This window comes from Mycena indigotica (assembly GCF_014461135.1).
Source record: "Mycena indigotica strain 171206Taipei chromosome Unknown Mind.scaff0013, whole genome shotgun sequence".
In the NCBI taxonomy this organism is placed as follows: Eukaryota; Fungi; Basidiomycota; class Agaricomycetes; order Agaricales; family Mycenaceae; genus Mycena; species Mycena indigotica.
In genome coordinates, this window is record NW_023503012.1 from 728,466 (window position 1) to 1,005,830 (window position 277,365).

Consider the following 277,365-nt stretch of genomic DNA (forward strand, 5'->3'; position numbering starts at 1 on the left):
AAGGTGAACACCCATCGCAAACCACAGCTCATCCCAGTTTAACTCGAACTCCAGCCGCCAAGTTCATCGCGGTTGTCGCCTGGCTCCCAGCCTGTCGTGCCCGGTGCTTCTGAGACCCGAAACAGGCATTGCGAACCGTCGTCGGAATCCAGCGACGTAAGCATTTGAGGTCGGATTTGGAGCTAGTTGTGGCCTTGTCGCGATATCTTGCGGTTCAGGAAGGGGTTCGATGGCCGGGAACGAAGAATGAGATGGAGGACGCGGGGCTGGCGTGGTCGTCATGTCGTGAGCGGGAATGCAGAAGGGCTGGGTTAGCAAACCCTTGCTTTCGCTCTCTCCAGTTTGGCGGCTTCAGAACAAGTCAATTCGTCCCCGTTGCTCTCGACAATGAGCTCAGATGGGGGCATCGATTAGCATTGCAATAAGGATTGCGTTGGAGAGATCGTGTCCAGAATTCGGAAGGAGTGATATCGTGGTCGTTATGGAGAAGTTGTGGTTCGGGAAGGAGTTTGGAGAGCGGAAGCGGGAAGAGAATGTGGTATTGGCGTGCTCGCGTGTGGCATTGTGAACGGGAATGCGAAGGGACTGGCCAATTGTCAATACTCACCGGCAGTCTTTGTGTCGTTCGCTCCGTCTCAGATATTCATTCGGTGGATGCCTCCGAGCCCAGAGAAAGCGGAGAATGGCACGAGCATTTAGGCAGTAGAGCTGAACCACCGCTGGAATCCAACGATGCAAAGCTCTACTGCCAATGGCCCGCTCGCAAGCTGCTCTTGTAGCGCGAGTTAACGGGGCCTCTGCTCATTCATCCCAGCATTCACGGCACTGCTGATCCTTCGTTCGAGGCCTTGTGAGTTGTCGAGATCGTCGAGACCGAGGAAAGGAAGGGAAGGGAAGATTGACGCGGGAGAGAAGGCCATGTCGTATGCACGTGACCCGAGATACTTGGCATTCCGAATCAACAAGCTTGTCGCTCGCCCCCCAGTTAACTGCTGTAGATCAAGCAGCGAAGCAATTACAATACGACCAGAGGGAGCTACTGAGGACTGGCGAGGGCTCGGAATGTGGATGCTGAAGGATGGCGGACGGGAAGGACGGAGTCTTCTCGAGACGATAGTGGCTGGTGAGTGTCCTCCTAGCCAGCTTGAGTTGCAGCAAATATGACTTAGTCCCGCTCTCGCTCGTCATCTGGCTTTGTCAACATCGCGATCCATAGGCTGAGGTCCGCATAGCTGGATTACGGGGGCTCACGAAACCCGAGATACAACTCCTTCCTGATCGTAGACCTCGGCTCCGCTTAGGGACTTCGATGTTCGACACCCATCTTTCCGCGGGCTCACGAGAACGGCTGGCCCAAAGGCAACCATGCCAAAGTTCCACTTTCTTCCACTATACTCGCGCAAACCGAACGACTCGTTGGAATTCCCTTCATTGGCTTCTAGCGGGTGAGTGCCGCTGGTCATAGTTAGGCGACAGTAGACGCTGCTGGGATCCAACAGCATCAACCTGGATTATGCGGCAAGTGAAGCTCGGGACACAACCCAAGGCACGACTCTGTCCTGTCCGTAGACCTCAACCCCGCTCGTCAGTGAGTGTTCACATATTCCTTCCGCATCGAACTACGGCCCTGACAGTATGCTAATAGCTAACAACTGGAATCCAGTCATTCTATTAATACAGTCTTCCTCCAAACGAACGTCTGCGAGGGGAGCGCTTGATATACCGTAATATACTGTGCTCAGCCCCCCACCGCGAGCGTTGCAGTCGGTACTAGCCGTCGAAGTTGTTGGGCTCGGAAGGAAGGGGAAGAGCTTGCGCTGTCGCCGTTGCGGGGAAGACGGACACGGTACATGTGCTGTCATTGACGGAATTGACGATGGCTCGAAATGGCGAAAAGCTCGAGTGAGTTGAGGACTCGCGAAAGGAAGAGATTTGGCTAGCTTCGTTTCGGAGCCAACGGAGACGAGCGGCAACCATTTCGGGCACTGAAACACGCAAGGGCAAGCCTTGGTAGTTACCAAGCACGTCCTCTTCCTCTTCTTCCACCAGTCCGTTCTCCCAACCACATTTCTTTCTCTTCTCTGTAGGCTCCGTTTGAATCGTGAACGTAGAACTCGAGACCAGGAGGAAGTGCAGGCTTGCTCGTAAACGTTAGGCAGTAGGGCTGTACCATTGCTGGAATCCAACAATGTAGAGCTCTACTTCCTGCAGATTACTCTTCCGATCCTTGCAGGGCGATTCTCGCTGAGCATTACTGCCTTTGACGGTATTCGGAATCGACGATGCATGGCGAGAACCAAGATTGACTCGTCCCGCGTAGGAGCGCTCTTCGAATATAAGGCTGAATATTCCGTGTGCTCAGCCCCCCAGTTGACGAGAAACTTGTCGACGGTGGACGTATCGAAAGGAGGAGATGAGCTGGGTCATGGTATCTGATTGACCTGGAGGGGGTGAAGGCGGAAATAGCAAGGGTGGCGACAGTGAAACGGCCGAGGATTCGTGATTTTTGGTGAGTTTTAAAACCAACGACCTGCCCTTGGTTGACTTCAATAGCCAAAGCTCAAGGACCGTTTGCAGGACCATCCGACTTCCTGTTCGCTAAATTGACCCTAGCAACAGAGGAACTGGCGAAAATACGGGCATGGCCACCATTGTTGTGAATAGAATGGCGCTCCCGTGGACAAGCCGGCGATAAACAATGTCGACATTCATTTATCGTTTCGCTCCGCAAGCTCACGAGAACCTAGGCCCAAGGCAATCATGTCCAAGCTCTCTTTCCTTCCGCTCATCGGACTACGACTATGATGGTGCGCTAATAGCTAACAACTGGAATCCAGTCATTAATATTAATACAGTCTTCCTCCGAACAGCCCCTCAGCGCGAGCGTTGCAGTTGGTCGTTAAACTTTTGTTCAGCCCCACCAGCCCAACTGGAATCCAGCCGGACCGTCACAGCCCCCGACGTGAGCGTTGTAGTCGGTACTCCCTTGGAATCCATTGTAGAAGTCACAACTGAAGCTATCGAAAATGCTTGTCGCAACGACGATGGTCCGAAAGGGAAGGAGTTTGAAGTCGAGGGCATGAAGACAGGAATGAGAAAGGACTTGCACCGTTGGTGTTGCGGGAACGACAGACAGGGAACGACAGACACGACACGTGTGCTGTCATTCGCGAAATTGGCGATGGCTCAGAGTTGCCTTGAAGTTGAAGCAAAAGGCGACTGGCTGGACCGGGTAAGGTTGGGATCGGCAGCCTGCTTCAAGCTGCTTTCGCGGTCTTGTCGATGACAACGAACGATACTGTCACTGCCCTTGCCATTTCTCGCGATGACAAGCCCGCGAATCTGATAGGCTGGATCATGCTCGTTTGCTAGCGACAAACGAGGGAGCGGACAGCAGCAATGCGAGATTAGCACTGAAGTCATTCTCGAAGAGTGCGTCGCCGACCGAGTTGCCGTCATCGGTGGACTTGAACAGAGTAACAGCGAGAAGACATAAAGTCAAGGTCATCTTTGGCGAGGAATTGTGCGCTGTGGCCGTGTCAGCGACAACAAACGGCACTGTGTCTCCAGCAACAAGCAGGCCGACGCATTTGATGGGCCGTGCCCAGGACTTCGCCTCGAGCTTCACAGTCATTGGTGGCCTAGATGATGGCTTCCGAGGAAGGGCGCCGCGAAAGTGGATGGTGAATAAGTCAAGACTATCGTGCTCCAGCACCCAGTTTCACCAGCCGCTTCTGCAACCTCTCGTTCCGCCGACCTGTTTAGACGCGTCTGATTTCGGGTTCGAGAGGTGACGGTAGCCCACGAAATCGAGATGAGGGAAGTTTGTGTCCGGATTGCAAACGACCAGGCGTGGACTGGTGCTCAGCGTCAGGCGGCTGTACGGTAGATGTCGTCTCTGGTGCCGCGGAACGACGGCCACGTCACAAGGTGGAATTATGACGGAGAATGGGTCGAGGGCGAGTAGTTGTAGTAGTATGGTGAGGAGGAGGAAGGACAGGGTTTGAATGCGAATGGAGAGGGACATGGAGTTGGTGTTGTGGCCGGGGATATTCACGAGTCGAAAATAATGTATCGTGCACATCGTGAGCCAAAGCTATAAGAGTCTTGCTCGCCAATTCAATCTTCCTCCCTCGCACAACTAGATTCCAGCTCCCGATTGACAATTCCATGCCATCCCTGTCTTCGTGCTCTGGAAGTCGTTCGCGAAAGTTCCGGGCTGAAGGAAAGTCGGAGACTCGAGTACTGCATGTGCGCTTTGGGCAGTAGAGCTGTAATACTGCGGGAATCCAGCAGTATAGAACTCTACTGCCGGCGGCTACTTGCAAGCAGGCGAAACGAGTGAACCAGACTAGGAACACGAGTGGGATCCAGTTGTGTCCTGGCTTCTGCCCATTCCGTGTTTTCGGCTTTCGATGGCCCGCAGTTCCTCCTTCAACTTCGTGGTGACTCCCGAACAGTGGCGAGGATAGCGGAAGGCCATGGGGGGCTATAATCGGCTTGTAGGAAGATGGAGCAAGTGTGGACGAGTTGTTGGTGTCATCGTGGGGAATGGCCACGTCACGCGTGTCGCTACTGGTGAAGGTGAAGGTCTCGCCGTTGACGCAGAATCGACTTGGAGATGGGGAGATGATGATGCTGCGCGCGTAGCCACATATGTCGATAGAAGGAAAGAAGTGAAAATAAAGAAGTAGAAACAGAGCTGGGGCAATGGTCCAAGTGGACAGTACTGCCCATTGGACCTATTGCCTCAGTCTGTCCCCTCTGGAGAAGAATAAGGGGAAGAGGGGAAGTCCAGACCAAGCTAGCTCATTGCTGCAGCTGGAATCCAGCTACAAGCAACAAGTGATGGTGCCACCATCATCATCGTGTCGGGCTCACTGGCGCCGACTCCTCGCTCTTCAGCTTGGTCTGAGGGAAGAGGAGGGTTGTAGTGGTCCTAAGAGATGGTTCGGGGAAGCAGCTGGAATTCCGCTGCCCCCCGAACCAGCTCTCGGAAAATGCATAGAGCATATATCCACTTTACCACCCTTGAAGCCCCTCGCGGTGGGCTCCATTGTGATGCCTCGGTGCATCGCGGGTCCGGGAGGGCCTCTGGGTAGTGAAGTGGAACCGGTAGGAACCCCGTTGTAACCTACGGGGCAGGAGGTGAGCAGATGCAGTATGCTCAGACTGGATGCTGGAGTCCAGACATCCCTCAGGCAAAGGGTAATCGTAGCCTACGATGGAGGAAGCAGTTAAGGCGTACTCAGGCGGTCGTAGGGATACGAGGAGAGGAAGAGACCAAAAGACAATGAAAGACAAGATCAAGTTACTATGCTACTGTCACAGAGTGATCCATCGACTGATGTATGGCATTTGGCCGTGTACTATGCATATACCTGTCACACCGCGGTGAAACACTTGATAGACAGGAAGAATCGATCTGCGGACGCCACGAGGCGGCAGAAGCCGCGGGAGATTAAAACGCGCAGCCGAAGCTTAGCTTAAGCTTATGGGCTGGATGGAATTTGCGATTGGAAGGACGAGCTAGAGTCAAATTAACCCGAGAAACCGGGGCGACCGAGCCACGCCGACTCGAGACGAGTCGTTCCTAGGGAGGGGGTGATGTCACGGATAAGACCCGGCCCGTCCGCTCCGGCGCTGGTGTCGGGCCATTGCGGGCCCGCAACACGCAGCACGTGACGACGGGGAACATGCGCCCCAGTAGGAGGAACGCACACGTGGGAAGCACGTGACCGAGAACGACGCGTCGAGCCGTCGCCGAGCCCAACTCGACACAAGGGGACTGGGGAGGAGTGCTAGGAGGTCAGGAGTAGCGCCTGGCCCGCAAGGGATGTACGATCGTCCCCTCTGCGGCCAGGAACGGGAGCGAGGAGGAAGAGGAGAGGCCAGGGTGTCCGATCACCCCCTTTGCGGGCCCGCGTATATAAGGCGTGATAGTGTACCCTGTACTCTATCGCTTAGATCGTCTGAAGAACTACCTTACTCCGTGCGAGGAGACGCTATCGACTCATCGGGCCCGACACGACCCGATTCGAACCTTCGACCACCGACTACGGCAAGGGACCGAGTTCACGGGCCCTTTCGGTTTCGATCTACCCCGCCCGCCGTACTTGCGGGCCCGACTACCCGTCTGTTCTGTTCCGGGCGCGCGTTCTTAGGAGAAGTCCTTGCACGGCCCGACCCGCAGTCTGACATGCCACTCATCCGAGGGCCTCGGCCGCCGGTGGGCCAGCTGGGCATTCGCGACTGTCTTCCCCCCTCTTCCCGTCTTCCCTACCCCGCCAACCTGCTGCCGCCACTACCCAACCTATGCAGGCCGCGGCACCATCTCTTCCTACCCCCCAGCCTTACCCTACTCCCTTCGCACCCTCGGTGGTTATGGCCACTCCGTCGGCGCTGACCAGTGCGTCACCTACCCCGATCTGCTCTCCTATGCAGATCGACGTAGCTCACGCCCAGCCACGTAACTGGCAGACCGCCCGACGAGGGGGCGTACCTGCGCAGTCATCGCGCGCGCGTCATAGGCGACAACCTCTATTTCCCTGGCGATCCCGAATACGAGTTCGCAGAACCCTACACTCCGCCTATCCGTCGAGGCGACGGATCTTGAGGAGGGGTTGGTGTAAGGGGAGCATGTGATGTGACAGCTGTGACTGATCACGTGACTGGTCCGTGCGCAGATAGCCCTGTACTTAAGTAGTTGGCCGTGGGGCTGTTCCCCCGGCTTTGGTATCAACTAGGCACCTGGACCCTCATCCCCTGACAGCTATATCAACTCTTTAATATGTTCATCTCCCATGAATTACCTAAAGATGGGCCTGTGAGCTATCTAAGCTTATTGGCCTGAAAGTATATATATATATATATAAGTATGCGGGTTGTGAACTATAGAAATTAGAGTGTAGACACTATATTCTCAGTGTCTTTACCCCCATATATAAGGCTCAAATCTTTCATATATAAAAAGTTTTTTTGCCCCCCCAGGGACCCCCTCTTACCTTATGTGCCTGATAAGAATCTTGAACCCCTTGGAAGGGTCTATTCAGTGCATATGCCACTCTTCATGAAGCATGATCAACCAATGTGTACAAAGATTCAGTCGGGACACTGTTGTGGATGACTAAGTATTATAATATACCTGTAGATTGCCTGTAGAGAGAATACAACAAGAATGTATCTAAAAAGGAAGAACTGGAAGTAGATAGGGCGCACCTCAGTTGGAACACTAAGGTGGATGATAAGGGGAAAAATTATTGGAACATATGCACTGAAAAATTAAAAAATTTAAGCCCAACTGACCAACCATGACATGCATAACATTTGCCATGACAAGTGTGACATTTGCCTATTTTAGCAAGTAGTCTCCATGGTCACATGGTCAAGCCATCACCAGATGAGGTACCATAAGTATGAGACCAAGTGTCAGAGGAACCTCTTTTCAGCCCCCCAGAGATATCTCCATGTCAGGGAAAACCCTGATGCCGTCACTTGATCCCATCAAGCGCCGCGTCTCTGCTCGCGTCTCCGTGTCTCCGCACCCTGATGCTCTCCCTCCACTGCCTGCACCACATCCCACATCCAGTGATCCCCAGTCTTCAACTCCCCTGGCCACTCCCCTCCGGAGGTCTCTCCGGAGTCACCATCAGGGATCACTAATACCATCGGAGACCTCTCCGGATGTGAACGCACCACTTCCCTCTGAGACCTTGAGCCTATGGCCTTCTAGCCTCTCCGGGCTGTTACTTATCAAGGTCTCCTTACGATCTCTACCCGCTGGACCTCTTGGGTGTCCCCAACCTATGTCAGTGTTCGGGCTTACGTTCGGATGGCTGAGCCTTGCCATGGCTCCGCTCTCCACCCCGCCACCACGGCCCCCGTCATCGGGTCTTCCCCTGGGTGAGGCCTACTGCCGTTAAGGCTCGTGCCTACTGCAGCACCCCAGGCTGCATGCCCTCACACCTCCACCTCTCTAAAAACGTCCGGGGACGTCTCCGAGTGACCCTCCTGTCGCTACCCTCCAGTGGTCATGGCTGGCTGCCATTCCCATTGGTCCTCTCCCACACTCCCCAGCCCTTGGGCTAGACCGACTCCTTCCCTCTCCGCTCCATGCCCCCCTCTCCGTTTCCGGCAGTTATGTCACGGTCACACACCCAGAATTGATTCCGATTCCGATTCCAGTTGTCACGGTCACGGTCACAAGCGAAGACACCCAGAGGCAGTCTGGACCCCCAAAGCCCTTCCTGGGCCTTCTAAGGATGCCTGGGCTCTTCCCTTGGCATCACGGTCCCAAACCTGCCTCTCCGGAGCTTCGAGGGCTACTCGACACTCACCTAGGGTCCATTAGCGACACCTGACTTCTCCCATGTGTTGTTCGTCGCTATGCAGTCACTCTATCATTACTCCGGTCACTAGTATATAGTAGTGCACCTGAGCAGAGGGCTCCTTGGCTTGTTCTCTAAGGATTCCCCCTCTGCTCAGGTGAGTCTGTAGTGTCCCTTCCTGTTGTAGTAGTTCACTAAGGATTCCCCCTCTGCTCAGGACTCTGATTTCGAGCCTCGCGAGGTTGCCCTTACACTCCAGTCCATCTTCATTTCTAGTCCAACTTCATCAAGGATGTCTATTGAGCGGATATCAGCATCTACTACACCACCAAAGAGTGCTGTCATCCAGCTAGACATTCCAGCTGGTTACCACATGATCAAACATCTGGCTCCAGCTGGTTTCCACCTAATAACCAGCAGTTCTGTTCAGCTGGAAATTCCCAGCTGGAATCCACATGTTATGTCCATCTGTATCCTAGCACCCCTGCCATGCATGATAAATAAATAAACTTTTGCTTCAATATTGACCGAATTTAATATAATTTCTAGTAGTTTCTGAACTTTGTACCAATATATTATTAGTACCAACAAAATAGTCAATGCATACAAGGAATCAACTACAAACACAACATAGGCATACATCTTAAATTAGATGGAGATCGAATACAACTTTAGGGCCAGTAACCCTGGGCGACACTGGGCCCGCTCAAGGGACAGTTACCATCAACAATCAAGCACTCAACGCCACATGTGCGGGAATTTGATCCGGAACCCTCATTTGGCCACGAAAATTTTCTGTCACATCGAAACCCTTCTTCTTCTCCCCTCACCCCCATACCGCTCCCACCCAACTGGCATGTCTCTTGCATGCGCTTGCTGCACTATTGCTAACCAAACGCGGTCCACAGCACAGTCCAGTCCCCAAGATGGCGCGGCATTGACAACCTGCCACACTGGATGGATGACCGCAATGCTGGTACATGTTTCTACTTGTCCGGGCCAATGCTGATGGCCCACGAATTCCTTTTCTTCCCAGTTCTTCCCCTTCACCCCCCAGGTCATCGCCAATTGACTGGACAGCTGTATTGACCCCAGCGCAGGCATAGATGGCCAACGTTGCACAGTACGTGCTTCAATTAGTGGTGGTGCCTTCCCAGAGCTGATCATGGCAACAGCGCGATCTCCACACACCTGACAGTCACCACTCTCCCACTCCCACGGGTACGCATCTATTTTCCATCCTGTCTCCTGTCTCCAGTTTACTGACATGGCGTCTCTCAGCCAAATCTCCCCCAAACTCCATCATCCTACGCGGCCCCCTGGGCGCTACAAATACCACGCAACCAGCGACCAATGACCAACGACTGACACGTTTCCATCCCTCCCTCGCTCACCCTCCCTTCCCATCCACACTCTCAGTATGCCCACGTTGTCCCTCCACATAGGCCCGACTCCTCGAGCTCAGGTTCCGGCGCAGGCACAGGCGCGGCACAACCCTGCTAATGTGCAATATCCAGCCCACCAGCACTGGCTGCTTGGTCGTTCGTTCGTTCGCTGCCCGCAGCCACCCTGTCAGACTTCGGGTCGGGCCGTACAAGGACCTTTTTCTAAGAACACGCGCCCGGAACAGAACAGACGGATAGTCGGGCCCGCAAGGACGGCGAGCGGGGTAGATCGAAACCGTAAGGGCCCGTGAACTCGGTCCCTGGTCGCTGTCGGTGGTCGAAGGTTCGAATCGGGTTGTGTCGGGCCCGATGAGTAGAGAACGCCTCCTTGCACGGAGTAAGGTAGTTCTTCAGACGATCTAAGCGATAGGGTACAGGGTACACTATCACGCCTTATATACGCGGGCCCGCAAAGGGGGTGATCGGACACCCTGGCCTCTCCTCTTCCTCCTCGCTCCCGTTCCTGGCCGCAGAGGGGACGATCGTACGTCCCTTGCGGGCCATGCGCTACTCCTAACCTCCTAGCACTCCTCCCCAGTCCCCTTGTGTCGAGTTGGGCTCGGCGACGGCTCGACGCGTCGTTCTCGGTCACGTGCTTCCCACGTGTGCGTTCCTCCTACTGGGGTGCATGTTCCCCGTCGTCACGTGCTGCGTGCTACGGGCCTGCAATGGCCCAACACTAGCGCCGGAGCGGACGGGCCGGGTCTTATCCGTGAGACACCCCCACTCATCATCCCCGCAACAGGCCCAGCTGCGGCACCGGCATCGCCTCCCCCACGTCCGGTAACCCAGTCGCCCTCTACGGCCAGCCGAGCCCAACACGTTCCCGCCTGCCATCGCCTCATCCTTCCGACTGGCCTCTGCTTACCCCACGCTGATCTTATGGCCAGTGCCGCCGCAGCGTCAACTATGTTGGCCTCGTGCTTAACTTTTGACGACGGGATGCAGAGCGGAGGAAGCATTGCAAGCACTGTATGATGAGTGTGGTAGTATTAGAGCGGCCCTGTACATATGTAGTACCCATAATAATATCTATTTTTTTTGTTCATTTACATTCAGCTAATCAAATTGGAACCATTGGGTGGCTTGTACTAAATATACTGTATGGTGTTTCCCTGGATGTCCAGCTGGTTTCCAGACACTCTGGACCCAGAGTGGATCCATTTGCGACCAAACATGGTAACCATGTGGCGCTGATCCGGGAACCAGCTGGGCATCAGATGTATCCACTGGGAGTTTTCCGGCTGTGACACAGCCGGAAACCCGTTGGCGGTGTAGATACCTGTCATTTAGGAGTGCACTTTACACAGAAGATAACCCTAGCTGAGCTGTGGAATATACCTTAGGATATACCCTAGGGTATAAAATAAATATCCTATTTCTCTCTCTCACTCTCTGTATCTCCAAAAAGGCTATCTCTTGCTGCATTAGAAAGCACAAAGAAGCATTGAAATAGTTTTTCATGACCAAGGAAAGTGTTCTTTCCGTCTGAAACGCAAGCAAAAAGTGATTGTTTTGATATCTGTTTCTGTCATGGATAAGACCCAGCCCGTCCGCTCCGGCACTGGTGTCGGGCCATTGTGGGCCCGCAACATGCAGCACATGACAACGGGGAACGCTCGCTCTGCTTGCAGGCCCGACGATCCGTCTGTTCTGTTCCAGGCGTGCATTCTTAGGAGAAGACCTTGCATGGCCCGACCCGCAGTCTGACAGTTTCCATGCAATTAAAATTCAGTATTTCTTTCACTGAGAAATGTATATAAAAATGTGTAAAATTAATTCATGTTTTTACTGGGAAAGAGATTTTTCAATTTGCCATGTGGCACTTATTATTCCTAAATTGTTTAGTTCTTCTGGAAAGATCCGCTCGTTTGTTCCTGCGGCAGCTAGAACTTGAAACCCCAGTCGTTGGTACCGTAGTAATAAGAGGGATTTCCCAGCAATTTGAAGCACGAGCAAGGTCCCAGCATCCGAGTCGACCAGAGGAATCAAGATAGAAAGTTGTAGTACACAGCGAAAAATATTTACACAACAAAATTTTCCCCCAAGTTCCATTCTTCAACCCGCAAACTCTGATCCCGAATTGCGCATCCCCTTCCCCTTGTTGCGCTGCGAGGCGCACAAGCTCGCCCAGTCGCCCACGGTCTCCGTGTCCGCCACAGTTGCACTCGCGCTGTCCTCCGTCTCCGCATCCAACCCGCGGCCACGTTGCGTCTTGCCATCACGGTCGAGGGCCGGCCCGGGATCGGCGTCGGAGTAGACATACACCATCTGCGACACGTCTGCAGATAGTAGGGCGTGAGGTGCTGAAAGAACGGAAAAAAGGGGAACATACGGATCGCGCTATCCATCCTCCCGCGCAGCCGCTTCTGGGCGCATCAAATTTGAACACTCCCCAGCCTCGGCACCACTGGCGCACGCCCACCGCGACACATTGCTCGCCGTGCTCCCTGCTGGCCCGGGCCCAGGCCCGCCTGTGACGCTCGTACTAAAGCTCATATAGTTCGACACCTCCTCCTTGCCCCTCCCCTTACACGCGCCAGACGTGAGATTGAAGAGCAGTGTGCACCCATACACGCAGCACAAAAAGAAGCCCGGCGCGAACGGGATCGTCGAGCGTGGGAAGACGAGGAAGGTGACGAGCGCGGCGGTCGCCACCAGCGAGCTGACCGTGCCCGTCTGTATCGCGCCGACGATCAGGTGATGGACGAGGCTAAGTCACGGGTGTTAGAATACGATGAGTTCAAGGTTTTGGAAAACACACGAGCGTGTTTGGGCGTAGCCGTCTTTGCTGTACGTGCGGAGCTGCAGAACAAGCGCGGCGGCAACACCAACGTCGGTCGCCACTGATGCGATGAACCACACCCTACCCAACTGAGTATCAGCTTGGCTTCTCTCAGGCCGAGACTAACTAACATGGACAGCCCCCGGATGTGCCGGCGCATGATGTTGGCCGGGTCGCCGTAGACGATCGCGATGATGCCTGCGGAAAGCGCCCCGCCAAACGACGTGACAGACGCAAGTGCAAGGACGGTGCAAATCACGTAATTTCGAGACCTGTGATGTGGTGGCAGTGAGAAGGGGACTGGGAGCCACATAACAGGACGCACAGGATGCCGAAGCGCCGAATGAGGTACAGCTGGACAATGAACCCGCTGCAGCCCGTCGTGATGCACTACACCCATCATGAGCCCCCTGTCGTCGAAGATTGCATTGGAACGCACGTATATTCCACTAGGCCATGGGTTGGTCGTCTGCAGCAGGAATGGCAGGTCGCCCCAGTGTCGCACAAGGAACTGTCTTGTATCAGCACCTTCTACAGTGACCATTGAAGACCGTTCTTTGGAAGACGTACGATGTAAGTATAGGCACACGCTCCCCATCGTGCCCGCTGTGTCCACGAGACACACGAACGCGACTACGCACTTGGCGAGCAACGTGTCCGCGCCGGGAGAGCCTGTCAGCATCAGCCTAGGAAGAAGGGAAGGAATGAAAAAGGGAGGGACGCACGGAAATATGTTAAAAAAATACCAGTACACAAGGAGCAGCTCGAGCATATACACCATACAGTTCGCCCAGGTCCCCAGCAGAATCGGTCTGCCATAGCTATTAGTTACTAGAGCAAGTCCAAGAGCTGTGACACATGCAAAGATGTTCCGCAGCGACGCAGCTATTGCAGCTGGGCTCGGTCCTATTGGCATTGGGGTGGGGGTAGCGCTCTCCATGACATTCGTAGACGCGAGCGCCGGCGAGGAGGACGGCTATATAAACATGCCCCATGCGAGACATCCCGTGCCCGGCACCCCAGAAACATCCGTGGCGGCCCCTGAGAATGTGCCCACTGCATCTCCAAGCAGGGCAAGTCGCCACTAAAAGCCTGGTGATCGTCGAGAGCAAGCCTGAGCGGCCCTGTGCCCTTGACAGATGTAATCATGATATCACGTTTACATAGTGAATTGTCACTAGACCATTTCCATAATTTTTCTTTGTGAAAAGTTAGCTAAAAAACTTCAAATTTTTGAGAAAATTCTTTCTGGGTCAAAATTTGAACTTTTTTCCGCAGCTTTTGCCTGTGAAATGTCAGAGAAAAAAACTTAAGGTTTTTTACCCAATGATTACCCACAATAATGTCAGACTATATATAGAGAGAAAACAATTAGGAATTTCAAGTTTTTGCCAAGAAAAAATCAGAAGAAGAAATTGAAGGTGTTTTTCAACATTCTTGCTAGTCAAATATTTTTGACCAGTAAAAGTTGTTGTACAAATGATCACTTTTTTTTAGCAACAAAATGTTGAGAATGTAAGCCCGAAGTGCCCGATGGGCTGACTAAGGGCTGACTGAGAAATTCTCTTACCTTGTAGATACTTCTAGTAGTTTCCAATGTACTATATAATGTAGGCCACTGGTGTATACAGCCCCAGTGGATTGTAAACAAGACTTAACAGTCAAGTGCTCCAAGCTACAGACAACAGCTTTATTCACAACACAAAAAGTTCTAGTTTTTTCCTGAAAGAAAAATTTGAGTTTTTGCTTGTAAATAATTAGCAAAGAAACTGGTCATTTGTGCAACATTGTTTGCTAATTAAAAATATGAAACATTTCTCTGGCAAAAATGTTGAAAAACATCTTGAATTCTATTTTCCTATTTTTTCTTGGTAAAAATTACCTGCAAAAACTTGAAATTATTGTCCTAGTCTTTTCTCTGGACATAGTCTGACATTTTTTCTTGGTAATAATTTTTCTGACATTTTTCAAGCAGAAGTTCCTGTCGCAGATAGGACCTGGCCCGTCCACTCCGGCGCTGGTGTCAGGCCATCGTGGGCCTGCAACGGCGGCGCAACCACCCTCTATGGCTGGATCTATGCATAAAACGCTGGTGAGGTCCATAAAAAGTTATCCATAAGATATGGGTATTCCACCAGACACCCATTACTGAGACTTGTGAGAGGAATTGTGACAGGAGATCAAAACTGATATTACACAACAGGATTGACAGATATGACTTATGTAATATCATATATGATATCTTTAAGTCCTATTTCTTCAGGCCGATGACCTGGTATATAGTTAGGGGGACTGTATCATAGGCAAAAGAGAATATCATCCTAATTGGGATGAAATTGATGGATCTCTATATAGCCACCAGAATCACTGATGGCAATCAAAAATGGTAATAATAATAAATCCAAGAGCTGTTATATATTATAAGTAGCTGGACCCATATCTTAATATTCCCTAGACACCACCCATATCTTATGCATAAATCTGACTATAGGAGCTGCCACAACACACAGCACGTGATGACAGGGAACAGGCGCCCCAGTAGGAGGAATATGTAAGGGCAACCCCGGAGGCCTGAGATCAAGGTCCTAGCAGGGGAGGATCCAAAGCGTGAACATTGGTAAGTGAATACAAATGAAGCTGACCTAGCAGGGGAGGATCCAAAGAGAAGAAACTCTGAGGGTCCGCCTGCTAGGTAGCTGACTATATACTGCTTGTCCGTAGCTGCCGCTGTCGGGCATAGAAGGCTTGGGCGGCGTCGCAGGCGAGGTCCCAGGGCGACTGTCGGGAGGGCATTGACGGATTGGTGATTGTGCGGGCGAGATGGAGGGCCGGACCGGAGTCGGAACCGGAGTCGGACCGGAATCGGGCGCGTCTCCGGGCCGAAAGGGAGGTTCCCCTGACATCACCCCCCCCCTTTGAATGCGGCGTCCCGACGCATAGACCGGAACGGAATCGAGTCGAAGGTCGCGGAGGCAATGTGTCGTGGCTTGCCAGGGTACTTACGATAGAACTCCGCAATTTTCTCCAGGGCGAAGACGCGGTCGAAGCGGACCCATTGGTCGTGCGATGCGTCGTAGCCTTTCCATCTGACGAAGTAGTTCAGCCGTTTATACCTCACCCTTGCGTCCAGGATTTCCTCTACTTCCCACTCCGGGACTCCGTCCTCGAGGTCCGGAGGGGGCTGGTCGTAGCCGGGGCGTCCGTCGAAGGGGTCGTCCTGGGCGAGCTCGAGCTTGATGACGGGGAAGACCGGGTGGAGCTTCGAGTAGCGCGGAGGGAGGTCGAGCTTGTAGGCACCTTTGCTGATCTCCGCGACTATCTTGAACGGTCCGAGGCGGCGATGGGAGAACTTTTCCGAGGGGCGAGTCGTCCTGATGTCAGAGGCATCCAGCCAAATACGGTCGCCAACCTTAAACTCCGGAGACGGAGTGCGTCTCCGGTCGTAGTAGCGCTTGTACTCCTCTTTGGCCTTAGTGAGCGGGCGTTGGCTTCAGCAACACCAGTGGCGATCCGGTCGCGGAACTCGTTCACTGACTCCATGGCGGAACGGACTCCGGGTTCGAAGCCCATGCGGGAGCCGTCCCGTGTCCGTCATGAAGGGGACCTGCTGCGTGGAGGAGTGAACATGGTTGTTGTAGGCGAACTCCGCGGCCAGAATCAGCTCATCCCAGTCGTCCTGCTGGTAGTTGGTGAAGATCCGCAAGTACTGCTCCAGCTCCTGGTTGACGCGCTCTGTCTGACCGTCTGTCTGCGGGTGGTACGCGGTGGACGTGGCAGGCTTGATGCCGATTAGACGCCAAAGTTCTCGGGTGAAGTCCGCGATGAACTGCGAGCCGCGGTCGGAGACGTACTTCTCCGGAGTCCCATGGTGCCGCCAGACATTCCGGTAGTAGAGGCGGGCTGCCCCTACTGCATCGACCGTCGTATGACACTCCGGGAAGTGGGCGCGCTTTCCGAGGGTGTCAACGACGACCATGATCGCGTCGTACCCATGGGCTTCGGGAAGCTCTACGATGAAGTCGATGGAAACGGTATGCCAGCGTTCCGGGGGCGTTTCCGTGAGGTGCAGTTCTCCGTGGGGCAGTCTCCGGAGTGCCTTGGTGCGACAGCACAAGTCACAGGTCGCAACATACCGGCCGATATGGCGAGACATCTGAGGCCACCAGTAGTTCCGGGAGACCAACTCCAGGGTCTTGAAACGACCTGCGTGTCCGGCGACTCGGGTGTCATGGCAGAGCTCGATGATGCGTCTCCGGAGGTCCTTGTCCTTTGGTACGACGATCTTTCCTCGGAAATGGAGAAGACCGCCGGAGACGGCCCACTCGTCAGAACGTGAGGAGCGGGGGCCTCGAGCTTGACCTTGAACCTTAAGAAGTTGCCGGGCCGTTAGTGCGACGGGCTCCTCCAGGTCAGGCTCACCGGAGAGGGCATCACGGATGTCGCGGAGGAGTTCAGAGCCGGGACCGGAAACGGAAACGCCCTCAAGTGCGCGGACGTGGAAGAGTTCAGGCCGCAGAAGGACGACATCGGAGTTGTCGGAATCGACTCCGTGGTCGGGTCTCCGGGAGAGGGGCGTCAGGCCGACCCATATCGCGGCCAGGCTTGTGGTGCAGCGTGAAGTCGAACCGGGAGAGGTACAGAGACCACCGGGCCTGTCTCCGGTTGAGGTGCTGCGTCTTCCTGAAGTACTCCAAATTCTTATGGTCAGTCCAAATCTCGACAGGGTGCGGCGCCCTCGAGGAAGTGTCTATACTCCTCGAGTGTGCGGATGATCGCGAGCATCTCCTTGTCGTGGATTTTCGTAGTTGCGCTGGACATCATTTAAGCTTTTGGAATAGAATGCTACAGGGTGCCACTTCCCGTCCGGGGCGGATTGTGAAAGAACCGCCCCCGTCGCATAATCAGAGCTGTCCGCCTTGAGTCGGAAAGGCCGTGCGTCGTCCGGAATCGCCAGGACCGGTTCCGAGGTGACCACGTCCTTGATCGCTTGGAACGCGGAGGCCTCCGTGTCGCCCTAAGTCCATTGCTGGTCCTTCTTGGTGAGCACGAAAAGAGGGCGCGCAAGGGTCGAGAAGTCCCGAATGAACCTGCGGTAGAAGTTAGCGAACCCAAGGAACTGCTGAATGTCCTTCTTGTTTTCCGGAGTCGGCCAAGCGGAGACGCCTGCGACCTTGACGGGGTCCATTTCGACGTGGTTATGGGAGATGATAACTCCGAGGTACTCGATTGACGATTTTTCAAAGTCGCACTTCTCCGCTCGGAGGTACAATTTGTGCTCCCGGAGTCGCCGTAAGACCTCCTGGACAATCTGCCGGTGTTTCCGGAGGTCGGAATGGGCGATCAGGATGTCGTCAAGGTAGATCATGACGTCTCCGGAGAGGATGAGGTCCTGAAAAATATCATTCATCATCGTTTGGAAAGTCGCGGGAGAGTTTGTCAGGCCGAAATACATCACCAAGGGCTCGAACAGGCCTCGGTTAGTCCGGAAAGCTGCTTTCCACTCGTCACCTTCGTTGATCCTGACGTTGTTGAAGCCCCAACGGACGTCGAGTTTGGTGAAGTAACGAGCGCCTTTGAGCCGGTTGATGAGGTCGTTGATCAGCGGAAGGGGGTACCGGTTTTTGACAGTCATCGCGTTGAGGGCACGGTAGTCCTGGACGAAGCGGAGTCCGCCGTCCTTCTTCTTGATGAAGAAGACCGGAGATGCCATCGGAGACTTGGAGGGGCGAATCCGGCCCGTCGAAAGCCCTTCCTCGATGAACGCGTCGAGCTCGCGTTGCTCGAGGGGCGAGATGGGGTACACCTTGCAGTTGGTGGGCTTACCGTCGGGGACAAGCTCAATGGCGTGGTCCCAGGCTCTCCGCTCCGGTAGCGTGTCGAAGAACTCCTTGTTGAAGACGTCCTGGAACTCCTTAGCCCAGTCCGGGATCTCGGAGGGCGGTGGGGCGGAGTTCTTGGCGAAGGCTTCGGCCAGACGCTGTGAGACGGTGCTACCTGCACGTATCTCCTCTGAGGGACGGAACGAGGTGTAGAAGATGCGGTCACCATCTTCAAGCTGGTCACCTTTGTCGTCCGAGTCCGAGTCCGGTGTCAGATCAGGCAGGTCGGAATCGAGACCGGAATCGGAATTGTCTCCGTCCTCAGGGCCAGAGAGGTCCATAGTGCAAACCGAGGGGAACGGGCCGGAGCGGAGACGCTTCTGAAGCGACCAGAGTCGCCGCAGCTCAGTCCGTTCGACGTGCTCTTCCTCACGGCAGGTCGAGCAATTGCGGGGGCACCGTGTCATCTTGACCTCCTTGGTTTCCCAATTGATCTCTGGGTTATGTTTCCGCAACCAGGAATACCCCAGGATGAGGTCTTGCTTGCCAAGACGGGTGACGGCCAGTTGAACTCATTCGGCATGGCCCTTGTAGCGCAGGACCAAGTCCGCGATCTGTTTGATGGAGCCAGTGTCATTGGGGGTGCCATCGACATTGAAAACCGGAATCGGCTGATCGAGGGTGCGGACCGGAATGCCATTCCGAGCAACATAGTTCGTGTCAATGAAGTCGGAGGTGGCACCACAGTCGACAAGCCCAGAGAGTGAGAGCTTCAGCGCGCTGGTGGTGGACTCTAGCTCCAACGGGAGGTGGAGGGAGGGGGGCGCGGGCTGCGGGTGGCACGACCGGAGCCACCGGGCGGAAGGGGGCCGGAGCCGGGATGCGGTTGACCGGAAACGGAGTCCGAATCAAACCGCCAGGCGTCTTGGGGGCGGCTGACTTGATCAGCTTGGCCCGGACCAGGGCCTCGTATTGACGGAAGGCCCGGGTGCGCCAGCTAAGGTAATCCCGGAGGTCCGGGGGGTCGTTTGAGGACGTGATTCCGTTGTTGATCAAGGGGTCAAGTCCGTGGCGGAACTTGGTCACCTTGACCAGCGCGTCTTCGAATCCGGCGAGGTCCATCAGGTCCTCGAAGTCGTCGGTGTACTGGTAGACATCCTTTGTACCCATGTGACAGGCGGAAGTCTCCAGCTTGGAGAGAGCGTGATCTTGCTCGTTCTCCTCGACAGACCGGAGTCGAAACTCGGAAACGAACGAGCCCCAGGATGGAAACGGAAACGGGGCTTTGCTTCCGTGTGTATGGGCAACCCCGGAGGCCTGAGATCAAGGTCCTAGCAGGGGAGGATCCAATACAAATGAAGCTGACCTAGCAGGGGAGGATCCAAAGAGAAGAAACTCTAAGGGTCCGCCTGCTAGGGAGCTGACTATATACTGCTTGTCCGTAGCTGCCGCTGTCGGGCACAGAAGGCTTGGGCGGCGTCGCAGGCGAGGTCCCAGGGCGACCGTCGGGAGGGCGTTGACGGATCGGTGATTGTGCAGGCGAGATGGAGGGCCGGACCGGAGTTGGAATCGGAGTCAGACCGGAATCGGAGGCGTCTCCGAGGGGCCGAAAGGGAGGTTCCCCTGACACCGTGGCGCTCCGCCCATTGCTGAGCGGGTCCTTCTGCCATAAACAATATGGCGGAGTCAGACCGGAATCGGGCGCGTCTCCGGGCCGGAAGGGAGGTTCCCCTGACAGAATACATATGTGGGAAGCACGTGACTGAGAAGCGTCGACAGCTACGAATGGGCGCGGGTCGCCTGGGGTTAGCGAATGCACAACGATTAGGCTTCCTGAATGCAAGGCCTAAGTAGGGAGGAAGAAAAGGACAGAACACGCACCCAACGAGGACCCCAATGGCCAACAGCCTTCCCGACCATCGCAGCAAGCATAACGCCCCGAGGCAGTCGGTTGCAGGTCGGAGAGAGAGGAGGAGAGAGTTGGGGGATGTGGGGGGGAGGGAAGAAAGCAGCGAAAAAATCACGCCATCTGTCAGGCGTTGTCATGGAGGAAAAAGATGATCAGTGATGAAATGATTGATTTGGGACTTAGGGAATTTTTCCAAGGCAGATCCTGGCATGATTTGCAAATTCTGTCAAATGTCTGGCACCAGCCGGAAGAGCTGTGCCAGCCACACCAGATTGATCACAGAATCTGGAAGGCCCTTGACAGGCTTGCCAGGGCCTCCAGCGAAATGAAGTTTTCCTGATGTTGTCAAGCTGTTGCTAAGCCCAACTCGACACCAGGGGATGGGGGGGGGGGTTGCTAGGAGGTTAGGAGTAGCAAAACGACCCGATCCGCACCTTCGATCACCAATAATGACCAGGGACTGAGTTAACAGGCCCTTTCGGTGCACATCTACCCTGTAAGCAGAGCGAGCAGGCCCGACAATTCATCTGTTCTGTTCCTGGTGCACAACAGAACACGCGAAGGGAGAAACAGACTGATTACTAATGTCTTAATCAACAAAATAAGAATGACAAAAAAAAGTTAAAACCACTCGACGACTACGCACAACCCTCCCCTTTCTGTCCCGCTGAAAAAAAAAAGTATTCAGAAACTCTAACTTTTTACATGGAAAAATTGTGGAAACAGCCCAGTGTGTAGTGGTGGCCTATTATAATATTGCACTGGGGTTTTAGCCAGAAAATGGTCTCATAAGCAGAATTTATATATAAGAAATAGTAGTCCAAAAACAATAGCCTTTCTTTGCTGCTTTGACTAATATACGATAAAAGTTGCAAAAATTGTATCTGATTTACAAGAAATCAAGTTCTGTATTGGGGTATCAAATATAGCATATATTGTGACTACCCCTTTTTGACCATGGGGTTAATATAACAATAACAATAATAATGATAATATATTATAATGTATGATTCTGATTTAATGCACTTTTGACATCTCCTGCTGGAGTTTAGAGTCCACCATAAGCAAAGTTATTATTAGCTTAATTGAAAAGTTTAAAACCTCCCCCAGTTTTGCCAGTTTTGTTCCAATTTCTCGGGGTAAGGCCCGCTACCGCATGGCGAGTGAAGAGTTCACTCAATCATTGCGATCTGGCGACTGCTTTAGGAAGTGCTTCGGCTGAAATCCCCTGACGGTGGGATTAGATGCCGGCGGCAATGCCTAGAATCACCGCTGCGCCTTTACTACTTAATCTCTGTACATGTAAGTTCCTGTGGAGGTGCGTGTTACTGCGGGGCCTTAACTTGCGCCTTAGAGCCCAATGCCACATTTGCCCCACCTCAGTCCAGGATCTTCCAGGATCCACCCTGAACGACGAGTCTTGGCGCGCTCGCCCGTGCAACCCATCTTAACCTATTCTTGCACATCGGCCCATGTGGCGATGAACATCGCCGCGGATCCGCGTCTCTTGGCGGTGCGCGCAGATTTATACGTTTCTCACCAAAGTCTGCACCCCTTTTGTTTCCTCACTACCATGATTCACGTCCTCGCGTTCGCCGCCGCCTTCCTGTCCATCGTCAATGCCACGGTCCGTCCCGTTGTCGCCCGTATACCGCTTGCTGACATGAATATCCACTACCAGCCCGCGCCGTCCCTCGCCCGACTCGTGTCGCGCGCTGGCCTCTGCACAGAGGAAGAGAGCGCGATCGACGGCTACTACTTCGGGATGGCGATCGCCTCGCTGATGGCCTTCCTCGTGTTCTTCCTTGGCGGCTTTCTGTGCTTCCGTCAGCGCCGCCTGCGCACCGCCCTCGCCACCGTCACCGTGCTCCAGCAGGAGGTCTCACAGTTCCGCGGCGCCCCGGTCGCGACCAAACAGCCCGCGTAATTTTGAAGTTGCTCGTGAAATTTAATTTTGAGGCGACGATGCTTCTGTACCAGTATATTATGCACAGTTGATATATTGCCTGTGCCACTTTCATGGATTCGAAGGATGCAACTGCGAGGACGAGGGACTTGAGAGCGTGGACAGTACCAGGTTCTGCCCACTAGTTAGGTCAGCTCAAATTTGCGGCGGACCAGTGCATGTTCTTAGAAACCCGGCGGTAGGTTTGCCTGCCTGGAAGGGAGTGACGAAAAGATAGGTTCAAGTTCATACATGGGTCACCGTAAGGACAGCACTATGATCTTGTAGAGATTCCGAAGGACCTGGAGGAGATGGAATCTCAATAATTTCAGAGAATCGAAGACAAGTGCGTGAGGAAAAAACGCTATCTGTACCTGCTCTGTGCTCGCACACCGCAAAAGCCAAATTATGCAGCGCGCTACGGTGGACATACGCGCTAGGGAATGGATGACCGATGCTCGAACTCGCAGGCGCGGAGAAGTGCTGCCTGAGTGCTACGGGCCGAGCTTGCCGGGTGAGGAGGATGCGACGGAGCGCAGCGCAGAATATGTGGGGCGTCTGCTGCCATTTTAAGCCGAGAGGAGGATGGAATGCCGCATAGCGCTTCGCGACGACGGCGAGAACTTAACCACGTATACGTCGTTGATTAAGGAATGAAGTACATCCGGCCCTCTATTCGAACCGGGTCGAGTTTGTGGGCAAGGGCAACGGCGTGCCTGGCGCAATACGCCCCGGCCCGCTAAGCCCGATCTTCCCCGGGCGGCACATCCCTCCACACGCCCTTCGCGGCATGCATCAGCTCATGCAGCTGGCCGAGCTGCTCCGTCGACATCTACACCCAAAGGTTATCCTGTAAGTCCTTGTAACACTCGTTACACTACCACGCACCTTCTCAAACGCCGTCGCGTCTAGTTTCCGCCCGCGCCACTCTTGCGCGCCTGGCCCGCGGGGGAGCGCGTCGAGGTACATCTTCCACTGCGCGAGGAAGCCCATCACGTGGACCGGATTCGTCGTCTCGCGATGCCGCCGGAACTCTGTCCTCCGTCAGCAATGGGGTGGGGAGACAAGGGCACACACCGTCCTTGACGTAGCGGTCGCCCATGTACCGCAGGTCCGCCGCGAGTCCGCGGTGGGCGCGGAGCAAAGCGCGGAGTAGTCTAGTGGAAGAAAAAAAACACCTCAGCGGGCGAAAGACGTGGTAGGACACGGGAGACGCACGGTTTAGGCGGGAGGAGCGCGGCGGCGACGTGCTGCGCGTTGAGCGTCTGCCGCGAGGCCTCCGCGAGACAACGGCGGGCGGCGCGCATCGGTACTATATGGTAGGTATCGAAGAAGGGATGGATGAGTCAGCAGAGGGTCACGGTCATGTGGGACGCCGGGATCGGCCCGGGTGCTGGACACGACAACTTGAAAATGAGATGAAATGAGGAAGTGGACATGGTTTGCCTTGTATAAAGGATCATCTCTGTATTTGTTTAATTATAGTGCAATACTGAATATACTTGAATTTATGACTTAAATACCACTGGTGGGTATACTAGTATTAAATACCACTGGTGAATATACCTGCCAGTGGTAAGTACGGTTCCCCGTCCTTGACTCCTTGCTATTCTCTCGTGAAAATATAGCACACGCGGTCCGCCAAATGTGCCCAGTCTACTGGTACACATGCATCGTCGGCCTCAAAGAGTTGTGTGAAGCCATCTTTCACATTAAAATTCGCTAGCGCTCCGAGTCCGCTCCTCCGTCAACTTTGAACACTACGGCGGCCCGGGCCGTTTCGCCGCGACTTGGGCGCGGAGCTGCGCGATCTCCTGCTGGAGCACGGCGACGCTGGCGAGGGCGGCGCGCAGGCGGCTCCGGCGGACGAAATAAAAGCCGCCAAGGACGAACAGGAGGAGGCCCATCAGCGAGGCCATCGCAATCCCGAAGAGGAGCCCGACTTCCGCGCCCTCCTCCTCGGAGCAGTTGCGCGATACGAGTCGGGCGAGGGACGGCGCGGGCTGGTAGTGGATATCTATGTCAGCAAGCGGTATACGGGCGACAAAGAGACGGACCAGGGCATTAACGACGGAGAGGAAGGCGGCGGCGAACGTGAGGAGGTGAAGCATGGCAATTCGTGTCTAGGGTGAGGAAGCAAAGAAGGAGTGGGTCGGTCAAGGCCAATACGTGCGCGGCCAAGGGTGTTTATAGCCACACGCACAGCCTGAGTTTGGGAAGTTCGTCGCCGGGTTCCATGGGCGAGCGCGCCAAGACTCGTCGTTCAGGGTCCGAATTTTGTGAAAGCAGCTTTTAGCAACACGAGTAGTAAAGGCGCAGCGGCGAAATCTAGCCATTGTTTTCGGCATCTGATCACACTCGTCTTAGCATTGCGAAATATTATTTATTCTCTTGCGCGCCTGCGCGGAGTTGCGCGCGAGCTCCTGGCGGAGGACGACGGCAGAGTCGACGGCGCTGCGGAGGCGGCGGCCTTTGCGGACGTATACGATAGCCTCGGCAACGACAAGGATGAAGCTGACCAATGTGCCGAGGGCGAGGAAGACAACGGGGAAGATCTGGTCGGGGTCGGTTTCGCACATGTACCCCTTTGTCGGCGGGAAGGTGGTTACGGCTGGGGAAGGGGCCTGCGATTTGGCGCGTATGAGCACTGGGGGCCGGGAGCAGGGAGGAGGCCCGGGGGGGGGACATACCTGGGCGTGCACACTCCTGAGCGCGAGGAGAATGGCGAACATGGCGAGGTGGACCATGGTTTCAAGTTCGCGGCAAGTTGAGCGAGGCGCGTATAAATACCGTAATGCACTGGCATGTGGGATCGTCCGCGGCGCGCCTGAGTTAGAGAAACTGTCCCTGGTCTTGGCGGGGGTATGCGCTCTTCGTACCACTGCGTGGCATGTTGGTGGCATGTAAGTACCAGCTCGGGCGATGTTATGCGTCAACACTCAGCAGTCAGCACAGCACTGGAACGCTTGCAGCTTCAACGGGCAGCCGCGATCCATCCGCACGCACTTCATCACATCCCATTGACTGCGGCTGCGGGCTCGTCGGCCACCAGCTCGGTGACTAGCAGTGTGTAGGCTAGTAAGAGCGAGCGTCGACGGCCAACCCGTCGTTGTTGTCCTCGTTGTCAAGAATCAAGAAGGAAAATTACATTCGTCATGTAAACGAGCGTTGTGATACGCGACGTGTCAAAATGCACGTGGGTCGCTAAGCCTTCTTTGCTCTTGACAACGCGTACTTGATACGAGCAGGTTCAGGGCCCGGGACCCCAGGCGTTCGCAAAGCCGTGGCCGTGGACAGTGTCACAGAGAGTTCGCTGAATGTGCCAGGGTCATACGTCGCGTCGTCGGCAATCACGACTCGGCGCATCAGATCGTGAGCGATTTTTTTCTTCGTCCACCCCGATCGCGGACGGGCCAGTAGCAGCCGCCCATCGCTATGCCCGAACCGCGTCCAGCGCGCCGCCGCACAGCCACACATGGTCATGAGCGCAGCTGCGGCCATCGCCGCGGCGCCGCAGCAGCCAATGGCAGCCGCGAGATTATCACCGTCCGTTGCCAGCCATCATCTTTTTCGACCGGCTAATAGTTGCCTCGCAACACGGTGTCCGGGGTCCCTAATCTCGGTCCCAGATCTTCAAGGGCGCCGGGGGACGTGCCGGACGTGATGCGAGGACATGGCATCACACATCATGTCAGAAAAAGCGCCCTAGAAGATCTGGTGCAGTTTGCATCAGGACCCCCGACAACCCCCTTAGAGGCCGGAGTCTGGGTTTGGGGGTTTTTACCCGGTCTTTTTCAGGCCATTTTAGCCCGTTTTTACCCGAATTTTGCCCCCGGGCTCCGCATAGGTCCCATTTTTACCCAGTTTCGACCTCCGGCCTTAGAGGGTAGTGCCAAAAAACCCCCGAGCTCAGAAACACGCTGGGAAAGCATTTCCTGGCTGGAAAGCCAACCCAACGCATAATTGAACAAAGTCGGCAGCCTAATAGGGGCTCGGATATGCATGGAGGATGGCCAGTTACGCCAAGAAGAGTTAGGGTGGATGTTACCCGGTCGGGCCTCCGGCCCCCCAGAACACGGTCATTTTTACCCGGCCTTTTACCTGAGGCCCCCGGCCCAATTTGGGCCGTTTTTACCCAGTTTACCCCCGGCCTTAGCCAAAATTTCTTCAAATTTTACCCAGTCGGGCCTTCGACATGTAAGGGGGTTGTCGGGGGTCCTTTTGCATCAGAACCTTGCGCGTGCTTATCACGACAGCTTGTATCAATAGATTGGCGACGCGTAGTCTTATCAATTTAATCATTAGGTCTTTGTCTGGTGTTCTTGCGCTGCTCTCTGCATCTCTTCCGCCCCATCCTTCGATGGAGGACCTCAGCTTTCTGCACGCGGACCCAGACGAGGATCCCATCGATCAGCCAGAGAGCGATGACGACGATGATGGTGTGATCCATGCTACCTTTCCATCAAATACCACCCGCGAGTCTATCCACGCTGCCAATAGTGCATGGCTGCGCGAGCGACTGGGCATGGGGTCAACGCGGATACTAGACAAGGTTCTTGTGGTGCTGGACTGCTTGAAGGGGGAGAAAATGGATCTTCCGATCTTTCTTGATGCCTTGCTTTGGGGCGACTCGGAATGCATTGCTGATGGCAAAGGCCAGTATGCTCGGACAACACTCATGACGAGCGAGTGCTTTCCAAGCATATTGGAGCGGTGCCACAAGCCTCCACGGCCATCTGGTGGTGCTGTACCTGTTGCAGGGGGCCCTGTGCTGGAGAAGCTTGCTGTGGATTTAGTTCAGCGTGCTGTTGACAAGGAGATGGAAGCATTGGCGCCACTTTTCCGCTCACCTCGTGATGCCCTCACAGGGGAGAGGCTTGTTGAGATAGATTTTGGGGAGCTTAAAGCTGAAGCTCAAAAATTGGCGCCAACTTTGTGGAATGTGCTGCGGACAGCAGCCTACAGGCCGGCCCAAGCAAAGAGAAATAAACGAAAAAATCCTGACCTGGTATGTATATGTATATGCACCCGCAGGTCACAGATATTCTGAATATTTTAGGTTGTGCTCCACATGATCTCCCAAGCCCAGTACACACGATCAAACCGCCGTGCCTGTATTGCAAAGTTATGGTCAATCTATTTAAAGGCCTGTGGTGTTCCTGTCCGTGCCTTTGATGCGCTCCATGCTATAGGCCTTGTTATGAGCCACAAATGGACTGTTGAAGCTCTCAAAGGGCTTTCTGACACGGCACTACATCTGATCCAGCAATTCATCCATCTCTATCCCTGGCTTATTACGCACGACAATATTAATCTGGCAATGCGCGTCTTCTCTCAATGTCTCAACAACCAGGGCAACTTTATTAGTGGTTGTGCGTTCACAATTTACCTACTACCTAGCCATGCTATGCTCTCGACCAGCATGAATCGGGAGATGCAAATATTCCGAGCTCAGCATGCGACCCAAGTATTTGATTTTGGAGATGTACTGTATGGGACACCCGACTGCGACCTGCGCATGCAACACCTTGATGAACATTATATCCTCCAACTTCTCTTGGATTCCCCTGATTTCGCCGACTACCCTCATCTTGATGATGTCCTTTTCAATTCTCCTCAGCCAACTCATGCACTACCAACTGGTCCTGAAAATGCAGTTAAAATGTTTCTACTCCACACTGCCGAAATTGACGAGTCTACCTATGAAGGCACTCTGAAAGTAATTGATAGTGCCTTTCAGCAGCTCAATATCAATTCACCAGATGAACAACAACGCACAGGACTTGAGCGCTTTATTGCCTGGATTGGGGACCAGCTAACTGTAGAACGACTTCGTGGACTATGGAAATACCGGCATGAAGACCACAATTCATATGATCGTCTTGACTATATGGTCCCAATCTTTGGCTGGTTTCATCTGCTCATGGCACTGGCAAATTCCCTTCACAAGCAGTTCTTATGTAACTCAGCAACAACTGGGAGCCTACGGCATGCCTTTGATTTGCTTAGGCGCAAAAATCTAATCACTGCATCCACCAAGGGTCCTTTCTGGCACCATCTTGATGAGGCTTTGCACCATATTGGTGAGGCACATATCCGTGCTTGCTGGCTTGAGGCTGCTAAAGTCACTTCCCTGGCAATGCTCAAGTCAAAATCTCCAGCCGAGTTGCGGAGTTTGGCAAAGAGAATTGTTCGGGACTTTGCCTCTCGTGGTGCTATCAACGAAAATGATCTCCTCCCAGAACCAGAACAAGATGCAGTTTTCCATGAGTGGACTCTGTTCATTTATAGTGTTCTTCCGTATTTCCACTTGCGTCGAGCAATCCGCAGTGGAGATGTCGGTGTGATTGAGGACCTTCTGCCGACCTTGCTCTTACGGTTTGCCGGTGGCGGAAACTCAAAATATACTATTGAGATTCTTGAATTACTGCAGGGCTTAAAAAGGGAATGGCCAGAAGAATTTTGGTATGTGGACTTATAATCACAATTAATTGCAAATCTGACAATTTAATATAGCAATTATATCAGGAAATTCTGCTGGGTTATGTCACAGACAGGTGAACCAAACTCTTTTCTGCCTTTTGATCTGGCACAGGAACATAATATTTGTGATATTAAAGTTTGTCCAGCTTGTGATAATTGCTAGAATGCTTGCTCATTATCATAGGTCAATTTTCGAACACACTCTCCAAACACCACATTTGAATATATTGGCGGCATTTCACCAGCAATTCCTGCACTGCGTCAAGTACAGCGACATATGGAGAAGGAGTTTGGTACTGCTTCACGTGGCTCACATCATAGTATTCCCAATAAAGAGGCAGACGTGGCAAAGCTAACAGAGCATTACCGGGAATCCAGAATTCACGTCCAGACTCCCGGACGTGAAAACAAACACAAACCAGTCACAGATTTTATAACTGATGGGGCCATTGCACTTGAGGATGGTACAATCACTGATTGGTTTAAGCGTCGGAGCTATAAGCGGGCCACCGGTGAAGCACAGGTGTCAAATGATAATATGGATATAGATGGTAATTAGGAGATTAGCATTATAGTGAAGAATTATTTGTGTCTTGAGTATTGTAAAAGTGCATGCGTATACGATCAATCATAAACTGAGGATCAGGGAGTTCATATGCATCTAATGCTTCTTGATAGTCAGGATCATTGGGGTTGATAAATGGTAGAGTGAAAGGTGTAGTTGGATTTGGATCATGAAAGGAAGTGGAATAATAAGGTGGGTAGTAAGATAGTGGTGAAGGTGTGGGTGGGGCAGGACAGTAGGCTGGATAGTAAGGGATTGGTGTGAGAGGAGTAGTCGGTATCACTGGATATGTAAGGTATGGGGATGAGGAGGGAGACGGTGACATCCAAAGATTGGGTATTGCAGACGGCTGCAGAGGCTGTGCATGTTTTGCGCGGGACTTGCGAGCTGATTTAGGACGTGGTGTTTTTGTTTTGGCGGCTGCGGCTGCAGCCTTGCGTTCATCAATAACTTTCCGACGCTTTGCTGCCTCCTCTCGCTGCACCTCTGCTTCACGCTTTCTCGTCTCCTCCCGAGCCTGCTTGCAACGTGCATCATGCTCAGAGAGCAGTGTGATGACCTCGACACCATGCTTCATCGCATGAGTTTTGCTCCAGCCTGCTGCAATTAACTCTTCGATCGACGTCAGGCCTGTACGCTTGACTAACCGTTCGATGGTGTCAGCAGGGAGGAATGCCAACAACCCCCAGGGACGACGAGAATATAGCCTCCGCATCACGTCCGCGCGCCAGTCGGTAATGAGCTTAAGCGCCCCTGGACGATCTGCAGGTAGACGGTACTTGTAGCGCGCAGCCACGGGGGTAGGAGCCAATGAGACAGGGCCGGCGCTAGGGATATCCTCTGGCAGAGGCACCCCGTCACCGTTGTCGCAGCATGCACCTGTTGGAGCTGCTGAAATATCAGGATGAGTGTAATACAAGGACACATCAACTCACCAGCTCGCTCGACTCCACTGTCAAAGTATTCATCGACAACGTCCCTTCGGCAATTATCAGCCTCAACCCAGCTCCGCAAACCCGACTCGACAGTCTTCTGGAACTTGGTTTCCCCATCCTTCATCACCTCCTTGAAGACGCTTGGCTGCACCAAAAGAACAGCGCGTGCAGAGATTGTTGGGTTACGACCCGCACGGCCCGCACGCTGGAGCCAGATCGACAGTGAGCGTGGGACCATAAACTGGACGACGAGCTCAATATTTGGTATATCACAACCCTGAATGTGTATTAGTATAGGAAACAAGCAAGATCTTCACTTACCATACCCGCTGCTTCCGTCGCAAGCAAAATCTTTACTTCACCACTTCGGAAATGTGACATTGTGTCCTTTTTTCGAATACTCGCTGCGGCGAGAGTGGTATGCGGCGATTTGCGAGCTAACATCTGAATGAACAAGGGTGCGGAGGTGGGCAAGTGCATTGAGAAGTAGTATGATATCGTCAAAGAATATGATTGTTTGAGGAAGCCGCAAGTCAGTGTTCTGGCGGTTTTGCATGGGAATGACGAAGTCAAGTGCTTCGAGATCGGATTTTGCAGCCTTCATGTGGGTGACATACCATGCGATGTTGGGACGGTCAATGCCAAGGTGGATGTGAAAGGATTTGTGGGGAGAGATATGTAAAGCCTCGCGCAAGTTCGCGAGACCAACAGCCGTGAGGGTCGCTGTAACAGCGACGAATGGAACAGAGGCAGGGATGAAGGCTCGGAGGGTCCCGAGTTGGGCATATTCAGGACGGAAGTCCGGCCCCCAGAGGTCGATGAGATGCGCTTCGTCGATAATAAAGGCGCTGATCTTTTTGGCAAAGGTCGGGGAGCTAAGAAGGGTGCGGAATTTCCTGTTCTCCAATGCCATCTCGGGCGATGTCAGAATGACTTGGTAGCAGTTATTCTGGATAGCTAAGGCATGTTAGTGAGCTAGAGAATGTCGTGCAACACACCTTTATGGATACAGTCATTATAATTAGTGCCATTGACCGCAACAGCCGTCAGACCCATTTTCTCATAGCGGGAAACCTGGAATATCAGTCAACAACAACGGAAGAAGTACTGCAACACACCAAATCCTCCTCCAGTGCGTTCAACGGCGAGATAATGACGACAACACGCGCTGGATTGACGAGCAGCGGCATCACAAATGGGAGGCTCTTGCCCGCACCTGTGCTTGCGATGACTGTGCAGTCAATGCCCAGTATCATTGCCTCCCCAACATCCACCTGCCAATCCCTCGCTAGCATCCCTCCATTACGGTCCGCGATTTCGTTGCGTATCTTGGCGCGAGTGCTGGTAGAGTCGTAGCCAGTCGCTTTCGCAGCAATATCACGGGCATCTTGAAGAAGCTTTGCGGCTTTGACAGCATTACGGGCATGCTTGTCAAGCCGCGATTGGACGGCTGGCATCCGTTGCTTGACACGGAAGCCTCGCTGGACACGGCGATGGACAGATTGACGCGGGGAAGGTGTTGGGTCACAGTGGTAACGCCACGTGTGGGCGGAGATACGGCTTAGATTGACACTAGATACTGGTAAGATACAGGCCTAGATGACCATGCGCAACATCTCTGATCGAATTACACCAGACGTTATAGGGCGGCGTTTTTCATCACAATTCCCATCATTTTGTACCCCGGCAGTGTCAAACTGCTGTTCCGCCGGCTCCGCGAAGCAGAGTCGCTCGCGCAGCGAGCCAGCCGCCCTACGGACGTCTGGAAACGAGACTAGGGGTCCCTCGCCCGCGCCGCCGCATCACGCCGCCCGATCTGGCGCGCCTTGCCCCATCCGGATGTATATGCGAAGCGCGTGACGCGCCTCAGGACACGCGTTCAAGTTGCAATGTGGCGCGGACCGCTATCTTATCAATGCAGTCACGAGCTCGGGCACAGTTGACAGCGTACCCGGAGATGAGTACCAGGATGAAGCCACGCACCTGTGGGACGGCTCCCACGAGGCAACGGCCCACCGTTCTTTCTCTCGAACTCTGAGCATGCCGCGCACACAGACCGTGAATCTCTATGGTGTGCCCTCCTGCTCTGAAGCGCTTTGTATGCACCGACTTGACTCAGGTGGACATGGTGGCCAGGGTGGCCTCAGCCAAACTGGAATTGCTGGTGGTGGTGGGGCTGGGCATGGTGCCAGCCTCGACCTATCCCACAGTCACATCGAGAGGTGTGCTAGCTTGACAATAATTCTTTCTCCACCACTCAGCACACTGGCATTTCTAGGCTCAGACTACACTATCACTCTACACAATCAGTAGATGGTGAGTGATCCATGAAGGCTCTTCCTAGTCCAATAAATCTCCAACTTGTGGCAGACAATGACAAGGCATTGGAGGAGATCTTCGCCTGGATCTCACCAATCAACTCTTTTAGGGATCAGGAGATTATTAGTGAACAACGTGCAGAAAATACTGGTCACTGGATATTGCAAGATCGGAAATTCCAGACATGGAGATCTTCAAGGGGACAGCAGATCCTCTGGTGCTCAGGCATCTGTAAGATCACAACCTCCGGTTCTGGTTACATAGCTGACTAAACTATATACAGCAGGTGTAGGGAAGACTGTTCTTGTGTATGATTGTTTGCCCACTTGTCCTCTTTCTAAATCATTCCAGATCTGGAGTTGTTGAGTATCTTTTGCAGCAAAGTCAGGATGGTAATATAGGCATTGGATGGGTGTACATCAATTACAAGAGCTCAGAGGTTCAGACACACAGAAATCTACTTGGTGCCCTTTCTCGGGCTCTAGCTTCTGAAGACAACTTTGTGTCTGTAAAAGCCTTATATGTTAATCACAAGAAACATGGGACCAAGGGAACTGTTGCAGATATAAAGAAGCTACTCAAAGATCAAATCAAGGCTTCACAATATAAAACAGTATATATTATTGTTGATGCACTTGATGAGTACTCTGGAAACAAGAATGTCCTTATACGAGACCTTCTGCAACTAGGAAATAACATTCAACTGATGATAACCTGCCAACCTCACATTTATCAACCATCTAATATATCAATTTCCACTCTGGTCATTCATGCACATAACAGTGACATTGAAGCATATATTCAAAAAGAAATTCAAGATAGTGCAACCCTCCAAACATTTATATCACAAAAGCCTAGTTTGAAACATAGTATTCTCTCCCAAATTAAACAGAAAGCAGATAAAATGTAAGTTATGTATATCATGTAATATTATTAAGAGAGTTCAACTTGAGTTCTAACAGGTTCCTTGTGGCTAGGCTACAACTCCAGTCTTTGCTTGCAGCTTTAACACTGGAGGAGCTTGAACAGTGTTTGCAGGATTTGGGAGCCAATCTGGAGGAAAATTATGAATACACAATGAGACGCATTGAGCTGAAGAGTTCAAAAGAGAAACAATTAGCACTTATGACTCTTGGCTGGGTTACTTTTGCCAAACGACCATTGACAATTGAGGAGCTCCAGATAGCTCTTTCTATCCATGATGACACACCTACTCTTCCAGCAAAAGACATCACCAAATTGGGGTCAATGTTGAAGGTTGATTGCAGCCTGGTTGTGGGCTTGAAAAGTAGTTGTTTATCTCCGCAACCATTGGAGCTGTATGATGAGTAGGTTGAAAGGAGATCTCCAAATTCACAAGACATGACAATATCCTTGCAACGGCTTTTCATGATGGTAAAGCTTTGGTTAGATTGAAGGAACCAGTACATCTAGCACTGACTTGTTCGCAACAACCAGAGTGTTGGCTATTACAAGCTCTTTGTTTAGCCATGCCAGTCCCCTACTGACATACAATGGGCCAGCAGTCTTTCTTGAACTTATGACGAAGCACTGACCTGTTTTGCACTTATTGTAGCTAATGTATGCTAATGACATGGAATGCTGGTGAAAGCTTACAAGTCAGCGAAGTATTTTGCATGTTTTTTGGCCTCCACAAAGCTCAGAACTGATCCTTAGTCGCGTCAACAGCATAGGGCGCTTGCTGGCCCACCATATTTCAAAAAGGTGCATATGCGTTCATTGGTACAGACGACAGGCACACCGTTAATGACTAAGACTAGAAAGAGAAACGACACTGATGCGCGTGGATGATACGATGGGCCTGATGGCGCTGGAAGAATAGAACGAAAACTATTGGGAAATCAGTCAAGATATCAAAGGAAAGCAACAAGCATACGTCAGGCTGGGAGGCGTTGGCATGGCTGGGCTTATTGGGGCGTGTTCTTGTCAGCAGGTTGTTGAGAGGGTGGTGGCTGGGAGTGCGCTATGGGCGCCCCGCTGTCTGCAAGGTTGCTCGTGTTGGGCAGTCTCCCCAATGCCGCCCGGTGGCGGGTTTGAATGACAGCTTCGTCGTCAGTGGGGCTTTCATCGCCGTCGGATGCGTCGGCTTCAATAGGATCACCAAAAGCCCTCCTTGAAATTGCATTAGTAGAGAGAACAGCAGTAAAAGAAAAGAAGACGGACTCGGTTAACCAGTCTAGAGTTTCCTGACCCCAGTCAGGAAGATCTGGGTTCGAGTCGTCCTCAAAGGCCTTGATAACTTTCTTGTAGAGGTTGGTGAATTTGTAATGCTTGCTCTCTTTGGTGGACCATTGAGGCACACTGCTCATTGCGATCCGCATCTCGAAACGTCAGTAAATGAGAAGAAAGAGGCGGGGTTCCTATCTGCACAACGACGTAGGCCACGATGGGGGCCGTCACCTTGTAGGTGTTATGTATGGCAGCCAGGCAGCCTGAGGAAACTTCGTCATCCGCTTCATGACTGACATCGGTTCTTGTAACAAAAAGAAGGCGAATGCCCTGTTGCTTGTAGTCAGATTAAGCCAACGTTGCGGAGGACGGCCTACTCTGACTATGCTTACGTTCCGGAAAAGATTTCGCTGGTAGGCTTGCGAATCCCAACCCCCGTCAGGATAACAGAAGGAGGGAAACCTGTTGGCTGACGGCGCGTACTTGTTAGAGATGATCTTGTTGTTGATTCTGGAGAAAATCAGCCAGGAAAGACGGAAGCAACGGGGCATACAGCTGAGCTTCTTCCCTACGGAGAGAAGAAGATAAGAAGAGGAGAGCGGGGTAACAAATCACTGACGAAAGAGCAACGGCGGGTCTGGAGATGAATGAGACGTCATAAGAAATGGTAGGGGAGGCGTACTCTGGTGGTTTGCCATAAATAAGGGGGGGAAAGTGAACACGATCTTTCCAAGGCATTATGAGCATCCGAAGCTGAGGGTGGGCCATTCCGCGGCGAGACTTGCTGACCCCCACCTCAATGGGTGGGTAGAAGAAATCGGAGCCAGGTATGGGCAGCAGAATCCGTAAGTTATTCTTGAAAGTGTTGGTGTCTTGTGTTCTAGCGTCACGAGCGGCCTTGGCCAGCTATGAAGAAGAGGTTGTTAGAAGGTTAAGGCCTCTTTGACCTTTGAGGACGCACCCTTGCTCCAAGAACGCCCCAAGGCCCAGGGTTGGCCTTAGAGTGGAAATAGAGATGTTGGAGGACAGGCAGGGCTTCGAAACGACAAGTGGCGAAGATTGTTGAGAAGACCCGTGTGTGATGCTCTGGCGTTTCACTGGAGGGAGGAAGTGATTCGCAATCTTCAAAACAAAAGAAGGCAGAGCAAACCTTGGGGGCAGGGCCTTGAGACGATCCTCCCCCGCCTCTTCAAAGGAGTGGAGGCAGCCATACTCCATGATGCGGCGCATGTCCCAAAATGCGTCCGCACCACGCGGCGTAAACTTGGCCGCGTCAATAATTTGCTGGTATGCCCCACGATTGGACCTAGGGCTATGGTTGGTTGAAGAGGCTTGCTTCAGGAAAGATGCCTCACGCGTACGGTAGGCGAGAAGGTTGAGGTTGATTTTTGACTTGACGACGTTGACAGATGCCCGATGGCATATCATCGGGCAATCAAATGCCTGACCCGGCGACGGGCCGGCGTACAGATCACGGGCCCATGACCTCTACGCACAGTCGTACGAGAGGACAACGAGAGGACAACGAGAGGAAGGGAAGTGGAAGGGACAGGGAGAACTTAGAGAGGACATATAAAAACAAATGCCATCGTGTTCTTTTGATAACTTGTCCCAAAATGGTAGTTGTACTTATTTCCTTCAAGCCCCTCAGGCTTCAGGCTGCTCGTCCTCGAAGTCTCCAGCCGATCCGATTGATTCGTCGGTGACCGCCGGCCCTGGAATGTCATCCGGGAGCATGAGTGGGAAGCCGGTGTCGAGCTCGAGCTTCTGGCACACATTTGTGCATTTGTGTGTCTCAACAAACCGCTCAATGCCCTCCATACCAAAATCCCCCAGTCCCGAGCCACTGTCATGTCATTTCAAGAGGTAGCAATGAAATGTGCAATGAAATACGTACCCTTCGATTGTATGAGTCATTGGATCGAACAGGATAAGCCCATCATGCCCGCGAACGAGGGCCGGAGTTCCCTGAAGGTCAGCAAAGATCAGCTCGCCACCTGTTGCCCCAAAGACATAGTGGGCAAAGGCGTTGATAGTGTCCGCCTGCTCGTCGGAGCCACGCAGCTTGTGGTTCATGGTAGAAGTGAATTGTATCACTGCTGTCGCACGCTTCACCTCCACCAGCCAAGTCATGCCCTCCTCCATTGCACCAAAGCCATCGACAGCTGATGCGACGCTTGGACCACGAGTGACCATAGCAGGCAGCTCAGTTGCGAGATAAGCGTCGGCGAATTTGATGTCTATATAAAGTTGATTGTAACCGCTTGCAAGTATAAAATTACGCACAAGAAAATATGGGAGTATCGAGTAGGGCGGCATAGCTCAAGAAGTCGACCAAGAATTTGTCGCCGAGTGTAAGGCGGACACATTCAGCCTGCAGAAGGGCCTTGTTCTGATCAAGGCTGACCAGAGTTGAGAATATATCGGAGTCCGACTGGTCATCCGAGGTGCGAAATACACGCTTTGCTACCCAGCGTTGATTATCGGGCTTGTCCGAGCTCACGATCGTCATCTGTCGGCTCACTTCAATCACAATATAAGAAATCAAGGAGAACAAACCTCGAATGCGAGCTTTGATGCTCCCTTGGCGAAATGCTCATCAGTGATGTAAGCGTCGAACTGGTTGGGACGCGTGAAGAGCTCGGGCGTCAACGAGTCATCCAGTATGACATCCACACGCTCAAGAGTGACGAGCGACCGTGCTTTGGCACGGAGTGGGGTGGGCGTTAGAGCGAGCCCGGAATTACCCAAACGAGAGCCCAGGAGTGAGCCAATGCCTATCGGGAGAGTGAGAGTAGTATCAAATCGAACAAGAAAGACAGTTACCTGTTGTCTTAAGTGTGCGGATACGCTTATTGATAGCGGTGCCGCCAGTCCGGGCTCCAGCACCGCTGGAGATGGTCCGCTTGCGAAGCCCCAGGCTGGAGCCGCTTTCCGAGCCTTCCCCACGTTCGGCTATCTCTCGATCGACACGATCACGATACTAAAGGAATGCTCAGGTATTGAGCTGCAGAAGAGTGGTACAAAAACCCACCGAATCCATATTGATCTCCAACTCAAGGCAGATCAATTTCGTGTTGTGCCCGCGGGAGAGCTTCGCCAACGACGGCGGGATATTGTTGATATAGGCGGCGACCTTTTCCGTTGTGGCCGAATGCATTGTGTAAAATTCCGCTAGTGTTCCAGTCATAGAGTTACGCAACGGAAGCCGGTTGTTTGCCCAGGTAAGAGTGACTTCAGAACTGATAAACAGTGATAAGAACATATATTCGAGGATGAAAAAAAGGCATACAGCAAGAGTGGAATCGTTCCAAGACGCTTTCGGACAAACTGTGGTGAAACTGTATCGAGAATATCTTGCATGATGTCTGTAAATATGATTATGATAAGCGATTGCGCTCGGGAAGAGATGTACCCGGCATCGCAGTAGTGACCGGGTACGATTGGAGGACTTGGCCAATCCTGGTGGTCGCACTTTTTGCGTCGCTAAGTCGTGTCTGGAAGAGAATTATGTCAGTACTGCTACTGAGGAGTCAATCGGCGCTACATACCATGACTCCAACGCGAATCATTTCCTCTGTCAACGAGCCCTGGCCACGCTCATGATTAGCAAGAGCGGCGGTTGTCAGTGCAGTGCCAGGGCGGGTGACTCCGGTATTCTGCTTGAGTCTTTCGGCCATTCAGAGGGCAAGGTCACGATAAGATTCCGGAATGTTGCTTGCAGAACTGCCGGCCGTGGATCCTGCAAAGAGTTTGAAATCAGGGTGTCTGCTTATCTGCTCACACACCAGTGCCGGTCACAGTCCCTTTGCGCGCCTCAGCGATACAGTTCGGTGCGCCACAGGTCAATTTTCCGAGAATCGGCGGCATGTTGTTGCGCCGAGTCAAGCCGCAAGCAAAGCATTGAGGCTGAACCTTTGAACAATCAGACAGCGCATTTCAATACAAGAAAGCTCACTGCGATATCTTGATAGTCAGCTGTCTCATGTCGGAATTGAGACAGTTTTTCGCACTTTTGGCAGCTTCCAAGATCGACGCGGAGTGGAAACGAAGTCCCACAATCGGTGCAGTGGCCTGGGAGCGGAGTGTTGCTTGTCATTGCTGCAAAGAGAGGGGACGATTGCGATGGACATGGTGGTTTAAAACAGCTTGCAGTTGTGCTGGAGCCTAAGTTAGTCTGAAAGATGAGCCAGCGATGGGCGGCGATGGACGGCGATTGGCGGCGATTGGTGGCGATTCACGGCGATTGGCGGCAATCGATGGGTAGGCTGCCCGTTTGTTGATTCTTGCGTTCCGAGACCATGCTCTGGACTTCAACTTGTTGTGCGCATGTTTTCCGACTTGCGGCAATCGGTAACAGGGTGTCCCGGCAGCAGATAATGATGGTTCCGAATAGGCAGTATGGTGTCTGGTGCATCGAGTATAAAAGTGGGCTTTCCCCCCGACTCTGAGTCTCCATCCTGCAGCTTCATGGTCAACCCGACTGGCAGAAATGGCCATGGGGACAAAAACCCGTCAGTGTGGCACGTACTCTTTGAGCTCTGGCAGCCATTGACCTATCCTATGTTAGCACCCGATGACGAAACACTCAAGGATGCGCTTCTTCGATATGCGGCGTGCGGACATGACTCGAGAGCAACAGCTCGTTGCACTCCGCACAGAGTTTGATTATGATATTCGGTCAGTGCTATCTTCTGGATGAATCCCACTTACAGTTCTGGAGGTTATCAACTCTCCGGGTTATCAAGAATCGCCTCAAAATCCCGAGCGTTCGTTCACAGGGCCTGTCGATCGACACGGTGACGCAAGCTGTCGTCGATCAAGTCGAAAATGATCCGGCACAATCTCACGGGCCGGACTTTGTCAAGACACAACTTCGCCTCAAGATGATGTTCGTTCCACGGTGCGAGATTAACCCCCGAACCAAGTCCACTGACATTTGTTACATAGGGACCTTGTGCGCAACATCATGGTTCAACATTTCCCAGCTGGCTTTGAGGCCCGGTTTCCCGGGAAGAAGGGCCGCCGGGTTATCCGTGTGCCTCTGACATCGCATGGCCCATGGTTTGAAGTCAGCAGTGATAGCCACGAAGAAGCTCGCAGCACAGGCTCTTCGTATGGGTGGTGTCGGCTTTTCTATCTATGGCTATAAGGATAAATTCACCGATTCAGTATTGTGGCTCCGCATTTACCCTGATGTACGAATGGCGGGAGCCGGCGGACATATATTTCTGGACTTTGTTGAGGAAACTGGATGTAAGTAAGTTTAACTTCTACTGCCAATAATACTTATACATACACGACTCTCAGGTATTCCCATGCAACTAACAACGGACAAGGGGTCTGAGGTTGGATGGCTATATGCCTTTATGGCTGCGCTGAGGTATGTTACTTATACTACTCTCTACCCAATTTGGTCTGAATCCCATTTTTTCAGGGCTGCATATGCTCCGGACATCGACGTGGAACAGTTTCCGTTTCATGTTCTTATCAAAAGTATTCACAATACAGTCATCGAAGGATTTTGGCGACATCTGAAAGAGAAATTGGGCCTCAACCTAAAGGACTTCCTTCTGAGAGGAAAAGAACAACACCTTTTCAATCCCCATGATCCAGTTCATGAGTGAGTAATCTTTATTTGCAACTGTACTATCCATTCTCACTATCATAGGCCTCTTTTCTACTGGATCTTCGTGCCACTTATTCAGCGGGAGCTCGATGACTTCACGGACTGGTGGAATCACCATCGAATTCGACGACAGCACCAGAAGATTATGCCCTCAGGACATGTTCCGTCCCACGCGCTGGCTTATCCCGAAGCATATGGCGCGATCAACTGTCGTGTTCGCGTTCCGAGGGAAACTGTTGACCTGTTGCGAGAGGAGCTGACACGCGAAGAGGGGCCCAAAGCGCAGTTCCAAAGCTGGCCGCGCATCACCGGAGAATTTGAAGAGCGCGCTCAAATGGCATATCAGCTCATCGGAGAGCCGGCCTTGAAGATGGATAAAGCGTGGGATATTTTTGTAGATATGGCTGTCGCTTTGGCTGTTGGACCGGCCCGGGACTCGGAATAGCATAAGCACTGGCAATCGATATTATCTTATAAACATGGTAGCCTCTCCACGACAACGTCCGAAGGTGGGTAGTTCCTCTCGTGCGACTGTGCGTAGAGGTCACGGGCCCGTGATCTGTACGCCCGGCCCGTCGCCGGGTCAGGCATTTGATTGCCCGATGATATGCCATCGGGCATCTGTCAACGTCGTCAAGTCAAAAATCAACCTCAACCGTCTCGCCTACCGTACACGCGTTTCTGGGGGGAGCAAGTCGGTGCTGTAAGGGCAACCCTGGAGACTCCGACGAAAGCCTAGCAGGGGAGGATCCAAAGCGTGAATAAGACTACAGGAAATACACGGAGGGACCGACCTAGCAGGGGAGGATCCAAAGAGAAGAAACTCTAAGGGTCCGCCTGCTAGGGCGCCAACTATATACTGGTCGTCCGTAACTGCCGACGTAGAGCGCAGAAGGCCTGAGCGGCGTCGCAGGCTCTGTCCCAAGGTGATCGTTGGGAGGGTCTTGACGGATCGGTGATTGTGCGGGCGAAGGAGGCCGTGAACGATGGCAGGGGTGGGTCGGAGCGTCCGAGGGGGCGCCGGTCGGATGCGCCTCGGATGCGTTCGGAGGGTCCGAAGGAGGCCGAAGCGGGGGTTCCCCTGACATCACCCCCCCCCTTTGAATGCGGCGTCCCGACGCATAGTTCGGAAGGGCAAGGAGTCGAAGGTCGCTGAGGCGATGTGCCGTGGTTTACCTGGGTACCTCCGATAGAAGTCCGCAATTTTGTCTGGCGCGAAGACACGGTCGAACCGAACCCACGAGTCGTGCGAAGCATCGTAGCCTTTCCACCTGACGAAGTAGTTAAGACGCTTATACCTTATCCTGGCATCCAAGATTTCCTCGACTTCCCACTCGGGGACTCCGTCCTCTAGTTCGGGGGGCGGTTCGTCGTAGCCGGGTCGTCCATTGAAGGGGTCGTCCTGAGCGAGCTCGAGTTTAACAACGGGGAAGACGGGGTGGAGCTTGGAGTAACGCGGGGGGAGGTCGAGCTTGTAGGCACCTTTACTAACCTCTGCGAGCACCTTAAACGGTCCGAGGCGCTTGTGGGAGAACTTCTCGGAGGGCCGAGTCGTTCTGATGTCAGAGGCATCTAACCAAACCTTATCACCAACTTGAATATTCGGAGCGTCCGATCGTCTCCGATCATAGTACCGTTTATACTCGTCTTTGGCTTTGACGAGCGCGGCCTTCGCCTCGGAGACGCCGTTCGCTATCCGATCGCGAAACTTCGTTCACTGACTCCAACTCTGAGCGGGTGCCCGGCTCGAAACCCATTCGGGGAGCCGGCCAGTGTCCGTCATAAAGGGTACCTGTTGAGTGGAGGAGTGAACGTGGTTGTTATAGGCGAACTCAGCGGCAGGGATAAGCTCGTCCCAGTCGTCTTGTTGGTAGTTGGTGAAGATTCGGATGTACTGCTCGAGCTCCTGGTTAACGCGTTCGGTTTGTCCGTCGGTCTGCGGGTGGTAAGCCGTAGAGGTAGCCGGCTTGACGCCAATTAAGCGCCAGAGTTTCGCGTAAAGTCAGCGATGAACTGCGAACCGCGGTCCGAAATGTACTTCTCGGGGTTCCGTGGTGTCTCCAGACGTTCCGATAGTACAAGCGGGCAGCTCCGACCGCGTCTATTGTCGTATGGCATTCGGTGAAGTGAGCGTGTTTCCCGAGGGCGTCAACCACTACCATAACTGCGTCATACCCATGGGCCTCGGGGAGCTTGACGATGAAGTCCACAGTGACGGTGTGCCAGCGCTCGGGGGGGACTTCGGTTGGATGTAGCTCCCCGTGCGGAAGCCTTCGGAGGGCCTTCGTACGACAGCATAAGTCGCAGGTTGCGACGTAGCGTCCGATATGGCGGGACATCTGTGGCCACCAGTAGTTGCGCCGAAACCAACTCCAGGGTCTTGAACCGCCCGGCATGTCCGGCGACATGCGTGTCGTGGCAGAGCTCTATAATGTGCCTCCTCAGGTCTTTGTCTTTGGGGACTACAACCTTGCCGCGGAAGTACAGGAGGTCGCCTGAGACGGCCCACTCGTCCGAACGCGATGAGCGGGGGCCCCGAGCTTGACCTCGGACCTTCAAGAGTTGCCGAGCCGCAAGTGCGACGGGTTCCTCTAGGTCAGGCTCACCGGATAGCGCTTCCTTGATGTCGCGGACAAGTTCGGAGCCAGGCCCAGAGACAGTGACGGCCTCAAGCGCGAACGTGGAACAGTTCGGGGCGTAAGAGGGTGACATCCGAGTTGTCGCCGGAGATACCGTGGTCAGGCCGGCGGGAGAGAGCATCGGGACGGCCCATCTGGCGACCTGGGGACGTGGTGCAGCGTAAAGTCAAACCTGGAAAGGTACAACGACCATCGGGCTTGCCGACGATTAAGGTGTTGCGCCTTTCGGAAGTATTCCAAGTTCTTATGGTCAGTCCAGATCTCAACCGGATGCGCGGCGCCCTCGAGGAAATGCCGATACTCCTCGAGTGCGCGGATGATCGCGAGCATCTCCTTGTCGTGAATCTCGTAGTTGCGCTGGACATCATTTAAGCTTTTGGAATAGAACGCTACAGGGTGCCACTTCCCGTCCGGGGCGGATTGTTGTGAAAGAACCGCCCCGTCGCATAATCTGAGCTGTCTGCTTCAAGTCGGAAAGGCCGAGAGTCGTCCGGGATCGCTAAGACAGGTTCTGATACGACCGCGTCCTTGATGGCTTGAAAGGCGGCGGCCAGGCGTCTCCCCAGGTCCATTTCTGGTCTTTCTTGGTGAGCGCAAAGAGAGGTTGCGCTAGGGCTGAGAAATCCCGAATGAACCTGCGGTAGAAATTAGCAAACCCCAGGAACTGCTGAACGTCCTTCTTGTTTTCGGGCGGAGGCCATGCGGAGACTCCGGCGACCTTAACGGGGTCCATTTCGACATGGTTGTGCGAGATAATGACCCCCAAGTACTCGATTGACGATTTCTCAAGTCGCACTTTTCCTTGCGAAGGTACAACTTGTGCATTCGGAGCCGCCGAAGGACCTCCCGGACGATCTCGCGGTGCTTGCGGAGGTCCGAATGTGCGATAAGGATGTCGTCGAGGTAGATCATAACGTCGCCTGAAAGAATGAGATCCTGGAAAATGTCATTCATCATCGTTTGGAACGTCGGGGGAGTTTGTCAGGCCGAAATACATCACCAAAGGTTCGAACAACCCTCGGTTAGTCCGAAAGGCCGCCTTCCACTCGTCTCCTTCTTTAATCCGGACGTTATTAAAACCCCAGCGAACGTCGAGTTTGGTGAAGTAACGAGCGCCCTTGAGCCTGTTGATAAGGTCGTTAATCAACGGAAGGGGGTACCGGTTCTTAATCGTCATTGCGTTGAGGGCGCGGTAGTCCTGGACAAACCGAAGCCCTCCGTCCTTTTTCTTAACGAAGAAGACGGGGGAGGCCATCGGAGATTTCGAAGGGCGAATACGGCCTGTGGCAAGTCCTTCCTCGATGAACTCATCAAGTTTCGCGCTGTTCGAGGGGAGAGATCGGATACACCTTGCAGTTAGCGGGCTTCGCGTCGGGGACGAGTTCGATAGCGTGGTCCCAAGCCCTTCGTTCTGGTAACGTGTCAAAGGACTCCTTGTCGAAGACGTCTTGGAACTCCTTGGCCCAGTCCGGGATCTCCGAAGGCGGAGGGGCCGAGTTACGGGCGAAGGCCTCTGCAAGGCGTTGGGACACTGTACTGCCAGCGCGGATCTCCTCAACTGGGCGAAAGGAGGTGTAGAAGATGCGGTCGCCGTCTTCAAGATGCTCATCGCCGTCGAGATCTGGTGAGGGCTCCGGAGGGTCGAAGCAGCTCGAGCTCGTCGTCAGCATCATCTGGGCCAGCGATATCGATAGCGCAAACAGTGGGGAAGGCGCCCGCAAGTAGTCGTGATTTAAGGAGTCGGAGCCGCCGAACCTCAGCGCGTTCGGTCCGCTCTTCGTCACGGCAGGTAGAGCAGCTGCGGGGGCAACGACTCATTTTCACCTCCTTTGTTTCCCAGTTGATCTCGGGGTTATGCTTTTGAGCCAGGAGTATCCGAGTATCAGGTCCTGTTTCCCAAGGTGGGTTACAGCCAGCTGAACGCGTTCGGAGTGTCCGTTGTACCGTAGAACGAGGTCCGCGATTTGGCGAATAGACCCAGCATCATTGGGGGTGCCGTCGACGTTGTAGACCGGGATGGGTACTGAGAGATTTCGGACTGGCACATTATTCCGGTTGACATATTCTGTGTCGATAAAGTCCGAAGTAGCTCCGCAGTCGACCAGACCCGAGAGGGAGAGCTTGGCGCGTTCGCAGTGGACTCAAGTTCAAGGGGGAGGTGCAGCGAGTTAACGCCAGGAGCGGCAGAGATGGTATAACTGCCAGGTAGCTTTTTCTCCCAGGCAAGTCGGCGAATCCGAACGGGGGGCTTCGGAGGGGGCAGAGGGTGCGTCTTTCGTTTCGGGCTCGTTGTAGGGCAAGGGAGTTGATTCATCATACAAACAAGTGAAACGATTTATGGACGCGAACGAGGGCACACCAGTCACTCGTCGCGGGGACAAAATCCTCTGCCGGAGCCTCCCGAATGCGCCTCCGCTAAGGCCGCAGTATCGGACAACCGCGCAAGCAGCTCTCCCAGCATCTCATCGCCAAGTTGCTGGATTACCTCGTCGAGGATGTCCACATGGCGGACGTCGGCGGGGAGCGGACAGTCCCGAGCCAAATGGTTGGGGTCGCCGCATCTGAAGCAGGCTCGATGAGGGGCACCCCGAGCCCTAGTACGATCCAGCTCCATAGGGACGGGAGCCGGAGGTACCGGGACGGGGCGCGGGCCGCGGGTGGCACAGGCGGGGCCACCGGGCGGATGGGGAACGGAGTTGCCGAACGAGTGATGGGGAAGGCGCCCGCGGAGCTCCCGGCGGTCCGCGGGGTAGCCGTTCCCTTAATGAGCTTCGCTCGCACCAGGGCTTCATATTGTCGGAAAGCCCGAGTGCGCCAGCCCAGATAGTCACGGAGGTCTGGGGGGTCGTTCGAAGAGGTGATGCCGTTGTTGATCAAGGGGTCAAGTCCGTGGCGGTACTTGGTTACCTTAACCAACGCGTCTTGGCCAGCGAGGTCCATCAAGTCCTCGAAGTCGTCGGTATATCCGTAGACATCCCGCGTTCCCATGTGATAACCCGCTTTCCAACTTAGCGAGCGCGAGGTCCTGTTCGTTCTCTCCTCGACGAACCGAAGGCGAAACTCGGAGAGGAACTGGCTCCACCGAGGGAAGGGGAAGGGGTTTTTGCTCCCATGACGCTCTGCCCATTGCTGAGCAGGTCCCTCTGCCCTATAGGACATGGCGTAGCGGGACGGCCTTTTCTTCGCTCGGCTCTCCGTTAACTACGAAGGCCTCCGGGGCAAGCCGAGCGTAGGTTTTGACCGCGTATAGGAAGGCGCGGCCGCGTTTGCGATCTCCGTTAAACGCAAACGGGGGGTTTGGTCGTAAGACCAGTTTTGGGCGACAGTAATGTCACCAAATAACGCATCCCGTCGGGGGCATTCGGAGATGCCAGGCGGTTCGGGAGCTGCCGGAGGTGGTGCGGCAGCGGAAGCCTGGGAAGCAAGGTGGGTGAGGATATTGGTGAGGTTGTCTAGTTTCGCCTCAAGTGCGTCCATGCGCGCGTCAGCGTCCGGAGCAGCTCCGGTAGACATAGCGGGCGTAAAGACGACAAGAGCAGAGGAGGAGGGGTCAAGTGGCAGGGGCGGTGACGAGGGGGGTACGGACTCGTACTCCGAGCCTGAGTCAGCACCAAACCTGGCAATCTTGACCGGTTAATCCCGTAGAGAGTTTCTTCTGCTGTAAGGGCAACCCTGGAGACTCCGACGAAAGCCTAGCAGGGGAGGATCCAAAGCGTGAATAAGACTACAGGAAATACACGGAGGGACCGACCTAGCAGGGGAGGATCCAAAGAGAAGAAACTCTAAGGGTCCGCCTGCTAGGGCGCCAACTATATACTGGTCGTCCGTAACTGCCGACGAGGCGCAGAAGGCCTGAGCGGCGTCGCAGGCTCTGTCCCAAGGTGATCGTTGGGAGGGTCTTGACGGATCGGTGATTGTGCGGGCGAAGGAGGCCGTGGACGATGGCCGGGGTGGGTCGGAGCGTCCGAGGGGGCGCCGGTCGGATGCGCCTCGGATGCGTTCGGAGGGTCCGAAGGAGGCCGAAGCGGGGGTTCCCCTGACAGGTGCTTGCCTAACACAACGGGAGGTGTTGTGACGGTGATTCCAGCAGGAGGAAAACCTAGGTGCGTGAGAATGTCATCAACAAAGTGTTGATGCTCAGGAGAAACTGTAAAGATAGGAATATCTCTGTCCATAAGAACCGTGGTGGCGGTGGTTGGAGGAGGAGAGGAACGTTGTAGCAAAGCCCAGCGGTCTATTAAATACCTCAGGCTCTTCGGCGCTAACTTGAGCTTGAAAACGCAATTACATTCCTATCATACATTTACACCGTCTCCATTCTTAGTTTGGCTTCTTTGAAGCTGCTCAGCAGTTAGACATCACCGCAACGCAACAGCGCAGGGCCCGCGGCGGCACTAAGGCGGGCAGCACTGGCGCGACGGTGGTCGCTCATCGTGCTGCCCTGCGTTAAAATCTTGCATTTTTAAGGGGGGCTGGCCTGAAAAAGGCCAGGTGTTAGGCGCGTAAGTTGACGTAGGCCCCCATTCTTGAGAACGCCTCGTTGATGGTTTCTCCAAAGTTTACTTGCCCAGGGTGGCCGTTTTTTTTTGCCTCCGCTACCGTGTCAAAGCCCAGCAAGGGCCCCGTGCTCATCGTCGCCTGGTTGAAGAAGACCATGCTACCACGTCCTCGCTCATCCCCTTCTACAAGAGGATGCGAGTTTTCTGGAGTTGGTCTTGCGCCGCCTTCGGTTGTAACAAACTGGATTTCTAAGCCGAGTTAGCAAACTCAACTGTGGTAGGAAGGAGGAACGTTACTCACTGTCAACGTCTATGTTAAAGTGCCAGAATAGAGCGGAGGGATAAAGAGCAAGGGTCCAAGGCGGCAGCTGAACAATGAGGCCGTCTTCCCAGATTACAAGCCATGTTCTAACGTCGTCATTAAATTCAACTGTGGTTTGCTGTCAGCAGGCAGGGGGCAAAAAGAAAGGAGGACGTGCAGTGCTTCAGGACGTAGATGAAAAGGACGCAGACGCCTATTTGATTTGTCAGCGTCGGGCTCGGGCCGTATCGGGGCGTCGGGGGGTCCGACGTCGAAGGGGTCTGAGGAGCACGAGAGATGGGTATTCGCCCGGAGAATAGACGATATTAGCCTAGCGACTACATCTTGTAAGTACGACTTTTATACGCTACGGTATTAGGGATGGATCGGATGGGCGCCAGGTCCCAGGGCGGATCGGATGGGCGCTGCGTAGGGTCGTAGGGGTGAACGGAAGGGGTTGGAAGAATGAGGGGGCGTCCAGGAGGACGACGGTATACGGGCCCGTGCGGCCTTACGGCCCGGACGGCCCGACCCGAACCGTGACATCACCCCCTCCGTTGTGGGCGGCGCCTCGACGCCCTATGGGTCCGCGTCCCCTGGTCTTGCTTTCGGATTTTCCATCGGCCGTTTACGAGTTCTTCGCGGGGCGCGAACGGGTTAAGAGTATAGAAGTCCTCGAGTGCCTCTTCAGCGCCCTCCAGTTTGTCCCGCAATTCCCACGTCCACTCTTCCCGAGGGTAGCCTTTCCACTGAATTAGGTACCTTAGGCGGTGTCGTCCTTGCTTGCGTACGAGGGAAATGGCCTCGACTTCGTAATGAGGCTCGCCGTCCCGCATTTCTGCCGGGGGTGGTGGGGCGGCCCGTTGATGATCCGCTACGGGGGGGGTTCCAGGGTCGTAATAGCGCTGTGTGGAATACGGGGCTTACGCGCCAAGTTGGGGGTAGCACCAGTTCATAGGATGTTTTACCCACTTTGCGCTTAACTTCAAACGGCCCGAACCTCTTGTCGTCCAGTTTTTTTGAGGGTCGATCGCTGGTCAAATTCGTCCCCTGGAGGTAAACTTTGTCCCCTTCGGCGTAATTCGGGTCCGGAGAGTGCTTTCGGTCGTAGTATTTCTTCATCGTTTCCTGGGCTTCTTTCATAGCTTCGGCCGCATCGGCCCGGGCTTCCTTCATTCGTTCGGCAAACACCGTAGCGGCCTCGGTCGGGACCTCTTGCGGGGCCTCGGACCCCTTTCTCGGGTGGAATCCCAGCGTGAGGAAGAAGGGCGAGAATCCCGTTGAAGAGTTAACCTTGTCATTAAACACGAATTCTGCTAGGGAAAGCCAGTCGGACCAGTCGCTCTGCTGGAAGTTGCAGAATGTTCGAAGGTATTGCTCGACCTCCATATTCGCACGTTCTGTTTGCCCGTCCGTCTGTGGGTGATACGCCGATGAAGATCGAATCTTGATTCCCAGCAATTTGCTCAAGTCGCTCATGAAATGCCCGATGAATTGCTGGCCCCGGTCGCTAGTTACTTCCTCTGGGAATCCGTAATCTTTCCAGACGTGATCGCGGTATAGTCGAGCGACTCCTTCCCCGGAGATGTTCCCCGTGCATGGGAGTACGCGTATCCCTTTACCCAGTCGATCGACGATTACGAGAATGGCGTTGTACCCGGAGGATTCGGGTAGTTGAACGATCAGATCGATTGATATGCGCTGCCAGACTCGAGTCGGCACGCTATTCGGGACCAAGGTTCCTACGGGGCGTCTTGGGAATATCTTCGTTCGTTGGCACAATGGGCAGGCCCGTACGTATGCCTGGCAATCGGCTTGAATAGACGGCCACCAGTAGTTGCGGGTCGTCAGCTCGAGGGTTCGATGCCACCCCGGGTGTCCCACGATAGGGACGTCATGGTGTTGCCGTAGCACCCGATGCCTCAGTCCCATAGCCGGGGGTACGTATACCAGTCCGTTCCGAGTCTTGAAGCCGTCATGCTGTTCCCAGCCTTCCGGTTCTCCGTCTTCCCAGAGTTTGAGGACCTTTTCCTCAGTGGCCGATTCGGCCCGCCGGATCGAGTCCATCAGCCCGTCGCCCTCCGTATGCTCTAGTGTCAGCATAGCGCGGATCACATGTTCCTTGAATAGCCCCGCCGGGAGTAGGACGATGTCCTGGTTATCTTCCTTTCCGTTGTCGTACCCGTTTCGTCGGGATAACGCATCGGCCCGCCCGTTCGTTTTCCCCGGTTTATGTAACAAGGAGAAGTGATACTCGCTCAGTTCGAGAGACCATCGTGCCTGCCGCCGGTTCAGTTTCTTAGCCGTCATGAAGTACTCCAGATTCTTGTGGTCGGTCCAGATTTCGAACGGCTTATCTCCCCCGTTCTGAAGATAATGTCGCCACTCGGTAAGGGCCCGCATGATAGCGAGCATCTCTTTGTCGTGGATGTCGTAGTTGCGCTCGGTGTCATTCATGGCCCGGGAGAGAAATGCGATCGGGACCCACTTCCCCTCCTGCTCTTGCGAAAGGACGGCCCCGGTGGCGAAATCGGAAGAGTCCGCTTCGACCCGCCATGCCCCGTGATCCGTAGGGAAGTGTAGTACTGGTTCATCAGTGACCCGGTCTATCAAGGTCTGAAAGGCCTCCTCCTCTTCCGGTCCCCATTTCCATGGGCTGTCCTTTCGGGTCAGCCGGGTCAGTGGCTTGGCGTACGCGCCGAAGTCTTTGATGAATCGTCGGTAGAAGTTGAGGAACCCCAGGAAGCTTTGAACCTCTCGCAGGTTACGAGGTCGGGGCCATTCGCGCACGCCAGCGACCTTGATCGGGTCCATGCGAAGTTGCCCATTCCCGACGATCACACCGCGGTATTCAACTTCGTTCCGCTCGAAGTCGCACTTGTCCGGTTTCAGGTACAGTTGGTTGTCCTTCAGGATCTGTAGGACCTCTTTCACCGTTGCGCGATGTTCGGAGAGGTCGCTAGAGTATATGAGGATGTCGTCCAGGTACACGATCACGCGACCCTGGGAAATCAGGTTGGAAAACAATTCGTTCATCATGGATTGGAACGTGGCCGGGGAGTTGGTGAGGCCGAAAAACATCACGAGTGGTTCGAATAGGCCCCGGTTGGTAATGAACGCGGCTTTCTCCTCGTCGCCTTCTTTTATGCGGATGTTGTTATATCCCCAACGTACGTCGAGCTTGGTGAACCACCGGGCGTTACGTAACTTATGCATGATGTCCGATATGAGTGGTATCGGGTATCGGTTTTTGATGGTGATCTCGTTTAACTTCCGGTAGTCCTGTACGGGCCGTAATTTCCCGTCCTTCTTCTTGACGAAGAAGAACGGGGATGCGTATGGGGATTTCGAGGGCCGAATCCGCCCGGTTGCCAAATGTTCCTTGATGAATGCGTCAAGCTCTTTCTGTTCCTCTCCTGATAGGGGAATGCAGCGCCCCTTGACGGGTTCGGCGTCTGGGTGTAGTTCAATGGCATGGTCCCACTTCCTCCGTTCCGGGAGTTTGTCGAAGTCCTGTTTTTCGAAAACCTCTTTGAATTCCTCAAGGTAGTGCGCGGGTACGCTCTCCTCGGTGGTTCGGGGCTTCTCGGCAGCGTGGGCGGCGGCGGCCAGTTTGGTGGCCACGCTCTGCATGGCCCGGATGTGGGCGGGCGCGTTCGAACCTTCGTCGTAGATCCGCGTGACGAAGAGGCGATCCCCTTTGCCCAGGGGTTCGTTGTCCTCTTCGTCCCATTGTTCCAGCAATCGGGCCCGCTTGCACTCGGGCGGGCATCGGGTGAAGGCGATCGCCCCTTCACGCCAGTCGATCACGGGGTTGTGCTTCTTGAGCCAGTGATGCCCGATGATCACGTCACTGTTCCCGGTGTCCGTGATGGCGAATGTCAGAAGTTCGGAGTGATCCTGAATGGTGACTCGTAAGCGGGTAACATGGGTGATTGCCCCGTCGGGCGTTGATCGTCCCGTCAGCGTTGTACACTGGGACTGGATGCGGCAGGGCTTCGAGTTCCAGTTGCGAGTCCTCCGCGAACCGTTTGTGCATGAACTCGGAGGTGGCGCCACTGTCGAGGAGGGCGTCAACCGAGTACCCCGGAGGTCGTTGACCCCTTGAAGGGTGACGGCTACCCGCGTAGCCGTGGTGCCCTCACTTTTCCGAAAGGGGGGAGCATCTTGCAGTTGTCGCAAGGCTTCGGCTACGTCGGGGGCGTACCCCGTTCGTATGAACTCTTCTAGTTCGGGCCCGTTCTCGGCTCGGCGGGCCGGATGTATCCACTGTTGTAGTTTCGCACGAGCCTTCTCGGGCTGGTCTCGAATTTGTGCGACAAGCCTCTCGGCGCTGGCCATGGGCCAACTTTTCCAAGCGGGCCTTGGAGTGTCTCGTATGGTTTTATGCGGGTTCTTCCTGCGGGTGGAAACGGGTGGTTTGCGGGGTTTGTTGTTCGGGGTTGGTTTCTACGTCTGGTCCCACGTATCTCTGGGTTGGCAACACGGAATATCGATTATGCGGGTTGTAACTAGAGACACTTGTGGTATACGTCGGCGAGGGCGTAGGCTTCACTCGCGACGATCGCCAAAATCCGCTTTATCCGCGTTATCCTTGACAAACTCGGAGAAGATAGCCCGGATCTGGTTTGCCGATGCGGCCCGGTTCGGGCACATCCGACTGATGTGTCCTTCCTGGCCGCAGTTGTAGCAGCGAGTGCTGCGGGCCGTAGCGGGGGCCTGGGCCCGGTCGATCTCCATAGGCGCGGGCCCCGTCGAGGGTCCGGCGACCGTGGTTGCCCCGTTTCCTCGGGGTGCGGCCACGGTCGGTCCGGGAGGCGCCGATTGCTGCGTTTCGGGCCCACCCGTTGAACGGGTTGCGGTTGCTGAGCCCGCTCTTGGCGGGGGCGGGTGCCGTCGGGGGCGTTTTGGCCCGAGGGTGGTTAACCTTGTGGCTTTCGTCGAAAATGCGGTAGCGGCGGAGTGCGCCGTCTTGCTTGATGGCCTCTGCCTTCCAGGCCTCGTAGGTGTCGGGGAGCGTGTCCTTTCGGTAGACCGCGTTCGTAACGCCCCGGAGCATACAGTTCTTGGCGACGCGAATAAGGTTGACGTCGTCGTAGTGCGCGACTTTGTTGAGAGAGTCGAGGACCGTGAAATAACTAGTTGCGTCCATGTCTTTGGTCTGGACGAAGGTTTCCATCTTCTGCTGCGCGATTTCGGCGTGAGCTTCCCCGCGGAAGGCCGCGATGAAGGCTTTCTCGAAGCCTTCGTACGTAGTATAAGCTGCGGCGGTACGGAGCTTCATGGCTTGGGAGACGTTTTCCTTCCACGTGACCGCGTTCCCGCCTTTGATATACTGCAGCATTCTGTGGAGGTGAAACGTAACGGGTAACGGGGCCTCTGTTACGTTGCAGGTCTGGCCAGCATGTAACTTGTAACACCGGAGATGTTTCAGTTCTCAAACCAAAATAAAAAACATTTTTAGCCCTAAACAGAACATATATTTAAAGTGCATACAGACATTCCAGTGCATATTGACAATGAGTGGTATTTTTCTTACTTACATACTTTTACCCAGCCTGGGACTCCCTCTGTTTCAGTCATATGATCTTGGTAACAGGAAATATAAGAGGTGTTGCTGTTGCACATCAAAACTCAGTGGTAATGGTTGCCAGAGCTGTTTCACATCCACAGAATGCTGCAGTAGGAGAGTGCGTACGAAATCTTTCGCACCTCGTCGTTATAAACATTCGGGTTGGCTTCGAAGGCCAACCAACAATCGGCCAGGAAGGCGTCTACTTCGCTGGCGTCGCCCGTGAACTCCTTAGGGGGAGAGACGGTTACTCGTGTGTTTCCCCCGTGGGGCCGATGAGCCAAGTCCTCTCTGGCTTGGCGGAGCAGATCGTAGCTCTGCATGACTCCCTGCTGTACAGCTGCGTATTCCCCATTTACTCGGGACAGCTCGGCCTCGAGGACCACTTGTCGATTCGTCAGGGCGGTGTTTTCCGCCTTGAGTTGCTCCATCTCCTGACTCGTTCGGAACAGATGGGCGAACAGGAACTCCTGTTGTTCGTTATGGCCCAGGGCCATGAATCGGGCACGTTCGTCCCCCTGGCTTTGCGGGGGTGCCCATCGTACTGTCGTGCTCGGTAGACATTTGTCGCGCTTCTTGCGTTCGTGGGGGGAGGCTAATATTCTGTCAGCGTCGGGCTCGGGCCGTATCGGGCGTCGGGGGTCCGACGTCGAAAGGGTCTGAGGAGCACGAGAGATGGGTATTCGCCCGGAGAATAGACGATATTAGCCTAGCGACTACATCTTGTAAGTACGACTTTTATACGCTACGGTATTAGGGATGGATCGGATGGGCGCCAGGTCCCAGGGCGGATCGGATGGGCGCTGCGTAGGGTCGTAGGGGTGAACGGAAGGGGTTGGAAGAATGAGGGGGCGTCCAGGAGGACGACGGTATACGGGCCCCGTGCGGGCCCGTTCGGGCCCGTGCGGGCCTTACGGCCCGGACGGCCCGACCCGAACCGTGACAGCTGTATAGTAATACCAACTCTTTCCTTTTTTGGTAACTTTCAATGATGTAATCATAATATATTACTGGAGACAGCAGATATTACAGTCTACAAACGTTATAGTGCCTTTGAACTAAAATTGCCTTTTTTGGCAAGCCTCAACAATTTGTTAGTTCAATATTTATAGTAGATATTGCAGCATAGGTTGCCGACTTAGCATTCAAGTCTTGTGCCCCAGAATTATTACATTTATTGCAACTTTAAACTCTATTTATTGCAGCATTGGGCCATTTACAGAAACATTTGTAGTTAGAATGCACACCGCGCTGTAGCGTACATTCTAACTACAAGGGATATGTGGGATTAACAGGTGCTTTTTTTTTCCTTGCTGAGCCTGAATTTTGTCGGTGATACCATCAATTAATAGATTAGTAAGGTGTGGGATTCCCACAACCTCTACCTTAAGAGAATTTAATGATTTTCATACTGTGGAGATGTGTTAATGGATCTCTTCTTGTCACAAACAATACTAATTCAGCAGATGCCAGTTGACCAGTAAAGGCAAGCAAGAAGCACCGTGAAAAGATATTGTAAAGATGATGGAATTCGAAGACTAGGGTACAAGACAAAATCTACTCTACTTATATACACTACTACCATGTGTTTACCATGCCTAATACGAGAGGCAATGACATCATACTTTAGCTATGCCTTTACGTGCTGTCTGCCTCATATCCAACTTTACGCTGTCAATCAACATCAACATCGACATCTGATGATCCAACCACCATCTTATCGTCCATCTTATCTCCTCCTTGTCTTATCTTATCAACCAGGGCCAGAATAAAAGGTTTAAATGGCGAAGAAAAAGGTTTCTTGAATCCAGGGTTTGACACTTCTCTTATGATCTTAGGGCAAGTGCTATGCTAGCAGTATACTAGCACTGATAATGCTGAAAAACTACATTCTATAAATATGTGACTTTTGACATGTCAGACACATCATTATTAACATCTTTGATTCTGTCGCTGCCGACCACCATAAATTTAGATCTGATGTTACTATATTGTTTAACTGATATTATGAACTAATATTCTACAATATTTTTCTATGATGTACCTTTAATATTACCTGGGATTGGGGGTGTAGTACTAGGCAAACCAATATCCTCTTCTGCTTGGAGTGGTGACCCTACTAGTGTTGTTGGCTCTTAACCTTGCCTTGGTAGGTGTAATACTGTACCAATTTATTCAATTCGGCATCCCAAAACAGCGTGTGACATGTGTGACATATGACATGCGAACTGAGCAAAATACTACAGTAGTCCCACATACAGAAAATATAAAGGCAAGTGGTTCACTCTAAGTTTCTGTTAGATAAGTTCAAAAAAAAAAAAAAACTCAAATTAAAGAAAACTCACTGTATTCTTCTTGGATATACGGAAATGAAACTAAAGTTGTCTTAAGATGATAAAAAATAAAATAGCCACACAGATGAACCTTAAAACCCCAATCCTCAGTGACTACTAGCTAGCGGAACCTTCACAACATTTTTAAACAGTATAGTGGATTATTCTGTTAGCGCATGGAGATGCGCATGTGACGAGCGAGCGCACATGTGTAAGGGCAACCCCGGAGGCCTGAGATCAAGGTCCTAGCAGGGGAGGATCCAAAGCATGAACATTGATAAGCGAATACAAATGAAGCTGACCTAGCAGGGGAGGATCCAAAGAGAAGAAACTCTAAGGGTCCGCCTGCTAGGGAGCTGACTATATACTGCTTGTCCGTAGCTGCCGCTGTCGGGCACAGAAGGCTTGGGCAGCGTCGCAGGCGAGGTCCCAGGGCGACCGTCGGGAGGGCGTTGACGGATCGGTGATTGTGCGGGCGAGATGGAGGGCCGGACCGGAGTCAGAACCGGAATCGGACCGGAATCGGACACGTCTCCGGGCCGAAAGGGAGGTTCCCCTGACAACATGGCAGTTATTTCATATGATATGTATGTATGGACAGTATATAAAGGCCTGGTGGAGAACGGATTCTCCACCAGTTGTACCCCTTCTACAGCATCCCGCGTGATCGCTGGTAGGCTCTTGGCAACGGATCTTTAACATATTCTTCCCCATATTAAATGTTCAGCATTGTAAAAAGAGTTCTTGTGTTTCTAATAAATGACCAACTCCAAACAAATACACTTACAAATACAGTTGAAATAAAGGAGCCAATTTCTTGCTGGAGGGTTTGCAGGCAGCAGATAATTAAGTTTAGGCATAGAATATCAATGAGAGTGTTAGCAATAATAAAAAAGATGTGATCTTATATATTATTAACAGTGTTGACCCCATGATTACAGGGTGTTGTTGTTGTCATAATTACAGTGGGAACATGAGCTAGTTTAGACTAAGTATTGAGTTATTTACCAGATGGGAATCTGCTTACATCAGTCAAGTTTCAAGGCCCAATATGATGTAAAGCACTCTATTCGATGTAATCACAGGAATTGATGCTTCTGAGAAAAGTTCATAACAACATATCTCTGTAAAAATGGCAACAGACGTTAATATTGTAAGTGCATAGAATTTTAGTTTGTACTGGACTGTTCTAATAATTGATATTTATATGAAGGACAGAGTAGACAAACCAGTATATCAAAGTAACAAGCAAAATTTGAACTAGCTTGTGTGTCAGGTTTAAACGAATGAGGTTGTTTGCTTGCCAAACACATATTGCATCTATGAATAATACCACCTTAAAATTAAGTTGAGCAACTAGTTAAAAAGGGATGTTAAGGGTAGAGCATAGTGATGAGTGTGGAGGGTGCAGGAATGAACTCTAGACTTTCAAACAACCCACAAAAACAACCAAACCCTACTTTTTGTAGAGCAAGATATATGTTTATAGAGTAAGAAAAGCTTCTAAATTTCAAAACTTTATCTTCTTGTGTAAGTACAGGCCCCTGTGAACAGAGCCTTGGTATAAGTGTGTAAGATCGTAGGGTAGATAGGAGTCTTCTTGTAAAAAACTTTAACTTTAATTTTGCATGCCCTAAAATGTATTATTAATGAAACTCTACAATAGAGATTGATGCCTGGAGAGTTTATACGCGTTGGATCAGGAACTAACTGCCTTAAACTCTTTGACCAGCAACCGAAACTCAATGATGCAGCAACCGAAACTCTTGTAATCAGCAACTAAAACCCTCAAGTAATAATCCTTTAATGTGATAATACTATTTCAAAAGAGCTAGCAAGATAGATTAACAAGCTAGAACCCAGATCTAGATGCACCTAGTAGAGCAGGGCAATCCATAAACCTGCCAAATACAAAACATACTAAACAGAAAATCAGGTAGATCATAGAGTAAGAAAACTAGTCTATGTACATAATTGTATTAGTATTGTGTTGCCATAAGGCCTAGAGTCGAAAATCCAAGTCTAGATGACTAATATTATATGTTATGGTGTCAATGACTTGTGTAAATTTTCTGGACTTGCAACCAGTTTTCTTTATGTAGGCCCTATGTTCTCGTAACCATCTAGTTTTCTTTATGTGGGCCCTATGTTCTGCTCAACTTCCCAGCTTTCAAATAACATCTATAGCTTGTATCTTGTACATATAATATCAGTAGTGGTTGTCCCAACTCTCCTGGTGCAAATTAAGTGTTCAGATGTCCAGTTCCTTGCTAGTGTTTTAAAGTTGCTGTTGATCTTAGGTCCATGCCCCTAATCCATTAAGTTGGTTTCTTTCATTTAACCGTCCCTTAGCACTCTTGACCCTCCAGCAAGATCTAAAACTATGTTCAGTTGTGTCACGGATAAGACCCGGCCCGTCCGCTCCAGCGCTGGTGTCGGGCCATTGCGGGCCCGTAACACGCAGCACGTGACGACGGGGAACATGCGCCCCAGTAGGAGGAACGCACACGTGGGAAGCACGTGACCGAGAACGACGGCGTCGAGCCGTCGCCGAGCCCAACTTCGACACCAGGGGACTGGGGAGGAGTGCTAGGAGGTCAGGAGTAGCGCCTGGCCCGTAAGGGATGTGCGATCGTCCCCTCTGCGGCCAGGAACGGGAGCGAGGAGGAGGAGGAGGAGGAGAGGCCAGGGTGTCCGATCACCCCCTTTGCGGGCCCGCGTATATAAGGAGCGATAGTGTACCCTGTACTCTATCGCTTAGATCGTCTGAAGAACTACCTTACTCCGTGCGAGGAGACGCTATCGACTCATCGGGCCCGACACGACCCGATTCGAACCATCGACCACCGACTACGACAAGGGACCGAGTTCACGGGCCCTTTCGGTTTCGATCTACACCGCCCGCCGTACTTGCGGGCCCGACTATTCGTCTGTTCTGTTCCGGGCGCGCGTTCTTAGGAGAAGTCCTTGCACGGCCCGACCCGCAGTCTGACAGAATCTAAGCGATCCCCCTACACCCGCAACAGAATGGACACTACCACCGTCATCGCACTCCCGGCGTGGGCTACGATAGTGGCTATCGTCATCGCCTCCCTTGCCTACCTATACGGGCGCACCCTTACCGCGTCCTCTACGGGAGAAAGGAGCCCGCTCTGAAGTGGGGCACCCCTAGGCGGGTCTCCCTGGACGAGCACCATCGGCACATGGAACACGCCTGCCCGGCCCAGGGTGCCGGGCCCGCCACAAAGCGTCGACGCCTCAACAACTCACCGCCCCTCCCCACGTACGGCCGGACCCCGATCCGAATCGTCTCGGACCGCCCCCGGGCCACCGGCACACTCTGCCTGATGAAATGAGGCACACCTCCCTCCGTACGAAGGCCCTGGGGGCCATCCTTATTCCTCTCATAATCTGCTCTATTTTAACCTTTGGCGGGGCCTCGGGGCCCCTAATAATAAAATCTCCTGTTTTTACCCACCACACGACGAACGAGCGCAAGACGACTGGTTGATTGCAAAAAAAAATACAAAAAACACGAACGAAACAAGAAACAAGATGTAGTCCGAACCACCACGGGGAAGTCCTACGGGAGGGGCCGACTTGACAAGGCGCGCAAACGACAACAGCCAACGAAAGGACGGGGATACCCGAACGCCGAGACCCGAGTAGACGGGGAACTCCGGCCGATGTCGCCGAAAGACAACCAACGACCCGCCGAAGCCTAATCCAGGTCCATCATGTCGAAGCTCAGGCCGTCCTGACGGCACACATTCGCATACACCTCTCGTTCAGCGGCCCGACGCTCTAAACCCTCCGGCGTTTCCCAGAATCCTGACCTCTCTCTCCCTCGGACCGGTGGATAGCCAGGAGAATGGCGCCCAGGTAGCGGCACACGTCGGCAACGTCCCGCGATGCTGTCAGGGACTCCAGCGAGTTCACCAACCGGAGGTCTGCGTCTAGAGAACGCATCGACGACAACTCCGCGAGGGCACGGGTCCGAGCATCTGGAAAATCCCCGTCGGCCGAATGAACCGCCGATTGCTGCAACAGCAGCACGCCCAACGGCAACAAGCGCTGATCGGCGGGCACCGACAGATCCCCATGCAGCCCGCGAGACTCGGTGATAGCCCGATCCAAGTCCCACTCTCTCCCAAACCACAGGGAGACTCGAGGGAATGACGGCACCTGGAAACCCATGGTGGGATAAGAAGGAGGGCGGGTCTTAGCCGCAGGAGCGTGCGGCCGGAACGACGCTTCTCCTGACGAGCGAGCCGCGACAGGGGGGGTTGGCCGGCGGAAATTGGGGCGAGGTCTCGGCCGGGACCAACCCGGCGATGGCAGGGGAGACGGCGAGCGGGTGCGAACTCGTTTTCGCACGGGGGACGGGGAGGAGTCCCGAGAAGACCCTGACGAAAGGACGACCGGGCGGCGACGACGGCCCGAAGAAGGCCCGACCGTCGGGGTCGGGCTCCGCCCAAACCGATCCTCGTTTGAACGGGGCAAATAGGAGAACAAGAAGGATCGGTACGGAACCGATGCGGACAGCCCGACTAGATCGGCGAAGCGGGGATCGGGACGCAGCAGCGCAAACTCGCCATCCTCGACTTGACGCTCCCAAAATTCGAAGGAAAACTCGCGCAGATCCGCGGAACGAGCCTTGTACGCATCTGCAAAAGACCGCCAACGCAGACAGGCACGATGGAGCGGGCTGCATGCGTCACAAGCCCGACGCACGGGACCAGGGAGTTTCTGGGGAGAACTATCTGGGACGCCCCACACGGTGCACAAACGATCATGAGCGATGCAATACTCGCAGCGAGGGGAAAGGGATCGGATCACTGTTCCCGGTTGACGAGGGGGCTCCCCCCGGAAAAGCGCCAGCTGACCAGTAGATTCTAAACGAGGGGCCAAGGGGGTGCCGAAATCCCGTTGCAACGGGGCAGGCGACACGGCTGGGGAGAAGGAAGGGTCGAGGGCATCCGTAGCCGAATCGTGTTCAGAGGCGTCGATCCCCACCGAAGACAAACGACGAGGGCCGGCGATCACCTCCACATCCGAATCCGAACCCGAGTCGGAAGGTAGGAAAAGCAGGGTCGAAACCGGCGGGGCACCATCCCGTTCCACGTCGACCTCCATCGAAGACGAAGACCGCGCCCGAACCACTGGAGCAGGGGGAACGCGCTTCATGACCGGGGCCGTCGACTCGGAACCCTCCGGATCACTCTCGGGGCTCGGGAATTGATCATCCAACCAGGCCGCCAACGGGAGGAAGCTGAACGAAACACCCGCTTCCGCCTCATCCAACGAGGGGCCGCCCGAGAAGGCAAACTCCTCCCGAGGATCAGGCAAGGAAACTACCCGAACGAAGGACGACCACCGGTCGGCATGGAGGAACGGCGGTACAAGAGATGGAGGGAGAGGGCCCAGTAGTCGGGCCAGCGTATCAGGCCGAGCTACGTTCTCTCCGGGAAACACGCAAAAAGCGGCCACGTGGGCTAAGACGAGGAATCGGTCTGAGATGAAGGAGGGGAGGCCGACAGAGGCGGCGCAAGACAAGGCGTGAAGGATGAGGCGCTGAACGGAGACCGTCAGCACACGGCCGAAAGCACACAGAGAGGAAGACATACCACCCAACGCCAGACGGGGGAAAAAACGAATCACTGGGAGAAGCAGCGTCGGCAGCGAGGAGGTGCGCAAGAAGGCCACGGCCCAGTTGTCCAAACAAGGGGCGAACATCCTGAAGAGAGCCGTCCTCGCGACGCCAGACGAAGGAGGAGGGGAACGCATCAAATAGAACACCGAAATAGAGGTGATGAGGCCCGAAGACAAGCGGCTGCCACAGACCGGCCTTCATTAGGCGGTCGAATTCGCCCTGCCACAAGATTCGACGGGAAGACGACGGCAGCGGGGGCGCTGAAGGGGGGGGACTGGGAGAGCGGGAGCTCGACGTGAACGGACTACGGGGGCCAACAGAGGGAACAGCTTGGAGGAATAGTCGGCGGCTTGAGACGGAGGCAAGTCCTCCAACGGGCGGAGGGGCTCGAACGACTCCCGGTACGACGGGTCTCGCCCTTGCGCGATGGGCCAGGAGGCAGGAAACTCGACGAGAGACATGGAGGCGAAACGGACGAACAGACGACCAGGCTCCGAGGAAGGGGGAATCATCTGAGAGCCGAGAGGGGGCAATAACCCGGAGCGGTACAAGTTGGGGGACGACATGAAGAGGATTAGAAGGGGAAGTCCCGGCTTATATGGGGGAACGAACGCGTTCTATATCGAACTCGACCAAGGCGCGCAGCACAGCCTACTCGCAAGCAATAGGAACAAAGGACGCGCAACTGAATTGAAAAACACCTACGACGCACTGCACGTGACCGCGGTGAAACACTTGATGGACAGGAAGAATTGATCTGCGGACGCCACAAGGCGACAGAAGCCGCGGGAGATTAAAATGCGCAGCCGAAGCTTAGCTTAAGCTTATGGGCTGGATGGAATTTGCGATTGGAAGGACGAGCTAGAGTCAAAATTAAACCCGAGAAACCGGGGCGACCGAGCCACGCCGACTCGAGATGAGTCGTTCCTAGGGAGGGGGTGATGTCACGGATAAGACCCGGCCCGTCCGCTCCGGCGCTGGTGTCGGGCCATTGCGGGCCCGTAACACGCAGCACGTGACGACGGGGAACATGCGCCCCAGTAGGAGGAACGCACACGTGGGAAGCACGTGACCGAGAACGACGCGTCGAGCCGTCGCCGAGCCCAACTCGACACCAGGGGACTGGGGAGGAGTGCTAGGAGGTCAGGAGTAGCGCCTGGCCCGTAAGGGATGTGCGATCGTCCCCTCTGCGGCCAGGAACGGGAGCGAGGAGGAGGAGGAGGAGGAGAGGCCAGGGTGTCCGATCACCCCCTTTGCGGGCCCGCGTATATAAGGAGCGATAGTGTACCCTGTACTCTATCGCTTAGATCGTCTGAAGAACTACCTTACTCCATGCGAGGAGACGCTATCGACTCATCGGGCCCGACACGACCCGATTCGAACCATCGACCACCGACTACGACAAGGGACCGAGTTCACGGGCCCTTTCGGTTTCGATCTACACCGCCCGCCGTACTTGCGGGCCCGACTATTCGTCTGTTCTGTTCCGGGCGCGCGTTCTTAGGAGAAGTCCTTGCACGGCCCGACCCGCAGTCTGACAAGTTGTCAATAACAGTGGAGACACAGGTTTCCCTTATCTGAGAAGAGTAGGTTTTGTTACAGATAAGACCTGGCCTGTCTGCTCTAGTGCTGGTATTGAGCCACCAGCAACGCACAGCACATGATGATGGGGAACAGATGCCCCAGTAGGAAGGAATGTATATGTAAGAAGCACATAACCGAGAATGACATGTTGGGCCCAACACCAAGCCCAACTCGTAACACAAGGGGATGGGGGAGGAGTGCTAGGAGGTTAGGAGTAGCATCTGGCCTGCAAGGGACATATGATCGTCTCCTCTGCAGCTAGAGACAGGGACAAAGGGGATAGAGGAGAGGCCAAGGGTATCCAATCACCCCTCAGCGGGGCCGTGTATATAAGATGTGATAGTGTATACTATACTCTATTGCTTAGATCATCTATTGTACTGCTTCTCTCTATGCAAGGAGGCATTACCAACTCATCAGGCCCTAAATAATTTGATTCAACCCTGACAAGGGGGGGTTCAAGATTCAAAACATGGATATAGGGTTGGAAAGTTTTTGCCCAACCCTCTGGGGACCCCCTCCCCCCTCCTGCCTTATATAGTAATATATTCTCATGATCAGCGTCATGTGACCACTGATGTGATCAAAAAGTGGGATAAAAAATTCAATCTTTGTGAAACTTTTTTTTTGCAAAAGATTTTATACCTGTGTATGTGTATATGTGTAGGTATGCATGTACCTGGAGCCTTCAGACACACCTGGCAGGCCATATCAACTCTTCAACATGTTCCCCTCTCATCAATTACCTGATGATGGGCCCATGACAGAGTGGGCTATCCAAGCTCATGGGCCTGAAAGTATGTAGATATAAGTATGAGAGTTGTGAACTATAGAAATTAGAGTGTATACACTATATTTTCAGTGTCTTTACACTCATATAAGGCCCAAATCTTTCATATACAAAAAAGTTTTTTTTTACCCTCCGGGGACCCCCCCTACCCTATGTGCCTGATAAGGATCTTGAACCCCCCTTGGACCCTGATACCGGTTTCGACATGGGACTACTTTAATGGGCCCTTTTGGTTCCATTCGACCCCACCCAGTTTGCTTGCAAGCCATACAATTTGTCTGTCCTGCTCCGGGCACGTGTTCCTTAGGAGAAGCTAACCCAAAGCCTGACAGGTTTCAAGTCTCCAGTGTCTACCAAACCAAATATACCTTTTATTGTATGCTCCCTTTAAGTATTTTGCATAGGATTAGATAGTTCCTAGCAAGAAACAGGCTCTGTGAACTTTTCTTAGTTTAGAATCTCGGATTATAGAGTATAATCTTGTATATTTCAACTGGTTCTTTTACAGATCACTCCCTAGTTGACCATTTGGGACTGACATCAACTCTAAGATGTACACTGAGCAACAAAATAGGTGCTGAGCAATGAAATTGGCAAAAATAGTCATTGCCTCCGCTATACCAGACTGCAGCTAATCAATGGGTCAGGGTCAAGCTGCAGGGCTACAGGATAGATTCCTTACACCTCTGGTATAAACATGAAAGAATGTTAGTGCTGAGGTTGGAGTTGTAATGTGCAGAGGAGAGGAGGTAAAATCTCTGATTATATGTAGCTAGTATATCTACTGTAGTACTTTATTTAATTCAGCGGTCACACATCACACCAGCTCTCCAGCACTAAAATATTTTGGCATTTCACAGGCTCACAACCAGATGCTGAATGTCAAAGTACCATCAGACCATCAAAAATTTTCTGGCGGAATATTTTGGCTATCACACAGATGACCAGGCAGCACTGAAATTTTTCATTTCAGCACCAATGTCACACAACTTTCAGGTACCGAATTGAATAAATTGCCATAGTATCTTATATACCTTGGTAATTGTTTCTAGATATTTCCACTAGGAAGAGGAAGAATGTGTAAGAGGAATATTGAAGAACTTCAGGGAACACTAAGGGCCTGATAAGTGCTGGCTGCGGATGACATCTCAACAGAACTTACACTGGGGTTTCTGCCAAAAAATAGTTCCCTAAGCAGCATTTATATAAAGGAAATAGTGGTCTAAAACAATGTCCCTTTTTCACTGCTTTGATTGATATGCAATAAGAGTAATAACAATTGTATCTGATTTATAAGAGATTGAGTTCTGTATTGGGGTATCAAATATAGCATATATTGCGACAACCCTCTCTCCAACCCTGTTTTGTAAACAATAAGTGCACCTTATTCAAGCCCAAATATTTGTCAAAAACTAGTGTCATATTATTATTACCCCCAATTTGTTATATATAAGAGTGATTTATCATATATAATGGCAATTTGTCACTCATTTCTGATATATTAAGTACACTTTGCCATTTGGTGCTGGCCCTGATTTCTAATATATATCAGATCATATCTTGTGGCATATTTAGTACAAATCATAGGCACAAAATTGTCAGCTGATATTGGCTTTGAGTTAAGTCAAATCTGATGACTTAATATATGCTCTAATTTCTTACAAATCAAGTCTACTTTCCTGGAGTTGTCTTTCCAAGTTGTTAAAATATACATCTTTTTTGTCCACTAAGTATATTTCATAAATAAACAAGGGGGCATCATGATGTGAATGGTGGAGCACATGCCAGTTTTTGTTTTTAAGCCTTGGCCAGGCAACCAACCAACCATGTGACATTAGATAAGATAAGATATACCATAAAAGGAAATATTTGATTACAGATGTCTGTTACAAGGGGGTGTCACGTGTCAAAAAGTGACAACCGGGATGGTCGGTCGGTCCCCCCTCCGGACCCTTAAAAAAATTGTTTGGTAGAAACTTTTTGGCTGAAATGGTAAGTCAAAATTGTCTTAGGATGGGTTACAAGTACTGTTTGGTGCACTATACATCCATAATTAAGTATCAACAATCTCACAAGTGGTTATTTTTCAGTATCTCATCATCAGATGGAACATTGTGACAAATCAGACCATATGGGGATGGATATCTGTACTCTGGAGTGAGATTTGTAAGACAATGACTATATCAGGACTTTGTCTACAAGATATATATATAGCTAGAAGTCTATGTTTCTATTAATGTTCTTGGAAATTTTAGAGGACTGACTAAGTTTGATGCTGTCAGATCACATGACTGTGTGAATTACCTTCCTAATATGGTGATGTCACGTCACAATCACGGTCGGTGGGTCCCCTGGAAGGGCTTAAACAAAAAGTCCAATGTATGTTCCGTTATTTTTTTTTCTGATACCCCCTTGGTCTGTTAAGGTGGGTGCTGATAAGATTAGTGACACCAGGGTGACGTGCACAGTTCCATAGCACTTGCAGTCTCTATATTCTGGGCAGGGAGCCCTGCCCAAAGCCCCAAGGACATAGACATCTCTCTGCCCCAAGGCCACCAATGCTGCTCCAGTTACCACTGTCACAAGCTGGACTGCCAGTCTATAATCAGTACCAGCAGGATTGTGGCAGGTAGGACAGACCACAGCTTTACAATACATTGCACTTCATTCTGACGTGGTGACTCTTGGCCAATAAGAAGCTTGATAGAGCTGGTATATACACTTCCCTTTGGCCTGTAATCATGGTACAGCTTGCAAAGAGCTTCCAACAAGTTCCAATGCCTATTCTTGGCCTATTCAATGGTCAAGCAAGCATTCTGAGGCTATTGTGCATTCCTCAACCCATTATTAGCCTAATAAAACCAAAATGTAATCATGCACAGAAAATATTTTTAAGCCCTGCCAGGGTAACCACCCAGCCTGTGGTCAGATCGTCACATCATGATGCCCCCTTGTAAATAAATCCTACTTCAGGGCCCATTTTTTTTGACAGAAACCCCGGTGTGAGAAGTTATCCTTATTGTTATTCTTGGAAACTTGGACGGCCAGTCTAAGTGCTTTATTTTTTCCATAATTTATGAGTGGATTTCATATTTTTTTAAAAAATGAAATTCTCCTTCCTGATTTCACTACCAAGTTAGCGGGCAGAGGAACACGGACGTTTTTTCGTGAAACAAGTTGGGCCACGTATAATTTATATGAATGATGGGGAAGCTTGCTTCCCCATTCAGTGTCTATTCCGCGCCGCAAATTACAAAAAGGACCCCCAGTACTATGTGGCTTGACAGCCACATCCAGATATCATATTATCATCGATCAACTTACATCCGCCGTGAACAAGTCTTGGTTCATTTCGCTTCATTAATACAACGGGAGCGGCGCTTCCCTGCTTTTGATACAACAATTGTTTATAATTTCCACGCGGAAGCAAGGAGCGCATTGTGGAGGTATCTACAGCGACGGACGTTGCGAGTATGCAACGACGGTCGACAATAAAAAAAGAATGTGGGTGTGTGAGCGTCGGACACGATGAGGGGGTATCAGCAAGCAAGACAACGTCCGCGGCAGGCGGGCAGGAGGTCACCAGGACGGCTGGTGGTGCTGTTGGTGGTGGAGTATCCGTTGTTGTTTCTCGTAAGCGACGGCAGCCCATTGTTGCTCCATGTCGACCGAAGTTGGATGGACCGCCGGCTCGTAGTAGCCCGCCGAGGGGTTCTCGTAGGCAGCATCGAGTCGGGTGTGGACAACGGCTGGAGAGCTGTAATAGCCTGGAGGTGTGTGTGGCTCGCCATTGAACGCGGCTTGCTGTTGGGCACGCAGGTGATCTTGGTGCTGAAGCTGGGCTTGGTGGGCTTGGGCAGCAAGCATCTCCGCATGGGCTCGTTGAAGAGCATATTCTTCAGCTGATGGCTCTCCGCCAGAAGAATACGGGCGGCTCCCATACGCGCCATCCCCATCCTCCTCGCCCTCTTCGCTCCCGTCCAGCAAATCCGACTGTTCAAACTCAAGCTCCCCAGTGAGGATGAGCCCAAACCCATCACCACGCATTGGCTCCTCAAGCCCTTGAACGCCAGCCCGCGCGCGCCATTGGTTAATCTCGTGACGGAGCGCGTCTGTTTCCTCTTTGATCATGCGGAGAGTTTGAGCCGCAAGGATACGGTGCCGCCGAGAGGCATTGAGATGCGCGATTGACGAATTGACAATGGCCGATTTGGATGGACGACGAATGGTATTGAGGTTGGGGAGGAGTGCGGCAAGGTCCTGAGGGCCGAGTCAGACCCAATGGAATGGCAGCTGTCAATAGCGACACTCACCAAGAACCGCCCGTTGAGTGTTTCGCGTCTGGCACGCTCAACAGCATTGTGGGTTGCCCGTCGTTCAGCAGTATTGACTCTTCTGATGTTTTTCGCAGTGCGTTTGACACCGGCGAGGCTGGGAACTCCGTTGATAGTGTCTTCGCTCGTGAAGTTCATGAAAGTGGTGGCAATTGGGAGGGACGTTGTCATTGGGGGTGTCGATGGCGGCGCACTGGACCGCGAAGAAGAACCTTCTGACGCGGCTGGAGATGACGGAGCTTGGTCGTGGGCAGTGGTGGCGGAAGACATTGGCGATGATGGGTCTGAGTAACGGTCCAAAGTTTGCTTCGTTGGTGCTAGTAGCAAGAGACGATGGCAGCGGGTTGTAGGGATACCGAAAGGGTCGCGAGTGAACTAGAAAACAATATGTGAGCCGCGTTGTGGGGGCTTGCCTCGCGAGCACAAACCTCAGCGTTATCCTTTACGGCGAGGGCAGAGGCGGGAGGAGGGGGGACCGGGGAGAGAATCAGAAGCCAGCTTGAACGAGTCGGCACCGTGTTTAAGAAGGGTTGGCTAAAGAAGCGATGTCGCGAGCGTTCGAGCGATTCTTCCCCAGGCTGTCTTACAAGCGGTAAGCAGTTGATGGATCTCTCGTTTCAGATCCGAAGGCCGCCACTTCGACTTGGAGAAATGCGGTGGGAACGCAGCTGCCCCTTCTGTAATTCACCGGAGAAGCTTGCGGCGGAAGCTATACTTGGTGCGAATCGACGACGACACAACGGTGGTGATCGGCGGAGACGTAGGCTTAGACTGTGTGTATGCGTGTCTCTCCGGGAGGACAACTTGCAAGCGCCAACGCAATATAGCGCAACATTCGAGAATCGAGGTCACTCGAGCCACTTGGCGCTTAACCGTCGCTCAGTTAACCCCTCTCGCCACCATCAGCTGTTCATCTTGGAAATACCGACTCGAGCCGAGAGAACGACCAAGAATAAAGGGTCTTTCCCCCTTATCTCCAGTTCCGAAGTCAGTGTTGGTCCAACGTGCCACGGCGAGCGCAGAGCGACAACAGCCGCTTTGCATGAGGAGTTAGAGGATGAGCCATGGCAATCGTCACCGCCTTTGCGAGCTCCGGCCTCGGCACCAGATGGACCCGGGACCGGTGTGAGCGAGCCGGCGGCAAGTCCCATTCAGGAACGAGGCGCCGCATCACGATCTACATGTGGTTGTTGCGGAGTGCGCTCGCTTAGATGCTAGGCGGCTGACGCTTAGCCCGAGTTTGGTCCCGAGTCACCAGGTTCAAGAACTCAGTCCTCTATTTCCGACGAGGATCGCACAAGGGAAAGACACAGCTAAACTTACTAGATAATTCAATCAAGTCATATCTCGGCGAGAATCAACAGCACCGACTCACAAGAGAGTTTCCGTGCATCAACTCTAAATACTTGCTGAAGAACCCGGGGAGGCATCGAGGGTGGACATGTGCAATGATCCCGTCAAGGCATAGCAGCAACAGCTGGCGGTTGGCGGGCGGCAACAAAGACAGGCAGGTTGCGTGTTCTAGCACAATCCCAAAAGCCTTTCAAGGCGCAGAAAGCACGCCCAGACAGGGCAAAAGTGGGTAAACTTGGGATTGACGTCGAAAACTTCGCTGAGAAATGGTGAACATCTACTCCGACCTCCGCCATCGCGTCGAGGGCTAACGCGGCTCGTGAGGCGGCGGGTATCTGTGATTTCCAAGAATATACATACCGATTTTGCTTCAAGTTGACTCTGGCCACGGAGCATGGGTTGTTGTTGCTAAGGTTGCGTTTGACGAGGCCCGAGGATCTTAGTCGATGACGTTGGGATACGAAAGCCCGTTTACGCAAGTCGGCGAAATTCGAGCACCGACGCCGCGTTCATCCCGTTCTGATGCGAGGATGCGAGTGAGTGTTCCGCCTTCCGCCAGCGGCGCCAAATGATGATCAAGAGGCGCTCCGCAGTACTAGAATGAGATGAGGGGTTGTCAGTTGACCTCAGACTCGACTCAACCGATCCAGAGTGTAGGATGGCGAGTCAAGCATAGGTGTGGTCGCCCTGCAGCTGGCTGTCTAGCAAGTACTTGTCTGTGAATGTCCTGTAAATGTCCTGCAGGCTGTCTGTAAGAATGCCATCGCCAGCGGGAACTTGAAGCCGAAAATCTCCGAAAGAAGCAGAATCGTGAGATGCGAGAAGTATTTGTGTTCCACTGGATACCGGTGATGCTGTCTTCGGGTCCGCGGTTGAGGCTGCCAGGGATGTGGGAGCTGGGGAAACTGAAAGAAGAGGGAAGTTGGGAGATACTATGACTCGGACCGAAGCACATACTTGGTCCATAAATGTCGATGTACCGCGGGGCCTCAGCAAGACCCACAGGCCGCAACGAATCTGGAAAGGTTTTGAATGCTAAACCCGGCCCGACGAAGATAGCATGCTGGAGAAATGTCGGACAATGACGACGGACATGAAAGAAGACAAGGCAATGGCGGAGGGAACCGAAGCTACGCTTCTATGCCAACTTCGAGTCTTCGACTGGGAGCGTGCCTTGAGGGGCAAGGGGAGATAAGGGCAAGGGGATTTCAAGTTCCTGCGCTTATAGTAGCATCGGAAACTTCTGTGAGGAACAAAGAAGAGTGGAGGGCAAGCATAATATGAGCCGCCAATGGGAGGTAATGCATCCATAGCAAAAACCGACGCCACCGGCATAAAACAAAGTATAACCCTTTTATGGCTCTGTTGTAGCAGAACAAGTTCAGTTGCCATTTGATCCACAGTGAAATAAACGCACTTAATGCCATATCTTTCGACCTTTCCTGATGCCGCCGAGCGACCACATTCTCTGCTATGGTCCAAAAGTTAGGGGAACCGTGAGCCCCAGATTCCCACTGCGCCCAGTAGTCTCCAAAGGTACCATACACCAGTCGATCATCTTTATTTTCTCTTGGATCGGAGGGGTCGAAGTTGATCTGATCTGTCCTGCCTGGCGCAAGAACAACGAGGAGTTTAAGGTGAGGACAGTTTTTCAGTAGCCGAAATATGCGCTCGTTCGGATTTTCGTTGTTAAGGCAGAGATGGGTGAGAGACGGAAGTTGAGGAAGCAACTCATCAAGGGACACTTGGTTGGGTCCGATGAGAGACGACACTGGGTCGAAAACATCGAGATGCGTAATGCCTAATAGCGTTGGATGCATCAGGTCGACTTCGGCTAGGCCCCCAAAGAGGACTTCAAAACAGATAGCGAGACGGGTGATGCGAAGGTTGGCAAGAATAGGTAGGAGACCGGGGTGGGAGAAGTCGCCGATGGCAGCGAAGTCGTATAGGTTGTTGCAAGCTCGCAGAATGTCCTTAGTCTCCTCGACCGTGCATAGTCCACGGAGATCGAAGAATAGATGACGAATACCTGAGGTGATGCGTTTGGTTTGGGGTGGCTCTAATTTTTTGAGCCGGCGTAGAGTCTTAACGAAGGCTTTGGCTTTGGCGCTTCTATTCAGACATAACACGCGGAAGGTGAGTGGTTCAATCCTGTTCAACAAGTCAAATAATATCCTGGCAGTGTAGCAAAGTCCTCCATCACGTACCAATGCTGGACTCGTCGGGCAACACGCAAGACGGCGGGTAGGGCGGAAGGGTAAGACAGTACCGCAATTTCGAATATCTCGCGCTCGAGTTCTGGAGGAAAGCAGGCTTGTAATAATGCGCCGTCAACTGGCATCATCGACGACCAACGCAAAGCGAGTCACAAAAAATAAGCGCCCATTCCTAAATCAGTAGTCACAGTTGTCACTGGTAGTCACAAATCCCTAATTTTTTTGGAAGTTAACCTCGCTTTATCTACAAATGGGTATCTTCTCGTGCATCTCTTTCCAGCAATCTCCCCTCGTCGTCGATCAACAGGCCCTTACAAAAAGCTCCAGTTGACGGTAATGACGCCATCGAAGATATAATTCGGATCCAAGACTGCCATGGCGCCCTCGGTGAGGTCAATGCCTTCAGTGCCCTGGCAGCCGGGGCATAAATCCCGGACGACGACTTGGACGCTTCTGCCCTGATCTATTTGACGCTCAAAAACCGCATTCGGGACAGACAAGTACCAAAATACGCACAGTCGACCTTGATTGAACGGCCACAATGCGAGCCCCCGTCCCAATGGCCCGCGCCCATGGCCACAGCGAAGTCGGTCTTGAAGAGCGGGGCGCCGCAAGCGCCGTAGCCGCCCGCGGGGTCATAATAGGTTGCGCGACCGCTGTATTGCCCGCCTCCACCGCCACCTCCGCCCCCGCCGCTGCTTCCAAGACACAGTATTTGACCGACTTGCAAATCTATGCCCAGTCAGCTGAATGTCTGCTGAAGAAACCGTGAAAGTAAACCTACTGGTGCAGCCGCTATTGATGGATGGATTCAAGGAGTGTAGCGTCGCATCGGAGATCCCGGTCCTTTGCTCGATTGCCCAGCAGGAGTCGCCGCTAACAACGGTGTAGCTGTTGCCGCAATTTCCGGGGGGAGTTGAGCCCCCAGAACTCAGGCATAACACTTGGCCAACTTGGAGGTCTGTCGGGTGCACAGGTGAGTGGACGACGCGACATGAAGGAAGCATATGCTTACTCGTGCACCCGCTGTTGATTGAAGGGTTGAGGGAACGCAAAGTTGCATCAGAAACCCCAGTTCTTTGCTCAATGGCCCAGCAGTTGTCGCCGGAGACGACCGTATATGACGAGGAGCATGATTGACGTGTCTGCACGGAGACGGCTTTGTTGGCTGGGATACGCAATGGCAGGTCATGCTTACCTCCAACGGCGACGCAGCGACGCTCCGAAGCAGCGGCAGCAAAACGCACGACACAGCGATCTGCGAGAACATCCTGAGGGAAGGCGGGGGCAAACGCGGGACCTTGCTGTTCCTGGACCACGCAGAGCGCCGCGCATCCGGTTTTATACACTGGTTGCACCCTGATGCCAACAATGACCAAACACGGCAATATAACGAACAAAGATCGCCTGCCGCGAGGTCGCTCTGCTCGCGTGGTTGTTGTGGGTCGTTAGGATGACGACGTATGCAGAGGATCATCCGTGTGCTCGACCTTTGACATCAACTTCCGCGACAGGAAATCGTGGATAGCAGACCGCTATCAACCTCGCCAACGAGCGCGTAGATCGCTTCAGGGCCAAATCACTCGTCGGCCTCCAGTCTCGACACACAAAATATCACGTCTGTTGAGATACTATCACGCGGGCTCTCTGGGTAGTACAATGAAACAACTTCTCTTCCGGTTTCACCCTCTGTTCGTATGTAAATCAAACCCATCCACGAGCCTCCCAGTCTGCCACGGTATCTCGGACCGTTTCTCCGATGCTTCGGTACCCACTCTTGACTGGAATACCAAGCAATTTGGCTGCTTTTCGAGTGTCGTATTGGACGTGGTGCACCACCGGAGGCTCAATATCACAGCCCGAAATGCCTTTCTGGTATCTCAATCCCTTCGGCGATACCTCTGGCGCTTCATCAACTACTCGTCGTGGGTCTCAGAGGACAGCGACGACAATCATCGAAGACGCACGAAAGTTTTGCCATACATAAGAGCCTTCAGTGACGATGATCCTCTCTCCGCCAGCCTCCTCGTTCTGGAATGCGCGAACATGTGCTGTTCCGAGATCACGGACGTCGATCCAGGCCGCGCCGCTGCGAAAAGTAGCCAGAGGCGACGAGGCACTGGTGGAGGGGTCTGTGAGCATGGTGAAGAAGTGTGACGTGGAGGTATTGAGCATGGAAGGTGTGGTAACATCGTGAATCGTGGGCTACAAAAACGGGGAAGATGGGACGCTATGCACGAAGTAACAAGACTGACCCCGAAGACGAATGGCGGATTGATGACAACTAAATCCCAGTTCATTTGCGACTTGTATTCCTTCATAAAGTTCCACGCGGCTGAACTGCGAGTTGAAACGAGCCAACACCGGGAAGATTGCAGACGCACCTCGCTCTGCTAGAGTCTTGGATGCAAAGTACTTCGTCATGCCGGGCGTTTCTCGACCCATCTCTTCGACCTCTTTCGGAGACTGCTCGTTCCAATCGACCTCACTGAATGTTTTTGGCTCAGGGTCGGCATGAATCACGGATGCACAGGAGCCCGTAATGACGACGCGTTTAACACCAGACCTAAACGGACATGTCATTCCATTGGGGCGACCAGAGAACTCGAAGTACCCATGTTTGAGAACACTTTTGAGCATTCCGACTGTGCCCCGTATCGCTGGTAGGATGAGTTCTATTGACGTTGAGTATTTCGGATTGACGGAGGTCGGGTTCACCATCTGGGTCCACCGCGTCAAGCCGGAAAGGAGAAGCCGTATGTGCGACAGCATCGACTCCCCGCACAGCTTCGTCAAACGCGCCTTCCTAACCCTAGGTAAGCCGCACTGATCCACAGAGAAAAACAACGCACTGCTGCTATGTCTGGGACCACCACGAGCTCGAACGCGTCCCCATACGAGGCAAATTCCTTTTTCAGATACACGGTCTTGTTCTCGGAGCGGACAGTCCCTCGCACGGAGAATCCGGCTTCAAGCAGGGAGCGAACGACCCACTACCAGTGCGAGCGTTACGATGCTGACTCGAAGATGTACAGTAGTATGCTCACCGCGGCGATGAACCCGCTGGCACCCGAAACCAGCACCTTCCCTGTCGCGAGGCCGGGCATATCAGTCGTGAAACTGAAAGCAAAGCGCAACCCACATTTTGAAGGTTTGTGCAAGGGAAAAAAGGTCACGTTGTCACTCGATGATTCCGTTTCTCAGCCGGCGGCCGCTTGAATCTTATCCCCAATTCACATCGTTTGGGAGTTATTCACCTCCTTATTGTTGGACACTGGCAAGAGCTAATGCCACGGCCTTTACCAGTTACTACTAGAAATAGAAATATCGATGCTTTTGAATCCTCACGTTGCACGACTTCAAGTTCAAGATATTCCTTTGTTTTCTGAGCTGCTCAAGTTGAAGCAACCCGTCTTACAATGTTACTATGTCTGCATGTGAATCAAACCCATCCACGGGCCTCCCAATCCGTCACGGTATCTCGGACCATTTCTCCGACACTGCGGTAGCCACTCTCGACCGGGATACCCAGTAGCTTCTCTGCTTTCCGGGCGTCATACTGTATGTGGTGGACAACGGGCGGCTCGACATCACACCCGGCAATGCCCTTCTGATACTGGAAACCTCTTGCGGAGACCTCTGGCGCTGCGTCGACTGGTTCAATCTGTGAGATGCGGGTAATAGGTATGGCAGTCCAAGACGCACAGAAGTTCTGCCAAACGAATGAGCCTTGACTGACGATTATCCGTTCGCCGCCGGCCTCCTCGTTCTGAAAAGCACCAACATGTGCCGCTCCGAGATCGCGCACGTCGATCCACGCCGCACCGCTGCGGAGAGTGTCGCGTGGGGAGGATTCGGTGAGCATGGTGAAGAATTGCGCTGCCGAAGTATTGAGGTCGGAAGGAGTTGGTGTGTCGTGGATTGTCGGCTGTAAAGATGGAAAATCAACAACTAATAACTCGAGTCTCGAGACGCACCCCGAATACAAAGGGCGGGTTGATGACGCATAGATCCCACTTTACTTGCGAGTTGTGTTCCTCCATGAAGTTCCACGCAGCTGCGTTATGTCGTGAGTACTTGCCGATGAATTAGGCACGAACCTCTTTCAGCTAGAGTCTTGGATGCGCGATACTTTGTGATGGCTGGAGCGTCCCGGCCCATCTCTTCGACCTCTCTCGGAGACTGCTCATTCCAATCGACCTCACTGAACGTTTTCGGCTCCGTGGCGACATGCAGCACGGACGCGCAGGAGCCCGTGATCACGACGCGTTTAACGCTCGACCTAGAGAGATGTGTTAAATAATGACGACCGGAGAGAAAGACTCTACCCATTCTTCAGCACGCTCTTGAGAATTCCGACTGTGCCTTGAATCGCGGGTATGATCAGTTCTAACGACTGATCAGCGGCCAACAACCTCCAGCTGGAGCGGGCATTTGCCATCAGGCTCGACCGCCTTCAAATGGAAGGGCGACGCTGTATGCGCGACAGCATCGATGTCCCGCACGGCGTCGTCAAAGGCGCCTTCCTGACAACAGGTAAATGACACCAGTAGTACTACCAGCGCAAAACATAAGTACTGCAGTTATGTCGGGGACTACAACCAGCTCAAATCCGTCGCCATACGAGGCGAACTCCTTCCGCAGATGGGCAGTCTTGGCCTCGGAACGGACTGTTCCTCGCACCGCAAACCCGGCTTCAAGGAGCGAGCGGACGACCCACTAAGTATCGAGTATTGAGTCGCAATTGTGGATCGGTACATGCCATTCACCGCGGCAATGAATCCATTGGCACCCGAGACCAGCACCTTCCCGGTCGTCAGGCTGGGCATCCTGGCCGTGAGAGGCAAAAGGTGATGATGGCGCATCACCGCGGTCACGCCATTAACTTTTCCTTTCCGAATGTCATCTGCTCAGATCGCCGACTGGGTGCTAGGCCGTTCTCTTGAATTTTAACATTCAGAGCCTAACAGCCAGCTTTTCGGCAGCTCGCAAAAAGATTACTGCGCAACTTCAAGTTCTTGCCAACTTCTTGCGGCCTACTAAGTAGTAGACTACTAGTAGACTCAACTCGTCCGCCATTGAAGCTGCTGGTGCACCGTTGGATGAGTCCGAGCGATCTGGGACCTTCCTTGTCATCTTTATCTACTGTAACTGTGCCTCCTCATCGACTAGTCGGTGGAGGCGATGTCTCATTCAAACTAATCCAAGTTAAATTTCACAATCATGATATTTAAGCAAAATCACACCCTTCTACCCCCAAAATATAACGTCTAAGCGAAGCCCCACACAACGGAGATGACCCCGTCCGCGATATAGTTCGCGTCCAACGCCTGCATCGCGCCTTCGGAGAGATCAAGGCCGTTCGCGCCCTGGCAGCCGGGACAGAGGTCCTGCGCGACAACCTGGATAGTCTTGCCCTGATCTAAAGCAGCCAGCAATTAGCTCGATATTGTCAGCAGAGGCTGTGAATTGAACGGACATTGGACGTTGACCGTGGCACCGCAATGGGCCCCGCTGTCCCAATGACCGCTCCCCAAGGCGACGATGAAGTCGCTGTTCTGGAGTATGTTACCACATGCGCCGCGGCCGCCGTTGGGGTCGTAGTATGTCGCAAGCCCGTTGAATGTCTGCCCACCGCCAGGAGGAGACGAGCCGCCGCCGCTCGCAACGCAGAGAACCTGGCCGATTTGGAGATCTCAAAGTTCGGGAGTGAGCGGGCGGGATAACGAGAAATGTGATGTATACTTACTGGTGCAACTGCTGTTGATGGACGGGTTCAGCGAGTGAAGAGTCGCATCGGAGACTCCCGTCTTGGACTCAATAGCAGCGCATGTGTCCCCGCTGACCACTGTGTAGCTCTTGCTGCAGCCAGAAGACGTTCCCCCGCTGCTGAGGCAGAGAACTTCCCCAATCTGAAGGTCTGAAAATATCGAGTCAGAGAGACATATGAGGCCACCAGTCGGCCAGCGCTCACTGGTGCAAGCACTGTTGATCGAGGGATTGAGTGCGTGTAGTTGGGCGTCAGAGATGCCCTTCTTGGACTCGATCGCAGCGCAGGTGTCTCCACTGACAACTGTGTACGTCGAGCTGCACGATTGACGCGCCTGCCAAGAGAGTCAGACTAATCCATCAGGTACTAGCATTTGCTTTACCTCGAGCGGCGAAGCAGAAACGACGAGTGCGCTGAGAAGGACGGCAGCGAGGACCTGGGAGAGCATGAGCATCTTGTGACAAACGCGGTAAGCCAGAGGAGTTCAGCTTGCCAAGAGGGCCAAGTTTTGGCCAGCTTTATACAAGAGAGAGTCTCCGGGAAGATGGGATCGAGGGCCTGATTATGGAGGCCGGAAAAGGACGGCGCGTCCTCGGCTGTGTGTGGGTGCAGTAACTGGGGACTGGAACAGCGCTCGGACGCATGTGGGTTCGTCCAGATTTGGATGCGTGACGGGACATTTTTGGACGTATACTCGGCCCTAGGCAAACGTGAACTCCTCAGCGTTCGGCTTTGATGATGCAGAGAAGACGGCGGGGTGGAATCGTGAAGAGAAGTCTGACGTCTGTAGAAATAAGTACTTGTCTTCACGAAGGGTCAGGGGTTTCTTCATACCTTCGAGCATGCACCATCCAGAACCTAGAAAATAAATCGTTAAACGATAGAAGATAACGAGGAGTTGCAGCAGAGAACCGACGGACCTTTGGTGGCTAGAAATCAGAGGGTGCGGTAAGTAGACGTCCAGTCAACCCGCCGGACCACCCGCAATGTCAAATGGTGACCATCGCCTGAGAGCCTGAGCGGGGTAAGTTCTCCGCGGTTGTCGGCAAGCCATTCATACCACAGTGTTGAATGCACCACGCGAATCATGAATAAAGCAAACAATCCAACAGTGGGAGCAGAAAACCCGCGACTACTAATACTAGTAGGCTATTAGCACTGCAGCAAAGTAAAGGTGTGCTAACTCGTACCACCGGGCAATCGTATTTGCGCTAAAATGTCGGCGTAGTTGCAAGTGGTGTCGAGTCTTTGAGAGTACTATCGGCGGCCAAACGCTCTTCCGAGAGCTGCCCCCCGGGCCCGACACGGGCAGACGTGAGTGCAAACTATGCACGTCTCCGTGTCCTTCGAGGCTTCTTCCTTTCTTTAGGTCGTCGTCGGGGCCTTATGCGCACCCGCCGCCAAGCATTTGAAACGTGCAAAGCTATTCTGGAAGCCTGAATGCCGGACTTCAACTTCGAGAAACCTATGTATGTCGTGGATGGTGTCGAAGGGTGCAAATCATATGATGACACATCACGACATTTTTTTTCGAATCTTCTTGGAATCTTCCTAAATTCTTCCGGTCCTTCAACGAATGTAGTCTATCCAAGTCTAAGTAATCACAATGAATCAGACAATCTACAGCCGCGACCGTGTCTTCCCTAGCCCATCTTTGTCGTCTGCAAATGGCTGGTCGGTGTACCCTTTTGGCGAGTTGTGGCCAATTAAATAGAAGGTGGAGCGGTCGTATGGATGCAGTGGGATGTCTTCCTTCAACCGCTTGGGCAGGTCAGGCTGCAAAGAATAAGCAAGAACACAGGGATATCAATCACGAGTCCACTCACATTGGCGATGTAGTACCGACCAAACGCAAAGAGCAGGTTCTCCCCTTCCTCCTGGCTCGCAAGCGTCCGCAATGCCACGTCCTTGGTGACCGCCCCCGCCAGTATGGTGGTCCGGCCTTGTCCCCGCCATATCCGCCTGAAAGGCAGATTCGACTCATTTGACCCGACTGTATCGGGCTTGCGGTCAAAGATGCCTTGGACACGAGGCTCGACAAGGTGGATGTAGGCGAGGGGCGGGTTCTGATGGGCAGAGGCGAGCGCGGATATGGTATGTGAAAATTGAGGGACGGGGTCGGCGGATTTAACCTCTGAGATGAAGCGTTGGTAAAATCCATAATGTCGAGCTACATAAATTGACACACCTGTTATCTCGCCCCACGGACTGAACCGTATCGCCGTCCTTTCCGCACCAACAGCTTTGACAATGGCTGCCACGATTTCGAGGACGAAACGGGAGCGGTTCTCGATACTGCCGCCATACTGGTCGGTGCGCTGGTTGGTGACTTCGCGGAGGAATTGGTCGGGAAGGTATCCGTTGGCGGCTCCACATAAGTCAGTAACATTCTGCGTCTTGGTTATGCACTCACAATGTACTTCGACACCATCGAACCCCGCTAAAATCGCATTCCGGGCCGCCTGCGCATAGAGTTCGACATATTCCTTTATTTCCTCCACCGTCAACGGCCGGGGTGGAAAGTCTTTGCGTTTGCTGAAGGGGACATCTGACGCGGATACGTAGGGCAAGCTGGGGTCGTCCTCGTGCAGCTGCTTGATGCTGGCAGAGCGACCGAGAGCCCATAGTTGCATGAATATATACGACCCCTTGGCATGGACAGCAGCCGTCACCTCCAACAATCAGCCAACGAAAAAAACGAAGAAAAAAACGGAAAGCACCTCTTTCCAGGCCTTGATTTGGGCATCACTCCAAATCCCAGGAACATGCGTGTATCCCCCTGCCCTAGCTGCGATGAACGTCCCCTCCGTGATAAGCAATGACCCGGGTGTGCTCGCCCGCTGGCTGTAGTACTCCTTGACGAGCGGGAGATAAGGCACGTGGTCCTTGTCGGCCTTGTAGCGCGTGAGCGGGGCAAGCACCACACGATGCTGGAGGGGAAGTTGCCCGACAGTGCTGGGGTTGAAGAGTGGCATTCTGTCGTGGTGGTGGTGGTCAACTAAGGTCGCTGATAAAGATTCCGAATAAAGAGCGCAGCCGGGTTCTCGCAATGCCGGCTGTGGCGGTCAAGCCCGAAGCCATATCGCGCCATCGGTCTTGCCCACAGGTGGGCACGCCGGCCTGTCGCCGACCCTTGTCGATGGCCCTGAGAGGAATCCAGAAACAAAACGTGACCTATAGCATCACATATTGTGACTTCTTCCCTTGGCACGACACACTGGCAGGACGAAAGCTGTAGTTTCATTCGAAATGGCCGAACTTTCCTCGTTTCCGAGTCTTGCAATACTCATTGTCAAGATCTCATAACTCGGAGGTCACCAACGCAAGCATCAAGATTGAGACAGCTTCTAGTCACTGCTATTCCTTATGCCTGTAGTACCTCGCCTTCGCTTCTGAATCACTATCGTGAGGCTCAGCCTCTGCTCCGCGGCGTCGGCGGTTGCCTCTTGGGGACATTGTGTACATAAAAGGATCAAACGGCGGAGTCAGAGATGGCAGCTCTGCGGACCAACACTGCTGTTTTCGTGAACAATGGCCTTTCGGGGTTCCATTTTCCATCTCAATCCGCATCCCGAGCGCCAACTTGTCTTTCTCAGACGCGGTCTTCTGACGAGGAGTCAACTGCTGTGAGTCCATAACTTGCTTGATTGACGTGTTCTGTAATTTTCAATAATCTAATACTAGTATCCCCGTAGATTATCTTTCCAACACAATCTTTCTGACTCTTTCTCCGTGTCTGCGTGCGTTTGACAGATTTACAGCATCCGAAGCTCGTTTGACGACCCCCAAAGCGTCTCGGATTCGGTGCACTTTATTAACTGGACCTCCTCCCACAATGCAGGTATCATTTCCCCCCTTCCTTCACGACCTTGACGATTCGTTGATTACCCTTACGATCCGCAGGCCCGCGCCTATACCCTCTCCGCTCCGAGTTTCTCAATCGCTCGATGTCGGTTCCGCCGTCACCTGTTGCAACGAGGCAATACCAGTCGTCGCTCACAGATGAATTGGGTGCATTCGTGCGGAACTGGATTGACGGTCTAAAGGGAGCTACGCGCTCAACGGGCCCACTTCCTTCATTTACACTTGACCACTATCACCCGATCGCGCGTCCGTGTCCCACAAGCCCGTCGCGATTTGACGCGCAGCCGGCCCGCAGAAGATGACCTCCTGCCGCTCGGCTTTCCCTTCGGCGACGCTCCGCTTTCGAGTGATTTCGAATGGATTCACGAGTACGACATCGGCTGTGCCCAATTCGGACTCAAGTCCAGGAGGGAAGCAATACACCATCGATACCACGTCGATTTCTCTTTTCGCAGCCAGACCACCGGCAGTATTAATGGACCCGGCTCGTCTGTCGCCTGGGAGGTGGTCGGCCGTGCATTTGGTGAGTTTACTGACTCGCAATTCTCGTATCTGGCTGAATATCAAGTGTTGGACAGATTTCGACGTGATCATCCCTCTGGCCCACTTTGAGATTTCTGCCCCTGTTTGGGCGGAATCCGGCTCTGGTCCGTATCTGCCATTCGTCATTAACGCTGACCTTGTCCTGGACGCGATTTCCGCGTCACTGGCCGCTCGTGCTCCAATACTCCTCGCGAGCCGTGTTGCGCTGGTGCCCGTGAACGAGGACAACACCCGGGCCGGTACCGGCGCGATGGTAACTGTTTCGCGTATGCTGCAGCTTTACGAGCTGCGGTTGGCGGTGGCCGCTTCAAGCCACAACCAGGAGGAGGGGGTTATTAAATTGCTCGGCACCCGATGGTTGGCAAGTGGATAAGTGCAGTAGGTAAGTAATTCATATCGACAGTCCAGTCGTTTCGGGCCTGGCCAGTGGCATCTTTCCGCCTGTTCGCCTCATAGGCTTATACGGGTCATTCACCCCTCTGACTTATTATCGTCGTATAACCTTACTGTACGTTCGTCGTTGAATGGATCAGGAAGCCGATCTCTTGTTGAGGTCCGCTCAAACCTGGGAGATCGGAAACAATCGGACAGGATCGGTGCACTCTCGGCCGCAGACAGACTTCGGAGCAACTTCGGAGGCTTGTTGTGTCATGTGAAGATCCCGGCTGTCAGCGGTTGCGTCCGATTATCTCGTTGCAGACTCGGAGGCGCATCACCGAGCGCCGAGTGACGGATCCGTCATGGGCTGGACTGACGCCATCAAAACGTGCATTGCTCACCCGGGCCCGGCTTCCCGTGAGGCCGGTGATCGCCCGAATCGGCGGCTTATGGATCATCCGACATACATGAGTTCTGAGTTCAAGACCGGCGCTATGATGGGCAAATACCGAGCCAGAGGCGTGTGTGTCTACTTAGTCGCGCTTTTCAGTCAGTCCAACTTTATCTTGCATTGTTCGTCAACCGCTAAGCTCAAGTGTGATACATATCGACAATTTGTACTCATGAGATGGCACTGAGGATGTGGAGATTGTGTAGATCTTGGGTCGCCTGGCTATTTGAATCGGTCAACTACTAAGCAGATTGCCCGCCGGGTAAAAGTATTTGACCCACACGGAGAGCTCTGCACTCGCCACATTCCAAAATACTCCTCGCTCGAATTTCATCCAGCCGTTAATCGGATCGTCCCAACAATCATATCAGCGGCAAATTAACGGAAATTCCCGTCAAAACAACCTCGCGCCTCGTGGCAAAGTTGAAGGAGAGGGGGGGGCTTTGTTTGTTTGTGATGTGCGGTCATACCCCAACGCGGCCTTGAAGAAGGAACTTCCCGACGTTGCTGATGCACGCTGGGGAAGCGAAGGACCGACAGTCGGAAATGGACGCCACTAACTGGATCATCGTTGGTTGGTTACCTGGGTAAGTATGTCGCTATCGATTCTATGTGCACCTGGCCACAATCCCGACTCCCCGGTCAACCAGCTAGGAACAAATTCAGATAAGCAGCGTTGTCGACAAGAAAAGTACTTACTGTGGTACCAGAAAAACGAGTGATGGTATAACAGCGAAAGAGCCCGACGTACCTGACGGTAACTGCCTCCCGCCTGAGAATGGCGATGGTTTCCTGCAATAAAACAGCCTCCAAGAATAGCACGGACCTCAGGTAAGTCGCCGTATGATCATTCATGCCGCCACCGCGATGGATTGATTTCCGCGATGATCTCCGTCCGCCTGAAAATGTTATAGCTGAAAGTTGGCTGAAAGATACGCGGCGGATTACGGGCGGACAATAAGATCTAGAGTCAACGGTAGCCTCCACCCAGGTATCAACAACCCATGCAAAACGGAGGCTCTTGACAGCTGGTGGCGCAGGCGGCGACGCGGGCCAGAATATCAGCTGCGGTCCATTGATATCACAATAAATCCTTATCGCGCCAGAATCTCGCACAAGACACTGCAGAAAGAGACTGGCAAACGACAAAGTAGTAAGTGCAGTATTTGACACAGGCAGGTCCACACCTACAGCTGGTGTGGAGTTAAGCCAAAGTTAAGCACGGTCCGAAGTCGGCGATTAGATTGACATAACGGCGGTGTCTTTCCTGCTTTTCTACTTCTGTCATGGTTGTGGCTTCCACCGTGGAGTTCTGTAGAGCGTCACGGGCGCGGTCGTCGGACGAGGGCCATAATTCGTCGCAACGACCCGAATAACGATGAGCCTGGGGTTCTCGCCGGACCAAGCATGGTCGATCCCAGTGGCTGCGGTTGGCCAAGGGTTCAGATGGCCGGAGGGACACATTGCTTGTGTGGGTGATTGACAGGTCAGTGATCATCCATCACAACGACTTTGAGGTCCATGTCACAGGCACAACCGACAGCAGTCAAATGCAGTACTTAACGCCGCCATGCCCTTGTGCTTATCGTTCTCCCGCCCCCCTTCTCCTCATGCCCTCCCTCTTCCCCTCTTCCCTTCTTTTCACGACCAGCAATTGAAGAATCCACGCGGAGTCGCGCGTAAACGATGCCAGGGCCGGCATTGGCATATGGCCCAGACCACTACACGGACCTCGATGCGCTGAGGGAGTATGTGCACTACACATACATTGGCAACTATATCAACTGTGCGTTATGATTCGCCCATTTCAGCGATCCTGACTTATTGAAAAAACTTCAGACTCGATCGCCACGTTGCTCGTCTACGAACTTGTCACCAGCCTTGACGACGAAATTTCGCGCGTTTGGTCCCTGCGATGGCGCCTTCCCAAGATTCTCTTCATGCTCAACCGCTACTTTATTCGCGCGATGCTCATGTGCCTTTTTGTTTTTCCTCTCTCCACCTTGCCCTTGCTGACCCTTTTCGAAGTGGACTCTGGGTTCTTGCCAATTACCCTGGCACATCTCGCGAGTTCTGCCGTATCTACGGCTACTGGCAGATGATTCCTCTCCGCCTGGCTATTTTGGCAGCACAAGCGCTCGTCGTCATCCGAGTTTGGGCAATATGTGCGTCTTCTGGTCACTTTTTCGTCCTCCCGTGTTGATAGGTTCCCGCAGATAACAACTCCCGTCTCATGTTTTGGGTCCTCAGCATACTCTTCGGTTGTGAATGCCTGGCCGTCGGCGCAGCCATCATTGTCGCGACCTCTTACCAACAGGGTGTTGCCCAGCCGGCCCCATTATCTTGCGCTCTGAAGAGTCTAAATAAACATCTCGTCAAGCAGTATGCAAGCGCGACATGGATTGCCCCGGTAGTCTTCGAATGCAAGTCTATTTCTCTCACTTGGAATACATTTTCCTAACGTTTACTCCAGTTATTATGGTCCTGATCACTCTCTTCAAGATCCTTCCTCGTTGGTCTTTCCAGTCCCGCAGAAGCTCCAAGTACTTCGGGTCCGGGTCGGGACTGTCGTTTCTGGGCGTCAGACTTGGTTCGGGAGGGAATCAGACACTCGATGTTCTCGCAAGAGATTCGCTGGTGTACTTCCTTCTCATTTTTAGTGCGTCCTGCCGTTGAGCCATTTCCTTCGAATGCTAATGTTACCACCTAGCATTTACCCTCGCCAATGCCATTATCTACGAATCCAATTTCAGTGCATATTGGCATTCTCTCCTGCTTGGCCCAACGAGCGCCATTTCTTGTATCGCAGTATGTCCTAGCGTTTCCTTTTCTTATGGTATTCATGACTCGTAGGTCTCCCGAATGATGATCAACATTCGGTCTGTTCCATCGTCGACCTCACAAGCAACCACGGATGAAGTCCGGCCTCTCCCATTGTCCCACACTTATCTCCAAAGCACGACCACCCATACTCAAACCAATAATTACAATGAGTGGAGCTACGCCCGTTACGGCAAGCATCCATACGCAGCCTATGGCAAAACCGGATACAAGCTCAACAACTCTGCCCCCGACTTCGATCTCGAACTAGCCTTTGCGGATACATATGGTGGCGGAGGACAGGGACTCGGGAATCTCCCGCCTGAGCCGGAACCCGAGCGTGATAACCCATTCCTCGCCTCTGGTGGTCCCGAGCGCCACTTGTCGTCAAAACGCAAGGCACCGCCCAGACCTGACTACTATGCTGGCCTGCCTGGTACCGCTTCTACACTGGTTGGCTCTCCGCCGGGGTCGCCCGCTGGCCTGTCTTCCGCTTCGCGCGCATTACCGTCATCAGCGTCCACTTCATCTTCGCCTCCGGCAAGACCGTCATTATCGGGAGCCGAACACCGACCACTATTTCCTACCCCGCTACAGCCCACTGCTACAACTTCACGACCATCCAACGAACACGTTTCAGCACCTTCAGCTGTCCATACTTACACACCGCCGGAAGGCGAGCCCTACGAAAGCGGGTATGAGGCGGGCCTGCGAATGGCCAAACAAAGGCGAGAGCGAGATCGCTCAAAGAGGCCAGATACTGGCGACAGTTCCGCCAGCGGAAGTGGTGGTGGTTAACAAGTGTCGCGAATATCGCGCGACGACTTGACAGGCTCTGAGGTCAGGCCCAACATACGCCTCCTGCAGCATTTTGTCGATAGCGACCTCACGGCAGCGAGCGCTCCGCGGTGGAATCGACAGATGCTGTTGCAGTCGGGAACGTTATCTTACTTAGTGCATGTCTCCTTAGGCACAGTCTTCGGAGCTTATACCATACCATCCACGTCCGTATTCTGTAAATGTACACGTACACATACTAGCTTTACTTGTAGATTAGCCGCTCGTTGAGCGGGTTATGACCATGATGTCCTATAAACTAATAAAAATAGTTTTTGTCGACGAAAAGAAGCCCTTAGGTCAAGATATAGCTGTGAGTCATCATCATAACGTTAACAACAAAAGCTGAACGTTAATTGAACGACGACCTACAAGGTGGTGCACTAGCAAAGTACAGAAATAGACCCGCTCCATAGATCTAACGAACTGAGTCCGCTAGTTGGTCTGCTGTTCAAGGTTGTGGGAGACTGGGATTGATAGCGCGGGGGACTATCCGAGTCCCCAGCGTCACGAATGTGCAGCTCAGAGTGGGACAATGTCCGGCAGCTTTACTGGTAAACACTTTTCAGATTAGACTTCAGTCCTCCGAAGGGTCCAAAAATAAAAGGAAAATAAGCTTCTTCGAATCGTCAGTCCAAGGCCGTGTCCAAATGCAACCCAAGTATAAGTTCCTAATTGATAACGATTGGGTACTTGCAAGGCTCTTGACCTCGGCCCTTTGCTATCCAGCAGTTTCCAAAAACAAAAACATCTTTGGAAACACTTTGTACGTGAGCAATATTTGACCAAGACGATGTGGTGTACTATGCTGACTAAGTATAAATTTTGGGACCTTCGCTTCCGCAGTCATCGTTCGGTGGGACTCGGCTACTCGCTGGGACGGTTGAGTGCGGCATTGGTGAGACTTCCAACCTCACTGAGACTACTCTCCCACTCATCTCGTCTGCGCTTTTCCGCCGCTGTCACTGCCAGGATCCAATCCTGGTGCTTTCGGGTGGCGAATCCTTACACTGTGCCCATGAGACGGCTCCAGCGCCTTGGCGAGGGCCGCCAATCGACTGGAAATCACAGTGCCAGTAGAGCGCTAGGCATGTGTCTCCTTCGACCTTCAAGATTCAAGTTAATTCAATCGTAGGAATGGGCCCATTCGGGTTAATGCGACGGGTCACAGTATTAAACGGGTAGTGGAGACCTGTTTTTCACAACCATGGAGCAGCTGCGCCAGCTCATCTCGCTTATCTCGACCTCGCTCGACAGAATCGAAGACGTTTTCTGCCGCCATGGGCTGCCCGTGCCGACCCTGGAGACGGCCTATGACCCCATCTCGCCGACTGAGGCTCTCAGGCTGTTGGCTGACCCCTCCATATCGACTGCTGTGCTTGCCATTGTTGCTGCCTCTGCCCAACTTGGTGCCACTTTCAGAAAGCCGACGAGCGCACTGCTCCACGGGGCTGGCGGAGTAGGTGTCATTTAATTTGTCTCTGCGACGTCCTAAGTAATAACACCTACCCCCCCCAGTTCTACGTTACCGCTTCAATCAGGACCGTTTCCCACTTGAATGTGGCAGATATACTGAAAGAAGCAGGTCCACAGGTATGATAGCGCAGCTTCGTTCGCTCTGCTTATTGACATCCGCTACGCAGGGAATGCATGCAGATGAACTAGGGGCCAAGTGTAAGACTGATGGTGCCTTGCTAGGTAAAATTCCCCTTCAATCGCATGCTCAACGTCGTAACTGGCCCCCGCATATAGCCCGTATTCTCCGCTTATTGGCCACACACCACATTTTCAATGAGGTGGCTCCGGATACTTTCAGCAATAATAGGATCTCAAGTGCTTTATGCACAGGGCTACCAGTACAAGACCTGCTTTCCCGGTATGTGAATATACCCTTCTTGTTTCTGGTCGTTGATCAAGCATCGTGCTCAGGCGGGAGAAAGCTCCAGGCCGGCCACCTGTGTATGAGCCTACGGCATTTATCGAGTTTTTGTGGGTTCCATCACTTTTGCCAGTGGAAACATGTCACGCTAACTTCTTGCTTGAAGCTCTGATGTCAATTTTAAGAGCGCGGCATACTCCCCCGACACGGTTATTTCGCCTGAGTGTCCTGGCCAGCTTTCCTTCAATCGCGCGTACGGTACCACAGACACCTTCTACGCGTGGCTCAGCCGACCCGAAAATGAGCATCTGCGTCGACGATTCGATGTCGGCATGCGGGCAACGGAGCAAACCCGCGTCAAGGACGAGTTATTTCTAGGTAAACGAGCCTGACAAGCTCGAAACCATATTTATCAGCTTGCTAGGTTTTCCATGGGGTGATTTGCCTGCTGGAAGCATGCTTGTTGATGTCGGTGGTGGCGTTGGGCACGTAACATTGCAGATTGCAAAGCGCTATCCGGCGCTGCGCGTCGTTGTCGAAGATCTAGAGCAAGCTGCGGAGGCATCCACGGAGGTATGTGCCATTTTCCCTGGTTTCATTCTTCGTAGTTTCGGCATTAGCGATTCACTTTCAGCTCTGGAAAACTGTATTGCCTACCCACATCGAGAACAACATAATGAAATTTCAAGGTAAACCCATCCATCTCAATCACTTACAATCCACACTAACCTTACCATCCCAGTTCATGATTTCTTCGCCCCTCAGCCGGCCATAGTGTCCTCGTCCAACGCTCCGGTAGTGGTTTTTGTGTTGAGATACATTCTTCACAATTGGGACGACCACCGGGCCGTAACGATTCTCAAACGGCTGCATGCTGCCGCCGAGACCCGCAAAGCGGTGGTCCCGAACGCGATAACCAAGTTAGTCATTATCGAGGCAGTCTCTGCTTTCGCCACGCGCACGTGTGCACCCTCCCGGCCCGGCGTTTTTGCAGACTCGGGTGCGGCCACGATAGCCGAAGCGCGGGTTCTTGCGCCCGAACCACTACTCCCAAACTGGGGTATCGCTAGCACAGAGGCGTATTTCGTGGACATGGCAGTACGTTTACATTTCGCTCTCTCTCCGACCCCATGATCAATCCGCTTTTAGATGCACCATCTTGTCGGGGCGAGAGAGCGCCCGTTGCAGAGTTATCGGGATGTCATGCAGCAGGCAGGGTGGAAGCTGAAAGATGTCTTTCACGGTGGGCCGCCCGTGTCCTGGGAGCTCAGTCATCTTGTTGGGGAACCAATGTGAACGAAAAGTTCTCTTGTATGTCCGATGTCTCATGAAACAACCACATAACTTCAGTGATTTTGAATAACCTGATGCCTCATTTGTCAAATTAATGGTATGCGAGTAGCACTTTGGTTTCTCGTTTACAACTCTAACATCATTCCCAAGACTTCAAAGCCCGGATCAATTGATTTTGTGTGTTAGTCATGTCTTGCATCTTGCCTTCATCTCAAAATCTGCGCGTTTGGCCCGAGTACATGCTGGCTCGCAAGATGCTTGCACTAGAGGCAACCCCTTAAAACTCTCAAAATCCTACGCCACTGTGGTTGTCAGATGGCGATTCTGCTTCTGGGTGGGGAATCGACGCCAACCTGAATCATCTTGCCAATCGCTGTGGCGCATTCTTCTCCCGTGCTCCCTACTAGTAGAACTGTCAGCCACTGGTGTGGTATCAAACCGTACCATGGGTATAAAACGGGCGTTTAAGGCTTGGGTGTGGTGGCAATCATGGAACAGCTGCGCCAACTCGTCTCGCTCATTTCGACTTCCCTGGACACGGTGGAGGAAGTTTTCTCTCGCCACAACCTTGCCGTTCCAACCCTGGACACAGCTTACGACCCTGCCTCGCCCGCTGAGGAATTGTTGTCCGACCCAGCTGTCTCGACTGCTCTGCTCACCATCGTTGCTGCCTCTGGCCAGCTTACCGCCACTTTCAGGAAGCCGACAATCGCAATACTCAATGCAGCTGCCCTCGTGAGTTCACCTGTCCCAGTCCACGTCACGGTCACTTACTCATCTTATTCATCGAGTTCAATGTCTCCGCCGCCATTAGGACCGTTTCTGAGCTGCATGTGGCCAATGTGTTGGAAGAAGCGGGTGCACAGGTCTGCTACTACCGCGTCATCACTCCTACACTGAGTCTAATATTTGACCTATCCTATTCAGGGGATGCATGCGGAAGAGCTGGGAGCAATATGTAAAACCGATGGTGCCTTGCTAGGTGCCGTGCTTAGCCCCAAATTCCTGCTCGAAGTCGTGATAAGCTCTACATACAGCCCGCATTCTCCGCCTATTGGCCACACACCACATTTTTAACGAAGTTGCTCCGGATACCTTCGGAAATAATCGGATATCAAGCGCGTTGGTGAAGGAGCATCCTCTACAAGACCTGCTTTCCAGGTACCTTCCCTCCCATTGAAGTACTGCTTGAAACTTTATATAGTAGGCGAGATGATGCTTTTCAAATGCGATCCTACGAGTCGGAGCGCACAGCTTTTGTGGACTTTTTGTAAGTTTTGTTCAACTTGTTAAAAGTCCTGGTACCTAGATTGGGTCGCAGTTCTGAGGTCCCGTTCAAATGTGCCGCGTACGGACTCGACACTCTCATCTCGCCCATCCCAGACCAGCTTCCTTTCAATCGCGCATACAGGACGACGGATACGTTCTACGAGTGGCTCAGCAGCTCCGAAAACGAGCATCTTCGTCGCAGATTAGACGTCGGGATGCGCGCGACGGAGCAGACACGAATTAGAGATGAGATCTTCCGCGGTAAACGAAATCATGAACCCGGGCTTGCCAATGATTACTGATAAGATAGCATTTTTAGGCTTCCCCTGGAGCAATTTGCCTCCCGGGAGTATTCTCGTGGACGTCGGAGGTGGCGTCGGGAGCGTAACATTGCAAATTGCGACACGCTATCCGGCATTGCGTGTCATTGTCCAAGATTTGGAGCAGGTTGCGGAGGCTGCTGCGGAGGTCTGTCATTTCAATCTTTTGGCCCTTCGTGGTTCGACACATTACTCAGTTATGGCGCCTGAAATTTCCTTCGCACATTGAAAACCAGATGATGGAATTCCAAGGTACCGTAGTAAACCCCTTGGCGGTGATGGTTCACTCAATGCACTTGAGTTTAGTCCACGATTTTTTCACCCCCCCAACCCGCCACACTGTCTTCCTCGACTTCACCGGCGGTGATCTTCGTTTTACGTTACATCCTCCACAACTGGGACGATCTCCGGGCCATATCCATCCTCAAACATCTTCGTGCGGTCGCCGCGACACGCAAAATGAGTGTCAAAAATGCGATCACCAAAGTCGTCATCATTGAGACGGTTCCCGCATTGGCGACTCGCACACGAAGCTCGGTGCACATAGACCCCGAAGAAACAGCAGAACTCCGTGCTCCTGAACCACTACTACCGAACTGGGGCATTGCGAACACGGAGGCGTATTTTCTGGATATGGCGGTGGGTCAGAGAGTTGCTGTTTTCCCTTCGATACTGAAATCGAGTTCAGATGCACCAACTTGCTGGTGCAAGAGAACGACCTTTGGAGAGTTATCGAGAGATTATGCGAGAAGCAGGTTGGAAGCTCGAGAGTGTCTTCCATGGCGGACCGCCGGTGTCTTGGGAGTTGAGCCATCTTGTCGGAGATCCGATGTGAATAACTTATTAGTGTCGTCTGAACTGAAGACCATATTATTGACACTCCGTATAAGATCTGAGTTTGCGAGTAAAGCATTGAACAACACGAAACCAGTCATTCAGCCTGGAAATCCTCCGCCATTATCCAGCAGCGCCATGCTGAAATACAGTCAGTAGACATGCCATCATGATAGATGAATGAGAAACCTACCAGGAAGCACCGTCCCAGCCTTGCGCTTCTCGACGAACGCTTTTGCCATGACCCAAAAGTCTCTCGGTTCTTCTTTAGCAACGAGCCCACGTCTAGCAGACTCCCATCTCCGTGCATGTGCGGGAAGGGACACCTCCATCGTCATCAGCACGAATCGCACATCTTCAGTTATCGCCAACCGGCCTGCAATGTCCCCCAGTCCCCACTCTGGCTCTGTGTCCCTGTGGACGTTGACGAGGAGTTGCAGGCGCGGGTTGTGTTCTAAAACGAACAAGAGCTGGTTGCGATGTACGAATGAGTGCAGACAAAGATGGGTCAGCGATGGAAGTGGGCTCGGCTGGGGGTTGAATGGGCAGGACGGAGATGGCGCACAGAGGTAGCCCATTGCTGACAAAGGCTCGGTATGCAGAAAGTCGAATAGCTCGAGATGGGTGACGTTGACGAATGCTCCTTGCAATGAGGCCAAGTTTGCGAGTATGCTTGAGCCCCCGTTCAAGTTCTCCGAGTTATACCCGGGCCCATCGAACAGGTGAACAAGTGAGACTGCAAGCCGCCTGAGGGGTATTTTGCGTAATAACGGCACTAGTGCTCGATTGGCGCTGAGGATGGTCAGGTCCTCTGTGTTCTTCCCGAAAAGTCGAAGAACGAGCATGGTTTCATTGTTGAGCCATCTGGTATGCCCAACGAAGACGCTTTTGGCGATATTGGAGTCGTAGAAGAATGCGTGCGCCGGCGGAAGAGTGGTGAGAAGGTGTAGAAGCGCTGATAGAGAAGGGGATTGAGGAGTGATGGATATGTGTGTATAGAGAAAAGGTCGAAGCCTATTCAGGGTTAGTAACTGCAACAGCGAAGCAAAAGTGGACACACCACTCAAGTACCCTATTGGCCACCGTAAGCATCATTGGTATGAGACCCGGAAACAGATTGGCGGCACACTCGAATATTGCTCGTTCTAGCTCTGGTGGTAGCATAGGCTCCGTATTATCTTGAGACTGTTCAATGCCACTGCAATGTACCATTTCGCACTCACCATGATTAGCAATGCTCATGTAGGGACGGAAGAACCAGGTCGGTTGCAGGGGTTCAAAAAACTCAGGGTGAAAAGAGTAGGGGTGTCGGGAATGGAGAACGACAACAGCTATCATCTTCAGACTGGGGCTTGTGGAACATTGTATGTCCGAAAACTTGGGGCGACCTCGTATTGCTAGAAAAGTGTTTAGCGCAGACGCTGAGGAAAGAACGAATACGCACTTCCAATCCTAATATCCTTCCGATCGATGTAAATCCAGTGTCAGCGTGAAGACCTTTGCGAACTGAGGAAAATTGATATGACCCATGAAGCAATGTGCGTTGAGACTCGGAGGCAATGAGGGACTGTTATTCTGCGCGTTATTCAACAAGAGACTGGAGATGGTATGGAGCTTCAGTATTTCTCTGCTTATTCAGTTGTATGCCATTCATCAACACACCAGGTACATCCCAAGCAATGACAATCGATTTTAAGTTGGGATATGATTGAGCATGAGGAGGAGATCAAGTTTCGTGAAACAGTAAGGAGGTCCTATGGAGTGATTTTACGTTCAGCAGTTACTGTAAGGATTTAGGAATCACCTTATCCAAGACAGAGTAGGACGCACCCCAAGCTCTTCTATCCATCGGACATTGCTGTTTTGAGGCAGGAGTACCGAGCCACTTGAGCAGACAATGCATATGAAAGACATGCGAGCACTGGCCCCAGACTGCTGCAGTGAGTATTGGGTGCTATTTGGGTTATCAAGTGACGCACTAAGCGGGCAATCGTCTCCCGGTACTTTGCAGGCTGGACAACAGCCCTCATACGCAACTCGACAGATCCCACAAACATCGTCTTCGTCATTCGAGCCCGAGTCCTCTGCGCCGGTGTCCCAGCGCCATTGAGCGACGGCGTGCCAGTGCTTGATCGTGACTTTCATGTCGTGGTTGGAGACAAAACGCGTCTTGCGTTACTTGCAGTGGTCAGCTGGTCGTGACTGGTTTTTTCCGCTCGACATCTTCTCATTCTCTCTTGATTCTCTCACACTCTCAACACTCGTCATGGTCTGGGTGTTTGCCGACGTGCTTTCGGCGCCCGGAAAATTGCAGATAAAACACCGGCGGGGGGCGATTCCTCTATTCCCCAATAATGTCGTCTAATACCCATGAATCCAAGCCCAGAAGCATACTGGTCATGCTTGCGACAGGAAAACAAGGCAGCAGTGTCGTGCGTGGTGCGTGCAATCATATAGCTTGACCTTTTCTCGCCTAATTCGATACAGCTCTAGCGAACGCCAATGCGCTCGCTGCTGCCGCTTCCCAGCCACACCCATGGTACATCCTCGCCCAAACCCGAAATCCGCCATCCTCCCCAAAAGCCGGCTCAATATTTGGCCTTCCTGGAGTTCATGCTGTCAAGGGTCTTCCAACCAACCCCGCAGCGCTCTTTTCGGCTGCCAACTTGCCCAAGGACACACCTCTACCGATTTGGGGCGTGTTTTCCGTCCAGCAAAGCGCCGACAACCCGAAAAGTATGCCAGGAGAGATATTCGAGAGCAAGAAACTTGCAGATGCAGCAAAAGAGCACGGCGTCAAGCATTTTGTTTACTCCAGCGTCCAGTTTGGTGGTATGGAAGGGAGGAAAACCCACGTTCCTCAGTGCGTATGATCGAAAAGCGAAATTTCATTCCGTTCACACCCTACAGCTTCGAATCAAAGCGTGAAATCGAGGAATACATCGAGAAAACACACTCAACCCTACCTACGACCATTCTCCGACCCGTCACATTTATGGACCAGCTCTGTCTTGCCGAGCTCGCCCACGCTAACAGCCATGCAAAACCCCCGTCTGATTTTGCCTCACGCTTGACGAGACACATCTTCTTCACGCAACTAAAACCGGGCAAAAGACTTCAGTTCATTGCTGTCAGCGACATCGGGGTCATGGCCGCCATCGTGTTTGCACATCCAGAAGTCTACATCAATCCATTGCGGGAAGGCACCTATCTGGATTCTAATGGGCGGTTCAAGGACGTTGACCTTGCTGGGGATGAGTTGAGCGGGAAAGATATGGCAGATGTGTGGCGCGAGGTTTTCGCGAATAATCATACGGGGTATGACAGGGAGTTTAAGGCTCAAAGCTTCGTCATGCCCTTCCTGTCGAAACTTGTCGGCAGGGGAATGAAGGAGGTCAGGCTCATGTTTGAGGTATATTTTTGTCGCTTTTTCAGGATTGCGTCTGATGCGATCTAGTTCTTCAACGAGCCGGGATTCAATACGGACATCCCGGCCTTGCGTGTCATCCACCCGAAATTGAAGGACTTTCAGACGTTTTTGAAGCAAGAAGTGTTGTTAGAAGGGTCTGTGGATATCTCATAACAGTTATGATGGCTCCGGCGCGCGTTGCATTCATTCCATGAATTCCAACGCCTGGCGGCCCTGGCCATGACCAAGTACCCATTAATATTTCTGCACATGTCACAGTGTGCTGTATAAACGTGCCCATCGATTCCTTCGTTGCGACCAGAATGCATCTGGAAGCTCATATCTCTAGATATTCCGGGGACTCGGACAGTCGTCACGGTCAGAACACTCTAAGTATAACTTGCGTCCCTGCTTATCGGTTGATAGATTTGCGACCTTCCTCCTGAAATTCTGGTGCCACTTTTTCGCCAGGTCTTGACCTCCAAGTCGTGGTTAATGTACCACGCCTCATGGCATTACCCACCATTCCCAAAGCAACTTACGGGAGATGTGACCGAGCTCCTTGCCTTCATGCGAATTTGTCGAGCCTGATGTCAACACGCTTCACCATGCTCGGATTGTTGCACTGGATATAGTCCACACGGTCGGACTGGGATTCGGAGGACGAAGTTCCGGAGCACAAGCTAGAGCCCGATCTCGAGTTTCTGCAGAAGCCGAATGCGATGCCTTGTTTGCAAATGTGCCGGACTATCGATGGCGGAGTAGCATATTTAGCCTGGGACCTACTCCCAGACCCGTTGGAATTACTTGACAGAAATATTGCCGTGCAAGACACTGTCTTGGGTCCCGACGAAACTGTAGACCTAGCGGAGTTGATGCCACCGACTCGGAGAAGTTGGCTGGCGTTTTTCCTGTCGGATAACGGGATTTGGAGCAAATCGGATGAGGAAGAAGATTCTGACTATGAGCCGCCAAGCTCAAGCTCCAGTTCGGAGGGAGGATCGGAATCAGATTCAGAGGAGTCGGAGTCAGAGTCAAGGGAGGGAGGAGAGATCACTCGAGATGAGGTTTTTACTTTGTTTCCGATTTGCTGGGACGACGAGGTCGATTAGAAATTGAACCGCAAGGGTCTATGGTAGTACTAGTAGTATCCCTGGTGTCCTTGCCTTTCACCCCGAGGATTTAGAAGAAAACTGGAGGACTTATCTTCATTAATTTTCTTTGAAAAAAAAATACTCCAGATTTCTTTGAAATCTTCAGGACAATATCGTAACACGTGACCCAATTTTCTCTCTCTCCAAACACTTTTTTCTCGAAATTCTCATAGCGGCCATGAGACCGACTTCGTTCAACCCGGTCTCGCCTCCTCGCGAAGTCTATACCGCCGCTACTCCAGTCTCGCTCCCCCAAGCCGACACAAGTTTGAAGTTCTAGGAGAAGCAAATCGACCAAATGCCCCGTTCGTTCTGTCAAATCAAGAATTGCGTTCGAGGAGAGCTGGGACGTCATGAGCTCTGTTCTCGGTGAGAGGTCCCGTGTCTTCTAAGGACGTGCTATTCATGGGTCACTCAAGCCCAAGTTGGTCGGACAACGCCGGACGATATTTCCGGAGTATATACGAGTTTGGTGGGAGTGGGACTCGCGCCAGTCCCACTCCCAGTGCTGTTTGACAGCGGTTAAGCCGATTTGGTGGGACTTGTCCCATCAGAGTGGGACTCGATGCACATCATCTTTCTGATGTGTCGTGCGTGGATCATTGGGTTGCGGCGCCGGCCGCGACGGCCGGGGTTTTCCACCCCGGACCCCGACCAGGGCGTTGCCCTGGACCCACCCTGCCGGGGGCATCCGCTCGCCGCAGGGCCCGCTGCGCGGAGCATCGTCCGTCTTCCCTTCAATTTTTTCCGCCTTTTTGCATGACTCACTGTCTTTTAACTCTAGGTTGCGGCGCCGGCCGCGGCGGCCGGGGTTTTCCACCCCGGACCCCGACCAGGGCTTCGCCCCGGACCCCACGCTGCCGCGGGCTGCCGCTCGCCGCGGAGGCTCGCTGCGCGACGCCGGCTAAGTCTCTCTCCTGAGCTGGCATCAGCCGGCCTTGGAGACGATCACAGCAACCAGCCATGAATCCCACTTTGATAGCTGGAGTCCCACAGATTGGAAGGGAGTGGGACTGGCACGAGTCCCACTCCCACCATTCTCGTGTACCCTCATGTTTCCGGGGACCCCTACTAGTATTTTTTAGACGACCTCAAGGCGCACACGTGGATTGCGCTGAAGGAGAAGCCAGCGATGGACGTATTGCATCGCTTTTTGACGACTTGGTGGACGTGTTCATGGAGACAACGGGCAGACACGACACGACGAGCGAAGATTGCTGATAGCCTTATTAAGAGAGCGAAGACTGTTGTTACTCAATGAGTGCGTTGGCTTGTTTTTCATCATTCATTTCAAGTTGACGCTGACGAAAGGTATCGCTTCAAGTTGTCCGACTCGAAACGTGTCTATTCGCTCGACCGTCCTTTCCATCCATCCTCACTGGCACTTGCTCACATCATTGGTGTTTGTACTTGTTTCGTTGAAGTCGAACAAATACAGTACCTTTGTCGGTCCCAAAGCTTAAAAGCTTGATGATATAACAAGCTGCTTTAAATCGGAGGAGAACGATCAAGCTAATGACATGGTCATGAAGATACTACTATAATATTGGTCAGGCTCTGCGTTCGTGCCAATCTAGCTGAAAAACTTGGACAGGCTTCGGCAAACGACGCTTTATCAAGTTTATGCCCTTCTCATCATGATAGACAACCACGTCCATTAGTCCTCCAATCCTACACGCGACGCTCCCATTCTACCTGTTTTGATTTGGTGGGGTCGCTATTGGAGCAGCTTCGACGATTCAGCGGAGAATTGGGGTTCTAACGCTGCAGCAATTTGATGCTTTCTCTCGTCGGAACCCGGAATGTCCGTTTGGGAGGTTATCGGGATAAGGGGCGGCGTCGTTGGTGCTAAATCAGATTGAGGCTGGCGAGAGCAAACTCAGCAAAGAGTCCAAAAAATCCTCAATACGTTTCGGCCCTTCATGATCAGCTATGATCGTCTTCCTTGATTCCTACATCGACACACACACACACAACCGATCCGATTAGCAATCCTCAAAGGCATGTCAATATTGCGTGCTTTTGCGACACCTGTTTATTTCGCTGTGGAGATGGAGACTTGATGGTTGAGCGGCAGAGTACTGCAGCTTTCGATTGAACGGGCATAGGTATGTTTATCTAGCTAGCTCGATGCATCCTTCTCACACACCGTTGTCCAGACTGGTTAATGATGGAATCTTTTTGGGCGGTTAACGTTCGAAGATTGGAAGAGTTTGTGGCATGTGCAGCTAAGAGTCGATGGTTGTTGATGTTTTATATGCCGACCAGAACCGCGCATCCTTTGGATAACAATATCTCTTGAATAATTGTTCCGTCAACCACTCGGCCAAGTTTTGCTGTTTGACCATGTGCCGTGTCGCTTGAAGATCGTTTTTGATGGGAACACGTGCCAACATTCTTTTGCCACAACCTTGATAGGAAAGTAAGTAACCTACTAGTACATCATAACCTGCTTGCTGAACAGTTTTGGAACCCGTTTGTTTTCTAGATGCGCGACGTTCCGCCTGAAATACTTTCCTCCATCATGCGACAGTCCCTGTCCACTGTGTCATGGTCCATCCCCAATGCCAGTTCATCATGGTCATCTCCTCCATTTCCCGGACCCTTTGCACTGGACAAGACGCAAATCTTTGCTCTGATGCGAGTTTGTCGGGCATGGTATCGGGTCGCATCCGAGCTGCTGCACGAGAGTGTGTTTCTTGACCACATAGAACAGCTGCCGCTGCTTGTGCGGACTTTAGAGATGCGACCGGGGTTGGCCGCGCTGCTACGCAATCTGACGATAGGATACCATGTCCCTGATGGTTGGGCCGCGTTACATCGGGCGGAAGTCACCCGCTTGCTTGAGCTTTGTGCTGGCAACGTTACTCGTCTCACACTTGGGACGGTGCCAGCGGATACGCTGTTGTTCGTTGAGCCATTTGCAAGCAACTCCTCGTCGATCCGGAACTTGGATTTGCGTGGCTTCTCTGAGAGCGAGGCATTACATCCCCTTCTGGCCGCTCTCGCGCCGAGATTGGCGACGTTGTCTACTCACGTTCCCGACACGGCGTTTACCAAAATCGTCTTCCCGCGCCTTACGGCGTTGAGGCTGGTCCTCTGGGGAAGCTCTCTGTCCTCCAAATGCTTGTGGGAATTCCCCGCGCTGCAATCGCTGACGCTTGGCAATGACTACGAGCTGGGTAGTCGCTGTGCTGCTGCTGTCCGCGACCTGGTTCAGGCTATATCGACAGGAAACAGCATCACCCACTTGTCGGTGCCCCGACTGAGTGACTGGGCATGGTATAACCACGGGCTCAGTAGTCATTACCTCGAGGCAGACCACGCAGCAGCGCAACAGATTCTTGACGCGTGCCCCGCGCTGCTTTACTTGCGAATTGGCATCTCCCAGTGTCTCGAGTACCCGGCCGATGGAGTCCACCTGCCGCCGTTGACCCACCCGCTGATTGCCGCGCTGGACATCGTCGGCCGGATGAACTGGCACCCCGGCGACAAGCAAAATGTCGATTTGGAGTACCTACAGACCCGCAAGGGAATGCCGGCCCTGCGGATGTGTCGGTTCATTGATGCTGGGCTCGGCTTTCTCGGCGCAGAGATGCTGCCAGACCCACTGGAGGGCGAAGGCGAGCTCTGGGTGCTGGACGCGTGGTTCGGCGGCGGCGGCGAGGAGGAGGCCGAGTGCCGGCGGGAAGCTATGCCGCGAGGCAGCTGGCTAGCATTTGTTCTGGGGGATGATGAACTGTGGGATGACGAGGATGACGATACGGATCCAGACTACGAGCCCAGCAGCTCGGAGTCCGAGTCGGAAATTGAGTCCGATAGTGAGTCGGAAATTGAGGAAGGATGGGAGATGGGCAGAGCGGAGGCGCTGAAGATGTTCGGATCACAGCTTGAAGATGCGTAGCACTTGATTCGCAAGACCGTGACATTGACATCGTTTTTAAGTTGCGTCATGATTCATCCTCCACTGCCAATCGACTCATTATAATCATATACATACTATAATCATATAGTACTCATACTATTCTGTCGTGGAGGACTTCTTTTCTTTGCTACAACGAGTCAAGCCTAGATCGATGGTAGTAATTGAAGCAACCAGCTATCAGTCATTTTCTGACTCAATAGTTGTACCCGCGCACCGACCCCGTATGCGACGGCGGCATGCCCGAGGCCTGCCCGAATGGTGAGACCAGCTGAGGATGGTACCCTTCCGTGTCGCCGACTCCCCGAGTTCGTTGAAACGTTCGATCGGGCTAGGCCCGAGCTGCACGGCGGATCTATCTGAGGCGGCTTCGTAAGTTACTTGCTGCTTAACTGGAGAAGCAGAAGCTGTACGTCCGGCGCGCCAAAGCAAGATGGCAACTTCTGAGAACAAAGAGTGGTGCCGGCCAAGGATCAGCTGTCGGACGTCTGTCGAAGCGTAGAGGATTTGAGGAAAGGGCGCGCGACCAACGAGCATATAGGTCCAAGGGGCAAGCGACTGTAAGCCATCTCCAGCGCCGCCGGAGTGTTACTCCTAGTAGGTGGACGAGACGTCAGCGCACCGATTCGCGGGTAGATAAAGATGCGGCGATAGGCTGTTTCACACTAACTTCTCAGACCAAAACGCAGAGTTTCCCTTCGCGTGTGCGGAGCGCATGGAGGTGGCGGCCGAGCCCGTGCCGCGCGTGACTCGGGCACGCCTCGGGTCACACATCTGTCACAGACGTGACACGGTTGTCAGTTTTCATCTTTGTGCTCCTTTCGTGGTCGGTTTTTGGTACGCATAGGTCGCGGCCTGCCTTGCCGGATTTGCGAAGCATCAATTTGCAGTCAACAGCAATAATAATCTCGCAGGTGCTTTTTTTCTTCCGCTTACGCTGGCGAGGATGGTGATCCTTCTTCAAGTTCTTCTGCGTGGTTTGCGTGGCTGGAAGCGCGCACAAACGCCCCTGCCCCTGCTCGCTAGGAAATGACCCACGAACAGCCACCCTTCTTCCACCCTTCATCCGTTTAGCTTTTCGTTTGTTATGCATCCGGCTCGGGGATGGTGTGGGGAAGGGATCTGGTACCGAATCTGGCAAGGTGCCTACCATTGATGGGGAGATTTATCTTTAACTTGACTTGACGCCGGTCTAGAAAAGTGGCATCTTCCCGCACTACCCTCCTACCCCTCTCCTTGACCATCTTCTACCATGGACGCCGCTCCCTCCTGGCTCGAGTCCGTCTCGCTCTCTAACCTCTCTTCCTCCTTCTCGCTTGTCAAGGCGGCGGTGGTGAACCCGTCTTCGGGCAAGACACAGATTGCGGTACCGTTGCTCGCGACTGCGGGTGTCTATGTCGCCATCGCGGTCATGCAGCGGTTGTATTCCTACTGGCGCTCGTCCATTCGCACGATGATGGGTCCGCCCAACGGCAGTCTCTTGCTGGGCAACGTGCAGGAGCTTATGGTGCGCCCGCGGAAACTTCCATCCTTGTAGTCAACTAAATTCGTTGATAGGACGACTTCGAAACGACCAACAGATGGCGCCGCCAGTTCGGCCACATCTTCAAATTCAAGAGTCTCATGAGCGTGCGTGGCCCGACTGATGCGTATTAAATGTGGTCTAATCTTCACTGTCTAGGCGACTCACATCCACGTCCAAGATATCAAGGCGATCAACCATATGATCCATAACATGCCTATTTACCAGAAGGCGCCGTACGGGCTGCACAACTCGAAGCGTACTTTGGGCAATGGTGCGTTTCTGTGTTTTCCAGGACAAGAATCACGACTGATATTTGTCTGATACCAGGTCTTCTTGCTGTCGAGAATGACGAACACAAGCGTCAGCGCAAGATCCTTGTTAGTTCCTTATCCTATTAGCCGTTGTCTGCGGGGAAGATTGACGCGCTGTCCTTCAGAACCAGGCTTTTGCCCCCTCGCAAATCCGTCTCCTCACCGAGACTTTCCTCAACATCTCCGTTCAATGCCGCGACATGTGGCTCGCCCAATTCGCCAAGGACCCCAACGCTGACCACCAGGTCATCGACATCTTTGACTGGTTCCGCAAGCTTACTCTGGACGTCATCGGCCAGGCTGGTGCGTGTTGGCGCGAGCTTTCTTTAGACTACAGTTAATTTTTGGCTAGGTTTCGGATATGATATGGACGCACTCGAAGTAAAGGGCCAGCCGAATGAGCTTAACGATGTGCTCACCAAGATTTTCCATGCGCCGCATTCGCGCATGCTCATGGGCTTCATGATCCTCCAAGCGATGGTGCCTGCCTTCCGTCTTATTGTGCGCCCCTTGTTCTTCCATTCCAGATGTCTTCTTACTTGCATGTCATAGCCCTTCCCTGGCACACACGTGTTCGTTGAGTGCAAGAACGAGACTTTCCGCATTGGTGGCGAGATCCTGCAACGGGCGAAAGACACCCTGTTCCAGACTGGTGCTGAGCGGGTCGAAGTCGGCTCCAAGCGCAGTGTCCTCTCGCTCCTCCTCCGTGCCAATGTCAACCCCGAGATCCCCGTCAGCCAGCGTTTGACTGATGACGAGGTCATTGCCCGTGTGTTCCCTTCTCCATGCTTGTCGTGCTGCATGAGCTGATATTCATCCTAACAGAAATCCCTACTCTTATCGTTGCGGGCCATGAGAGTACCAGTTCGGCTGTTTCGTGGGCGGTGTCCTTCCTCGCTGGTGACCAGGCTCGGCAGAACAAGCTCCGGGAAGAGTTGCAGGGCCTCCCGGAAGTTCCCACCATGGACGAGCTTAACAACGCGGAATACCTCGAGCAAGTCGTCCGCGAAACGCTCCGTATGCACCCCAGTCTTGTCTTCACCCAGCGCATGGCCATGCAGGAAGATGTCCTCCCTCTCGGCAAGCCTTACATCGACGCGAACGGCAAGACCCACGATAGCATCTAGTATGTCTTTGCATCCATCTTTCTTTTTGCGATGGGCTGACAAATGGGCTAGCGTGACCAAGGGCCAGATGATCCACATCCCGCTGCTCGCTGTCAACAACGACCCCGAGATCTGGGGCCCCGACGCGCACGTCTTCAACCCTGAACGCTGGGACAAGACCCCCGAGGCTGTTAACGCCATCCCCGGTGTCTGGGCCAACACGCTCGCGTTCTTCGGTGGCCCACACGCGTGCATTGGCTACCGTTTTGCTCTGGCTGAGTAAGTCCGGGGTTGGAATTGCTTTCATGGCTGCTGACTGGACTTTTGTGCAGAATCAAGTCGATTTTGTTCGTGATGCTCCGCACATTCGAGTTCTCGCATGTCAACACCGAGGCGGGTCCGCTGGGCGGCATGGCATGCAAGGCAGCGATGATTCCCGGAGGCAGCATGCTGCAACACCCGATGGACCTCAACGCGCCCGAGAAGGGCTCGTGCTTGCCCGTCAAGGTCAAGCTGCTCTGAGTTAGACGGGGGTTGGGGGATTAGAGAGAGGAAAAAAGAGTATCGCGATCATTATTCTTTCTTGTCTTTTGCACAACGTGAATCTGAGTTAAAGCATTAACACTTTGTGGAAGCGTTTTTTTTGAGGAGTGATTACGTGGTGTTGATGACGTGATCGAAAAGGCTTGTCGGCGACCACATCTTTCTTCTTGTTCATCTTGTTCAATGGCGCGAGCGGCCAGGGGAATCTTGTGCACTCTACACCTCCCGCCTTGTCTGCAGGTCGCATTACCCCCCATTCACGTCCGAAACAGATGCGGGTGTGTGAGGGCCTTTTTGCCATTTCAATTTGGCTATTTCGTTCTAACCTTTGGATACCGCAGCCCTCGCCACCCACAGCACCCAAACTAATACCCTTCTGAAACCGCATCCTCGCCTCGGTCTACCATCCGCCAAATGCTCCTTTCTCGCCTTGTCCCGATTCACGAGGTCTTTTCCGTCCAGTAAAGCATACACAACTTGACTGCAACGCAATAGCTGGACAAAGCAAGTCGCCAGCAGACGCGGCGACCCATGGGTTTCGTTTAGAAGAGTGTAAAAATGGCTGTGTGCCTTGGTGCATGTTCACTGCTCCTGAAGTCTTCTTACTGACGTTTTTGTGTGGTAGTCCGAGACTGGTATATCACCCGATGGCAAGCGCATAGATTGGGGCTGGCCACATCCGACCCTGCGGCGGGTTTTCCTCATGAAGAAAATCGTCGTGAGCCGCTTTCGCCCTCTAGGCTTCCTCGCAGCCCAATTTTCAGGGTAATCTCGCCAAGTTTGTGCCCTCTCAATGCAAAGAGTATGGTTATGGAAACTAGAATGAACGTTTCTGACAGCTCTATAGCTACGCATATGAGTGGCGGTCGTCTGGGAATCTTCGCGAGGGCACGGCAGCAAAAGGTGTGTTATTCTTTCTTCTTGTTACACAACTTGCTGAAGGCCTCCCTTAGCAACACGTTTTTGACAAGTAGGCTCGACTGCACAAAATTGTTGGCGACTTTCTTAAAGGAGGTCTTAGGTGGAACCGCTCGACTTTCACGGCCTTATCCACATCGCCCACAAGGTTCAAACAACAAACCAGCTATCGCCCAGAATGCCTGTTTCGTAACACGGGAGCGCAGATTTGCCTATCTTCAGTACGATTAGCGTCAACTACATGTAGTCGATGACCACGAGATGGAACCATACGGCTTCAGGTACTTAGGTTTCCCGCTACCGACGCTGGTTATGCATCCGAGTCGGTTCTTCAACACGGGGATCGTTATAGCGGGTTTATCGTATTGCGAATCGAACAATTTGGGTTCTTTCCTACGAAGTAGTAGGTCACAATCTATAGAGGAGTGACGAGAACTAGTGACTGATGTCGTTCGAGGACACATGGAATAGACCCGTTCTCCGCTAGCGCTGTTGCTCAGAATGTGCGTTATCGGGGCCGCTCCAAATTTAAAGAAAGACTGAAGAAACTCCTATCTCGAGTATAATTAAGAGAGAGAAGGATGGAAAGAAGATTATTTTCCATATGCACACGAGTCAGTGCAGATTCGAAGGGCAGCGGGTAAGGTTCGGGATCTTCGTATCTTTCAGGCAGAAGGAAGAGAATCAAACGGAATAACTGTCAAACTGCAAGCGTTACCGTCCCGCATCATGACGCCAGATGGCGCCTCGGTCACACTTGCGATAGCCTTGACGTCGAACCATGCGCTATACTTGGACGACGAGCACGTCGCAAACGCAGGCGGCGTTATCGCTTATCCTCGCGCTCTGAAACAGCCCGATATGGCCCTTCTGAGGTTTCTCCGCCGCAGATGACGATGCGCAGGAGTCTTGGGGCCCAGTTTAGGCTGTTCCCCGGGCGGAAGCTCTTTCACGGGTATGTATACTTTGCCCACAAAAGGCAGCCATTTCCCTTCCCCCCCTCCTTGGCCCACCTCTTCACAGGTCACTAGCGTCCGGCGGCAGAAGGCCCTTCCGCCTCGCGCGCATTGGCGACTTATATTTGGGCCCACCAAATCTCCGAGCCCACGCCCACTTAATTCTCGCCAAATATCCTCGGTGTTCACTCGGGCCAGGGTTAGCGCATGCGGGGGGGAATTAGCCCATAGTTTGAAACGGACATTGAGCGGCGTTGCGGTCGGATTCAAGATCACTTCTGTGCTCGTGCTTGGAGCATAACGACACTCGAGGGCGCCGTTATCGAGTTCGATTCACGCTCAGTGTCGACGTCAATCACGACCCAAACACCTTCTCGGTCTTCTCTCGTAACCAGTAAAAAAGGATTTTCCCCATCAGACGCGCCATAAGGGACCCGCGCCTGCAGGAGAAGAAAAACGCCGTGCGGTCGGGGTTCTCAGATTACCGGGTGTTGATAGTCATTCGACGTGCGGGCGGGACGCTACAGGTTTTTCAGTCTGGAACGTCTGTTTCTAGTCGGAACTCAAGTTGGTAATGGGGTAATCGGGGGAACTTGAAAAGAGAAGTCGAACACCGATTTCCCTATAGGTCAGTGACCAATCGCAACTTGGCGAAGAAAAACCTATCTTTGGAATAGTCGTGACTGACGTCGAGAGCCAATCGCAGGAGCCAATAACCCATTTCAAGCGACATCCGAAGCCAACGCTGACGCATGAATTCGACGAAACCGTAAGGTACGGGTGCGCTATTGATCGAGTTCCTCCGTTTAGAGGGTACAACCTCTATCACAATCCCCCGAGCTAGCTTCCGATAAACGATTATGCCCTGACGGCCAAGCAGTTTCCGCCTGTCGCCACCGTATCTGATAAAACAACATCTTATCAGATCAGATAAGCTGATGCACGTTGTGGAAGAAGCCCTCGGCTGGCAAATGGAAGCCCGTCGTCGTGGACGCACCTCCGAGTTTCATGCGCACTTTTTTGCTGTTAACCCCGGAAAGTGTACGGCATCAATGGCTAACAGCGTGCTTGCATAAAGAGGCGGACGATGCGGTACCCCGGGTTCTCTGTGCCTCCCTCAGGCTCGAAATCGCAATGGCTAGTTCGACCGCCAGCGCCAATGCCAGCAACGTGATGGCTGCCGCAAACCCCGACAAGACGATCAGCAAGTACCGCAACCACCAGTACCCCGTCGAGCTTTGGTGGACGCTCGCAGCCTTCATCGGGCTGCTAACCGTGATTCACTGGACGACAGTGGTCATCCGCCTGACCCGCATCAAGAAAGGCCCGTCTTCCGTCCGCGCAGGCCTGCACTTTGTCCGCGCGGCGGCATTTCGGGTCCAGATTCCGTATGGCGTGGGACATTCCATCAACGTCGCCGAGTTCCTCGCCGCCTGCGCCTACATCGTCACTATCTTCACCTGGCAGTTCATCAATAGTGTGTCCTATGTTGCCTGAGAGAGTCCCTGTTCCTGATATGGCGACAGCGACGGACCTCAAGGGCAACCGCTTCACGCTCCGATACTGGACGAACCGCGCAGGACACATTGCCGCTGCACAGTTCCCCCTGCTCATCGGCCTGGGCATGAAGAACAACTTCATCTCGCGTGAGTTGGAGTTTATTTTCCATCAGCGGGCCCTGCTTACCACGTATCTGGCAGTGCTGACGGGCGTCAGCTATGAAAAGGCACGTCGACTGTAGTACACTTCCACGATGGCTGACTTGTTGCGCAGCTTAACTTCATGCACCGCATCGTGGCGCGTGTCATCGTGATTCTCTTATGGGTCCACGCTGGCGGTCGTGTAAGTGACACGTTGGCTAATGTCATGCTGACTCACCAGCGATAGATAAAACAAAGGTGCGCATTCGCGTAGGCAGGCCGCGAAAAAGTAACGCGTCGACAGCGGGAAAAAGGTCATTCTGGAGGACCTTGAGGAATCGTGGCTGCGCATGGGCGTAACGGCCGCGATCACTTTGAGCTTGCTCGCCGTTTTGTCGCTACGACCGATACGCAACCGCAGCTACGAGGTATTCCTTGTGGCACATTTCTTTGGGGGCAATGTGAGCATTCCGTTTTTCAGTCATGTCGGATCATTAGCTTACACAGAACAGCATCGTGCTAGCCGGCGCCTACGTCCACACCGCCGAATTCCAGTAAGTCATCCTGAATCCATCAATAAAAGTCTCAACCGGCTTTGCAGTGAGCAAATATTCCTGTACCCCTCGCTAGGCCTGTACTTTTTCGACCGTCTGCTCCGGGTGCTGCGGCTCTGCTGCCAGAACGGGGGATACCGACGCCTATTGCGAGTGGCCCTCCGGCAAACCCCAAACCCCGTGTCAGCCAAAGTCGAGGTTATCTCTCCAACGCTGCTCCGTCTCCGCGTGTCGGGCGTGCCCCATTGGGTCCGCTGGGGCACCGGCCAGGTCATGTACCTCTCCGCCCCCCGCATCAGCCGCCTTGGGGCGTGGGAAGCGCATCCATTTTCGATCGCCAATCCCGACAATGCCGGAGAGCTGCCACAAGACGGAGGCGCGCTAACGCCGGCGACGGACCGGACGAGCATGGAGAAAGAGTCGTCGGACCAAAAGGAGAAGGCGCTGCCGAGCGAGTCGTCGAGCCCGGAGCCGCAACTTTCTTCCGCATTCGCGCCCGCACGGTCGAGGAGCAAAGAAATGGTGTTCTTGGTCCGTGCGCGGAAGGGATTCACGCATCGTCTCCTCGATTTTGGCGTTGGCAAGGAGGCAGAGGGACAATCGGCGGAGCTGCCGGTATACCTCGACGGGCCATATGGGAAGCCAGCGACAGTGGACGGATGTGAGCAAGTTGTGCTCTTTGCAGGTTTGGGGGTTGTCTGATCAGTGTGAGTTGTGATTAACGCGCGTTTCAGGCGGCTCGGGCGTGTCATTCACGCTTCCCATCCTCCTCGAAATCTTGGGGTGCGTTTATCTGTCCAGGACAAAAGTTCCTGCTGAAGCTCAACCCGCAGCTCCCCGTCCTCGAATTGCGAAAAGCTGCTTTTTGTCTGGAGCATCCGTGACGCTTCTGAGATCGCAGCCATCCGCGACACGCTCAACGATGTGCTGTCACGACACGACCGCCTCCAAAGGGGCATCGCCGTCGATATCCGCATCCATCTCTCCAACGGAAAAGACAGCGAAGGCGTTTCCGAAAAGCACCCAGAGACATTGGCACTCGAATGCTTCCCCAGCATCCAGATCTCAAACGGGAGGCCCAACGTGGACGGTATTGTGCGGGAGGCTGTTGCAGGGGCGGGAGGAGGGAACCTGTCGATAAATGGTGCGTTGTCGAGGCCTTTTGACATCAAGTATTGATTATTGCGTAGTTTGTGGTCCGACCTCTATGGCGGAAGATGTGCGTTCCGCGTTACGGCGGGGAGACAGGTACCATAGGTGTATGGCAGGGGAAGACACCACTGGTAAAGCTGCATGTAGAGACGTTTGGGATTTAATGTTTTTTTCGACGACTTTATGTTGGGATGTAAATTCTACGGCAACAAGGAATTGTATTGATATTGCTACAAGTTGTGAGTACAAGGGAGTACGATGGAAGAAGAAATCACGCTCAGACAGCACACAAGGAAAATTGATGTGGACGTATTTCGGCTTTTGGGACCGCGGAGGATAGGAGTGGGGATTCAAGTTCTTCAACAAAGCAGTTCAATTCGGGAACGGAATCTTGGGAGCAAAAACCCAGAAGAGTATTATAGTAGTAGAGGGTTGTTTTGGTGGTGAAGGAATCAGATTATCAGAAGGATGAAGAGTCTCAGTCGGAAGAGAACGGTATAACGATTGAATGCGTCAGACCAGCTATACCTTTTCGTTAGCTGGACCGAACGAGAAATGAAAGCGCTACGCACCTGGTGACCGCAGTGTAGCAACACTTGGTAGTCTACAAAAGAGTTTAAATTTTGACATGTGACCTGAAACTGTGCGTTCATCCACAAATTCAATGACGCTCTGGCGGGCGGCGGGACGGTTTCCATTCAATCCCATCTCCTCTTCTCGACGGTGCTATACCTCTCCATTCATCCTCGCGCTCCCGAAAGCCGACATTTACCGCTTCGGCGACGCCAATCGGGCAACGCCGGTCCTCCACTCCGTCGAGTGGACAATCGAGCCACACGAGAGCTGGGCCGTCGTGGGCTCTGGTTCTGGTGAGAAGTCTCTCATCTTCGATGTGCGTGCTGTTTACTCTCCCCTCTAGAGCCCAAACCCACCTACCCAAGTTGCTGACGGGACATCTGCGCGTGCACCCCCCGCCGGGCCAGCTCTACCCGTTCCTCGCCGCCAACGGGGACCCGTACAGCTGCATATCGCTTGTGTCGTTTGCGAACCGGCGCGCGGCGGGCGGGGCGTTCTATGACTTTTCGGCGCGGTATGGGGCGGTGAGGGAGGAAGACCGGTACACGCTGCGGCAGACGATGTTCCCCGAGACGATCCACGACCTCAAAGCACACACGCGCGTCGCGCTGGAGGAGAAGTCAACGATGGACATGGCGTTGTTTGACGAGTTGGTGGACAAGCTCCAGTTGAGGGACCTTATGGATCTGCCGAGGGTGGTTTTGAGCAACGGGCAGACACGACGAGCGAGGATACTCAAGGCCTTGCTGGGAAAACCAAGGCTGTTGTTATTGGACGAACCACTGAGTGCGTTTTCTGTCTAATACTTGTTACAAGCTGACGAAAAGGTTCAGCGGGCCTGGACGCGGCGAATCGTTCTACTGTCTTGTCCATCCTTCACCACCTGCACCAAAAGAACGACCCCCACATTCTTCTTGGACTTCGTTCCCAAGATTCGGTCCCCGGATGGATCACACATCTTGCCTTGGTGGATAATGGCGCTGTTCACGTCGGCCCCAAAGCCAGTATGCTGCCACACAAAACCCGCATGCAAGAGGCCGCCGCAAGGAGAGCAGAGTCCCGTATTTCCCCTACACAAACCGGAGACGTGGTGGTGGAGATGAAGGATGTGAATGTCGCTTATGGTCCTCGTCAGGTTAGTCTGAGTTCTCTCCAAGTTCTTCTGTTTACATCCTTCAGGTACTGAAAAACATCAACTGGACCATTCGCCAAGGTGAACGGTATCACCTCCGGGGCACAAATGGTTATTTTTCACTCGACTTAGTTTTTGTGTTAACCCAAAACTGATAGGCTCTGGCAAAACGACACTTTTGGCCCTTCTCACTGGGGACCACCCACAATCATATACGCAACGCTCAAACTCTTCCTCCTTTTCCTTGTTTGGCTCCCCTCGCCACAAACTCCCGACCCCGACGATCCATTCGAGGATTGGTGTCCTGACACCGGAGTTATTTGATGCTTTCCCTCGTCGGTCCCCTGGAATGACCGTCTGGGAGGTTATCGGGACAGGTTTCGATGGCGGCTATGTTTCGCGGGGAGAGGATGGTGTTGGCGGCGCTGAAGAAGAGCGCAGCTGGCGGGTGGACAGGATCAACGCCGTCCTCGATGCCTTAGGTCCCGCAGCATGGTCCGTATCCCCGATTCCGGCCTCCGAATTCGCGAAGAGGCGACTCGTTTCACTGCCCGTGGGCGAGCAGCGAATAGTGCTGTTGATGCGGGCCCTCGTTGCGCGGCACCCGCTGATATTGCTGGACGAAGTGTGGAGCGGAATGGATGGGCAGATGGTGCGCGCTGCACATGACTATTTGCGAGGGGGCGGAGTCGGGGACCACCAGGCCGTTGTGGTCGTTACCCATATCGAAGACGAGGTGCCCTGGGACGAGCGGGATGGGCTGCGGAGGGTGGAGCTGCAGGATGGCGTGTTGCGTTTTTGCGGCTGAACGTCGACTTGTTACTGTACTGTAACTGTGTCGCTCCGGAGTATTTTTGTAATCACCCTTAGGACTCAGAACAAACCTGGAGGATTCTTTAAAGCTTTCAATGAAGGTAATAGTGTGCCAAAAGATTTTTCACCTTCATTCATCAGAAACTGAACCAGAGAAATGCTTCTCAAAATAGGTTGCCTATACATACTTATGGGAAAAATCAAAAGAGGCATTTTTGTATGGCAATCCTTTTTTTCTAATAAGATTGCTATTGTATTTATCTGGTATTTTTTAATCCATTTTCATAAAGACATCCCTCCATTATTAAAATTGAAAAAAATCCTCCAGTTTGTTCCATTTCGGGGTGAATGTCGGCTGAGATCACGGCCACGTGCCACCAGATCATCTTTCTTCATTTCCTCCACCATATCGATACTTGACTCCGACTCTTGAAGCCGTTCTGGGGATCACTCAGCCTAACCGTTCTACAGAGGATGCTTGACCTTCCCCCCGAAATACTTGGCTCCATCTTGCGACAAGCCCTGTCTGTTTCCTGGTCCATCCCCAATGCATCATGGTCATCTCCTGCGTTCCCCCAGCCCTTTGCGCTGGACCGGACGCAAGCCGTCATCCTGATGGAAGTCTGTCGGGCGTGGTATCGGGTCGCGTGTGAGCTGCTGTACGAGAGCGTGTTCGTCGACCACATTGACCAGCTGCCACGGCTGGTGCACGCTTTGGAGACGTGGCCAGAGTTGGCGAAGCTGCTGCGCAACCTGACTATTTCGTGCTACATCCCCGACTTGGACGATTGGGAAAAGGTGCATCAGACGGGAATCACGCGCTTGCTCGAGTTGTGTGGGGGCAACATCACACGTCTGGGGCTCAGCATCGCGCCGGACCCTTCAAGTTTGCTCATGGCGCCATTGGCCACTGGCAGCGCGGTTTGCCACCTCGATCTGCGGGCGTTGTCGGGCAGCGAGATGCCGGATGTGTATCCCATTCTGGCAGGATTGGCCCCGCAACTTGTGACGTTGTCGACCTACGTCCCCGAGGCCGTGTTCCCCAGCCGAATCGTCTTCCCTCGCGTGACGGATCTGCGGCTGGTGCTGCACGCGGTATCCGCGTCCGCCGACCACGCGTGGGAGTTCCTTGTTCTGCAGTCATTGGTGATCGACATCGGCGACCGTTATACCGCGAGGCAGCGTTCAACCGAGCCGGTCCGTGACCTTATTCGCACGCTTGGCGGCAAGACCATCACCCACTTATCGGTGCCCCCGCTGAGCAACTGGACATGGTACCACCCCGTCAGCAGCGAGTACCTCGAAGCCGACCACGCCGCGGCACAGGAAATGCTCGATGCCTGCCCAGAGCTGCTCTACCTCAAAATCGGCATCGCCCAGTGTCTCGCCGAGCAACCGTTCGATGACTTATACCTCCCGCCGCTGACACACCGCTATATCGCCGCACTGGACATCGTCGGCCGGGCAAACTGGCACCCCGGAGACATGGAGAACGTATACCTCGACTATCTGCGGGGCTGCCGCGAGGAGGGCATGCCGGCCCTCCGGAACTGCCGGTTCATCGATGCCGGGCTCAGCTTCCTCGGCACCGCCCTACTGCCGGACCCGCTGGAGGGAGAGGGCGAGCTCTGGGAGTACGACGCGTGGTTTAGCGGTGGCGACGATGTCGACTACCGGCAGGCTGCGGTACCGCAGGGTAGCTGGCTGGCGTTTGTGCTGGGGGATGATGATATGTGGGATGACAAGGACTGCGATGAGGATCCGGACTATGAGCCCGGTAGCTCGGAGTCAGAGTCGGATGGGGAGGATGAGTCGAGTGGTGACTCCGGTCAGTCTGAGGAGGAGGAGGATACTTGGGAGATTGACAGCGCTGAGTTGTCGAGTTTGTTGGGCGAACGGCTGGAGTCAGACTCGGATGTAGATTGAAGATCTTGAAGATTCAGCCTGGTGAAAAGTCCTTCCGCTGGGTTCCACTCCCAATTGCTGAGCGGACACCAAATCGATGAAATAAACGAAATGTAAAGTTCCTGGCCAACATGTTATTGCGGGAACCTTGGGCCGGCACTGGCAGCTGGATTTGTGGCAGGGTACTAGGGGAATTAAACTTGAAAGGCTGGGGTGGCAAGAGGGAACTTGTCACCAATGATGGGGAATAGACAAAGTGGAGAGAATATTCCGCTGACGTCCGCTCGCTGGCGAAACTCTGAGTCTGCTGGTCAGTTCCCATCCGTTTGCTTGTTCCTTTTGGTTTGTTTTCGATACATTTCGTTTATTTCATCGATTTTATTTAATTTACGATGAATACACAAGTCAAAACCTACACAAAAATTCACGCTGCTCCTTCACCCGCAAATAACACAAGCGCTATGCAGTTGTGCAATCCTTTATCGGAGGCGGGGAGCAGGGAGAGCTGGCCGAGCTGGCCGAGCAGAGGATAGATGCAAAGATGTCTGGTCAACAATTGCAAGCTGGCCCCCTTAGCTGGGCAGTCGTTTTCCACGCTCGCTGCGTCGAAGACGACAGATTTCTCACCAGAGCCAGAAATAACGACGCTCAGCTCTCTTTTTGAGTGGAAAACCGTGTCCCTTCATTCGCGTCTCCGAGTCCTGAATGGGAAATGCGAATGTGGGCTGGGGGATCGTGCTGTAAGTTCTCGATGAGTGTTCAAGCTTGAAGCAAGAATGTAGATTAGACCTGATCAGCCAAATACTATTAGGTGCTCTCACCCGTTACAAAAGTGGCTCCTCCGACTTGCATAATATTCTGTCGAAGTCGTTGTGCCACAGTCCACGAATCTCCCTTTGAGACACTCTCTCTAGATGGTACGAGTGCCGCTGCTACTGAAGCAGCCAGAGATAACAACTGCAAGGCCCACGAGAAGCCCGTTCGTTGAGAATGTGGACGGAACCAAATCAAGAGTGTTGCTGATCAATCGAAGATGTGTCCTCACTTCTTGTCTTCCACCGTCATGAAAGTCACGATCAAGCATTGGCACGCTGTCGCCCAATGGCGCTGGGACACCGGCGCAGACGATTCAGCGTCGAACGAGGAGGAGGACGTGTGTGGCATCTGTCGCGTTGCGTATGAGGGCTGCTGCCCAGCGTGCAAAGTACCCGGAGACGATTGTCCACTCAGTGCGTTATGAACCTTGTTTACCTCCAACCCGAGCTTACGAAAAGCAGTCTGGGGCCAGTGCTCGCATGTCTTCCATATGCATTGTCTGCTCAAGTGGCTCGGGACGCCAGCCTCGAAGCAACAGTGTCCGATGGATAGAAGGGCTTGGGGTGCGTCTTTGGTTCCACAAATTTCCAACTCTTATACTTTCTATAGTAACTGCGGAGCGCAAACTCGTTGTTTAAGGACCCCAAGTCCACAAACGTTTGACTCTATCACCATCGAGATCTTGGGTGTATCGAATATGCTCGCACTATAAATCAGACGACGACCTTTTTTCATAATGTGGAGACCTCATCTTATGGACCCCCAACGTCTTTGAACGGGATCAAGGTGGAACAACTGTAGTGGTCTGGCCCTCAGCCCTGGATGGCATCGGCCATTAAGCGTCTCATCCATGCACAAACAAATCCATCGGCAATTAGTATGACAGAGATTCGTGAGGAGAAAGTCCCTTCCCTTGTATGTCCCTTTCATTTCTACTTATGCTTTTTTATAATACTTCGCCAGTACTGTGTTGCTTAATTCGTTTCATTTATTGCAATTGATTTGTTCCACCCTCGTCGTCCTTGGAATCAGTCCCACAAAACTGACTTTTGCGTACGTCGTTGTCAGTCAAAATCCTCAGTTCCAAGTTATCTCACCAGTTATTGCCGCCTCCGAGCCGTAGTCAGCCAATCATCTGTCAGTCCCGCGCCATTTGACGAATCTGCTGACGTTGGCTGCAGTGTTCTCAGGAATGCACCTCCAATCGCGAGCATTGGAACGATCAAAGACCACGCAACAATCCCGCTGCCACCTTCCACCAGCCTTCTCACCAGCTTCTCAGTCTTGACAAACTCTTGACACCGACCTAATGCCGTTTGTATAACGTGTGGCTGGGACAGATATAAAAGGCAGCGGTTTTTCCAGCTCCTCCTTAACTCGCACACTCCTTCTCATTCATTTTACTTCCTCGAATATACCCTTGCAAACAACGCCGAAAGCTCATGTCTGCCCAGCTATCCGTCTATGTGGCTTGGATCGGGACAGCGACCCGGATTGTCCTTCCCATTGTGGCCACCTTGTCCATATACCTCGTCTACCACGGCGCACTCGTCCTTTACTCAGAGATCACGTCTCCGTTCCGTGCGATGCGTGGGCCTCCCAATGGAAGCTTGCTCATGGGAAACTTCAAACAGATGGCTGTGCGACTACTGTTTTGGTCACACTCGAAGCGTTGACCACAGGCACAGGAGAAGTACGACATCGAGGATGCATGGCGCCGCCAGTATGGACGCATCTTCAAGTTGAGGACATTGTTCAGTGTGAGTTTCTCGTGGCGAGCCGCATGTGTATCTCCAATCTGTCCATCTAGGTTCCACTACTCCATGTCCAGGATGTCAAAGCAATTAGCCATATGCTCAGCAACGGCAATGTATACCAGAAATCACCAGTGTCATTGGAAAACACAAAACAAGTGACTGGCATAGGCGCGTCTTCCAGCCCAATATTACTTCATTGGGCCAAACAATACGACAGGACTTCTGGCCGTCGAGGGAGAAGACCACAAGCGGCACCGTCGGATTCTTGTACGACTCCTCTCCCCGTTAACATCAGCATCATACCAATTCTTTTATGTAGAACCAAGCCTTTGGATATCCGCAGATACGACTACTCACGGAGACCTTCGTCGAAAAGGCTATTCTAGTAAGTTATCTGAGATAACTCCGCATTCCATTCGTTAATCGATGGTGCAGCTTCGTGAGGTCTGGCTTGGGCTCCTTTCGAAGAGTCCAGCGAAAGAGCAAGGCCAGGTTATCGATGTATACCTCTGGCTGAGGCGAATGACCCTCGACGTTATCGGACAAGCTGGTGGGCCATTCAACCTTGTGCCAGCGTCTTGTACCTTTTAAACCTTTCCAGGCTTCAATTACGAGTTCGACGCGCTTCAGATACGTAGCAAAAAGCCAAACGAGCTGAACGAAGCGTTCACCCAACTCTTCCATTCACCAAGCTCCCGTTGGGGAATAGGGTATCGCCTTGCACGGTCGATGGTGCCTATACTCAGTCTTGTAGTGCGTGAATCTAAAAATCCATCGCATCATGCTAACTTATCTTATCTGACAGCCATATCCTGGTTTGCGCACGTTTAACCAAGTCCGAGCAACAATGTTCCGAGTCGGAAGCGATATTCTTGCCAGAAGCAAAGGCGCGCTTGGGATTTGTGTCCCTGATGCAAGCAGAGGCGCGGGGTCGAAGGTGGGCCTGGAAGGGAAACGCGACTTGCTCTCGATCCTGTTGCGTGCCAATGTGGATCCGGATGTTCCTGCCCGCCAGAGGCTGAGCGACGAAGAGGTTATTTCCCGTCAGTCTGCGTTACAGACACACAGAGGATTTTCTAATTAGATCTCATCAGAGATTCCGACCTTCCTGATTGCTGGACATGAGACGACAAGGTACATTCCACGGATGGTCTTTTCGTTGCCAGATATCTTATTATTCGTAGCACCGCTGTCTCTTGGGCTTTATATGCCCTCGCTCACCATCCAAAGGTCCAACGAACTCTTCGCGAAGAACTGCTCCAGATGTCCGCCGAGAATCCCACCATGGACGAACTAAACGCCCTCCCGTACCTCGACCTTGTCGTGCGGGAGTTCATGCGCTTCCACAGCCCGGTTACATCGGTGCAACGCATGGCAATGCAGGACGATCTTATCCCGCTCGCTAGCCCGTACATCGACGAAAAGGGAAACTCGCATGAGAGTCTCCTGTGCGTGCTTCCTTTCCCAAAGAGCGAGTATCTCCAGCTGACACAGTCAACCTTACAGGGTGCCCAAAGGCCAGCGCATCTTCATCCCCCTGGCCGCCGTCAACCGGGATCCGGAAATCTGGGGCGACGATGCAAATGAGTTTCGGTGAGGAATTTCCATTTTCAAGATACCACCCGTTGCTCATCTTGCCTTCCGCTCAGTCCTGAACGCTGGGAACACATACCGGACGCCGCAAGTGCAGTCCCCAACGTGTGGGCAAACCAGCTCACCTTTTTTGCGGGCACACACAACTGCATCGGCTTCCGCTTCGCCCTGGTCGAGTTCGTTTTCAAACCTTTCTTTGCTTTTTATGGATGTTGATCTCGGCGCTAGAATCAAGGCGCTTCTTTTTGTCCTCATCCGCGCCTTTGAATTTGCGCTCGATCCAACAGCGGGTCCAACGGGTGGTATTGTCCCCACTGCAGGCGTCCTGCAGCGCCCGAGGTCGACTGCGAAGGCCACAGATTTGGAGTCGAGCCTACCGCTGATGGTCAAGCCATACTCTGAGTGAACTTGCGCGTAAATACTTAATGCCCGGATCTTTCCACTACAACTAGTACTCCCCTCTTTCTCCCTCTTATGGACTGAATCGTATTCTTTCTTCATACAACGGACTACAGAATTTTGACTATTAAACTAAAACTTGAACAAAAATTACTGGGAGGAACCGAGTCTGGGAAATAACGACATATCAAGGTGCACCAAGATACTAACAGACCACCTCAACGATGTCCAAGGCAGCTATTTCCTTTAGCTTCTTGTGGATATCATCACGCCTCTCATCCCACACGTCTTCCCCGGCCTTGATCCCAGTTGCAAGCTTGATCATCCGGCTTGCCAGCTCCTCGGAAACGCCTCGCGGCCGCCTGAGCAAATACTTGCGCACCATCGTCTTCTTGTTCTTTCCGCGCCCCCAGCATCCAGGGTGACATGACAGCGCGCGAAAGTGGTGGCGCGTCGGCCATGCAGAAGGCGGCCTCCTGGGACATGCGCCCCCGCGTGATCTCATGATGACCGTCGTTGGGGTTTCCCAGGTTGTGTGTAAACTCGAGCACACCGTCTGTCCGCCCGGTTTCGTGGATGTATGTGAGTTGTTGTTTCAGGATGCTAAACGAGTGGCGACGGTAATGTTGGTGGACGATGTGCCGAATGAACCGGTCGTCTCGCTTTCGCAAAGGATGGGACGGTATATCGGAGTCGGAGTGAAACGAAGCAAGTGCTATTTTGTCGAGATCAGAATGAAAGGACGCAGAAAAGGCGTGCAATAGACTCACAAGAACATCGGTTTCGATGGCCATTCAACTGCTTCCACGCAATCGTTTGGCAGTCGACGGAACAATAGTAAGCTTGAAGGCACTGGGCACATCGTCTCAACTTCGATAAGGAGAGAATAGCGGCGCACTAACATCTCGATGAGTATTTGGATGAAGAACAAATCCGGACACACATGGTGGTTGTCACAAGCCCGCAGTTCTGCTGATCGTCGAGGTTGGAACTTGTCATAGTCATCGACTCGCTCGCTGACTAGTTGCACAAAACCACAATAGTCCTCGTGAATGGGCGTTCCATAAAATTCATATAGATCTTCGCAGTTTGCTTGCTGGCGCTCCTTGGTGGCACGGGCGAGAGCTCGGACGACGGGAAAGTAGACCATCGCCGCAGGGAGGGTCGTGCTCAACATCAACTTGAATTTTGTGAGCGCATCTTCAGGGAGTGGTCTTGTCCATTGCGTTCTGGCACATGCTTTGAAAGCAGGAATAAGGTGGTTGTCGAAAGCAATGGCAGCATCGGGGAAGAATGGTCGCGAAGAAAGTAAAAGATCTACACTGGGGGCATTACCTAAGGCGTGCTGGAACACGCGGGCCGGCCGCAGAGCTCACCGCGTACCTACCGCGGGCTTGCTCAGTGACAACTTTCTTTGTCCTAGGACAAAGAAATTCTTTGTTTCTGGGTCCGCGCTAGCAACGCGGCTGGCCCGCGGTAGGTACGAGGTCAGCCACGCGTTTGACCCGCGTGTTCCGGCAAGCCGTAGGCTGTGCCTCTAGTGCTAGACAAGACAGAATGTCATAGATCGTGTTTTCGTGCTCCAAGAGTGGGAGGAAGGCCGTACAGGCGGAATTAAGTGCCTTTATCATGACGACAACTGCGCCGGCTGCAGCCAAAGCACGCACACCAGACTGCTTTTCGGCAAGGTGCCGGACAATATGTGCTTGCGCAACGAGCTTTCCTGCCACGAATCTCGTCGCGTCGTCATCCAATATATCGGCAATGTGCGCCGTCAGCATAGTCGCGAGGGTCGCAGGGCAGTCATCGAAGCTTTCAAGAAGCCGGTCAACACTGTCGCAATCGTTGTAGTAGCATGCGATGGTCAGACATAACCCGTTCGTGCTATGGCAACCCCATTTCCGATTTGGGTACTTCATGAGTCCCGTCCAACACCGTGCAACAAAAGCATGGAAGCCAGGTGTGACATTGGTAAGATCATCGACGGCGCAACGAGCGCCGAAGAAGGACAGAGAGAAAAACAAGTTGGTGAGGATCTGGATGATTGCGCTATCGTCGAGACGCGCAACTAGCGTCGAGTGTGCTTCGAAGAACTGCATCCATTCCCATGTCCGCGGCCACAGGTCGGGTAAAGTGGCAGAGGGAATGTTGGTCATCTTGAGGAGCAGCACGAAACAGCCGTAGGCCAATTGCACAGAGGAGAAGTTTCCCCCGAGCTGGTCGAGGTCTTCAGGATGGAGGTTCTCGTAGACGACAGGGAGGTAAAGTAATAGGGAGTTGGCGTCGAGTCTGCGGATCTTCAGGTATAGTTCTTCCCATGCGGCCACTGATCCACCTGCAGCTTGGCCTGCCTGTCGCTGAAAAGCTGTGAGATTCGGCTTAAGAGAGACAACGACTCAGATATACGCACACGAACAGGCGCAGGAAGACTGGCCAGCGATTCGAGGCCGAGGAGTGGATGCACCGTCATGCAAGAGCGCGGTCAAAACTGCTTTCGAAATTTTGTCGAAATTCGCGGGCAGGAAAAAGAGGATTGGCGTTGACAATCATCCTCGTCATGCGGCAGCTGCGGCATTAATATTGGCAGAAGATCCCTACCCCCACAAGCCACGGGTGATGAAGCGAATGAGGGAGACGCTGCAGACTGAAAAATCGCCATGGTTGCGCAGGATATGCATGGTCCCTGACAGTAAGTAAGCTTGAGGGACTACCCGGCCACAAAGTGGTCTTAGATACCATGCTCCAGATGGCTGGGAGGGTGCAAGGCTGAGCGATGATCGGTAGCGAACGTCGAATCTATGAGAAGGCTCCTAGCCGTATAAAGTATGCAAAGAGCAGCACTCCGCGTTGACTCCGCGCTTGCGGGGCATTTCCACCGTGTTCTGAAGAGGAGAATAAGGAAGCTGACGTTGAGCGCGCAAGCGTGACCGCGCCATCAACTTGACGGTCTCAGGCTCCGCCTCCGCCATTCTCAAGCGTTCATCGTGTGCTGGCTTCTGGCTGGCTTCCTATCGGGGACCTTTACGTGCACGACCGCCCTTCCTTCTTTCTCTTCGCCCTCGCCTCAAGCCCATTCAAGTTGCCGAACATCGCACTCAAGCTGGACCAACAATTACTCAGAGACAGGAAACGAGACAGTTGTTGAGCTACTTAGTGTCATGGCGCGTGGAGTTGCGTAACCGGATGGCGTCTGATTCTGACCTCCATATAGTCCTGCTTCTCCAGCCGCATCCCCATGCAAATGAAAACCTGAGGCTCAGCATCTTTGCGCTCCACAGCCCATGCCCGCCTACTTCAGACGCAGCGCTCCATTTACGACGTGTCTACCAGAGGCGGTGGTACTGTGGAGAAGAAGCACCTATAGTATGTTGTCTATATTAAAGAGCAAAGTCTTCTCGTTACAACTCAATCCAGCAAATTGACATTCAAGGACATCCGGCTCTGCCCACAACCACGCCTCATGGACTGCCACGCCCATAGTAAGGTCGACCTCTGAGCTATCTCCCCTCAAGTTTACCACGGCGCATCTTGTTCTACTTGAAATCTCAATATCGTCAGCGCGGTCAAGCTACATCCCTGTCCTCAACCAATGTAGAAGATATACCCGAAGGACATGGACTGGAGATGGGTTGTGGAGGCCGAACTGAAGTCAATAGAAGATGGGGTTAGATTGGAGGGTACGTATTCGTACTTTCGTACCTCGTTCTTTCACTAACAATGGTAGACCGTTGTTGCATATACCTTCAGATTTTACTGCACGCTCATCTTGACTTATGTTGTCAGCACCACAAGAATGTCTTCGATGTCAAAAATTCAAATTTTCAATCTGCCATTGCAGGACACTCCTCGCATGCTTCGAGCCTGGAGTGTGAACGACTGTCTTCACGGGTCAGAAGAAAGGATTGCGAGCAAGACTAAAAGCTTCTCTAAATTCCGCTCACTCAACGAGCAATGGAAATCCTCTCAAGTCCCTTCAAACTTGAATTATGTTACTCGACCCGTTTTCGTATTCCCTTGACTTCACATTCACATACCACCCTTTATTTATTGGTACTGGTCTATTTATCACTGTATTGTGTTTCTATTGTGTATCCAAACTTATCCTTACTGTGTTTAGACAAACAGGTTCTCGATGATGTACTCCATTTGCTGCTGTCGATAATTCTGTGCGTAATAAGTCAGCAGTCCATCGAGGGCGACTAAGCACTCACGTCTTTTTCGATTATCGATCCTTGCGTCTGCCAAACAAGATTCTCTGCGTTGACGGAGTACTTTGGCCAACGAATCTTGCTGGACACTGTGAATATAGGGAAGCAATCAGACTGGGCCGAGAAACCACTCCATAAACAAACCATTGGCGTTATTGGGATCGCCGGTGGCAGCAAACGCAGCCCACGAACGACTCATGTACAACCCCAAGAAGCGGTCCGCGATCGGCGCGCCAGGGCCTAGGTATGTCGCTGTGCCGTGGTTGGTGATGAAAAACTCGGTGCTGTTGCGTTGTAAGAGGACAATTTACCAGCAGAGTGGAAACAAGCACAAATTGTTCTGCGTATTGAAAACATAGGCCATCTGGAATAGTTAAGCGCACAATTGACGCGCAAGGAAAAGGGTACATACCTCCATGAAATGCCCAATATATTCACTTATTCCAAAGGTAACGTCGTAGGGGAGATGATTGAAGCTATAGCGAAATCAGGAGAGAGTTGGCTCTATCGCGCTCAAACTGTACCGATATTTGTAAAACGGCACTTGCTTTGAGACGAGCCGTGCCAATAAGCGTGGTCCTCTGAGTAAAAGTCAGTATTTCCATTTATATGCAGCCCGATACCGCACTTACGCGGCCATAAAGATATCGCCCGTCATTGCAGCCACGCGTTTATTTTGTGTCCCTGGGGTGATGAAATGGCCGAGCTGAACGGGGGCTCATTTGCGCATCCCCAGTATTGAAGGGACTGCCCAGTGCTGGGATATCAGGGTAGAGCTGGAACAACGCATCGAGTTGGGTGGAGTTGGTTAGCAGGGGTGACATTGCATCGTGGGCCTCAGCGGTGGTGTTGGCACCGGGAAGAAAGAAATCTATCCCCTCATCGGTGTTGCTGCCGACCTGTCAATTGTCAATTGTAGAGGCAGCAAATGAAGAAAACACAAACTAGTAAAGGAACTTTGGTCCAGTTGCCGGCCCGGATAGCTGCATACGGGTTGACAACGTTGATCATGTCCCCGTCGAAGAGCATTCCCGTAACTCCAGCGGACGCTTGCCTGAACTCAGCAACAGGTAGTCCCCGCACGCATTCGAGCTTCTCTGAAGCAGTTCCGTTGAGTGTACCGGAGCAGCTTGTCGAGGAGAGAAGGTTATTGAATGTCGTCTCGACAATTGGCGCTTGAGAGACCGAAGGAAAGTCGCCGGGAGTTACACCGCTCTGTATTATTGCTTGGCGGTAGAGGTTGTCGTCCCTCCCAGAGAAAGCGACTAGGTGGGTGAATATGACGATGCCTCCAGCCTGTAAAATGTCTCGAAAAACATCGCGAGCTTTTCAAATACGTACACTGAATCCCATAAGAAAAGGGACTCGGAATGTCATCAAGCAAAAACCTCACCTTTCTCCTTGTATTGTCACTTTCCTAGAAGCGAGAGGTTAAAGTAAATGATAAAAGATGACACAAGTCAGTACCTCGGGTCTCCGCCAAATCTTGCGATATTTTCCTGGACCCAGTGTAGTGCTAACCGCTGGTCTCGCATTCCCAAGTTAAGAGAGCCCTCGCTCTCAAGCTCTGAGCTCGCAAGGAAACCAAATGAAGCAACACGATAACTACGACGAGATGAGCCCAGCGCAAAGAAAGACCACAATTTGATACTTACTTCATCGAGACAAAGATCATAGGATGACCGTTTGCGACGGAGGCTTCAACGAGGTATGTTCCATTGAAACGATAGTCACCCTGGGTACATATTAGCATGATTCTAGGATAGTGTCAATGTGAGCAAGACGCACGCTTCCACTCTCGGTCTTTCAACAAAGGATTCAGGATCGTAAGGCACATATTTGAGCACGAATGCACATACAAGACCACCACCATGAACTAGCGCCACAGAGTCAGTGGACGCTACAAATTACAATATAAAAGCACTTACTCCAAACAAGCACGGGAACAGACGACGTCTCCGAAACACTCGATGGGCGGACAATATTCAGGGTAAGGCAGTCCTCGGATTGCTCGAAACCAGAGTTATCATCCTACTGCCAGTCAGAAAGTCTTTCGTTTGAAGCGGGAACACTGCAGACAAAGCCAGTCGTAAACGCAGACCTGGGGTATATCTAAGTTGACTCGGTTGGCTGCTTTTGAAGACTCACCAGCAATGGGGGCCATATTGTGTGGCATCGAGTTGACCAAACGACAAGTTTCTAAGAGACCAAATCAATGTTTGGAGCCGAGGAGACAAAGTTGGTGCCATTACATCGATTGTGGCGGTCGCAGGCGGAGGGCTCCAACAGGAGGCTGAGCATATGGGATGCCGAGGAATAGATGTTGTCCATTCTGAGGAAGGTCTGCTCCGCTATAGATACATGCTGCGTTAGAACTTGAATGGCGGAAGCAGAGCGAAAGCATAACGCACACAAGTGTCCCGTTCTTGATAGTGACAGCCGGCCGAGCGGCCAGGACAGCGGTGGCTATGAGTGCAACAAAGCTTCCGACTTGAAGCACACCCATTTCGAGGCAGAAGTTGGAGGAGTAGTCCGGCTTCAAAGTGTTTGAGCCATGCTTATAACTAAGCGGCAGTCGGTCTTCGGTTACGCAGCCTGAGCGCTGCTCCGAGCTCAATACTGTGGTGACAGGAGACTGACAGAAAGCTATAAGCCTAATACCTTCATCGGTGACATCGTTGCGGACCATCGCCGGCGACTGGTCGAGTCATGGTTAGAGCTCACGCTGTGTCTATGTCAGCACGGATAGGCGGGACGGCAGCATCGAAGATCCTCTTACTACGACGGCGCTAGCACAAAACACGAAGGAATGGTTGACCAGGTTGGAGCAAAGCAAAGAACTGGCGATTATTAATCTTTGTGACAGTAGGTCACGGTAGCGGGGTCTTGGTCGTATTTTTGCGACCACGACGAGCGACATCCTACCGCTGCATGACTAATGCAGCGAATGTAATAGGCAAGTACTTAAACTCGAATTTCCAAGTATTTTGCATGAAGTAGACGGTAGTCGCTGATTCCAAGTTGCTAATTTTACACAGTGTGGGGGGGGGAGAACATGTACTGTAAGTGATGTAACATTCATGAGAACATCGCTCTTGCTGAATGGCATAGGATGAGTCCCATTTTGAAGAAAAGGGAACTTGTACTCACCAAGACGTCCATGCATATTGGTGATTTCTTGCGTTAACACGACCTGCAAGTCGAGCAGATCGCTCTGCGCTTGCTTAGAGCAAAGCCGACAGGAGCTGATCGTCGACTTGTCCTCTTCCTTCAGTGCTAGAACGATGCTCACATCGGTCGGCCTGATGAGCAGCTGTTCCTGAACACCTTTGATATGACTGCGGAACCACATCGCATGCGGCTCCACCAGCTCTGGTCCACGACTGAAGAATGATGACGCGCGTTTTGCCGAATTCTTCGTGACCGTCGAGATACGGGAGCTGACACTCGAACCCCCGAAATATTTTCCAGAACAGTAATCATTATGGCCCTTGCAGGTCCACCAGACGTAGTCGGTCCCGGTTTGCGGGTTAATCAAGCAGTTGATCACGTTATCCGCCGCCTCAGGCTTCAGATGCAGACGGCCCATCGACTGGGCGCAGTTGCTTGCCAGCACGGAGCACTGTTGGTGGAACTTGTTAACCTTGTGCGCGTCGTCCCATGTGAGCAGCGTCATTTCGGGAAATGTGACGTTCAATGCCTCTGCTCCGCCATTGAGGGTCGCCAGAACGCACTTATGCGCGAGCGCCGTCAAGTTACAAACGCGGGCAATGGCGAACATGCGGTATGGGTAAAGAGCAATGAGCTGCGGTTTGTCGAGCATCTGTTCGAGGACTCGCGGGATGTGCGTGAATTGGTATTTCTCCGCAGCCTGAAATACTGCAGTGATGTTGTCGAGGTCTTGTGCGCGGGTGAGGGAAAGGGGGTTGATGGAGACGACCGGGTAGGCAAGAGACAGCAGGCGATAGAGCACGCTCTTCGGCTCGGTGAGGGTGACGATGGGTTTGCCATCCTCGGTCCGTTGTTGAGGGTCGGAGTCAACGTCGTTGCTATTGCCAGCGTTGGAGCGAGACACAACAAACATGCCCTCGAAGCAGCCAGAGGTGAGCCTCAAAAGCTCTCGATGCACATGGAAGTCGAAGCCGTCACTGGAGCGGAGTACGAAGTCTGGCGGGTAACTGAAGAGTGGTGTATCATTGCTGCTCACGCTTGAGAACGGGACTGGAGCATCGTTGGACATGGTACAAGGGGGAAGAGAGGCGGCCTACGAGTGCACACGAGGATGCGAGTTTATCTGCTGCATTTCGTCTTGGAGTTGACAAATGAGTGTCTTTTGGCGCCGGCGTGGTCGAAGTCCCTTTGGGAGATGAGAATCCACGTAAAAGTCGGTTGGGTTGTAGACGGGCCTCGTGCTTATAACGGTCCCAAATTGTAACTTCCCGATGAGACTGACTGAATTGTGTAACTTGCGTCGAGGGAATTTAGAGGGAACAGGAGTCATGGTCACAGACCGTGACGCGCAATTCCCGCGCTGAGAAGCCGACCATCAGCGGTCCGATGATACGCGTCGTCGGCGTGAGACCAGTCTCGACTGCGGTCAGAGGATCCCGTTCGGTAGATATGGAGAACATTTCTACTTCGTCTGTCTCCCCTTTCCATCACCCCCAACTTCTATGTCCCTGGCTGCTGTTGCCTTCTCGCTCTTTTTGTTCGTCTGCCCGTTCACTTCAACCCCATGAGCTGACTTTCCTACCCGCTAGACCTTCGCTCGCTGCAGTTCTGACGGCCCATCCTCATCGCTCGCCGTTTCCTATATCACACACAAGATTCCACAACTTTGCTGCAGATGTCGAACCTGTGAGCTCTAGTGCTAGTGAGGAGCTGCCTTCTGCTGTCATTGCGCCGTTCACAAGCACCGAATCCTCTTCGAGTTCTTCTACCCTTTCATCCTCACTCCCCACATCAACCCTTCTACCGGACCTCCCTGACAATGGCGGCAACACTTCCCCAGTCCCGTTCATCATAGCTGCCGTCCTGCTCGCCGTACTCTGTGGTTGTGCTATCGCATTTGGAATCGTCAAGTGCCGCCGACAGCCACACACCAGTGGCAGACGGATGCGACCAGTGTCCGCCTCACCTTCTGAGCGGTTGCGCACAGCGATGGTCGGCCGATGGTTTGTCTGGATGCGTCCAAGCATTCCTAGGGAGTCCTGGCAACCACCTCCGCCTTACGCGCCAAGACCGCCATCTTATACAGCCGAGGATGGTGTCAGTCATCCGACCAGCGACGAGAAGCAGGAGAATCCGGGCGCCAGAGTTGTCGATAGGCCAGTGCCAACATCGCCCACCGTGACGACTCTCTCGACGGCCTCTACATCTGACCATCCGGACCACAATTCACCATGACAGGCAAGGCCTTCTTCCCCCGGGGCGGGAAAATGGACTGTGGCGCGGCACTTGGCACTCATATCTCCGTCTTCCGCTTTCGCCTTGCCGATCTTAAACGGCTTTGCATCATCTTTGGTGCGCTGTGAGCTACAGAAGGGGGGCGCTGGCATAGGCCCTCCGCGCCGCCTTACCGTCTCTGTGGACCAGCGATAGGAGGGCCGTCCGTCGGCGCCGGTCGTAATATGCGGAGAGATGTAACCCTCGCTGGTATTTTGGTTTATTTTGGGATTGGGACACTTTTATTACTATTGCATCACGTATACTGTACAGCATTTATTCTCACTCCGCATTCGATTGGACAGTCAACTCTAGTTATAACAATCTCTTCCGGGTCTTCCCTTGTACATAGAAGACCTTGTACACCAGTGCGGTACTTCAACCTACACATGCTCTCCGCTTGGGAGCTGTGTATACATGTGGACTTGATCAGGAAAATTAAGAAGACGTTCCGATCCGGATTCAGCGATTCAGCGCGACTCGGATATGTACTAGTAGGTGGAGCATGTTCACTTGGAGGACGACAGAGTTCGGCTGTTCCGCAAGTATCTTTACAGCACATAATGATCGATATCCAGTACATATCAACAAATCGATTGGCTCAATCATATTTCTACTACTTACTTACTCGCGAGACGTCACAAAATAATCTGAATCACGAGACGTGACACTTCGTCGATCGTACCACCATGGCTCAACGACGCGCCAACGCTGCTGCTAATCGTCTGCGCCGAGCCGACTCCGCCAAGAGCACCGGTGATGACTTTGACTTCCTCACCGCATCGCAAGGCTCGACCGGCAGCGACGACCAGACGTGCGTGCTTCAGTGCTCGGACCTGCTGTCTGTGCTTTGCTGACGCCTGGAACCTGCGCAGGTTTCAACTCGCTGTGGCGCAGCAGCTTATGGGTACGACTCTCTATTCTTTGTCGCACAGGCGATCAAGATTGCACTTTCTCATGACATCGCAGCGTCAAAGGAGAAGAAACGCAAAGAACAAGAACGCAAATTTATTCAAGCGGCCAAGAATAAGCTGAACAACGAGGTGAGTTGGCGGTACCTGCTCTCAATGGCACTAGGAAGGGACGATCTAATCCCCTTTTTGCAGCTTGGAGCTAGCGCGGAAGCCGCCGTTGCTGCTTACACGGACCTGTGCGTCTGTTTGCAGACCATATTCATCCGACCCATAGATATTTAGTGAAACCGCCTTCACGCAATTCTTCGCCGACTACATTACCTCTGAAGACGCAATCCGCGCCATCTGGGCCGAGCTCAAGGCCGCCACTATCCACTACCAGCAAGTTGCTGACAAGCTGCGCGCGAAAAACGAAGGGCTTCGCGGGACGACAGAGGCCGCTCAGATCTCGGCTATGGGCGGTGTGAAAGGCGCCTGCCAGGGTGCGTCGTAGTCGGACCTGATGCAAATAGCTAATATACAGCCCAAGAATATCGCACCCTCGTCGATTCGCTCTCGCCCTCGTCGCCCTTGTGACCTTCATACGCATGTTCCCACCCTGCTGTTCGTTGCTGCATAACCGAATACTGTATCATCAGACATGTACATCGTCGAAAAAAAAGACAAGTTAATGTAGATTATCAGACAAAACAAGTGTAACTACTAGTATAGAGAGACAAGGGAAAAAACTGAGTTTTGGCATCTTGTGTTGGTTCATGACAAAGTATACATGAAAATAATATATTTGAGATGCTTTTACCTTGAGATTGCACTTTTCAGGAATAAAATTCTGATTAATGCACTGTAATTTTTTAAATTCATCTGCTGATACCTAGCACTAAGCAGTATAGTTGGCAAATTGGATGATATATCATATTCTTGATTAGTAATCTTTATGTGATCTTGCTATATGGTAATGATGAGGTTTCAATGGTTGTTAAGAAGGTATTGAGTTGTAAATTACAGCAATCATAGGTTGCTGCCTAAAGGACATCACAAAGTAGAATTCATTTCTGAAGTAGTCACAGAGACTTGAAACAGAGCTAATTTAGCAACTTTATCTGATGATTGATTGATAGATGCTGTGAAAAATAGACCTGACTTGGCAGAAATGAAGGTCCACATCAGAATATTACTAGATTTACTAGTCACAGAATTATATAAAGACTTACTTTGTATCACCACTATTTATGAGCAATTATTATATGTGATTCATCCCCTGTAACAGTGTAACATAACAATTAAAAACAATGGCTTTTTAATACCTGATATATTATAAGTGGATGACTTCCCATAAGATAAAATTAATTGTTTTTGCATGAATAAACCCCCTTTGCCGAGATGCCGGGGGTCCCATCAGGACCCCATCAGACTGAAATCCCCATTTGGGCCTCCAATATGCTTAGATTTATTCAGAGGGTCAGGACCCCCCTGAATAAACTGTTTTCTTGCCTCCATCATGAAAACTTACTGTTTTAGGACAACTACAATCACTGTCACAGATTATCAGATGTGTCACACTGCCACATCTCACTCGAGGTGAGAAAACATAGCATAGTTGTGCTTGTGGCTGCGACTACTAGTGCTAGAATGTGCTATGTTATTGCTGGTGCAGCTTGTCGCTGGCCTTTTCATAATAGTCAAGTGTTGATGTGTTGTTTGGTAATGGAATGATCTAAAGCTCTGCATGAGTGTCAATACCTGTGGATGTTTGCACAGGTACCTGCAGGAAAACATCTGCGGGTTTGACATCCGCGGATACAGGTATCTGTTTTCCACGGATGCCAAGAGTACAGGTGTGACTTTGGAAGATCCTAATTCTCATTATCTTCTATATATATTTCAGTCACTACAGTCTTCTCATACCCTGTAGTGTCCATATCAGTTTATTGATACTACATCCTATATAAGCTGTTAATATTGTTAATATACCTCAGTGTCCTGATATTTTGTTCCAAATACCTGTGGATAACCCATGCAGGTACCTGTATCCATGAGTACAGGTACCCATTTCCCACAGATGCTGCAAATACAGGTATTGGTTTTGAAGCCTAGATTACCCACAGGTAGAGTACAGGTATTTATCTGTGACACTTGTGAGAAGCCTTAGAATGATCTCGATCATTGCATCCAAAAGCATTTATTCTTATAGGAAGCCACTATCTTTCAAATATGAATTTTCAGCTAAAAAGTGACAGATTGGCACCGCTCGGAAATTGCATCCAATTTCTTTTCCCTTATGGGAAGTCACCCAGTACTTTCACTTCTGATATTTGTCTATATCATGAAAAATATAATATAAAATTACAATTTTTGTGATACAGGCCTACTTAAATCTCTGATATCCTTTTTTCAACAGTGACTAAGATTTCAATAGGCTTCATCTCTGCTTTGTGTGAAACCAGCAATCTCATATAATCTTCCAGATCTTCTACTTCCTCTTCCTCATCATCATCATCATCTTCTTCCAATAGATAAACAGTATTGTTGAAGATCCCAAGTGCCCATTGACTGATATTTTTCAAATTATCCATAATATTATCTTGGCTAAAATTTGTTCAATATTTAGATGATACAACAAGAATTGGTCAGACAACATACCAGGACAATTCTACCAGACATTTATGTAGATGGATACAATGTTCAATAGGCCATTGATGGTCTTCCTTAGATTCAAGTATTGCAACATATCTGCATGCAAATTCTGTAGTGACAGGCTCCCTTGAGTTGATATTGAGTATATTGGGAGCTATATAGACAATCTTTGCATAGTCAACAGCTGTCTCAAAAGCAGCAGAGATGGTCTGTTTCAATGCCTTCATTGCACTAGATATTTCAAAAGCATGACTACCATAGTGTTTAGCAAACTATAAATAAATAAATTGAGCAACATACTACAAGTCTTGTGTAGGTTGTTGATCATATTGTGATGAAATGCTTTGACATATATGGGGAAATGTCCATTGTAGTAATAGCATTTTAACTAGACAATAGGCCAAATCTTTGGCCTTATTTGAATGTAGAGCTGGGAGATTTCTTGCTACAAGTTGGGCTCCTATATCAGAGTGACAGATCTGAGCAGCTAGCTCTTTATCCCAATTGGAACTACCAAATTTTTAGTTATTTTGCATGATAACTATTAAATAATCATAATCCACTGGATAACTCACTTTCTCATCAAGAACAATGTAGTTGTACATCTGACCAGAAGGTCTGCTGAGAGTGGAAGATCCATCTCACAGATTTGGCCTACTAACCTCAGCACCTGGTATTGTGTCTGAGGATGTGACAAAAGAGCCTCAAACACTGCATGACCCTGGAAAGAATTAGCCCACTGCACCAAGAGCTTGGAGTCATGGGCACAATGGGGCAAAGAGATCATTCTTCCTGTAAAATGCTGGAGTATGGCACATTTGGTAGATCTGGAAACATAGGGGGATCTGGGAGAAGGTTGATTCAAATTCTTGCCATCTGACCAAATGATTTCTTACCCAAGGTAGCTTAGATAGATGTTCAGAATATTGTCGGTAAGGGCGGTAGCCCAGGAGGGATGGGCCTCCATAAGCTTGAACACCTCATTTGCATACATAAATCGGAGAAGTGGTTTGGCGGCTGCATGCAGATTGAGGCTAGCGCCAGTTGGATTTGAGTCAGACCACCAGCTGTGGACGCTAGGTGCGCTCAAGACTCGAGATAGTGGAGGCATGAGTGAGAGAGAGAGGCCTGAGATGGCTGTCAATTGCTTGCAAGAAGCTTGATTTCAAGTGCCAGCTAAATTTCCGTCAGTTAGAAATGCAGGGTATCGACAGCCACCAGCAGGTAATCAGCAGATCTTCTCAATCCTTCTGCTTCTTGTGATGATATGTGCTTGAGCATGTTGCTTCCGCGATGCCTTATTGAGAGGGAGGACCAGGATGGCGATGAGGAAGAATGATACGATGTGTCGCTGTTAGACCCAGTGGTTTGATGCCAGAAGGAGTGTTATGGCGCATCCACAACGCATCCAGGTGGACATGTATCAAATGAATGATGAAAGTAGAGCGAGTGCGAATTCATTTGCAGAGCGACCTTTCACTTACGATACTTCAAGTTATAAATCATTTGTGGTGCCCATGCCATTGCGAACAGTACTGCGTACTTGATAATGCACCAAAGCAAGGTCAGTGACGACGAACATATATGTACATGCACAGTAAAAACAATGAATCTGGCACGAAGCACTCCTGTGTCTAGCCTACCCGGCGATAAAAAAGTAGATACGCACACCGCGCATTCCCGCTGTCATCCGCCCCTTCTCGCTCGACACTCTGCACCCTCCCACCTTTGACAGTCTTCCCATTCGCTCCCACTGTCGGCCACGCCCCGCTTCCCGACACAGGCGCAGCAGCACCAAACACATCCGCGGGTCTCACATCAGATACGAGCTCATCGTCGATGCGCACCCACGCGCCCTCGCTTGCTGGCGTATTCATCCCCGCGACAGCCGAGTAGGACCCCACGGGCACCGGGCCGGCTGACGCCGGAGCCCGGCCTGGATGGAGGACATCGAGAGTATAGTGGCCACCTGAAGCGGACATGCCATGGTGATATACGACCCCGAAGAGTTTGTATCTTGCCGTCCGCCGTGGTTTCACTCCGCCTGCGCTTGCCAGCCGCTGTTTCAGCCCGGGGCTCATAACCCCCTCCGGCACCTCCAACTCCGGCCCAAAAGCGATCTGCTTGCCGACTTTGACGACAGATGTGAGCTCTGCGTCATAACAGAAACGTTTCAGATGCAGAACAAGGACGGGAGGGAGCGCTTCAATAAGGACTTGTTGGGACGCTGTTAGCAGTTGTGGTGTTGGGTTTGGTTGGGAAGAGGCAGTGTTGTTGGTGGAGGAAGGGACGTGTGTTACTTGCAGTGTCGAAGGTTGTGAGATGAGAGCCAATGCATCTTCTACGGTATGGATTCCGTCACGCTGAAAATCGAAACATTAGCAAAAGTCAGCATAAAAACAACATAGGCACACACCTGTATATCCAGCCTTAACGCCCTCCAATCCTCTACAATTACCGAATCGCGCTGACCAGGCGTTTTCAAGGTAGACCGGAACTTTCCCCCAAATATTCGCGTTATTGGAGAGTCCGTTGACTCGATCTACAGCCGTGTCAACGGAAAGGAGTACTAACAATGTCAAAAGACTTACGGTTCTTGTCACCACTGACCGATTCTTTCTCCCGACCTCCAACCACCCGTCTTCTGCATCTGCCACGTCTGGCTCCTCCTTTTCCTGCACTGCTGGCTTCTGGCTTGTCGCAGTGATCCCAGAGGTATCAGCTGTATCTCTCCTTAATGACGCAGCGACTGCCAATAATTCCTCTTCTAGCGTGTCCAGGAAGAACCCAAGAAATTCTTCAGCATCTTCTTGCTGCCCGCCCTGGATGACATAGTAAGGTTATTGTCTTTGCTTAGAAAACAAGGAAATAGCAGGGAGAACAAGCATAAGAACGAAAAGGGATGAAGCGATGGAGATAGAGGAAATGGGAGAAAAGAAGGAGAGGAAAGAATAGAACAAAGAACCGGAGATAACGAATGAGAAAAGGCACGAAAAACTCACCCTCATTCCGTCAAACCGCTTCTTGCCTTTGAGGGCATCATACACCATCGTCGGGATGAACGCCTCGCCATCTTCCTCCAGCTGCTGCTCGTCTGCTCGTGCCTTTCCCTTATTCGTCATCGTCCGTGTACCGCCTCTCGCACCACCACCCTTCCCATTCCTCACGAACTCCTTCAAAAATGTTGCCGTCGCGCGGACAAGTGGGGCGGGGCCTAGAGGGCCTTGATCTTTCTCTTCTTTTTTCTGGATGCCATTCCCGTTAACTGCAGGAAACTCCTCCCCATTTCTGTCCCCCAAAAAGGCCTGCTCGCCCAGCACGGATTGCAGATTTTCGAAGAGTCCATAGAACGCGCGCGTGCAGAGGAGGACTTGCAGAACTGCGTTGGCGAAGCACATGTTGCCTGTATTGATCAATCCTCGTGGTGTTAGCGCAGGAGGTAGTCGGACGGGGGTTGGTTTTATAGAAATTGTGGGGGAAGTTGGTACTGTAGGTGAAGTTGGTTGGACGGGCTCGTTAGGGGTTCCAGAAAGCAACGCCAGAAGCGCATTTCGGGTGGGTGGAGGCAGCGAATTGGAAACACCGTCACCGACAGAATTACTAGAGATGGCGGTAAAATTCCCGAGCAAGGGTTGGTCCGCAGGCACCGAAAATCCCACCACGCTCGATGTAGGAAGACGAGCCCTATCACTGACTGTTGTTGACGAGGCTGTCCCTGCAGACGAGCTCGAATTCGGGGATGACGCATTAAACAGTGAGGCCCACGACTTTTTGATTTGCGGAGGTGCTGGTGCTGGTGCTGACGTGGAAGCTGTTGTGGGAGAGACGAGCGGCGCAGATGAAGTAGGCGTTGGTGTAGATACCCGCGAAGATGAGGGAATTGATATGGTAATGTGGGATGGCGAAGCCGATGCTGATGCCGGAGGAGCGATGTCCCAATCATCCGTCGTTGACAAAGGAGGCGAAGATGCGGATAGGATGACTGGTGGTACTGTTACCGCTATCGGTATTCCCGGGTCTGCTGGCACCACTTCCTCGTTTTTCTCAATCTCGTCAATGGAAACCTCTTCCTCTAACCCGCTCGAAAGAAGTCCTTCTTCTTCTTCGTCCCAAACACCCACCCTGTCGATGACCTCTTGCGGTGGGCGTGCCCTGGGTGAGATCATGACACCTGGCGCACGAGTCGGGTCGTTTGGTCGATGGTGTCGGCGAGAGAGCACGATGCTAGGGTATATCGGGACGGGAGCGTGTGTTTGGGGCGATGTCGACTGTTGTTCCTCCTCCGCTCCTTGATATTGCGAAGATGAAGCTAGCCCATCTTCCATTTCCTGTGGATCGGGGCCTTCATCCGTCGTCTCTTCGGTTGTCGTCTCTGGTGGGGGTGTGGGATAGGACGACACTATGGCAGGCGGGGGGAACAACGTCGGCTGTGCTCCCGAATGAGATTGCGATTGTGGTACGCCTTGTATCTGCAGCCCTAAGCCAACTCCGGAATATGCATTTTGTGGGATGGGGGAGAGAAGTTGGGGAGTTATGTTTTGAGGGTGCTGAACCCAACCATTTGGTGGTGGACCGGGGACTGGCACGGCGTATGGTTGAGGGGGTGGATATTTCGGTAGAGGGTGAGCATGTTGTGATATGGGGGATGAGGAAGATGAGGAGGCGTTTGGGTAAGGCGGGACATTGCGGTAGGCCATTCTTGGGGACTGTTGCTGATAAGACCGAGGGTGGCCATTCGGTGACTGTGGTGGTGGTTGGGGATACGGTCCGTGGTGATGGGGGTGGGAGTATGTATTTGCAGCGTAGTCGTTCATGTGTGCGGGAGGTGGCGCGTATGCTTGATTGTGGTTAGGCTAAACATGCACAACGTGAGCCCGAGGTTGTGAAACCGTGTGAGAGCGGGGGCAAAGGTACAGACGTTGAAGTACGGCGCTCCACCTCCAGCGTCTGGTCGAGCGTAGTGGGCCATCCTATCCGCGTCCTCTCACGATGCTCTAAAGGTTTTCATTGGAAACGGTACAAAGCAGGTGTGCATCCCGATGACTAACCACGACGTAGAGCAGACCGAGCAAGAATAGCGGCGCGCAGAGGCCAGGAAGGAAGGGAGGAAGAAAGCCGGAGGATGCGTGTGACGCGTGACGCTGACGTGGGCCGGAATTTTGCCCCTGAATTATCATGAGACGACAACCAAAGATGAAAAGCCCTCGAAGGATACTATCAGTTGCACAAATCCTTTACGCACCGCAACATGCAACGCCAGCGTCCACATTGATTATGATGCCAAACCGAAACAACAGACTGCCAAAGGCCATAGGATAAGTATAAGACATACGCTCATTGGCAGCGAGTCAATGTGGTCGCCGGCGACCAGATATGCTCGCGATGGTACAGGTTGCCAAAGTAAATCAGTATTACCAACAAATATAACCTGCGCGCTGCCGCGAGCTGCGAATGTAGGCATCGGTGCCAGGTGGTTGCCAGTTTAGATTGCTGAAGCATGCGCAGATACCGTTGAAAGTGCTCCTATAGTCTAGTGTGAGTTACACTGGCACTGTCTGGCAGTAGGCAATGGATTCAAATGGGATCCAGTACTTGTACCTGTTTAAATTTGTTGCCAGTGTTGGTCTGGAATTCCTCACAAGTAGACGATTTTCGAGACCCAGCCGGGGCAAGTATAAGGCTAAAGGGAGCCGTGAAGACGCACATGGGGTCAGGTCTGGGTCCTGCGAGTCAACGTCACCACTCCAGAATCCAGATTATTGGGATCATGATTCATCAGAGCCAAATCCGCACACAGCTGATGGGAGCAAGAGAGCTGCTTCTACAAGTCTAACGAGTCCGTGGCATGTAGCCTTGGCTAAAAACATTGGCCTGAGGCCTTGTGGTTTCGAATCTCTACTTATTCGCGACCGTCACGGTGTGACTCACAGTACACGTCATCCTCCTTGGTCCACGACATGAACGTGCATGAACGACAACCGGTCTCCCGCACGGGATGCTCCAACGACATGAAAACATGTGCGGCAAAAGACATTCTTAGCGACCTTGCATCTTCAAACTCCGAGTTCTTCAAAACTGCTATGTCACTGACTCACCGCTCGAGTCATCATCATGTTGCTCACTCGGCGTCCTTGACGCTCGTGGGTGCATAGCTCTCTGTGGAGTGGGAGCATCTGTTGTACTTGGTATTCGACATTGAACGCACTGCACCCGGCGTCCATGTTCCCCGCCGAATCGACTCCTTCAATAGGCGTGTTGCCGGTGGCATCATGTTGCAGGACATACCAGTGGGACGAATCGGTGAATTACCACCCACCATGACCTCACCAGTCTAAATGAACTTCTGTGTCATCATCTTCTTCGACCTGCCCTCGATGCTGTACACGGAAATGAAGCTAATCTGGGCAGACACTGACAGGAAGCAAGTTCGGTGGGAATGCAACCAAGTACCTTCGTGGTCTAGCCCCTTGCACTTCTCCCCTGCGTCTCAAGAGCCTCGTGCTTGTCCCAGCAAAAGCCTCGGACGCTGCGCAAGAATACCCCCTGGCCGCGGCGAGCGTGCGTGCTAACCGTTCTTTCGCCGCAGATGGACGTCGTAATTGGCTGTTGGTGGCGTTAGCGCTGCATGCTATGTTCTCCCGCCCAAGAGTCCATACAATGGGTATGCATCGCGGTAGAATTACCAAGCTGAAATTAGGGTCAGAGGACTCATGTTGCTGGTTTTCTTCCTGCCTTCTGCTTCTACGCCGCTCAACAATCGATCGCTGACGACTGGTACTTCTACTTGGTACGCTGGTCTTTTCTCTTCGTTGACCTGCAAAAATGTTGCTACAATAGCAGAAGCCCAGGCTCATCCGACACAGTCAGAGGAAAAAAATGAATTGAATTATTGGTGCAGTCCATACTCAAGTCCGACTCGGAGCTCAGTCTTGACTCTCTTGATCTTTCTGCCAGACTTCCAAGATGATACATCCCAAGGGCTCCACCTAAGCGTCGTCCATCTAAACAGGATCCCTCCGAGTCGTGCGAGAAAGCAGTCCCTTTTGGATCCTCCTTTCGTGTTCCAACACTTGCCCTGCATGTTCAATACTCGCCGTCGCTCACACCAATACGAACTGGAATAACCGCAACAACATTCCGCTCCACTACTCCACTCTTCTGCGCCAATTGCCCGTTCGTATGTCGGGCCCATGGCCTCCGTCATCGCCAGGCGAGAGAGGATAAAAGCGAGGTATGTTTTCCCCGATTCTTCACTTCAACCACCCACAAGTTGCAGTAAAGCCTCCAAACAACATGTTCTCCAAGCTCGTCGCCTTCTTCGCCCTCGCTGTAGGCCTCAGGTCTTCATCGACGGCAAAATTTCGCTCACTATTTAACAGACCCTTGCTGCCGCCGCCCCCAACACGCCGCCGGTTACTCCCCCGAGCTCGCCCCAGTGCTGCTCCAGCGTCCAGTCCTCCAGCAGCAGCGCAGTCTCGGCCGTCGCAGCGCTCCTCGGCCTTGACCTCAGCGGCCTCAACGTGCCCATCGGCCTCGGCTGCTCTCCCATCACCGTCATCGGAAACAACTGGTAAACGTTAGCGCTCTTCGGTGCAGCAGCTGGCTGACGCGCTTTAGCGGTGGCACCACCGTCACTTGCGATGCACCCCAGAAAGAGTGGGGTGGTCTCATCGCGATCAACTGCATCCCGATCACGCTCTGAGCGGTTTGCATACAGTTCTGAACAGGCTGACCGGCATCGGCTCCTCGTATCGGATTGACGTTTCTCGCTCTTCTTGCTTCCGAATGAACAATTTACATCTTTGTCTTGCTACCCAGTAGTATTCACAACGTTGTATGCCTCGTTGTCTGTTTGTTTGAAATAGTAAAAAAAGTGTTCGACTTAAAAACAGTGTTGGATTTGGAAGCTAAATTGAAGGTAACGAGAACTTAGCGCATGTCAATTGGAAGACACATGGAGAGCAAGAACTTGTACAGTACTCCTCTGTTTACTGCGCATTACTGTTACAAACAATGATTCATCAGCCCTCGACAGCCATTCCGTTCCCGCCGGCGGTGATGCAATACTCCAAGAGATTGTTTACATGTCCCCTTTTCATTTACTAAACACAGATATTGAGGCCCTCAACTGTTCATGATTAGAAATAGTATTCATGCTATGGATAACGAGACTAAGTACTACTTGAGACGACTTGAGAAACTTGAATTTGAATGAATGTCGAGCGATTGTCCAGTACCACCATATGCATATGCCAGTGCCCACCGTGACGATCCAAGTACACGAACACGGGACATCCTATACCTCACTGCTTAGAGATAAGACGTGTCTTCTGTACCTCCTCGACAACCTAGCGGAACTGGTCAGTGAGGACTATATAGCGACGGTAAACTGGCAGACCTCAACGTTCGTAACCGGCAACTGCATGTCCCGAGCCTTCTTCGCGCGCCGTTGGGCCGCGTTGAAGCCCAAGAACGCCACGAGGAGCATCAAGAGACCCAGCACGACCGAGAAAGAACCAAATGGGGCAGGGGCCCCGACGCCGCTCGCGCTGACGCCGCACACCTGTGCCCACTGCCTGTTGCTCGTGATCGCGGAGCCCTAGCAATGCAGACATAAGCCCTCAATCACCTCCAAAGAAAATCGCAACGGTACCTCCGAGCGGTAGATGAACTCGGTGAGGGGGATGTCCGCCTTGTGCCCGTAGACATGCACCGTCCGCCAGCCCTCCGGGTCCGCGGTCCCGTTGCGGAACTTGAACCGCAGGAAGTCGCGCGTGTCCGGCGGCAGCCCGCGGCGGAGCTCGATCGCCAGGGCCGACCCGAAGTTGGCTACCGGAAGAGTTAGTACCTTGACAATGCAGACAAGAGAGACATACGGATGCTGGCCAGCTCGGGGTGCTCCTTGACGAGCTCCGTCTGGTGGAAGAGCGAGATGAACGGCTGGTAGGTCGTCTGCACGACCATCAGCTGCAGCGGGTCGTCGTTGAACGCGATGCGCTCGAGCGAGTTGAGGACCGTGTGCAGCATCGTGCGGCCGGCGATGTTCCCAATACCATTGGGCTGCTCGTCCGAAAACACCCCGTTCTCGTGGTAATTCGCAAGGGCACGCGCTTGGTCAATGTAAGTCGGCGGAAGACGGAAAGCGTAGGTCTGGTTGTAGGTCAACTGGGTGCTCATGAAGTCATGGATCTAGGAAGGTGTCAGTATACTGAGTACGATAAGGGATCAACATGCATTCCACTATATCATCATGCGTTAGAATCTTCTTGAGTGAAGGACCGAAAAAAGCACTTACGATATTCTCCAATTTAGTCGTGCGACCAAAGACAAAGTCCGTGATATCCTTGAAGAACGGCGCAGCCTCCTTGGCCTTGGCCTTGAACGCGTCCGAGGAGTGGAACTCGGCAACGTGCTTTTGGAACGCGGGACAGTCGGTCCAGCTCTCCATCGAGCGGTCATTGCCAGGCTCGACGGTCTCCACTAAGTCTAATCAGCACCAATTCAATTCGAAAAAGAAAGCAAGACGCACTGGGCACGTATTGATATCCGCCCAGGGGCGCCATCACCACCGTTCCGTTCGCAAGCGTGATCTTGTTCCGCGGGTTGGGCGGGAAGAGGCCCTGCAGCAGGGCGATGGCGCTGTCAAACACGACGGCGCCCTCCCCGCCCGCCTTGACGCGGACCTTGACCTGCTGCGTGTCAACAACGTCCGTGGAGATGTCCTCGATGAACGACGACGACGTGGGCGTGAGGTAGAGCGAGCGGAGTTCGGTGCCGAGATGGTGCAAGTCGCTCTGTGGTCAACGCAATGAGTCATCGTGCAGCGTGAAAAGCGGAGGGAAGACGCACGACACCGAGCGCGGTCGAGTCGGTCAGCGCAGGCGCATAGGTCTTCGGGTCCTGGTAATACTCACGCCGGTCTCCGTTGCGGGCAATGACGATGACACCAAGAACATTCGACATTTCGGAGAGTGGTGTTGAGGCAAGGGAAGGGTGGTGGTGGTGGTGGGGAAAAAAGCGCAAGCGACGAGTAGCGCATTTAAGCGGCGAGCCGCCTGGCTCCAACGCGGCCGGCAGCTGAAGGGACGCCACGCGCGTATCATAATCAAAATTTGCCTTGCGGTGTCATACGCTCACTGCTAGTTGGCGGTAATGGGAGGAATGGAATGTGTCCTCCGCGTTGTGTGATTGTGATAGTGAAGCAAAAACAGCAACACGTTCCTTCGCTGGCGGCTCCCACAGCAACGAACGGGATGAATTGCCGCCGCCCCCCATTGTCGCGAGAGGTTCTGTGAAGGTGTCGAAGGGAGGAGAGCCAAGAATAAGAAAAAAACCGACAGACACTGCTTGGATCACGTACAAAAATGACACATAAAAACGGCATGTGGGTGACGCGTGGATTGGCCCCGTCGTGCGCAAAGGGGCACGGAGGCCGTGAGGCGCCGTAGAAGCGCGGCTGGAAAGAACTTGCAGCCTGAGCTAAAATCAAAACTACTAGTAAACAAAAAAAAGTTGGCAACTTCAATGAAGGCATATTGCTTACCGCAACACCAACCCTGCACACTACAGCGCCCGAGAGTGAGTTTCTGAGGGAAACAAGAGGGTGTTTCTGTCCTGCGACTCCTCGGGTTGAAAATTTTCAGTCGTCTTGGCCGACAATCAGGTAACGACGTGACAGCAGTCACGGCCCCTAAGTATCCCCTTCATCATGTCCAATTGGGCTATCTTCCTCACTGCGACTCAGGCGCCGCCCAAGGTTATCCCAGCCTCTCCCTCCATCCTGCTGACCCCTCACAGGCCCTCAACCGCGCACTGCTGCTCGCGCACGACTTCGAATTCGGATCATACCCGCCCGACTTTGGCTGGATCCTGCTGAGCTCAAAGACGCTGCCGACGAAAGCCAAGGCGCGCAAGCCGACCCGCCTGCCCATCACCCCACCTATCTCCGCCAGCGCGTTTGCGGGGTGGTCGCTCGCGGCGGTGAATGCGTTTGTGCGGAAAAACAGCAAGGCGCTGGCGAAGCTGGACATTTCGGCGGCGGACTGGGCCGTGCTCGACCAGCGCGGGCTGGAGACGTCCACGTGCATCGTCTGCGAGCAGTACTACGACTCGGAGGCGGACGGGGACGGAACCGGGGACGGGGACGGCGGGATGACGGACGAGTTCCGCGCGTGCCGCCTGCCCTACGAGGAGGCCCACGGCATGATTTCGAATCTGGATATTTCGAATATGGGGTTTGAGGACTTTGTGGACCAGGAGAGGGGGGAGCAGGATGATGGGTGCTGGATGTGGCGGTCGTTTGTGCCGAGCGACGAGCCAGAGGCGGAGGAAAAAGACGAGGAAGATGGAGAAGGCGATGAAGCAGATGCCGAAGGGGAGAACGAAGAAGAAAATGAAGAGGAAGGGAATGAGGAAGAAGGGGAAGGTGAAGGGGAAGATGAAGATGAAGGTGAGGATGAAAACGAGGATGAGGCGGAAGGCGAGGATGCAGATGAGGATGCAGAGGCAGATGATGACGAAGGAGAAAAAGAAGGTGAAGAGGAACAGGAGGCAGAGGAGGCCGATGGACCCGGAATATCTCGACAGGCGGTATACGAAATGCTAAAAGCCGGAAACCATGTCGATTGACCAATGGTCCTGTATCCCTCTTCATCGGGCAAACAAAACAATGCATCTCAAGGTCTCCGGAACTGTGGGGCTCAAACCCAGCTCTCTGCATACATTATCATCGTTAGCACCACTCTTGTCTCCACTAACTGTTCTTCGCGCAAGCCGTACTCACACCTCGTGTTGGCAAGGAAAATACTCGACTGTTGCGAATGTGCCCAGCCAATACCATGAAGTTGACGTCTAGAGATCGTTGTGCCGACTGGCCAAGGAGCGAGTGTCCTTGTGGATACGATCGGTATCGCAAGGGATGACTCAATTCAGACCCAGCAAGAGAACAGATGGTGTAAGCACTCCACTTTGTTGTTGTTTTTAAATCCTGACTTCTGGTTTGCATCTGCCAGACCCTGGTTCAATGCACGCCTGACGTTCAACGAAGAGGGCGACGACCTTCTCTCCCGCGCATGTGACCAGCGGCCATGATGCTTTTGTCGACCACATGCACGCGGCGCACGTTTCGCCGACCAGCTGAGCCCATCGCGAAGTATGGCGGCGACGTCTGCACGTGCGTTCGCGAACCACCATATCCCTCTGTCCGCTTCCGTCTCCGCCTTCGCGTGACCGCTGAGGCTCTCTCTCTGAACGACATCGATGCTCCTCCTGCCAGCCCTCCTCGCCTGGGCAGCCGCCCGCGCCGTCGCAGCGCCGACATCCAGTCCAAAGCCACAGCTGAAAGGCATTATCAAGGGCCAGCGCAAGCTCACCTTCGACGCGGCGGGGAACTTCAAGGTCGTGTCGTTCTCCGATATGCACTTCGGAGAGCGCCCCGGAGACGGGTCGTGGGCCGCGTGGGGGCCGGAACATGTGCGTCTCCACAGTGTCTCGTTCACAGATTGGATACCGATGACAAGATAATGCAGGATGCGGCCACGCAAAAAGTTCATGGGGCGGTGTTGGACCACGAGAAACCCGACTATGTGTGCGTCTGTGTCTGACTTGTATGCCACCAGCTGAAGCAGCAACCCAGAGTCTTCAACGGCGATATCATAACGGGTGCGTCTCCTTTGAATTCGTCCAAGTTCAGAGCAAAATTCTCTAGGCGAGAATGTTTTTGCGTTCAATGCGACGGGCTATCTTGATCAGGCCTATGCTCCAACCGTTGCTCGGAAAATCCCCTTCTCGGTCGCTCACGGAAATGTCAGTCGTCTCTTGTGGAGCAGAAAGTCACTGATATTAAGTTGATCATAGCACGATAATGCCGTGCGTTTCCATTTCCCACAGACATTCGCCCATTCATTGCCCTCGTCACTAGAACAACATCAACCACCAAATCGAAATCGAATACGAGCAAGCGACGTACTCCGAATTGTCATACACCCGCTCGGACGTCGGCCCCAAGCCGTATGGATCCGGGAACTACTGCATGTTCCCTCTCCATCATACGTTCACAGATTGGCTGACCATTTGCGGAAGGGGTCCCGGTATACGCCCATCGCAAGGCTGTCGTCCCGGCGCTGATCATGTGGTTCTTCGACTCGCGCGCGTTCGTTAGCGGCACGGGGAACGGCCCAGGACCGGTCCCCGACGCGGCTAATTACTACTGGGTCGACCCAGAGACTGTGCCCGCATATATGAAAGAGCAGCGGGAGCTCATGTCGAAGACGGTGTGTTTCGCTAACAGGCCTCGATCAGCCGAAGTACTGAAGTTCATTCACTTCAGTGGGGAAAAGTGCCTCCTGCATTGATATTCGTCCACATCCCGGTTCGTTTTTCTCTTTCACTCGTTACATGCTGGGGGTAACTGTTGCATGGCAGGTACAAAAGGCGCAACCGCTCGCGTCCCTACCAAGTGCGGGAGACCATGACGACGAGCCCAATCCGTCCGCGCAGGGCTTCCTCAACAACACATACACCGGCCTCGATCTCCCTTGTAAGTTCCTTCTCTTCCACTTATGCCGGCGAGACCCACACATTACTGCAGTCTGGAACGAAATCATCGCACTTTCTAACCAGCCCGCCGGAAACGTTCTGGCCGTCACCTCCGGGCACGACCACGGCGAGTCCTGGTGCGCCCGGAGCCTGAACATCTCGGCGAGCATCCCGATCTGCTTCAACGGCCACTCCGGGTACGGCGGGTACGTGACGAAGAACAGTGCACTGCGCAACGGCCGGGTGTTTGCGCTGAATCTACGCGATCTGGGCGTTACCAGCGATGGTGCCGCGAAGATTCCTGTGGTGAAGACGTGGAACTCATGTGAGTGATTTCACCGAGCAGTTGATTGGTCTGAAACTTTGTTGCTGTAGACGAGGATGGCACGACAGCTGAGGAAGTGGTGTTGGGACCGGATTACATGAAAGAGTTCAACTAGGACTTATGATGACATTATTAACAACTGCAAGCACATGTGTAACGTGAAAATATTATTTCTGGCTTGTAACTAAGACTGCTAAGTACATATACGACGGCATACGAACGATCGAATTTTTGACTTCATTTCCATTCAATTTCTTCTTTAGTTTTCTCCAAAATCTCCGGAAACATCATATGTATGATCTCTGCCAAGGGGTTCCAACTTTCAAAAAATGGATATACCGTCGAAAAGGTTTTTAGACCACTTTGAGGCTCATGCTGGTCATGACTCGTGATAGCTGCATATAACCCTTCGAATTCAGGAGCTCGGATGAATCATGACACTATATGCCGTGTTCAAGTTGTTGACTGGGTCAAAGGTTCTTCCTTAGCACCGGCAGCCTCAAAATCTCTCGCTTTCCCTTTCCCCTTCTCTTTCTCTGCCAACAGCGTCGGATGATCAACCACCTTCCCCACAATCGGGTATTTCTTCCTGTCCGGTTACTTTAACGCGCAAGCAAGAATGAAAGAAGCGCCCCACGCACGTAAACATCGCATGCCATTGATCCAACACCCCCATTTGCGCCTCGCTCAAGCCCGAATAGTCCGGATACGCGTCCTCAAACCGGATGCTGCTGCAGCCCATCCCATGCGACGCGTCGCGCCCCGTGAAGACAGCGTACGACCGGTGTGGGCCGTAGACCGCATAGTTGTCCGACACGTCGAACACCGTCCCTATATATGCTCCAGTTGTAAATGCATGAGGATAGGGGAGGACACACCTTTGATGGAGACGAGCAAGGGCTTGTTCTCGTCGGAGCCGTTATATTCCCAAAGCGTGTCGAGCGTGAAAGGGTCGTCGCGCGGCGGGGGGAGCTCGGGTACAGGCTCAGGCTCGGGCGTGGCCTGGCGCGCTGGCTCCGAGTCTGGGGCCGGTTCAGGAGGGCCTTCAGGAGAGGGGTCAGTTGCCGGTTCTGACACAGACTCGAGCGTGGATGCAGCCAGGGCGTCAGTTATCGTCGCTGTCGACGGCGCTTCCGCCATCGGTGCAGGAAGCAAGGCGCGCCTACTGTGACAGTGATCGGTCACTCCGTGGGAGTACTTACTGCGCCGATTGCCAAAATTACGCAGCGTGGAGCTTCTCGATATGGAAATCGATAACGTGACCCCACCACTTGTCGGGATTCACCCCGACAACTGAGAAGAAAACGGGAGGATTTTTTAAAATTTTAATGAAGGTAATAATGGTTGAAAAAATAGTGACCTTTATTGATTAGAAAAAAAGGTTTAAATGATGTCAACTAGATAGGAAGGAAATCTGACCAGAAAAATGTTTCTCAGATTGTAGGAGAAAAAGGGGGAAAAATGGAAGATATCTGGGCATAAGAGGCTTTTTTTGGATAACAATGTTGATTCCTTTTTTTCTGATAAGATTGCTGTTCTACTTATTGGGTCTTTTTAAATCCATTTCTCCCAACAAATAAAGGTGTCCCTTTTTGGGGTCATTATTACCTTAATTAGAATTTAAAAAAATCCTCCAGTTTTGTTCCCATTCCTCGGGGTGATTGTTGTGTGCCTTACTTAAGTTTGTAGAGAAAAGTCTTATTTCAAAGAACTTTTTAATTTACTACCAATTCTGGGTATAAATAATACAGAGGTGGCATATAAGTAGGCAATGGCACGGGTAAGGCCTACCCGTGCGGGTACATGGGTTTTACCCGCATGGGTATGGGTATGGGTATAGATTGCAAATTTCTAACCTGCCGACCCATGGGTAGATGAGATATGATATGACATGTGGAAATCACTCACTACGTGCAATTGCTGATTCCATCTTGGCTCTTGCTTAAAGTGCCAGCACTTGGTGGGTGCCAAAGCAGAAAATTAACTTGAACTAGAAAATATATCAGTCATTTGGGGTTAAGAAGTGACAATACCTAGGAGTAAAATCCATACCCATACCCATGGGTATGGGTATGGTGGCTGTGCAGGTATGAGTATAAGTAAGGCTCTGGATACCCAGGGGTTTACTCATGCCATTGCCTACATATAAGTAATAGTGAGGTCCTGTGGAGGTACCAGGCACAGTGAGCCACAGCTGTTGGGGCTCTGTGACACGAATGGTGGTGGCCTTTTGCTGCACTGGCTTTTTTGAGACTTGAGTCGGTGCCCTGTCAAGAGTCAATAAATATGTACCAAGAAGCAAGACATACATACATGCGTGCATTCAGAGCAGTGTGTTGACGCACCTGGCATGGGGGGTGGTACCAGGAAAGTCACGGGAATGACTTTCATGACGACACGCAACATGCAACCCGTCCAGCGACGCGTCAAGCAACAGGAATGGGCTGGAGGCGATGAGTAGGTGCCGCAGCGTCCACAGTGGTGCCGCAGCACGGGAGCAAGGTGACGGGCAGTGTGCACAGTCATGCGCAGCAACGACGAGCGAGGCGGTGTTGGCGACGAGCTGGGCGATGCAGGCAACGGGTGGGGCAGTGGCGGAGACGGAGGTGGTGGACCAGCAACAGTTGCCGGCTGCGGATTGATGCCAAGCCCGCCGGTGATCTATAAGTTCACATATATCAGTAGATAGGCAGTGAATCCCCGTGTGTGTAAGGGGAGCATGTGATGTGACGGCTGTGACCGATCACGTGACTGGTCCATGCGCAGATAGCCCTGTACTTAAGTAGTTGGCCGTGGGGCTGTTCCCCCGGCTTTGGTATCAACTAGGCACCTGGACCCTCATCCCCTGACAGCATACCAAAGCCTCTACATCGACTCTGGTACTCTTCTAGCCCCAGTTGATCCTCTCTATCTCCTATATTTGTCCTCACCCTACTGTGCTTGCCTTCTCTCCTCCAATGACGACTCCCGGCATCCCTGTCGACCTGTATTTGTACTGCCTGCTCCTGCAGAGCGAAATTACTCGCCTCACCGACCGTCTCGACCGTCTTGAGTATGGTACGCCTGCTCCACCCCCTGCTCCCCCTTCCCCTGGTCTTACATTCCACGGTGTCTGGGATGGCAGTCGCTGGGTTCTTCCAACAATCCCGGCCCCTACCCCTGCTGTCATTGCTGCGGTCTACACTTCCATACCACTTGCCGAAACCTTTCCCCCTACTGCGCCCGACACTGTCACGCGCGCTTCTCTTGTACGCTTGTGGTGCCTGACCTCGGCCGTCGGGCATATTGTGGGTCGTGGCGGCAAGGGTCTCCACCAAGCTCACGACACTTCCGGTGCTCAGTTGCGCGCGTACTCTGATCGCGCGCTGTGCCTGGTGAGCGCCGGGTCTCTATCCGGGGAACCGACCAGCAAATCGGTGAAGCGCTTATTGCGCTTGGGAAACGATTCATGCATAAGCGTGTCCGTGCGAAGAAGCAACGTCAGCCACTATCTGCTGAGGGACCTGCCCCCCCTCCTCCTGTCGCGCCTGTGCCTGTGTCCCACGCCACTAAGATGGACGTCGACCGTGCTCCGCACCGCTCGTCCACTGTGCCCTGTGGCCAGTCTCAGATGCCCCGCGCCCCCACTGCTGCACCTTCTGCCACTCATCCGAGGGCTTCGACTGCCGCTGGCGGGCCAGCTGGGCATTCACGACTGTCTTCTCCCCTCTTCCTGTCTACCCTACCCTGTCAGCCTGCTGCCGCCACTACCCAACCTATACGGGCCGCGACTTCCACTCTCCCTACTCCCCAGCCTAATCCTACTCCCTTCGCACCCTCAGTGGCTATGGGAACTTCGTTGACGTTTACCCGAGTCTTGCATACCCAAGGCACCTCTCCCATGCGGATGGATACCAGTGTGGCTTCTACTCCCATGCAGATGAACGCGGTAACGCACGGTCGGCAGCGCAATCAACAGACGGCCCAACGAGGGGGCATACCTGCGCAATCATTGCGTGTTATAGGCGACAACCTCTATTTCCCTGGCGTCCCCGAATACGAGTTCACAGAACCCTACACTCCGCCTATCCGTCAGGGCGACGGATCTTGAGGAGGGGTTGGTGTAAGGGGAGCATGTGATGTGACGGCTGTGACCGATCACGTGACTGGTCCGTGCGCAGATAGCCCTGTACTTAAGTAGTTGGCCGTGGGGCTGTTCCCCTGGCTTTGGTATCAACTAGGCACCTGGACCCTTATCCCCTGACAGTGTGGATTGCATTCATTGGCTAATTATCAAAGGATAAGGCCTCCGCGAAATGACTATGAAACGGCCTGCTTACCAAAGAGTAGGGGCAACCACGAAACGGCCTGATTATCAAAGGATAAGGGCACCCACGACAACGATAACGATAACGATAACGACCTCGCCAATCTGGGGTAACTGTATTAAGAAGCGCCAAGACTTTCGATTGACACTGGACCCGATAACGCCGTCGGTCCGACTTTAATTCAGTACTACTGACTATACTCTCACGACCTTTGCCGCCGCGCGGATTGGACTTTATACTACTTCAACATTACCATACCACCTTGTATCGACTACGACCAGATTGCAGCTATCATATACTTTGATAGGAGCCCCCGAACTTGTGTGTGTCATCATACAGACTGAAGGACATTGTATTCAGTCCCGAACTCGCCGTTCTTGTTTGACCGCACCACCAAACACAGATGGTGAAGGGTGCCTGACACGCCAAAATGCTGCTGCCCTGTGTGACCCTGAGTGGGCATCGTCGATGTTGCCAAAAGAGTAGCTTGGCGAGGTCATAGTGGATGTGTGTGACCTTGACGCCACCTCCATCGGCTGTCAAAAGGTTCTTGCCCGAGGCTGGGAAGAGTTTTGCCTTGAACAATGGCATGCTGGCGCTGAGATTAACCATCTCCTTCAATTTTTCAATTTTTCCATAGTTCTTGAAGCTGTGAACAGGTTAGTAGATGAAGGCAGAGTCAGTGATAACAACGCACGGGTCCTTCCTGAGTTGCTCTGGTATTGGTGGCATCACACCCTCATCTACCTTCCCCTTCCCCCTCTCCTTATTCTTTCCCTTAGCAAGTTTGACCTTGGGTGGCGCAGCACCCTTTCGAGACCGCTTTCTGGCCTTCTTGGTGGCGGAATTGCTGGCAGCAGATAGCACTGGCTTAGAAGCCATGGTGGTGGGATCTCAGAGTCAGGCACAGCCGTGATGGCGATGATGCACAATGAGCCCATGTTTAGAGGCTTGAAGGGTGGTGGTTGTTCGCAGGTGCAAGGGCGTCGTTTGGTTGTGATGAACGGATGTCATCACATCTCTGTTCGGTCATTCCGTTTGGCGTCTGGTCGGTCATGTCTGACCGTACCTATTGGCGGCACAAGCTTGCACTTGCTTATCCTCCTGTAAGGGCAACCGCGGAGGCCTGAGATCAAGGTCCTAGCAGGGGAGGATCCAAAGCGTGAACATTGGTAAGCGAATACAAATGAAGCTGACCTAGCAGGGGAGGATCCAAAGAGAAGAAACTCTGAGGGTCCGCCTGCTAGGTAGCTGACTATATACTGCTTGTCCGTTCCGTAGCTGCCGCTGTCGGGCACAGAAGGCTTGGGCGGCGTCGCAGGCAAGGTCCCAGGGCGACCGTCGGGAGGGCGTTGACGGATCAGTGATTGTGCGGGCGAGATGGAGGGCCGGACCGGAGTCGGAACCGGAGTCGGACCAGAATCGGACGCGTCTCCGAGGGACCGAAAGGGGGCTTACCCTGACACCTCCTTGTACTTTCAGCCTAGTTCCTGTGCATCCGCCAAGGCATATGGGCAGGCAGCTTGCCCTCTATACCCATTGAAATAGGTGGCAAGTGAGGCAGGGACACCATTGCAATGGACGATGTCGGTATTGCAGGCTGTGCATCAAGTTAGTACATATCTGTGCAGTAAGTAATTTCTTGGTTGTATACCAAGCTCATGCTGAATACCACACTCATTTTTGTCAAGGTCCTCCAGCAGGCGGGTGTCTTTTTTTTTTTTTTTTTTTTTGAGCGTTTGGAGTAATGAACTTCAGTCTGCAGAAGCATTCCAAAGAACATCTGCTGGGTGCACTGGAGATTACCAGTAAAATGCTGGGAAGTAAGCTCAGGGGAAATGCCTTAATGCTTGACACATTTGCAGCAAGAAGCACAAATATGGCTTCTGTTCTGGCTAGTTCCAGAAGAATGCCCATAGTGCATGCCAGTTGTTTCTGCAGGCCATTGTGAGAGGGAAAGAGAGCAGCATAATTGATCCTTATCATGATGTGACTGTCACAATGCATGTGACCTCTAAGGCCTTTGGCCACCTGCCTGATATATGAGAAGCCTTAGCCTAAGGCCTAGCCCTTTGGTGCAACACTTGGGGAGGGGCATGCCGGCTCAGCTGATGGCATGTGTGACGTGACGTGACCCGGTTGACAGCGTGACATCAGCCGGTTGTCGGCGTCGTTTGTCGATTCCATGCGAACAGCTGAATGGATCATCAAGGTTCAAAAGTCATTGTATACATAGAGGTCTAGGCTATACACACTCGAGAGTTCAAATGGATTAAATAGAAAATAAGGATATATAGCCCTATCTCTCAAGATGATGTGAGTAAGAAAGTTGGCAAAATCTGAGAGCTCAGATCTTAGCAATGAGGCCACCTAAAATTCTGAAAAATTGTGGAGATATTCACAGCATTCTGAATCTGCAAAAAAGTTATTTAAATCCAGCATATTTTCCTTCCTTCCTACTCTCCAACGCAAGACATCAGATGCTGTTTGATGGTTAATCAATATCTATTATCAAGCTGTTTTCCAACTCGTCTAGAGCATTTCTATCATCTGCCTCCACTTCTTCCATGCCAGTATCATCTCCACCGCCACCATGTGTGATGCCGCCCCATTCTGAGTACACTTTGGAGTCGCTGTCCCCAACCTCGGATCTGTCAGAGTCCAAATGGCGACGCGCGACAGCCATCCTGTCGATATGAGCCAAAGATAACCCACCAGGTAGTAATTACCTTTCCAGGTACCTCTCCACAGCCTCTTTCACAGCCTTCAGCATTGCTGCTTTCCGCAAGAGAACTGACTTGTTGGGAATAGCGACCAAAACTGGGTCCTTGAATACCTTCCAATGAATTTGCATCTGCTCCGTTAGTTGTTTCATATTGAGTGTATTGAGCTTCTGTAAGTCAGTAATGACTGGTGTTGCCAAGAGCTTTGCACGACGCTCTGCTTCTGCTTTTCTCGTCGTTCTCTATTCTCTGTTGCTTTGCTAATCAGTCGTTTGGCCCGTTCAACTCGAAATCGTCGCTCCGAGCCAGCAGCGTCGGCCTTCCGTGCCTCTCGCATCGCATATAACGTCATTTCGCGGGAACTGGCCTGGGTCGAAATGAAATCTTCGGTCTCGTTGCGGCGGTACATGGCCCGTGCTGAAATCAGATTGATAGTAGCAGGTGGGTTCTTGGGTTTTTGTTGTCGGAGGTAGCCAAGCCCACCTGGGAATATAGTAGATCATAATTCAGGGTTTAAAGCCCACTAACCTCGCGAGTTCACAGGCGTTCAGATCCTTGTGACACATGCAGCCGAAGAACAGAATGTCGCCACTCTTGCGCTGTTCATCGGATGGGAGCGCGAGGAATATTTCTTCACCCACGCATCGAATGGCAAGGGCCTCACGTGCTTGATGTCGCTCAGTTACGGACCTACAGGTTGCCTTAACATTGTAAGGGCAACCCTGGAGACTCCGACGAAAGCCTAGCAGGGGAGGATCCAAAGCGTGAATAGAAGCTACGGAAATACACGGAGGGACCGACCTAGCAGGGGAGGATCCAAAGAGAAGAAACTCTAAGGGTCCGCCTGCTAGGGCGCCAACTATATACTGGTTGTCCGTAACTGCCGACGTAGAGCGCAGAAGGCCTGAGCGGCGTCGCAGGCTCTGTCCCAAGGTGATCGTTGGGAGGGTCTTGACGGATCGGTGATTGTGCGGGCGAAGGAGGCCGAGGACGATGGTCGGGGTGGGTCAGAGCGTCCGAGGGGGCGCCGATCGGATGCGCCTCGGATGCGTTCGGAGGGTCCGAAGGAGGCCGAAGCGGGGGTTCCCCTGACAAACATGCTGTTGTTACTCCATTGCAAGGAATAGATACATACATGTTTGACGAAAAGTTTCTACCCAGTTCCTCCCGCAAATCATCATCGGTCATAGCACAGACTGCATTGAACCTATCCAGCTCCTCCATCTCAACCCACTTCACCTTTCCTAGATCCGACTTCACCAGTTTGAGCTTGACCGCTTGCAAAAGTTTGAGTTTCTTCTTGCCGTCTTTTGCGTGGTCCATATTCTGCCATTTATGCTTGTGAATGAAGTCGTCGTTGTCGATTGGAGCATTCTGAGCATCGTAGATGGGTGAATTCCGATAGGCGGCAGTAATGGCAGCCCCAGCAGCAAGCTCGCCTTCGAGTTGCGTCTCAGCAGTGTCGTCATGAGCCTGATTGAGCTCGAGCATTCTTGTTTTGAACTGCGGCTTTGCGTTGGGGTCTGCACGATCGCGCTTGAGATAGGTGAGGTGACGAGATTCAAAGTTCCACCGTTTTATGGTTGTCCCATCGCAACTGCCACCAATGACTGCTTAGAAGTGAGCTGAAGTCTCGAAGGGTATGGTAAAAACACACCTTTCACATTCGCAACCTCTTGCCCGAGCTGAACCTTGCTCAAAAACCCTGCTTCCTTCACTACCATCCGTATGAGACGTGGACTCGGCTTGCGCTTCATCTTGATTCCAAGCTCGCTGAAGACAACAGAAAGTACGCCCGGTATTCGCTTGCTTGAAACTCCAGCAGAATCCAGTCGTCGAAAGAGTCGACGTGCGTTGGCACTATACATATTGCCGTCCATCGGATTCCAGACGCGAAGCTTCTTCAGCTCTTTCTGTGTCGCTTTCAAGACTGGCTGAGTGCGGTCGGTACGTTTCTTGAACAGTTCGCGTTCGCGTCATGCCTTCTGATAGAGAGAACGAAGGTCTTGCTGGTCATGACGAGCTTGGGCCAATTGGGCATTGAGAGAATCACATTGGGCTTGTTTTGCATTCAATACGAGCTTTTGCTGCGAGATTTGCATGTCAGCCTTCCGTTGAGCAGCCTTCGAGACGTCTTGGGCTTGCTTTCGACCACGTCTGAGTCGAGTAACTTGGGCTGAGGTCTTCCTGAGTGAATCTGCGCTTTCCGCGAGCTGGGTGGAGAGAGAGTCGATAACGGTAGAGGATTCGTGGAGGTTGGCTTGAATCGACGTAGTGTGTAGCTCTAGACCAGCAACTTGACGTTCAAGTGTGCGAATGACCTCTTGAGCGGCCTCCAGCTCTGTTAACGCGTCCTGAAGCTCAGTTTCCGACTGGGAAAGCTTGGACTGCATGTCCTCCAGCTCAGCGCGAAGAGCAGACATCTGTGATGGCCGTTTAGCGCGCTTGGAGCCGGTATACGTAGCTTTGGTTCGTAGTCCCACATCGTCTGCCTGCCCACCAGCCTCCGTCACCATTCCATGCCTCTCTCGATTCCCCTGCTGCATCTTCTCCAATATGTCCCTCTGGGCCGGTGAAAGCCTTGTCTTTGCAGGCATTATGAGGAGTATTTGAGCCACTTGGGCAGTAGAGTGGTCAATGGACGTGTAGAAGATGTCGGAGTACGCAGCATGAAGGTGGGAGGAAGAAGAAGCCTGTCAGTGACGGCACTTCCTGTCAAATCACGGGTGGGCGAATCCCATCGCGGCAACTACTTACGCGTCCGTGCACTGAATCGTACGGATAAGGGCTCATTCAATTCAGAAGAGCGATTGCAGTAATTTGGCGGCAACAGAACTCCGAAACCTCGAAATTTACAGGCAGGATACCCTGATTTCCAAAAGAAATACCCTTATGACTAGATGATAGTGTGTTTTTAAATGATTTTTCGCCGCCAGTTTATTTGAATACATTGTAGGTATATGCGTGAATAATTTCATATTTTTAGGGGGAAAGTCATGGAGGAGTTGCCTCCGCACTGTGATCACATTTTGACGACCAACGGCTGAGTGAGTCACAACGTGTCACTCATGCCATCAATTGACCCGGCCCTGCCCCTCCCCACAACACTGTAGTCTGTAGTCAGCTACCTTAGTCTACAGTATTGTAGATAAGGGTTGAATCCTTATTGTTATTAAGCCCTTATCATAAGATAATGATAAGTGCTTATCTGTCAGGGGAAACCCTGATGCCGTCACTTGATCCCATCAAGCGCCGCGTCTCCGCTCGCGTCTCCGCGTCTCCGCTTGTGTCTCCGCGTCTCCGCACCCTGACGCTCTCCCTCCACTGCCCGCACCACATCCCACATCCAGTGATCCCCAGTCTTCGACTTCCCTGGCCACCCCTTTCCGGGAGTCTCTCCGCCGGCGGAGTCACCATCAGGGATCACTAATGCCATCGGAGACCTTTCCGGATGTGGACGCACCACTTCCCTCCGAGACCTTGAGCCTATGGCCTTCTAGCCTCTCTGGGCTGTCACTTATCAAGGTCTCCCTACGATCTCTACCTGCTGGACCTCTTGGGTGTCCCCAACCCATGTCAGCGTTCGGGCTTATGTTCGGATGGCTGAGCCTTGCCATGGCTCCGCTCTCCACTCCGCCACCACGGCCCCCCGTCATCGGGCCTTCCCCTGGGTGAGGCCTACTGCCGTTAAGGCTCGTGCCTACTGCAGCGCCCCAGGCTGCACGCCCTCACACCTCCACCTCTCTGGAGACGTCCGGGGACGTCTCCGAGTGACCCCTGTCGCTACCCTCCAGTGGTCATGGCTGGCCGCCATTCCCATTGGTCCTCTCCGACACTCCCCGGCCCTTGGGCTAGACCAGACTCCTTCCCTTTCCGCTCCACGCCTTCCCTCTCCGTTTCCGGCCGTCACGTCACGGTCACACACCCGGAGTCGATTCCGATTCCGGTTCCGACTCCGGTTGTCACGGTCACGGTCACAAGCGGAGACGCTCAGAGGCAGCCTGGACCTCCCGAAGCCCTTCTTAGGCCTTCTAAGGATGCCTGGGCTCCTCCCTTGGCATCACGGTCCCAAACCTGCCTCTCCGGAGCTTCGAGGGCTACTCGACACTCACCTAGGGTCCATTAGCGACACCTGACTTCTCCCATGCGTCGTTCGTCGCTATGCAGTCACTCTATCATTACTCCGGTCACTAGTATATAGTAGTGCACCTGAGCAGAGGGCTCCTTGGCTTGTTCTCTAAGGATTCCCCCTCTGCTCAGGTGAGTCTGTAGCGTCCCTTCCTGTTGTAGTAGTTCACTAAGGATTCCCCCTCTGCTCAGGACTCTGATTTCGAGCCTCGAGGTTGCCCTTACAGCAGAACAAGCCCACCAATACGGACCTCACCTCCCAACTCCCTGCCAGGGCCCGCAGTCTCTGACGCCCCCCTGCCGGTAACCTGGAGGTGGCCTCCCGGAGGGGCTGCATGCAGGAGGATTCTTGGTGGATTGCGACAGATGGCTCCGTCCCGGCCCCACCCGACCTTGCGCTGCACAGCCCCAGCCCCCTTCGAACACTTTGGTCCTCGTGAGGCCTCAATACTTCCTTCTGCCCGGCCCTTGGTGTTCTCCTCCGGCCGTGGTTTAGCTTTCCCATGCCCCGCGCCCTATGGCCCCGGGCTGTCCTGAACCACTTCCGGACCCCCTTCCCCCCGATTCCGACCGTGGCCCCGCCTTCCTTCCCTCCACCCATGGCTAATGCTGGCCTCTCCGGCCACCGCTGGTCTGTCCCTAGCCGTTCCTGCTGCCAGCCACCTGTCGGAATGGGCTTCCCCTGCCATGCGGAGCGCCCTGATGGCATCAAAACGACTCCGGATTCCGATTCCGATCCCGATTCCGATTCCGATTCTGATTCCGATTCCGCTTTCCCGCGGTTGTCGCTGCGATGGCCATTACCTCTGCATGCTCCCCACTCTTACTGCCAAAGATGCTGACCATAGTGTCTTTGCTGGTGTGATGACCTTCCCTTCTGCACCTTCTGCCATCACCACACACCTCGCCTCTGTCTCTTGCTCAAACCGCACCCCCCACCACGACATCATGTGACCACCCAGATTTTGGCAGACATGTGACAACTCCACCAGAATTTGGGCGGCACATGATCCCTGGATTGATTCCGGGGGCATCTCCGGAGACCTTTCCGCTGATGCTGTCACCGTGGCTTTGACATGAGACCGCTCACACCCCGAGCAAAGGCTTGGCTTTCTTGGGAGGCAAGTCTCTATACTCCATCACCCGTGTCCCCCTACGCACGTGTCTCCGCGGGCCCCACAGCCCGGCCCCGATTCTCATCGGACTACCCGGGTGACCTTCCCTACGTGTCCGGCTCGACGCGTCCAGTTCGACTCTGGACCTTGGGATAACCGCGAGATGGCTGATCCCTTTGATCGGCCTGCGACACCTTGGCATGACACCACTCGTTGCTGCCCCGCTAGGTTCTGGGCGTGGCCTACTGCCGTATAGGCCCGCGCCAGATGCGAGATGACGAGTCCGCTCGCCTAGGGCCGCCCTACTAGGCCACGAGTGGCAGGTGCTGAGCCGGAGTGCCGACTTTCCCCCCTCACTCTCCGGAGACGGACTCCACCCCACAACGTCATTCACATGGCATCGGAGTTCAGCTAGCACACCCCCGGAGACGTCTCATACGTCTCTGGTATCAACATAGCTGCCCCGGAGGGTACCCTTGCCTTAGAGGATCCACCATGGTGTTACCTAGGCAGTCACTGCAGTTCAGGGCTCTGCAGGTGCCCCTTCCGTTCATGGGACCCCTCTCCGCTTTCCGCCCGTCACGTCACGGTCACGCGCTCGGAATCGCGTTTCCGTTTCCGGTAGTCACGTCACGGTCACGTCACAAGCGGAGATGCTCAAAGGGTCCCATTGTACAGCCGGACCCCGAACAATGGAATCGCTTCTGGAATGCCTACGTCAACCCGCCTCTGCCGCACAACTAGGATGGGTCGAGCTGTTGCCACCCAGTCCGCAACACTAGGCTTAGTGCCCCGGCTGACAGCGCAGTGTCCGGAGTCACACTGCAATTCCTTTCCCCCCCCCAACCTGACATCTGGGTGCAGTAAAAGTGAGCTCGCCACTCGCTATGCTATCACCCCATGGCAAGTCATTTGCCGCCCAATGATCTCCAACAACCAGTAGAGATGGTCGGAATCGCCTGTGACGTCACAGGCGTTTCCGGTCACGCTCGGAGACGTTTCCGGGCACAAACGGAGACGTTTCCGGAGGTGTACTTGGTGCTTTGGCTAAGCGCAGACCCCCCCCTTTTTTTTTTTTTCTGTGGTGCGTCGGGGCGCCGCACTCTTGAAGGGGGATGGAGGAGGTATAGGAGGGGACTCGCAGAGGACCCTCCTGGAGCAACATGCGACCAGAGCGCAAGCGGGCGCACACCGAGCTACGCAAAGGTGTAGTTGCACCATCTCTCGGAGAGGCACCGGGACCGCAGGTCTCCGGGGCGTCTCCGAATATGGGCGCGCAACCAGTGGAGAACGCAAGTACTCCATGGGTTGACCTTGGCAACAGCAATCACTGGAGCAACGCCAAGGTACCGTCACACTGGCTCTTGGAGATGGACAGTCTCTGGACATCGACAGAGACAGGAGCTTGGCCACCGGAGGACAAGGGACTCCGGAGGACGAGCTCAGTGACCCCCGATTTTTTTCCTGCATCGGGCGACGCAGCTTGAAGGGGGGATGATGTCAGGGGAAACCCTGATGCCGTCACTTGATCCCATCAAGCGCCGCGTCTCCGCTCGCGTCTCCCGCGTCTCCGCTTGTGTCTCCGCGTCTCCGCACCCTGACGCTCTCCCTCCACTGCCCGCACCACATCCCACATCCAGTGATCCCCAGTCTTCGACTCCCTGGCCACCCCTTTCCGGGAGTCTCTCCGCCGGCGGAGTCACCATCAGGGATCACTAATGCCATCGGAGACCTTTCCGGATGTGGACGCACCACTTCCCTCCGAGACCTTGAGCCTATGGCCTTCTAGCCTCTCTGGGCTGTCACTTATCAAGGTCTCCCTACGATCTCTACCTGCTGGACCTCTTGGGTGTCCCCAACCCATGTCAGCGTTCGGGCTTATGTTCGGATGGCTGAGCCTTGCCATGGCTCCGCTCTCCACTCCGCCACCACGGCCCCCCGTCATCGGGCCTTCCCCTGGGTGAGGCCTACTGCCGTTAAGGCTCGTGCCTACTGCAGCGCCCCAGGCTGCACGCCCTCACACCTCCACCTCTCTGGAGACGTCCCGGGGACGTCTCCGAGTGACCCCTGTCGCTACCCTCCAGTGGTCATGGCTGGCCGCCATTCCCATTGGTCCTCTCCGACACTCCCCGGCCCTTGGGCTAGACCAGACTCCTTCCCTTTCCGCTCCACGCCTTCCCTCTCCGTTTCCGGCCGTCACGTCACGGTCACACACCCGGAGTCGATTCCGATTCCGGTTCCGACTCCGGTTGTCACGGTCACGGTCACAAGCGGAGACGCTCAGAGGCAGCCTGGACCTCCCGAAGCCCTTCTTAGGCCTTCTAAGGATGCCTGGGCTCCTCCCTTGGCATCACGGTCCCAAACCTGCCTCTCCGGAGCTTCGAGGGCTACTCGACACTCACCTAGGGTCCATTAGCGACACCTGACTTCTCCCATGCGTCGTTCGTCGCTATGCAGTCACTCTATCATTACTCCGGTCACTAGTATATAGTAGTGCACCTGAGCAGAGGGCTCCTTGGCTTGTTCTCTAAGGATTCCCCCTCTGCTCAGGTGAGTCTGTAGCGTCCCTTCCTGTTGTAGTAGTTCACTAAGGATTCCCCCTCTGCTCAGGACTCTGATTTCGAGCCTCGCGAGGTTGCCCTTACATTATCATGGTCTGAGGTCTTGATAAGAGCCTTAATATGCTTGGTTACCTGATATGTCACAGTGTCACAGTACACACAGTGTCACAGTACAGCCCTTTGTTTTTGTTTCCAACTTTCATAACTTAATGCCTTCAAAGATCAGTCTGAGTTGGGTGTGCTTCCATTCAAATACTGATAAACATTAAATTATGGCCAATAGTACTTACCACTGTGTAACTCACTACACCACCAACCCGGCATGACACTTGGCTGATGTCATGCCAAAACGTCGCCTGACATCAGGTTGTGACATCAAGATCGGATATCCGTGATGTCAGGACGAAATTGAATGCGCATATCTTCCTGACATCTGTTTGACAAGGGATATCATACAGACATCCTGAGGTGGACCAGCGCCAGACAAGGCTGTGACAAATGGGGGATGCCTACTGAATGGTACAGAACACTCAAAAAGACAGGCAATAATGTATATTGTGCTGTAGTAACTACATACATAATATATACTGACTAATTGCAACCCTATGTGTGCGCTATCGATGTACACCGAGGCCGCACCGGGGCGCAGCAGTTGCCCAACGAGCCGGCGCATCCTTCTCGCTCAGACACTACCCGCCGATCAATTGCTTGCCCGCACCGTTGCTGAAGCTGGTTGCGCCCAAAGGATTGAAGGGTGGGCCGCAGCAGCACTGCCGGCCCTCAGCGACTCCACGGGCACCGCATTTGCCAGCTGGGGGGAGGTCAGCGGGGAAGAAGGGGGACGATAGGGAGGGGGACAAACCGTTCTCGGTGCAGTAGCGCAAGGCACAGTCCGCCTTGGACGAGCGGTGATGAACTGGGTGCCCGCGGGGATGCGCTGGACGACCGTGCCAGAAACACAAGCGCCACTACGAGCAATATCAGCGTTGGAAAGAAAAGTGGGCCTGGGGAAAGGGAGACATACCGTTAACAGCAAACACAAGACTGCGTTGCGACCGTGGGTGTGGGGAGTCTGGACGCTGTCCAAAAGGACTGACAACGTGAATCATGGCTGGGCTACCCGGCGTCGCGTCAGCCAAACACAACCCGGAGAGACGAAGGTGTCGCACCTAGCCCAGGCCCACAGCATGGCACCAACGGCAGCCTCCCAACTCCAGCCAGCTCTTCCTTATATGCCATGGCGGAGCGGGCGGAGCGCTATTGTCTTGGCGCGGGAGGGAAGAGTGGGGGCGAGTGCCACTGAGGGGAAAGTGGGAGGGGGATGTGGGCGGAGGAAAGAAAAAGCCACGAGTGGCGCCATCTTTTATTGTCACACGATGAAATAATGTTACATCTTGATGGGCTGATGCATGTTCCGCGCTTGCTCTGGAGCCGCGCCCATCTGGTGGACATCAAGCGAGATGTTGGCACGATGTAGGTTATAACATCCCAAATACAGCTCTAGAACGTTGATCTGACATTTTCTGTTTGACAGTAATATGATATTGGGTAACTATCAACCCGAGATTGGCGCCGCCATTGCCTTGACATCTTGGGGTGACATCGGCTCGTTGTGTCAACGGGTTGGTGGTGTACCACTGCATTCAGACATGCCATGTGTATGCCCAGTTGTTGTGGCTTCTGACAAGGAGGGGGGATACTTATGGGGCCCCCAAAAATCTATTTCCCAATAAGGAAATTACATTTATTAAGACCCTTATTTTGACCACCCTTAATAAGGCTTAATATATAATTAAGGGCTTATCATGGATGTGCAGTCTTATTAAGGGTCTTATCTACAACGCTGCCAGCGGCTACCTAGCAGGTGGACCCTTAGAGTTCTTCTCTTTTGATTCTCCCCTGCTAGGACCTTGATCTCAGGCCTCTGGGGTTGCCCTTACAGTGCTCACTGTTCCTGGTACCCCTTTACAGGACCTTACTATTATATGCCACCTGTGACCTCTGTATTATACCCTGAATTGGTAGTAAATTAAAAAGTTCTTTGAAATAAGACTTTTCTCTACAAACTTACATAAGGCATGCAACAATCCCGACAAGTGGCGGGGTCACGTTATCGATTTCCATATCGAGAAGCTTTCCGCGTGATTACTAATTTTGGCAATCGGACGCTGCGCAAATATCAAAGCCAGTACTGCGCTCGGGCCGCTGATGATCTGATTTAAGGCGTCACGGTGTGACGAACAATAAACGCAGTAGAACTCACACCACGACCACCGACATGGCAGAGATCAACCACCAACTAGAGTCCAAGCGGGACTGTCTTCGAGCCGAGCTGGCGGCAGCAAAGGAGCGGCTCGTCGAGCTCGAAATGGAGCTGGCGAACGAGAAGGAGAAGGTGGCACGCGTCGTGGCAGCGCTGGTGGAGGGGAGCGGGTTGGAGAGTGTGCCTTACAGCCCGAAGCACAGTTCTGCGAGCGAATACTCGAATGGTTCGTCGTGCCACCTACGCTGCGGGCCCCATCATAACATCCATCAGAAGATCGCATCACCTTGAACTCCACGATCGACGTGCTGTACGCGGAGCTGCAGGACACGCGGGACCTGCTCTCCGCCAATGAGGCTCGCCACACGGTGGCACTGCGCCGCAAAGACGAGCTCTTCGCACAGCGGCTCGGCGCAATCCGCGCGCAGATCGTCGGCACCCTCCGCGCGTTCGCCGAGGGTGATCCGATTGCGGCGCCGCACTTCGGCTTCCTCGATGACTACGCGGAGCCCGTCGCACCGGGGCCGGCTGCCACTGCCACCGTAACTTTGGACAGCCCGCCGAGTGTTGTAAATGCTGGTGGGGCACTGAAACGACGGCGCGGTTCGGAGGACATGGAAGATTCGGTCAGCGGTGGGCCATCAGTGTCGACAGGTGAAGAAGAGGACGGACAACGTCCAACGCGCCGGGTGCGAATGTGATCAGTATCTAGTCCAAAAGTGTATTAGTAATAGTAGCCAGCTTGAAACTCGGAATACTTAAGCTTCATTGACATTGACAAGCGCTTTGGCCCGTGCTCGTTAGTAGAACATGAATACCATTCAGGTTGGCACCAGTAACCACTTTTGAACAATGCAATTTTGTCTATACAGGCGCACAAGTATTCCATCTAGCTTTTTAAACGATCCACAAACGGCTCCCGGTCACGTTTTTTCGCTTCATGGCCAAGCTCTTCGGGATGCTCCGAGTCAGAGCAGCACACACCCGACCGCGATCAACGCATTGCCCTGCTTGCAATACACCTCGTTGTTATTACTGCGCCGATCCATATTAGCCACCAGCCTGAAATAACGCCTTAATTATACGCACCAGTTCCCGGCGACGTTCACGACGTCGGTGCACTGCTGGCCGATGGGCCCGACGGGGACGGACGGCAGGCCGAGGAGCTGCTGTGCGAGCGCAGCGACGAGGTCGAAGTTGAGCGCGGACGACTGCACGGTCTGGCTGCAGCACATCGGCGCGGTCGACGAGCCGGAGCCGCCGTTTGGCGCGGCAGCGGTGAGGGCCTGGGGCAAATCAGAAGTGAGATGAGATGGAGAGAATGACGCACGGCGAAGAAGAGGACGACGAGCTTGGTGAACATGGCTGTTGCTTCAAGTTGAGAGTGGTGCGCGAAGATGGGTGGGACTAATGATGAACGACGAAGGACGTGCTGAATTTATAGGCTTCCCGGGCAGTCGACGGGAACGGATGCGCTCCAGGTGGCGCAAGAATTGTCTGTCTGTCTGTCGGGCGGCGTTGGTCTAGATGGAACTCCAAGTTGTGGAGCATTTCGGCACAACACTTTGGAGCTCAGTGAGCGTTCTCAAACTTGCAGTTTGGAGTCCTTACCAGGAGTCAGCTTCTCCAAGTAGGGCTTCAAGTTAGTATCGTAATGGACATCCGGACTCCGGAGCGCTCACGGCGCAGCTGCAAAAACGAGTGGAGTGGTCCTCAGCAAGCAATGCCAGCCTGGCAGTGGTCGAGTGGCAGCGATTGCGACGGGCCAGGAAGCGAAGTTGGCTTATGAGCTAGGACGAGATGACTTTTTGATCATCCTGTAAACAATTGAGCTCGAATGAAAAAAAAATCCGAGCAGTGGCGAGCGCCGTACCATGTCCCTCGGACAAAATCAAGCCTAAAATCGAAAGCCAACCCAGCGCGCCGACCCTTGTCCGCACAAGCGCATGCCGATGTTGTCGCCCGTTCGAGTTTCCACAGCGCCAACAACACCACGCAGCCTGCGTCGTGATCAAGTAAGTACACCTGCAAGTAATTCGGAAATACAGGACTGACGTAGTTGAGGGAAAGTGGACAGGCGTCACTGCGCCAGATGCAGGGACGCGTCGACGGGACTTGACAAGTGGGTACGGGAGAACTCCGAGTCGCCTGGAAGCAGAACGAGGGCTTGAAGGAGAAGTATCCGGAGGGGCAGAAGTTCCGAGCCGCTCAATGTGTTGGCGGGACGCAAAAGACGTGCTGACGCAATCACACATGACGTGTGATGTATGATCGTGATCTTCCCTCGCTTGCCGGGGATCAAAGACGCCGGGCTTTTGGTCAGAACCACCATCCCGCTCAGCCATAACGCTGCCCAACACGCTCCCCTTCCGCCTCGGCCGTGCCTTCGCATCCAACCCACACATGCCGCTGCCCGCCACAACCCGAGCACTCGTCATCCGCGAAAACGCGCCATATCATGACGCGGTTGTAGAGCGGCAGCCCCTGCGCGCGCTCAGGCCCGGCGAGGTTCTGGTCAAGATTGGTGCAGCGGCGCTGAATCACCGTGATGTGCGTTGCTTGTAGGTATCAAAGTCCGCTGACGGATATGGCAGGTCTGGATTCGGAAAGGCCTGTACCCCAAGATTGCCTTCGGGAGCACGTTCGGTTCAGATGGCGCTGGTGTGTCTGACGAACAGCAGGCGTTATATTTTTCTCATGGAAATGGTCAGGCACCGTCGTCGCCGCCGCGGACCCGCATGACGCTCTTTTGGGCCAGCGCGTCTTCCTCACGCCCATGCGCGGCTGGGAGAAGTCGCCAGCCGCACCGGAATCTGCGTGCGTGTCTTCAAGTTAGCCCGTTTTATGCTTTCTACTAAACACAGACAGCTTTGGCACTGTCGGCGGCACAGCTTACCCACCACTCGGCACCTTCGCTGAACACGTCATCGTCGAGCGGACCGAAGTCATCCGCACCCCCGTTCACCTTACAGACGTGCAAGCCGCCGCATGGCCACTCGCGGGCCTCACAGCTTGGCGGTCCGTCCCTTTCACCAATATAATATATTAATACCGCTCATTATCTACAGTGCACTCTCCCTCGGCGGCGTCCAGGCCGGCTCTACCGTGCTCATTACCGGAATTGGTGGGGGCGTTGCCCTCCTGGCCCTCCAGCTTTCCCTCGCACTCGGCGCACGTGTGTACGTCACCTCCTCCTCGCCCGCCAAAATCACGCGCGCCGCGGCTCTCGGCGCATCCGGCGGCGTGCTGTACACCGCGCCCAAGTGGGCCGCGGAGCTCGGCAAGCTGCTCGCCCGGGACGGCGTGACCGGCGGGGTCACCGTGGTGATTGACGGCGCGGGGAGCGAGATTATGCAGGCTGTGAGCCCTGTCCTCGCGCAGGGCGGGCGCGTGGTGTGTTATGGTATGACGGATATGAAGACGCCGCGGATCACAATGACGATGCGCGAGGTCATGCGCAACCAGCAGCTCATTGGTGCGCCGTTCTCCCATTCAAGTTCTCCATACGTCTGATCTTGATTGCTGTTAGGCTCGACGATGGGCTCGAAAGCGGAGCTTATTGCCGCCACTAGGCTGCTTGAGCAGAAGAAAATCGTGCCAGTTGTGGCAGCTGTTGTGGAGGGGCTAGAGAATGCCGAGCAGGGCTTTGTTATGATGGAGAAGGGTTCACAGTTTGGCAAGATTGTGGTCACTATCGGGGACAAAGATCAAACTGCAGCAGAGGCAAAACTGTAGTCAGTCACACAATTGGATCAACTTGATGGTGAGAACAAGGTCTGGGGTGTGAAGCAAGCAGTGGGTGCGGCAAGCATGTCAACACATTTGTCAAGAAAAGGATGCTGTGAGTTGATCTGGTTTGGAAACCAGTTAAACAGGTTTCTAAAAAACACTGTGAGCTTCTAATTTTTGAGGGAGGGGTGTGTTTGTAAAGTTTAAACAGGCTACAACCATGTGTGACATAATATCATGGTAAACACCATGTGTTTTTTTTCAAAAAAAACTGTTAGAAACACCTATATATATATATATGCATACTATGTTAGTGGATAACAACATGACTGCACATCAAACATAGCTGTATTTGATACTAATAGGTGTCTTATTGAAGTTTTGGAAGATATAAACTTTTCTTGGATAATAGGAAAAACAATTTCTGACTAGCATAAATGATCATAGCTTATGTTAGATCTAAAGCAAGCATTCCCATAAGTCCAACAACCTGAGATTCAAGTTCTGGAGCAGCATATAAGTTTAGCAACTGTGGAACTATTCCTGAAGATGCTGCCAGCTGAACTGAGTGGATTGTAGAGGGCCTGGCAGCCAGGAAGAGTGGTACAAGGTAAGCTGTTTCAGGCTGCTGAAGTAATCCTTCCCAGGTATTTTCAGATAACAACAATGCTTGATAGTTATCTAAGAAGCAGTTTTAGAGTATATCAAGGAAACTTTGGCTTCTAACCTTGTCCAGAGAAATACACTATCAGCTGGATAACATGTTGGACAACTGTTGCTCTTTTGTCATTCAATAATGTTGTTATGAGCTTGAGGCTGGATGCAGGTAAATTAAATTCACTGTATAAAGTAAGTGACATGTAGTTCTTGATATATATGCAGCACTTACTGGGGGACATTCTGCACAAGTTTCATATACTCTGCATATAGATTTTCTGGTCCTGTTGCCAGGCCAGAAAGCACATGATCTATAATGATTCCAAGGACAGTAGTGCTTCCTGATCCTACACCAAGATATTATATTAGTAGTACAACTAGCCATTGTTAGGGCCCACTTACCATGAGAAAGTATGATCTGAATGACTTTTAGAATCTGACTATCTATATGGGTACCATTTAGGCGTCCAAAGAGATACAGGAGTGCATCAGATGAGAGGAGTGTCTGTTTGCCAGCATCTATAAAGATATCAGAGCACTTCTGGGTAGCATGCAATTCCTGTACCAAAGTCAGAGAGTCTTTGAATACAATCAATAGCGACATCATGAAAGGCTGTATCTGTCTCAGTCACAAATTCACAGATGCGCTTGAATGCTGGAAGAGTCAAATAATTTGCAGTTTGATCTGGAGTTTGATGTTAAGTCCTCAACATACTTAGTAAGATTAAAAAATATACATACTCTGGGTTGCCAGTGATCTGAGGGTTTTTAATGATGAGAAGGCTATGTTATGATCCTTGTGCTCCAACAATTGGAAACATTTGCGAATGATTTTGGGTTGGCTCATTATATCTATCATATAAATCAACCAAATTATTGATTATCATAGACCAGGATTAACCTTTAGATGACATGGCCTTAATACAAGCCAGGGACCCCTCTTGTACTTGAAGATTGGAGTCATCTAATAGGATGAGTAGCTTGATATTTAGCTCATCAACAGGAAAATGAAGAATATCTATGTGATGTCTGAGTTTGGACTTTATCCTCAGATGAAAGTTTACCTGTGTCATAACATAATGACAGAAGCTCCAAGCCCCCAAGTTTCCTTGACTTATCTACACTCTCTAAGCAGTCCATAATGAGCTTGACACTATCTGTTTGATGAAGGAAATTTTTCATTTGGTCTAAACATAGTATAAGTTATTGCTTATGATTATAGAATAAATTACCATTTTTTAAAGCTGCTTTTGTAGCTTCAATCCATAAATCATATTCTGTACGGTTCCCCAAGTCAGATATAGCCTGTTCCAAAAATGTATGTTGAGTCCATCCAGTGGTTGGCTGCTTTTTGTGTGATGCATCACTTGGTGGAAATATTGATTCTAAAACCTTGTCCATTGCTTCAGATTCTCCTTTAGCTCCAAGTATCAATGCATTGATTATATCAGCTGTGATAAGCACTTCATGATATCCCTCTGCTCATCTTGAGTAGTCTACAATCATATGCAAAGATCTACATACCAATTTTCAGAAGTTTTGGAATAGAATCCATTGCTGTTTGTTGAACATCTGAGTATATATCCTGAAGTCCCTGCTGTATCATATTGATGATACTTTCTGAGTCTTTAATCTTGGTTCTAATAGAATCTGCCCATCATATCAGCATAGAAGTCCTCAAGGTGGTTAAGATATATACTTACCAATTAAAAGCAAGTCAACAACAGTACTAATAATAGTTTTCCGAACATCATTATCAGAGTCTTCAATTGATATAGCCAGAATTTGGATAGTTTCAAATATAGGAAACTGTAAATTATCCTTTTCTAAATGGAAAATGAGAAATTAAGGTGTGTCACTATAATTCATCACCTTGGTAGAGAATAGCGCCAATACAAGCTACAGCACTCATACGCACTCTCCAGGATGAGTCATTGAGATAATCTTTAAGTCCTGCTACAGTTCTGAAGTCTGCAACATCACCATCTAAACAGACAAATTAACACTTCACTCTAAAATATCAAACAAATTACCAAGAGTCCAAAGGTCTATCACTGTCCTAATTGCACGCATTTGTAACAATGCTTGACTAGAGTCCTTGGCCAGTGTTATTACATGAGAGAATACATCTGTGGCCTCCTGGCCAGTATATTCAGGGACTATCATGATACTTAGCATTATACTTAGCTAGATTATAGTACTTGCCTTCTTGTTTCATTACACTAACCAAGAAGGTCATTGCTGACTGACAAACACCGAAATTTGAATCTGCTAGGATTGCTTTCATTTGTTGTGGATCTAATATGGGCTTATGGGAATATATTCCTGTATATCATTAACAATTATAAATTTCTGTACAAGTATAATCATTAATACCTTTTTCTGTGGCAAACTGGAGACACTCGATCACTGCAGACCGTACATCTTCATCTCCATCTGTAAGAAGGCCTGTCAAAGTGGATAATGGCAATAATTTTTCCAGATCTTCAATAGATTGTGCTATAAGATCTTTAGTATAATTAAATAAAATCAACAAAATAATACCATGTTTGAAAATTTGATGTATAAATCGGACAGCATCTCGTCTTGTAGACCAGCTAACATCCTCAAGCTGCTTGATGAGCATTCCCACAATTGCAGAGCTTGCACAAAGCCTATACAGTATGCTTTGCTCTATATATTATTTAGTAATATACTTTATGGATGATATCACTAACCATTGATGAAAAGGGAAGCTATAAAATCAACCCCATTAGTATCATGATTCTGGATAATCTTTATGGTGTTCTCTTCAATTGTGGTGGTAGATATTTGGACCAAGAACTCTAAAAAGCATATCAGCACAGAACTAGCACAAAGTGGTTTGAATATAGACCATCAGTTAGCAGATGTCTGATTATCTTGGCTGCATGTTGAACATAGTAACTTGAGCCCAAACAAGTATCAGCTTCATTGTATGCGATACTCAGAAAGTCTTGCTGGACATCTATTCTGTAATAAGTATACATATTTGTTTGCCAAGTTGGAAGTTATACTTGTATCATTGAGAGTTTTCAGTGCTGTGATAATCAACTCCTCTATCTCACTGTCCACTGTTCTGGCTGTTTTGAAAAAATGAGATAATGAATCCTTGTTGAGAACACTTTGTCTCATGCCTAAGAATGTTCAGTAATTAAAATAATGACTATATATCTATCTTACCATAGTTGAAGACTGAGCTGATGCAACGGACAGCCAACCTTCTTTTATCATTGAGACCAGCACCTGAATTGACATTTTCATCTGGTTGCTCCTCATCAAATAGACAGATCAGGTGTTTTTCAAGCTCTGTTCCAAGAAGCAGTCCACATATTTCCTCTATAATGTAATATTAGAGTATTAAATTATGAGATTTAAATATTAATTATCTCACCTCGTTCAAAGAGTTTTTGGATAATCTCTGTGACCTGCTCTCTATTGGAGTAATAGATCCCAGCAAGGACAAGGATCCTGACATTTTCTATAGTACAAACTCGAGTAAAGAAGTCATCTGTAATAAGTGAGTTTATACAAGAAGTAGAATATAATACTACTTACAATCATTATCTGAAAATTTGAAGATGCATTCAAGTGCTAGAGCTGCACTCTCAAAAACATTGGTCTGAACCAACTGAAGAAGGCTTTGTAGAAGGTGTTGCTGTGGCACATCAGAGCAGAATGTTGCTATTTGTTCAGGTTGGACATTAGACATAATCATACCAGGGGCTATACCACTGACCATCAGTTATTATAAGCTTAACTATAGCCTGCTGCACAGATGATGAGTGACTATGTGTAAGAACATTGAATAATGTTGATGACAGTTCTTTTGTCTGAGTGTCATTCAAATCCCTAATGTTTGATGCCTGTAGAAGTTGCAATACTGAGAGCTGTATGGTATCATTGGAGGAGTGAAGGAGCTGAGGTAGATATTGTAGTAATTTCTGTGAAAAAGCTGTTTTGCCTAAATATACCAATGAGAGTAAATCAAATTACTAAACAATTCAAACAAACCTTCAAGTGTTAACCACTTGAGTATTTGTTCTGCCTGACGCTCTAGTTTTGGCTTTCCTAACTCTTGCATCCATTTGGGTATTGTCCGCTGCTCTAGTGACCAGTTACTATAGGCTAGCCGGGTGAACAAATAGCGTAAACATTTCTCAGAGCATGTGCGGGCCATATAGGGAATTTGCACAGAGAATAATTGGGCATTTTGCTTGACCAACTCCTTTCCACTTAAAAAGTAGATAATTGCAGCTTTAAGACACATTGCTGGAGCTTGAACCTGCAATGGAAGCCAGGCAATATGTACCAAGGGTCCAACACCAATCACAAGTCTTTTGAGAGCATCTCTTGCTGCTGATGATGCAGGAGCTTCATCAGGAGCTGTCTGGACCAAATGGAGCAGTGCATACAGCAGATGCTGTAGTGAGTCAGAGGAAGGCTTTGTTCCTGCTGGTACATCAGCAATCTCATCAATAAGCTGGGTAGAAAGCATGGCTGTGGTTGTTCCATGATAAAGTTCATGCTGGACAGATTTGCTGAATGGTAGTCCAGCAATTGCTCTGATTGTTGCCTGTGTTGTTTCCAGAGGTACTGGCTGGGCAAGCAGCCAGGCCAAAGCTTGAGCTTTGCGTGCTCATCATCCTCCTCGGGAGAGGCAAGCAGTTTGATGGTCCGGGGCTTGCGACCTAGGACATAGCGCTGCAGAAGGCCAGACAGGGGTGTCCTATATGGAGAATCTGGATAGATGGCAGAGAAGACAATATTTCCCACATAAAGTATGGCTACTATGGATGTCAAGGCCAATGTCAGAATGCCAATGCTTTTGTCATCCTGAAATAAAATAATAACAAGCCCAGCACCAAAGAGGAAGAATGCCACATGGAGAAAGAAGGGGAGAGACTGGACAAATGCTGCAAAGTGCCAGCGCTGAATGCCCCTCAGACGGCGACAATGAGCAGAAGCATTGCTCCAGCTAGACCCTGAGAGCTTTGCTAGCTGAGTGACCCATGATTTTGCAGCACTGGCACCTAGAGCACTGAGAAGACTGAATGTCAGGCTTGTGAACCACAGAGCATTGACAAAGCGGGTTGAGGGTGTAGGGCTAAAAGGCTCTGTAGGAGGAATGATACTGGAGGCATTGGCCTGAACCTGTATCAAGTTTTTCAGCAGAGTATTGGTAACACTTTGCAGGTCTTCCTCTAGGCCTCTTCTGACTTCAATCAAGAAGGCTGAAAGAATTGCAGAGAATAAGCCTGCCTACACACCCTCCTTGTAAATAGTGCGTGATTAACAAATAAATACTTACAAAAATGAGGAGGGAGTCCAAATCACTATTGAAAGTCTCTGCCAGTGATTTGTCAAAGTTCTGAGCAATATCCATGTACAATTTCCAGATTTGGGCATGCTCACGGCATGACCGCCGAAATGGACTATTATCAGCTAAGAAGTATGAATATTAAGTATTCAAATGTCCATAGTTAGCCTTTTACTTACCATCTGGTAAACCCACAGCAAGGTATGCCAAACTTGCAGTTGTGCCCACCAAGCTACTGACAGCAGCACCGGAATCCAAAGGGGGCAGTAACTATCACGCCAGGTTTTATCAATCACTTAGCCTTCAAAAAAAAAAAAAAAACTCACTTCATTCCAATGAGCCTGATCTGGTCGATGCGGCCGACTTCCTGAATAGATACCGTGTAAACTTGACCCAGCATCATCATCAAAACAATACACACCTTCGGAGTCGTCAATTGCAAGGGACTGAAATGCAAGGTTTGCTGTCGCGCCGACCAACGAAGCGACGCTCGGCCCGACAGGCAGGCGAAGCTGCATGCTTCGATTACCCGGTGTAGATATCAAAATTGGGTTATAAACACACCTGTTTCTCCTCCGTCTGCGGTCTGGCGCCGGGGCGCAACAGCGGGTCCGCTGCATCTCTCACGTTCAGCCAGATCAGAAGGCGGTTCCAGAGACCCGCGTGGAGCTGTCTGAGGCGGCCGCCGGGGTTACGGTGAGCAGCGGCTCCATTTGCAGTCGTGGTCCCAGGCTGCGATTCCATGTCCGGCGTGGGCGGACGCTAACATGACCATGAGCATGTGAGAATTGAAACAAAATAGGTGCATTTGGCGCACCTGAACGGAGATGGTGGGCGGAGGAGCGAGAGTGCTAGCAGGTTCAGGTTGTGCCATTCGATTCACAGTCCCTCTGGTGGTGGGGGGAAACAAGAAGCGCGTTCAGCTAGACTGGCGATCGGACCCCCGCGGCCACGGCGCTAAGGCGTGTCAATGATAGCGAGCTTAGCGCTGGGGAAGAGTGGCCGATCGACAGCGGGCTGGCAGTCAGCATGTGCCGGCGCGCGGAAGACGGGCGCCTATCCTGCGTCATTACGGCCATTCTTGGAAGTCTTGCCCCGGAACTGTGGTATGGAGAGACGCGCAGTTATGGGCCTGCTTCGCCGATTGGGACACGCAGCAGGTCCATTTTTGCTTGTGGACCAGGATTTGTAAATTATTCTTCGATTGCGGCGAGAAAGTGATTCCACGGAGTGGAGTCACCAAGAACGGGGACGCTCGCTCGCAAGAATGACAGGAATCCTGGACGTTTGCAACCGGGCTCAAGGCATCTAGTGCATGTTTTAGTGCGCCGTTGAGCCATGCCGCCCCGCGATGTTTTGACAAGAACGTTGCGGAACGCGGTAGCTGCGTTTGTCACATCGAAAGTTCTTGAATTGAGACAGCAACAAGAGGGGCACGGAAGACATATACGTGTTGGACCGACTTCGATGCGCCGAAAATCTAGCCGGCGGCGCACTGTCTGTAACATTGTCAATACTGTAGTCGCTGTGCCATCAGTGAATGATCTCGACGAGCTTTTGTACACAGCACGCTGGTCACTACACGAACGAGAAATTCGAAATGCAACCAAGTCATCAGACAGATATAATTAGTTGACTTATTCCGCCATTGAGACACACAAGTCCTGGAAATATCGTGTCAGCACCCGCCCAGAAACGACAAAGAAAATCGGCACCGGTGATTAGCATACGTCCCTGCCTGCGGTCCAATCGCTGCCATCTCTCCAGCGACGTGAGCGAATATTCTTGACGAGAATCCGTGGTCTTTGTCGCCGCTGAGCAACCCATGGACAGAGAGACTTTGAGACGAACGACATCACTACACACCGAATCCGAGGGTATCATTTAACTTATTCCGCTATTGTAACACAAGTCCTGGAAATAATCATGTCAGCATCCACTTGGGCACAACAAGCGAAAACGAGCGCACCGTTAGTCAGTACATACGTGCCCGCTGCCCGCGGACCGGAGTTAGCCACGCTACTCGAGCTTCTCCAGCGCCTCCAGCCGCGCCAACACGACGTCCTTGCTCGTCTCCTCGATCTCCCCCGCGAGGAATACCTCGTCCAGTATCGCATACACCTGCCGTCCATCATCCTCCCAAGTGACTCACAACAACAAGTACACGCACCTTGTAGAAGTTGAACACGAGATCCAGCTCGCACACGTTATCGAAGAACGTGTCTGTCGCCGGGCCTGTCAGCTCGCAAAGCGGACGGTGACGGCCATGGAGACGCACCGAGGACCTCGACGAAGAAGTGGATCGCCTCGAGGTGCGCGAGCTCGTTGTCGTTCGCGTCGACGCAGACGCAGAAGAAGAGCCCCGCGTACCGCCGGTACACGATTTTGTAGTTCCGGAACTGACGGGCGGTGAGACATGAGCCATGGGCAGAGGCGGGCGAGGGATAGACGGGAAAGACAAGCGGAGGGACGGAGCAGAGTGGGGAAGTGGCAGGAAGGAAGGCAAGCCACGCACCTCGACAAAGTTGCTCTGGTACTTCTGGTCACGCGGCGCAACGAGTCGGTGTACCTCGCCCCTCAACCTGACCTGCACACCCATTCCCGCCCTGCATTAGTCCGCGCCTGTCGCTGACCGTGTGGTCGAAGCGCACCTTCTCGTCGTCGTCATACGGCACATACCATTTCGACAGCCGCGTCTTGCCCTGCCGGTTCTGCATGCAGTCAGCGGTAGAAGTCAAAGGGCAGTGAAGGACGGGACGGACCTGGACGAGGATGAAGCGGATCATGGAGGAGGTGGCCGAGGAATAAGAAGGAAAGAGTGTGACGTGTGACTTCTGACAGTGATCCGGCGGTTATGTAGCTTCAGTCATCTCACCCGCTCCGAACGACAACGAGACGATGGGCGCGGGCGCCGCGCGCGCGGCGAGCAACGCAGAAATCCTGCGCAAAGCGTCTGGCGACTCCTCTTCCCTCTTCTTGCTTCCATGGTGCCCGCCGACATTGTCTTGCAGCTCTTGCTGGTGTGGGCCCTGTTCTCGCTGTCATTTCAGGCGAGTTCTCTCCTCCGTAATCGTCAAATGGCGCTCAACCGCTTCCAGGCCCGTGCGTGCTCCGGCCCCGCTGACGCCCGTCCGCTCTACCGCAAGTACAAGGCGGCCGGGTACGACCACATGTACACTGTGAGCATTCTTTTCGCGTTCTTTCCGCCCACTTACTAGTAGGTATCTCGCAGACCGACCTGGGCGAGTACAATGCGAACAACGGGTGGACGCAGGAGGGCGTCCGCGCGCTGGTGTTCACGACGCAGGTCCCGGGGAGCGTGAAGCTCTACCGTTTATGGAGCGGGGTTGCAAGTGCGTTCTCGTCCGAGTTTCCCCTCCCTTTAATCTGCTCACACAGAGTACCCGCAGTTGACCATCTCTACACAACCGACAAGTCTGAGGGTGACAAGGCCACGCAGACCGGCGGCTACGTCTACGAGGACGCGGCGCTCTACGTGTACCCGTCCGCGCAGTGCGGCGCTGTCCCGCTGTACCGGCTTTACCTCGGCGGCGACGGCAAGGACCACTTCTACACCGCCGACCCCGCCGAGCGCGACCAGGCCGTGGGGCTCGGATACAAATACGAGTGGGTCGCGGGGTATGTCTTTCCAAAGGATGCCGCCCAGCAGCAGCAGCAACAACAGACAACAACCAAGGTCAGCACCCCTCCGCCGGGTGAGCCCGGGCCAGGGCCCCCCCCGCAACCGCCGGCTGACCCGCCGACACAGGGCCAGCCTGATCCCGGCGCGCCGCCGGCACAGCCTTCCCGCACCAACAACGGTACTCCCAACGCGGGCTCCAATCCCCCAACGGCGGGCGGGTCCGGCGGGACAACCCTGGCAGCGAGCGGCGGCCCCGGGCTACTGACGTACACCGGTTCGGTGCTACCCGCAGCGACGTCGCTACTTCCCAGTGGGCAGAACACGAACGCCAATGGAGACAACCAGAAAAAAATTGGGAGTGGGGTGAGTGGGGGTGGGCTTATAGCGCTGAGTTTGCTTGAGATTGTATACTTAATTGCATGAGGAGTCACGTATCACTGGCACAGTTGCGGCGGACGCGGGTTCGAGCCCAGGGTGTGTCCGGAAACAAAAGTTGTCTTCCAGATTTTTGCACATTGTCACGATTGTGCGCGCGTCCCGGAATCGTGGGTAGTGTGATGATGATCATTGTTCCGTTGCTGCAGAGCCTTGTATGGGTATTTTTACTTAAGTACTTGATGCTGCGGCGGGGGTGTGGGTGAGTGTTCAGAAATATGAAAATGTCATCCAACACAAGCCTTGCACTATGTTACATATTTGTGCTGATCTATCATAGGTCTCAAGTACATGAATTGGAGACTTGATATGATAATAGTGGTTAGTAGATTTCTAGTGTGCAGAGAGGTCAGGTCAAAAGATTGGCTATATTTTAATGTCTTATGGGGCGGCATTGGGGCCGGATGAACAATATAATTATATCAATCTGTAAATTATCTGTTGCGATATGTGGGTTGAGATACACAACTGATATGCAGATCAATGTACTATACTGTTCATTCTCCTTAGGGACCCTATAACCTTGGCCGCCATTTCCTATTTGTTGGAACAGGACAGCTCGGGGAGACTCGCTCGGGACAGCCAAGTTGGGGCAGGAGATGACGGGAAGAATCTGGGTTCATAGGAGGCTATACACAGGTTATATATACCCTACATAGGGGCTATGGCTGGGCAGTGACCAGCGAACAACGCGACGCGGTCCACATTTCAACACTCCCACTGAGCGCGACGCGCTGTGAGCTCCTCATATTCCACATGCATACTCAGCTCCCACTGATGCAAAGCTCCACCACCCAGGACTGCAGTATACCAAGTTGACGGCGGGGCCGGGAGCAAAGCGAGGGTTCGATTCCAGTCCATCGAGAGATTTATCATATCCGGTGCCATATGCGAACTCCAGTCGCTTTCGAGTCGGTCGGGACGTACGGCATGCTCGGCGCATCCGCAGTGGTCAGTTCGGGTACAGGGCCCATCGCAATCCCTCGGCGGGTCGATGGGTACAGGGGGAAACAATTCCAAGACGGGGACTTGCGGCGCTACCGGTGCCGGAGAGGTCCGGCCGAAAGATCCGGGTTCCGGGGGGTGCCTTGCAGCATTACCGGGTTCGAGCGGGGTATCGGGGGTCCAAGAGCGATCAGACGGCGTATGATTGGCAGGTGAAACAATGGCCGGGGATGGGCAGGTCAGGGTCCATTGGCTAGGGACGGCAACAGGGACGGTGAGGCGGCTGCCCGAACGCGGGGTTACGCGGGAGATAGCCAACGAGGCCGGGGGGGAATACAGGGCTTGCGGGTGGCGTGGCAGCGCAGTAGGCCGAGACATACTCGGGCCGGGATAGAGGTCATCGAAGCCATTGCCATCAGGGGCTCCAGCAATGGCGGGGTACAAGGGCCGGTGACTAGTGGCGGGGGTTACAGGAGCGGCGCAGGCAGGGTTATCGAGGCTTTCGGGGCCCATAACCTGTTGGAACAGGACAGCTCGGGGAGACTCGCTCGGGACAGCCAAGTTGGGGCAGGAGATGACGGGAAGAATCTGGGTTCATAGGAGGCTATACACAGGTTATATATACCCTACATAGGGGCTATGGCTGGGCAGTGACCAGCGAACAACGCGACGCGGTCCACATTTCAACACTATTATCAAGTCCTAGCAGATCTACACCAAGGAGTTTAAACTCCCCAGCTTAGCGTACCCACCAACTCCTGGCAATGTCTCTCCTGCACAGATTTAAATTAGATACGGCCCAAAGATTCAGAAAGCAAATACTAACTCATGTGTGGGCCATTCCAGGCCATCAAATGTTAGTGCATAAAGGTTGGGAATCATGATCTCAGCAGTGGGCATGAATGAAGCAAAAAAATCATCCCATTACCAATTAGTTTGTTACTTCTCCCATGGTTACTGAAATCTTTGAGTTAGTGCAACTAGATAGAAAGGGGTATCAACCTACTCAATAGGCTAGTAACCCATGGAGATAGAGGCCCATCAGGAATATATTAGTCAGTGATTGAACAGTTTTAATACAGTTATTAAGCTATAACCATAGCTCACTTAATGAAAATTGCATATATAGTAAAAATGTACAACTTTGATTTGTGACGATCTGTGACATTCTCTGATCATGCTGCTGTTCAACTGCAAAAATTTCCTTTCTGGGAACTATGTCATACTTGTGACCTCATATCACATTACATAACAGAGTGTATGGGCTTGGTAGGATATGTGGAAACTATAGGTGATAGATTATCATCAAGTTACTAGCCTTAAGTATCAGCTGTGTCACAAATGTCACACTGACCTTGTGCGATAGGACAAGAAATGACTTAGAGCCTGGGGCCTCAGAAATATTGCAGTTTTATTGCCCCTTTATTGCAGCATAGGGAGTTTTGAGACATCTCTTCTAATTAGAATGGGCACCCAAGCACGCTGTCCATTCTAATTAGAAGGGATAATTGGGATTAACAGGTGCAACTTTTTATTGATGGGGACCGAATGCATAGAGTCCATTCCACCCCATTCCATCCCATTTGGCGCCCCCGCGTTCTCACTGGGCCTAAGGAGCGACACCAGAGGCCGGGGAAGTGATGCATCACGACTGACAATCTCCCAAGATGTCATGAAGCTTCTCGGCTGGTGATTGCTGATGCTGTCAAGAACTGTGAGACTCAAAATATACTGTTTTTTTACTTGGTTAGGGTTCGGTTAGGGTTAGGTTAGGTTGGTTTGTGTTTAGGTAGGGTTGGTTAGTGTTTGGTGAGGGTTTGGGCGAGGGAAAAGGTACATTTGATATGCTGTTGGGGGACCTCTGGTAAGCTACCAATAACGAAGCTTCATGACAGCTCTGGGAATAATGAGCGCGGTGCTGCGAGGGAAAGAGAAAAGAGCACAGTCAGAGGCATTATGGCCATTTGATCAGCGAACCCTGACCCGGTGCCCGCATTGTTGCTGGCTGCTCATTGTCCGCGATGCCCTGGAGTCCGTGCCTCTGCTCGGGCTGAAAAGAGCAGTCTCTTGGGTTGGGCCAGTGGGTGGTTGAAGGACAATGGAAAGACATGCTCCTCCAGGCCTGCTGTGGGTCGAGGCTCAAATCGGGGCCAGCCACTGGTGGTTCAAACCCGCGGCAAGTCTCGATAGTTGAACTTAACTATAGCAGATCTCCTTTTTGACCTTGCAAACGTCCGCGCTTGGCACACATTCATTTTTGGATGGAATTCGTGTCATGGGGGTGCCGGAACGCTGGCGACTGATGGAGTTAGGTATCCTGCATTCCCAGCTGCGGCGTTGGGCAAGCAGTGGTGTCAGTGGTTGCCAGGAGCATTTGCTCGCTTGCCTGCCGGCGGATCAACAAGGGAAGGGACGCCAAGGTCAGGTGCCAGTGATATTCATAAGCCCTTAATTTGGGGCTCTAAAATCGATTAAGTCTTAAGTAAGCCTTAAGCCCTTAAATAAGCCATAGGGCTTAAGCACTTAATTGCCTAAAAAGGAATTTTTTCAGACAGCCCTCTGCAGCTACAGCTAATAATCTACCACAATTAGGTTGACATCATGCTCTCCCCTCCCCACATACGAGCTGGAACTATCAAATTATCATCCCATTTGATCCATTAGCGGGCTGAATCTAAGATGATACTTTTGGCTTCTATTTAAGGTAAGTACTGAGAAGCGAGACAACTGATATTTACCCAGGTTGTAGCGCATTATGATTGCACTGAAAGACAGTGGTATCCTTGGGCACTGACTATCCATGCCTCAGCCAAGTCTTGGCCCAGTCAACAGCCTGGTTGACCCGTCGCTAGTCAGTTCACCATAGTAAGGCATCTCAGTTGTCTTAAAATAGTTTGTGTGATGTGACATGTGACATTAAGCCCTTAAGGCAAGTACCAATTAAGCCTTAATGTAAGCCCTTATGTAAGGGCTTATGACTTAAGGCCTTAAGCCTTATGAACATCACTGTCAGGTGCACTGTGAGTTCCGAGCTGTTAGCCTGAGTGCTATATGGAGAACGAGCAACAACACACACCTCTGGACGGACTGGACCAGCGCATGATGGTGGCAGCAGCAGCAGAGGCGGAGACAGAGCTTCAGATGGTCGTCCCCCACGACTACGCCCGCGTCCAGTCCTGATGTCCCGTAGAAAGAAAAAGGCTGGTAGGTATTGGCCTGCATAGGTGCTGAAATTTTACTGACGATTAGGAATTTCCTTTTCAGGTAGTTTACGATTAGATAGAGCTGGACTTACATACTTGAGTAAATGTCTAGGACTTACTGCAGCATATGTAGCAGCCACTGACTTAGAAGTTACTATGTCATATAGCTAGAAATCATTGCAGTTTTCTTGCGGCATAAGTACTCTAGTTGCAGCTTAAGGCTTCTTGTCTTGTAGTAAATATAGCATAGGCATAATAGTTGCAGCATAGACACTTAGGTTCAGTATCATCTTATGCTGTGGAGTTATTGCAGTTATAGAAGATTTATTGTGAGCTTTACTGTAGCATAGGCATTTTCATATGTTCCCTTCTAATTAGAATGAAGACCCCAGTGGGCTCTTCATTCTAATTAGAGTAGATAATTGGGCTTAGCAGGTGCTGGGGCCAGCCCGGCGACCTCGCCTCCAAGCTCCCGGCCAACGTTCGGTGTGCTTGCGACTGGTGCAGTCGCTCGCACTGTCATTGCAATTCGTGGGGCCCATTTTGTGGCCGCTTACAAGGCCAAGTTGCGCGGGTCACCGTGGCATTTCGAGTTTTGGGAGTGTACGGACGAGGAGGGTGTATATGCCTTGTTAGAGATAGACTCGTGGTTCGTGGACCTCCAAGTGGTGTCGGAGAATTTCCTCCACCGGCGTTTCTGCTTCCGCTTTCTGCCCCGTTCCAACACCCTTCGGGCGCAACATCGGCGTCGTTCGGAAGACCGGGGCCACTCTACTCGCCCCAACGTCCGGAACCGACATGCGGGTCGTCACCCGTCTCCGCGGCGTCCCCGGGCTTTGTCACGGGGTCCCCGGACCGGGCCCGCGCGTCGGCGTTCCTGCTCCCCTTCTCCTCGGCGGTCGGCCTCCCCGATCCATCGGCCAGTGCCACCTCCTCGCACACGATCTCCCGTGCCTCCCCGTTCCGTCCCGATTACTCCTGCCCGGCCCTACTGGGCCGCGTAGAGACGCGGGCCGCCCCGAGGTGGGGGCCAGTTCGGGTCGTGCGGTCCCCTCGACAATGGGCGACATGCCTTTCCGCCCGGAGAATTACCCGGATGTACTGCTCTGGTTCGGCGAGCCGTCGCCGGTTCGGGCCACCACCGAGGCGCACCGATTGTTGGACGACCCGGAGTGGCCCAATCGTGCCGGTTCTCCGCCGTGGGGGTGACGCTTCTGCACCAGTTGCTCACTCGGCCCCAGGATAACCCTCTATCCCTCGGCGTTTTGCGGTCGATCCGGTCCGAAACTCGCATGCTGATGCAGCCAGCGGATTTCGAACTAATGGATTACCTGGGTCATCGGTTCTCCGCTGCTCAAATGGTGGAGCTGTATACTCGGGTGAGGAGTGTCTTCGGTGCCGTTGATGACTCGGGATCGACCCGGCTCGGCTTGTGGGAGCAGAGGGCCGACGCGGATCGTCGCCAGGCCGGTCGCTCGGGCCCCGTTCCTGGGGGTACTCGGCCTGGGTCGGGGTCGCAACGTTCTCCCCCATCGGGTCCTTCGGCCACCCCATATGCCACCTTCTATGCAAAAGATGTGGGCTGAGGCCCGGGACACCATTGCAAAAGATGTGGGCAACCATATATAGTACCCTGCGGCAGCCCGGAAAATGCACCGATTGATGCAATCATTAGGTTTTCATCCTCACATCATCGCGCCGGACATCGCCGAACACTGCCGATCCTGCTGGCGCATGCCGTCCCGGACCTTTCCACGAAAATATTCAATCGTGATGGAAATCCATCAAAAATTGATGAAAAATTGATGAAATTTTTTGGTACATTTGATACGCTACCAGTCGTCAATCTTGCCCGTAAGTAACAGCTCCTCATCGCTTATATTCCCTTGGTCGTCGCTTTCATCCCGCTCAATGATGCCATCAACTTCCGCATCCTCTACTTCCGATAGCGCCGGGCTTTCAGCAGGTAGTCCGATTGGCCGCCCCTCCCGCTGTGTTGGGCGCCGCACGCCTTTCCCGAGCTTGGGCTGCGTTCGTATAACCTCTGCCCTTCGAGCCAGGTCGTAGTACATGTCCACGTGCTTGAGGGCATACACAATCATTCCTTCTGCATCTGCAGTAGGAATCGACCCGACAGGAACGCTAGTGGCCCTCTTCTTCCATACCCGCTCCTCGTGAGCAAATGACTCGGGCAATCGACGCCATTCTTCCCGCAACAGCATGACCTCCTTGTTCCATCGTCGCACTCGCGCGTATGCTTTCACCCATTCAATTTGGAGAGCTATAATGATTCAGACTTAAAGTGAAAGAATGGAACTAAAGCTTTACCTTCTTCCACCTCTATATCCGAGCCTGTCATACCAGCAGTCGTCCAGATCCAAGAGATAACCCTCCGACTCTCACCAGACAGAATCGCAGTGCCTCTAGGAGCCCGCATATTCTTGGTTGAGAACTTTTTTTTGAAGGTGCTGAAATCGACACCAATTCATCATCTTCATCCGATTCTTTGTCGTTTTGCACACGATGGATATTCAACGGAATGATGCCAGCTCCACGCATTTCTTTCTCGTCCCAGGCACGACGGGCCTCGGCTCTTTCGCCTCTGACTTGCTTCTTGACAAGCTCCTCTGAATCCTCGAGACACCTGATGTCTTCCTTGCGCAGCCTCCGCCACCCCACATTTGATTCTATCCCACCCGCAATGAGAACCAACGCCAGCCATGCAGCCTGGTATTTTTGAGAGAAGAAGAGGACCTTATTCTCGTTCCGCGCGACAAGCGATCTGGAACGCGTGTTCATCGTCTGATTTCGGGAGTGGTTGGCCTTGTACAGCAGGAGCCGGTATTTGACGAGCAATTGGTTGCGCAATCCCACAAGCGCGGCCCAACACTGAGCTTCACGCATACCCTGCTCAATCTCGACCAGACCCTCCAGACAGCCCCCATTTTCTCGCTCCATCTTTGTCAATGCTGAAGGGGGTAGCAAGGGAACCTTCTCAGGGAGCAAATCTTCCGCAACCTCCAGTTCCTTGAGCTTCTGCAACGCAGCCGGAATATAGGTAGCTTGTAGCTGCCGGACCTTGAGAATCCGTTTGTTGAGGGCTCGTCGAAGGGGCCGAAGATTGATCTTCATGGTGGTTGATTTAGCTTTTTTTAAGTTCGGCCAGCCCAGCGACGCGACGTCTGTAGTCAAGTTTAGAAAGTGTTATCATGAGCATGACTTCCTACTCACTGTTCGCTTTCGACCTCGAGTAAATCCACCACAAAGTTGACTGGGCTGATTTCGTGAATACGTCGCCGGCCTGTCGAAGCTTGCGTCTCCTCTACCTCCAATCGTTCTCGCACTTGTGCCTCGGTAAGCCCTAGGGATATGAATAAGCAAGTTGTTAATTTCAATGTCGAAGAACATACCCTGGACTTTGCTTTCATAAGGATTAGGTTTTGTACCATCGGCTTTGTACTCATGCACCATGGCTTTCCAAATAGGGACACGCTCGGCTTGATCGAGCAAGAATTCGGTCAAAAGCCGCTTGCTGAACACTTAATTCGTGTAAAGCAGTATCAAGACGTCGCCGCAGAAGGGAAGCTAATGTCTGAAGGTCAGTATGAGGCAGGTATAATAGTAGGAAAGAAATGGCTGACGTAGAGTCAAAAGCTTCGACCAGTTCCAAAAACCCCAATGATCATCTAGTGTATCGGCTCTGGCACCTGGTCCGCTGACTCTGGTGCTAGCAGCTACTCCCCCAATCATACTCCACGGTCGTTCAATCCCCTCTCCATCCGTTTGTCCTCCGCCCAGCGTATAGTTGAGAGAGTAGAGCAGTTGACAAGTTGTCGTATGGCCGAGTATGTGGAGTTTTGGAACGACAAAGATGAACAGCTTCATGAAAACTTCTTGCACCAGCAGAAGACAAAGCATTGGGGGTAATTTCCGAAGACGTTCAAAGAGGTTCTTCCACCATTGACATGCGATGTCATAGGATATGAGTTTTCGGAGCAGCAGATGGAGGTGTCTCAAGATACACCCAAAAATATAGTCCATATTCCCGAACCTGAAACAGGGAGTTAGCTCGTTGAGAGAAAGTGCTAAAACGGCAATACCGTTCGCCAGCTTGGAGATCTCCCACACCTGTTGGCTGAACGAACTCGTGTCGAGCGCAAACTCCCATGCCGACCCCAGTTACACTGTAACCCCGAGAAAATTTCGAATTTGCATAATCCAGAGCCGCCAGTCCAGTGCACGTACTGATCTGACTCAAATCGTTAGCTGACTTCATCGTTAATGTGCTGAAATCAACACCATACCTCTTGCTGATCGCCGACTTGAAGCAAATATTTCTTGTACGGCTCCCATTCAACCATGTACGCCCAACCGTTGCTCAAAGCCGGATCCCTTATCTCGTTGGAGATGGCCCGCTGTTTCAGGCGAAAACATGCATCCATGGCCAAAAAGAAGACGTATAGACCACTAAAAAGGGAGCTTATTAGTTCGAGAAAGATTTCACGATGATCAACTCGCGTTTGCGTAGAGGGAGCATTCTGCCAGTCATCAGGCAAGTTGATGCCGGGACGAGGGCAAGCAGGACAGCGAATGGCAAGTTCGCCTGGTGTTGTACCCAACACACCTCTTGAATCGTATCCACGGCCTCCACGCTTGAGAGATAACAAGTGGCGGTATTCACGCCACGATTCGGAGGAATCTTTGATAACGATCTGGGGGCTTGACACCCACAGAATTTGTGAGTGTCTCCAACGAGCGATAGAAATCCCAGCCGGTGATCTTCCCATGTAGGGTCAAGCTGTGGTACCGCTCGAGACATTGCAGTGTCGCACAAGTTCTCGGAATCTCTGTCGTTGCTGAATACAGGCCAGCCCGTAGTAATTGGACGTGATAGGTGTCCGTCGACTGGCGGCAGCCACAATAGTCCACAGAAACTTCGTGAATTCCATTATCATGCAAGACGACAAAGTCATCGCGCGCTGGAATCGGTCGGTCGCAAAGTTTAGGCCAAACGTGGCCAACCTGGATCCGTAGGCCGAGACTTTTGAGCATGCAAGTTTGAAAATAGATTCCATTCCATCCCTACGATACCATAAATTCAGTCGGGGAAGTTCTCGTTGGCAGATATTGGGCACTCACTTCGATTGAATGGAAAGGCTGTTGAGCGTGGTTTTTTAGCAGGTGCCAAAGGTCGGAATGGGCAATCTCCAGAAAGGATGAGGTCCTGAAAAATGTCATTCATCATTGTCTGGGAACGTCGCAGGGGAGTTTCTCAGGCCGAAATACATCACTAAGGGCTCAAACAGGCCTTGGTTAGTCCAGAAGGCCACTTTCCACTCATCAACTTCTTTGATCCGGACATTGTTGTTGAAGTTGAAGTCATATCCGCTTACCATACTTGCACATGACCGCTTGGTAATAACCAATGCGCTTGGTAAGGACTCAATACTCGCTCAGTCATCCTCTACCTTTACTTACTCATCGTACTTATAAATCGTAGTCAACATAGTGTAGTCAGCATAGCTAGCCTGAGTATATATACTAAGTCGTCTAGCTCGTCGTCTCTCCAGTCCTGTTGTTATTGTCAGGGCAACCTCCCTTTCGGCCTGGAGACGCGTCCGATTCCGGTCCGATTCCGGTTCCGACTCTGGTCCGGCCCTCCCTCGCCTGCACAATCACCGATCCGTCAACGCCCTCCCGACAGTCGCCCTGGGACCTCGCCTGCGACGCCGCCCAAGCCTTCTGTGCCCGACAGCGGCAGCTACGGACAAGCAGTATATAGTCAGCTCCCTAGCAGGCGGACCCTTAGAGTTTCTTCTCTTTGGATCCTCCCCTGCTAGGACCTTGATCTCAGGCCCCCGGGGTTGCCCTTACAGTTATTCACACAGTTCTGGTGAGTTACTTACATGCTTTCCTCTATCTTACATATGCTTATGACTCTATGTAGATATCGTCTTGTCAGGTATACTGTAGTATTTCGATCAATTAGGCATGTCACGGTCACAGGGCCTTTTTTGCTGAAATATTTCGGCGGGTCACGGGTCACAGCGAAATTCTAAAGTGTCCAAATATGGTAGTTTTCCAAAATTTTCGCGCCTCCGGCGCGCTGAACTTTCATATAAGGAAGGCTGTCACAGTGAATTCGGCCGAATTTTCAGGTTCCCCAAAAGGTGTTACAGCAAAATGGCCGGCCGAATTGATTGAAATACTACAGCATACTCAATCCAGTCCTGTTGTTATTCACACAGTTCTGATATCGTCTTGTCAATTGTTGATGCCCCAATGAACATCGAGTTTGAGCTGGTTGATGAGGTTGTTGATCAACAGAAGGGGATACCAGTTTTTGACGGTCATCGCAATGAGAGCCCAATAGTCCTGGACGAAGCGGACTTGCCATCCTTCTTTTTGACAAAGAAGACTGGATATGCCAGTGGAGACTTGAAGGGGCAAGATCCTCCCCTGCTAGGACCTTGGTCTCAGGCCTCTGGGTTATGCTGAAGCCCCAATAATAATATAATCATATTGGAATATGATAAAATATGGAAATAATATCCTATTTATTCAATCATAATTGTAACAATAATAGTAACAATAATACTGACCCATTTCCTTCAATTAGGCCGGTCACGGTCACATGGGATTTTTTGGCCGAAATATTTCGGCGGGTCACGGGTCACAGCCAAATCTTTTGGTCCCAAAGTGTCCCAATTAGGATGATTTTCAAATTTTCCGCGCCTGCGGCACGCCGAATTTCCTAATCAGGTAATAGGTCACGCGAAATTCGGCCTGCGGCCGAATTGAACATTTAGGCCAAACGGTCACGGGTCACAGGCCCGCTGAATTGATCGAAATAGGTCAGTATTGCATAATAATCAATCGTAATATAATAATGGCTAGCACTATACTACTACTATGAGCTAATGCCGGACCCGCCTGAGCCGTCCCGGTTGCTTGTTATTGTTAAGAATCTTGGCTCTCCAGCACCGTACTTTTCTCCCTGACCTTTTTTTTCGTATCAAGGTGGGTGCGGAGTTGCGCCATGCGTTGAAACTTCATGGGCGGCCTGAGCCAAGGGGGGCGGCCCGGGTTCTGTACACGCCGCGCGGGAGGCGGCGCCAATCTCGAGCTGCCAAGGCCCACCAGCGCGGATCCCTCGGCGACGCGGTCCTAACAGCCTGCAGCCTTTCTTTGCTGCGGGCTGGAGCGGGAGCCAGTGGGCACTGGGCAGGGTGAAACCCAAGCCCGTCCGGACGTAGATCGGAGCCTGGGCTGCAGCGCTGGGCTAGGCTCGCGAACGCCTCTTGGCCGCGTTGCTTAGCTGCGGCGGCGGCGATACTTTTATGCGGCGACCGGAGGCGCCCGGCGCGGCAGTGCCACGTGGCGCGCGCCACCCGCTGATCCGCGCCGAACTGGGCGCATTTGCCTTTACTTACGGGCCCGTGGGGGGAGCCTGAAACTTCGCGCACACATAAAGACGGACCCGCGATCAGCGCCCACTGCATCTCCTCGCCTCGCCTCCCCCTTCCTGATGCTCCCCGACACCCCCGCCCCCGCCCCCGCCGCCGCCGCCGCCCCCGGTCGCACACGAGTACGCGCTCCCCGCGCCGTCGCTCCCGTTCCTCGCGCACCAACTGCAACGCGCCGCCGCCGCCGAGGACGCCCTCCGCGCGGGGCTCCACGCCGCGCTGCACAACGCGCACACGTGCCGCACCCAGCTCGCGCACGAGGCCGCGCTCGTGCGCGCGCTGCAGGCCGCGCTCGCCGCACGTGAGCGCCTCATCGGCGAGCTCGAGTGCGCGCTGCACGAGGCGCGCACGGCGGTCGTCGGCGCGCGCGTGGAGGCGATGTGTGCGCAGCGCGCGGCGGGCCGGGCGGAGGCGGAGCTGGCCCGGGCGCGCGTGGGAATGGCCGGGCCGCCGGAGCGGAACGGTGTGTGGCTCTTCCCGTGGATATGTTGCAGCGCTGATGGACCGCCAGACCGCAAGCGGGGCCGCCACGACCCAGACGACGACGAAGACGGGCAGGGGGACCTGAAGCGCGTGAAACGCGAAGCAACTTGACCTATCCTGCGCGAAAATTATCGCCTAGCACCTAGCCTAATCGCCACGACCACCGTTTCATCTAATCTCCACCTCCCTGATTTTACTCTGCATCATAATACCTCCGCATATCTCTCTGTATCCACCACTACTGTCGCCCCAGGCGCCACATATATAGCTAATAGTTATCCTGTACAAGACCTCCGGGTATATTATATCCCCGCGGACCACGCCTATACCGCCTTCCCCCTCCCATCGTACACCTCCGCGTGCACGTACTTCATGTTCCCCTCGCTGCCGCCCATGCTCCCCAGCGCGAACGACATCGGCGCCGGCGGGCGCGTGCCGGAGCTGCCGTGCCCCGACGACGACAGCACGTTCACGCTCCGCCCCGCCCCGCGCTCCGCGTCCCCGGACCGCGAGCCCGAGCGCCCGCGCTCGCCGGGCTGGCGCGAGTTCATGCTGCAGAATGTCAGTGAGGAAGAGACAAAGGGAAAGACGGACAGCGCGAGCACGGAGCACGTGTACAGCGTCGAGAGCGGGAAGTCGACGATGAAGTTGCTGCATCGCATTAGTGGGTTGAACTGAGTGATGCACCGTCTTACATAGCGCGGTGCTGCGGAGCGAGGTCAGCGACGCAGACATGTGAGGAGACGACACACCTTGAAGCCGAGTGCAAACGCGAGGTCGAGGATCGCGACTGCCGCAGTTATCGACCCGCTCTCGATCGACACTGTCTGCGTCAGCTAAACCACACGTCCACAGCGAAAAGGCACGCACGGCGGACAATCCTATTAATCTGCGAGTCCACGTGCGCAAAGCCCGTCTTGCGCGACAGCTGGCGTCTATCAGTCCCACGCCGTTTCCGGAATAAACACGCACCAGCGCGCGCGCCATGCCCGCCGCGAGCACAATGTCGCACACGCACGTCGTGATCAGCCACGCAGCTGTCGTGTGCTCGAGCATCGAGAAGTTGACGAACCGGGCGGCCACGATGACGCGCACGCACGTCGTCACCCCCAGCGCTGCCCGTTTGTCAGCAACACCACGGTGGGAGGCAGAAACGCACCGAAGGACCCCAGCGCGAGGATGCTGATGATCACCGGGAGGACGTACGACCGGGAGATGACTGCCCGGGGACGATCAGCGTGGAATGCGGGTAAGCGACGGATAAACAGTGCCTTTTATCCGCCAGGCGGAGAACAGCTGGACCGGCCCGGAGACGAGCGCCTGCAAATAGTTGACTCAGCCGTTCACATCACGGCGGACGACAACGCACGATCAAGAGCGAATCTAGGGGTACTTATCGTTTGTAAAGAATCGTCGGAAAGCACGGGACTGACCACCAGGCAGCACTAAACCCGCGCTCAGGAAGGCGACGGCGGGAAGACTAGTACGCACGGACAGGGAATTTGGTCACGGCCGCGATCGTGCCTTTCGCGCCATTCAGCTTCCGCAAGACAAGGCGGAGGCCAACGCACCGAACTGGATGATCAGCGGCTGGTACACGATCCCGCACTCCACGACGACGACGGCCGTCTCGATAACCAGCAGGTAGAGCATCTGCACTGTGTTAGGACGCGAAGGGACAAAAGGCGCGACGCACAAAAAAGCGTATCCATGTGGGGTCTCTGCGAGGATTCAGCGGTGCGAGGGGAAGGAAGGGCGGGACGGGACGTACGTGGGGTAGCGCCGGTAGTACTTGAGCATTTGGGTGACCATGATCTGTCGGCGGTTGTGCACCCTGCGGGGGTAAGAGCCACTTGGGAAGAACACGCACGCCGTAGAGCAGTGTGTTGAGCACCAAACCGATGAGCATCGGCCCAAAGCTGGATAAGATAGCGTCAGCTCCACGGCCCCCCTCGCTGCGACAACACACCACACGCACAGCAGAGTGATATTCGGTGCAGGCATCTTCTTCCTCCAATCGGGCGAAGGGCAGGGCAGGGCAGGGCAGGCAGCGCGGCCTCTCTTCCCCTCTAAGTAGTATCAAGTAGGCGCCAAGCCCCTGAAGTCGTCGCAAGACGACCATGATGAGATCGCAGAAGTCCTGTCCGGATCCGGGAGAGCTCTGGCTGAGCCGCGCTGCCGGCGAGGGATCCGCCGCGCATCACAGATCACATCGTTAGGGACCCCCAGATGGGCAGATATATGGCGCACAAGAAGCATCATATACTTACCCCTACTTACCCAGTTACGAGTTGCGACGCGGACATGCACACACCCACCCTCGTCGTCAACGCCGGTCCCTGCGCGGCGCACGTCTCCGCGGTCGCGGATATCCACGCGCTCAGGCTGCAGCTCGGCGATGGTGGTGCGGAAGCAAAACGCCATCTGCCACGTGTGGCGTGTGACGTGGCGCTGATCATCAGGATCATCGGTCTCATCAGGCGCCACGACGGGCCGGCGTCACAAGGCCAAGGGGGGCGCAAGGTGGAAATTACATACATAGGGCTGAAAGTTTTTTTTTGCGCCCACTGGACCCCCCCTCCCCCTCCTGCCTCATATAGTAATGATCTCCCACGAAAACGTGACTGATGCGATCAAAATCGCATCAAAATGATCGATAGAGGTCTTGAAAATGGAAAATGTGATTAAATTAAATTGTAACTAGGCTATTATAATGTTCCTATGCCTTTAAATGAACTTTCATATAAAGTTGTATTGCTTCTTGCATCATGATGATATGTTGATGCTATCAAAGACTGTGACAAGTTTAGTCACTTCACCAAAAAAACTGGGTTTCACTGCATTCAAAGGTATAAAATGGCATTTAACATGGAAGATCTACATATGAAAGGCCTCCTAAGGCCTCCTAAGTACCTCTTGAAGCATCCCTACACCAAACACAAAAGTTTTTTTTCTAGGCTCTGGACCCCCCCCCCCCCTGCCCCATAGCCGTGATAGGCATCTTGCGCCCCCCTTGCACAAGGCCGGCGGAGGAACTGGATGAGTGGCTGATCGCCTGGCGATCCCTTGGAACATCGCGTCGGCCTGATAATAATACACCGCACCCGTGGACTATCCATTCTGTGCACCGCGCTGCGTGATCGTGATTCGTGATTGCGCGCGGCGTCGGGACCTGGCTCGCCGCTCCCGGTCCGGGTTGTACCAGGGCAGCCAGACTGGTCTCAAGCTACTTATGTAACTTAGGCTTACTATGTCTCGTGGCTATCAGCTAGTCGCCATTGACTTCAGTGCATTGGCCATCAAGTTGTTTTCATTTGTGAATTAAGGGTGCCAGAGTTAAACAGGAAATGGAGGAGAAGAAGGACGAACAAGAAAAACAGGAGAAGGAACATTCAGCTCAGCTATCGAGGAGGAAACGCTGACGCTCCCCTCGTGACTGCCGGCTCCATCTTTGCGCGCTTGTGCTCCACGTCCCCGGCGATGCCGCCCGGCCCGGCCTCGCCGCCGTCCGAGTCGTTAACGCGTTTGAGGTTATTCGCCGGCAGGGGCTCCAATGGCGCACTGAAGACCCCACGCCGATCAGCAGCAGCGGCCAACTCGCGGCGCAGCTTTTCCCTCTCCGCGCGCTCGGCGTCGCGCTCCCGCTCGAGGCGCGCCTGCAGCTGGACGAGCAGCCGGCGGATGGCGAGCAGCTCCGCGGTGCGCGCGGCGAGCTCGGCTGCGTCGGCGAGCGCGCGCTTTTGCTGCTCGGAGCGGATCTGGTGGAGTAGGTCGATCGCGTCGGCGAGCACCGGGCCGGGCGCGGCTGTGGGTGGGGTTGATGATGCCGTTAACGCGGGTGCGGGCACTAGGTCAGCGGCGGTGCGCCAAGCCTGGTAGTCGCCGGCGGTCGGTGTTAGCTGAGACTGAGGCGGCGGTGGGAAGTATGCCGGCCGCGGGGCTTGGCCTGCGCCCGTGCTCCGGAGCTGGTGGAGGAGCTCCGGGGCCGGTACAGTCCCCGGCCACTGTACCCCCCGCAGGCCCGCCTGCCAGCCATGATGAGGGAGGCGCAGCCGGCCCCGCGCCGGGGTGCCCGGGGATATGCGCCGGAGTGGCCGGTGGTTGGGACTGGGACTGGGACTGGGACTGGGGCGGCAAGTACGGTAACGCGAGCAGCTTGCGCAGATATGCGTCCGCATTCGTGTTGCCGGTGAGCTCTGGCGCGAGGCTGAGGCCAGGATAGGTCGCGCCTCGTGCTCAGGGTGTCAACGTCCGTTGGCTATTCTTAGCAACCGCTCCTGAGCCGTGCGGGGCGGGCATACCACATTTGACACTGCAGTGGCTTCCCTAATCAATTCGCAAAAAAAAAAAAAAATCGCCCTCACGTGCGAACTAGACTATATTAGGACACGCCGCGGATTCGAACCCACGGCACGGTGGACGCGGGCCCCGGCACCGGCACCGCGTCCACCGTGCCGGAAGTGTCGCTTGAGCGGTGAGCATAGAACCGCAGCCTTAGAAGCAGTGGCAACTCGAGCAAGTCTCCCCACTCGCCCGCACCTCTGAGTGTCTCATGAAGCCCCCGTCCAACCCGAGCGGGGCATTCGCCGTGGTTCACGTGCTTTGAATCCGATCACCGGCCGTCGGCCGACTTCAGCGCCTGACCGATCAGTCACACGAGAAGCGTTTTGCTCGCTACACCCACCAGGCCTGCCAGACAGCGACTTTCCACCGACAGGGAGGTGGCGCGCCGGCCCCCTGCAGCCTGCCACTAATATGTCCGGTAGAGGTGCCAGGCAGCAAGATGCGATCGCGAAAAACGGGCTGCGCCTGGCGCAACGACATGTGGCGCTCTACTCGTGGTCCTGCCTCTTTCTTACGGACGGCGGGACGGGGCCTGAGCGACAATCCAGCGCTTGCTGCAGCTCCGCCTCCGCCGCCGGTGCCGGAACCCGAAGACTGCCCCCCATCGCCGGCCGGCCGGGCGCAATCTTCACTGGCAAGTTGTCAAGACTCAAGATACTTATTACGCGGCGCATAATCATCGTCTCGCTCTCTGCCACTGCCACGTCGCTGCGCAAGACGAAGACGCCGGCGTACGTTCCTCCCCAATTTGGGGCTCGACCACCAACGGGCCTTCAAGCACTCAGCATATTTTTCCGTTCAAGTCCCCCCAACCCAACTCAAGGGACTCCTCTTGTCTTCGACAACAACGGCCCGGGAGGGCTGGGGGGATTAACATTCCTTGCCTGCGCGCGAGCTCTGCGGATACTTACTCGTGAGGGGGCACTAGCATGGGTGCGCCGAGACCGTCACGGGCAGACTAGCGGATAATGAGCAGCCGGCGCCAATGTGCGCACCGGGCCCGGGTCCGGTGACAAGGACCCGCGCAGCCCAAAAGTGCTGATCCCACGCTCCTTTCTCTTTCCCTCGGAGCCCTGCGCTCAATATCCCCAAACGCGCCATATCACAATACCGCCTTCGAGCGCCCGGCGATAGGTTTCCTCGTCAAGACTCGACGCGGCGCTGAACCATCGTGACGCGGGTCCTGGGTAACTCACTCCTTAGCCTCTGCGACATTGACGTACGCTGATGCATGATTATGAATTTATGATTATGCAGTGCGGCCGTAGGTCTGCAGTCCGCATGGCCTGTCGGGCCTCTTGGGGTAACTTCGGCTTCGTGCACAGTGCACACAAGTGTGCGACGTTGTTAACGTTCTTTCATTCTCTTCTGGCATGCCTGCGCGGGGCTGACGAGTCACAGGGACGAGTCACGAGTCGGGGATGTCTACAGCAACTTGAACAGGATGCTCGCGCCCGATAGCCGCTGGGTCTGTCGGCTTGACTCCAGCATCTCACTTCGAAGTCTGCGATAACGATGTGGTGTGCGCACGCCTCGTGGCCAAGACGTCTGACGATGACGGCAATAGGCGGCCGATGGAGCTAGGCGGCGTGTACAAGAGAAGTAAGAACTGTGGGTCCGTGGGAAGCTCATGCGCGCGTGGTTGCCTGGCGATGAGTTTGAGCCTAATTTAGAACAATAAGTGCCTTTGTCCAAATGAACTGACTTTGACAATGCCACCAAATCCCTTGTTCTCGTGCCATGACGACGACAGTACCAAGAACATTGTTCTTGTTTTCTTTGATCATCAGCCTTGCATTCTCAGTCAAAGAAGCCTGGCGTGTGAGCTGTCAAATCAAAAAAGGAACAATAGCAATTCCTTGTCGAAGAATGAAATAACAGCCTCGCAGACAATGTCCGCTGTGTTCCTTCCTTTCCCCCACTTTTTACTTCAGCCACTAGCCACTGCTCACTGCTATCATCTATGCAGCTCTTGAACGGCGATTGTGTCTCTGACGAAATCACTCTGGAGATACTCACCCTTGCACTCTCTGTCCCTGACAGTGACTTCTCCTCATCTGACTCCTCAACTTTTGCACGGTTTGAGAACTCAAGCTCCGCCTACCTTAGTGTCTGCAAGTCCTGGTGCCAAGTTGGCACACCACTCCTCTACCATGTTGTGGTCATCCGCTCAAAGGCCCAAGCCCAAGCATTGGCAGCAGCACTGACTAAGGACAATAGTCAGAAGACCAAGCCTGAGGACAAGACACTTGGGGACTTGATCAGGAAGCTTCGCCTTGAGGGCGGGTATGGAGAATCGACATCCAAGATCTTGAAACATTGCACCCAACTCACCGATCTTTATCTTACATTTGATATTGTGACACCAGATACCACTGGGGGACTTTGCCATGGTCTCAAGCTTATTCACCCTCACCGGCTGCTGGTGGATTTCAACTATTCCGGGCGTGAAAACAAGATGATCAAAGCTCTTATGGATGCATTAGTGACAGCAATTGAAGGGTGGCATTCCTTGGTGTGTGTTTTTCTTTCCTTCAACCTGAAAAAAGTAATATCTATGGCTTCCCAGACAATGTTGCACACAACAGATTACTCTCAGGTATCAAGCTTTTCGCTCAGGTTCATACATGCTGTAGCTGCTGCTGGCCGTCTAGAACACCTTGTTGTCCCTGACATTAAACGTGCTGAGCAACTGTACAAAGAATTACAGCAGTGTCCCTTGCATAGTGTTACTGTCAGATCAGCACCTGCTGAGCTTCATGCTCCAAACCCTAGCCTCCAGTCTTTGCTTAGATTCACAGAGCAGAATAGGTATACTGTCCTTCAATTACTAAAATGAGCACTAACCTATTTTCAGTGAACTTCTATTGGTGAATACCAAAGACTGGAGCGTTCCTCATCAGGAAAAACCTCCCCGAGAAATCCGATAGGATTTCTGGAAATTTCGCAAAATCAGCATGGATTTTTAATGATTTCTTTCATTTCCAGGATTTCTGTAATTCCTTTAGTCCCCCAGAAATTTCGGGAAATCTGAGCAAATTTCCAATGAATTTTTGGGAGATTTCCAGCAATTTAAAGCTTTTTCAGGGGGGCTTGCAATGATAGAAGAGCAATCCAATTATTTGATTCAACGCAAAACTACGATACAATAGCTCTATTACCCTACAAGATGATGCACATCATCTGGACACTCCCGCTATGTCAGCCCATATTTCAAGAACCTGTTGTCCACTGTCAGCACAAGCATGATGAAGCAGGGTGAATCACGTACCACAGCGTCTGGTTTCCCACTGCCTTCCCACTGCCTCACGCCAAAACAGTGTTACACGCGGCATCCATGCAGCTGGGCAAGGCAGCTGGGTACCCATGGTTAGTGTCCTCGTAAGCGAGAGCGTTCACGGTCGCGGCGACCTTGGGCAGGGTGATGCGTAAACGGCGTGGGGCCACGTACACACGCGGCGTTACTACGCCGGTGCAGCAGCTTCACTACGCGACTCGTGTGGCATCCTAGTCCAGCGAGAAGGGTGGCGAGACGACAGCGACGGCGGATGGCAGATGGCAGTCAGCAAGTGGCGCGGAAGCTGGGGTTGGCGGGCCAGCGCTCGCTCGGTCAGCTGGTTTGCATAGCCGTTGATGGCTCCACTCACCCGCCATTTGGACCGTTCGATCCCTCGTAGCGTCTCCAGCAGCCCTCCCATCTTCCCAAGGACTAGCGCAGACAGCGCAGAGGCGGCGTCTGCAGATGATTGGTAAGCATGGGCCACATTGAAGACGGACCACTCACTGCAATGACGATAGCGCTCGTCAAACGGGCACACCAGGCAGGGCGGAGGGCCGACGAGCGAGGGAGAACATGCTCCTTCCGCGCGGGTGGGCCCGGTACCACTCTCAGCGCGCCTTCACAAACAGGCATTGGCAGAGCATGGGCTGGCGGCCTACGCTTTCGAAGAGGGGGAAGAAGTCGAGAAGGGGGGAACATGAGGGGGGAAGGAAAGAATGGTACGATGTTTTTCTTTGATGTGACACATAGGTAACAAATCCATCAAAGATCTGCCAAAGACATGGCAACGTGATCAGTTTAGGGCCAGTTTTTGATGGGAGACTTAGAGAGATACTCTGGATGTAATTTGAAATCACAGAATTAACATCTCAAGTATAAAACATTGCAGAGATGGACATTTACCATCTACACATATCCTGTATAGTACTTGCCATGGTTATTTAACTATCTCATTGACATGCTACAGAAATTATTGTAAATTTATAGAAATTCTGTGGAATCTGGTTAAATTTCACAGTATTTCTTAAGGCCACTAAAAATTCCAGAAATTTTATGAGATTTCTCAGGGAGGTTTTTCCTGATGCTTTCACCCCAATGCAGAACTCCCCACTGGATATCCAGAAATCTATCTGGTCACACATTCTCTATTTTGCAATGCAATGCCCAGGACGTGTAAAGCAGGCACATTCATACAGTTTCAACCATAATACAGCTGAGTGGATCACACCCAGTACATCACTCCTTCTGGTATCAAGATTTTTTTATGTGAGAAATCATTTATAGATAGCAATAGTATACTCACATTCTGGATAGAATATTGGGATTTCACACTTCCGCGCTCATGTTGTTATCTGTGATACTCATTCCATCCAAGGCTTCTCAGAGGCCATGGATGGGGATGAGTGGGTAGGCATCAAGACATTTGTCACCCACAGACTACACCCAGCGCTCTTTATAAAATGATTACCAAGATAGGACATACCCTCACAGTTCTCCATGTCCTAACAAAGCACTCTGAAGCAGAGTCGGAAGTTCCTACTTCCAGCAGATGCCTTAGCAAAGCTCAGTGTGCTCAAGCTCCTGGATATCAGTGGTCCTATTGTGTTCTCACTGAATGAGGGGTATCTTCACGATGCTCTCCCACATGTGGAGAGCATTGTTCTTGACCATGTTCATCCCACCCTGCTATCAGTGCTAGAGCATATCCAGTATGTATACTTATGATTTCTTTACATTACCTGAATTCAATGTTTCAGGCTTCCTATGCTTCATACATTGGAATTATGTACATCCAGACTCTCATATGATGTTGATTGGATTACTGTTCATGGACCAAAGATGGTCCACCTTCAAGTTGATTGGATTCCCATGCTTACTGTTCATGGCCAGAGGATGGTCCACCTTCAATTGAATCAGAAAGAGTTGGTGGCAATTAACAGCAACTTGCTGAATTTATGCCCCAATTTATCAACTTTATCACTAGTGCTTGAGGTATGTTAATATCACTTTCATATATCAATATTAATCCCTAAGTATAGGATAAACTACCTCCACCATCCACAATACTGAATGCAACACTTCCTTGTGAAAGTTTGACTCATATCAATATTTACATGGGTTACTGGCCTATTAAGTAGGTTGATACCCTTTCTATTCAGTTGCACCAACTCAAAGATTTCAGTAACCATGGGAGAAGTAACAAACTAATTGGCCAATGGGATGAATTTTTTGCTTCATTCATGCCCACTGCTGAGATGATGATTCCCAACCTTCATATAATAACATTTGATTGCCTGGAATGGCCCACACATGAGTTAGTATTTGCTTCCTGAATCTTTAAGCAGTATCTAATTTATATCTGTGTAGGAGAGACATTGCCAGGAGTTGGTGGGTACGCTGGGCTGGGCAGTTTAAACTCCTTGGTGTAGATCTGCTAGGACTTGATAATAGGAAGTGGCGGCCAAGGTTATAGGGTCCCTAAGGAGGATGAACAGTATAGTACATTGATCTGCAAGTATCAGTTGTGTATCTCAACCCACATATGCCAACAGATAATTTACAGATTCATATAATTATATTGTTCATCTGGCCCCATAAGACACTAAAATATAGCCATTCTTTGATCTGACCTCTGCACACCAGAAATCTACTAACCACTATTATCATATCAAGTATCCAATTCAATTCTCTGTACTTGAGACCTATGATAGATCAGCATAAATATGTAACATAGTGCAAGGCTCGTGTTGAATGACATTTTCATATTTCTGAACACTACAGATATAAAAACCTTGAAAGACACATTCCTCTTAGGAAATCATAGAACCGTGCGTGCTAGTTATGATCACACGTCATCTGTCATTACATCAGCACATTTTTTGCCTCCCGCTCCGAACGACAACGAGACGATGGGCGCGGGCGCCGCGCGCGCGGCGAGCAACGCAGAAATCCTGCGCAAAGCGTGTGGCGACTCCTCTTCCCTCTTCTTGCTTCCATGGTGCCCGCCGACATTGTCCTGCTGGCGTGGGCCCTGTTCTCGCTGTCATTTCAGGCGAGTTCTCTCCTCCGTGATCGTCAAATGGCGCTCAACCGCTTCCAGGCCCGTGCGTGCTCCGGCCCCGCTGACTCCGCTCTACCGCAAGTACAAGACGGCTGGGTACGACCACATGTACACGGTGAGCGAATTCTTTTCGCGTTCTTTCCGCCCACTTAGGTATTTCGCAGGCCGATTTGGGCGAGTACAACGCAAACAACGGGTGGACGCAGGAGGGAGTGCGCGCGCTGGTGTTCACGACGCAGGTCCCGGGGAGCGTGAAGCTGTATCGCTTGTGGAGCGGGGTTGCAAGTGTGTCGCCATTTTTCCTCTTTCTTCCACTCACACATAGCCTCCCACAGTTGACCATCTCTACACAACCGACAAGTCTGAGGGCGACAAGGCCACACAGACCGGCGGGTACGTCTACGAAGACGCCTCACTCTACGTGTACCCGTCTGCGCAGTGCGGCGCGGTCCCGCTGTACCGGCTTTACCTCGGCGGCGACGGCAAGGACCACTTCTACACCGCCGACCCCGCCGAGCGCGATCAGGCTGTGGGACTCGGATACAAATACGAGTGGGTCGCGGGGTATGTCTTCCCGAAGGATGCCGCCCAGCAGCAGCAACAACAGCAACAGCAACCAGCCCAGACAACAACCAAGGTCAGCACCCCTCCGCCGGGTGAGCCCGGGCCAGGGCCCGCTCCGCAACCGCCGGCTGACCCGCCGACACAGGGCCAGCCTGATCCCGGCGCGCCGCCGGCGCAGCCTTCCCGCACCAACAATGGTAGTCCCAACGCGGGCTCCAGCGCCGGCGGAACAACCCTGGCGGCGGGCGGCGGCCCCGGGCTGCTCACGTACTCCGGTTCGGTGCTACCCGCAGCGACGTCGCTGCTTCCCGGTGGGCAGAACACGAACGCGAATGGGGATAGCCAGAATTCCGCGGCGGGGGTGCGGATCGGGAGTGGGGTGAGTGTGGGTGGGCTTATAGCGCTGGGGATTGTATGCTTAATTGCATGAGGAGTCACGTCTGGCACAGTTGCGGTGGACGGGGTGCCGTGGGTTCGAGCCCTGGGTGTGTCCTGAAACAAAAGTTGTCTTCTAGATTTTTGCAAAGTGATGCTGCGGCGGGGGTGTGGGGTGAGTGTGGGTGGGCTTCTGACGCTGAGTTTGCTTGGGATTGTATGCTTCATTGTATCAGGGAGTGAATTCGCCTAAGTACTTACATTCTTTCCCTTGAAATCAAGCCACATGAGCGCCGGATCACTGTCTGAAGTCACACATCACACTCTTTTCCTTTTTATTCCTCGGCCACCTCCTCCATGATCCGCTTCATCCTCGTCCAGGTCCGTCCCGTCCTTCTCCGCCCTTGGATTTCAACCGCTGACCCCCGCAGAACCGGCAGGGCAAGACGCGGCTGTCGAAATGGTATGTGCCATATGACGACGACGAGAAGGTGCGCTTCGACGACACGGTCAGCGACAGGCACGGACTAATGCAGAGCGGGAATGGGTGTGCAGGTCAGGTTGAGGGGCGAGGTACACCGACTCGTTGCGCCGCGTGACCAGAAGTACCAGAGCAACTTTGTCGAGGTGCGTGCCTGTGCCAACTTTATTTTCTTCTTCCCCCGCATTTCCACCTCCCCGCCGTCCCTCAGCTTGCCTTTTTTCCATACCTCGCCTGCCTCTGCTCACGGCTCATGGCTCACCGCCACCAGTTCCGGAACTACAAGATCGTGTACCGGCGGTACGCGGGGCTCTTCTTTTGCGTCTGCGTCGACGCGAACGACAACGAGCTCGCCCACCTCGAGGCGATCCGCTTCTTTGTCGAGGTCCTCGGTGCGTCTCAATGGCCGTCATCCTCCGCTTTGCGCGCTGATGTCCGCTTTGCGCGCTGATGGGCCCGGTCACAGACACGTTCTTCGACAACGTGTGCGAGCTGGATCTCGTTTTCAATTTCTACAAGGTGCGTCTACTTTTGTTGTGGGCGTACTTGGGCGGATGACGGACCGCAGGTGTATGCGATACTGGACGAGGTGTTCCTCGTGGGGGAGATCGAGGAGACGAGCAAGGACGTCGTGTTGGCGCGGCTGGAGGCGCTGGAGAAGCTCGAGTAGCGTGGCTAACTCCGGTCCGCGGGCAGCGGGCACGTATGTACTGACTAACGGTGCGCTCGTTTTCGCTTGTTGTGCCCAAGTGGATGCTGACATGATTATTTCCAGGACTTGTGTTACAATAGCGGAATAAGTTATGCAATACCCTCGGATTCGGACTGCGCATGATGTCTGACGACCGCAGGCCCAAACTTTGCTAGTGCTTGCTTGCATCTCGAATTCTTTGTGCATGGGTTAACAGTGTGTAGAAAAGACCACACATTATTGTCAAGACCCTTCCCTGATGCGATGCTGTGGATGGCGGCAACTAGAGACAATGTTACAGTGCGCCGCCGGCTGACACTGGGAGGTGCCGTTTGGCAGTATTTGCCTCCGAGTCGGGTCCGACAAGTATGCTTATGTCCACCGCGCCCCATTGTTGCTGCCACGAACTTCATCCATTCCCCGAGCGGCTAGCGTCAATGCATCTGCACTTGTCGAGGCGTCGAAGGGCAGTACAGAAGACATTAACAAGATGCCTTCAGTCCGGTTGCAAACGTTCAGGATTCCCGTCATGCTTGCGAGCCAGCGTGCCCGTTCTTGATGACGCGACTCCGCGAAATCCCTTTCTCGCCGCAATGGAAGGACGATTTGCAAATCAATGGCTGAAATCCTGGTCAACACACACAAAAATGGACCCTGCTGCGTGTATCGGCGAAACAGTCTCAGGCTGAGTGTCTCTCCCGACCATAGTTTCGGGGTGCGACTTCCAAGAATGGCCATAATGACGCACGATAGGCGCCCGTCTTCCGCGCGCCGGCACATGCCGACTGCCAGAACACTGTCAATCGGCCACTCTTCCCCAGCGCTAAGCTCGCTATCACTGACACGCCTTAGCGCCGTGGCCGCGGGGGTCCGATCGCCAGTCTGCAGACCTGCGCACGCTTCTTGTTTCTCCCCACCACGGAGACTGTGAATCGAATGGCACAACCTGAAGCTGCTAGCACCCTTGCTCCTCCGCCCACCATCTCCGTTCAGGTGCGCCAAATGCACTTATTTTGTTTCAATTCTCCCATGCTCATGGTCGTGTTAGCGTCCGCCCACGCCGGACATGGAATCGCAGCCTGGGACCACGACTGCAAACGGGGCCGCTGCCCACCGTAACCCCAGCGGCCGCCTCAGACAGCTCCATGCGGGGCTCTGGAACCGCATCCTGATCTGGCTGAAAGTCAGAGATGCGGCGGACCCGCTGTTGCGCCCCGGCGCCAGACCACAGACGGAGGAGAAAGCGGTGTGTTTATAACTCAATCTTGATATCTACACCGGGTAATCGAAGCATGCAGCTTCGCCTGCCTGTCGGGCCGAGCGTCGCTTCCTTGGTCGGCGCAACAGCAAACCTTGCATTTCAGTCCCTTGCAATTGACGACTCCGAAGGTGTGCATTGTTTTTGATGACACTGGGACACATTCACAAGATCTATCTAGGAAGTCGGCCGCATCGGCCAGATCAGGCTCATTGGAACGAGGTGGGTATTTTCATGCCCTGGGAAAGAGAAAAAATACTATTAATAAACCCTGCCATGGTAGTTACTACCCCCTTTAGATGCTGGTGCAGCTGTCAGTAGCTTAGTGGGCACAACTGCAAGTTTGGCATACCTTGCTGTGGGTTTACCAGATGGTAAGCATAAATACAAGATAAATCCTGAATATTCATGCTCTTTTTTAGCTGATAATAGTCCATTCCGGCGGTCATGCCGTGAGCATGCCCAAATCTGGAAATTGTACATGGATATTGCTCAGAACTTTGATAAATCACTGGCCGAGACTTTCAATAGTGATTTAGACTCCCTCCTCATTTTTGTAAGTCTTTATTTGTTAATCCTGCACTATTTACAAGGAGGGTGTGTAGGCAGGCTTATTCTCTGCAATTCTTTCAGCCTTCTTGATTGAAGTCAGAAGAGGCCTAGAGGAAGACCTGCAAAGTGTTACCAATACTCTGCTGAAAAACTTGATACAGGTTCAGGCCAATGCCTCCAGTATCATTCCCCCTACAGAGCCTTTTAGCCCTACACCCTCAACCCGCTTTGTCAATGCTCTGTGGTTCACAAGCCTGACATTCAGTCTTCTCAGTGCTCTAGGTGCCAGTGCTGCAAAATCATGGGTCACCCAGCTAGCAAAACTCTCAGGGTCTAGCTGGAGCAATGCTTCTGCTCATTGCCGCCGTCTGAGGGGCATTCAGCGCTGGCACTTTGCAGCATTTGTCCAGTCTCTCCCCTTCTTTCTCCATGTGGCATTTTTCCTCTTTGGTGCTGGGCTTGTCATCATCCTTTTCCAGGATGACAAAAGCATTGGCATTCTGACATTGGCCTTGACATCCATAGTAGCCATACTTTATGTGGGAAATATTGTCTTCTCTGCCATCTATCCAGATTCCCCATATAGGACACCACTGTCTGGCCTTCTGCAGCGCTATGTCCTAGGTCTCAAGCCCCGGACCATCAAACTACTTGCCTCTCCAGAAGAGGATGATGCACGGAAAGCTCAGGCTTTGGCCTGGCTGCTTGCCCAGCCAGTACCTCTGGAAACAACACAGGCAACAATCAGAGCAATTGCTGGACTACCATTCAGCAAATCTGTCCAGCATGAACTTTATCATGGAACAACCACAGCCATGCTTTCTACCCAGCTGATTGATGAGATTGCTGATGTACCAGCAGGAACAAAGCCTTCCTCTGACTCACTACAGCATCTGCTGTATGCACTGCTCCATTTGGTCCAGACAGCTCCTGAGGAAGCTCCTGCATCATCAGCTGCAAGAGATGCTCTCAAAAGACTTGTAATTGGTGTTGGACCCTTGGTACATATTGCCTGGCTTCCATTGCAGGTTCAAGCTCCAGCAATGTGTCTTAAAGCTGCAATTATCTACTTTTTAAGTGGAAAGGAGTTGGTCAAGCAAAATGCCCAATTATTCTCTGTGCAAATTCCCTATATGGCCCGCACATGCTCTGAGAAATGTTTACGCTATTTGTTCACTCGGCTAGCCTATAGTAACTGGTCACTGGAGCAGCGGACAATACCTAAATGGATGCAAGAGTTAGGAAAGCCAAAACTAGAGCGTCAGGCAGAACAAATACTCAAATGGTTAACACTTGAAGGTTTGTTTGAATTGTTTAGTAATTTGATTTACTCACATTAGTGCATTTAGGCAAAACAGCTTTTTCACAAAAGCTATTGCAATATCTCCCTCAACTCCTTCACTCCCCCAATGACACCATACAGCTTTCAGTATTGCAACTTCTGCAGGCATCTAACATTAGGGATTTGAATGACACTCAGACAAAAGAACTGTCATCAATATTATTCAATGTTCTTACACATAGTCACTCATCATCTGTGCAGCAGGCTATAGTCAAGCTTCTAATAACTGATGGTCAGTAGTCTTTTAATATAGTCTCTAATGTCTAACTCAACCAAATAGCAACCTTCTCCACTGATGTGCCACTGCCAGACCTTCTCCAAAGCCTTCTCCAGTTGGTTCAGACAACTGTTTTTGAGAGTGCAGCTTTAGCACTTGAATGTATTATTAAATTCTCAGATATTCATGGTCTGTGGTGATTATCTTTAACATCTTATATAAAACTGATTTGCTACAGATGAATTCTTTAATCTAGTGTGCACTACAGAAAATGCCAGAATCATTGTCCTTGCTGGGATCTATCACTCTAATAGAGAGCAGGTCACAGAGATTATCCAAAAACTTCTTGAACGGGGTAAGATAGTTAATATTTGAATATCATAGCATACTCTAATATTTTATCATAGGGGGAATATGTAGACTGCTTCTCGGCACAGAGCTTGAAAAACAACTGATTTCTCTGCTTGATGTTGATCAACCAGATGAAAATGCCAATCCAGCTGTTAGCCTCAATGATAAGAGAAGGTTGGCTGTTAGCTGTATCAGCTCAGTTTACACCTATGGTAATATTCAAGATACAATGATTAGCTTAGTTGCTAAATATTATTAGGCATGAGGTGGAGTACTATCAACAAAGATTCATTATCCTATTTCTTCAAAACTGCCAGAACTGTGGATAGCGAGATAGAGGAGTTAATTATTGCAGCACTGAAGACTTTTAATGACACAAGTATAATTTCATGACTCAACAGGAATGTGTATATACTTATTTCTGCCTAGATGTTCAGCAAGACCTTCTCAGCATTGCATACAATGAAGTTTATACTTGTTTGGGATCAGGGTACTATTTGCAACATGCAGTCAAGATAATTAGACATCTGCTAAGTGATCGTCTGTGTTCAATTACGTTTGTACTTCCTCTGTTCTTACATGCCTTGTAGAGTTCTTAGTTCAGATATCCACCGCCACAATTGAAGATAATACTGCAAAGATTATACAGAATCATGGGAATAGTGGAGTTGATGTCATAGTTGCAATTTTTGACTCTGGTCAGTGATTTTGAATACCAAGCATATTCCTAATAGATATATAGAGCAAAGCACACTGTATAGGCTCTGTGGAAAATCTGTCATTGTGGAAATTCTCATCAAACAGCTTGAGGATATCAGTTGGTCTACAAGACGAGATGCTGTCCAATTTATACATCAAATATTCAAACATGGTATTGTTTTATTGATTGTATCTAACTGATCATACTGAACAAAATTTTATAGCCCAATCTATTGAAGACCTGGCAAATTTATTGCCATTGTCAACATTAACTGGCCTTCTTATAGATGGAGATGAGGATGTTCGATATGCAGTGATTCAGTGTCTCAATTTTACTGAAGAGAAAGGTATTTAGTGATTTCAGGCTCTAACAATCAATTAATAAAGTACTAGGAATATATTCCCACAAGCCAATATTAGATGTCCAACAGATAAAAGCAATCATAGCAGATACAGATTCAAGTGTTTGTCAGTCAGCAATGACATTCTTTGTTAGGGTAATGAAAAGAGAAGGTAACTACTTCAGTCCAGCTGAGTATTATATTAAGTATATAATAGTGCCTGAATATACAGACCAGGAGGCTACAGATATATTCTCCCATATTATAACACTGGCAAATGACTCTAGTCGGGGAGGAGTACAAATGCATGCAATTAGGACAGTGATAGATCTGTGGGCTCTTGGTAATTTCTTTAACATTTCTATAAGTAGAAGTGCTGATTTGCTTATTTATTTAGATGGTGATGTTGGAGAACTTAGAACTATAGTGGGTGTCAAAGATTATCTCAATGACTCATCTTGGCGAGTACGTATGGGTGCTGTGGCTTGTATGGGTGCTATTCTCCAACAAGGTATGTATTATAGTAATGATGTTTAAGTTCATCTTAGTTTGTCATTTAGAAAAGGACAATACACAGATTGCTATGTTTGAAACTATTCAAAATCTAGCTATATCAATTGAAGACTCAGATAATGATGTTCGAAAAACTATCATTAAAACTGTTGTTGACCTACTTTTGATTGGTATACACCTCAGCTATCTTTAGGTCTTACCGACTGACATCATAGTCAGATTCCATTAGAAGCAAAATCAAAGACACAGAAAGCATTATTAATATGATACAGCAGGGCCTTCAGGATACATATTCTGATGTTCAGCAAACAGCAATGGATTCTATTCCAAAACTTATGAAAATTGGTATGTTCATCTTCACATATAATCATATATGACCCAAGATGATCAGAGGAATATCATGAAGTGCTTATCACAACTGACATGATCGATGCAATGATACTAGGAGCTAAGGGAGAATCTGAATCAATGGACAAGGTTCTGAAATCTCTATTTCCACAAAGTGATGAGCCACACAAAAAGCAGCCCAATACTGGATGGACTCAACAAATATTCTTGGAGCATACTATATCTAACTTGGGAAACCGCACAGAATATGATCTGTGGGTTGAAGCTGCAAAAGTAGCTTTGAAAAATGGTAATTTCTTCCTATGACATTCAGATAGGTAATATAGATCACATATTTAGACCAAATGAAAAATTTCCTTCACCAAGCAGACAGTATAAAGTTCATTATGGACTGCTTGGAGAGTGCAGATAGGTCAAGAAAACTAGGAGGCTTGGAGCTTCTGTCTTTATGTTATGAATCAGGTAAGCTTTCTTATATAGATGAAGTCTAAACTCAGAAATCAAAAAGATGTTGATCATTTCCCTATTGATAAGCTAAATATCAAGCTACTCATACTATTGGATGACTCCAATCTTCAAGTACAAGAGGGGTCCCTAGCTTGTATCAAGGCAATGTCATCTAAAGGTCAATCACACTATATTATAATAATCAACAAATTATTTATTTATATGACAGATAAAATGAGCCAAGCACAAATCATCCGCAAATGTTTCCAGCTATTAGAGCACAAGGATCATAACATAGCCTTCTCATCATTGAAGACCCTCAGATCAGTGGCAACCCAGGGTATGTACATTTTGTGATCTTGATAATTATATTGAGAGCTTGATTAACCTCAAACTCAAGATCAAACTGCAAACTTTTTGACTCTCTCGGCCTTCAAGCGCATATGTGAATTTGTGACTGAGACAGATGCAGCCTTTCATGATATTGCCATTGATTGCATAAAAATACTCTCTGACTTTGGTACAGGAACTGTCTGCTACCAAAAAAGTACTCTAATATTGTTATAGATGCTGGCAAACAGACCCTCCTCTCATCTGATGCACTCCTCTATCTCTTTGGACGACTGAATGGTACCCATATAGATAGTCAGATTTTAAAAGTCATTCAGATCATACTTTCTCGTGGTAAGTGGGCACTCACAATAGCTAGTTATACTACTAATATAATGTGCTGGTATAGGGTCAGGAAGCACTACTGTCCTTGGAATCATTATAGATCATGTACTTTCTGGCCTGGCAACAGGACCAGAACATTTATATACAGAGTATATGAAACTTGTCCAGAATATCCCCCAGTAAGTACTGCATACATATCAAGAACTACATGTCACTTACTTTATACAGTGAATTTAATTTACCTGCATCCAGCCTTAAGCTCATAACAACATTATTGAATGACAAAAGAGCAACAGTTGTCCAACATGTTATTCAGCTGATAGTGTATTTCTCTGGACAAGGTTAAAAGCCAAAGTTTCCTTGATATACTCTAAAACTGCTCCTTAGATAATTATCAAGCATTGTTGTTGTCTGAAAATACCTGGGAAGGATTACTTCAGCAGCCTGAGACTGCTTACCTGGTGCCACTTTTCCTGGCTGCCAGGCCCTCTACAATCCACTCAGTTCAGCTGGCAGCATCCTCAGGAATAGTTCCACAGTTACTGAACTTATATGCTTCTGCCGAACTTGAATCTCAGGTTGTTGGACTTATGGGAATGCTTGCCTTAGATCTCACATGAGCTGTAATCATTTATGCCAGTTAGACATTGTTTTTAGTTATTCAAGACATATTATTATATCCTACAAAACTCAGCCTGAAGCTTGACAACCAACTTTCTGTCACAGTTCAGGTCGGGCCGCCACAGGGCGTTCGGGTCCGATCGGGCCTGCATGGGCCCGCACAACTGCCATACTCCTCAACGCTCCTCGTCCTTCCAACCCCTTCCCTTCACCCCTGCGGGCCCTACGCAGCGCCCATCCGATCCACCCTGGGACCTAGTGCCCATCTGATCCATCCCTAATATCTTAGTGTATAAGAACCGTACTTACAGGATGTAGTCACTAGGCTAATATCATCTATTCTCCGGGCTTAAACCCCATCTTCGTGCTCCTCAGACCCACTCGAAGTCGGACCACCCGACGTCCCAATACGGCCCAAGCCCAACGCTGACACTTTCTGCTGTCTGTTTTGCCCCTCTCTTATACAGGGCACTTAGTAAGTACTTTCTTTTCAAGATATAGATCTTCTAGGTTGCGGTGCATTCAAAAGTTATTTCAAATTTCATGATGAACAGTTTGAACATGATGTTCACAGCCATACTCTGAAGCAATCAAAATCAGATGTGTGTGGAGAACTTGAATGGGAGAACGGTGCACCAATGAGCTGCTGGTTGCATATGACCTCGCACATCATCATTGTGATCCGCAGCGTCTTCATATCCGTCATACCATAACATACCATATGCCTACCATAACACACCACATGCACACCCTGCATAATCTCGCTTCCCACGCCGTCAATCACCATGGTGACCCCGCCAGTCATGCCGTCTTGGGCAAGCAGCTTTCCGAGCCCCATGGCCCACTTTGCCGCAGTGTGTGTCAGAAATCGGCGCTGATAGACCACGCCGCACGCTCCCAATCGAGTGCCAACAGACGAATAGCTTGACCACTACCCAAGGGTACAAAGGGAACGTAGGTGGAGATAAAAGTGTGCCCTACAGGCACGCTGACGCTGCTACTTATAGCGCTTCTCCGGCACTGCCCTAACCCGGGCTCCGGCCGGCCGCAATCACATGAGGGACCGCGCATCACCGCGCGTCCGTCCTTCCCGATACCGCTAACAGTGCGCGCAAGCTTCGCGGGTGAGGAGGAGGTGACGTACACACGTGCGCCAAGTTGGAGGGCCAGGGTTACTAACACCCTGAGGATTCCAAAGAAAACTGGACCATTTTTAAAAATTTTAATAAAGGTAATAATATGCCAAAAAAGACTATCTTTATTGAGTAGAAAAAAAAGTTGAAAAAGATCAAGTGGATAGCAAAAAAGCTTCCCAGAATGTGGCAAAAAAAGCTTGCCTGCAGGGTGGAAAAATAGAACTTTTTTGGTCACAAGGAGCCTTTTTGTATTATAATATTGACTATTTTTTTTCTGACAAGATTGCTATTCTATTTCTTGGGTCTTTTTGAATCTTTTTGCCCAACAAATAAAGGTTTCCCTTTTTTGGCCAATTATTACCCTCATTAAAATTTTCAAAAATCCTCCCGTTTTCTTCTGAATCCTCAGGGTGTAAGTATGTCTTGTGGCTCAGTTCACTCCAGTGCATCGGACATCAAATTGTTTTCCTGACTCGGACAGGGTGGGACACATCGCGACTACGGTTTTGAGGAGGAAATGCTCACACTCCCCTCTGCCGGCTCCATCTTTGCGCGCTTGTGTTCTGGGTCCCCGGGCCCGTCCACGCCGCCCGGCCCGGCAGCGGCGCCGTCCGAGCCCTCTAAGTCGTTAGCGCGTTTGAGGCTATTCGCCGCCGGAGGCTCCTGCGCCATACTTAACACGCCCCACGGATTCCCAACACGACGATCAGTAGCGGCGGCGAGCTCGCGGCGCAGCTTCTCCTCTCCGCGCGTTCGGCGTCGCGCTCCCGCTCGGCCGCAGCGAGTCGCGCCTGCGTAGCCGGCGGATGGCGAGCAGCTCCGCGGTGCGCGCGGCGAGCTCCGCGGCGTCGGCCAGCGCGCGCTTCTGCTGCTCGGAGCGGATCTGGTGGAGCAGGTCGATGGCGTCGGCGAGGACCGGCCCGGGCGCAGCTGTGGGCGAGGTTGATGATGCCGTTAACGCGGGTGCGGGCATTAGGTCAGCGGCGGTCTGCCATGCCTGGTAGTCGGTCGGCGGCGCTGGCGCTGGTGCTGGCTGAGGCGGCGGCGGCGGCGGCGGGAAGTATGTCGGTCGCGCGGCTTGTGCGCTCAGGCCGCGGAGCTGCTGGAGGAGCTCGGTCGCCCGTGGAGTCCACTGTCCCCCCGCAGCCTGAGGCCCGCCTGCCAGCCATGGCCCGGGTGCACGTGGGACCGGAGCAGACGTTCCGCCGGCGAGCCCGGGGGCAGGCGCCGGCGCCGGTGCCGCCGCGGATTGCGATTGGGGCGGGAAGTACGAGACCATCTGGCGCAGGAAGGCGTCCGTGCTCGTGTTGCCGGTGAGCTCAGCGAGGCCGGGGTAGGTGTACGGCGTGGGCGGCGGCGGGTAATATGAGAATTGCGCGGCGTTCGCGCGCGCGTTCGTCACCGAGGGCGGCTGGTTGTTCATCGTCGTCGTCTCTCGCTTCGCCTGGTGGTAAGACGCAAGTTCGGTGCCGGTGTGACCGTCGTGACTCTGCTTCTTGACTTAAGCTTTCAGGGTCGCGCCTCGTGCTCAGGGTCCATCGTCCACCCAACCTCCGCTGGCTATTCTGAGCCCTGCTCTACTCCTCGCGAGCAGGCTAAGTGATCCCAACAGTAACGCGTCAGCCCTACCAAAAGAACATTAGGTTGCGCTGTCTAAGCAAAAGGCATTTTTAGACAAATTTGAACTTACACGACAAGCCGCGGATTCGAACCCCGTGCATCGCGTGCCCCGCAGCCGGCCCGGGGGTGAGACGTGTCGCATCAGCTTCAGCGAATCAGCACTACATAACCCCGGTAACCGAACTGCGGCCTTCAAGTGCAGAAGTGGTGTCTAAAGGTTGCAACTCGAACAAGTCTCCCCTCGCCGCAGCGCTCCGATTCGTACCTGTGAGACCAATCCACCGACAGCTTCACGTGCCTTCAATCCAATCACCGGCTGTCGGCCGGTCGGAGCGCCCTGACCGATCAGTGTCACACGAGACGCCGCTTTGCTCGCTGCACCCACCTGTGCCCGCCAGACAGCGACTTTCCGCCGACCGGGAGTCTGTGCGCCGCGCCCAGAGTCGACGATCCCTGCTACTAGTAGTCTGTCGACTCTTAGATTGCACGCGACTGCGGTGGCCGCAAAATGCGGAAAAAAAACGTGCTGACGCAATGCCATGGCATGGCGCTCCTTCCTCTTTCTAGAGGACGTCGGGACGGGACGCGGGCGTGGTCGTGGAGACGACCATCTGAAGCTCCGCCTCCGCCTCCGCTGCGGCTGCCGCCGCCGTGCTTCATGCGCTGGTCTAGTCCGTCTAGAGGTGTGTTGTTGCTCGTTCTCCATATATCGGGCTGACAGCTCGGAAATCACAGGCTGACAGCGCGCCTGGCTCGGCGGATAAAGTACTCGTGAGGGGCATGGGTGCACCGAGACCGTGCCATTGGGCAGACTCCAGAGCATCGCGGATAATCAGCAGCCTGTGCTGACCACAAGGTGTCTGACCATGCTCCTTTCTCTTTCCCTCGGAGCCCCGCGCTCATTATCTCCAAACACGGATACCCCGGTCGAGCGCCCGCCGCCCGCCGCCCGGCGATAGCCGATAGGCTTTTCGTCGAGACTCAAGATACGTCGGCGCGCCGCGGGACCATCCCTGGGTAACTCGCTCCTCACTCATTGCTACATCGAAGTCCTCTGATGGATAACTGTGCGGTACTTGCGGCGATGGGTTCAAGTTTGCATTCCGCACGGCTTGTCGGGCACACGTTCGGTCTGGCAGGTGTTGTTCTCTCTTCGCTGACGAGCCACAGGGAGTCAACTCAGGGATGTCCACAGCAACAAGATGCTCGCGCCCGATAGCCGCTGGGTCTGCCGGCTCGACTGCAGCATCTCACTTCGAAGTCTGCGCCGATCCGGATCAGGGCGAGCGAGCAGATGTTCTTGGCGACCCATGTCGACGACTCGGAAGGCTGGAACGCCGGGCGCATGGCCAGGACGATGACGGCGATGGGCGGCCGATAGAGCTAGGCGGCGTGTGCAAGAGAAGTAACAACTGTGGATCCGTGGGAAGCTCATGCGCGCGTGGTTGCCTTGAGTTCGAGCCTAATTTAGAACAATAAGAGTCTTTGTTCAAATAAACTGACTTTGACAACGCCACTGAATCCCTTGTTCTCGTGCCATGACGACGACAGTACCAAGAACATTGTTCTTGTTTTCTTTGATTATCAACCCACATCCTCGGTCAAAGAAGCCTGGCGTGTGAGCTGTCGAATCAAAAAGAGGAACAATAGTTCCTTGTCGAAGAATGAAATAACAGCCAGTGCGCAGACAATGTCAGCTGTGTTCCTTTCCTTCCCCCCACTTTTTTCTTCAGCCTCTGCTCACTACGACCCTATGCGGCTCTTAAACAGCCAGGATGTCCCCAACGAAATCATTCTGGAGATCCTTACCCTTGCACTCTTTGTGCCCGATAGTGACTTCTCCTCATCTGACTTCTCAACCTTTGCACGGTTTGAGAACTCAAGCTCTGCCTACCTGGCTGTCTGCAAGACCTGGCACCAAATTGGCACCCCACTCCTCTACCATGTTGTGGTCATCCGCTCAAAGGCCCAAGCCCAAGCACTGGCAGCAGCACTGACTAAGGACAATAGTCAGAAGACCAAGCCTGGGGACAAGACACTTGGGGACTTGATCAGGAAGCTTCGCCTTGAGGGCGGGTATGGAGAATCAACATTCAAGATCTTGAAACATTCCACCAAACTTACTGATCTTTGTCTTACATTCGATATTGTGACACCAGATACCAGTGGGGGACTTTGCCGTGGTCTCCAGCTTATTAACCCTCACCGGCTGCTGGTGGATTTCAACTATTCCGGGCGTAGAAACAAGATGATCAAAGCTCTCATGGATGCATTAGTGACAGCAATTAAAGGATGGCATTCCTTGTGGTGTTTATCATTATTTCAACCAGTTGAGACTGATATTTATGGTGTTCCAGACCATGTTGCATATAATGGATGATGCTAGGATAACAAGCTTTTCGCTCATGTTCATACATGCTGTAGCTGCTGCTGGCCACCTGGAACACCTCGTTGTCCCTGACATTAGATGTGCTGGGCCACTTTATCAAGAATTACAGAGGTGTCCTTTGCAAAGTGTCACTGTCAGATCAGCACCTGCTGAGCTTCATGCTCCAAACCCTAGCCTCCAGTCTTTGTTTAGATTCACAGAGCAGAATAGGTCTGCAGTCTTCCAAGTACTGAAATAAGCACTAAATTATTTTCAGTGAACTTCCACTTATGTCTACCAATGACTTTGCTTTTACCCCACTGCAGAACTCCCCACCGGATATCCAGGAATCTATCTGGTCACACATTCTCTATTTTGCAATGCAATGCCCAGAACGTGCAGAGCAAGCCTATGTGGATCCTTTCTATCAACTTGAAGTCATGTGGATTAGACCCAGTACATCACTCCTTCTGGTATCTAAATCTTTTCATGTGAGGAATCAGTTAAAGATAGCAATATTATACTGACATTCTGGATAGAATATTGGGATTTCCCACTTCCGTGCTCATGTTGTTATCCGTGATACTCATTCTATCCAAGGCTTCTCAGAGGCCATGGATGGGGATGAGTGGGTAGGCATCAAGTCATTTGTCACCCACAGATCAATTACACCAGACACTCTTTATAAATTGATTATCAAGACAGGACATACACTTACAGCCCTACATGTCATAACAAAACGTTCTGAAGCAGAGAAGTTGCTTCTTCCACCAGATGTCTTAGCACAGCTCAGTGTGCTCACATATCTCGAATTTGGTGGTCCTATTGTGTTCTCACTAAATGAGGGCTATCCCCAAGATGCTTTTCCACATCTGAGGACTCTCATTTTGTGCTCTGTTCATCCTACCCTGCTATCAGTGCTGGAGCATATACAGTATGTTTATCCACGGTTTCTTTAAATTTGTTGAACTCAATGTTTCAGCCTGCCTATGCTCCATACATTGGAGTTATACACATCCAAACCATTATATGATATTGATTGGACTCCCATGCTTACTATCCATGGAAATAAGGTGGTCAACCTCTTAGTGCAACTGCAAGAGTTGGAGCTAATTGACAGCAACTTGCTGAATTTATGCCCCAATTTAGCAACTTTGACACTGATCCCCAAGGCATGTGAACATAACTTTCATATATTAATATTGATCTCTAAGTATAAACTACCTCCATTATCCACATTCCTGAATGCAACACTTCCTTGTGACAGTTTAACCCGGCTCACTATTGGCATAGGAAAATGGCCTACCTAGTGGGTTTATACTCCTTTCCAGTTGCACTGATTCAAGGATTTCAGTAATCCAGGGAAAAGCAACATATTATTTGGCAAATGGGATGAATTCTTTTCTTTATTCAAGCCTACTGCAGAGATCATGATTCCCAATCTTCATGAAATATCATTTGATTGCTTGGAATGGCCCACACATGAGTTAGTGTTTTCTTTCTAAATCTGTTTGTAGTATCTGATTTAAATATGTGCAGGAGAGACATTGCCAGAAGTTGGTGGGTACGCTGGGCTAAAGAGTTCAAACTCCTTGGTATAGACCTGGTAGGACCTAGTAATAGAAAGTGGCGGCCAAGGTTACAGGTTTCCTAGGGAGGATAAATAGTACAGTACATTGATCTGCATATTAGTTGTGTAACTCCAGACATATATACCAACAGATGATTTGCAGGTTGATATGGTTATACTGACCCATTTCATTCAATTCTGCTGGTCATGGTCACATCAGATTTTTTGGCCAAAATATTTCAGTGAGTTACAGATTTTTTGGTCCAAAGTGTTGCAAATAGGAAGTTTTTCAAAATTTTCCTCATTCTCTAATTGGGTAATAGGATAAGTACAAGAAATTTCGGCCAAACAGAAAATATAGCCAGTCCTTGACCTTACCTCTGCACACTAGGAAGATGCTAAACTATATACTTGTCACATCCGTGCATCTGTCAAGAGCCGCAGCCCGTGGGCTGTTCACGGTCTGCCGGGCTCCGGCCCAATCCAATCCGGTCCCTCCGGCGACCTTGTACTCTCTATGTCTTTCGCCTTGTTACTTATATCTCTGTATATCCTTATGTTTGTTACTTTCCATATGCACTCCGTACCTTGTACTTACTTATGGTCTTCCCTTTCTACTTACTATTAGTATTTAAACAGCTAAAGTAGCTATGGTACTTTAGCTTGATTATAAACGTTATTTGCACTCCTCCTCTGTGCGGAACAACTCTGATAACTCTTCTCTCTCTCTCTTATCCTTCAACCGGACTTCACTCCGCTCACGGACCTTGTCCGCTCCGATCCGGTTGGTCTTGTGTTCATTCATGTCAGGCAGCTACTGGCTTGTTAGCTATAGTAGAAAACCCCTCTGTTCTGCACAGCACTTGACAATACTGACCAGTCAATATATTGTCCTTGGAACCAGATTAAGTATCTGATTCAATTATCATAGGAATTATTCAAAATAGGTAGAGGAATGGTCCAATTGAAGGTGAACAAAGGGTTTAGTTATAAGACTGATTTTCAAGGCAAGGTTAATGTTGCCAAAGAGGGTGTTGGGGCAACTGGAGCTAGAATTGGAGATGGAATCAACTCGTTTCTGGGGGTGGGTGTAGGGCCTGTAAAGGTGTGCCAGCTGTTAATACCAGATATCCTTACATATTAAAAGGATCAACTTATGTGGTCGATCCTTCTAACCTGAAGAGAGGAGCTCGTGGGTTTGTACTATGATAATTGCCTTGATATTACTCCAATAGTTCTGCGACTTGTGATATTTTTCTGAGTTCTACTGTATACTCAGTGATCAATCAATAGAATCTGATGTGATCAATGTATCTATCTCTATATAAAACATATATCCTATCACTCCAATCTCCCAAGTGATGGATCCCCAAATAAGGGTGGGAAGCATACAGTCATGAGATTATCTTATTATTCTCTATTGTAATGATGAATACTGGTACATATCATACTCTATCATTTCAATCAAGTGTCTGGGCCATGTAACATGTAACATACTCTGTCTGCAATCACCCATAGCTGTAAGAATTAGCCTCCTGGCCTAATAGGTGCACCTAGGAAATACATTGCCTAGGATACTGAATGTACCTAGCCTAGGTGTACATAGTGATCTAAGCTAGAATCACCTCAGGGTGTCTGGATCAATATAGCATCAATGATGGAATAAATGGTTATATAATACCTATAATATTGATAATAATACATATATAATACTTTAAACTCCTTTTCTTCAGGCCGATGACCCGGTATATAGTTGGGAAGGCCTGTGTCAATAACAATCCTAATTTGGATAAAAATGATGTATTGTGATATAGCCATCAAAAGTACTGATGGCAATAAAAAATGGTTCCACATTAAAAACATTATATAAATGAGTGCACTAGCTTAGGTAATAGAACACCAGATAAAGAGTAATAATATATATTTGTATTAAAATAATGCTTTGGCCTAGAAAGGTAAACATCACAAGATGGGTTGAGTGCAAGAGGTGTCAGATCTCAGAGATCAACATATGAGTGATGAGTGATAGGTTGCCGAGGTTGACCTGCCCGCCCTTTAAGGGAATTCCATATAAAATATAATTACCTTTACTCAGCTGATGGAATTGGATGGGGCATATACATCACAATAGCAGCTGTTTTCATACCAAAGGACAGTGCAGGACTTTATAGTGCCTATAGGCCTTCTTCAGGCTTAAGGCATGTTATGTTTGCAAAATCGGTACACTCTCTGCCTACCAATATCCAGGGATAATATTGATTGACAGGCTATCTGTCAGCATCAGGCTCGGGCCGTATCAGGTTATTGGGTGGTCTGACTTCAAGTGGGTCTGAGGAGCACGAAAGATGGGGTTTAGCCCAGAGAATAGACGATATTAGCCTAACAACTACATCCTGTAAGTACGGCTTTTATATGCTAGGATATTAGGGATGGATGGGATGGGCGTCAGGTCCCAGGGCGGATTGGATGGGCGCTGTGTTGGGCCTGTAGGGGTGAAGGGAAGGGGTTGGAAGAATAGGGAGCTTTGAGGAGTACACAGAGGTACAGGCCCAGATGGCCCCGTGGCCCGGTGGCCCGGCCTGAACCGTGACACTATCACCCGTGTCCTGATTCCTGCGATCTGACACCTCTTGGTTGAGTGCAGAACTGGTTTACATGTATAAGGATATTTGGATGTCTGGTAGGACCCTGTAATATAATCAGTTATACCTTTGTGTCATCTATGCCAAAAATGATGGGTTGACCATGGTATAGGCTTTGTGAGTCTGTGAAATCTGAGTATATCTACTAGTAGGGATATAGTTCAACTCCCAGAAACTAGTGCCCCTACCTATCTGGCATATTTTTATCCTAAGATATATAGCACCAAGGGTCTCAGGGAATTAACTGAAGCCGTATTTTCGCCCTGTTTGTTAACAATCGATCGATTGTAATCATATCATATAATGATGATCAGAATATCTTATCCATGAATAGTACTTTTGAGACCCTTCCTGCTAGTGCTTGATTTATGTATTTAGCTCAAGCAGCTATGGAGATAGTGGGCCATCAGTTATACCTAAGCCAGTGATGGGTCAGTGCTAAGAGATATAAATCTCTTAAGCTGCCACTATATGTTACTTAATAAAAGTTGTAGATTAGCTAGTGCTGGCATAACAGTTCAGCTGCCACTATAGGCTACTTAATAAAAGTTGCTCATCTAAACAAAATTCACAACTTTGGTTTTGTAATAATTGGTGACATTGTCTCACACCCCCACCTTTCTGTCAGACTGTGGGTCGGGCCGTGCAAGGGCCTCTCCCTAAGAACGCGCGCCTGGAACAGAACAGATGGATCATCGGGCCCGCAAGTACGGTGAGTGGGGTAGATCAAAACCGAAAGGGCCCGTCAACTCGGTCCCTTGTCGCTGTCGGTGGTCGAAGGTTCGAATCGGGTCGTGTCGGGCCCAATGAGTTGCTAGCACCTCCTTGCATGGAGAAAGGTAGTTCTTCAGACAATCTAAGCGATAGAGTACATGGTACACTATCGCACATTATATACACAGGCCCGCAAGGGGGTGATCGGACACCCTAGCCTCTCCTGCTCCTCCTCGCCCCCATTCCTGGCCGCAGAGGGGACAATCGTACATCCCTTGCAGGCCAGGCGCTACTCCTAACCTCCTAGCACTCCTCCCCAGTCCCCTGGTGTCGAGTTGGGCTCGGTGACGGCTCAACACGTCGTTCTCGGTCACATGCTTCCCACGTGTGCATTACTCCTACTGGGGTGCATAGGCCGGGTCTTATCCGTGACATCACCCTCTTCCTAGGAACGACTTGTCTCGAGTTGGTGTGGCTCAGTCGCCCCGGTTTCTCGGGATCTTTGACTTTTAGCTCGTCCTTCCAATCACAAATTCCATCCAGCCCATAAGCTTAAGCTTAGCTTCGGCTGTGCGTTTTAATCTCCCACGGCTTCTGTCGCCTTATGGCATCCGCAGATCGATTCTGCCTGTCCATCAAGTGTTTCACCGCGGTCACCTGCGGAGGTGCGTTGGCGTTTTTCAATTCAGTTGCACGTCCTTTGTTCGTATTGGTTGCGAGTAGGCTATGCTGCGCACCTCTGTCGAGTTCGATATAGAACATGTTCGTTCTCTCATATAAGACCCGGATTCCTCCTTTTTGCTTCCCTTCATGGAGTCCCCCAACTTGTATCATCCAGGGCTCTCGCCCCCACTCGGTTCGCAGATGGTTCCCCCGTCTTTGGAGCCTGGTCGTCTGTTTGTGCGATTTGCCTCGATGTCTCTTGTCAAATCCCCTGCTTTCTGGCCTGCCGCGCAAGGGCAAGACCCGTTGTACCAGGAGTTATATCTATACACTTACCTATATACTTACCTATACACCTTCTGGCCCATGAGCTTGGATAGCTCACCCCATCAGAGGCTCATCATCAGGTAATTGTTGGGAGGTGGACATATGGAACAGTTGATATGGCCTACTAGTAGGTGTATTTTAAGGTTCCAGGTACATACATGCCTTTATATATATATACCTACACATATGTATGTTTTTTGAAAAAAAAAAAAGCTTTACAAAGATTGAATTTTTACGCCACTTTTTAATCACATCAGTGGTCACATGGCATGAATCGTGGAAACATATTACTTTATATGGCAGGAGGGGGAGGGGGCCGAACCGATGGGTGACAGGTCACCGTCCCGACTTGCGAGTATTGTCGGCTGTTGGTGCTGGGTCTGTAGTTGTCATGTGCCATTTTTAAGACTAAAATAAACATATATATATACATAGTAACAATTTAAATCAACTTGCCATGCCACTGTGTGTAAAGTACAGTCCAGTGCATCAATCCCGACGCAAGGGCACTGTGAAGTGAGTGAATTACCATATTATGGGAGACATACTGTAAAAAAAGATTAGAGACAACTTAGGTAAAATATATGGGCAGTATACTGTATCATAAGTATTTTACAACTTTCAACTTTTTTTCTGCCCTATTTTAAATACAACTTTGATTTATCAGTTTCAATATGTTTTAAGAGAAAGCAACTTCCAAAACAACAAAAACAACTTCCTTAGTATACTGGCAACCTTGCAAGTTATTAGCTGCATCTTTTATTTCTATCACTGCATCCTCAATTTTTTTTTGCTATCAACTTCTGTCTACCATAACTACAACTTTAAATGTGTTTAACTGCATCTTTTAAACAACCAATACCAACTTTGCAGTGGTTGGCTGCAATCTCCTTTGTACTTGAACATCTCATCCTGCAACCAATCTACTGTAGTAATTAGACCATAAGTTCATCAATTTTGAATTTTTTCATGCCCGAGAGGGCCAAAAAATTTTCTTTTGATTTTAGGGGAATTTTAACGCTATGTTTTTTTGGCCTGATTACGCATTATGCGAACTTGTGGTCTAATTACTACAGTAAGTCTTGTACTCATAAAAAAAAATAGCAAGCTAGGAGTCTAAGCCAAGATAAGAAGAGTAATGTGGAAGCTTAGAGTAAAACTTGAAGAAGCTCATTTGTTTAATCATTTTTTAATAACTAAGGCATATTCAAGAGGTAGATAGCTTCCCCAAAAGCACTTGATATATTTTTGTGTATTTTGCCTGATATTCAAGAGAGAGGCTACTGTACTATTTTCTTGAAATTCATCTAAAAAAGGTAATTTCTTATGACCGAATTTCCCTAATAGGGAAGGTGTGACAAAAGGCTGGGTTCGTTGCACATCTCACGCAGGGGGGGTTGACAAACTGAATGAAATAGTACAGTATTGCCTACTAGCCTACAACTAGTCTAGCCATTACTAGGAAATTAACCTAAAATTAGTGTGATTATAGATTAGATTGTTGGATATGACTTAATGATTACCATATATAGTTATCTAAAACCCTCTTCCAGTAATTCCTAGTTTATGCTTCCACCAGAATCAAGTTAAAAAGTTGCATCATACCTTTTGAAAGTTGCATTATGAGAGATTATAAGTTGCTAAAAGTAAGTTATAAATTGCAAATGTTGAGTTGCAAGTTGCAAGTTGCATGTTAAAAGTTGCAACAAGTAGTTCTAAGTTGCAGCATGTTCCTGTGAACTTGCTAATGAGAGGAATAGTTGTCAGCTATGAAGTTGTACATGAAAAGTTCCAAGTTGCACCCAAAAAAACAAGTTGTATTATTAAATTTTGGGTAAAATCAAAGTTGTACCTAAGTTTTGACTGTTTTTGGGAAAAGTTGTTGTAAAACTTTTGATACAGTATACTGCCCATAAAAATACAACAAAAAATATGGTACAACTTCATATTGACTACAACTACATGTTTGTCAAATATAACTTTAGCAATAACATATACAACTTGTCTGAGTACAACTTTCCATCATGAGACGACTCTTTTGAGAGCATATACAACTTTAGGGGATGCAACTTTCTTGGAAGCATGTACAACTTTCAGAATCACAACTTTTCCAGAAACAACTTTTCATTTAGCCAAAGATAACTACAACTTCTAATAAGACATCTTTGGCCCTAATTCAGGTACAACTTTTTCCTGGGTGAGGCAAGTCTGGCTGCGACAAGTCCAACTTGGGCAAAGACAACCTGTCATTGCATACAACTTTCCAAAGCACAACTTGTTCTGAGTACAACTTTTTTTGGGGTACAACTAGCCAATTGGACAACTTTTTTTTAGTACACCTTTAATTCTGTATACAGCTTATTTGGACACAACTTAGACCTTTTTTGGCCAGCCATCACTGATATCATCCGATATCATCAGTGGATCAGAGAAACAGATTAAATATGCTTCACTCTACCTATGTTGGCTAGCAAGTTTACATTGTGATGTAGTACTTTTTTTAAAAAAATTGATTGCCATTGATGGCCGCTGATGGCAAGTGATGGAAGAATGAAAGTTGTACCTTGCCTGAAAAATATCTTGGAAAGTTGTGATTTACAAAGTTGTTGCATTCTAAGTTGAAGTAGCTCTTAAGAAAGTTGTACCTCAGAAAGAAAGTTGTACTTGAAAAAAGTTGTACTCAAAATGAAAAACCAAGTTGTATCTAAGAAAGTTGAAGATGCTGCTGGAAAAGTTGTCTGCTCATTATAAGTTGTCAATAGTCAGAAAAGTTGGACTTGGTAAGGGCTCGTTCGGTAATGAGAAACCAGTGCGGTTTCTCGACAGAAACCAGTTTCTCAGCAGAAACTGAGCTTCTGAGCACCGACAGTGTGACTGTCAGCGGGCTGGAAACCATTGTTGATCTGTCCACAGATTGATTTTCCATCAGTACCGCATCATTTCGGATTTAATCGGAGTACATCGGAGTGTCCAAGACAAGCAAAAAAACAAGTGTTACGGGGGAAACTCTTGGTGAAATGGAACTCCAAAGCTACCAATGTAGCATTTCAATCTATAACACTTGTATTTGGGCATTTTTTCTTCCTCAAAAGTACGCAAAGAGTGCTCGTGACATAAATGTCACATTGACAAATCTCGGCATATTATGATGCTAACTCGTTGGCTGACTAACCGAACAGTGTTACCCACCTGTGACTGATTCTGCTCAGAAGCTCAGTTTCTGCTGAGAAACTGGTTTCTGTCGAGAAACCGCGCTGGTTTCTCGTTACTGAACGAGCCCTAAAGTTGAACATGTCTTCGGGGGGGTTGTCATCAAGTATAAACATGTCACCAGCCAGAGTAAAACATGTCGCCAGATAAGTTCTCTTTAGGGTTGACTTGTACATGTCCACAGGGTGAAAAGTTGTATCTAATTTTCAAAGTTGTATGTAAAAGGCAAGATGTATCTTCAAAAAGTTGTATTCATTTCAAAACATGTATGAAATACTTTTTTACAGTACTGTAGTATTTTACTCAGTTCGTATGTCACGCGTCACACAGGCTATAAAATTCGAAATTTTTCCGCATGTCACACCATTTTGCTCAAATTCCTGTCCCAAAAAGGTAATTTATGACATTTCCGGGCGCCTCCGGCGCCAAGAACTTCCTAATTAGGAAATAATTCGAATTCCAATTTTCGTATCAGATGTCACACCATTTTTGGCATTCGAATTGAGTATGTCCAATGTGCCCCATACCATATTTGATGCTGTGCATCCTTGTGATGTTGCTAAATTTTGTCCAAGTTTCCAACCCTATATCCATGTTTCGAATCTTGAACCCCCCTTGCCAGTAAGCACACTAAAATGGGTAAGCAGCTCAGGCTGCACCCTGGACTCGGAGCCCAGCGGCGCACATGATATGGCAGCTTTCGGCGCTGTCGGCGCAGGGCTGGCGCTCAAGCGGGTCAAGCTGGAACACGCGACCAAGGAAGGGTCCTCCGGGCCGGCGCCCACGCCAATGCCGGCCGGCCGGGGAGCCTTAATGCGTCAAGACGGAGCATGTGGAGCCCAGTGGAGTGCCTGCTTGACGGTCACTTGACGGTGTTGTGAAGAAGGAACTGGGGGATATAGATGCCAGTTGCTTAGTTGACGGTATAGTACTATAGTACATGTAGACTGGCTGATGCATACATCATAGCGCGCTACCGCCGTTTCGAGTCAGCCTTCTTCTGTACATCCAGCATCGATGCCTACTTGAGCACGATGGTGTCCGTCCGCCCGTGCTCGTGCTCGCTCTCGTGCCGCGGCTTCGCGTGTGCAACCTTCTCGACGCCGGCACACTCGCTCAGCGGCGAGTGGCCGCCCGATTTGCGCGTCGGCGGGGCATGTGTCTATGGCCGCAGTGCGCATTTCCTATGAGATGGACAAAGACGGGGAGGGGCACAGCTTACGGGTGGGGCTAGCTGCGCCGGGCCGGGACCCGAGTCGGCAGAGGAGAGCGAGGGATTTGAAGGCTGCTGGTTGATTTCAACGAAAATGCATTAGAGGGCAAGTAGTGCAGTGCGGCGCACCGAGACGTGGGCAGACATGGCGAATGAATATTTGAGAGCAGGCGCCGATGTGGGTCCCTCTTATAAGCGAAACAGTGGAGCGTCGACGTCATGCCGACGTCGGCACGTTGCCGCATCTGCTCCCGCTCCCGATCGCGGCTCGGAATCTGTCGATCGGGGGCCAGTCTATTCTTGGGTATACCTACTACATGCTACAGCCCCAACGCAGCCTTCACCCCCGCCGCGGCCCCAGGCAGCGTCACCCGGAACACCAAGAACTGGCTGTCGACATCCTCGCCCGCGTCGAACGGCACGCCGAGCGACACGCCCTGCGTGCTGATAAAGTCGTTGTCGCTCGCCACGAACAAGAAATAGTCGTCCGGCGCGCCGGGCACGCCGGCCGGGGCGAGCGCGAGGCCCTCCCACTTGGCGTTGATCAGCGTGCGGTCGTCCGGGTCGCCGGTGTGCAGCCCGAAGCGCGCGAGGCCGGCGGGGTCGGCGATGTCCAGGAAGGACGCGTAGGCAGCAGCAGTGACGCCCTTGGCGAGCTTGGCCTTTGGCGCGACGGGCGTAGCGGCGGAGTCGAAGTCGGTGTGCGCGATGGAGGTTGCGTTGGCGATCGAAAAAAGGTCCACGTGCTTGTACTTCACGTCCGTCCCGCTCCCGCCGTGGCCATTGCCGTCCCGCGCAAGCGTGAGGAACACACCCGGGCTGACAAAGTGCAGCTCGCTCGTGCTACGCACCTTGCCCCCGCTGCTCACCGGTAGGGGTACAACCCACTCGCCGATCAGCGGCACAGCAACGTCCAGTTGGCTCACATCATACGCTAACAGCCGCGTGAACTGCGCCGCGCCGTCCTGGATCGTGCCCGACTGCAGGATCGCGTAGAGCGTATTCGTCAGCGGGTCCAACGTCAAGCCCTCAAAGCCTGTGAAACTAAGGACCCAGGCATGAAGGAACAAGCACGGCACGCACCCTGGTTCGCCCCCCGGCCCGTGTCCGGATCATCCTCCGACGTGAAGTTCAGCTTGCCCTTCTTGCTGAGCGGGAGGATCGCCTCCGGCGGCTGGATCGTCTGCAATAGCTGCCCGGCCGCCGAGAAGCGGTAGATGTACGGGCCATACTCGTCGCTCAGCCAATATCTGCATATATCTCTGTCAAATATGCGCAGCGCATGTCAATAAACACGCACGTCCCGTCCGCATTGATTACGATTCCCTCCGCGTCGACACTCAGATGCGGCTCGTTCAGGCTGGCGATCGGCATCTGCGGGTCTGCGGTCGGGTCCGCCGCTCCGAAACCGGGGTCCGCGGCCCGGATGGCCTGAGGGTCGAGCCCGCTCGTTTTGGTTCCGTTCCGCTCGGAGAGAAGGGTGGTGTTGAGATATGTAAGCTTGAGTGTCTTCTGCGCGTCTGCGAAGGACAGCGCGGCAGAGCCGGTGTATGGGGAAAGAACAAAGGACAGCTCGTGTCGCCGCGCTTGATAATCAATGGTTGTCAGTCTACCTCGTGCTCTTAGTGACGAAAATGACCGAAAAGGCGGCAACGCACACATTGAACCCGCGGTCGGGCTGCACGACGAGCGTGCCCGCATATGTCCCGTCGGCCTGCATGCGCCACGTGCCGGGCTTCACGGCCACCGCGCTCCCGAGCCCGCCGAGGGTGTCGCCCGTCGACTCTGTCGCATTCGATGGAATGAGGCCGAACGCGACGAGCCCTTGGTTGATGTAGGTCACCCCGCCGAGCGAGACGGACACCGGGGACGGCGCGGCGCGGGGGGCGGGCGAAGAGCGGGCTGACTGGGCCAGCAGGCCGAGCAGCAGCAGGGAGAGCATTGGGGACGAGGGGAGAAGGTGGGTGGGAGCGGGGCCCGACCCTTATGATAACACGCCACATCTCCCGCTGGGCTGGGCTGAGATGGCGACATGTGCAGCAAGCAACGTGCGCTTGCCAACGCCAAGCTGATCCTGATGTCGCCGTTCTGCCGTCAGTCGATCCCATGCGTCCGTGGAGGCGCACGGCTTCTCGCGCAGGTGCTCTCCCGGCGACAGAACGTGCTTGGCGCGCGCCACGCCAGGGCCGTGGTACCACTTAACGCCGCACGTCTGGGGTAGTGATCTATTTTTGCGGGCATTGAGTTGGTGACGGCGGACGGAAATACCTAGGTGATGAATACTAAGCTTTCCAGCAGTTGGCAAAATCGGGACAGACTCCAACCCAAATGAAGCAGTGTGCAATGCCAATGGTCCACTGTTCAGTTAATCGACCCTCCGAGCACCTCAGAGCATGGGTGACTAAAGGGGGGGGGGGTTCAAATCTAGCTAAATTTGATTGTACAGGAGATAATACTTGCCGCTGTGTATTGGAACCTCGGCTTAGTATAATATTCATTGTCTGGGGAACCCCCCACTTTGGCCTCCTTTGGACCAAGGGGGGTTCAAGTCTTGAATGATGGATATAGGGTCGGAAAGTTTTTTTCCGACCCCTGGGGGACCCCCCCCCTCCTGCCATATCGGGTAATATGTTCCCACGATTTGCGTCATGTGACCACTGATGTGATCAAAAAGTGGGATAAAAATTCAATCTTTGTGAAACTTTTTTTTGCAAATTTTTTTATATATGTATATGTATATGTGTGTGTGTGTGTGTGTGTGTGTGTGTGTGTATGTACCTGGAACCTTCAAACACATATGGTAGGCTATATCAGCTCTTCAACATGTTCACCTCTCATCAATTACCTGTCAATAGACCTATGACAGAGTGGGCTATCCAGGCTCATGAAAGTATATAGATATAAGTATGAGAGTTGTGAAGTATAGAAATTGGAGTATATACACTATATTTTCAGTGGCTTTACACCTATATAAGGCCCAAATCTTTCATATACAAAAAGTTTTTTTTACCCCCTGGGACCCCCCCCTCCCCCCTACCCCATGTGCCTGATAAGGATCTTGAACCCCCCTTGCTTTGGACCGTCGGAGTGCATCCGACCAACGCCCCCTCGGATGCTCCGACCCACCCCGACCATCGTCCACGGCCTCCTTCGCCCGCACAATCACCGATCCATCTAAAGCTCCGCACGAGTGTCAACACCCGCGGATGTTTGCACAGGTACCTGCAGGAAAACATCTGCAGGTTTGACATCCGCGGATACAGGTATCCGTTTCCCACGGATGCCAAGAGTACAGGTATGACTCTGGAAGATCTCAATTTTCATTATCTTCCATATATTCCAGTCACTAGAGTCTTCTTATGCCCTGTGGTGTCCATATAAGTATATTACTTGATACTATATACTATAGAAGCTCTTATTATTGTCAATATATCTCAGTATCCCAATATTTTATTCAAAATACCCGTGGATAACCCGTGCAGGTACCCGTATCCATGAGTACAGGTACCCGTTTCCCACAGATGCTGCAAATGCAGGTATTGGTTTTGAAGCCTAAATTACCTGCAGGTAGAGTACAGGTATTTATCCGTGACACTCGTGAGAAGCCTTAGATCCATCAAGACCCTCCCAACGATCACCTTGGGACAGAGCCTGTGACGCCGCTCAGGCCTTCTGCGCTCTACGTCGGCAGTTACGGACGACCAGTATATAGTTGGTGCCCTAGCAGGTCAGCTGATATAGCTAGTTCTATGCAAAAGATGTTGGCTACTGCCACACAGTGTAATGCAAAAGATGTTGGCAAGGGCTAGAAATTCAGGTTTATTCTGATATTTTCAACTTTTTAATTTATTTTGAGCTTTCTGGGCCTTGGATCATGATGGGATTGATGGCTTTTAGATATGTCTTTCCATATGGAAGCATTTTTGATGAAGATCAATAGTTTTGATGGATCTATGGTGTTACATCAAATGTGACATATCATTCTATCAATTTCATTATTCTGTATTACAGCCTTGTCCCAATGTTTACTATGTTGCTCAATGACCCGGATAATGCACAATGACCCGGATAATCCGGTTTCCCCGTCCCCTCTCTTCAGCTATGCCCCCGGACTGGGCCGGAGTTTACTTAAGTAGCTAACATCTGTCTTTGTACCAAAAATCTTGGAGATCCATCGCGAGATGCTTCTAAACGATGCTTCCCGCTCAATCACCTTGATTGATGCTGAGTACCACCAGCTCAATACATGCACTTATGGTTCACGGAAAAATCTGAAAATATTCAAAGGCATATATTCATGCCTAGAGGTGTGGAATTCACCCTCAGATTAGCCTACCGGGCGATGAGCTTGATGCCATTTCCATGCCGTTTTGAGCGTGACAATCTAAGCTCCGCTCTGATTTGACAGCCTGCTGATCATCTCGTGATGGACGCGACACGGTCACGCCGGAGTCAACAAACGCGCTTCCTTCTCTCACGTCCTGCCGAAATGCCACGGAAGAAAGCTCCCAACGCCGAAGAACAGGCTGTCAAGGAAGCTCGGGCCCTTGAACAACTCCTTCGACAGCAACAACACGGCCGGAAGCCTAACGTTTCCGAGGCAGCTCGGGAACACGGTATACCATTTACCACATTGTATAATCGCTTTCTAGGCAAGAGAAAGAGTATGGAGGAGGCACGAAAGGCCAAGATGTATCTTTCCCACTCCCTGGAGAATGTTCTAGTCCAGTGGGCTATCCACCGTGGTCGGACCGGTCTTCCTCTCACACCCAAGCAGTTGCGAGACCGTGCTGCCCTTCTTCGGAATGATGGTACTCGACCGAGCCGCAATTGGGTCTCCCACTTCACAGACCGGCATCCTGAGGTTCATTTCCGCACCGCATCCGCCATGGACCCTGTTCGGCAGCAGGCTTTCAATAAACCCAAGGTTGATCAATACTTTGAAGAACTCTCCAAGATTATTGAAGAATACGACATACCAATTGAGAACATTTACAACATGGATGAAAAAGGCTGTCAACTTGGTGGTGGACGCAAGACCGGACGACAGAAGTACTGCTTTGCGAAGCGAACAAACAACAACAAATATCCGTCGTAGTGCCAACCTTACCCTCATCACGGTTCTTGAAACCATATGTGCTGACGGGACGAACCTCAAACCGGGGTTTGTCTTTCCTGGTGTCGCGTTTCATCAAGATTGGTTTGGAGTGGATGAAGATATAACGTATGAATTTCCCCTCAACTGCGCATGTCCTATCTCACCTGCAAATAGTGTCGCAACATCAGCTAATGGCTGGACTGATAATGAAATAGGTGCTGAATGGTTTGAAAAGTCATTCATTCCTCAGGCGACTGCACGAAACAAATCTGGCAAAAAAATCCTACTTGTTATGGATGGACATGCTTCGCACGAAACTATCCGCATTATCGATCTTGCCGAAGCCCACAATATCATTATCCTGATTCTCCCCTCCCACACCACTCACAAGCTCCAACCACTGGATGTCGGTGTCTTTGGGCCATTCTCGAATAAGTGGCGAGAGCGATGTGACGAAATCTCTTCTCGAACGGGTGAAGATATCCCCCTTCGAGAGTTTATCTCGGAGTACATGCGCGTTCGAGATCGGTCATTCACTGTCAAGGTTGTCAAGTCAGCATTTGAGAAGAGCGGAATGTACCCACCAAACCGTGCAATCTTTCAAGACGCGGACTTCGCCCAGAGCATACCGTTCTCAACGGAGGCTCGGGATGTCGTTGAGGTCCCCAGTTTTCCTGCCCTCGTCCCAATCATTCCACCCCAGTTATCGCCAGTCGACCATGCCATTGCTTCTGACACTCATTCGGATAGCGAGTCGGACGTTGACTCGGATCCAGTCGACTCCGAGCAAGACTGGTCTTCGGATGAAGAAGACTGTGAACGGCGTCCAGCGTTCAGCACAAATATACTGGATATAAGGGCGCCACTCACCTCAATTCAACCCTCCTCTTCTCGATTTCAGCCTTCTCCACGGACCACTACACCAGCACAGTCGTCGCCAAACTCCAGCAGCCCTTCGTCGTCCCCCACCAGCCATTTCTACTATGACCCCGTGTTGTTCGCTCGGATCGAAGAGCTAGAGCGTCGGAATGCAATCATTACGGGGCACGCCTTAATGGTAACTGAAGAACTCACCATGCTTAAGCAATCGATAAATGCGAAGGCGGCCCGATCGAGTAAAAAGCGGAAGATGAAGTCCCATACACGCTTGCTGACATCGGCGGAAGGAAGGAAGTTGGCTGAGGCTGAGGAGGCGGAAAGGCAAGCAAAAAACAAAAGAAGGATGCAAAGCTGGGACAAGCTAAAGACAAGGAGATTCAGCGAAACGAGCGGAGGCGAAACCGAGACGAAAACACACCATTTACTGGGCTGCTGACAGCAAAAAAGAAGGAGGACCTCATGGATCTTGCATGGGACTTGCGACTGCCCCAAGATGGGACAAAAGACGAGTTGTTGAAGCGCCTACAGCGCTTCTTTTCGCGATCATGAAGAGATGGCGCAAAGCACCAAATATATGGGCCTGTTTTCGCGGGAAACGCGCGGGTCGTGCCCAGGAAGCAGCCGATAATGCTGTGGCCAGCAGCAGTCGCCTCCCCGAAACAGAGCACCAATCTGAAATAGATGTTAGTGCTCAAGTCAGTCAGTTCTGCGACAACACACCAATGGCTGGACAGCCCAGTCTCCACCCATTCCAGCAACAGCAGCCATATCCTTTCACTTTCTCATTTCCTGCTCAGCCCCAGTACCCGATTCCCGACCCAGACATGTCCCAGTCCTTCGTTGATCCATGGCCATCCAACGAGCCAATGGAGTGGCGGAGTTTGCCATTTAGAGACTATGGCTATGCCGGTGGAGTGTAGTAGTCTTGTTGTAGGACCTGTGCTAGGTCATAATGGCTATTGGATGGCGCGACGATGGGAGAACGAGTGAGAGGTGGAAAGCCGGCATCGGCGATCACTGGTCACAGTGACGTATTGCGTGACTCACGTGTTACACTCTCATAACTTACAGTGTTTAACATGTCCATCGCCCGGTAGGCTAATCTGAGGGTGAATTCCACACCTCTAGGCATGAATATATGCCTTTGAATATTTTCAGATTTTTCCGTGAACCATAAGTGCATATATTGAGCTGGTGGTACTCAGCATCAATCAAGGTGATTGAGCGGGAAGCATCGTTTAGAAGCATCTCGCGATGGATCTCCAAGATTTTTGGTACAAAGACAGATGTTAGCTACTTAAGTAAACTCCGGCCCAGTCCGGGGGCATAGCTGAAGAGAGGGGACGGGGAAACCGGATTATCCGGGTCATTGTGCATTATCCGGGTCATTGAGCAACATAGTATCCGCATCATCGGCCTGAAGAAAAGGTGATTAGCTTACTATATATGGTGTTATATTAGTCATATCTATCTATTTAACCCTATAAAAATCAATTCTTATTTTACAGCCTAGCTGTTCCCAACATCTTTTGCATTACAGGGTGTGGCAGTAGCCAACATCTTTTGGAAAGAACAGGGTATACCTGGTGAGCAGGTGGACCCTTAGAGTTTCTTCTCTTTGGATCCTCCCCTGCTAGGTCGGTCCCTCCGTGTATTTCCTGTAGCCTTTATTCACACTTTGAATCCTCCCCTGCTAGGCTTTCGTCATAGTCTCCAGGGTTGCCCTTACAGCAGAAGAAACTCTCTACGGGATCAACCGGTCAAGATTGCCAGGTTCGGGCGCCGACTCAGGCTCGGAGTACAAGTCCGTACCCCCCTCGTCACTGCCCCTGCCACTTGACCCCTCCTCCACTGCTCTCATCATCCTTACGCCTGCTATGTCTACCGGAGCTGCTTCGGATGCTAACGCGTGCATGGACGCACTTGAGGCAAAACTAGATAACCTCACCAATATCCTCACCAACCTTGCTTCCCAGGCTCCCGGTGCCGCACCACCTTCGGCAGCTCCTGGACCAACTTCAGCATCTCCAAATGCCCCGACACGGATGTGTTATTTGGTGACATTACCGTTGGCTTAAAACTGGTCTTACGACCAAACCCCCGTTTGTGTTTAACAGAGATCGCAAACGCGGCGGCGCCTTCCTATACGCGGTCAAGACTTACGCCCGGCCCGCCCCAGAGGCCTTCGTGGTCAACGGAGAGCCGAGCGAAGAAAAGGCCGTTCGCTACGCCATGTCCTATATGGCGGAGGGGCCCACTCAGCAATGGGCAGAGCGTCATGGGAGCAAAAACCCCTTCCCTTTCCCTCGGTGGAACCTATTCCTCTCTGAGTTCCTCCTTCGGCTCGTTGAGGAGAACAAGCAAGACCTTGCGCTCGCTAAGCTGGAGAGCGCGGGTTATCACATGGGAACGCGGGACGTCTACGGATATACCAATAACTTCAAGGACTTAATAGACCTTGCTGGCTTCGAGGATCCGTTTGTAAGGGGAGCATGTGATGTGACAGCTGTGACTGATCACATGACTGGTCCGTGCGCAGATAGCCCTGTACTTAAGTAGTTGGCCGTGGGGCTGTTCCCCTGGCTTTGGTATCAACTAGGCACCTCGACCCTCATCCCCTGAACACCAAGTACCGCCATGGACTTGACCCTTTGATACAGCAGGACAATTCAAGTCCCCCCAACCTGGTTGTGCTATGGAATCAGTGCATGCATATTGAGTTGTAAATAGAATTATGGGTGCAAATAGTCACTAGCGGGAAGCTCCTGTGGGATTGCTTGTATCTCCATAATAAGGACTAGACGGGGCTGGGGCGTAGCCCCAGCTTTGAATGTTACTTGAATAAAGTAAATGAATTTAAAAAAAATCCCACTAATTACAGAATGGCACACAGGTACACACTAACCCTCTTAAATATCTGGTCTACTATCTACATAGATTGCAACTCAATAAATTTTATATACTTGGTTATTGATTTATGGGCAAATTGAGAGTAGTTAGTATATATTCAGGTGTTAGCATGGTAAATAACCCTAGATATAATGTTTTCATGGTACTGGGTGCAAGATATCACATACAACTTTGTATCCCAATTAGGATTGGTCACACCTTACAGCTTTTGTTACCAATTTGGGGCTTTAACAGCAGTGATGCCAAAAATAGAAATGTGGAGCCAAATGAATTGCTAAGGCTGGTGCCAAACATGTGCATACATTCACACGACATCTGCTTAATATAAGAGTAAGTAACAACACAGAATTATTTAATTAAAGGTTGCTACATCCATTGACTATTCAACTGCAATAGTAACCAAGTACATAGACCTTAGGTTTAACCTCTTCTACACCATATATACAGCAAGCCCTGTCTCCACAAGACCTGCAGTGGCGCTGGGTCATTGTAGGAATCAGCGGAGATCATTGTGTCAGATGGCACATGTGACATGAGCACCCCCCTCCTCCCTCTCCCGCCATATAGGGTAATATGTTCTCACAATGATTATCATTTGACCACTGATGAGATCAAAAATAGGGCAAGAATTAAAATCAATATACACATATGCCAGGCTATATTATATTAAGTCTTTAGCAGGCACAACATGATCACACCTTGATTATAAGTCATCTATAAGTCGACTAGTAGGTGCGGAGAACTATAGAAATTAAGGGTGCTGAAACAATTGTGAACCTACTATTCTGCGATGTGACATCCAGAAGATCTGTATGGCATTCCCATACACACCACTGTGATAGGAACTATGTACATGGGCTCCGAGCCTGTGTGCTCTGGGCATTGCATTGCAAACTAGAGAATACATGACCAGATAGATTCCGTAATTTGCAGTTGGGGGACCGTAAAATGAAGACCCTAGTCATTGCCAGTGGTAGACACCAATGTAAGTTCACTGAAAGTAGTTGAGTGCTCATTGTAGTAATTGCAAGACTGCAAACCTATCCTCCTCCGGCTCTGTGAATCTCAGCAAAGACTGGAGTCCAGGGTTTGGAGTCGAAAGCTCAGCAGGTGCAGATCTGACTATAACACTTTGCAAAGGATATCCCTCCAGTTCTCCATAAAGTTGCTCAGCAAGTTCAATGTCAGGGACCATAAGGTGTTGAAGGCGGCCAGCATCAACTACAGCCTGCCTGATCCTGAGTGAGTAGCTTGAGCATGATAGATCATATCTATCCATTATATGCAAGGTTGTCTGGGAGGCCATATAGTGTTATTAACTTCACCAACTTTAAGAAAGGAAAAACATACCAAGGAATGCCACTGCCCTTCAATTGCTGCAACCAATGCATCCATGAGAGCTGTGACCATCTTGTTTCGACGCTCGCCCCAGTCAAAATCAATCAGCAGCCGGTGAGGGCTAATGAGCTCGAGACCACGACAAAGTCCCCCTGTGTTATCCCATGACATGATATCAAATGTAAGACAAAGATCGGTGATGTTGGGGGAAAGGTTCAAGATTTTGAACATTGATTCTCCATACCCGCCCCGGAGGCGAAGCTTCCTGATCAATTCTCCAAGTGTCTTGTCCTCAGGCTTTTTCTTGAGACTCTTGTCCCTAGTCAGTACTGCTGCCAGTGCCTTAGCCTGGGGCCTAGAGCGGAGGACCACAACATGGTAGAAGAGTGGTGTGCCAACACGATGCCAGGCCTTGCAGACACCAAGGTAGGCAGAGCTTGGGCGCTCAGCCCGAAGGATCCGGAAGTTATATGAGGAGAAGTTACTGTAAGGCACAGAGAGTGCAAGGGTGAGTATCTCCAGAGTGATTTCGTCAGAGACAGAATCGCCATTCAAGAGCTGCATAGATGATAGCAGTGAGCAGTGGCTGAAGAAAAAGGTGGGGGGGAAGGGAAGAAACACGGCTCACATTGACTGTGCGGCTGTTATATTCTTCAACAAGGAACTGCTATTGTTCCTGTTTTTGATTCAACAGCTCACACAACACTCTTCTTTGAGCCAGATGCGGGCGGATGATCAAAGAAAACAAGAACAATGTTCTTGGCGACGATCCTTGTTGTCGTTGTCATGTCCACAAGAACAAGGAGTTCAGCAGCCATGCAGAACTTGAACTCAATTCAGTTGGACAAAGACACTTATTGTTCTAAATTCGGCTCAAACTGATCACCAGACAACCGCGCGCACCAACTTCCCACAGACCCACAGTTGTCACTAGTACACGTCGCTGTGGACACATGACACAGCGCCTGGTGCGGGCGACTCGCAATCAGCGCCACCGTGACCCCAGCTTCATCGGCCGCCCCATCACGAGCTCGTCCTGAACTGCCGCAAAACAACCTCCGTAAAACAGACACTTGCATCGTCTCCATCGCCGTCATCGTCTTGGCCGTGCGGACGGCGTGCGCGCTCCCGAAGCTGGCCGCGACCTCTCCCTGGCATCACAGCAGTTTGCCCTGGTCTTGCGACGCACCTCGGTTTCATTTCGCTCCCTCCAGTCGTCCAAGTTCCAGCGCCCTTGTCCGCATGGGCCACTGACGCCGATAACATCTGCCCAGCTCGCCCGGACCCGAGTCCGAGTCCGGGTCGGCGACTCGACGGCGAGGCGATGCGTGCGGGCCGGCTCGTTCTTGGGCTCGTTATCGGCGATCGCAGACCGGCTATCGGGTGACTCGTCAGCCCCGGGGCACTTCTGGGAGCGTGCATGAAGCGCACGACGCGCCATCTGACCCCGGGCCGAAACTTGAAGAAGGTGTGCCCGAGGATGGGCCGGAGGATGGGCCGCGGGGAACACAGACCCGCCCATTGTTATTTGACGAGGACCGCGCCCGGGCCTCAACATGACGACAGCGCTGTGATTGTGAGATGTCCCATATTTCGGCCTCGCCGCCGGAGGTTGGGCAAGTATGCCGTTGCCAGTGCGACGTGTGTCCCCGACCTGAGGCCCGACGTCCGCCGTGAGGAAAAAGAGAGCATGACGATCAGCCGTAGACGGTAGACGCCACATATCGGATTGCGTCAGCACCTTTTTCGCATCCTTCTTGCCAACCTCTTGCTCGAAAGCTATCTGTCGGCGGATCCAGCAGGGTTGTCGACGGTCGTGTGGACCTGGGCACGCGTGTGAAGCTGGCCGGTGAGAAGTGTCGGGCACGAGCTCGAGTGACGCGCGAGCCGGGCTTGCGCACCGTCGGCGTCGTGTCGGCCACTGGTGGGTGCAGCGACCTTCTCGTGTGACACCGATCGGTCACCGTGCGTGGGAGACGCGCCGCTGGGCCGGTGATCGGATTTAAGCGGCCGCGGCACTGTTCGCTCCTTCCGTGCATTGATTGATATCACGTCGAGAGGCGGACTTGGAATCTGCATCGCCGTTCACCGGCATGATGAGCTCAGGCTGCCCCGCTGACCATAGCATGAGGTCAAAAAAAACGTCTCTCGAGTGACACCTCCCAACCGTTGAAGTCCAAGTTGCGGCGGGGCCGTCGGTTCAAACCCGCGGCGCGTCTTGGCATCAGTCGTGCGTAACGAACTTATTTTGCTCAAACTTGAACGTCAGTGCTCCGCAAGCGACTTATTTTTGGGCAGAAACTGCATGTTCGTCAGGTCTTCCTGTCCTGGGGCGGACGCCTGACGGAATCCTGCATTGCTAGCTGCAGCGGAGGTCAGTGGAAGGGCGATGGACCCTGAGCACGAGGCGCGGCCGGTGCCGCGGCGACCCTGAAAGCTTAAACGATGCATCAAATGATTCAAATCACAGTCACTCACGCCCTCACCGCACAACTTGTCTCCTACCCACCACCAGCCAGCGATGATGGACCAGCCTCCCTCCGTGACCAACGCGCACGCCAACGCCCTCGCCGCCGCGCAGATAGCGTATTTCCCGCCCCCGCCTCCGCCCTTCCCCGGCCTCGGCCTCCCACCGGCGCCAGCGCACTGGTCGCTGCCCGCCGCCGCCGCTGGCCACGGGGCCCTGCCAGCTGCAGACACCCAGCTTGCCGACGTCGTGCGCCAGTTTCTTGCTGTACAGACCGCGCTCCTCGAAAAGTTGATTCCCCAGCCGGCGGTTGCACCCCTCCCGTCAGCCAACGCAACCGAGCTTCTGAACCAGGTCCGCGGCGCACAGCCCACGCGACGGGCTTACTTCCCGCCTCCACCGGCCGGTCTCGGCGTAGCCCCGGCCTCCGCGACGGCGCCCTTCCAATCTCCCAGCACCAACACCGCACCCGCACCGGCCGCAGCGGCTGGCTCCGGTCCGGTGCTCACAGACGCCATCGACCTCCTGCACCAAATCCGCGCCGCCCAAGACCGCCGCGCGGGCGCCCACGCCGCCGAGCTCACGGCCGTGCGCCGGCTGGTCCTCCAGCTTCGCGCGCGGCTCACGGCCGTCGAGAAGGAGCGCGACACCGAGCGCGCGGCCCGGGCGGACCTGATGCGGGCGCTGCAGGCCGCGGCGGGGAACGGCTTGAATGGGTGCGACAACGACTCGGAGTCCGCGTGCAGCGATGATGCGGTCAAGGTGGACCTGGCGGAGGAAGCAGGCACCGGCTCAAAGCTGTAGTAGAGGGGGCCGGTCGCACATGCGCACCGGCGTTTCAATGGACAGACAAGTAGATGTACTACTTACTACTTCTGATGAATTCTCAATACTCCGTTGGGCGGCCGATTGCCTTAGCTGTTCGGCTTCAAGTTTGCCGACACCTTGCCTGCTGACCTGGCCAACGTCACCGTGGATGTGCTTTAAAGCAAGACACCCTTCTTCCAACACGGATTGCGGCCTGGATTAATTTCATTCTATCACTGCTAGCGCTAGCATGGCAATTATTATTATTATTATTATTAAAATTTCCATGCTAGCAGTGATTGAATTACTTATAGCAATCGGAGGTCATACTCTCGGAGGTCCACTTATCTTTTCCTCATCCTCATCCTCACCGTAAGTTATGTTGCTTCAAGGCTTGCTAGCATTTTTGGGGTTAGCTAAGACTTAGCTTGCACTCTTGAGCTTGTCAGCAGCGCATCAACAATTTTCTTCAAGATATGGCTGGTGGGCACATAATTATATGAGGAGGGATAAGGCCGCAAGCGGCAGGTGCCGAACCTTACATAATAAGCCAAGGAAGACCATGGCCCACACCACATGATATGACGTTAGTGCTGTCCACAATTATAATATGGCAGAATATATTCTGAATATATTCAAATAAATATGATTATAATATGCACTGTGCATATTCATTGACCCTAAATATGGCTGATTATGAATATGAATATATTATGAATATAATATATTATGGCCAGCTTATAATCAATTATATTTGAATATCTTATCTCCACCTAAATACTGGCGCTCGGTGAATCGGACAAGCCGGATCTTCATCTGAATCAGCAAGCACAGCCTCAACAGTGATTGACAGACCGGAAAATTTCTATCACTGCCATCGTCTTCCTCCATGTCGCTTCCTATATCTGCAGCCCGAGACTTCCAAAACCTGCTGGAAGCCATCAACAATCTTCCAGCGGAATGCCATAGTGGTACAAGAGTTAGATAATGACGTGGCTCGTCCCAAAAGGGTTATAGAAATGCACAGCCATTCCCGATATGGGGGGGCTGGTTTCAACATGATTCTATAGAGCCAAACCTTAGGTTCGGCAATTATGATATATTTATTGCTCTCACAACTTAGATGTCAGTCTAGTCTCCGTTGAGGAAGGTATACATATCTGACTATAAACAATTAGGAAAATAAGAGAACATTCAGCCTAAACAAAAAACACTTGAAAACAATACTGTCTCTATATTCTATCAATATTGTGGTGTGATCACATTTTTGATAATGGTAATTCAGTGTCAATATGTGACACTGACTCAAAGGGTTTCTCAAAACACATCTGAAAATCATTATATAGGAAGCTGTCTACTATCCCTATGTTGTCTTAAATAGTGCTGGCCTATTATGATATTATCATACTAATGCATAATAATAATATAATAATACTAGACAGGGCTGGGGCTATGCCAAGCTTCAAATGTTACTTCAATAAAGTGAATTTCTAAAATAAAAAATAAGATAAAAATCCGAGTCCTACTAAGTATGTACATACACACCGGGGATTCACACAAAAACTGGGGCCTGGAGCAGGACTTTTTTGTGGGAAAACCGGTGCCAAATGTGGTCAGCCAATTGGAGTCAAATCAGGACTGCGGATTTTTTGTGCACGTGACCGGAAATTACCTTATTTGGTAATTTGTAATTTCCGGTCACATGCATGGAGATCGGTATTTGGGCCTGGATCTGCCACAAAAAAGTCCAGCTTTGGACTGCCTTTTTCCCAAAAACCCCGATGTAATAGGTGCTCAATGATCTTCTTGTATGTCTGGTCTACTATTATCTACATAAATTGCAACTGAAGTCAGTAAACTTTATTGACTTATTTATCGATTTGTGGGCAAATTGATAGTACACACTTAGGTCTTAGCATGGCAATAGCCCTAGATATAATGTTGTTATGGTACTGGGTGCAAGATACTGTGCCCAGCTTTGTATTCCAATTTAGGATTGGTCACACTTGACAGCTTTTCTTACTAATTTGGGCTTTAACAGCAGACATCTGCTTAATATAAGAGTAATTGTCCTCCACAGCATAATATATCTATAGTATAATAGAATAATAATAATGTGAAATATTATATTATAATATTTGATCTTGGTGTAATAAACTTATGGCATTTTCAACCTCAATTTTCACCAAGTATATAGTTCAGTATCAATATTATGCAATGCTCTAGAATAGCAGCATACTTGCTCTGTTAGATCATGTTTGGAAGGGGCTTGTCAGTCACATGTTTATAGTGAATTGCCTTTTTTTTCTGAAAATTGTGACTATATGACAATATAGATAGTGTGTTATGAGTGCGTATATTGGTGCATGTAAGGGCAACCCCAGAGGCCTGAGATCAAGGTCCTAGCAGGGGAGGATCCAAAGAGAAGAAACTCTAAGGGTCCATCTGCTAGGTGGCTGACTATATACTGCTTGTCTGTAGCTGCCGCTGGAGGGTGGTGACGGATCCGTGATAGCGCAGGCTTGAGTGGGGGGGTTGGACCGGAATCAGAATCGGAATTGGGACCGTCTCAGGGGGGCCAACAGGGAGGTTCCCCTGACAGTGTAGGCTAGTCATCCCATCACTTTAATGGTTGATAGTCTAATATGTATCATATGTAAGTCTTTTTCAACTGACAGTATCATTCCCAACAGGGATGACTATGAGCAAGAAGAGTATTCACAGTATATAAATACTATAGAACAGGTATAGAAGTAGTACTAGTTAGTATACAAACTAGTTTGGTGCAAAGTTAATGAGTTATCAAATTTAAACATGGTTAGGAAGGGAGTAGTCCCAATGTATGTGATATTTAATTATAGGACTGGATTTCTTGTAAGTTGTAAATCACAATTTTTGCAAATTTTATTGCATATCAATCAAAGCAGCAAAAAAAGGCCATTGTTTTGGACTATTATTTCTTATATATACTAGACAGGGCTGCACCCCAGCTGTGTAAAATGGCACTAAATACAAAATAGGGCGTTTCACAAAGCGATTTTCGATGCATTTTCGAGCAAGTTTTGATGGTGCTTTCGAGTAGAATTTTGTAGAAAGTGAGCAAAAATATGATCAAAAATAAGCGCTTCGTGAAATGGGGCCACTAGGCAATGGCACGGGTAGGCCATACCCGCGCGGGTACGCGGGTTTTACCCGCGCGGGTACGGGTACGGGTCAGCGGCTGGCTTACCCGTGGCTTGATGACTCCGCTGGCTTTGCTCCCTTGTGGTCTCCAAGATGCTCTGCGTTTGACTCTGGTCTCGTGCAGCCTTTTTATCCCACCTTCCGGACAATAACCAAGCTGTCTCTTCCTCCCTGCCTGCCCAAACCATGGGTAAACCCATACCTGTACCCGCGGGTATGAGTACTGTGGCTGTGCGGGTACGGGTGCGGGTAGGCCCTCGGATACCCGTGGGTATACCCGTGCCATTCCCTAGGGGCCACCACAGTCACTTTTTGGTTCCCCTCCCAGTCTGTTGTAGCCATGGAGTGCCGCACGTTGCCATTGTTGTCACTGCTGGCTGTGACCGCGACTGGCGTCGTTCGAGGACTCTGCTACCTATGCCAGCACTCCCTCTTCGCAAACGACTGCTGCATAGCATTCTCAAGTACGCCAAGCATGTCCAGGCTTTGAGACAGTGGGTACTGGAGCTCCAGGATGACCACATGAGCTCTGTGGAGAGCTTCATAGCCGTTGACGAATTCGACCTGGAACCCTCCAACCAACGCCAGTCGGACCTCTCCTCCCTCTCCTCTGTTTCGTCCATCTCGTCCATCTCGTCCATCTCGTCCATCTCGTCCATCTCTTCCATTGATTCAGATGCCGCTTCCCATGGAGTCAACTCTTCGATGGAGTGGCCGATGCACAAGATGAGCTTTACCTTAAAAACCTGGCCCAGATACGGGAACACATCGTCTACCTGGAAAACACACGTGTTCTTAACCCCAACATCATCCATAAGCTGTCTCAGCTTTATCTTGTACTTGAGTTGTACAAGAAGGACGATGAGAAATGCTTTCGACACAACCTCCGCGTATCGCCCGAAACTTTCGATGAGATTCTCAAGCGGATTCAAGACCACCATGTCTTCGTTAGCGAAGGACCTCATGACCAGTTCCCCATCGACAAGCAGCTAGTCATCGCGCTCTTTTGGTTTGGCCACTTCGGGAATGCAGCATCAGTCGAGAGCGTTGGGCAATGGGCAGGGGGTGTCTGCAGGACTTGTTGTGAAGGCAACACGTCGTGTTATAACGGCTGTAGTTGCCCTTCACGATGAATACATTCGTTGGCCGAGCGCTGCAGAGAAGGAGGCAGCAAAGGAGTGGGTGGAAGCAGCATCATGTGCAGCATGGCGAGATGGATGGTTGCTTGTTGACGGGACGCTGGTGCCCTTATCAGACAAACCAGGCTTCCATGGCGAGGCTTATTTCGATCGCAAATCAAACTACTCGCTCAATATACAGGTGAGCATCTTCTATCATTTGTTCCTCTCAGTCATTTTATCCACAGCTTATTACCCTTCCCAACCTTCGTATCATCGACTATGTCATCGGCCACACTGGAAGTTGTCACGACTCGACCGCATTCGCTGGCTCGTGTGTATACCGGCATCATGCAACTCTACTGACAGGGCGCGAATGGATCTGGGCTGACTCAGTGTATCCTATCGAGGCATGGTGTGTAACGCCATTCAAGAAGCCAGCATCACTACTGCAGGACAACAAAACCTTCAATTTCTGGGTCTCCCATGTATGTCGTTGCCCCCCGCTCACATGAACTGACACTTATGTGAACCATGGTAGGTTCGCATTCGATCGGAGCATGCCGTCGGATACCTGAAGGGCCGATGGCAAAGCCTGAGAGGTCTCCGCCAGCAGATCAAGAATGCAGTAGATCATCAATGAGCACTCGAGTGGATTTGGGCATGCCTTGTCCTTCACGCGATGATACATGAGATTGAGGCGGATGACATTGATGAGGAGTGGGATGCGGAGTGTAGAGCCGAAGGTCTTGCAGATGAGGAGACAAGTGTGGGAGGAAGTGGACTGAGGGAGGAAATACAGCGAGAGTCTACTGGGGCACGGAAACATCGCAAAGTCAAGCAAGATTTATTTTCTAATGCATTATTTGAGTAGCTACATGTCTGTCTACGCTTACATGGAATAGCCCAATTTAAATGGGTCATTTGTATCAAGAGATGAGGGTGGAAGTAAACCCATACCACGCAGTTCCTTCGCATCGACACCGCTCTGTAACAGGCCCATCAGGATCTCATGCTGGCGGTCCTTGTCTCGTTGCTGAGCTGTGTATGTCTGCTCTCGCTCCCGAAATGCCCGATCCTTGTCGCGGTCTTCAGCATCAAGCTTTGCTCGTTTGTTGCTAACCCTCATCATCTTGATCTCCTGATCCTTCCGCTTGAGTGTGACACGGTCGTTACGCATGGCTTCAATACATTGTGCCTCTTCCTTGGTGTTGTCGTCAAAGATCTCAATGGCATGTTTTTTTGTCGCATGTCCAAGTGTGTTCTTGGATTTATTTATTGTGCCCGAACGCGATTTGGAGACAGCTGGAGGCATGGAAGGCTTGGTCTCTGTCTTTGAAGGCTTTGGAGGGATAGACTATTCATTGGTGCATTAGTTAAAGTCCAGCGCTAATAGCATTTGGTTGACTCACCTCGTCAAGGGCAACATCCTCCTCGCCTTCACCACCAAACAATGAAGATGCATAGCTGCTGAAATTGCTTGGCTCCTCACCCTCGTCGTCATCAGCATCAGGGTCATTCGCCATTTCAGCAAGCTCTTCCTCTCCTAGGCTGTCTACTCCTGCAGAGCTTGCTCGAGAACTTGAGAAGAGTGCTTCTGTGTGCGCAGCATGATCAACACCACTGTCTGCAGTGGAGACCCCAACAGGGTTGTAGTTGGGCAACTCGCACCAGAAGGCATGTAAATCATCCCAGAACGGGAAAAGCTTTCGAGTCTGGACTGCTTGCTGTTATTAGCATTCACTGAACTGTATACGGCACACACCAATTGAGTTGCAGGCTTCATCACCGGCCTCGACACCCTTCCCTGTTTCTTTCAACTTGCCACGATACTCGCGATACAATTTCCGGAGGCTAACGGGCTCAACAAGACTGTGCCTGTTCAAATACAATACTCACCGGTCATAACGCTGCTGGAGCAAGCTTGCATAACGTTGAGGGTCTTTTTCATATTCGGTGACAACATCAGGATATTTGGTTTTCATATCGCTATGTTCGAAGACTTTCTTGGCAAACTGGCCAAAGAGTTGCTTCTTCCCATCAGCACCAACGGTCTTGGTTCGTCCTTCTTTTTTGGCATCCTGTGTTGAGTCACTAAACAATTTCAAGCGCAGTTTAGGGTCATCCTTGAGCACAGCCAAAGAGATGTTAGTCCAGTCAGGATTTTTTTCCCACTGGATTGCTGCAGCCCTCTTTTTGGTGTTGACAACTGGATTGGCCATCGATATGACGAGCAGGGAGGGGCATGAGGAGAAATTTTATTCAACAGATGTAATCTTATCAATTCATCTAAGCGGCTGCTGCAATGCCGAAATTGGGTCCGAAAAGCAAAGCAAAGCAAAAGGAGCCTCGACCCTCCTTTTGCATGGTCACAAAAGTCGCTTTTCGGATTTTGATGAGTCAGAAATCCAGGTCAAAATTGCCATCAAAACTTGCTCGAAAATGCGTCGAAAATCGCTTCGTGAAACACCCTAATAGCACACAGGTGCAGCATGCCCAATGGCCTTCTTAACTATCTGGTCTACTATTGTCTCCATAGATTGCAACCCAAGGAAGTAAATTTTATGTACTTATTTATCAATTTGTCAGAAAATTAAAATACTCAGTACACACTTAGATATTAGCACAGACTGCACAGTAAATGACCCATATGATGTGTCTATGCTACAGGGGGCAAGATCATGAACTTATGTATGGCTGAGGATTGGTCACATTTTACAGCTTTTCTTACCAATTCAGGGCTTTAACAGCAGTGATCCCAAAAATAGAAGTGTGAAGCAAATGAATTGCTAAGGCCAGTGCCAAACATGTGCATATATTCACATGACACCTGCTTAATATAAAAGTAATATTCTGCTTAGGAGACGATTTTTTAGCTAAAACCCCAGTGTGATTAGACCTGAGATTGGTTATATTTTACAACTTTTCTTACCTAATTAGTGTTACCACAGCATTAGCCCAAAAATGGAAGTGTGGAGCAAATAAATAGCTAAAGCCAGTGCCAAACATGTATATACATTCACATAACATCTGAATATCATATAAGAGTAGTATCATATTATTATTATTATTATTATTATCCAAGTACTAACAACTTACAAGCCATAATATAATAGTAATAATAATAATAATAATCAGTACTAATGTCATCATTGACATCCCATACCATTGACACAATGTATGCAGATGCATTGGTGGCCAAGGCATGAAGAGCCAACTTGGCAAGAGTTTCACAAAAAAAAAAAGTCATGTGATGATTATCGGGAGAACTTTGAAAGGATCGCCGCAGGCTCATCCGCGGCAAGAGATACCGAGGAGGACAGGGATCCTCTCGTTACCAACGGCCCGCGCATCTCATAATTTACGTCCAGGTTTCGTACTCGGAAGCGTCACACAGTTGCTCCGAGCTCGAGAGTCGGAAGACGGGTGACATGGATTCCTTCGCGAATTCAAAGCTACCGGTATCGCGACAAGCTACCGGTATCGCGACTGTCGATCCCTCGGCTTAGCTAGTCAGATATGAATTCCAGTATGTTACTCTCACTCCGGCGTCGGGGATAGGGGAAAACGAAAATGCAACTTGAAGTTTCGTCTTCGTCAGAACCGTTCAAGCGATACCTGGTTCAGAAGATACCAGATCGACACCGGCTACAGCCGAATTCGGGCAGCTCGGGGGCTCCATGTTGCGGCACAGTGTGCTTAGTATCCGTATTTGTTCCAATCGTTGTGAAATTAAGTAACTTCGATTGGACGATCGTAAACAAATTTGAAGGTCAAACTTCTCAGCAGGGGCGCGACTACTGGCACGGTCCGAGCACACTGGCACAACGTCCTCTCACTTGTAAAGCTTGTCCACGAAGCCACCTGTCATTACTATTATAAACGTAAATCCCGTCCAAAGCCAGCGTACATATACTTCGACTTGAAGCTACACCTTCCCTGTCTCGAGGTCAGGCCCTTTAGGCAGGGGCACAGGTACATGACCATCATACACCTCCGATTGCGTGTACTTGGCCTCTGTGGGGCTGGCGCCGGCGCCGCTCATGCTCTTGAGCGCAAATGACATGCCCGCGCCGATTGGCCCGATCGTCGCCCTGTTCCCGCCGCCCGAAGAGGACAGTACTTGAAGATTGCGGCCGCCGCCGCTCGCTGTCTGAGCGCGAACCTGACAGGCGTGGATCGTTCGTCTGCCGGGAGTTCATGCTGGCGGAAATTTGGTCAGCTAATGCCACACCGCCAGAGCAAGAACATACAGCGCAAGCACGGAACACACGTAGAGGGTGGGGAGCGGGAAGTCCACGATGAAGTTCCTGCGGGGCTCAGATTTCGCTCTACAAGGTTATTCATGCAACTCACACTGCCCGCCGCTATATGATTATGATTAATGGTTACCCAAACGCAACAGCAATAAAATCCGACTCGGACACACCCTGAATATCAACGCTAGGGCCAGATCGAGGATAGCTGCCGCAGCCGTGACCGACCCACTTTCAATGGAGACTGAGAATGGTGTGAGCGTGTGATTTATGATTGGATAAGCGTACGACGGACGCTTTACAATCCGGTTAATGTGCGAGTCGACATGCGAGAATCCCGTTTTTCTCGCCAACTTCATGCACAGAATTAGATATCGACTTGGAGTAGGATCCATAGCGAAACGTACCAATGCGCGGGCCATGCCTCCCGCGAGAACGATGTCACAGACACATGTGGTTATGAGCCAAGCGGTCGTCGTGGGCGTCAGGTGGCGGAAGTTGGCGAACCTGGCGGCAATAATGACGCGGACGCAGGTGGTTATGCCGAGGGCTACTCAATTGTCAATGAGGGGAGATGGAATGAAATGATTAACATGCCAAATGAGCCGAGAGCCAGGATACAGACGATGCTGGGGACAATATACGAGTTCGAAATGACTAAAGAAAATCAGGAACAATCCTCAAGGACCAGGTATGAATTGCCTTTGATTCGCCAAGCAGTGAACAGTTGAACTGGAAAAGACACAAGTGCCTGGACAATTTTCAGATATGAGTCACGAGCGTCAATCAAAGCTACACGAACAATTAAAAGCGAGTCTGTATCGACTTAAGCAGGATATCTGGTTCAATGAGGGAACTCACCGCCCGGTAATACTGGATTATTTGTTCAAGTCAGACGAGCTGGCCGATTGAACTAGAAACACAAACGTGTAGGAAAGTTGGTGACGGATGCTATCGTGCCTGCAAAGACATGAGCCAACACTCTTCACGGCCAGCTTAAAACAAGGATAGAGAACTCACCAAACTGGATTATCAATGGCTGGTAAATGATGCCACATTCGACCACCACTGAAACGCTCGAAATACGTCCGAAGGGTGGGGTGGGAGATGATGAGAACAGGTGATGGGTGGTGGGGAAGGAGGAAGGGCTAGACTCAGCTACAACCCTCAACACAACACAAAACACCCAAACCAATAGCTAGTTCCAACAAATACAATGTCCTTCAGTCCGTATGATGACGCCGCGCAAGTTCGGGGGCTCCTATCAAGGTATATGATAGTTGCAACCTGGTAATAGTCGGTACAAGAATTGTAGAGTAGTGTTGATATAGTAGTAGTCCAATCCGGCGGCAAAGGTCGTGAGAGTGTAGTCAGTAGTGCTGAATTAAAGTCGGACCGACGGGCGTTATCGGGTCCGGTGTCAATCGAAAGTCTTGGCGCTTCTTAATACAGTTACCCCGGATCGGCGAGGTCGTTATCGTTATCGTTATCGTTGTCGTGGGTGCCCTTATCCTTTGATAATCAGGCCGTTTCGTGGTTGCCCCTACCCTTTGGTAAGCAGGCCGTTTCGTAGTCGTTTCGCGGAGGCCTTATCCTTTGATAATCAGCCAGTGGGTGCAATCACAACGGATTCACTGTCTATCTACTGACATATGCGCTAAACTTATAGATCACCGACGGGCTTGGCATCAATCCGCAGCCGGCAACCGTTGCCGGTCCACCGCCTCCGTCTCCGCCACTGCCCCGCCCGTTGCCTGCATCGCCCAGCTCGTCGCCAACACCGCCTCGCCCGTTGCTGCTGCGCACACTGCGCGTATCGCCCGTCGCCTTGCCCTCTCGCTGCGGCACTACTGCGGATACTGCGGCACCCGCTCACTGCCTCCACCTCACTCCTCTGACTTGACGCGTCTTTGGACGCGTCGCGCGTCGCGTCCCGTCACGGAAGTCACTCCCCGTGACTTTTCCTGGTACCGCCCCCGTGCCAGGTGCGTCATGTCCCCCAATGAAAAATCCTGAGTGTCCTCACTCAGCGTGGCTATGCCGGACCGGTACTATAAATGGTGCCGTCCGCTTGGCGACGATCTCATTCAATCCACCACATGTCCTACCCCGCCTACTTCGATTCTTCCGACTTCGCGGTTGATCCGCGTTTCCCTCTCATCGGAACGATTACTCCCCGCTTCCCCGACTTCTGTATCCCATCCCCTCCCGCACTACTGGAGGTCTCCACTGGTCCTCACGGCGAGACCGAATTCCCTCGTGTCCACGAGCACCCTGCCCCCGTTACTTCCAACGAAGTCCTACGCGCTATCCGCTGGCGTCCCGCTGTGAGCCATTTTTGCTGTATATTCCTCCTCCTAACCATTTTTGGTAGTATCTCGGCAAATGCGCTTATTGCATCGTACACGAGCTCCCTTGCCGTTTCCGCTCCTTTGGTGCCCCTTGCGCCAATTGCCTCCTCGCCGCCCATAACAATTGTTCATACGTCAACCCCGTCCTCTTCATGGCTGCCCTCCGCGACTGGCGTACTGAAGAGATTACCGAGGTTTGTGGGGAATTGTCGCATCAGATCAGCGACCCAACCCAATTAGGTGCGTCTTCTCCTTCGTTCTGCCCCAAGCTAACTTTGTTCCCTTAGCCATTTGCTTCAATCACGCGATTGAGCAGGTCGACCGGGCCGTCCAAGGGACCATGGGAATGTTCGAGGTGCGTGCTCATTTTTCCTTATCCCTTGCTCTAACTTTACCCAGATTGCAACTCAAGCTTTCCACAACCTTGCCCTAGACGGCTACAGCGACCTGGCCCAGTTGCCAAACCGCTCGTCCCATCTCGAGCGCGTCCTCACGCTTCGTCCTTCATAACCGTACTGTTGACTAGAAATTGTGTATGTAATCTTGCTGACTTGATCGGCAATTAATATACGCGTTCTGCCGGCTGGTCCGCTTCTATCACTTCTGTATGAGTCCGCTACCTCGTTGCGAGCTTGTATTTTAAGCTCTAATTGAGTCCATATTCCCTTGTTTTTCTGTGTTTCAGATGCCCGCCTCACGCAGCTTCTCCGAAGTCCGCCTGCGCGCCAACCACTCGATTATCCCAGACAGTATCTCTGGAGATACGTCCTCCTCCGACGGTGCTCGCACCTTCATTACTGCGGCAGCATCCGTGGCGTGGAAGCCTTCGACAATTTCTGATCACCTGGGCGTCTCTATTGATTCCAAAAGCCGGGCCACGTTCTCCCAGGTCAGCCCTCAACCCTACCCGGTGATGGCCGCCGATGTGACCCGAGCTGTCACACACCGCCAACAGGTGCGCCTACGCGTTTCTCACTGTTTTTGACGCGTCAAACCCTCCTCTAGGGTCTCATCAACTGTGCTAATTGCATCGGCGGGAGCTCCCTTGCTCGTTCCGCTTCATGGGCGTCATCTGTGGCCCTTGCGCTGCTGCTGGTGATGACTCATGTTGCTTCACCGATCCCATCACCCTCGTGGCCTCGCTTAATAGCTTCCGCAACGCGGAACTGGATGATATCCGCTTCGATTTGGCAAGCCGTCTTGCCGATGGTAGCGTGGACCCTGAAGACGTTGGTGCGTTCCGTCCCCTTCCTCTGCTTACTTGCTCATTCTTCCTAGACTCGTATTACGAGCATGCTTCTCGTCGTGTTAACCGCGTGGTCCAAGGGGCCATCGAGCGCTTCCAAGTGCGCGTTTTCTATTACGTTTTTCTGTCACTGACCCGCCATAGGTCACATCAAGCGCCACAGAAGGCCTCGTGGCCTCCGGGTATCAGGCCTTCATCGACTCGTGCCACAAGCCCTCCTTCCTCGGGCAGTTCATTCATCTTTCTGAGGAATCTGGAGTCCTCCATCCTTCCATTCGAATGGCTGCCGCGCAGCGCGTATTGACCCTAGCCCGCTCTCAATTGGAATAGCCAGTAGTTATTTTTGAATATATCATCTTCTTTGGTGATGGTTGCCATGCGCTATTTTTACCAGTTCTAGACCCCTGGCATCTAGCCCTTGACGCGTCACCCTGCCGTGCCGCGACGTGTCGTGCCGAAGCCGTCAGCCAGACGCGTCACCTTCATAGCCCTACACTGCCCATGCCAGGCGGTGCCGTCGTATAGTGACTGTAGTATTTTCTTGGCTATAAAATCGAGATCTGTAGATCCCAGATCTTCAGCCCGGTGCCCATTCATTTCCTCAATTCAACAACTCCTCTATTCAATGTCTTCAGCTTCTATTATCCGCCTCTCGTCGGCAGAGCTTGAGTCTGTACTCCAGATTCTTCTCGACGTCCGGAAGCACATGCCTCAGGACCCTGTTGATCGGGGACGTTCCTCGTGGAGCGAGCCAACACAGTGGTAATTAGCTGGCTTTTCTTCTTTTGGTAATCTTCTCCTGATTTGTCCAGCTGAAACTCAAGGACGCCATTTCCTCATTCGTGGAGAATTCATCTGCTGCCGAGTGCGTGTTTGCGCTCCGGACCGCCATGGCGCGTCACGGTTTTCGTATTGGAGGCCCGTTTGGGCGCATTTTATCAGACATCGTGGTCTTTTGTTCCGACATCTCCCGCCTTCGCCGTGCCGCTCGCAGCATCAAACGCGCCACCAGAGTCTCTTCTGATGCCGCCGGCTCCGAACGTCCTGACGCCGCCCTTGCCGACCTTGCCGAGTATGCGGCACACCTGGCCGACTGGCAGGTATTTCATTCTCCGTCCTAATTCCTCTCATTTCTGACCATTTTCGCCAGGCCAGAACGGATGCGCGTGGCTCTGATGCCATGCATTGTTCTCCTCCTGCCGAGGCCGCGCCGGCTCCTCCCAGCACCCCTTCCGATATGCCAGCGCTCGAAATAGTCACTGATTCAGGCAAATCTGCGTCCGGTACGCCGTTTTCCCATTTTGATACCAATTTTAACCTCTAATAGTGAGTATTTCAGAGCTTCTTTCGCCAGTGTCCAAATTGCTTCTCCAATTTAGTGGACTCCGCCCGGACGATTCAAAGTCTTCGGTATTGTTTTTCAATTTTTGCATAATATTTTCGCCTAATCGGGCACAGATCCAGTCACCGATGCCGTTGTTACCCAAAATCCAGCTTTCGAGGCTGTTCCAGCGGGTTCCTCCGCTGCCCCACGTAAACGTGCTCGATCCCCCTGTCCATCACCGTCGCCATCAGGCAGGCAATCGAAACGGCAGGGTACGCGTGTACCCTCCGCCGTGCTTCCCACTGACTCACTATGCTTCTAGCTCGTCACACCCGATCTCCTCGCGTCCAGCCGCAATCACCCCGCAGCAAGGCCCAAGCGAAGAAGCAGCCATCAGGAGGCTTCTCTCCATTGAGTCCCGCATCCAGCGGCTCGAGCGGCAACGCGAATGCCTTGCCTGGACCATCGACACGTTCTACCAAGGTGCTGCGCCCACGAACCCGGCGCTTTCAGCCGAAGATTGTTGTGACTCGTGCTGTGGAAGCTCGGTGCGTGTCCATCTAGCCCTCTTCCCTTTCAATTAACATTTGCTTCCGCCAGGACGCGTAGCGTTGCCAGTACTGTGACTCCCTCAGTCACTCCATGAAGTACTGCAACCTGCTGAATTAGCCAGTCCTTTCTTTTCCTGCCATATTTTCCTAGTGCCCTGTACTGGTAGCCACTTTTTGTACTTCTTTATTTTTCGGATATTTAATTTGATGCGCCTGATGCGCCCTTCCCGATTTGGTAATAGTTGCCCAATATGGCTGCTCGGCTTGTTCGGCATTGAATTAATTCGAGGTCTTCTAATTCCGCGTTGACCAAAATAGGTATAGGTTCTGAGTGCGCCCCCTTCCTTTTCAATTAATAAAAACCCACTGCCCCCAGTGGAATATTCCTTCGTGCTACCATTCATCCGCTCCCTCTCAATCGACACGCAAATCTCCAGTCGATACGCGCTATGGTCGACGAGGAACGCGTGCTAAAGGATATATTCGATCTTGATGCCACGGCTCGCCTATCAAACTATGCCCGCACGATCTTGCTTGACGGGTTTAGCGACGCCACGGAGCGGTCCGAGTTTAAGCTTGAGGCCATTAAGTTTGCCGTGCGTCGTCCTATTCACTCTACCCTGCCTAGCTTACTGAATTATAGCTTGATCGTGCGGATGAATTTTCCGCTACTGCATTCCTCACCCCAACTGGTGGCACCATGCCTGCGCAGGCCGTCACGACCATCTGGCGGTCTTGTTTCGAAATGCGGTTTCAATTCGACGGCCCGACCACAAGGAATATAAGGCCATTCGACATTTGTCCGACAGCCTCCTCTTTACTCTCCGTTGTGCAGAAGACGGCGCCGCTGCTATTCGCACTGCTGAACGCCGTCGACAGAACAACCAGGTAATTTTCCTTCTAGTCTTTCCCGTTCGCTAATCCCCTTCTAGCTCACCATCAAGAAACCTCGCTATCCCAGCACATCCGAATACGACGCAGACGAGGCCATGTCTTATGGTACGTCCCACTTTCTCTTCCGCTTCCATCGCTAACCCCTCAAAAGTCGACGATGAAGACTCGGATATCGAAGTTCTGGACGCTCCTCCGGCTCCTGTGGCAACGGGTACTCAAAGTGCCATGGTGCGTGGTTATTTTCTTGTCTTGCTTCAAGTCCTGACGCGTTTACAGCTCTATGCTGTTGACCACCAGTCTCCTTCTCCTCCTCGGACTGGTTCTGTTGCTCCGGCACGTGGTGCGTGCCCATATTCACGCGTTTGACACGGACTAACCCGCTGTTTTGTTTAGTTCTCTCACCCGACGCCCCCGTCTTCAACCCAAAAGGACAATATGTCCGCGAATCCACGCCGGCCCCTGCTCAGCCGAGCGAAAAGCTTCCTGTTTCGTCTTTGCCTGCTGTTGCTCATTCTGTTCCTGTTTCGACAACCCCTTCCGGTCAACGACTCCACCATTATTACCCTGACGACGCTCTTCGCATTCCGGTGGCTAACGAAGATCACATCCGCTGGGTCCCAATCAACTCGCACGAGCCCGCTCAGCCCGCCCCTCGTTATGTCGGACATGCTCCCGCGCGCCCAGCCTCTGTTAGCGGGTATCCTGTTCCACGTCGTCCACCAACTTGCGAGGATCCTGGCTGGGTCGATTGGCGCCACGCACTCGCGCGACCACAGCAACACATCCGCGGGTCATCGTCCCAACAAACGGTCGATCCACCAAGTTCCGGAGGCCGCTCGTGGCCCATCGCCACGTCTTCACGGTCCCATGAGCCAGCCATCTCTTGGCGCGGTTGCCGTTGACGCGATGCCACATGTGCCAACCATCCCTGGGCCAACTATCCCTGCCGAGCAACTTCGCGAGCGCACCGTCACCAGTACGTGTCTCGCTTACCCTCATTTCTCATTTACTAACATTTCTCCTTTAGTTGCTTATCGTTTTGAGCCTCGCGTCGACGTGAACGGTACTACAGCCCTGTTGTCCCTCGAGAACGAAGAGGAGGCCGCCCGCGAGCTTGCTGCCATCGCCATTTGCGATTTGACCTCTGGCCGCCTGGTTCACGAGCGTGCAGTCCGCTGCGAGCGCATTTCTCAACTTCGTTGGTTACACCGTTGCTGTCCCGATGTATTCGACCGTCCCTTTGGACCAGGTACGTGCTCTCTTTCCTGTTTGTAGCGTTGCTGACTTGTTCGTCCCGTCTAGCGCCATCCCGGCTGCCACCAGATGTTGATTGATCTCGACAGCTTGGCCGGCGCCGCCAACTAAACGCGTCAACGACTTCACGCGTCAAAATGTATTTCTTCTCCCCGCTCTCGTCGCTTTCCGTTTCGCTGTCAAAACCGCGGTGCCCCGATTCGCCCGCGTGTACCATAGTGTAAGTTGTCGTCTGGTATCTGCTGTCGTCGCTCGTGCATCGTGGTTCGTTGTCTGTACTCGTATATGTGTCGTTAAACCCCCACTCTGCGTATTTCCGCCTTCGGGCACAAAATATATATTTTTACCCCCGCTCTATAGCCCGATTTGTAAGAGTTTGCGTGAAATTCGAGATTTCCGACAAAGTTGTCTTGATTTTGTGCCGCCAGCGAGTTCAAGCTCGAAACCCGCGCTACACAGTCACGTTGTCGTGTTTTGCCATCAATTGCCACGATCCTTTGTTCTTAATTATAGAACCAGTAGCTCCATTGTCTCTCCCTCGGCTTTGGAGGTCTTTTTGATCTCCGCAATCCATTTTCGTCCGGCTCCTCTTCCGAGAGCTGATCTTCGTGATCCTGGTCAAACGGCTCATCACCAGAGTCTGATAATGGTGTTAGAGGTGATCCCAAGCCTCCGGCATCCTCGGCACGCTCGGCATTGCTGATGCGAAGCTTGATTCCATCAAATTGGAAATCTGGCCCATGATACTCCAGATCTTGCTCAGGTTCTGCCTCCAATTCATCCAGTAACTCTTTTGATGCATCAACCAGGTCTTCAATGGATGTTCCCACGGTCAATTTGCGGCGTTGATGGAAGGGAATAACCCTGAATCTTCCTATCTTTTTCTGCCAGACTGCTCCATTGAGCTCTGCCACAATGTATGCTCCACCTTTGGTCCTTCTGATGACCACTACTGGTCCTGCCCAACGACTTCTGTTGCGAGCACTGGTTGAATCCTCATCCTCTGAGTTCCTAACCAGGACTATATCACCAGGCCCAAATCTGTAATCCTTGATGCTTCCTTTGTATTTTTCAGCATATTCTTTTGCAGATAGGGCTCTCTCCTTGAGCATCCTGTCCTTCATCTCTTCCACATGGGTGACATGTTTTGCCAGTGCCTTTGCCCTTAGTCCAATCAACTCCTCAGTTGAGATGATGGCATCAGGAAATTCAGATAACCAGGTGATTTCTGATATATCCAGAGGTAGTGTTGGATGTGCTCCACAAACAGCAAAGTATGGTGAGCAACCCATTCCTCTCCTGATGGTGATCCTGTCTGCCCATAGTACTTGATGGAAGAACCAGTACCACTTGCTCAAATCTCCTCCTGTAGCCTTGTATAGTGACTGCCTCAAATCCCAGTGTCCCCTCTCTATAATTCCATTTGCCTGCGAGTTGTATGGTGCAATCTTGATGCCCTTGATTCCATATTTGTGCTCCAGCCATTTGATTGCTGCTACAAATGGAGTGCCATTGTCAGAGACAATCTCCTTTGGACAACCCCATCTGCAGATGACTTCTTCCAGCAGAAATAGCCCAATAGTCCTGGCATTTTGCTCTCTAATAGCCCTTCCCTCTACATATCTGGAAAGAGCACATCTGGCATTTACCACAAAATGACAACCATGTGACTTTTCAGACATGTACATCACATCTGTGTGAATCCTCTGGAATATTCCTGGAATGGCAGCAACAACTGGTGGTGTCCTGACCAAATTAAGCCTTCTCTTCTGGCAGAGAGTGCAGGTCTTTATATACCACCCTACATCTCCCTCCAAATCTGGCCACCAAAATCTCAATTCCAATAGAGACTTTGTTGCATATGCTCCCCCTGTGTCCCAAGGCATCATGTGCTGCTCTCATCATATACATCCTATATGGTTTCTCCACCACTAGCTGATGCATAGAGTTAACTCCTCTTCTGTAGAATTTTCCTTCTTTGCTTAAGAAGAATTTTGAAGCCAGGCTGACAAAATTCTGGTACTTGCGACTGTCTTCCATTCCTGGTGGTCTCTTCAAAGGGTCCTTCAACCATTTCTTGACCAAATCCAACCTATTTTCCAGAATCTTGACACTCTTCCTCCTATGTTCTTCATCATATGGCTCCCTCTCAGATTCCTCCTCCTTGAGAATTTCATCTGGCAATAATTTCTCCTCATGCAAATCTGCTTGAAGATAGGCTGGCATTTCCAATCCCTCAGCCTTATATGCCTCCTGAACACAATTGTTGTATGCTCTATTCTCTTCTTGTGCTTGACCAATCTCCTTGCTGAGATCCTTGACAGATGTAGCCAAATCAACCAACTCCTGAGCATATCCTCCTCTGGTGTCAATGTCACATTTGAAGTCATCAAAGCCCAGGGGTTGATCTATGTCATAATCCCAGTCTTCATGTTCTTCTGGTGGTTGACTAGGTTCAAAACCATCCTTGTCTGGAGGCCAAATCTCATCTCCTGGCTGTGCCTCTCTCCTAGATAACCCATCAGGAGGAAATGTTGCTCCTTTGACATGCTTGAGTTTGAACTTGAACATCAGAATCTGCTCAATCCATCTGTTGATTGTTGCATTTGGACCCATCCCAGGGTTGTTCAACATTCCTTGAATATACTTGGCATCTGTCTCAATGACCAGTCTCCTGCAACCCAACAACCAGTACTTCATAGCCTCCAATGCCCTCTTGAGACCATATAACTCCCTCTTTGGCTGAGAGAATTCTGCCTCCCTCTTGTTCAAAGGTATTGATGCAAACTTGGCATAGTAGCGCTTCTTTGGGTCCTTGGGATCACACTGATAGATCTGAAGACCTACAGCCATCCATGAGGTGTCCACAGCCATGACTATGTCAGAGTCCCATTCATAGTTGAGTGGCTTCAAACTTGGTGCATTGATCAAAGCTTGCTTCAGCTTGTCCATAGCTTTCTCCTGTTCTTCTCCCCAAACAAATTCCACATCTTGCCTGACCAGCTTCTGGATAGGCCTGGCCAGTAAGGCATAGTCCTTGATGAACATCCTGAGTACTCCCACAGTTCCCAGAAATTTCCTAACATCAGAGGCATCCTTCAATGGTCCCCATCTGGCAATAACTCCAACTCTGTCTGAGTCTGCAGTCCTCCCTTCAAATGAACACAGATGTCCCACCACATGGAACTTTTCTGCACATAGGATAGACTTGGCTCCAGAAAATGTCCCTCCACAATATTTCATCCTCTGCACAACCCTGTTCAAATTTTGGAAGTGCTCCCATACAAATTTCCTGATTCCTGGATTTTCTGGAATTGTCTCTGGTGTCCCATCCGGTAGCTCATATCTTGATCCTGGTCCTCTCAAAGGTACATCATCAATGTAGGGCTGGGTGACGTGGGGAATCTCATCCTCCAGAATATATGTCACATCATCATGGAAGATTGGAACACTGTTGGTCCATCCTTGGGGTAGCTTGACTAGTCTCATAGCTCCAAATGGTGTCTGGAATGTGGTGAAGTCCCTTGAACTCTCAGCAATATCCCTAGCATCATAGCCAGAATACAAGTCCAAACATCCTCCACATGCTCTTCCTGCAAAATGGTTTGCCAGTTCCTCTGTTGCTGGTGGTATTCCTGAATGAGCAATAGTGACAGCATTCAGAGGTTCCAGAGCATGAACCAGTCTGATACTCTTCCCATCCTTCTTGATAACTCCAAAGAACTTGCTCCTATATGATGCATTTGATGGTTCATACACTCCTGCATCCATCTTCTTCTTGATGACCTTGCAAAACTCCTCCAATTGTCCCCTTGGAATTGGGATACTCCTTTCTACCCATGTCTCATGTTCAACCAAAGGAAACTCCACAGGAGGAAAGAAGTCATGTCTGAAGCTGCCTCTCTCATCATCTGTCCAAGCAAAGGCCTCTTCATGATTCCCAACCAGTTCATGCATCATCTTGAGCTCCTCAGGTTGAAGGAAATCAGCATGCCTCTTCTCCATATCCTCTGCTCTCTCCTTGGTGTATCTCTTGCCCTCCCTATATCCTTGTGGCTTTGGATTCAAAGGTGGCATACCAGCCAATGGATCACCCTTGATCTCCCTCTTGATCCTATATCTGTCTGGCAGCTCTGTGTAAACAGGCCTGACTTTGAGTCCTACTGGCTTGTACTTCTTTCCAGCAAATACAGAGGCCACACCATCCTGTTCTTGATGGTTTGATACATCATCAATCGGTTTGATGAAATCAATTGATTGACAGCAGAAGCACCTCTCAACACCATCCATCCTATGGGTTGTGTGCATAGTTTCCCCATCTTTCGTCTGATTTGAGCTCTTCCCAGACTTGGCAACTGGTTCAGCAACCACATTGGCAAAGACTTTATATGGAACTCCCTCCACATGTTCCACTTTCTGCTGTTGATAGTTCTCAAACAATTCTGCTGCCTCTGCATCTTCCTTGAAACAATTTGCAGTTGACTTGGATGCTGCCAGATAAGACTCCACTATTTTCTTTGAATCCATTTTGCCGCCATTAGGTCTGTATAACTGATCGATCGTTGCTTCTCCCTTTTCATTGAAGCCAATTATGACCATGGCTTCTTCTCCTTGGCACATGCTTGCCAATTCATCGAAGGCTGTTGAAAATCCCCTAGGTTGGCCTCTATAGAATCTGATGGTTTAGGCTCCTTGACCCTGTGTGCTGCAGGTCCATTCTTGGTCCTGTCAAAAGTGGGTACTGTCCAATTTCTGCCAGTGTTGGGGTCTGTCACAGTCAAGATTTGATGTTCTCCCTCATGTTCCATCCTACTCCTGGTCAAGACATCAAAAGGTCTGCCCAGTAGAACTTTGTAGGCTGGTCCTTTTATGACATGAACTTGAAGGAAAAGCTTGAGTTCTCCCCATCTAAACATCACATTCCTTGCCAATCCCATAGATTTCTCCAGTTGTCCATTTGCTGACTGCATGTATATGTTGATTGAGGGGTCCCACATTAGACCACATAGTTGAGCTGTCTCCAATGACATTGAGACAATTTGTGATCCAGAGTCCAAAACACATTCAATTGGCCCATTTGCATGGATATGTGGGTAGGTGACCTTGAGTGGTTCTGAGTCTCTGGCAACATAGATCTGTCTTGGTGATTCATCCTCCTCCAATCCTTCAAGATATTGAAGATAAGGGTCCTGTGCCACCATAGATCCAGCTGGTATGCCATCCACATCAGTGTTGACAATAAAAACTCCTGCTACTCCTGGCAAATCTCCCATTTCCACTGCATCACTGTCCAGCTTGAGTTCTTCCTCTTCTGGCACTAACTGTGCTGTGTTTGAAGCAAAGGACCTCCCAGGCATGCCCTCTGCATCTACTGGTTCTCTGACTCTGGTGAGACGAATTTTCTCACGCTCGCGTAAGTCCTTGCTAAGCCCAAACAAATCACCAAGTTTGATGGTGACCTCTGTGTCATTGATCCTGCCCAATATCTCCTCTGTTAGGCCTTCCCTCTGAATGGGTGCCTTCAACTTGAAGCGGCCCAGCGCGGTTGTCGTATTCGTCCTCCTGCACAGGTTGTCTTGGTTTGGGTGGCTGAGTTCGAGCCCCACCTCCAACTTGGACAAACTTGTAAGGCAGTTCCCTCATCTCCTTGCTAACTCTAGCCTTCTTGACTCTTGGCCTTGGTGGTTCTGGGTCTTCATCTTCCTCTAATTCATCAATATCGTCCCTCTCAGGTGGCCTATGATGCTGGCCCTCCTTCATCGAGGTCTCTAAAAACCCGATCCTTGTGAACTGCTGCCCTTGGCCTTCTTCTGCTGTGCAAATTGCTCAGAAGCTCCATTCTGTGCATTCATCATGTTGAAGACCATTCTCCCAAGTGCCTCCATATCCATAGTCTGTGCTGGTGGTTGCTGAGAAACCACTGGTGCTGGTGCATTCTGTGCCATATAGGTAGGTTGAGCTGCATATCTCCCATTATTTGAAGTGGGTCCTCCATTATCTGCAAGCTGACTGAGCTTGACATGGATGGTCCTAACCTCATCCCTGAGCAGATCAAACTCATCATCATTGATGCCTGATGGCCCATCACCATAATAGTGTTGTCCTGCAGCTCCCTTCCTCTGCCAATACTCCTCAACTCTGAGTGCTGCTGGTGTTGGTCCTGCTGGAATGATGTTGCCATCAGACAATCTCTGTCTGCCATCTTCCACCACAATCCAACCCTTCATCAGATGTTGATGCTTCCTTGGGCAATCTCTTGCAAAGTGGTCTGTATCTCCACAGTAATAGCAACTTGTACTGCTGTTGCCACCACCCATTCCACCTCTATTCATGCCTCCTCCATAACTTCTATTGCTGTTGTATCCCCTGTCTTGTTGTCCATAGGAGTTCTGTGCCCTGTCACGCTGATCCTGATCGTCACGGTCACGTGGTGGATAATTCTTCTGATTTTGGAAAGCCTTGACCAGCTCCTCAATTGAAGACTGAGTCTGCTTCTGTCCAATATCAACCATGTCCCTCAGACCAGACACCTGTCCTTCCAGATCATCAAGTCTGACATCACGTTCCTCCAGTTTGACGCGTGGGAATTTCTCTGATCTCTTGATATCAGGTGGGCTGACATCATAAGTAGCATCCCCTCCACTAGTCTTGGCATATCTCTCTGCCAACTTGATGAGGTCCTCCAGCTTGATAGGATCCTCCTTCCTGTCTGCAGTCACTACTGCTCCTGCAGCTGGTGCAAATTCTTCCTTGAGAATATTCCTGGTATTCATGGCAGTCTTCAGAGATTTGGCAAAACTCCTCTCCAGGGTGTCCAGGTATCTGGTGCAAGCCTCCTTGTTCAGAATAATAGCAGGGTTGTCCTGAAGCTTCTTAATCAAGGCCTTGTACTTCAACCCAAATCGGGTAAGTTTTCCCTCTTGAGTGTGACGGATGCCATAATATTCGTCACATAGTTCCTCCAGATCCCTCAATGTGCCCATTCTGTCCTCTTCCACTTCAGGATAGACTTTCTTGATTGCATTCTTGAACTCCTCATAGGTCTTGGTCACATCAATGTACTCTGGCAAGAGTCTCCATTCCTCCTTCCTTTTGTTGGAAAGGTAACTGGTCATCAATGTCTTCTTCTCCTGGTCCTGTTTGACTTTCCCCAGGAAAATGATATCATCAACCTGATCAAAGAAATCCATCAAATCATTTTTGTCCTCTGACGTGAACCTAGGAACTCCTGATTCCCATGGTCTTGGTATTTTGAATGGGGCTGAGTTTGTCCCATTACTAGCCTGGTTGGCAGCCATTGGTACTTGGTTGTTATTGTTGGATGAAACAGTAGATGAGGATGTGGATGAACTTGAACTTGGTGAACCAGGTATGGGTACTGTGTATGGCAGTTGGTTGTCCCAATTATGGTAGTTGTCCTGGTTCTGATAGTCTAGACCTAAAGCCTGCTCAAAGTCTTGTTCTCCAATGTCCTGCTCTTGCTCTTCTTGTTTTGGCTCCTCCTCTGGTGTTCCTTCAGGGATCTCCTCTGGGTCTGGCCTAAGTGCTGATGCCAATAATTCAACCCAAGCTCCAACTCTTTCCTTTTGCTCCACCTCTTGTGAGTTGCTTGTTGATGCTGATATGTTTAAGGGAGGAGTGGCTGTGTTCCTGTTACCAATCAATGGTTCCCAGTGGTGATAGTCTCCAGATCCTTGTTCAAAGTCCTGCTCTTCTTCTATGTTTGGTTCTTCAACAATTGAGGGCAGCACAGTCAATATGTGCTCTTCAATTTCAAAGGAATCTTCTTCAGCAACCTCAAGTGTCTGTGTTGTGCTTGGTGGTGTATGTCCAAATATGTCTTGTGTGTTACGTAATCTTGTCCAACGCTCTGCGCGGTCACGTGTCTTGTCTCGTTCCAATTGTCTTGCGATATCCGCAGCCGATAGTCTTGTAGTCGTGGTTATATGTGTTCAACACAATATAATTTCTTGTTGATAATTTCCAGATGAACCCCCTCGCGGTGGGCTCCAGATGAAACGCTCGAAATACGTCCGAAGGGTGGGGTGGGAGATGATGAGAACAGGTGATGGGTGGTGGGGAAGGAGGAAGGGCTAGACTCAGCTACAACCCTCAACACAACACAAAACACCCAAACCAATAGCTAGTTCCAACAAATACAATGTCCTTCAGTCCGTATGATGACGCGCGCAAGTTCGGGGGCTCCTATCAAGGTATATGATAGTTGCAACCTGGTAATAGTCGGTACAAGAATTGTAGAGTAGTGTTGATATAGTAGTAGTCCAATCCGCGCGGCGGCAAAGGTCGTGAGAGTGTAGTCAGTAGTGCTGAATTAAAGTCGGACCGACGGCGTTATCGGGTCCGGTGTCAATCGAAAGTCTTGGCGCTTCTTAATACAGTTACCCCGGATCGGCGAGGTCGTTATCGTTATCGTTATCGTTGTCGTGGGTGCCCTTATCCTTTGATAATCAGGCCGTTTCGTGGTTGCCCCTACCCTTTGGTAAGCAGGCCGTTTCGTAGTCGTTTCGCGGAGGCCTTATCCTTTGATAATCAGCCAGTGGGTGCAATCACAACGGATTCACTGTCTATCTACTGACATATGCGCTAAACTTATAGATCACCGACGGGCTTGGCATCAATCCGCAGCCGGCAACCGTTGCCGGTCCACCGCCTCCGTCTCCGCCACTGCCCCGCCCGTTGCCTGCATCGCCCAGCTCGTCGCCAACACCGCCTCGCCCGTTGCTGCTGCGCATTACTGCGCGTATCGCCCGTCGCCTTGCCCTCTCGCTGCGGCACTACTGCGGATACTGCGGCACCCGCTCACTGCCTCCACCTCACTCCTCTGACTTGACGCGTCTTTGGACGCGTCGCGCGTCGCGTCCCGTCACGGAAGTCACTCCCCGTGACTTTCCTGGTACCGCCCCCGTGCCAGGTGCGTCACCACCACTGCCGTTGCCAACACGAAAAGGTAGAGCATCTGGTCAATGTCCGATAAGGTGTTGTAAATGAGCCGCGTTCGAACAGAGACCCACGAAATAGCGTATCCATTTGGGGTCTCTGTATGCATCATCCGTCAAGAAATAGACTGAGAAGGTGAATAAGGCCCTACCGAGGGTATTCGTGGTAGTATTTGAACATCTGGGTAAAGTGGGTACCAGCTTGAAAAGCAGCGAGGGTGCGAACCTGAGTAACCATGATCTATTGAACCAGTTAGATTGGAGGAGACGCGAGAACAGTGCCAAGACGCACCCCATACAGCAGCACATTAAGTACGACGCCTGTTGGAATATAAGGTGCGGTCGGGGACAAACAAAGGTTACTCACCTATAAGCATCGGGCCGAAGCTTCGCGCAAGCGTTAGCACGGTTCATAAAGCTACAAACACCGAAGATCGCACAGTAGAGTTATATTCGGGAGCGGCATTTGGATGGTGTCGGGAAGTGTACAGAGACCGAGACGAGGAAAAGAAGACGGAAGGCGGATTTGAGAGTCGGTCCAGACTGCGTTGCCTAAGTACTTGCTGGCAGACAGGGATGAGTTGGCTGTCAATGGGGATTCATCGTGTATCGTGACAAGCTTCGAATTTGAATCACGCACCACCTTGGGGACGTGACCCACAACCAGCCAGCGAGCCAGAGACACGGTATTGATGGCATGGTTCCCGCGGCATGGCCTGAGCAAGGGTCGTAGCTGTCTGTTCATGATGGTGGGCGGAGGCAAGAGAGTTACATGATACTGATCCGAATTCCGAAGATGCGATGATGCGGGCATGTCGAAAAATTCAATCGATCGTCAATTTGCCTAGGCATAGAAAGTATACCGAGTTGGTTGTGGCCTCACGAGGCCCCCTCATACTTAAGCCGTTTCTTGGGCTGCTTGATGTGATAGTAGGATAACTATTGTACTCATGAAAGATAACTAGTAATATTTTACCGGTTCCTCTTGAAACTATAGGTTACTCGGTCATGTCGGGCACAAGTCGGGTCCCGGGCCTCGTCCGGTTCAATTTTCAAGCTCGAGCACGTCTGTGGGCACCTTGGCAGGGCGGCCCTAGGTGTAGCGACGATCATCCTACCAACAACTCGAGCGAGTACTTGACAAACTCTCTTTTGCATTGGCGATCCAGCTAGAGTGGGCTGCAGTCAAGCATAGCTGCGCAATGGCCAAGTCGTCTATCAGGCCCGGGGCGGGAAGTCATCGATGTCATGTCAAACGACAGTCACATTGGTCATCCGTTGTCCGCAACCACCACAGATGAATGCAAATCGCTGCTGCTGCCTCTTCCTCCTCAACGCCGACCGTAACGACGCGTGGCAGATGTATGGTTTCTCGAAGACAATTTGATCATACGCGCCGAAGACCGAGTGTTTTGAGTCTCACAGGGCGTGTTGGCGGCGAGGTCAACTGTGTTCAAGGACCTGCTTGCCTTTGACTCGGAGGTGACCGATGACGACGAGGAGCGCATCGACGGATGTCCTGTGGTCAAGCTGCATGACAGTGCTGCCGATGTAGAGGTGTTTCTAAGGGTCATATTCGACTCAAGGTGTGTGTCCGCTTTCTTTTGTTGTGGCGCGGGGAATCTGAAAGGGCTCCAATCCAGTTTCTTCGAGCCACCACCAACAAAGACCACTCTTCCGCCTCTCCCACAAGTCCGATGTGCAGCTTCTCCGCCGTGCCCTGCAGCATCTTGACACCGGCCACCCTACTTCCCTCGCTGTGTACACTGTACGAGATCTCTGGGACGGAAACCTTCTCCTTAGACGGGCTCGACGACTCCTTACTCACTATTCGCATCGCCTCCAAAGCCCTCCTGGGTACTCCTCACCGCCTTCGACTTCCTCCAACTCGCCACAGTTGCCCCTCCTCAGCCCCGTTGACCAGGAAACGACCATAGTCAGCTACACCAAACAGTGCCTGGCCTGTCCCCCTATCCTTCCCTTCCCTCACATCCCATTCGTCGAGGCTGCACCAGTCTCAAGGTGTGACGAATACGGCGTACAAAACCTTGCAAATGTGCATAACTGGTATCGCGACTGAACGCCGTTCGAGAACCTTATGTGCGAATCCTGTCTGAAGCAGGCGGAAGAGTGTCATCGGCAGGCAAGGAGAAAACTTTGGAACGAGTTGCTTAAAATCTATGGGCTTCCCAGCTGGGAAGATCTGGAGCGGGCGAAGGCATTGAATATCGACGAGGAGATGGATTAGATCGGTAAACTTGAAGTTTGACCACACTTGGTTCGTCTCCTTCAATCTTACTCATGGCACTTGCATGTACGACCACAGTTATAAGCATTTCGTTTTTGTTTCCTATTTGCGTCTTAGTAGTCGAGCCACCAACGTACGCGTCTATCTGGGAGATTGACGCCGACGATACTAATTGCTAGTTTACTCCCGTTCATTTATGGATGGCATAGCTTTATCTCAGATGTTCGGGATTAACCTAGGACACCAGTTGCTCGAGTTTGTCCAAATCACTTCCCTTCTGCGCTTGGACTGCCTGAATCTGGGAATCACCAATCCTTTTTTCATCGTCGGCGTCTTCTCCCCTTCTGTCGGCGCTACGCCCACTCGTCATGACAGACCCTGGACCGGAGCTCGGCCACTTCGCCTCCGACTCCGAGCTCGAGTCAGATTTGCCGTTTTCGTCAGGCGCAGCATCTGAATGACCATCTTCGTCGTCGGAGCTCATGATTAAGAAGGACGAGGACGCGTCTGCGGCTGCTTCAAGTGGATGTCGTTCTGTGGCAACTGCGGTGATGAAGGGATTGGTGGCACGGGCACATCGAGCGCCAGTGCAGTAAGGAGATAGACACAGTCCTCGTCGAACGTGCGGCTGGTTTCCCTGTCAGACTCTGCGGCCGATGCGGTTACCGTAAGTTTACGCGCGGACTTGGTTGGTTGGACTGTAGTCGACATTCGATCTTGTTGTTTGATTCAGAGGTGTGGTGTTTGGAAGGTTAAGAGGATACGTGTACGTGTGTGGCATGAAGAAGAGTCCTGCTTTATATTCTCTGAATGCGCTTTGACCCTGCTTTTTCTTCCGCGGCGCGTCGGCCCGAAGAGCGAACCGAAGACCTTTTTTCAGGCACGTCTAATCTTCTCCACAACACCTGTCAGAGGCTGCAAAGTGTTTCATCTGCAATTCATTCTGTTGGTTAGGTGACCGGAGGTCGTCGCATCAAATCGCCGAATCCCTTCCCACAAGAGCTGTCACTTTCCCTCCTCATCCTGCGCTTCCTTTCCCTCCACCACCTCCCCAATGTCGGGGCCTTCCTCTGCTTGGTCTGGCCCACGGCTTCACCAGTCAACACCGGCAGACGCAGTCCTCTTGTTAGTTCCTTGACGCAGATCTCTCGTTCGTTGTGTGCTAATGTGCGCTGTCCAGCCGGAGGGTTCTCCTAGGCCTGATCATCCCAGGCGGAGTGTTGACGACTATTCTCCTCATCCTCTATGCCTGTGCTGCCTTGCAACCCATATCTCGCAGACATCTCGACCGTGTCAGCTTCCGGCTCCTTGTCTACGCTCTCGTCGCGCAGTATGTCCCTTGTTCCCTTACTCTCCCACCTAATCTCACCAGCCAACCCCAGTCTTGTCTTTTGCATATCCTTTCCCATCTCCACGATAAACACAAAACCCGGCCTTGCCTGTCAGTTCCAGGCTTTCTTTGCGAATGTATGTCGTTGTGTGCTGGTATCCCTGCATTTTTGACCACATCTGTCCAGGGTAGCCTAATGTACTCGGCGGGGATGTTCTTCTGCGTGGCCATCAACCTCCCGTTCGTCCACTCTAACCCCTGCTTTCATCACGTCAACGTCTGACTTTCCCGCTGTTTACAGCCTTGTCCTCGCAGCCAAAGTAAATGGCCAGCGGATGGAGAAATTCTACGTGCTCGGCGTAACCACCGTCTGCCTCGCTTGCAATGTCACGCCGTTTGCCGCTGGCCGCTTTGGGTGCGTCTCTGATTGCTCTGTTTTTCCTCGCCAAAAGACTGACTAAAGCTACCGTAGACTGAACCCGGCGAACTTCACATGCTGGTATGTCGATGCCCCGGGCCCGCAGCTCTTTCGCTGGATGCTTGGCACACAAACGGTGCCGCTACTCCTTACTTCGACGGGCGAGGTCATCAGCTTTGTGGTGATATTGGTGTACTTGGTGGGCTACGAGGTCGGTTTGTGCAACCCTTTCAAGCGCCCCTGCCCCTGACAGCAGTTTTAGCTGGAGACCAGGTCCTTTCGCCATCGTATCCGGGGTCCTGAAATAATGCCTATGTCATTACATCCCACTTCCACTTTTCCGACTCTCGAGCTAAACCTCGATACTCATAACGAAAGCAAGCCCGACACATCTACCCATGCGCAAATGACGGAGAGGGAAAGACAGAGGACGAGGTCTGCCATTAGGGTGTTTCGAAGCATTGTCCTTCGTATTGGTGCGTTTTTAAATTTTGGTCTTCGAAAACAATGACAATCATGCGTCTAGGCCTATACCCTCTCTCATCGTGTCTGCTTAATATCTCTACCTCGGTCATCGATTGGCATCTTGCTAGTGACCCACAGCGCACTGAAGTGGTGAGCTCTCTCTTTTCCTCTTTTTTCCAGACCCTTAAACTCCATAGAACTGGCGGGTAAATCTTGTCGACCTCGCTATCTACTCCTCTCGTCCCCTCATCTACGGCATCCTGGCCGCCACCGACCCCGTTCGTTGGCCTTACTTTTTCTACTTTGCCTTGGTGCTAATCAGCGTTCATCAGGCATTCATCCGCGCCATGTCTGCGCTATATTATGACTCTCTCACGAGCAGCGACGACCCCGAAAGCCCCTCCCCGAACACGACTACCACCACGAGAAATGACGGACAACGAAGGACGACACGTATATGGTGGCCACGGAGACACCGCTCACGACACGATACGGGATACCTCTCGACGATTGTCGATTTGGATTATGGCCAGGATTCGATGACGGCGTCTGCTTTTGCCAGTCCTAGCGCGACAACAAGCATGTCTACGCCAGAAGAGAGGAGGAACGAGAGAAAGGAGTCTAAGGAAGAGGGTGTTGTCGAGCTGCAGGATAGCGAGCTGCGGGCGAGACAGCTCCGACCCCGCGGGGACTTGGTGGTGTCAGAAGCTGTCGGGGAGGATGTCCATGCTGGGATCGATGTGCAGGAAGACGCGGACAGGGAGGCGATGGGGAGGTTGGTATCCCAGATCTGACCTGGTTACTTTCGATGATGATAATAAGTATAAGCATTCTCATTAATGTATTTGTAGGTATGTAATTGTAGAGCAGCAGTCCAATGTATCATATTCCGCAAAGTTTTAGCATTGAGACGATTTTTGATGACAAATGCTGAATTATGTCAGCAGCGAATCCTTCGCCGGAACAACGCCGGGACTAAGCGAAACATGGGCGCCATTCACGAAGTGCACTAGTAGTGCCTCCCCAGCAGGTTGTCTTTGGCTCCTTATGCATCCCTCTTTGACATTCCTCTTCGGCGTCTTATTTGTTGTGCTGCAGGCAAGTCTTTAACTTGACCTTCACCTTTGGTCATTTTCGTCAACTTCAAGCTTTTTAGGTTCGGGCTTGCTCTGGCCCGTCGGATGCAAAGCCTCTCTACCGCAAGTTCCGAGCAGGTTTTGACCACTTCTACACCGTTCGTTTGCAGAGCAGTCCTGTGTTATTGACGCTGAGATGTTTTTAAGGCTGACCTCTCGGAGTACGACGCGAACACACCTCAGGCTACCCCTACCTGGTACCTCTTAGGCTTAATCGAACCCACGGAACCCTGGGCCTAAGAGGTACCAAATCCATGGTATCACCCATGGGGGTGGTACTATCCACAAATTGTGGATGGTACCATGGGTGTCACACAACCCATGACCATGGTTCCATCCATACAGCCTTGGGTGCATCCATGGCTGTGTGGATGGTACCATGGTGCTTTGCCTGATTTGGATGGTGGGGTGAATGCCTTGTAGCTCGCTCAAATCTGGCTCAAAAAATAAGCGCTTTGGTGCAGCCGGTAGGTCTCCCCCCGGGCTCTTTGATCCAATCACCTAGTGACGGGAAAGTCACTGGTTTGGCTGGAAGGTGCTTCTGGCATATTTTAGGAAAAATACCCTTGCAATGCTATTGCCTTGGCTTTTGGGTTGTCTGATTTGCACTAGAAAAATGAGATATTTTCGCTCTTCAAGACAGGCCAAGTCCCATGAGATTTGCTTGGCAGACTATGGAGTTTTGAATATTTTTTGATTTTTCTGGCTTTTGATTAGTTGGCAGTTCGGGCATCATAAATGGGTAGTAGGCAGGCTAGAGTACATGGAAAGTGATGTACAGTATGTCTAGAGTATGTACTACATGCTCCCACCCAGTTGGCCATGCCCCCACTCCTTGGCCTTTGCAGGGTATTGGGCGCTGGGGGAGCCGATCGGCCATCACTGATGGCATCAATCCGACCGGCATGTTTGATTTGGATGCATCCATGGTGCCAGGCAGATGGGGCCATGGATGCATCCATGGCTGGGCTTGATACCATGCATGGATGCATCCATAGGTAGTTTTGAAATTATCTGTGGTACCATCCATCTCACATGGATGGTACCACAGTCCTCACATGGATGGTACCACAGTCATGTTAATACCATAATGGATGCAACCACAGTCATATGTGGATGCAGCCACGGGCAACTTGGATCAAACTGTGGGTACATCCATATGGACATGGTTGCATCCACATATGGATGGTACCATAGCACATGGTTGCATCCACACTTCCTGTATGGATACATCCATACATTAGTGGTACTATCCAAGGCCCATATGGTCCTCTATGTCCCTGGTAATACTAAGTAAGTAACCTTACATCTCAGAAGGCTTTCAATATGTGGAGAAGAGTAAATTCTATAATAATTTATCAATCAGTAGGTAATGTCAGATATGCAGCATATATGAAACTAAGTACACCACCAATTGGCATGTAGCTGATGTTCAGCTGTTGTTTCCAGCTGGCACTGACTCACATAACACCTGGCAGTAGCTGTTGGCCATGGGAATGCCAGATGCACAATCCAGAGGCCTAAGGACCTCCTGGAAAATTCCGCGCTGGATGTCAATGAGATGATTGATACTTCCCTCTTCCCTCTTCCCTCTTCCCTGCCCCTCCCTTCTTCACTCCCTTCTTCACTCCCTTTCTCCAGTTCTCTCTCCCCTTCCTTCCCCACTACCCCTCCACTTCTCTCAATATCACTCAATAGCTGGCCAAAGCTGGTGACAAGCTGGGTCCATTTGTGTAGAGAGCTGGAATCCAGCTCATGACAATGGTGTAAAGCTTTAGCATGTGCATTTTTCAACTGAGAAAATTAGTTACTGAAAGATAAGCATGCATCTTCAGCTAGCCCTGATGGATGATACTGGGAAAGAGATCATCATTTAAGGGGTATACCAGCTTGCCATCATTTATCCCATTCAGCTATATCATTTGTCACTATTATCTCAATTTAGTCACTGCCAAGCATGCTTGAATACTAAAGGGGACAGTATTGTACAAATATCTGAGAACTATGAATGTGGAATGTACCATAGCCCTATAGATTAATGACCTCACCACCTGGGATTGAGCTCTACTATAAGGACAAGAACACCACTGGCTACCAGATAGAGAATACCCAAATAGTTAATATCTACTCAGACTGCTAAAACTTACAAAAGCCATGACATGGTGAACTCTTCATTTTCTGATAGGATAACACTGATAATAGTACTATAAGAGATTCCTTAGCCCATTTAAAAATTGTTAGCTGATATCAGCTTTAAGTTGAGTCCAATATGATAACTTAATATAAGTATTCCCCAATTTCTTAAAAAATCAAGTCTACTTTCGTAGAGTTTTATTGCTATTTTTCCAAGTCATTTGAAATATATATCTTTTTTGTCCACCATTTATTGCGAATCAATCCTACTTAAGCACCCATTTTTGGGTGGAAATCCCAGTATGAATAATAATGACATTATCAGAGGAACCTCCCCCTTGGCCCGCCAATTCCGAGTCTGATTCTGACTCTAGTGAGCATATCACCACCTCCATCAGGCACATCGCTGCCCTGCCATAGAGATTCCCCTAGGACCTGGCCTGCGACATGGCACAGGCATACTGCTTGGAGCAATGATCACACTTGGTGTATCAAGAGCATAGTATATAGTTCAGCTACCTAGCAGGCGGACCCTTAGGGTTTCTTCTCTTTGGATCCTTCCTGCTAGGTCAGCTTCCTGTGTATTTGCCTGCCACTGGATCCTCCCCTGCTAGGACCCTGATTTCGGGCCTCCAGGGTTGCCTTACAGACATTCCATTGTCAAAAGATAGAAATACTGTTATTAAGGTACTTGTGGTTATGAGTTCTCCAATTAGTGAGATGACACCTCATTAGTACTGGTATAACAATAAAGCTACTACTCAAGGTCACTGAAAAAGTTATCCAAGTACTTGGAATAGCCAGCTTTGATGTAATAGCAGGACCTGGTGACATTTTGTCATCTTGAAATAATCCCTTATGAAAACTCTAATTTTCTTGCATATATAGTATGTTTGCATAGTATATTTGTTTTGTCATGCCATAACTACTATATTAACTGATGTCCTTTGACAGAACTTGATTATATCGGATCATACCAAGGTTACTTAGTATTACCAGGGACATAGAGGACCATATGGGCCTTGGATAGTACCACTAATGTATGGATGTATCCATACAGGAAGTGTGGATGCAACCATGTGCTATGGTACCATCCATATGTGGATGCAACCATGTCCATATGGATGTACCCACAGTTTGATCCAAGTTGCCCGTGGCTGCATCCACATATGACTGTGGTTGCATCCATTATGGTATTAACATGACTGTGGTACCATCCATGTGAGGACTGTGGTACCATCCATGTGAGATGGATGGTACCACAGATAATTTCAAAACTACCTATGGATGCATCCATGCATGGTATCAAGCCCAGCCATGGATGCATCCATGGCCCCATCTGCCTGGCACCATGGATGCATCCAAATCAAACATGCCGGTCGGATTGATGCCATCAGTGATGGCCGATCGGCTCCCCCAGCGCCCAATACCCTGCAAAGGCCAAGGAGTGGGGGCATGGCCAACTGGGTGGGAGCATGTAGTACATACTCTAGACATACTGTACATCACTTTCCATGTACTCTAGCCTGCCTACTACCCATTTATGATGCCCGAACTGCCAACTAATCAAAAGCCAGAAAAATCAAAAAATATTCAAAACTCCATAGTCTGCCAAGCAAATCTCATGGGACTTGGCCTGTCTTGAAGAGCGAAAATATCTCATTTTTCTAGTGCAAATCAGACAACCCAAAAGCCAAGGCAATAGCATTGCAAGGGTATTTTTCCTAAAATATGCCAGAAGCACCTTCCAGCCAAACCAGTGACTTTCCCGTCACTAGGTGATTGGATCAAAGAGCCCGGGGGGAGACCTACCGGCTGCACCAAAGCGCTTATTTTTTGAGCCAGATTTGAGCGAGCTACAAGGCATTCACCCCACCATCCAAATCAGGCAAAGCACCATGGTACCATCCACACAGCCATGGATGCACCCAAGGCTGTATGGATGGAACCATGGTCATGGGTTGTGTGACACCCATGGTACCATCCACAATTTGTGGATAGTACCACCCCCATGGGTGATACCATGGATTTGGTACCTCTTAGGCCCAGGGTTCCGTGGGTTCGATTAAGCCTAAGAGGTACCAGGTAGGGGTAGCCTGAGGTGGCGAACAACGGATATGTGCAAGAAGGGATCCGTGCGCTGGTGTTTACGACGCAGGTGGCTGGGAGCGTCAGGCTGCGAAGGTTGTGGAGTGCCGGCGTTGGTGTGTGGCCGTTTCTGAAGTTATTCAAGGGGACTAACTTGAATTTTCGACTGCAGGTGACCATCTGTACACCGCCGATACGGTAGAGGCGGCACGCACCTTGACACAGAGCTACGTCTACGAGGACACGGTCACGCCGTTGTATGTCTACCCAACTGCACAATGTGGCTCCGTCCCCCTGCATCGACTGTACATCGGCGGCACCGTCACCGACCACTTCTATACGGTCGACCCGGCGGAAAGGGACAGTGCCGTCAGTCAAGGGTACACATACGAGTTCATCGCAGGATATGTCTTCCCTCCCGATGCGCAAGTAAAAACAACCACGCAGCAGAAAGTAAATCCACCTGACCCTGATCCACCCAGCGAGACTAACGAGGAATCAGACAGAGGGAGGCACGTCTTCGGTGGCGCCAACCAAGCCAGGTGCGTCTACGGCAGCTCTTGGTTGTTTGCCTACTGAAGCTTGCTTGCCTAGCAGAAACGATCTCCGACCCGAACGCAAATCGCTCGAACTCCAGCACGACCGTTACGGCGCCGACCTCAGGACTAGACAACTTCACCGGCCCAGTTTCACCTGCGGCGACCTCCCTGCTTCCAACCGCGCTCGGGGACAACAATGGTCCTAGTGCCAACGGCGTCAATCCGTCCGTTCCTATTCCGAGATGCGACCGTGTCCTGGTCGGGGCCGTGCTATCGTTGTTGGGCTTCACGATAGTGTTGTGATGAATTTACTCTACTATTCATGATACTGTGGGCCTAGATAGGGTTATATATATGGTCTTGAATTCGATTCATATCGTTCTGATTCGTCCAATAGCGATACTTCCTGGTTTTTCAATCTTGAGCGTGCGGCTGCGACGCTGCGTGCCGCATCTTGGTGGATCCAGGATGTCTGGAACAAACCCAAAATGTCCGAGAAAGGTTTCCAAACTGCCGTTTGGTCATGAGGTTCGACATTGTACCTGTTAGCCTGATGGTGTGCTGACTGTCGCCGCTACGAAATAGGAAGTTTGTTGAACTGGAACAACTTGCCAAAAAAGTCGAAAATGTGTCTTGAATGTGTCAGTTGTCGACGTTATGATAACAAAATTCAGAGCAATGCCTAAGGATGATGCCGTCGATGAGGGCCAATATGAGTACCTCAGCTCTGGCACACAGTGCGCTTGATTTGCACCGTCGATGGGCATATCTTTTGATGCCGTGACCCGTCTGGGATGATCAGCGCCGCCAATCAGCCTCACTAACTTTGGCATACATATGAGTGTCAATCATTGAGTATTTGAGGCTCCTCTCGCGCAAAAGCACCGACTGTCACGGATAAGACCCGGCCCGTCCACTCCGGCGCTGGTGTCGGGCCATTGCGGGCCCGTAACACGCAGCACGTGACGACGGGGAACATGCGCCCCAGTAGGAGGAACGCACACGTGGGAAGCACGTGACCGAGAACGACGCGTCGAGCCGTCGCCAAGCCCAACTTCGACACCAGGGGACTGGGGAGGAGTGCTAGGAGGTCAGGAGTAGCGCCTGGCCCGCAAGGGATGTGCGATCGTCCCCTCTGCGGCCAGGAACGGGAGCGAGGAGGAGGAGGAGAGGCCAGGGTGTCCGATCACCCCCTTTGCGGGCCCGCGTATATAAGGAGCGATAGTGTACCCTGTACCCTATCGCTTAGATCGTCTGAAGAACTACCTTACTCCGTGCGAGGAGACGCTATCGACTCATCGGGCCCGACACGACCCGATTCGAACCATCGACCACCGACTACGACAAGGGACCGAGTTCACGGGCCCTTTCGGTTTCGATCTACACCGCCCGCCGTACTTGCGGGCCCGACTATCCGTCTGTTCTGTTCCGGGCGCGCGTTCTTAGGAGAAGTCCTTGCACGGCCCGACCCGCAGTCTGACAGAATCTAAGCGATCCCCCTACACCCGCAACAGAATGGACACTACCACCGTCATCGCACTCCCGGCGTGGGCTACGATAGTGGCTATCGTCATCGCCTCCCTTGCCTACCTATACGGGCGCACCCTCGAAGCCCAACCCGTGGTCTTCAACCGCGTCCTCTACGGGAGAAAGGAGCCCGCTCTGAAGTGGGGCACCCCTAGGCGGGTCTCCTGTCCAGGGAGGGGTGGGACAAGCACCATCGGCACATGGAACACGCCTGCCCGGCCCAGGGTGCCGGGCCCGCCACAAAGCGTCGACGCCTCAACAACTCACCGCCCCTCCCCGCGTACGGCCGGACCCCGATCCGAATCGTCTCGGACCGCCCCGGGCCACCGGCACACTCTGCCTGATGAAATGAGGCACACCTCCCTCCGTACGAAGGCCCTGGGGGCCATCCTTATTCCTCTCATAATCTGCTCTATTTTAACCTTTGGCGGGGCCCTCGGGCCCCTAATAATAAAATCTCCTGTTTTTACCCACCACACGACGAACGAGCGCAAGACGACTGGTTGATTGCAAAAAAAAAAAATACAAAAAAAACACGAACGAAACAAGAAACAAGATGTAGTCCGAACCACCACGGGGAAGTCCTACGGGAGGGGCCGACTTGACAAGGCGCGCGAACGACAACAGCCAACGAAAGGACGGGGATACCCGAACGCCGAGACCCGAGTAGACGGGGAACTCCGGCCGATGTCGCCGAAAGACGACCAACGACCCGCCGAAGCCTAATCCAGGTCCATCATGTCGAAGCTCAGGCCGTCCTGACGGCACACATTCGCATACACCTCTCGTTCAGCGGCCCGACGCTCTAAACCCTCCGGCGTTTCCCAGAATCCCGACCTCTCTCCCTCGGACCGGTGGATAGCCAGGAGAATGGCGCCCAGGTAGCGGCACACGTCGGCAACGTCCCGCGATGCTGTCAGGGACTCCAGCGAGTTCACCAACCGGAGGTCTGCGTCTAGAGAACGCATCGACGACAACTCCGTGAGGGCACGGGTCCGAGCATCTGGAAAATCCCCGTCGGCCGAATGAACCGCCGATTGCTGCAACAGCAGCACGCCCAACGGTGACAAGCGCTGATCGGCGGGCACCGACAGATCCCCATGCAGCCGGCGAGACTCGGTGATAGCCCGATCCAAGTCCCACTCTCTCCCAAACCACAGGGAGACTCGAGGGAATGATGGCACCTGGAAACCCATGGTGGGATAAGAAGGGGGGCGGGTCTTACCCGCAGGGGCGCGCGGCCGGAACGACGCTTCTCCTAACGAGCGATCCGCGACAGGGGGGGTTGGCCGGCGGAAATTGGGGCGAGGTCTCGGTCGGGGCCAACCCGGCGATGGTGGGGGAGACGGCGAGCGGGTGCGAACTCGTTTTCGCACGGAGGATGGGGAGGAGTCTCGAGAAGACCCTGGCGACAGGACGACCGGGCGGCGACGACGGCCCGAAGAAGGCCCGACCGCCGGGGTCGGGCTCCGTCCGAACCGATCCTCGTTTGAGCGGGGCAAATAGGAGAATAAGAAGGATCGGTACGGAACCGATGCGGACAGCCCGACCAGATCGGCGAAGCGGGGATCGGGACGCAGCAGCGCAAACTCGCCATCCTCGACTTGACGCTCCCAAAATTCGAAGGAAAAATCGCGCAGATCCGCGGAACGAGCCTTGTACGCATCTGCAAAAGATTGCCAACGCAGACAGGCACGATGGAGCGGGCTGCACACGTCACAAGCCCGACGCACGGGACCAGGGAGTTTCTGGGGAGAACTATCTGGGACGCCCCACACGGTGCACAAACGATCATGAGCGATGCAATACTCGCAGCGAGGGGAAAGGGATCGGATCACTGTTCCCGGTTGACGAGGGGGCTCCCCCCGGAAAAGCGCCAGCTGACCAGTAGATTCTAGACGAGGGGCCAAGGGGGGTGCCGAAATCCCGTTGCAACGGGGCAGGCGACACGGCTGGGGAGAAGGAAGGGTCGAGGGCATCCGTAGCCGAATCGTGTTCAGAGGCCACCTGTAGTTGTGCACATTTGACAACTGCACTGAGTGCACTGAGCCAACCTGGTGTCAAATCCACTAGCTCCACTGAGGCCTGAGTGCAGTTAGTGCATTTGTCTTCTGTTCCCCTATAAGACTGATCAAACTTTGATATAACATCAGTATTAATAATTGTTATACTTAATAAATGAATGTTAACTTCCTTTTCTTCAGGCCGAAGACCCGTTATATAATTTGAAAGACTATATATATAGAAAATAATGAATAATCCCAATTTGGACAGAAATGATGTAGCTGGTTACAATCATCAAAACTTTTGATGGCAATCAAAAATGTTTCCACATTGATGACATTATCTAGATGCTATCAGTTCCATCATCAATTACCATAATAGTAGTCTTAAATAAATAAAATAAGCCTTTAAATGAATGTGACATATGTGACAAAAAGCCCTGCTCAGTGTATTTGACAACTGCTATGCTAGCTGTAGCTAGTTGCATTTGTAAAAATATAACGCCTATGGCTCTCTGGAGGCGCGACGCCTCCAGAGGCGTCGATCCCCACCGAAGACAAACGACGAGGGCCGGCGATCACCTCCACATCCGAATCCGAACCCGAGTCGGAAGGTAGGAAAAGCAGGGTCGAAACCGGCGGGGCACCATCCCGTTCCACGTCGACCTCCATCGAAGACGAAGACCGCGCCCGAACCACCGGAGCAGGGGGAACGCGCTTCATGACCGGGGCCGTCGACTCGGAACCCTCCGGATCACTCTTGGGGCTCGGGAATTGATCATCCAACCAGGCCGCCAACGGGAGGAAGCTGAACGAAACACCCGCTTCCGCCTCATCCAACGAGGGGCCGCCCGAGAAGGCAAACTCCTCCCGAGGATCAGGCAAGGAAACTACCCGAACGAAGGACGACCACCGGTCGGCATGGAGTAACGGCGGCACGAGAGATGGAGGGAGAGGGCCCAGTAGTCGGGCCAGCGTATCAGGCCGAGCTACGTTCTCTCCGGGAAACACGCGAAAAGCGGCCACGTGGGCTAAGACGAGGAATCGGTCTGAGACGAAGGAGGGGAGGCCGACAGAGGCGGCGCAAGACAAGGCGTGAA

General features: G+C 51.7%; 50 protein-coding genes across 50 annotated transcripts; 25 read left to right on the plus strand and 25 right to left on the minus strand.

The window, feature by feature from the left end:
- Window positions 1–21,840: 21,840 nt before the first annotated feature.
- Window positions 21,841–22,212, plus strand: MIND_01265100 (uncharacterized protein; the record flags this gene model as incomplete). Its single annotated transcript, XM_037369132.1, has 2 exons — window positions 21,841–21,912; window positions 21,967–22,212. The coding sequence occupies exons 1-2, from the start codon at window positions 21,859–21,861 to the stop codon at window positions 22,210–22,212; spliced, it is 300 nt and encodes a 99-aa protein (XP_037214338.1). The 5' UTR covers window positions 21,841–21,858.
- Window positions 22,213–22,969: 757 nt separating this feature from the next.
- MIND_01265200 (uncharacterized protein) lies at window positions 22,970–23,564 on the minus strand (the record flags this gene model as incomplete). The annotated part of the gene is made up of 4 exons (XM_037369133.1): window positions 23,449–23,564; window positions 23,308–23,387; window positions 23,119–23,264; window positions 22,970–23,062 (listed from the first exon to the last, which is right to left on the minus strand). The coding sequence occupies exons 1-4, from the start codon at window positions 23,535–23,537 to the stop codon at window positions 22,970–22,972; spliced, it is 408 nt and encodes a 135-aa protein (XP_037214339.1). The 5' UTR covers window positions 23,538–23,564.
- A 3,026-nt stretch (window positions 23,565–26,590) lies between these two features.
- MIND_01265300 (uncharacterized protein) lies at window positions 26,591–28,670 on the plus strand (the record flags this gene model as incomplete). Its single annotated transcript, XM_037369134.1, has 3 exons — window positions 26,591–27,238; window positions 27,290–28,608; window positions 28,664–28,670. The coding sequence occupies 3 exons, from the start codon at window positions 26,591–26,593 to the stop codon at window positions 28,668–28,670; spliced, it is 1,974 nt and encodes a 657-aa protein (XP_037214340.1).
- A 612-nt stretch (window positions 28,671–29,282) lies between these two features.
- MIND_01265400 (p-loop containing nucleoside triphosphate hydrolase protein) lies at window positions 29,283–30,693 on the minus strand (the record flags this gene model as incomplete). Its single annotated transcript, XM_037369135.1, has 3 exons — window positions 29,283–30,169; window positions 30,214–30,490; window positions 30,535–30,693. The coding sequence occupies 3 exons, from the start codon at window positions 30,691–30,693 to the stop codon at window positions 29,283–29,285; spliced, it is 1,323 nt and encodes a 440-aa protein (XP_037214341.1).
- A 36,608-nt stretch (window positions 30,694–67,301) lies between these two features.
- Window positions 67,302–69,207, minus strand: MIND_01265500 (BHLH domain-containing protein; the record flags this gene model as incomplete). The annotated part of the gene is made up of 6 exons (XM_037369136.1): window positions 67,302–67,982; window positions 68,036–68,431; window positions 68,485–68,590; window positions 68,644–68,724; window positions 68,772–68,923; window positions 68,986–69,207. The coding sequence occupies 6 exons, from the start codon at window positions 69,205–69,207 to the stop codon at window positions 67,302–67,304; spliced, it is 1,638 nt and encodes a 545-aa protein (XP_037214342.1).
- An 868-nt stretch (window positions 69,208–70,075) lies between these two features.
- On the minus strand, window positions 70,076–71,753 carry MIND_01265600 (uncharacterized protein; the record flags this gene model as incomplete). The annotated part of the gene is made up of 4 exons (XM_037369137.1): window positions 70,076–70,314; window positions 70,367–70,426; window positions 70,827–71,560; window positions 71,617–71,753. 4 exons carry the CDS (start codon window positions 71,751–71,753, stop codon window positions 70,076–70,078), a joined length of 1,170 nt encoding a protein of 389 aa, XP_037214343.1.
- Window positions 71,754–71,936: 183 nt separating this feature from the next.
- MIND_01265700 (uncharacterized protein) lies at window positions 71,937–72,895 on the minus strand (the record flags this gene model as incomplete). Its single annotated transcript, XM_037369138.1, has 5 exons — window positions 71,937–72,088; window positions 72,142–72,357; window positions 72,410–72,586; window positions 72,641–72,770; window positions 72,824–72,895. The coding sequence occupies 5 exons, from the start codon at window positions 72,893–72,895 to the stop codon at window positions 71,937–71,939; spliced, it is 747 nt and encodes a 248-aa protein (XP_037214344.1).
- Window positions 72,896–73,329: 434 nt separating this feature from the next.
- Window positions 73,330–74,732, minus strand: MIND_01265800 (uncharacterized protein; the record flags this gene model as incomplete). Its single annotated transcript, XM_037369139.1, has 8 exons — window positions 73,330–73,541; window positions 73,593–73,830; window positions 73,881–73,960; window positions 74,010–74,191; window positions 74,240–74,300; window positions 74,344–74,431; window positions 74,478–74,618; window positions 74,673–74,732. 8 exons carry the CDS (start codon window positions 74,730–74,732, stop codon window positions 73,330–73,332), a joined length of 1,062 nt encoding a protein of 353 aa, XP_037214345.1.
- Window positions 74,733–75,067: 335 nt separating this feature from the next.
- On the minus strand, window positions 75,068–76,478 carry MIND_01265900 (uncharacterized protein; the record flags this gene model as incomplete). The annotated part of the gene is made up of 8 exons (XM_037369140.1): window positions 76,395–76,478; window positions 76,204–76,344; window positions 76,064–76,151; window positions 75,954–76,014; window positions 75,726–75,907; window positions 75,603–75,682; window positions 75,331–75,553; window positions 75,068–75,279 (listed from the first exon to the last, which is right to left on the minus strand). Exons 1-8 carry the CDS (start codon window positions 76,452–76,454, stop codon window positions 75,068–75,070), a joined length of 1,047 nt encoding a protein of 348 aa, XP_037214346.1. The 5' UTR covers window positions 76,455–76,478.
- A 417-nt stretch (window positions 76,479–76,895) lies between these two features.
- Window positions 76,896–77,849, minus strand: MIND_01266000 (uncharacterized protein; the record flags this gene model as incomplete). The annotated part of the gene is made up of 5 exons (XM_037369141.1): window positions 76,896–77,047; window positions 77,105–77,320; window positions 77,375–77,545; window positions 77,600–77,729; window positions 77,778–77,849. The coding sequence occupies 5 exons, from the start codon at window positions 77,847–77,849 to the stop codon at window positions 76,896–76,898; spliced, it is 741 nt and encodes a 246-aa protein (XP_037214347.1).
- Window positions 77,850–84,317: 6,468 nt separating this feature from the next.
- On the plus strand, window positions 84,318–86,249 carry MIND_01266200 (uncharacterized protein; the record flags this gene model as incomplete). Its single annotated transcript, XM_037369142.1, has 7 exons — window positions 84,318–84,417; window positions 84,471–84,606; window positions 84,660–84,796; window positions 84,848–85,054; window positions 85,105–85,290; window positions 85,342–85,439; window positions 85,485–86,249. The coding sequence occupies 7 exons, from the start codon at window positions 84,318–84,320 to the stop codon at window positions 86,247–86,249; spliced, it is 1,629 nt and encodes a 542-aa protein (XP_037214348.1).
- A 1,246-nt stretch (window positions 86,250–87,495) lies between these two features.
- On the plus strand, window positions 87,496–89,463 carry MIND_01266300 (uncharacterized protein; the record flags this gene model as incomplete). The annotated part of the gene is made up of 9 exons (XM_037369143.1): window positions 87,496–87,747; window positions 87,807–87,881; window positions 87,932–88,164; window positions 88,218–88,277; window positions 88,334–88,545; window positions 88,592–88,740; window positions 88,802–88,856; window positions 88,910–89,265; window positions 89,317–89,463. The coding sequence occupies 9 exons, from the start codon at window positions 87,496–87,498 to the stop codon at window positions 89,461–89,463; spliced, it is 1,539 nt and encodes a 512-aa protein (XP_037214349.1).
- Window positions 89,464–89,949: 486 nt separating this feature from the next.
- On the plus strand, window positions 89,950–91,884 carry MIND_01266400 (Methyltransf-2 domain-containing protein; the record flags this gene model as incomplete). Its single annotated transcript, XM_037369144.1, has 10 exons — window positions 89,950–90,195; window positions 90,252–90,326; window positions 90,388–90,430; window positions 90,486–90,621; window positions 90,665–90,730; window positions 90,770–90,990; window positions 91,040–91,197; window positions 91,247–91,309; window positions 91,356–91,688; window positions 91,738–91,884. The coding sequence occupies 10 exons, from the start codon at window positions 89,950–89,952 to the stop codon at window positions 91,882–91,884; spliced, it is 1,488 nt and encodes a 495-aa protein (XP_037214350.1).
- Window positions 91,885–91,980: 96 nt separating this feature from the next.
- MIND_01266500 (uncharacterized protein) lies at window positions 91,981–93,125 on the minus strand (the record flags this gene model as incomplete). Its single annotated transcript, XM_037369145.1, has 4 exons — window positions 91,981–92,024; window positions 92,077–92,897; window positions 92,944–93,061; window positions 93,107–93,125. The coding sequence occupies 4 exons, from the start codon at window positions 93,123–93,125 to the stop codon at window positions 91,981–91,983; spliced, it is 1,002 nt and encodes a 333-aa protein (XP_037214351.1).
- Window positions 93,126–93,637: 512 nt separating this feature from the next.
- MIND_01266600 (Anaphase-promoting complex subunit Apc11) lies at window positions 93,638–94,028 on the minus strand (the record flags this gene model as incomplete). Its single annotated transcript, XM_037369146.1, has 3 exons — window positions 93,638–93,666; window positions 93,714–93,815; window positions 93,863–94,028. The coding sequence occupies 3 exons, from the start codon at window positions 94,026–94,028 to the stop codon at window positions 93,638–93,640; spliced, it is 297 nt and encodes a 98-aa protein (XP_037214352.1).
- Window positions 94,029–94,237: 209 nt separating this feature from the next.
- On the plus strand, window positions 94,238–95,466 carry MIND_01266700 (NmrA domain-containing protein; the record flags this gene model as incomplete). Its single annotated transcript, XM_037369147.1, has 4 exons — window positions 94,238–94,322; window positions 94,371–94,746; window positions 94,794–95,295; window positions 95,341–95,466. The coding sequence occupies 4 exons, from the start codon at window positions 94,238–94,240 to the stop codon at window positions 95,464–95,466; spliced, it is 1,089 nt and encodes a 362-aa protein (XP_037214353.1).
- Window positions 95,467–101,620: 6,154 nt separating this feature from the next.
- Window positions 101,621–103,832, plus strand: MIND_01266800 (uncharacterized protein; the record flags this gene model as incomplete). Its single annotated transcript, XM_037369148.1, has 10 exons — window positions 101,621–101,875; window positions 101,926–101,997; window positions 102,050–102,164; window positions 102,221–102,270; window positions 102,330–102,507; window positions 102,557–102,705; window positions 102,757–102,973; window positions 103,030–103,330; window positions 103,383–103,589; window positions 103,643–103,832. The coding sequence occupies 10 exons, from the start codon at window positions 101,621–101,623 to the stop codon at window positions 103,830–103,832; spliced, it is 1,734 nt and encodes a 577-aa protein (XP_037214354.1).
- A 3,029-nt stretch (window positions 103,833–106,861) lies between these two features.
- MIND_01266900 (FAD-binding FR-type domain-containing protein) lies at window positions 106,862–107,468 on the plus strand (the record flags this gene model as incomplete). The annotated part of the gene is made up of 3 exons (XM_037369149.1): window positions 106,862–107,204; window positions 107,254–107,373; window positions 107,428–107,468. 3 exons carry the CDS (start codon window positions 106,862–106,864, stop codon window positions 107,466–107,468), a joined length of 504 nt encoding a protein of 167 aa, XP_037214355.1.
- A 2,269-nt stretch (window positions 107,469–109,737) lies between these two features.
- Window positions 109,738–111,589, plus strand: MIND_01267100 (p-loop containing nucleoside triphosphate hydrolase protein; the record flags this gene model as incomplete). The annotated part of the gene is made up of 5 exons (XM_037369150.1): window positions 109,738–109,965; window positions 110,015–110,435; window positions 110,483–110,784; window positions 110,829–110,892; window positions 110,940–111,589. The coding sequence occupies 5 exons, from the start codon at window positions 109,738–109,740 to the stop codon at window positions 111,587–111,589; spliced, it is 1,665 nt and encodes a 554-aa protein (XP_037214356.1).
- Window positions 111,590–112,068: 479 nt separating this feature from the next.
- On the plus strand, window positions 112,069–113,520 carry MIND_01267200 (uncharacterized protein; the record flags this gene model as incomplete). The annotated part of the gene is made up of 1 exon (XM_037369151.1): window positions 112,069–113,520. One exon carries the CDS (start codon window positions 112,069–112,071, stop codon window positions 113,518–113,520), a length of 1,452 nt encoding a protein of 483 aa, XP_037214357.1.
- Window positions 113,521–114,562: 1,042 nt separating this feature from the next.
- MIND_01267300 (Anaphase-promoting complex subunit Apc11) lies at window positions 114,563–115,625 on the plus strand (the record flags this gene model as incomplete). The annotated part of the gene is made up of 7 exons (XM_037369152.1): window positions 114,563–114,728; window positions 114,777–114,878; window positions 114,925–114,944; window positions 115,202–115,230; window positions 115,279–115,368; window positions 115,416–115,452; window positions 115,497–115,625. The coding sequence occupies 7 exons, from the start codon at window positions 114,563–114,565 to the stop codon at window positions 115,623–115,625; spliced, it is 573 nt and encodes a 190-aa protein (XP_037214358.1).
- Window positions 115,626–115,757: 132 nt separating this feature from the next.
- Window positions 115,758–118,071, plus strand: MIND_01267400 (uncharacterized protein; the record flags this gene model as incomplete). The annotated part of the gene is made up of 13 exons (XM_037369153.1): window positions 115,758–115,955; window positions 116,004–116,075; window positions 116,126–116,240; window positions 116,290–116,339; window positions 116,392–116,457; window positions 116,508–116,622; window positions 116,674–116,825; window positions 116,878–117,115; window positions 117,167–117,206; window positions 117,257–117,520; window positions 117,579–117,665; window positions 117,722–117,841; window positions 117,894–118,071. The coding sequence occupies 13 exons, from the start codon at window positions 115,758–115,760 to the stop codon at window positions 118,069–118,071; spliced, it is 1,695 nt and encodes a 564-aa protein (XP_037214359.1).
- A 4,872-nt stretch (window positions 118,072–122,943) lies between these two features.
- On the minus strand, window positions 122,944–123,625 carry MIND_01267500 (Ricin B-type lectin domain-containing protein; the record flags this gene model as incomplete). The annotated part of the gene is made up of 3 exons (XM_037369154.1): window positions 122,944–123,171; window positions 123,218–123,568; window positions 123,614–123,625. The coding sequence occupies 3 exons, from the start codon at window positions 123,623–123,625 to the stop codon at window positions 122,944–122,946; spliced, it is 591 nt and encodes a 196-aa protein (XP_037214360.1).
- Window positions 123,626–123,661: 36 nt separating this feature from the next.
- MIND_01267600 (Ricin B-type lectin domain-containing protein) lies at window positions 123,662–125,104 on the minus strand (the record flags this gene model as incomplete). The annotated part of the gene is made up of 11 exons (XM_037369155.1): window positions 124,934–125,104; window positions 124,684–124,874; window positions 124,525–124,623; window positions 124,421–124,471; window positions 124,352–124,373; window positions 124,201–124,303; window positions 124,132–124,148; window positions 124,061–124,075; window positions 123,928–124,007; window positions 123,740–123,877; window positions 123,662–123,689 (listed from the first exon to the last, which is right to left on the minus strand). Exons 1-11 carry the CDS (start codon window positions 124,946–124,948, stop codon window positions 123,662–123,664), a joined length of 759 nt encoding a protein of 252 aa, XP_037214361.1. The 5' UTR covers window positions 124,949–125,104.
- A 246-nt stretch (window positions 125,105–125,350) lies between these two features.
- On the minus strand, window positions 125,351–126,512 carry MIND_01267700 (BTB domain-containing protein; the record flags this gene model as incomplete). The annotated part of the gene is made up of 2 exons (XM_037369156.1): window positions 125,351–125,370; window positions 125,423–126,512. 2 exons carry the CDS (start codon window positions 126,510–126,512, stop codon window positions 125,351–125,353), a joined length of 1,110 nt encoding a protein of 369 aa, XP_037214362.1.
- Window positions 126,513–126,810: 298 nt separating this feature from the next.
- MIND_01267800 (uncharacterized protein) lies at window positions 126,811–127,678 on the plus strand (the record flags this gene model as incomplete). Its single annotated transcript, XM_037369157.1, has 2 exons — window positions 126,811–126,980; window positions 127,033–127,678. Exons 1-2 carry the CDS (start codon window positions 126,946–126,948, stop codon window positions 127,676–127,678), a joined length of 681 nt encoding a protein of 226 aa, XP_037214363.1. The 5' UTR covers window positions 126,811–126,945.
- A 728-nt stretch (window positions 127,679–128,406) lies between these two features.
- On the plus strand, window positions 128,407–129,207 carry MIND_01267900 (uncharacterized protein; the record flags this gene model as incomplete). The annotated part of the gene is made up of 6 exons (XM_037369158.1): window positions 128,407–128,531; window positions 128,593–128,624; window positions 128,687–128,760; window positions 128,824–128,867; window positions 128,914–129,113; window positions 129,161–129,207. The coding sequence occupies 6 exons, from the start codon at window positions 128,407–128,409 to the stop codon at window positions 129,205–129,207; spliced, it is 522 nt and encodes a 173-aa protein (XP_037214364.1).
- A 2,288-nt stretch (window positions 129,208–131,495) lies between these two features.
- MIND_01268000 (uncharacterized protein) lies at window positions 131,496–132,376 on the minus strand (the record flags this gene model as incomplete). Its single annotated transcript, XM_037369159.1, has 4 exons — window positions 131,496–131,775; window positions 131,841–131,883; window positions 131,928–132,110; window positions 132,162–132,376. The coding sequence occupies 4 exons, from the start codon at window positions 132,374–132,376 to the stop codon at window positions 131,761–131,763; spliced, it is 456 nt and encodes a 151-aa protein (XP_037214365.1). The 3' UTR covers window positions 131,496–131,760.
- Window positions 132,377–132,899: 523 nt separating this feature from the next.
- On the minus strand, window positions 132,900–136,234 carry MIND_01268100 (Ubiquitin carboxyl-terminal hydrolase; the record flags this gene model as incomplete). The annotated part of the gene is made up of 5 exons (XM_037369160.1): window positions 132,900–133,628; window positions 133,682–133,807; window positions 133,857–134,087; window positions 134,268–136,118; window positions 136,184–136,234. The coding sequence occupies 5 exons, from the start codon at window positions 136,232–136,234 to the stop codon at window positions 132,900–132,902; spliced, it is 2,988 nt and encodes a 995-aa protein (XP_037214366.1).
- A 2,324-nt stretch (window positions 136,235–138,558) lies between these two features.
- Window positions 138,559–138,967, plus strand: MIND_01268200 (Hydrophobin 2; the record flags this gene model as incomplete). Its single annotated transcript, XM_037369161.1, has 3 exons — window positions 138,559–138,594; window positions 138,645–138,835; window positions 138,883–138,967. The coding sequence occupies 3 exons, from the start codon at window positions 138,559–138,561 to the stop codon at window positions 138,965–138,967; spliced, it is 312 nt and encodes a 103-aa protein (XP_037214367.1).
- A 601-nt stretch (window positions 138,968–139,568) lies between these two features.
- MIND_01268300 (uncharacterized protein) lies at window positions 139,569–141,540 on the minus strand (the record flags this gene model as incomplete). Its single annotated transcript, XM_037369162.1, has 9 exons — window positions 139,569–139,613; window positions 139,664–139,864; window positions 139,919–140,094; window positions 140,142–140,454; window positions 140,500–140,505; window positions 140,561–140,745; window positions 140,795–141,059; window positions 141,115–141,342; window positions 141,403–141,540. The coding sequence occupies 9 exons, from the start codon at window positions 141,538–141,540 to the stop codon at window positions 139,569–139,571; spliced, it is 1,557 nt and encodes a 518-aa protein (XP_037214368.1).
- Window positions 141,541–143,523: 1,983 nt separating this feature from the next.
- Window positions 143,524–145,241, plus strand: MIND_01268400 (Metallo-dependent phosphatase-like protein; the record flags this gene model as incomplete). Its single annotated transcript, XM_037369163.1, has 11 exons — window positions 143,524–143,736; window positions 143,784–143,851; window positions 143,900–143,925; window positions 143,972–144,069; window positions 144,121–144,132; window positions 144,185–144,293; window positions 144,346–144,536; window positions 144,593–144,634; window positions 144,688–144,802; window positions 144,854–145,126; window positions 145,177–145,241. The coding sequence occupies 11 exons, from the start codon at window positions 143,524–143,526 to the stop codon at window positions 145,239–145,241; spliced, it is 1,212 nt and encodes a 403-aa protein (XP_037214369.1).
- Window positions 145,242–145,579: 338 nt separating this feature from the next.
- Window positions 145,580–146,281, minus strand: MIND_01268500 (Cytochrome B5; the record flags this gene model as incomplete). Its single annotated transcript, XM_037369164.1, has 3 exons — window positions 146,005–146,281; window positions 145,768–145,957; window positions 145,580–145,715 (listed from the first exon to the last, which is right to left on the minus strand). The coding sequence occupies exons 1-3, from the start codon at window positions 146,264–146,266 to the stop codon at window positions 145,580–145,582; spliced, it is 588 nt and encodes a 195-aa protein (XP_037214370.1). The 5' UTR covers window positions 146,267–146,281.
- An 18,345-nt stretch (window positions 146,282–164,626) lies between these two features.
- On the plus strand, window positions 164,627–165,958 carry MIND_01268600 (NAD(P)-binding protein; the record flags this gene model as incomplete). Its single annotated transcript, XM_037369165.1, has 6 exons — window positions 164,627–164,773; window positions 164,818–164,884; window positions 164,935–165,040; window positions 165,092–165,241; window positions 165,292–165,698; window positions 165,753–165,958. The coding sequence occupies 6 exons, from the start codon at window positions 164,627–164,629 to the stop codon at window positions 165,956–165,958; spliced, it is 1,083 nt and encodes a 360-aa protein (XP_037214371.1).
- Window positions 165,959–166,400: 442 nt separating this feature from the next.
- On the minus strand, window positions 166,401–168,164 carry MIND_01268700 (uncharacterized protein; the record flags this gene model as incomplete). Its single annotated transcript, XM_037369166.1, has 10 exons — window positions 166,401–166,633; window positions 166,680–166,792; window positions 166,842–166,956; window positions 167,012–167,128; window positions 167,175–167,294; window positions 167,351–167,461; window positions 167,511–167,627; window positions 167,674–167,796; window positions 167,842–168,087; window positions 168,134–168,164. 10 exons carry the CDS (start codon window positions 168,162–168,164, stop codon window positions 166,401–166,403), a joined length of 1,326 nt encoding a protein of 441 aa, XP_037214372.1.
- A 5,802-nt stretch (window positions 168,165–173,966) lies between these two features.
- Window positions 173,967–174,733, minus strand: MIND_01268900 (AP complex subunit sigma; the record flags this gene model as incomplete). Its single annotated transcript, XM_037369167.1, has 5 exons — window positions 173,967–174,068; window positions 174,118–174,182; window positions 174,226–174,486; window positions 174,535–174,658; window positions 174,710–174,733. 5 exons carry the CDS (start codon window positions 174,731–174,733, stop codon window positions 173,967–173,969), a joined length of 576 nt encoding a protein of 191 aa, XP_037214373.1.
- Window positions 174,734–174,931: 198 nt separating this feature from the next.
- On the plus strand, window positions 174,932–176,013 carry MIND_01269000 (uncharacterized protein; the record flags this gene model as incomplete). The annotated part of the gene is made up of 5 exons (XM_037369168.1): window positions 174,932–174,997; window positions 175,046–175,126; window positions 175,180–175,300; window positions 175,358–175,644; window positions 175,717–176,013. 5 exons carry the CDS (start codon window positions 174,932–174,934, stop codon window positions 176,011–176,013), a joined length of 852 nt encoding a protein of 283 aa, XP_037214374.1.
- A 5,992-nt stretch (window positions 176,014–182,005) lies between these two features.
- Window positions 182,006–184,615, minus strand: MIND_01269100 (CxC2 domain-containing protein; the record flags this gene model as incomplete). Its single annotated transcript, XM_037369169.1, has 9 exons — window positions 182,006–182,454; window positions 182,502–182,596; window positions 182,653–183,355; window positions 183,405–183,474; window positions 183,518–183,534; window positions 183,584–183,712; window positions 183,881–184,224; window positions 184,274–184,422; window positions 184,478–184,615. The coding sequence occupies 9 exons, from the start codon at window positions 184,613–184,615 to the stop codon at window positions 182,006–182,008; spliced, it is 2,094 nt and encodes a 697-aa protein (XP_037214375.1).
- Window positions 184,616–188,445: 3,830 nt separating this feature from the next.
- MIND_01269200 (uncharacterized protein) lies at window positions 188,446–190,126 on the minus strand (the record flags this gene model as incomplete). The annotated part of the gene is made up of 14 exons (XM_037369170.1): window positions 188,446–188,674; window positions 188,717–188,773; window positions 188,818–188,828; window positions 188,875–188,945; window positions 188,993–189,050; window positions 189,095–189,237; window positions 189,282–189,341; window positions 189,389–189,442; window positions 189,492–189,567; window positions 189,610–189,646; window positions 189,694–189,775; window positions 189,819–189,843; window positions 189,894–190,041; window positions 190,092–190,126. 14 exons carry the CDS (start codon window positions 190,124–190,126, stop codon window positions 188,446–188,448), a joined length of 1,086 nt encoding a protein of 361 aa, XP_037214376.1.
- An 8,520-nt stretch (window positions 190,127–198,646) lies between these two features.
- On the plus strand, window positions 198,647–199,801 carry MIND_01269300 (uncharacterized protein; the record flags this gene model as incomplete). The annotated part of the gene is made up of 5 exons (XM_037369171.1): window positions 198,647–198,798; window positions 198,847–198,922; window positions 198,972–199,092; window positions 199,143–199,444; window positions 199,517–199,801. Exons 1-5 carry the CDS (start codon window positions 198,656–198,658, stop codon window positions 199,799–199,801), a joined length of 927 nt encoding a protein of 308 aa, XP_037214377.1. The 5' UTR covers window positions 198,647–198,655.
- A 302-nt stretch (window positions 199,802–200,103) lies between these two features.
- Window positions 200,104–200,897, plus strand: MIND_01269400 (AP complex subunit sigma; the record flags this gene model as incomplete). The annotated part of the gene is made up of 5 exons (XM_037369172.1): window positions 200,104–200,127; window positions 200,178–200,301; window positions 200,350–200,619; window positions 200,694–200,746; window positions 200,796–200,897. The coding sequence occupies 5 exons, from the start codon at window positions 200,104–200,106 to the stop codon at window positions 200,895–200,897; spliced, it is 573 nt and encodes a 190-aa protein (XP_037214378.1).
- Window positions 200,898–201,854: 957 nt separating this feature from the next.
- Window positions 201,855–206,384, plus strand: MIND_01269500 (uncharacterized protein; the record flags this gene model as incomplete). Its single annotated transcript, XM_037369173.1, has 20 exons — window positions 201,855–201,911; window positions 201,967–202,164; window positions 202,217–202,307; window positions 202,358–202,398; window positions 202,460–202,550; window positions 202,599–202,732; window positions 202,782–204,027; window positions 204,078–204,302; window positions 204,351–204,476; window positions 204,526–204,642; window positions 204,695–204,850; window positions 204,898–205,017; window positions 205,068–205,178; window positions 205,229–205,336; window positions 205,381–205,509; window positions 205,562–205,684; window positions 205,731–205,850; window positions 205,896–206,021; window positions 206,076–206,189; window positions 206,239–206,384. The coding sequence occupies 20 exons, from the start codon at window positions 201,855–201,857 to the stop codon at window positions 206,382–206,384; spliced, it is 3,579 nt and encodes a 1,192-aa protein (XP_037214379.1).
- Window positions 206,385–210,124: 3,740 nt separating this feature from the next.
- MIND_01269600 (uncharacterized protein) lies at window positions 210,125–210,877 on the minus strand (the record flags this gene model as incomplete). Its single annotated transcript, XM_037369174.1, has 1 exon — window positions 210,125–210,877. Exon 1 carries the CDS (start codon window positions 210,839–210,841, stop codon window positions 210,125–210,127), a length of 717 nt encoding a protein of 238 aa, XP_037214380.1. The 5' UTR covers window positions 210,842–210,877.
- Window positions 210,878–224,065: 13,188 nt separating this feature from the next.
- Window positions 224,066–225,687, minus strand: MIND_01269700 (Phytase-like domain-containing protein; the record flags this gene model as incomplete). The annotated part of the gene is made up of 4 exons (XM_037369175.1): window positions 224,066–224,781; window positions 224,829–224,995; window positions 225,046–225,354; window positions 225,404–225,687. 4 exons carry the CDS (start codon window positions 225,685–225,687, stop codon window positions 224,066–224,068), a joined length of 1,476 nt encoding a protein of 491 aa, XP_037214381.1.
- A 10,807-nt stretch (window positions 225,688–236,494) lies between these two features.
- On the plus strand, window positions 236,495–237,241 carry MIND_01269800 (uncharacterized protein; the record flags this gene model as incomplete). Its single annotated transcript, XM_037369176.1, has 1 exon — window positions 236,495–237,241. One exon carries the CDS (start codon window positions 236,495–236,497, stop codon window positions 237,239–237,241), a length of 747 nt encoding a protein of 248 aa, XP_037214382.1.
- Window positions 237,242–240,844: 3,603 nt separating this feature from the next.
- MIND_01269900 (DDE Tnp4 domain-containing protein) lies at window positions 240,845–242,188 on the plus strand (the record flags this gene model as incomplete). Its single annotated transcript, XM_037369177.1, has 5 exons — window positions 240,845–241,053; window positions 241,104–241,492; window positions 241,545–241,747; window positions 241,794–242,033; window positions 242,087–242,188. The coding sequence occupies 5 exons, from the start codon at window positions 240,845–240,847 to the stop codon at window positions 242,186–242,188; spliced, it is 1,143 nt and encodes a 380-aa protein (XP_037214383.1).
- A 249-nt stretch (window positions 242,189–242,437) lies between these two features.
- MIND_01270000 (uncharacterized protein) lies at window positions 242,438–243,767 on the minus strand (the record flags this gene model as incomplete). The annotated part of the gene is made up of 4 exons (XM_037369178.1): window positions 242,438–242,902; window positions 242,958–243,265; window positions 243,311–243,399; window positions 243,445–243,767. The coding sequence occupies 4 exons, from the start codon at window positions 243,765–243,767 to the stop codon at window positions 242,438–242,440; spliced, it is 1,185 nt and encodes a 394-aa protein (XP_037214384.1).
- An 18,547-nt stretch (window positions 243,768–262,314) lies between these two features.
- Window positions 262,315–263,091, minus strand: MIND_01270100 (uncharacterized protein; the record flags this gene model as incomplete). Its single annotated transcript, XM_037369179.1, has 8 exons — window positions 262,315–262,398; window positions 262,454–262,478; window positions 262,531–262,559; window positions 262,605–262,619; window positions 262,671–262,699; window positions 262,746–262,765; window positions 262,819–262,963; window positions 263,019–263,091. The coding sequence occupies 8 exons, from the start codon at window positions 263,089–263,091 to the stop codon at window positions 262,315–262,317; spliced, it is 420 nt and encodes a 139-aa protein (XP_037214385.1).
- Window positions 263,092–265,680: 2,589 nt separating this feature from the next.
- Window positions 265,681–267,633, plus strand: MIND_01270200 (uncharacterized protein; the record flags this gene model as incomplete). Its single annotated transcript, XM_037369180.1, has 10 exons — window positions 265,681–265,751; window positions 265,807–265,956; window positions 266,009–266,093; window positions 266,144–266,196; window positions 266,258–266,371; window positions 266,429–266,585; window positions 266,637–266,850; window positions 266,901–266,989; window positions 267,037–267,117; window positions 267,172–267,633. 10 exons carry the CDS (start codon window positions 265,681–265,683, stop codon window positions 267,631–267,633), a joined length of 1,476 nt encoding a protein of 491 aa, XP_037214386.1.
- A 4,486-nt stretch (window positions 267,634–272,119) lies between these two features.
- MIND_01270300 (uncharacterized protein) lies at window positions 272,120–273,038 on the plus strand (the record flags this gene model as incomplete). The annotated part of the gene is made up of 5 exons (XM_037369181.1): window positions 272,120–272,140; window positions 272,204–272,312; window positions 272,369–272,649; window positions 272,699–272,738; window positions 272,791–273,038. 5 exons carry the CDS (start codon window positions 272,120–272,122, stop codon window positions 273,036–273,038), a joined length of 699 nt encoding a protein of 232 aa, XP_037214387.1.
- Between the last annotated feature and the right edge of the window lie 4,327 nt (window positions 273,039–277,365).